Source organism: Cinclus cinclus, chromosome 3 (genome assembly GCF_963662255.1).
Source record: "Cinclus cinclus chromosome 3, bCinCin1.1, whole genome shotgun sequence".
Lineage (NCBI taxonomy): Eukaryota > Metazoa > Chordata > Aves > Passeriformes > Cinclidae > Cinclus > Cinclus cinclus.
In genome coordinates, this window is record NC_085048.1 from 55766364 (window position 1) to 55995365 (window position 229002).

At 39.5% G+C, this 229002-nt stretch overlaps 4 protein-coding genes across 12 annotated transcripts; 2 read left to right on the forward strand and 2 right to left on the reverse strand.

Moving 5' to 3' along the window:
• Positions 1-8079: 8079 nt before the first annotated feature.
• On the forward strand, positions 8080-36552 carry MYB (MYB proto-oncogene, transcription factor). 9 transcript variants are annotated; one of them, XM_062488838.1, is made up of 16 exons: positions 8095-8117; positions 11705-11822; positions 13463-13534; positions 14197-14289; positions 14681-14901; positions 16484-16721; positions 17533-17613; positions 18014-18118; positions 19452-19709; positions 20777-21142; positions 22673-22815; positions 23428-23542; positions 23629-23754; positions 24431-24541; positions 25166-25273; positions 34783-36552. In XM_062488838.1, exons 1-16 carry the CDS (start codon positions 8095-8097, stop codon positions 34897-34899), a joined length of 2295 nt encoding a protein of 764 aa, XP_062344822.1. In that variant the 3' UTR covers positions 34900-36552. The 9 variants fall into 9 exon arrangements, with proteins under 9 accessions (XP_062344831.1, XP_062344822.1, XP_062344824.1 ...); XM_062488840.1 differs by having other exon boundaries at positions 19452-19661; XM_062488839.1 differs by having other exon boundaries at positions 18014-18109.
• A 27180-nt stretch (positions 36553-63732) lies between these two features.
• AHI1 (Abelson helper integration site 1) lies at positions 63733-151838 on the reverse strand. Its single transcript, XM_062488978.1, has 25 exons — positions 151793-151838; positions 150535-150570; positions 146981-147135; positions 140665-141272; positions 139939-140099; positions 139425-139638; positions 138328-138517; positions 136731-136826; positions 135078-135263; positions 133951-134091; positions 132808-132940; positions 131686-131809; positions 129315-129544; positions 128183-128286; positions 127336-127454; positions 124227-124357; positions 122777-122917; positions 120699-120901; positions 108478-108595; positions 87524-87582; positions 82076-82141; positions 79622-79784; positions 78101-78201; positions 67578-67657; positions 63733-63973 (listed from the first exon to the last, which is right to left on the reverse strand). The coding sequence occupies exons 1-25, from the start codon at positions 151836-151838 to the stop codon at positions 63733-63735; spliced, it is 3846 nt and encodes a 1281-aa protein (XP_062344962.1).
• Positions 151839-165972: 14134 nt separating this feature from the next.
• Positions 165973-188456, forward strand: LOC134041837 (plasminogen-like). The gene is made up of 19 exons (XM_062488848.1): positions 165973-166021; positions 169187-169322; positions 171477-171583; positions 174579-174693; positions 175543-175682; positions 176283-176403; positions 176542-176660; positions 177539-177701; positions 178268-178398; positions 179160-179325; positions 180076-180242; positions 181192-181340; positions 182794-182887; positions 183957-184077; positions 184809-184883; positions 185223-185363; positions 186423-186529; positions 187369-187514; positions 188295-188456. The coding sequence occupies exons 1-19, from the start codon at positions 165973-165975 to the stop codon at positions 188454-188456; spliced, it is 2409 nt and encodes an 802-aa protein (XP_062344832.1).
• A 4731-nt stretch (positions 188457-193187) lies between these two features.
• SLC22A3 (solute carrier family 22 member 3) lies at positions 193188-217855 on the reverse strand. Its single transcript, XM_062488850.1, has 11 exons — positions 217448-217855; positions 209090-209193; positions 206958-207112; positions 204315-204480; positions 203184-203301; positions 198493-198590; positions 198141-198355; positions 195654-195762; positions 195296-195408; positions 194026-194125; positions 193188-193245 (listed from the first exon to the last, which is right to left on the reverse strand). Exons 1-11 carry the CDS (start codon positions 217853-217855, stop codon positions 193188-193190), a joined length of 1644 nt encoding a protein of 547 aa, XP_062344834.1.
• Between the last annotated feature and the right edge of the window lie 11147 nt (positions 217856-229002).

Consider the following 229002-nt stretch of genomic DNA (forward strand, 5'->3'; position numbering starts at 1 on the left):
AAAAAAGAAAAAAAAAATAGAAACCCCCCCCCCCCCCCCAAAAAAAAACCAACCACAAAAAAGATGTGATAAACTGACAAAAACTGTCACTAATAGCTGCCTAAATCAATAGGTGGTCATCTCTTGCCCTCTAACTTCAGTGGGGATGGGAAAGGGGAAAGATGCTTGATGAATAAATATAAACAATGTTCATCTGAGGAAAAGGTTTAGATTAGCAAACTAGAACAATGAATACTATCTAGATTGCAAAATAAAGAACTTGGTTTATGGTAGATGAACATGAACCAATTATATTGGTTACTATTCAAAAGAAGGGGGGAAGAAAGAAATAATATTTCAGTTTGCTATTGAAACTATTACATCACAATATGCCAGAAAAATAAGAAATGCCAAAAAACAGGAGAATAGGCACTTGTGAAGCCCAGTTTGGAGCTATATGCATGTCGTGACCATTTGCTGAGGGATCTGCAATCCATACTAGAAAGCAACAGTAGATGGCCTACTTTTCACAAAAAGTGAGAGCTAGAGAAAACCACATTGTGCCATAGGGAGGGGAAGCACAGGCAAAGCCTTCATTATTAATTGGCATACACAGAAAGAGCAAGCAGAAACAAGACAAGTAAAAGAAAGAAGGGAATTCTCCCCGGAAACATATGGGAAGCACAAAACAGAAGTAATAAAACATTAAAGAATAGGGATACAGACACCATCATGTCCAGAGAGTGCAGTCATTAGTAATGAACATAATGAAAGCACTGGAAGGGTGAATGTGAAAGTTAATGGCTTATTTTACACGTGTGAGAGAGTGTGCAGAAAAAGAAGAGGGTATCTAAATAAGAAATGTATGAAAGATTCTTCCAAGTATCATTTTCTATATAACTCACCAGGCTTCACTAAAGGGAGAAGTAAAGGAAAGCACATAAAATTCCACTTTGACACCTGTCTTTCAATGCTGATTTCATTTTCACAATTTATCTTTGTAGTTACTGCACAGCAGAGGACCCAAAGCCAAGCACGGCCAGCAGGTCTCCCTGGCCACAGACCTGGTCTTCTACTCACTTTCTTTATGGGTCCACTAAATCATCTCCATTTTATAATTAGCCACCAAGGATAATTTTCCAGTTAATTTTGCCATGTAAACCCTATAAAGGCTCAAAGAAAGGTTCCCTAAAGAAAGCTAAGCACCCAGCATGCTGAGGTGCGCTCTCTTCAAGAAGCTGAGCACAAATTTTTTCAGTATTTCTGACTATCCTTTTCCTATCTGGTTGAGCTCTCAAAACACAAGTTGCCTGATGTCAATTGAAATTTATAAGATACCTTGGGAAATATTTTTGCAGGTCCCAGAAGTTATTTGCAGTGCTGAAAATCAGTGTGTGTAAATATGCAATTTGCAGAATTGTTGCTAAAAAATATACATATTTTCAAAGTTCATACCCAAATTTTGTTGGACATGAATACTTAGCAATAACATCGTGATTGCTTCAGAGTTATCTAAGTGATAGCAATCACCTATTCAACCTCTTGGTCTTGCTTCTAACTAAGATCCAAACTAAGACCCAGCAAACTTTTTTGAAAGCTAACACTGTGATGTAGGAGTAACTTAATGGAATTAAATGGCAGCACAAGGAATGGGCTTCCTTATGGGCACAAGGAGGACAGGAAGGAGCACTGCTGTATTTGTATACACAGCTTTTCTGCAAACATAATTTGACTACCTCTTAAACAGCACTGAGTAACAAGGGTTGCAAGATACAGAAATGGAGGTGATTAATTCTGTCTTGGCTTGAAAAACTTACTTTTCTTGCCAATATTTTGGCACCTCCTGCTGACTAATACAGAAGGGAGTGACACAGGGCCTGAGGATGTAAAACAGATATGGTGAAAATGAAAAGCTTTAGTAGTTAGCCTACAGTAGTCTATCACAGCAGTAGAGTAAGTGTGTAGGAGAGTGGAAAAAGAAGAGATTGATTCCACTTCCCAATATTCAGTCAGTTAAATGATGGGAAAAGGTCTGAAAGGGGCAAGGTTATAATCACATAAAATACAATATATTTTAATAAGATTGTAACAGACTACATGGGAAATAGGGCTTTGTGTGAGAAGTGTTTCATTGACAAATCTAAAAACTGAGATTAATAATGGGTTACCATCTAAAAGAAAACATGTAAGAAATTACTAAAATCAGCGAATTAGAACCACAGAAGGAGACAAATCTCCTTTACATACCTTCCCGTAATAGGAGAAATTAATGAATTTTACAGACAATGGACTTGACAAGAGTCTGCCCGTGCTTTTATTTAAACTGCTGTAAATCACCTTGTATTTCCTTCCAATTTATCAAGTCAGTAGTATAAGAGGGAAGACAGACTGCTGTAATGGGGAACCAGGCCTTTCCAGTTGCATGACAGTGAAAAAAGGCTAAAAATGTAAGCAGTTAGTGTCTTGCAATACTGTGCATTGCACAAATAAGTGTGCAAACTTACATATGTTTACTCTCAGCTACACTTCTATGTTTTATAGATTAAGCTCTGCTTTCAGGTACAGCCAGATATACCTATAGAACCTTAAGAAATATCACCAGATCTGCTTTGCACTAACAAGAGCAAAAATGGGAGAGAAGGAACAGGCGGAATTCTCAGCTAAACCGGTGCAAAAGTGCACCTCCCTCAGAGGACACTTTTAAAAGCAACCACGGAACAAAAGCCTCTCTGCTTGCCAGCCAGGCATACATTATAGTAACCACACCCTTGTAGGTAAACATGTACGTAGAACAAATCACTTCTTTTGTGAATAGGGTTTACTTTATAATTTCAAAATGCATATTGCTCTTCCTTGACATATTAGTATGCTTAAAGGAATCATTTAAGGAAATAAGATTATTTGCCTATGTTTACACTTATTTGTCCTCTCCTCTGTTACTAATCAAATTTGTCTAATATTTTTATCGCATCATATTTTATATAAAAAAAAATAAATAAACATAATGATGGCCTTTCAAGTAGTGGTTTCTAGCAATAAAATAAAGTCAAGAAATCACATAGTCTCATGTGTGATGAAAGTAGTTGGAAAGGCTGTATTGCTCCAGGTATTCTGGTAACGTAAAATGTCAATATCCCACCATATCCCAAATTTTCTATTACTTTGAATGCCAGTGCTCTGCTGGAGGTTAAAAAGATGAAGCTGCAATATGTGCAATTAATGCTTCTTATCGTTACTACTGTGTTTTAAAAAGAAATTAGTTTGCTCTGTGTGATGATGCAGGGCTAGTTTTCAGAGGAGGCCATGCACTTGGAACACTGCAGAGCCTACCCTGCTTGGGCAGACAACTGGATGTGGGGTTCTGCTGGTGTCCAAAGATCTGGTGCTACTTGCCCCAAGCCCCCTTTTGCACCTACTCTACCGTGCTGTTTCAGAACAAATTAAAAAACAGCTTTTGTAAAACATATGTTCAGTTCCTATAGTAAGCTATTTTTGCAGTTGGAAGGCCTCAGGCATTATTATCCTTCCAAGCCACACACAAACAAAGAGGGTTTACCACAAAAAAAGAGCCTCTGCTGAAGAGTGTAAGGTTTACCTTTGCTCCCTCACTCAAGATCCTAATTTCATCAAGTTCTATAAAATTTCAATTGATTCAGTTTCACCTTATCATTGAATACTTATTGCTACCTGACCTAAGGTCAAATATACTTTCAAAATAAATAAAGTAAAAAAACGTAATGTAATCAACTGGTAAGTCTGAATCATCGCTATCTTATTGCTGTTGTACACCAGAACTGGGTTTTCAGTGTAGGTGCTCTGCTATAATCAGGGTAACAGTGATTCAGAGGGCTCTAAACCTGCATGTGCAGAAACCAGAGGTACAGACTTAAAAAATCTAGGCTACACCATCTACACTGCTGGAGTAGAAGCCAGCAGAGCACCTCTTCTTTCTCTAAGCACAGGGATGAATATCCTAGGAGAAATCTTGTTTCCAGCTGCTACAAGTTTCCAGATTCCTACCCTTTCTCTTGCTTTCCAGCCTGGCTGCAAGAAAACCTGAGTATGATGGTGTGGAGGTAGCTGCATCTCCTGCTGGCCCACATCTCTTGCCATCTGTTTCAGCCTACCCAGGACCAGGTTATGTCCATTTTCAGCAGGGAGGTGGTTGCCACTCACACCAAAGTGTTTGCTGTCCTTGGAGTCCCGGCACACATGCAAATCTGGGTGGTAACATATCCAGCAACATTTGAGGCAGGTATCCCTCAGGAAGACACAGCCTGGCCCTCACACACTGAACAGCTTACTGGAACAAAAATGCTAATGCACATTGTTGGACATAATTTGTATCCACAGGTAGGGAAATGTGGCTAAATATCTGCCTCTGAGCGACTTGATACATGATAAAAGAGGCATTAAACCCTGGTCTCCTGCCTCCTTCCCCTGAACTTTTAATCAATCTTCTTATCTCCTTTTATGAGGAACTTGTAAGGAAGTCTACATCAAAGGAAAACATACATTTGTATTCTGCTTCAGTCATGTTAACAGTACCCATTAAAAACATTTCTCACCAATATACCAAAAATCACCTGTTGTTCAATTATAAAAATACCAGAACTGCATTTGAAACTTTACCGTAACTACAGTCTAAAAGTGAAACCAAAAAAGTGAAAGTTGCTTGTTGTTTTATGATACACAGGCTGGAAGAAATGCAGAAAGTAAACAAAAAAGCACACATAAACATACATTTTATAAAAATGCTTCTCAAATTCTAAGATATATTTGCACCAGAGGGAAAGGTGGCAATTTACAAGACTTTCCATAGGAAAAAAACACATGTGATCATACAAGTTGTTAGACACTGACTTTACAGTATTCCTTACAGATTCTGTGACAAACAGAAAAAAATAGGAACACACAGGTAGAGGCTGCCGCTGAGATATTCCCAAGTCTAAGAAAAATGTATGCAACTATCTCCTGTACATTTGGAAAAGCTTGGTGTTCAGGCTTACTTATTCTTCTCACTGCTGAGCTTCCTTCATGATTCCTTTTCTACTTGGTTGTGCCTAGTTAATTGACGTTGGCAATACTCAGCCCAAGTTATGCCAGCCAAACAGCCGATCGCAACAGGAAAACACTGAGGAAGAAGGCAACATAGCTCAGATTGGATGTTTAACCAGCACTCCTGAAACTTTCTTCACATGCTTTTAAACTTCATCTTGAGGTTCATGTTTGTAGTGGAGGTGCAGGAAATCAAGTAATTCAACTTGTATTTACCAGTTATATAATTACTTTTATAAAATTGCTTATATAATTTGTGTAAGTAAAAAAAAAAAACAAAAACTCCAGAACATCATGCAGTTACACTGTTTACAATTACTCTGTCAGTTGATGCAATTACTATAAATAGGCTCAGAGACATCACTAATTAATGAAGTTGGAAGGGTAGTGTAAGAAGTCTACTACTTCACATTTAAGGCATATGATATCTAAGGTGAGATGTAGAAGGGTGATTTCTTTTGGGCTTCGGCAAGAATGTATTATAAAGAGCCCTCACGCATCAAAATCCCCCAGGCAGGGCTACAGATGCTTGGGAAATAAAGCAAAATAGTAGAATTGTGGCTTGTTTCTAGCTAAAATTTTAATATTAAGAATGAAGCAATATCAGTGGAGTGCATGCACAGACCATACTGATTTTAGTGGGGTTTATATATGCAGAGCGGATTGTGGAAGATTGACCTTTAAACCTGGAGGTGTCACTTCCCTCTCTGTTTTGAACACAGTAATATGTGCTTTATTTGCAATTTTATGCAATCTTACAAACCAAATGTAATGGGCTCTTTCTTTCAATCTTGGATGAAAAAAATGTGTTTTTTTCAGAGTCACTTGAAAAGAAATATAGTCTTGCAAAAAAAGCTGTCAGAAGACAATCATGCATATTAACAACTCTCTTGAGAGCAATAATAGACATTCTTTGCATTTATTCAGCAAATTTACATCCAAATCGGGAAGATGTTGGATTTATCTCAGTTAACACCGAAATATTTGCAAAAATCAATATGGGAAGGGGTTTCCTGCAGAAGAAGGAAGAGATAACCTTGCAGAATTTTGTTTGTACCTCTCTGGGATACTGTAGGCAAAATGACCACATCGCTCCCGTGAAATGAGCATTCTTAGTCACAGAGAGGTAGTACATATCCTTAATCAGTAGATCCAGTGAATCCTGTCATATCTTTACAGCTGCACTGACGGCAGGCCCAGCTCTGGGCCTTCTGTGTACATAAGCAACACTCACTCTTGGAGCAGTACTTAGAAAACTGTCTTACTTCTAAACAACTTTCTCTTAAAGGGTTCAGGAACATTTTACACATGCAAAATTTACACTCCTGTGGCTTACCATAAGTTTTGATTTTTTGCAACAGTAATATCCCCAACACCTGGCAACACTGAGGACACTGAGACGTCTTTTCGTATTTTCTCTGACATCTTGATTTCCTTCATTGCCCAAATATATATTTGCAGGGGGGAAAAACCCCAAACTACAAAACAACTTTAAAATCCAATGGATACGAATGGCCTCGTTCTCTGCTGATGCCAAAATGCACTTTATACAAAAGTGTGGAACAGAGCTGAATTAGTCTTCAATTCTCCATGTTAGCATTAAACACGCCCCCCACACACACACACTCTTCCCCGCAGAGAAGTGCTTTGCAGACATGGCACCGTACAAAGCCCCTTCACTCTGCACTAACGCAGGTACCCGGTGCAGCAGACCCATTTTACAGGTAGGCAAACGGAGGCCGGTAGGCACGGCACCTCCTACCGGAGGTTTGGGTAGGGCAAAACAGGAACGACGCGCACCCTCCGGCTAATTCAGCACGAGGTGCGATCCCAAGAAGTGATGCGTCCGCTCGGGGAGGTACAGCCCCGGCTGCGCGTCCACGCCCGCGCTGCCCGACCCGCTGACTCGCGTTACGCGGGAGCTCTCGGGAGCAAAGCGGGGCGGAGCGGATTGCTGCCCGCAGGCTGTGCCCGGCCCCGGCCCCGGCCCGCCCCGCAGCCCGCTGCGTCCTCCGGCAGCGGCGCCGCGGGCTCGGGAGCGGCCCCGCCCGCCCCGTCGGCAGCTCATTGATGAGCCGCGGGCCTTTGAGGAAAGGGCGAGTGCGCCGAAACCGCTGCAAAGCCATGATTTTTCAAGCAGCAGCGCAGCCTGGGAACTTTGCATGTTTCGCCATTTTTCACATCCTGACTCATTTCTGTATCAAAAAACGTGTTCTCTGGAGCTCATCGGACACCCGCCGTCACGGCGGCAGTCAGCATCCACCGCCGGGCAGCAGCAAGGGGAACTATAGCAGAAATCCCCCGCGGCCAGGCAACCGCAGCCAAGCCCCGGGCAGCCCCGGGCCCCTCGGAGTTCCTTTTCTACTGCCAGCGGGGGTTGTTTGCCCCCCGAGGTTGTTTGCCGCAGCCGCTGCGGCCCGCACACCACGCAGGGAGCGGAGCAGGTGCACCCGCCCAGGCCCACCCTCACCCCGCCGTCGGGAGGCACCTGTACGGGCCGGGGCTGCCCGCGGGGTCTCGCCCGAGAGTTCTCGCCCCGTGGCGAAAATCGCCTTCCCCACCCGCCGTGCACGGAGCAGAGGGGCTGCCCCCCGCCCCGACAGCTCCATCAGCGACGGCCGCAGGGCACGGGGGGCTGCGGACGCGCCGTCGAGGGCCCGCGGCGCGGGAGCGGCGGCGGCGCTGGCGCGGGGAGCTCCCGCCGCTGCCGCGCGGGAGGGGCGGGGCGGGGCGGGGCGGGAGGGCCCCGTGGGGCGCGCGGCCCCGGTCCGCCCGCCCCGTTCCCCGCCGCCGCGGCACGGGCCCGCCAGGCGCCTGCGCACTGCAGGGGCGCCAGATTTGGCGGGAGGGGGAGTGTCCAAAAGCCCTTTGTTTGATGGCATCTCTGTTTACAGAGTTTACTCTTTAATCTCAACCTGTTTCCTCCTCCTCCTCCCGCGGCTCCTCGGCACTCCCGTGCGCGGCGGCGGAGCGCCCAGGCGCAGCCCGGCAGCAGGGCGCGGCGGCGGGCGCGGGCTCGGTCTCCCCCGTCCTCCTCCCCCAGCGGCCGGTGCGAGGATGTCCCGGAGACCCCGGCACAGGTAACCCCGCTGTCTGCGGGCGGGGGACGGCCGGCTGCGCTCCGCGCCTGTCAGACGGGGCGCGGGGCGGGAGAGAGGGAAAGCGGCAGCAGGAGACCGCTCGCCCGGCGGACGAGCGGGCAGCCCCCCGTCCTCCGTGCACCTGGTCTACTCCGCCCCCGGCGCCGAGGCGCTCCCCTCCTCCGGAGGCGTCGGGGGAGCTGCAGCCCAGCGGGACGCGCCGCGGAGCCGCCGGTGCCGGGGCGCTCGGGCCCCGAGCTGCACGCTCGCGGGGGGCCGGGGCTCGCCGCCCGCAGGACCCAACGCGGAGCCCGACGGACGGAGCTGCGCGCCCCGCAGCCGCAAGGCGGGACAATGTCTGGCGGGCTCGGCGGCGGCAGGTAGCGCGTCCCGTCCCATTCATTCATTCATTCCCGGCCGGGTGAGGCGGCGGGTGCGGGAACTCTGTTCGCTCCCTCGACTTTTTTCCCCCCTTTATTCGTGCGGCCCTTTCGCCCTTGGAAGCGCGACTCTGGCCTGTGGGGCTTAGCTTTTTCCCGGTACACGTCTCTCGGCACATGCCGGAGCGCGGCAGCGCGGGCGGGGGGCTGCGGGTCGGTCCGACGGAGCGCTCTGCCGGAGCTGTCAACCCGTGCCCGCCCGCCTGCCGCGCACTCGGGCTGGGGCGATTCCTGCCACGCCGCGCCAGGGGCCGGGGGTGCCCCGGAGGCGCCGGACTGGACGGGACGGGGCGGCAGCGCCGCGTGGCTGCTTCCGTGCCATCGCTACCGGGCGGGCGCACAGAGCGGGGTTGTTGTCTAATTAGCCGGAGACGGCGGGTCGGACACGTGGAGGCTTTTTTCTCTTTCTCTTTGCAGCCCGGCATCCTCCCCTCCTCCCCTCCCCTTTGGCTGCTTATGACAGGGGAGAAGGTCGCAGGACTTTTTGTCGCTTCCCGGGCGCCGGCTTCGTCCGGTGGGACTGGGGGCTTGGTGGGATCTTTCTAAGGAAGAGGGGCTTGCGGTGCGGGAGGAGGCGGCGAGCCGCTGGGCAGCGCCGAGCTGTACTTTCAGTGTCAGAGCGGGGCTGTCGCTTGGGCTGGCGGTGAATCACCCGGACCGTCCCTCCCGAAAGAGAGGGACAGCCACCGCTGCCTCGCGGGCGCCTCCCGCCGGGACACGTCCGCCGCTCGGGGCTGGGAGGACGGGGAAGCGCGGTGCGGTGTCCGCCTGATCCACAGGCGCGGCGCCGGCAGGAGCGGTTCTGCCCCGCGGGGCTGGTGCCCGAATTCTCTCAGTCACGGTAACAGCAGCGAGTCATTTCCTCTACACCTCCTCTTTTTTTTTTTTTTTTTTTTTTTAAGCTCTCCCCCCCAACCCCTTTTTTTTTTTTTTTTTTTTTTTTGGTGTCTCTTTGCCGTGTATCGTTTCACAAGCCGGTTGCCTCGGCGAACAGTGCAGCGCTGATAGGCGGCCGGGGGACTCCCGCTGTCCCAGCCGGGCGGAGCGCCGTGCCGTCCCGAGCCGCCTGGGGGGCAGGCTTCATGGCTGCGGCCGGAGGTGCAAAATAAAGTTTCAGAGCACCGCTGAGAGCCCTAAAAACTGCCGAGCGTCCCGGAATCCCAGGGCACTTTTCTCCTGCTGGAGGACACAGGTAGTACAGTGGAGTTTGCTCGGTTGTGCGGTGCCACCGAGGCCCCAGTCATTTAAATAACCCTGGTACAGAGCTGGCCCCGCGCTGAAGTCCTTTAACGTGTTGGCCGCTGATGCTCTGCTGCTGCAGAGCGGCGTTTCCCGACGGTGCCCGGTCCGCACCGCCGCGCAGGAGGCGCCGCCGATGGATGCGTACCTGCTGGTTGCAGTCTACGGAAAACTCGTTTTCAAAATGATACTTGGAAACTGTGCCACGAAACTTCCTTTGGCATACGGGCAGCGGCGCAGCTGCCTCCGTGTGTCACTGAGAAAAGTGAATCTGCTTTGAGCGGCGGCTGGGGAATGAGCCGCGCTTGTGGCAGCTGGAGCGTGGGAGCTTCTGCTCAAGCACAGGAGGCTCCAGCTGCCAATGAGGGGTGCGTGCAGAGCGGGAGGTTCCATCGGGGCTTACTCCCAGTGGTTACTGGGTCTGGGGAATAGGGATTGAACCGTGGGGCTGCAGCACGGTGGGTGCAAGTTGAGGGTGGCAGTGATGGGTGAGTCAGGGGCACCCGGCAGAGGCTGCAGGGAGACCACGCACGTCACAGCCGGCCATGGAAAACTTTTCACATGTAGCATGTAAGCATGTTCTTTCACGGCACATCACACAGGCCAGAAAACAGGGTGGAAGATGTAGGGTTTGATCAGCCCAGTACTTTTAAACAATATATGTTCAGCATCTTGCCTTTTGGAGGTGTTTGCATCTTGACTAAGAGTCATTGTGCTTCACTGCAACTTAATTTAAAGTAATCTCCTGAACACATGTTAACAGCATAAACATCGCCTGTTAATTTTATTACAAAATAACTTTATTTTAACGTCTTAGTCATACTTTCAACATACCACAGCATGCCATACCACCAGATATATCGCAATTTTTAATCTTAATGACACCGACTCCTTTCTAACACTGGTGGCTAACATCTCTTAGCTGAAGTATCTGAAGAACTGCTGCTCATACCTTAAAAGTTAGAAGTAAAATGCTGTCTCCAGAAAGGCACGTCTTGTTACAAAACACTCTCTTTTAGATTTAGTTAACTAACAGCAAGTACTGTTTGTGAAGAGTCATGGAGTCCTTTTTACCCATAGATAGATAGCCTCTGGGGAAATCCCTTAGTCATGAATTAGATGAGCAAAGTATTTCAAAAACTGTATGAGGGATTTAGAAATGGATTAGAGGTAATAAAGTTGTAGAAATGGACAGTATAGAAGGCTTCAGTCATTCATTTGTTGGTTACAGGATATTAAACAAACTTGTCTTCAGTCCTTATCTGTCCAAACCCAAAAATGGAGGGCATATTTCATATTAGAGCTTATTGCATGTTAATGCTGCCACTGACTGTCTACTTTATTGTAAAAACTTGTGCCTTCTCCTGTACGGTCCATAAACATTTTCTCAAGCAATGTTATTGTTTAGCTTTTTGTTTTGCTACACAGTCTGTTTTATTTTTGAACAGTATAACAATCTGCTTTGTATATATTAAACACACAAAAACACTCATATTTTTCAGAATGTATGACGTGAGTTAAAGGTCTTAAACATGTACTCGTTTACTGGACACAGCCTCTAGTTGTCTTTATTGTCCCAAACATTGTATTTTAATTTGAAACTTTCATTGGTTGAAAGTTTGCCAAATGTGTAATTCACCACTGATCTAACATTAGGAGCAGGTCTAAACATGCACAGTAATACGAAGGTTGCCAGCCCTTTGCCTGTATCTGTGGATACCAAAAACAGCAGAACCAGTTCAGAATACTAGAACAACAGAATGCAGAACAAAATCTTGTTGTGCAAGTTTTAAAACTTTTATCTGTGTAACCTTTGTAAGGATTGTAGTGGGGGGGGGTTTTGTGTTTTGTAATTAAGTAGCTCAAGTCCTCACGCTCCACTCTGTCTCACTGTGTTTCCTTTTGCAGTATATATAGTAGTGATGATGATGAAGATGACGTTGAGGTGTACGATCACGATTATGATGGTCTGCTTCCTAAGACTGGAAAACGTCACTTAGGAAAAACCAGGTGGACCCGTGAAGAGGTAAATCCAAATTCATTCCTCTCCTGCCTGTAAAAAGATGGGAGAGCATGGATCACATTCTTCTCCAAGTTGCTTCATGTTCTTCACCATGTTGTTAATCTGGGCATTTACTTCAGTGATAATCCCATATCTGAGGACCACTTTTTTGACCCGCTAGCTATATTCAGTGTTTTATTTAACTTTGAGCATAGTTCTTACCTTTTAAATAAAAAGTATAAACACAACTTTTTAATTTCCACCGAGCTCTGCGTTACAGTAATTGATGTGTGAATCTCTGTGTAATCCCTGCTGGAGAAGCCGATTCCAAATCACCTGTAGCAGTGCTTCATTGTTGCTACTTGCCTCTTTCTGTTTGGAAACTGTTGCTATGTGAGAACCACTGTGTGTTCAGTGTCCCACAGCAGGAAACAACTGTGGCAGAAACTGCTGCAGTCCTTCTGTAGCGTTGGAATTTTGCACTTTAACTGCAGTGTTACGATTCCAAGTGGAAATAAAGTAAAAACTGGAGGAGAGAAATCCAGCAGTACCAAAACTGAGCATGCAAGATGTATTTTGCTTTTTCAAGGTCAGAATATGTTTTAGTTGTGATACCCTTGTGCTGACTTTCTGGGAAAATTGTGGTATCAAACTACTTTGCCAGGTGGATCTCCTTTGGCCATTTAACTGGGTTGAGTTTGTTGTGGAATACATGAATACAGTTCTTAAGTTATGTTTTGACTTTCTCTTCTCTAACAATGTCTATTGATGTAAAAACAGTGACAGGTCACCGCTTACAAGCCTTTTATTTATTTATTTTAAATCATAGTCTGCCCTTACAAGGGTGGACATGCTTGTGGTGTGGCTAGGGAGGAAAAGATGGCCATGAAGTCCAAGGGCCATTGTCCTGTTGCATGAACTGGGAGCATACTGGGTGGTGCTAACTGGGGAAGGAGAGGGCTTCTCTTATCCTCTTATCTCCCGGGGCATTTCTGGTTTGTTTTACACTATCTCGATCTTTCCCAGTACATAAGATTGGTTTCTTTTCTCTTTAGGGTCTATATTTCTGGCCTTATCACTAAAAAGATTGGGCCAAAACTCTCTCACAGAGAACAGGAGCAAAAAGGAGCTGTTAGTGTTATTATGCATTTATTGGAGGTGGATAGGCCATGAGCAAATCACTGGAACTCCCATTACTTGCAAGACACATAAAGCTTAAGGCTGTGATTTTCAGAGGTCTCAGAAGTGAGATTTTCAGAGGTGTGATTTTCAGGTAGCTGAATACCTGAGTGTTACTGAATTTCAAGGTTATTCTGATGCTTGGCATCTAAACAAGATTTCCTCCTGTAAATCCAGTCCAAGAATAACAGTTGTAGTGCCTTGATGAGTGAAATGGGAATGTATATTGTGGGTCAAAGAACTGCACAGAAGTCAGTCTTTCTACTGCAGCACGGTAAAGAACCTACCAAAATCCAAAGGACAAGAAAAAATTTCTACTTTAGGCAATTAAAAGCATGAGAAGTCTACAGACCACTATCCCGTACACCCAGAAAGCAGAAGTAGATGCATAAGAAGCCAAAAGAATGAATTAAAACTAAATGTTTCATTTGGATTATAAGAGATTGCAATGTTAATTATATCTGGGGGCCTTTTCTATTATTCAGGATGAGAAGCTGAAGAAGCTTGTGGAGCAGAATGGCACAGAAGACTGGAAAGTCATTGCCAATTTCCTTCCTGTAAGTGGATATTGGTTTCTGTTTCCAGGCTTAGTAGCAACTCTTTATCGAGGGGTTTCCTTGATAAAGGGGAAGGGTTGCTTTATAGTTACGTTTTCAGGGGAGATATAAAACTTCCACAAATTGAGACCTTAGAAATTTAGTTAGAGTACTGTGGAAACCCTTACATTTTTCTCCTTTCACTTCTCAGAAAGGGTTCGAAAAAAATCAAACAAGCAAAAATGGGGGATGGTGGGGACTTGCACAGTAGATGGTCAATGTGACAATGAAACAAAATGTCACAGCACACAGGAAAAAAAAACAAAAAACTTTGGTGCGTTGTAAGTATGATTTTGAAGATAATTGTTTTGTGAACAGTTTGACTGCTGCTGAAATACTGCATGTGAAAGCATGCCAACTGTTGTGCAGATGGGGAAGATAAAGTTTGTGTAGGTTTGGTGATGGAGTCCTCAATGCAGAAGTGATGGAAATCTCATATGTTCTGTCAGCAAATTGATAGCTGACCAGCTTCTTCTCAGACTTACTCTATCACTCTGTGCTGTTTAGTAGTCTTAGTTGGCAGTGAATTACATCAAAACAAGTGTATATAAATGCTAGTTTTCTCACTCTACTTTCATCTCATCTAAAGAATTATCTCTTTTGTGCATTTCACGTTTCACTAGAATCGGACAGATGTTCAGTGCCAGCACCGATGGCAGAAGGTACTAAACCCAGAACTTATTAAAGGTCCGTGGACTAAAGAGGAGGATCAAAGGGTAAATAGCTTTTCTTTCTATCTGATTAATGCCTTTCTAGCAGATTTCAGGTGTTGGGGCAAAACTCCTGGAAACTTTGGTGGTCTCCACATTATTATGGCCAGAGGCAGATTGTATCTGTGTAGTGCTTTCTAAGTTTGCTATGCAAATAAATTACTGTTGCTTTATAGCTCTGTAATGTAGAATTGCAGTCTAGAAATGCCTTAACTATTACCAGATTTTTCCTTTTGTGTAAAAATATGAATGGGAAGTGGGGAACCTTAATTGCTGTTTGTTTTACTGTGGCAGTTTTGAGAAATGTTGTTGAAAATATTGCTTCACCACAGGAAAAAAGTTCATTGATTCATCATGCATCATTAAATACAGGCAGTTTTTATGTCCTTCTTTGAAGGTAATAGAGCTCGTGCAGAAATACGGTCCAAAGCGCTGGTCTGTCATTGCTAAGCATTTGAAGGGAAGGATTGGAAAACAGTGCAGGGAGAGGTGGCACAACCATTTGAATCCAGAAGTGAAGAAAACCTCCTGGACAGAAGAGGAAGATAGAATTATTTACCAGGCACACAAGAGACTGGGAAACAGATGGGCAGAGATTGCAAAGTTGCTGCCTGGACGGTAATGATATATGCTTTCAGCTCTTAAAAAAGGAAAAAGCTGCAGGTCTGAGCCGTCTGTTTTAGTCGCCTCAGGCTGCACTGTAAAAATAAAAAAAAAAAAAAAAAAATTTGGAATCAAAACCTGAGAAGCCAGTGACACCGATGTGCATTTTTCTCTGTGGGGAACTTTACTGTTTGGTCAGTACTTGCAACAGTATGCTATTTTTGCAGGCTTTTAATGTTTGCCATAAGTAAAAAAGCCAGTAACTGGAACAAGACCATAAGAGTTTCCTAAATGTTTGTGCAGTCTTGTTTGTGCCTTTGATGACTGTCAAAATTTAAATCGATTTAACAGGTTAGGATCAGGCTCTGCAAGTGGAACATAATTTACATTCAGCTAAGGGTATGCCTTCAACATGAAATCCAGTCTGTTTATTCAAAATTATTTAAGAGAAGGCTTCTTCAACTTTTGTAATTGCCCTTGAATCATCCAGATGATTTTGACCTGTTAAAAAACCATGTGTAAAACAGGAGAAACTTTTTCCTCAAACCCTGGTCCTGGAAACACTTGTCTCACTGAAAGCTTTTGTACAGCTTGTATATAAGCTCAAAGATTCAGTGTTTTATTTGCTGTGATTAAAAGTGACTCAAAATGTGGGCAAGTAAATAGAGTAAGCAAGGGAGAGGTTTCCCTTCCTACTTTTCTTCCTGCTACTTGGTAAAATATCTTCAAGACCTAAATATAAGGCCTAAGACCACGATAGCCTTTTAAGCAGTCATTCCCTGGGCTGCTTTCATCTTCCAGAAGATAACAAGAAAGGAATTAGCCCTTGGAAATATTTTTGTAGCTACCACACCTCACAGATACTACTTTGAATGATACCATGCAATGGTGATGTTTTTCAAATAGCAGAGCTGTTTTAAAGTCTACTCTTAAAATCTGACAAACTTGATAAGTTTGTTTCCCCTGACTCATATATATGAGGATTTGAATCTCAGTTTTTCTGCATCTAAGAAAAATCCCAACAGTTTTGTTTACTGAGTTTGTGTGTACAGCATGATGTTGTTGTTGTTGTCTAGGTGACCAACTGGAAAGTTGCTTGGAAATTAGTCTATTCACAGCGGTTCTCCAGTGTCTTTCTTTCCAGCAAAGAGACACAATAGGACTCCTCTGAAATATTAAGATATAGGAAGTTGATGTTGGCATTCCTTTAGGATCACCTCAAAGTGATGTTAGCCTTTGTTGTCTCCTCACTTCACAGGAATGATGAAGTTAGTAATTTCTTACAATTTGAGGATCTGAGTCCTCAGTTAGAGGACTTAGATGAGAGAATGAGAGGAATAGAGGATGAGAAAATGCTTTAAAAAGCATGTAAACAACCATAGCCTGTTTTTCTTCTTCCCTAAATGTTATACCAAGCATCTTTCCTGAGAAGTTGGGAGTAGCATTTGTAGTGGTAGGGGGTAGGAGGAAGGAGGAAGGTCAGAGAAGAGCTCAGGGGTTTAACAGAAATGCCAACAGCAGTTCCCTGCCCATTGACCTGTCTGAATTGGAAATGCTCATTTTTGAAACTCATCGAACATCTGTATTTCTGTTGCAGAACTGATAATGCTATCAAGAACCACTGGAACTCCACCATGCGCCGAAAGGTCGAGCAGGAGGGCTACCTGCAGGAGTCCTCCAAAGCCTGCCACTCCTCAGCAGCTGCTGGCTTTCAGAAGAACAACCACTTGATGGCCTTTGCTCACAACCCATCGCCACCTGGCCAGCTGCCAGTGGCCAGCCAGCCCCCGCTGAGCAGTGACTACCCCTACTACCACATCCCCGAGCCACAGAACGTAAGTGTCTGAAAATGTGAGTGTGGTGGGGGTGCTCCTTCTGCCTCGTTGAATAAATGGGTGCAATTCAGCCATATCTGGTTTCAGCATCAAGGATTTTCTTTGTCTCGGTGGACTTTGCATGTATTTGATGTCAGATGAGGATTTCTTTGACTTTTGCTTCATTCGGTGGTGAAAATAAGTATGTTTCAAACTGGTGGCATTCAGGTGGCAGAACCAGGTACAGCGGGTTTTTAAAGCCTTGGGAGCAGTTAACATATTTCTTAGAGTTGTGAATATTAAATTTCTTGAATATCAGTTGAATCTGGTTAATTCTGTGTTCCATGTCAAAATCTCCCACGTTCTCTTTAGTAGTATTCTGTTTGTGGGTTGTCTGTCAGAACCAAGTGAACAAGTATTGGTTTTAATCAGATTTCTTCTCTATTAATGATTAATAATGAAACAGGCTCCTGCTTCAGACAGTTGCATTGTAGAGTTTTAGATGATAATAAATTGCATCTTTTGCTTTTTCACTTCAATTTAGAAGATCCTTACAAATGTGTCTATAAATTATTCATCTTTTCTCATTCAGGAAGGGTAAATATTTCATATATGAATTTTCTTTCTTCCTCTGTAATGCTTGCTGTCATATTCCTAAAAACCTGATTCCTTTTCTTGTAAACATTTTTAGGTTTTTTTTGCTATTTCATCTCCACAGACTAAAAATATTAAGTACCTAAAACTAAAGTATATTTAACACAAATTGACAATGCAGATGTTGACAAAGGCAGATAATATGATGGAAATAACCAATTTTTGCTTTTTGACCTAGGTTCCTGGTCAGATCCCGTATCCAGTAGCACTGCATGTAAATATTGTCAATGTACCTCAGCCAGCTGCTGCAGCTATCCAGGTAGATAACTTGAACCTCATTTCAAGAGCCAATTTCTTAAATATTTAATAAACCAAGATGCAGACATTGTACATTAAGGAAACATTTTAATGTATTAAGTCTGGTGAAAAGAGAAAATGGGGAAGGTCGGGGAGTTCTAACATGGCTAATAATTGCTCCTTCTGAAGTGGATTTAAAATGCAGTAGTTGACATCTGGTGTGATGGCTTTCACTTTCTCCATTTCAAATATCTATACTGAAATTCAGCAGAGACTTTGGTAGTGGAAAACACAATTGACAATTGTTTCATCTTTGAATCTAATTTGGCTGTTATAACCACAGGTCGGCAAACCATGAGCATTTTAGTTGCTACATCCTATCAGACCTTTATCTTTTCTTTTCCCTTAACTCTTAATTTCAGAGACACTATAATGATGAAGACCCTGAGAAAGAAAAGCGAATAAAGGAATTAGAGTTGCTACTAATGTCGACTGAGAATGAACTGAAAGGGCAGCAGGCATTACCAGTAAGATTGTCACTGTGTGCTTGGATGGAGGGATAGCAGCCTTACCCCAGTGCTTGTCTTTTTAACTTTTTACTCCCCCTTTGCCTTCAGTACTAATCAAGGCTCTATATTTCCGTTTTAAAAGGATGAAACATAGCACATATATAATCTGTATCTGCTTTGTAAATTCTTTTATTGAAAAAAAATCCAAAACTTTTGCAGGTATCTTATTTTGCAAAGTGGGAGCAGGATTGGGCTCTGTAACATGATATAAAATTGGAAACATGATGATTGTACAGCAATTGAAAATCCTACAGACCTTTAATCAATAATGGGATCTGTTTCCTAAAGTGTGCAATGGTTCATGTGATGAAAATGTAGTGCCTGTACATTAGATTTTTCTTCTCTGTTGTATTCTTTCCTTCAGCTGTGTTTTATACACTTTGTAAGCTTCAGACTTGGTGCATGTTTGAAAATTTATTTTACTTCTCCAAATAATGTTAGATTTTTCATAACTGCATGTGTGGAGCAAGTGCTGGCTATTACTGAATTCTCATACTTTGTTGTGTATGCCATTGGATAGTAATGTGTGAAAACCCTTGTGTAACTACTTAACACTGCCACCAAAGCCAAGAATCCCAAAATCATTTTTGAAGATAAGTGATAGCCAGCAGATTCTTTTTCTTTTTTTTTTTTTTTTGGGTAATATTTAAATTAATAGTAAATGAACTGCATGCATGATACGTTAGTTTGGCCACTTTTTAACTTTAGTTAATGTTTTGCAATTTCTTCTGTTGCATGATCACACTGGAAAGAAACTTCTGTTAATTTGTTCTTCTGCTTTCCTAACCACGTTGATTTGACAGCCTCTTCATTGCATTGGTGTAAGCTGTAGCATTAGACAGGGATAGCAGAAGAAAAGGAGATAAGCAGACAAAAGCAACTCTAACTCTAAAAACTTTTAGCCTTCTACAGTGCTGAGCTCTCAGTAGGGAAATCCTGCCATTTCTCGCTTCTTACAGAAAAGGACTTGCAGACACTTTTTGAGCACTTGGAGTAACAAAGTGTGAATTGATTATGTGCTAGTAATGGCATATGCCTATAATCCTGGAAGTAAATTATGAGGTAACTTTGGGATAACAAATACAATGCCAGTATTACTTAAAACAAGATCTTGCACTGATGAAAGGAAACATCTTGACAATTGTTTCATAGGCATAAGCTTTTAGATGATGATGCAACTACTTTTATCTTTCCTCCAGTGGCATCTGACACCTTGTGCAATTTCATTGCTAAGTTCCTTCTGCCTTTCCCCCCTCCCTTTCCTTCTTTTTTTTCTTTCTTCTTCCTTTAGACACAGAACCACACATCAAACTACCCCGGCTGGCACAGCACCACAATTGCTGACAGCACCAGGACCAATGGTGACAGTGCACCTGTTTCCTGTTTGGGGGAACATCACCACTGTACTCCATCTCCACCGGTGGATCACGGTTGCTTACCTGAGGAAAGTGCATCCCCTGCACGGTGCATGATTGTTCACCAGAGCAACATCCTGGATAATGTTAAGAATCTCTTAGAATTTGCTGAAACACTCCAGTTAATAGACTCCGTAAGTAGACTTGCCACCTCAGGTGGATTTGTGCATGGTCAAGGAGTAAGGGGTGAGGAGCTGGGATTGTCCTAAAAGTGGTTGTTGGTTTTTTCCTGAGTAACTTCGAGTTGCTTCAGGATCTGAAGCTTATCTTCTGACATGACAAAATGCAGCTGCTTGTAAATGAAGCCCTCAATGGATGGATGCATATCATTTTTGTGGGTGTCTCCCTTTCCTGCTACATCTTGGAATGGGAGTGCAAGTTTTGGCAATCTGCACAGTAGGAGCTTGAAACAATCTCTCAATTTCAAGTCTCCTTAAAATAAAATCAGAGATACCATGAAGAATTTTAAACAATGAGATGATATTTATTGACATTTGAAGGGACACCTGCTATAGGTTTGTGTGTGGCCGCTCATGTATCTGCATAATTTTCTAGAATTTTGAGTTGTAGCCTCAATAGCTGTTTCTCAAAGGTTAAGGAGCTTGCCCTGGCATATGTGAAGGACTGTAAACACACATTTAAATGGCAAGTATCTGACTGACACTGACATTGACTGTTCTCATTGAAGTCTCTGGGAGGCTACATGTAATGAAGTAGCACATTGAACTATGTTGGTGGCAACCTCAGTCAGAAGCAGAGGTGTCTGCTTCATACGGTATCATTTCCCTTTCAGCACATCCAAAGCAGCACTGCATGTTAGGAGGAGGCCAGTCTTGGTCTACAGCACACATTTATTTTTTTGTAAAGAGAGGTACCGTCATCATACCAAGCAGAAAACGCTGGGCAAGCAAATAATAAGGACATAATTTGACTCATTCATTAGGGACTCAGCAACACTACTAGTGTTGCCAGCAACACTACTAGGATGTCAGACAGTTTGATAAAATCAAGGTATGTATTGAAAGCATAAATTGTGTTCACAGTGTTGCTGCTCCCATGAACAGGGTCAGACTGAACTGAACTGGGAAAGACTTTGTTGTTGTTGTTGTTGTTGTTGGTAACAGGCATATCCTAGCGCTGTATTTTCATGAGGTGGCACTATACACTGTCTTATAGCTCCGTGCCTCCCACGTTGTTTCAGGATCCTTCATCATGGGGTGATCTCAGCAGTTTTGAATTCTTTGAAGACACAGACACTCCGGCTAGCAGAGCTCGCTCAGGCACAGTCGCGCAGCTTCAGCCAAGAGGGGCCAGTGCTTGTAGACCTCAAGGACAGCCCACCACAAATTTGAGCAAAGTCATGTCGAGTCAGGGCTCTCTTGGCTCACCAAAGACCTTATCTGCCTCACAGGGCAGTGCGGCTCCGTGGGTCCTTCTTCGCAAAAGGAGAGGGCACTGCAGCCCCTTAGCCAGTGGCCACGGTAGCACCTTGGTCCTAGCTGACGCCAGCAGCTCAACTCCTCCTAAGCGCTCCCCTGTCAAAAGCCTGCCCTTCTCTCCCTCGCAGGTAGATCAAGATTTCTGCACAGATGTTACTAATTCTCAAAAGTCACCCCAGTCTTAACAATTTAGAAACTAATCCTTTGGAACAAATGACTAATTGCCGTTGTGCTTGTTGATTTCACTCCGTGTTTGAATCTTCTCACTGCTCCTGGTCTTCACCACTGAGTTTAGTTAATCAGCAAGCAAACTGTTGATTCTTGTCTTTTAAACTCATCAGTGGGGCTTGTGTTTTTGGGTTTTGTTTTTTTTTGCCTTTTTGTATCTTTTTTTTGTAGGGGAGTGTGACTCCTTGCTTTACTGTTGCTGCTAACTCCAGCTAGTAGAGTTTAACATTTCTGGTCATCTGTGATACTTTCCATCTCTGTCCACTTACAGTATGATTCATTCACCTAGAAAACCCCAAACTGCATTTAAATAGCATTCAGGTTGTGAGACAAACTGACAACAACCAGAAAATTCAAATCACACTTGCCATCCTCTGCCCAGGCCATGAGAGTTGGAGTGGAATAGGAATGAGGTGGAAAATAGCCTGTTAAAATGGCCTGGCGTGCACTTTCAAATTCCTGATGATGGTTGCTTTGTTTCACAGCTGTAGCACTATTTAAAAGTGTTTTGGATTTTTTATTTGTTTGTGTTGGTTTGCTTTAGTCCTTGATATCAAAGAAACTCTATTTCATGAAGGACACTAAAATACTTCACGTAGTGATTTCCTGCCTTATTTCCCATTACCTATTAATTAACCTATTACCATTTTAATCATGTCATTTTTCCAGTGAAAGCCAGATTTTCTTGCGTGCCACATTTTTATAAAGTGGCAGATTGACTCTAGAAGGGAATACATTGAATTGTTGTCATTTTAAAGGATGCCACTATGCTCACAGATTTGTAGACACTAGAAATAGAAACAGTATTTTAGGTTACTAGGTAGAGCACATGCAAGAGCAATTTTCTCCAAACAAATAGTGCTGCCTCTTTTGTAGTCAGCTGTTTCCATTCCAAAGTATTCCACACACCCATCACAGGTGGCAGCTTTCATTTTATACTCTGAAAATTAAGTACTTTCTTTTGAAAGAAATTATAGAAAATTTATTTTCCTGTCATAAAAGCTTTATTTACTGTCCTAAAAGCCCCTAGATGCTCCATATAAATATGTGTGGAATTTAACCCTGTTTCCTGTTTTTGAAACATCCTTTGCTCATTTTCACCCAGTTTCTTGGGCACACTGGTCTTAATTAAAATTTATTTGGAGAAAATCCAAATCAGGCTCTGCAAGCGGTGGAAGGTGTTTCTCATTGGAACAGAGTACCATTTCCTTTAGAATTTCCCTCTCAAGCTTCCTGAGCCAAACCACTGAGTATTTTTTCACAATGTAGTCAGGTACCCACATGCCCCTACTCGCATCATAGGGTCAGGAAAGTTACTCATGTCAATAAGAAGCAAACAATTTATTTTTGTTCTGTTCAACAATGTCAGCTTAAGAGATCAGCCATGTAACCTGGACATTCCTGTTATTTTTTTCTTTCCACACGTGCAGTTCTTAAACACCTCATCCAATCACGAAAACTTGAACCTGGACAACCCTGCCCTTACCTCCACGCCAGTATGTGGCCATAAGATGGCAGTTTCCAGCCCGTTCCACAGGGACCAGGCTTTCAAAGCTCAGAAGGAAAACCATGTGTAAGTCTGTTGTCTTGTTGAACTCATGAGGGTCCATTCCTTCACATTTGCATTCAGCACTTTGCAACCAAAGTGCTGGGTCAGCATATGCTTCAGGCTGTGAGACAGTGGGTTCAGATTAGATACAAGGAAAGAATTCTTTACTGAGTGGGTGGCGAGGCACTGGGGCAGGCTGAAGCTTTGAATAGCCTATCCTTGGATGAAGCCCTGGTCAACCTGATCTCATGGAAGGTGTGCCTGCCTATGGTGAGGTGCTTGGAATTAGGTGATCTTTAAGGATTATTCCAGCCTAAACCATTCTAAGATTCTACGCTTCCTGCAGAGTTGTTTGCTCACAAAATCAGGTTTTTCTTATTTTGGAGTAAAACTTCCACTTTATGACTATTGAGGCACGTTATTAAACCATGCATATAGATTCACCAGTTTTTAAAATAGTCATTACACCTGATCACAGTTAAATAGATGTTCTGCTGCAAAAGCAAAATGGATTATAGGATCACAGGGAAATAATTTCCAAAGTCTTACAACAATACTGCCTGTATGCACGCATTTCTGTAAAGAGGTAGTATTTCCAAGCATCTTCCTTTAAAGTTCCCCTCCTTCTTTTTAAAGTTTCAGGACTCCAGCAATCAAGAGGTCGATATTAGAAAGCTCTCCAAGAACACCCACTCCATTCAAAAATGCACTTGCAGCTCAGGAAATCAAATACGGTCCTTTGAAGATGCTGGTAAGAAGGAAACAATGATAAAAGTTGCTTTGATATTAGTGCAGAGGGATGTTCTGGGACTTGGATATAACGTTTCTTTCTTTCAGCCTCAAACTCCAACTCATCTTGTAGAAGATCTGCAGGATGTTATCAAGCAGGAGTCGGAGGAATCTGCAATAGTGGCTGGGCTACATGAAAGCGGACCCCCTTTGCTGAAGAAAATCAAACAAGAGGTAAATCTCAAACTTACCTGAGGCAATTTAATTCAGAACTCTTTGCTGAGAAACTTATAGCAATGCCTTTTCTATTAAATAGCTGTGTCTGTTTTTCTTTCATGTGAGCCCCAAGATCTTAGTGTCGGTTCCATATAGTACACTAGGCATGTCTAATTCATCTCCCATTGATTTCCATAGAAGTCTTTCTGCTGTTTTCAGCAGGGGTTTGCTTGGGCCGTTCTAATGCAGTTTTCGTTTGAAACTTAAAAAGAAAAGAAAAATTAGACATGAATTTGGATTGAATCTTTCAAATATTGGTGAAAAGTATAGAAGAACCCCATGGGGACCCAGCTCCATGGAGTGACTTAGAAACCTGAACATTTGAGGACATTGCATTATATTACTTTGTCACTAAAGTTCTAAAAATACATTTATTCTCAATCCTTTCTAGGGGATTAAACTCCTGAATACTGACAGAGCACTGAGTGCAAGTACTCAAACTTTTATTAGATGGAGATTTTTTTGGAGAACCTTGAACTTTTTCTTCTGCAAAGAGCAAGGCTGCTGTAAAAGATGTTACTGTAAACATGCATTATGCACCTCAGTGAAGAATATTTGTTCAACTTGTTAAGCAACTGACATAAATCTCCTGGTCACTTATATGGTGCTTGAATCATGGCTTTTCTGCTTTCAGGTGGAGTCCCCAACAGATAAAGCTGGAAATTTTTTTTGTTCAAATCACTGGGAAGAAGAAAACCTGAACACTCAGCTCTTTACACCTGGGTCTACTATGGAAGATGTGCCAGTAAGTATAGGTTTTCACACTGTCAAAGGAATTCTTTGTTTTACATCCCTGTTCGATTCTTAAATGCAAGAGAAAGAGAATATTTTTTCTGGTTTTCTTCACAAGCAGTCTTTATTCCTTATTTCCATGTCATTTTCCTGTACTAAGCATAAAAAGCAAAATGCTACTCTTAATTATCACTCTGATGTCTATAGAAGGTTGCAGAAGTTGCAGTAGTTTTTCATCCCACAGACTTTGAAGAGCCTACACTTGGAGGATGCCTGCACTTGTGTATAGAAATGACTGCATCATGGAGTTAAAAACTGGTGAGAGAGGGACTCTTGGTTTTTGCAAAGGAGACCATGCATGAGTGCAGTTCTCTCTGCATTGCCAGGACTTATGGACTATTCAGTGTTACTGTTATTCTTGAACTTGGGATTTTCACTGGATGGAAAGCCTTTGAACAGGGCAAAGCTCTTGCAAAGCCGAGTCCCAGGAACACCAGGCTGAGGTCTGCTCTTCATCTGTGGCCATGCCCAGTGTAACAACTTCTGCACTTACACTGAATTTACTTGCAATGCATTCCAATTCAGGCTGTTCTCATGAGTTGCTGAAAACCTTTTTCTTTTTTCTTTTCCTGTTCAGAACCTTCTTACCAGTTCCATTTTAAAGATGCCTGTGCCTGAAGATGATGATAGTTTTCACAAAACAGTTGCAGTACCTAGAAACAAGCCACTAGCTAGTCCTCTACAGGTAATTATTCTTTGATAAAAGTATCCTCTGTATATAAAAATACTTATATGCATCCATACATATATTGCTTTCTCACAGACCAATTCTAAGTTTTGTGTATGGAAGAATGAAATGTTCAGATGAATGTGGCTGAGGATCTCACTTTGCCTGTGGAGCATGAGGGCACAGCCCTGTGTGTGGAGTATTGCAACTCAGCTGGGTGCAGCGTGAAATTGGTAGGACTGAAAATTAACGTGGACCACAGGTTTGGGGTTTTTTCCCTATAGGCTTTTTGTAGGTGGCACTGCTGTTTCGGAGATTTGGGTGGTGTGGTGGTGGCCAGAACTTGACTGGGCTTGGGGTGAGAGGAGACACTTTAGCACTGCCTGGCTAGCACAGGTGTGGCCAGCATTGTCCATCCAGCCCAGCGCCAGGATGGCCTTTCCCCAGTGAAGGCTGCATGTGTAATTGTTGTAATGCAAGTCAGATGTGAGGCTGGGGTTTGTGTCTGTGCTTTTGCCAAATGTTAACAAGCATAGACATTTGCTGTACTTTAAAATAGAGCTGTTGCACAGGAGCTGATCCAAAGCCCACCAAAGTCATTGGCAGCCAGTTTGGCAGCCAATTTGGCAGCCCTTGTACACTTTAGGTGGAACCGACAGCAAGTCATTCAGAAAATAAAACATAATTTCTGTATTTCTGAGGTAGGTGACTAAGTGATTGTGTAGCATTTCTCCACATGGGAGAAATAAAGGAAAGTGTCCCATTCTCCAGGGTGAGTCACTGTCAGGAAGGAAATTGTAACTCCATAGTTCCTGACTTTCAGACACATAGTCCACATGGCTAATCCTTTCTTTCCTCCCTCTTTCCAGAATTTACATTAGGGCTTATTTACAGTAGAAAGGAATGAATAAAGGCTGGTTTTGATTAAGCATTTCTAGCCGGGCATTAAAAAAGGAGATAGTAAAATTTTACACATGTCCCCATTTGGCACAGTTTGCCATGGAGTAGGCTTGTATTTTGTGCTGCAGAATCATTTGATGAAAATCAGCTTTGGAGAGCAGGGACTAGGACTCCCCTTGGCATGGGGGTAGGGGCCAAAGGCTCACACTAAATATTGTTTATCTGCTCTTCCCTCATCAGCTGTTTCTTGGCTGCAGTGTGGTAGACAGCCAAGAGAAGGGTTTGCAGATGCACTGCCCCTGATCTAGGGCAGTACATAGGGGCTGAATTCAGACCCACCCCATAGCAAAGGAGCCTGGGTCTCCAGCAGTGCAGGGGGTTGCTGGAGCTCCCTGGTGGGTGTGTGGCAGGAGGCTGCTCACCCCAACACCTGTCTGTGAACTGTGACCCCAGCCCAACTCTGGGCTCCTTCACAGATTTAGAGCAAGGTTTTCAGGTAGCTAAGCAGCATGGGCTGTGTGTTGTCCTGTTGGTGGTAGTTGCCTGCACTCTGGCTGTAATAAAAAAGAAGAATCTGAGAGGTCTGTAAAATAGGATCTTTTGATCTTTAGTGTACCGGTGTTATGTTTCCTGCTATCTAAAAATAATTTCTTTACAAGCTGCTGTAAATGAAAGGGCTTGTTTAACCTTCTGTCCTCACTCATGCTGATTTTGTTCAGGAAGTTTACGTGAGTCAATTTGTGGATCATTCTGGATTCAATTCTTCAGTCCTTGCTCAGGAAAACCATGTTAAAAGTCAGGTATGCTCATTGTTTGGATAAAGAGGACCTTTTCTTAAGTCGTAACTGAGTTAAAAAGGACTTCCCAACTCCTCTCAGTGTTTAAAGTGTGTTGAACTGAAAGAAAAAGTAGTTGTAAAAAGCCCCAAAATGAATAGTTAGTATGCAGCTTCTTGATGTACTAGTATGAAGCTAAATTTTTTCTCTCTGTCAATGAAACCTTGAACTATTCAGCTGAAATGTAATCTTAAATGAAGAATGAGGGTTGGTGTTTCTGTGATGGTGGCACAGACAGCTTTTTCGGAATGAAATACAGACTTTTTATAACAATGCAGTATTGCCAGTGGCTGTGCTCTCTGGTTTGGACTTGGTGTCTTGGTTAAAAGTAGTGGTAAAGCTGCTTGGCTTCATGTCAGAGGGGAGGAGTGTGGCCCCGTGCAGCTCAGAAAGGACATGTAGGTCTGGCTCTGTTTCACACCAGAAACTGCTGCTGCTCTGTCCCCACTGCTTTCCCTCCTCCACCCCAGTGTAAATGGACTCATATGACTGGGGCATAGCATGCCTAAATGGTGCAAGGCCATGGAAAACATGGCCTTTGTGCTTGTTGTTGTTTTTACTGTTTGCATTTTGTACATGACCAGATTTTGGCACGTTATTTTCCTACGCTTTCTGCCCTTCCTGGTTTAGAGTTTGGTATCTCACTCACCCTCACAGATTAACACCTGCATGGACACAAATAAATACTGGACTAAATCCACTGATCCCATGAAAGTAGACATTAAGCATCAGGGAACTCATGTGGGTTAAATTTAATTGTGTCTGCATATGTTGACATTGCTGCTGTTAATATTTTGGGCCTGATCCAACTGTTCTTACTTAGGCAAATTCTCATTGATTTCAGTCCAAGAAAGTATTACAGCAATCTCTGCATCTTGGGATCTGTGCATGGAGAGAGAAGAGAGAAACAAAGACAGTACTAAACTTGGGGGGTTTTTTTAATATGTTTGTTTCTTAAAATTCTGTTTTCTTTTAAATTTGAACTTAGAAAAGAGGGAGGCAGTATATTTACCACCCACAGTTTTCCATTGCTTTAATAATTTGCACTACATTTACACAAAGGTATTTGGCTAGTGATAAAAAAATCCTGATCAAAATCCTTGATTACTTATTGTTTTGCTGTTAAATTCCAAAGAAGATAAGAGTAGCAAATGTTCAAACACCTCTCTAATCATATTTTTTACTGCATTTTGGGTACACAACTGATCATATGCCATTTAGTAAATAGCAGCTGTTGACCATATCAGATAGCACGACATGATTCACCATCACTTAGCAGGAACAGCATGTTGCATCATTTGGCATGTGAGGTCAGGTAGCCACTGGAGTTTGGTGCTGTCAGTGTTGTATAGAGCAAAGGGAGAAGAAGCCTCCATAGACCCAAGAAGAGTTTGGGCTTTATCCTCATTCAATCCTCTGTTAGATCTCCCTAAGGCATTGGATGTGAAGGAAGTTTTGTGTAAGATTTTTCTGGTAAGCTGTGGAGTTTCAGCCAGCTCTTTTGTCCTTTGTGACAAATGTCATGGTTGTGCATTGAGTATTATCAGACTGTCAGGAACAGGAATATCTCACCAAATCCACGTGTTGCCTTGGGGTAGACTTACTCTCCATTGCATGGATCCCAAATATTTCTGCTTTGTGTTCATGGGATTAGTTAAAACCTGTACTTTTGCACCCTATATTTTTGTCACTTAGTTGCATGTCAGAGAGATTTTGGTCTCGCTAGGAACTTTTCCAAGGGTTAAGATTTTGGGATAGCATACTCCAGTACCAAGACAAAAAGATGATCTGTACTGGGCATGTGCTTGAATTTTGCCTTGTAAGAGGTTACATAAAAACCCCCTCTGTTTCTGGCCCTTCCTATGTCAAAGTTAAACTTCATTTCACATTATGTTCTGTAGCAGTAGCGGTACATAATGCAAACTATCCTAACATAGACATTTTAACAGATAGAAAAGTAGGCTAAATCACAGACCTTCCACCCAACCCTGCAGGCTATCAAAAGACACCATGAAATGGAGCCTTTTAAGAAAATAGAGCTGCTTTGATATCTTCTTCCCCCAGTAACAAAGGAAACAACACAAGGTAGAAGCCCTGCAAGCTAAAGAGAATGTTCTTCAACCCCTAGCTCCTGTCACTTTCCATTTTTTAACCACAGACTGACACATTTCAGCTCGAATTTCCTGACTTTCAGCAGTTTATGTAGCCATACTCTTCAAAGAGTAAATTTAAAGGATTTCAAAACAGTTACTTGATTAATCTTTTTTCAAGTTGTTTGAGCTGTCATGAAGCTTAATTTTCTCAGTTTAAAAAGTGAAATGTTGTTTTATTTGCAGCTGGTTTTAAGACAAAATGGCCAGGAAGGCAGCATGGTCTTCTGTAACAGCAGGCTTTTTTCCTTCTTTTGGGGGAAGAAGGTCCTGAAATCTCATACTTTTCTTTGTTTAATTAAGGGAGAGGGGGAAACAAGCTGTGTTTGAGATTTGCACAGCAAGGGAAGGTAGCCCCATGGGTTTCCCTCGCTTGCGTTGCCCCTTCTCTCCCCAGTGACTGATGTGTACAGGAAGGAGATATGCTTGCCACAGCTGAGGGAGCCAGAGATGATTCAAAGTTACAGGCCAGTCATTGCATGTTTTCCTCCCAAGTCAGCAGAGTTTGGGTTGCAAATGGATTGGAAGCTGCCCTGAGCTGGTGATGGTCTCTCAGGAAGAAAAGTCACAGCTTAACTATTATTACTATACATTTGCAGCAATGTATTCTGATACCTGGGGAGGAAAAAAGAAAAAAAAATCAGCATTACTTAAGGGTAAAAACTGGAGAGGGCAAGAATATGAATATGACTTGGAGGTGCTTAACCCACTTCTATACCTTGTCCATTCATCTTACTTGGAAAGCTCATGCATCTTAAACAGGAGTTTTATCTGAGCAAGAACTTCAGGGTTCAGCTCCTAAAAATGCCATCAAATAGCTCTTTCTAGCTCTGGTACCATGCTTATAACAAAAGCTGAAAAGTTGGACCATCTTATTTTTTCACATTCAGGATGCTGTATTTCTGAGCAACTCAGAAAGCTCCAGAGTTTAGGAGAAGTTTGTCCTGTGCCCCAGAGGAAAGGTAGCAACAGGGGTAGAAATAGTGGTCTGTCTTGTCAAATGAGATAAAAAATTCATTTATGATCACTTCAGCTTTTAATTAGTCTTTACTGTCTGGTCTTGATAAGTAAATGGGTTTCTGCTAGTTCTGCATCCTTACAGAATAGAAAACTGTGTTACTCATATGCTGTCATTGTATTCTGTTAGGAAATTGTTCTGTTTAGTGCATTGTTTTACTGTTTCAGGAGTGCTGCATTTCTGTTGCAAGCCTTCTTTTCAGTGGCACATTCTGCAGAAAATCTATAGCATGTAATCTTAGGGAAAGCTGGCAAGAAATCCAGCTTTTTAAAAATTATTTTTAAATACCGATAAAGCTTGGCTAAATTATGGGAATGTTTGTAACACCACTGGCTTTGCTGGAGTTGCTGAAGCTACCTGCCAGCAGAGCAGAGATATAAAATCTGTCTCCTAGCACAGTTCTTTGCCCAAGGATTTCTACTAGACTTTGATCAGTTTGAGAGCTCGGCACTGCAGGACTGCAGCAGTGTTTGGTTTTTGCATTGGCTTCTAACACAAAAGGTGTTGTAACACAGGATCTTTCTTAAGCTATAGAGACAGCAGATGAAAAAGCAGTCTGGGCTACAAGAGCAGAAGGACTAGTTCTGTTAGAAAAGCACCTTTCCACATTGTTTTCTTCCCTTACTCTGGTCTGTTTTCTCTAGATGGTCCAAGTTTTTATTTAAAGTGCTTTAACTGGATATCCCAGTTACAGCTTTGACAGTTTGTTTACAGTTCACATTTGCCTGAGGGCAGCTGAAGGCATATTACAGGATAAATAAGGTAGTTTTGCTGCCAGGACAAGGATGTAGTGGTAGGATTATTGAGTTAAAACAAAAAAAAAAAAAAAGAGTGTGAGAGAAAAAGGAAAGGGACAAGAAGAATGACATAGATGGAATTGTACCATGGATCTGTAATTTAATCCTATGGGAACTTGTAGTACTATCCTTTCTTCTTCCCCCTCACTCCCTGATTTAACTTAGAAACTGCTGTGTTTGGAATAGAAAAATAATTGAAGTACTGGCTGAAAAGGTTTAAACTCTCTTCATTGATAGCAAAATTAAGACTAGTCTCCTACTCTGTGAGGCAATGAAAAAATTGTGTATGTGGAAAGAATTTACTATGGAAATCCCTTTCACTCTTCATTGGCTAGGAATTTAGATGCCAAAATGAACACCTCACTCTTAGATGACTGAATTTAAGCTGAAATGAATCCACTGGATCAATGAAAACATGTCCATCAATTTTGGTGGGGTTCGGGTTAGGCCTTCTGGCGTCTGGTTACAAAGATTTTGTTTCCATCCATCCATGGATTTGCAGAGTTAGACCTGTAAATGTGGTCAGGAGGACACAGTGAGCATTCTGCAGCAGTAGTCTTCTGGATGGGATTTCTGTGCTGCTTTCCTGCATGCTTGTAGCCTTCTGCCTGGGTCTTTTTTGTTTTGATTTTTATTTTGAGTACTGCTGTCTGTGGGACAGTGCCACTGTCCTGTAACAGAGCTCTGTCAGTGATGCTGGTGTGGAAGGAGGCATTGTGGCATCCCTTTTTACAGAGATCCTATAGCTGTGTGTGACCAGGCCTGGCAAGGTACTCTGCCTGGGTTGTAGGACCCAGCATTCCCTGCCAAGGAGGGAAGGAAAACTGCTCCCTTCAGTATGACTTTCACACGTGCCCCTGGCACTGCACTGCAGGGCTGGCAAGGAACAGGCACTGTGCTTTGTTTTGTGTTGACTGCCGAGAGTCAGGGCTTCAGACAGAAAATGTTTATTAAAAATACCCACTTAAATGTTATCTGAGTTCCCTGAGGGTAGAATGGAAAACTGTGTTAGTAAATATGCTGCATCAGAAAACTTACTACTTTGGGTCCAATTCTTTCTTCACTGGAGCAGAGCTCTTCCCATCATCACTGAGATGCAAACTTAGCCTCTTTTCATAAGTTTGTCACAATAGGGAGCGGGGGGGGGGAGCGTGTAAGTAGTGTAATCTGGGAAAAATGGTACATGGTTGAAAACTTGTCTGTTTCTACAGCAAAGCTGAAGCTGTTTCAAACAGGCTCAAGTGAGGGTTGGAGCTGGTCCTCCTGTGCTTGCTGTGTCTGCTGCCCAGTGCTCCCTGGGGCAGCCAAGCCCAGTGGGAGGGCACAAGGTTACTGCCTGCCTGAGCAGCTTCTGCCACACTGACATCAGGTTAAAGATGAAGACCAGGCTTTCTGTGGAATGAGTGACATGTAACAGCCTGCTGAGATGTTGGTGATATCAGGATACAGATTTTTTTTTTTTTCTACTAAGCACATGGCTGTTAATACAAAGAGCTCAGTGTAGATACTAACAATTAAGCCTAATTTATAAAATTGGGACACTCCTTACCAGAAGTTACTTATATTTTTCAGAAATTGACATACTGTGACAAATGGACTTTTCCTTACATATTTTTAGTTATTTAAGGGACTGCTGATTTCTTATTTCTAGACTGGTGCACTGAAACTTTGGGGACCACAGGGACATTGTGGTTAGATGCATATTTCTATATATTATGGATATTCAGGAGCTATGAGCTGCTTTTGAGGTGTACAGGACAAATCCAACTTCTAAGTAAAACTGATGGCATTACACCAGGCATTAATTTGGTTCCTCATGCAAATACCTCTAAAACAGCACGGGAAAATATGCACAGGTGCCTGAGTCCCACTGAGGATCAATAGGGAGTTGTACGTTCCCAGCTTGTGTAGGTGCCTTTGAAAAAGTTACTCTGGAAGTTGTTTAACCAAAACATAAAAGGAGCTGTGGTGTGTTGCATGCGGGTCTGTGGCACGCAGAAAGTGTGTCACACCTGCTTTCTGGCATGTGCCCTCAGCTGAGCCACAGCACAAGGTACACTGCTCTAGAAAAGAGGTGTATGGCATGTCTGCTCACTTCACAGATGCAGCTTTCCCACAAAAACTGCAGAAGTTTAATGATTTGAGGCTTGACCAGGTTCTCCTTCAGAAAGGGAACTCCTACTTGAAGCTCAGCAGTTTTGCTTCCAAAATGGCATCCAGGAGAAGAGGCAGTGTTTGGAACTTCTCTGCAGAGAAGAAAAAGCCATGTCTAGGGAAGCCCAGCAGAAGTTTGCAGAGGACTTAACATGCTTGCTTTGTTATTCACTGGGTTAGTCCCTTCTAAACTGTAAGCCCTCCAAGGCAGGAACCTCAGTCCCTGTGTTTGTGCTGGTGCCCTGATTAGGGCATGTTATGTGAAATTATCTGTATTTCATAGTTGCCCAGCCTTTTACTATCCCTGTGTCTCAGATAACACTATTTACAGTCAGAATAGCATTCTGTAAACATTTAGGCCGTCGAATAATTTGAGGATCCTCTTGCAAAGTTAGCAACTAGAAGTTGAAGTTAGCAACTAGAAGTTGGCAGAAGGAGCCAGGACAGTTCTGCCCCTAGCAGATGGTTTGCAGTCCACTAATTATGATTCATCCAGTGTCCTAGAGGTTGGGAAGGCTTTGGATATCTCTTTGAGCAATGTAGTTATTGTACTGCAAGGATGATCCTTTTTGAATGCAATGGCGAGCAGAGGAGGTTTCTCCTGACTTGTCTATACTGGTGGATCCTGAGCATACACCTTCTCAATATTCAGCAGTACTGGGATCCCCCTGTGGAAAGAAAAGCACAGCTCTGTGCATTTTTGGAGTGCAGAGTATTTGTACAGCTAACTATGTGGTAATAGAGGTTTTATTCAGGTCCTAGAGAAAATTTCAGTGTGGAAAGGCAGACACACTGAGTAAGTGAGAGAGTTCAGTAGAAAAAAAAAGTGTGTGTGTATCCTGGTAAATTCCAGGAGCTTTGAAATTTCATTGCTGTTTATAGCTCAAGGCAATGAGAAATGTCTCACATGTGTAGTGAGTAAATAAATACAGCACACACAGCCCTCTGCAGATAGGTTTATCTCATTTTAGCATTTTACTTAATGGTGTCTGCAACCTCCGTAAATACCACAAGAAGTGAAATGGCTTACACGATAATTAAAAAGCTGTTTCTGCTGAGAGTCAAGCCCCTTCCCTCCCTTCTCCTTTGCCAGAGGAAGGAGCTGAGCTATTGGACGGGTGCTGATCGCTGCACACAGGTGAAAGCAGCTTTGAGTGTGGGAATCCTGGGCAGCGGTGCTCAGGCTGTCAGGTGTGTCAGGTTCCTTTAGGGAACTCTGGGACAGAGCAGCTGCATTTTTAGAATGAAGGTTCAGCAGGAATTTGTACATGGTCATAACACTGAATATTTGCTGTGGGCTGTAGCCTGTCCGTGCTCTATTGGCCGTAAAGTTCACCTGCCAAGTACTTTCTCATTTAGACCTTCCTGAAGGATTAAAGGCAAGGCTATTGATATGGCCTTATAGAAAAGACTCTGTCTGAGAAAGAAGCAGGAAAGTTTGGATCATTTGTGGTGTCCCCTCTGCAGATCATCTGCCCATGTGGTCACTAATTGAGAGGCCAGGGTGACATTTTTTTGCCTGTTGTGTTGAAATTCCAGTTTCTCGGGGGACAGGACAACATCCCACTGCCTGTTCATGGAAGAGTTAATTGTGAGCAGACCCATCTTTGGCTGGGACTATGGATAAATCACACAGCATTCAAACTAAATCTCTCTCTCTCTCCTAATTTAGCATCTGAGCAACACCTGGGAGTCAGCATCCTGCGGGAAGATTGAGGATCAGATGGCTCTGACAGATCAGGCACGCAAATACATGGCCACCTTCCCCACCCGGACTCTGGTGATGTGAAAGGGTCCAAGCACAGAGAAGCATTATGGTCTTGAGAACACTTCACCTCCACTGGGAAATTCCTGTTCCTCTGCATGAGAACTTTTCATGAATGGGAGAAGAGCCTATCTTTGTTGTGGTACAACAGTTGGGAGCAGCACAAAGTGCATTTAGTCACTCAGCATATATATTCTTGTTGGATTTCACCCAACTTAAGAGTTTGTGTTTTTTTTAATGATACTTGCCTAAATTATTAGGTATTGAGTTTGAATCAGTAATTAATGATTAAGTGCAGTCTTATAATAAAGATAATTTTTCTTGTACTTTTTGAGATCAAACAGACTTAATACACCAGTATTCTTATTTCAGTGATGTGCTAGCCAGGGGTGGGATTTAGTTTGTGTATTTTTTTTTTATTTTGTTTTTTAATAATAAAAGAGCAGGTACTCAAACAGATGTATTTTAAATCACTGAACAAAATGAATTGGTGTAAAATACTGAAGTGAAAAGCATTACTACAAGCGCTTGTCTGTGCAAAATGGGAAAGCTGATCAAGATTGTGAATGCTCAAACATCCATCCTCTTGAAATACTCCTTTCTGTTTTGGTTCTAGGCCATTATACATTGTGTGTTTCTGTTGGGGGGGTGGGTAATTAGCTTGCTTTAAAAAATATTACTGTATGAAACATAGATTTATGAGAAAAATTATATTTTTATTCAGTAATTTAATTTTGTAAATGCCAAATGAATACTGTGTTTTGCTGCTACTGACCTTAGCGTGTAGACATGCTGCTAGTGTAAAAGGAGCAGTAGAGCTTTATATGGAAAAAAATGTTGATGTTAGCTAATTGACTATGCACTAGCATTTCAGACCTTTTTGTTTTAATTTTTTTTTACATCATTTCTATTTTTCCCCTTTTTTATAAGCAATATTTTTGAACACTGTTCTTGGGAGATTTTTATTTGTATGGATGTGTTGTTTTGTTTCTCATTGGTTTGTAAGAGCATGCATTGCACCTTCATATGTTTGGGAGAACACTGTCTCGTTCATGTTGTCTCTTTTGTTCCATGTCTAGCTATTTGGTCCCTAACTTGGGTCTTGTGTACTGAATCAGGTTCTTAGAAATATATGGTTCTTTTTACTGCCATATCGGATCTTTATTGATATGGCAAAACACTGATTTTATTTTTTTTTTGTGTTTTATAATAGCCTCTGACTTTGCTGCCTTAATAGCATTTGGTGCAGCTTTATCTGCACTTAATTTTTTATACAACAATGTACTGCCTTGTAGATAAATAAAGTGTGTTGTTTTTTACTTAAACCTGCATGGCCTTCTAATCTTGTTTGTCTTCAGTTTTCTTTGGCGATGGTGTTAAAGGCAACAATCAAGATAAGAAGGTTTTTCCCAGCACACTTAGATAAGCAAGGAATAGAGTTTTGCAGACCATCGTCTCAAAATCCTCAGTTTTCATTGATTGTTAAGGAAGTGGAAGGAGCACAGCACAAAACAGTGAGCACTGAGCATGTTGTGGTCTCAGGGCACTTCTTTATTGACATCAAAGCCCAGGTCAGCTTCAGTCAGTGGGAGACTCACTGCACCTTTTGTGCAAAACTGCCCTTATCCCACAGGGCTGCCTAGTTCACTTTTTCATCTAAGGACAATCAGGTCAGGAACCAATTGAATAAGAGAAAAATATTCTGGAGTTCTTATAACTGTGGAGCAGGCTTTTCTCATTCTTGTCTTAAGAAAACAGAGGTGAGAATATACTTTGAAACCCTTGTCCATTGTACCTCACAGCAAATAATTGGACAGACCTGCAAGAGCCTCACACAGCTGGTGTGCTGAGAGACTTTCAGCCCTAGGAAGGCTAGAGATAAAATCAATTCCTGACCAAACAAACAAATAAAAGGCAGGGAGAAAAAAAAGCATTTTGTTGAGTAGCCTGAAAATAAATTGGTGAAATGTAAGTTGATACAAGTGTTTCAAAGTCATATTGATATTCATGAGAGACTTCAGGTCCATGATGAAAGAAAATGTGCTGAGCCCCAAAAGTCCTTTTTGCTCCCTTCCCAGCACCTGCCTAGTCCTCCCAGCTGAAGCCACATGCTGGCCTCAAACCATGCAGTACACAGAAAAGGTGGAGCAAAAAGGCCTTTTTCACCCTCTGCACAGGTCCCTGCTTGTGTGTTTTTGGCTTTCAGTGTGAGAAGGGACCAGTGCTCACAGCAGCCGCCTTGCATCCATCCCCCGTGTGCGATCTAGGCTCTCAACCCAGTGCTGGGGACCAGGGAGAGCCAGCCCCAGGCAGTTTCTCAGTGGTTACCACAGGCAGGACCCCGGGGCCAGGCATGGATTACGGAGAAGGGGAAGCCTGGGGGAGCCCCTGCCTGTGCCAGAGATGCCGGGCTCACGCCATAAAAACGCTTTGTGCAAGATGTGAGTGCCCTTCAGGACGCGGTGGCGTGCAACGTAGGAAGAGGGAAAGGTCTGCTTTGAGGCATGCCACACAGCTTAGGCAACGTGTTACCGCTCTTAAAAAAAAAAAAAAAAGGAAAAAGACCCACCAAACTTACAACAGGATTTCAAGGAAAAGAAACACCAAGCTTACAAAAGGATTTCAAGGCAAAACTCTTGCCTTGTATGGCTCCAGTGGTAACTGCACAGACCCTGGCTGAGCTTAAACAGACCATTATCCCAGTGCTGGGAACCATGGAAGCTCAGCCTGCAGATGCCCAGATAAAGGAGTGGGCTTTTTTCCCCCTATACCCTCAGTTGATTTAAAATCCATTTCAGTTGGAAATACATCCAAATGTGTAACTATTTACAGTACTTCTCTTCTTGATGAGCATGCTTAGAACAAATACAGAGGAAAATGTTTCTTTTCCCCATTTCTCATTTCACTGAAAATGCAAAACATTTGGTTGATTCAGGCTGGTTTGCATACGTTTCTGCATGCATGTGGTGCCCAGCATGGCTGAAGGAAGAGTCTTTCTTTGGATGCTAGACCCAGGAAGCTGATTATTTTCCCTTCAGCAACAGTGGCTAGATTTCCTTTGCAGCAAAGTGCCACATCCTACACATATTTCTCACATAAATATCACCATGTGACCCTCACTGTCTGAAACACACATCTGTCAGAGGCCCAACAGGAGTCCCACCTCTCTGGGACTCAAAATTCCATCATGAGCTGGTCGGGAAGAGCTGTCCTGAGACAAATCCATGTGAATGGTCTTGGTGACAGCAAACTGACCTAGCAGTGGCTCTTTGCACAGATGTATGGCCATCCTGCACCCATTTAAACCTAGAGTAACCTACCAAAATGAAAGGAAAGCAGGTTCAGTCAAGTTCTCATTTAATGGAGAGTAGATATTTGGCTCAAATTCCTATTAACCTTTTTATCCTCTGTAATTATAACTTAATAATGTTGTCAGTGGGAATTCTTTTGATTTCTGAAAAGAATTTAAATTATCATTTCAGCATGTGCCACTAATTAAAAATGAAGAGGCAAAAGAGACAGGGCAAAAAATACAGAGAAGTAGCAGAGTGTGAAGTGTTTCCCAGCCAATTCCCTGTCATTCTTCAGTCTTGTAAGCAGGGAATCCTGGGGATTCAACTCTCACAGGTCTGACCCATGTGACAGCTATAAGCCTAAACTGAAAAAGGGCCAGAGTTTGGATTGGTTTTGGGGAAAATTATTAGAGCTTGAATGAAAGAGCCATACTTTGGAGCCAAAATAGATCTGCTGAAGGTAAAGCAGAGATCAGGCACAGCATTGAATATTCCATAGCATAGAGTGATCCTTCAAGAAAGCCAGAAGGTTTTTTTCCTTGTATTTGTAATCTTGATCCTTATCCATGCCAGCTAAGTCAATGGCAATCAGCCCTCCCTCAAGCCCACACAGGCAGGCACATAGGTAAAGGATGTTTCTGTAACATTGTGAACATCTTAATCATAACCTCCTCTTACTCCTGCTGCATTTGATTGTATTATTGTATTTCTGCCTCATTCCTGAGCAAAGACAGGTGTGATGGCAAAGCACAGAACAAAAGGCTTGTTCCTAGAAATCTATTTAAAACGTTTTTTTATGTTTTGTTTTGATTGTTGGGGGGAGGGGGTGGTTTGTCTTGGGTTTTTATGGGGGGTTGTTTTTTGGTTGTTTTTTTGGGGGGGGTTTGTTTTGTTTTTTTGGTTGTTGATTTGTGTTTAAGGAGCATGTTAAAAACGTTTCTGTTTGGGAAAGAATGGTTTTGAGGCACTGGCCTGTATTTTGCTGTGTCCTTGTTTTCCTAGCATGGGTGGAGTCAGTCATGAGAGCAGACATTGCTCAGGAGCAATGGTGGAGTTCTGCCTGGGTGGCCAAGGAAAGACACTGGTCACATCTTTCAATCTCTAGTCTAATGTCTTAATTCAAAAGGAAGTCATGTCTCCTGACCAAATGCACTTGTTCCCTTTGTTTGCCTCTTTTCTTTGAACTCGACTTTGATGTCTCAGCGGTTTCACTGAAGACCCTGCTACCAGCATAAATTTGTTTATGACTTTTTTGCTCCCAGTGACTGATGGAGGCGCGATAATGGAGATAGACCAAAGAGGTCCAAATTCTGCCTTCAGCTGTATTTGCAAGTTGGCAGTGGTAAAACAGCTCATTGTTAAGGACTGCAAAATGTATTTGCTCTGCTATTATTTTTCCATAGATTATTGGTCATCAGGCTGTTAAGTTTGTTTTTGTTTTTTGCAATCCCTCTTGATACGATACATTTCTAGAAGGCATATTTCCAATCAATTTGAGTAGCAGAATGTTGCCGATTTTTAAAATTGTTTTGTAAAACAGCCTCCACTTCTCAGACTGGGCACGTCCACATTTACAGCCTAGAAAATTTTGTTTCATGGGGAGAACAACTTTTACCCCTTGATTCAATCACTACTCATCACCGCAGCTCCAAGACGTGCTCTGTGCACGCATCTGTCAGAGAAGCGAAGACGACGAAGAAGAAAGTTTCAGGAAGCTCTCCCCAGACAGGTTTCTACACTAACCATAGAGACCACCTCTGCACCTCCCGGTTCCTGCCAGCCCAGCTGCAAGCCTGCCATGGCCCTCCCGATAGTCAGCCCCCAGAGAGCCTTGAAAGGATGCCTGCAGGTGTGCTTTCCTGCCCGCTGCCTCTCTCGTGTTTCATTAACTCTCTCATCAGTGTACATCAGCACAGGAGTTATCTGAAGGTGCAGGGAGGCTATCACAATTTCAGTGATGGGTTTTTGATATCTGTGTTCCTTCCAGCTCAAGGCAGGGGCCTCTGAGGTGCTGGCTCAGCTTTCCTGTACAGATAAAGGTGTTGCTAGCCTGTGCTGCTGGCTGGGAAATGGAAATCTGGAAGAGGTTACAGCTCCTACCTGCTCAGCCAAGCCTTCTTGCACCAAAGAAATAAACTAAGAAACAGCTGTGTTTTGCTGTAGTCAGAGGCTTAAAATACCCTTCAGTGAAATAATAAAGAAAAGAGATGATCCTTTGTTTTCCTTTTCTGCTCTGCTCATACTGGCCATCCCCTTTGTACCCTTACCCACTTCATCTCTGTTTCACCAAGGCACACACCCCTGATGGGGTTCAGGCCCAAACACTGCAAAAAGATTGATAGAAGTCTCTGGTCTCCATAACAGCAGTGAACCCAAGTGCATACTTGCCCAGGACTAAAGGCATGGATCATTTCCCTGCCCGTGGCAGATGTGCTCCTGCCACTCCCACTCAGCAGAGGCCCCACACACTCACGATGGTTCTCTTGGTACCCCAGGTTCAGGATCATCTTCACTGAAAAATAAGCTCTGATTCTATCTTGAGTAACACCCTCCAGTCAGGGAGGTACAAAAAAGCCTTTCTCTGGAGGCAATATGCTCCTGGCTGGAAGGCCCACCAGGAATAGACAAGGCAGGCCATGTTACACCCAGTTTTGGCACCCTCTCAACAGCTTCCCACCTGCCCAGGAAGGGGATGGGTTCTCCTGCTGCCCTGTGAAGGTCCCACAGTGGTAGTCCAGGAGCAGCAAGCCACAGGCACCCCTCCCGAGCTATCACTGACACAGAAACACCTTTAACTTTCTTTAATCAAAGAGGCTAGAGTTATCCTTTCCTTGCCAACCTGATTTGTGGCCACATCCCATAGCAGAAATCCCATAACGAGTACAAATGCAGTCTGTATGATAATAAGCTACAGCACCAATGTGCTAGTCACTCCTCCATCACTGCTCCGAAACCCAGGGCTTTCTAGCACAAACTTTCATTGCAGCCAGCTGGAATAGCTACTGCTCAGATCTCAGAGCCAGAGCCAGTGTCATTGTCATCAGGGAGGACTGAACCTGACACACACCTACACCACGATTTTGCCACAGAAATCATGGCAGCAAGCATGATGATTAAAATAAGATGCTGGGTTATTCCAGCAGTTCCTCGTCCTTTTTTGTCACTACCAAGTTTTGCTGTGCTGTCTGTCCGACATCCACAAAATACTTATTACGATCCTTTCGGGCAGTTGACCAATGGAGCAACTTGGTTTTTATGTGACAGATTGAACAGAGTGAATGTGGAAATGTATTTGATACTTCCATTTGCCTTCCAGTCAGTGATACAAGCTCTTATTCTTTCCTCTTTAACATCCATAACTAACTTTTTCTGAAGGATTTCCAATAACAGAAATCCACTTCAGTGGATTCCAGTCAGTGATACAAGCTCTTATTCTTTCCTCTTTAACATCCATAACTAACTTTTTCTGAAGGATTTCCAATAACAGAAATCCACTTCTGTCTAGAGAACAGGAACTTTTCCAGAAGGTTCAGTGTCCCAAAGACAGCCCTGTATTTTCTTAAAGACCATGCTGAGGGTGCTGCAGCTTCAGCCTTGTTCCACCAAAGCAGGTTTCCACACCCTAATCCAACATTTCCAGTAAAACCAGGCTCTGTGAAAGGAGACCCCAACATGTGTAGTTTTGGACTGACCAGATTCCTTTTGGCTGAACACAAAGGCTGACCAAGGACACCCTACTTCTGGAGCAATGTTCAAGTGCTGCAGTGATGAGGATGTTTTGAGAAGTTGCATATAGAATAACACAACCAAGCAACAGAGTGTGCTGCCCTTGCAGTTTCCAAGTCCTTGAATCTGCTGAGGAAGTTAGTGTTCATAAGGCACCTGCTGCAAGTCAGCAAAGGACTTCCCTGGGAGGTGATGATTTTCCCTTACCTTTACTCATGTTAAGTAAGTGCATGCAAATCTCTCTCTCTTTCTATTATATATATAAATTGTGTATTTTGTCAGAAATAAAAGAAGGATATTTTACTGAGCAGGCCCAAATCCCAACCAGCAGTCTGAGTATATTATAGGCTGTGTACCATGTGCTTGCTTTATGAAGACTATTGTCCACCAGAGCAAAAGCTCAAAAAGGACAGAACTCAAATTTCAGACTTTGCATTCAGAAAAAGAGAAAACCATCCAAACAAGAGGTTGCTGTGAGAACATATTCTGTGATGAGAACTGAAACTGCAAGTCATTGGTTTTCATTGAAAGCAATGCAACCAAGAGTCTGAAATCAGTCATGTCCCCCAACTGATGAGTCTTCTGAAATCCGCCACCTTCCAGATCACACAGATCCTGAGATTTCTCAGCTTCCTCATTTGTGATCACAGATTTCTGTAAAAGGGTATTTCATGATTAAAATCAAATTAATAATAATAATCATAGAGACACCATGGAAAAAAAATAATACACAGAAGTTGTCTGACATGTTTGGGGTTTTTTCCCCCAGTGAATAATGTGTTAATTTTTCGATTTATGCTGCAAGTGATTTAACACAAAACCTCTTATCTTAGAAGTAAGGTTGTCAGAGATTTGTTCAGATACACTGTGGTTTAGACTGGACTAGACTTAAACTCACAACCATATTTTAACCTAATTATTCCATGCATGCTGCAAGAGTTTCCAGCCAAGTCAATGGGAGTAATCATGTGAATAACACACACAGGTTTCGGCCTGAAAATCTCTACCACCCTCATTTGTGGGTCAAGGTTGGTCTGCTTGGGGAAAAGCACAATGCAGTGCCAACAGTGAATGGCCTTTACATGGTCCATTTCCAAGAGATACAATGATACCACCAAACCACCAGGGCTGCATGCACATAATGAAAAGTGACAATGCACTCATTTGTGAAGGATATAAGACAGCCATGGTAGTTAGGGCAACATTTGCATAATCACATTAACTTTAAGGACCTACTTTAAAATTGACCTAACAATGGTTGTCATTGTTTAAAGCCACAGCTGTCCATGCTGATCGGACGACATGCTTGGTCAACTTGTGTCGCAGACATCTTCTTCAGGAGGACTTAGAAAGTTTGACTGAAAAAATCATAGGCTCCAGGACATCCTGTGAATGTCTGGCCTCCCACCGTGGTTCGAGTATCAGAGAATCCACAGCTTTCAGGACTGCACAACTGCTGCATTCTCATTGGCACCAATGTAATCTATGACACAGCTTTATTTTTCAGAATTGTTCATCAAGGTTGTGTGAAAAAAAACACACCAACTGCTTATTGGCTGCTAAAAATATTGCAAAACATGAATAGTCTGAGCCCTGATTATTTTAGGCTTAAGATTTTTAAAAATTGGAACTTCCACTCCAGACATGACACTTCAGTCAGATGTTTCTTCAACACACTGGGAAGACTGAACCATTTAAATCTGCATATGCCTTGCACCCCCACCACAAAATTGTTGATATTCAGCCAAAAATGTACCTGGTGAAAGTTCTTCAGTAGAAAAATATTTACATACATTGTCACCAATTTTCAGGGTAGTTGTTCTGATGCCTGGAACGATGGTGTACATGTACATGGTTCTGATGAAAACCCAAACTCTTAGCTAAGACTTCTGTTGCCTTGATTTTAGAAAGGCAGCCTTGTCCACTTTGAAAAACATGTTTATTTTAAGTATTTTCAGGATTCTCAGACAATCGAGGTGGTACTGGACTAGCTGGAGGGAACTCAGAGTTTCAGTTACAGTGTGTCTTCTTTGAATAACACTAACCACAGGTAGGAGAATGACTAGAGCACACACTCTAGAATGGAAAACAAATAAAGAGAAATGTCGAAGAAAAAAAAAAAAGTAATAGCAAAAACAGTTCAGTCCTTTCTGAGAATGAGGTTAAGGAAAACTTGTTTTTCCTTGCCCTGGTAGGCCTAGTTAGCATAGCATGAGTCCGTGAACTTTAACTGACTTTTTGTTTTGCATTGCATATACTGTGATTAAAAACCCATTTAGGCTCCCCACTGTCACTTGGTCTCAAACCAAATTAACCAGTTTAAATATTCTTATATTGGTTTCAATTAAAAACTCTCCAGGGTTTACGCTGTGGATCAGGGACTCAAAAATTTAGGCAGGAGTGTAATTTGTGACTCCTATTCCTATGAGAATTCATATAGACCTGACCAAGTCGTGCCCTCTGAGCATTTCATTCAGCACAGGAGCACCAGGGGCTCAAGTATGTCTGGCAGCTCCCCTCCTGGGCAGGACACACCACCACTCTGAGGGTAAGGGGCTACACTTGGTCATCTGCCACCCTGCTCTGCGCTGTAGGGCCTGATGCAATGTCACATCAGGCTCAGCTGAGATGCCTTGGTCCCTCCTGCTGCTCCACACTGAGCCTGCTGCATGGGAAGGACGAGGTTACCCAACACCAGTGCGGAGGGACGCGGGGCAAGGTGGGTGTAAAGGCAAGCTGGAAGCAATGGGAATTACTGGCTAGGAGCCAGATGTAAATGTGTGCATGAGTGTGTGCACACACATAAATGTGACTGTGCAATTAAGATTAGTATTGTAATGAATATACAGAAAAGTGGGGAGTGAGGGGAGGGTGAATTAATTGCATGTCAAACCTCAGTTCTGACTCCCCTAACTTTGAAGTACTGCACTCCCAAGCCTTAATGACCTTTTAATTTATACTTTAAATGATAATTTTTACCTTTTGATTATTCAAAAGATGGGCAACATTTGACACCAATAGTTTACATTTAAGAAAAGTAATTGAAAAGATGCAAATGCCTTTACTGAACAGATATGCAGAATGCCCTTCTGCGTTAAGCACAGGTAAAGTGAACAAGCATATTAATATAGGCAAAGCTTCACTAACCACATTTATTTATATTTTAGGCGCTTAATTCATCATGAAGATCAGCATTTATTCCTCATATTCATATCTGATCACATTAAGGCTACTGAAATAGTTCAATAGCATTAAAAGAGAACTGCAGCTACAGCAAAGATAGGGATGAGATCTCTGAAACCTCTTCAGAAACACCTATGCTCTTTCAGCACTTCTATACTGTTTCGGTACTTCAGAAACCTCCATACTTTGGGCCTGAAAGAAAACACAGCTCCATATCACTTAGACCCACATACCTTTCCCACACGAAGAAAAGCCTCAGAGGAGAGTACTGTCAAAGAAAAAAGTAATGCTTGTGCACTACTGTCTTCTGACAAAAAACAAACCTTTGGCAGGGAAAGTGATATGACACCTTCATTTGATCTTATTTTGGGATTCAAAGAGCTATGGCAGTCCCTTTATGTTAAGTCAATGTCAAGATTCATTATGTAACTTTTACTTTCGAAAATCAGCATTGTGGCACTTGTAAATTCCTACGGATTCGGTTATTACTTGAACACAGTTTTGTTGCAGTATGGTAACTAGGCATTTCATTACACAAAATGTCTTGTGTAAGTTTCTGCAGGGATCCAAGACTGAAGGGTCAGGTTTCATTTTCCAGTGTAGCTCCAGGATTTCTGCCTAATAAAAAATCTTAATATTTCATAGGAGAGACTAAAATGTGTAAAGCACAAAGGACTGAACTAGGGAATCCATTAACATGCTCAGTAGGTGGAGTATCAAACCCTTCCTCATCATCAGACATGTGCAGTACCATCTGCCTGCCAAGAACATTTCTACATTCACACTAAAAAACCACATGTGTTTACATGCCATTCCCAGCCCATCCCCACACACAACATTGGCTAAACCCAAAGCTTTGCCAAGGGAAAGGCTAACAGCAAAACAACATAGCATCCAACTCAGGCCTCCTCCACTAACTGGGCTCATCCAAAGTTTATGCATCTAAAAAGGAAGAAAGAAGTTCTCTTCAGGAAATCACACTTGCCTTTCAGGGCTCAGTCCATTTGAGGTAAAATCTTGCTCACTTGTTCAAGCAATGAGCTTTCACTTTCCTGCCACCACTATTTGCTGACAGATTAGAGTATTTCATGTTTCAGCTCCACCATTTTACACAGACTACAGCTCTTATACTGTACACATGTCTGCATTAGAGAACAATTTGAAATAAGTTGAAGATTATGTCAAGTATGAGCCCACAACAGCATAAAATTTCCTATTTACAAATAGCACCACTGGTAAAAAAGGCAGACTCTAAACATAACCCTAAATTTATCCTTTGTAAGACAAAATTAACTATTACTAATGCATCTGGATGTAAAACAAGGAATATGAATAGGATCATAACTGCTTTATGTAACTCTCCCTACCAAAGAGAAACAGTGAGTCATTTATCTTAATGATGCCAATATTCTGCCAAACATAAGATAAAACTTCACAGTGTGGATAGAAAGTTCAGAAGCCTATTCAAGTACCAAGCAAATTATCATCAGATATCAGGAAAAGTAACTCATTTACTACAGAGTCAGACAAGGTTTACAAGGAGAGCAATATTTTTATTAGACTGCCTGATACAGCCTCTTAGATCAATGGTTGAGCTAATGCAAAGATATGACAGACTTTGATTTTCTCTGCAGCAGAAAGCATAACTTCACTTGCACCCTCGGGCAATCAGAGGCACAGGAGCATTCCCTAATTGCATGACACACGTGGGACAAAGCGCAGTCCCATGACTGCACATGGAAGTGGTGGCGCAAAACCAGCACCGGCAAGACCTCCTACGTAAAGTTAAGGGTGCCACTGACACCGCACGTCAGAAAGGCCAAACAGCACCGAGGCACAGGAGCACACTGTGTCTGCACTAAAGCAGGTAAGACCCTCCATCCAGATATTATCCTATTTTGCCTCACACACGCCACAGGTGGTGGTACCACCTGTACTGTACCTCTAGGGACAGGCAAGAACTATCTACAGACCAGGTTAGTTTTTTCTTCAGTGGTGGAGAAGAGGCAAACGTGTTCTTTTTGGGGTAGTGCATGCCCTGACATGTGAGATTTAGTTAGCCTTTCTTAAATATACACTCTTTAGACAGATTAGTATTAGAAGGTCATAGGCAGCTCAAAATAAAATTACACAAACCCAACCCAGCTGCCTCCTCCAAAGTCCCCACACACTTCATTGCAATATGCATGTGGGTTAATTTCAGCTGCTGTAACTCACTGATCTTCATTTAGCAACTTCTGTTTTTTCCTTTTTTGGTTTTTTTTTTTTTTTAATGGAACTTTGAAGGCATGGGCTTGTAGAGAAGTGATGTAAAACAACAACCCAAGAAAGCAACCTAAATTCAGCATCTGTTCATATCACTGAAGAAAGAGGGGGAAAATCACATGTCTTTTCCTTCTGATAGTATTTTCAAAACCCATGCAAACAGCGCATAACTCTTTAAATTTTCCTATGGATATTTTGGGGTTTTCCCCCTGCTGAAAGCCCTTTCATGGAAACTATTGTCCTGCAAGTCTTATGTTCCACACACATTTAAATATCTCAGATCTTACTCAGATACTACTGCTCTTTACCTATTGTTCATTTCTATCACAGCATCAGTCAAAAAGTGCAAAAGGAGAGCCTGAATCTAAGACACAGCATAGCACAACCCCAGAAAGTTCCTATTGTGTCAAGCAAATTTGCTGCCAGGAGAATTATTTAAAATTATTGTTGTAAGAATAGATCTCACACCTTCAAAGAGTCCATGTGTTTTCTGCTGCTTGCAACAGGCAGTGAAGGCACCTTCACAAGCAGGTGGGACTATTCATTTTCATCATACAAGGGCATATCATGAAATAAATCTACACAGTTTCTGTGAGAACTTCTTTCATAGGCACACATGAAGACATACAACCAGAGCTCCCAAGCAATCTTTTGCCTTTCTTTTGCTTATTGCAGGAGCTGCAATAGCTGTTCTGTCAAGGAACTGCAGTAGTGATATTGCGGGTTGTGTACTTGTGGTGGTGGCTCGTTCCCTCAGTTATGATCAATCAGTTTGGGATTCCTTTCATTCTTTCACTGATGCCTGGGAAGGCTGACCTGGAACAGAGACTAGACAGAGCAAAAGGAATAAAATAAGTATTTATTGAAAAGGATACACCTTGGGCAGTGCAAGAGCCTGTCTGGGGCTCCACCCAAGTCAAATCAAAGATCGATCCAGGTCACAAGATTTTACACTTTTATAAGTTTTGTTTCTACATAACTACAATATCAATATCTACATATTGGGGTCAATTGTCCAACCACAGCCCCAGACTATGAAGCCTCAGCCCCCTGGCTTGCCCCCTTCCCTTCACCATTGTTTATGCTTTTGGGTACCAGCTGTCCTTGATCCTCTAGCTAGGAAGGGATTGTTTTATCTAACCGCCCTGTGAAGAGACCTCGCTAACACCTAATATGAAGTTTCAGAGTTACATACCAAGCAGAGTTACATACCAAGCAGAGAATCTGAAAAATATAAAAGCTAAAACCCAAGACATCATCACCGTTTCTTCCAAAAAAAAAAAAAAAAAAAAAAAATAAATGGAGGGGGATTGAGAAAGAAAGGAGGGAGGAAAAAAGGGAAAAATTTCCCAGCCTGTTTCTTTCACATGGACACCACGTGCAGCCTCCTTCCTGCTTTGCCATGTTCCATGGTAATCACTTTGATCCCTGGGGAGGTGAGACGGAAGTTGGTCTTCACCATTTAATTTTTTTATAGATAGCAAAGTCCATCCTTCCACCTGCATCCAAAGCACTGAGGCAGCTGGCAGAACAAAGCAGGAGAGAAAAATAGTTGACCAGAATCTATCTGAAATTGCCAGCATACAGGTGCAGTCTTGTTTTTCATCTCAGTTGCAGCAGTCCCCAGTGACTGTCAATGTTTTACTGAGGATAATTAACCCTTTTTTGCCTAGAAAGGATAAGTGAAAAAAACCAACCAATCAAAAGAAACCCCACACGCTATCCAAACTAGAATAGAATGACATGAGTAGAGAAATGCAAGAATCATATCTAGTTCAGGACTGTGCTACAAATAAAAATGTTGCTATACAAGTAAAAAAACTCAGTAAATCTGTGGGGAAAATTTGTATCTTTGGATTGCTGAGATAGCTCCAAGGTTAGCATGCTACTTCTAACACCTGAACAAGGTGGTAAAGATAAACAGAGAAACCACTCAAGAAGCACCGTCAAGAGTAAAGGAGCAATTGTTAAGCAAGGAATAGTAAAACTGAACAATAAACTTGGATAAGCACTGTAGACGGGAAGTCAGCAAATCCAAACAACTGAAATAAAAGATAAGACTTTGAGGATAGATAAGAATTCCCAAAGCCGCAGTTTGGCCGAGCTGTCCACATTAAACATTCCTTCAGATCCTCAAGGAGAAGTGGTGGTAAAGGAGTCTTATGAGGAAATCCAAGTGCAAAAGGCAGGACTGTTCCCTGCAATGTAGTGCCTCGTGCTCCTTCTCTGGCTGGTTGTTCAAGTCCTAAACTACAGGCTTCCACTACTACCCTGAGGAGATGACTCCATAATCCCAATGCTAAGATTTTTCCATTTACATGTAGCCCAGGTTTTGCTTCTCATTTTCATCTCATTCCTGCTATTTATACCTCCTTCCATTAAAAAGAAAATGCCCATCATTGCCATTTGACTATTGTGTGTATTCGCCTCCTTTTCACTCTCTAGCTAGGTGGCTGTCATTAACAAGGATGTATTTATTTCTCTGACAGCCTCTGTAGAATCCGCCCATCAGTTAAGGGTCCCTCCAGCCCTCCAGGACCAGGCTCACCACAGTGGCTGCAGGGAGGGAAAGGTCCTTGCTTCTTGCTGCCATCACCTGATACCTCAAAATGCCCCTCTCAAAATGCACTGGGTTTTTTTCCCCTTCTCCAGTCACATGGTGAGTGCATGTCTAACCTCACTAGCAGTTTCTTGCCTTGCAGAAAGTTTATTTGGTCCAGGTTGCTTTCCCCCCACCTCCCCCCCAACATTAGTTTTTCCATAGCAACTTGAATTCTAACTATTTGTCCCTCTAACTTGTCACAAATTCTGACAGCTACCCACCAGTGAAAGCTGAGTGATGGCAGGACAGAGAAGTCAAACACTTAGGCAACATCTGGGCTTGTTTTTACCTTCAGTCTTTGGTGCCTCAGCTTTCAGGGTGGAGAGTTCATAAGGATGCTCTGCAGCTGCTCTCCAGCTGTGACAAACCCAGACTTAGCTCTGCCAAAGCCTCTGTAGCTGTAAATAAAGGCAGTTTTAGTAAACAGAGAATAATGCATAGGTCTGGGAGGAAAGAGGCGAAAAATGGGGGACAAATGCTCAGCTGTGCTGGTACAGCAGGAGTTCAGCGCAGATTTACTGAGCCCTTCCTGATTCACCTCAAAACACCTCCCCAGCCCGGAGTTGGGGATTCTCGAGCTGCAGTCACATTCCTGGCCCTGAGCAAAACAGCCCACTCTGGCCTGAGGGGCAGCGCCAGGGAAAGGGGTGCCTCCAGCCCCAAGAGCCACCAGCCTGCCACGGGGCTGGAAGTGCTGGAAAGCCGGGCTGTGATGCAATCCTCTGGCAGTCATCGCAGCAACACTTGCCTGGCTGTGCCAGTCTTGCCTTCTGTATCCCTCGCTTTGCAGAATGCCATGTGCAGACTCAGTGAAAGGGAAAACATTTCCCTTGCCAGGAGATTGCAACAGCAAGTCTTGGATATTCTGTTGGCAGTAAAAATAGAAAACACTCTTTGGTGGTGGAGGTGCCCAGTTTCTTCAGACCTCTCAGCTCCTCACACAATGTTTCCTCAGTGTCTTACCTGAATCTTCCTTGCTGCAGTTCAAGCCTATTCCTTCATTTTCAGTCAGCAAAATTATGAAGAATAGCTTGATGTTTTCCTCCTTCCGACAATGTTAATAGTAATAATAGATAATCACCATCTAATGAAATGGAATGGGATTTAGAAATATCAGCCATTAGGAGCCTTCAGCTGAAAGGGAACTAAGTATGACAAAACCTGCTCTTTTAAGTTTAGTATTTCAGGATTTAACTGGATTCACACTGCTAAATGGAAATTCCACAGCAAATGGAATTCTAGGCTTGCAAAACAACTTCCTCCCATTTATAAATCATATCACTTTGCATATATTTGAATGGTCAAACATCTATTTAGTCCCTGGAATTATTTGTTCTTTCATTAATGGAGACTAGATGAAAGATGCAGATAACAGCTAATAGTGATTGAACATAGAGTAAAACCCCTTTTATTGTACAGGATCTGCAGCCCAAGCACCATGGCAATAATCTAATGATGCCAAAACTTGGATGCCCTTCAAATGCTCCAGAACAATAGGTGGTGCCAGCATGACCTGCACGAGGCACCAGCGGCTGAGGAGCCAGACTCCCAAGTTGCACTTTAACTCTGCAGCGGTGGCAGCGCCCCAGGGGCACCCTGGAAGGGCTGTGCCTGCACTGAGCTGGGCAAGGGGCCAGAGCTGCTCTGGCCCAGCCTCTTGGGGCTCCTTCTGGTTTAGACCCCCTCAAGTCCAGCTGCCAGCACTCCGGAAGAGCTAAATCAGAGTCCTTGTCAGGGTATTCCAGAGCAGGGAAGCCCAGCAGCTCCCATGGACTCCAGCAAGACTTGTCCAGCAGTGAAGCTCAAAACCATCTCTGTTTGCAGAACTTCCACGTTTTAAAGCTGTGAGGTGCTCGGTCTGGGTAAGGGGTGTGAGATGAAAGTTCCTCTAAAGTGCTCCTCCAGCACTTTGGAGCCTTCTCAGGGACAAGCGTGCAGCATGCTGTGGACAATTAAAAGCAATGATTGTGTGCACTCAGCTGTGCATCAGCAACTCCTTCAGAAAAAATGTCTAGCTTCCGTCATTTGACACCAAAACCCAAATTATTTGAATGGCTGGAGGGATTGTTCAATGTACATGCCATAAAATCCACATAGACTCTATGCAGCATGAAATTAAAACACTGATGGAGGAAATATATTTTACTAGCAAGCAGAAAGTGATTTCTCAGACTAATACTTGTAGTAGATCTGGTGCTTTCAGAGAGTTTGTGGGAATGGGAAAGGGTAGGGAAAATAAAAACAAAACGTGGTAACATGTTGTAGTTAATTCCCTGACTATTATTTCCCTCCTGTCCACCTGGTTGCATTCACAGACTGCCTAATTTCCTGAACAGAGATCTTGCTAATTCTGAGTTGTGGAGAAAGTGTCTCCCACAAAGACAAAATGTGACAACATTACAAACCATTCAACCACTGAGATCACAAAAGAAGAGAAATGGACAGGGAAAAGGCCAAGTTGTTCAACAGTGAGACATTTCCAAGTGTATCACAGTATATATTTTACTTAAAACATACAGCTCAGTGAATTAATTAAATGAAGGTGTGAAGGTCAGGACCCACCAGAAATACCATTCTCTACCTGCTGTCATCATATAAGTCTACATAGTTTTCAAAAGCCTAAGTGGTCATAGCTTTTATTAGTCCTGTTTCAAAGTAAAGATACTTCCACTCCCTAATGAGAGAGTGCTTACAATTGAGATAAATACTGGATTTTCAGCATGACCCCCCCCTATCTCTGGATAGGACATTGTTATCTCAGGTTCTGTAAAATAAGCAGGGTCTCCTCAACTACTGTTTAACACATTTCTGTTTTGTTATCAAATTGAGACACCATCATATATGCTGGGCAGGCATTCCTGTTTGTAGAGGTCAGAAACTTGGGTCCTTTTCTTGCCAGCTTATCCAGCATTTATCTTTTCTCTCTGTTTTGATGATAATTATCACTTCTGAATGCAAGAAACCCGAGGGGAGAAGTAACCTCTCTTTCCTTGCCATGGAACATACTTCAAGGCTTTCAGTTTTTCTGGCCAGACTCCCATCCCAGATTTTTGGAGCTCCAGTGGAGCTTGCTCTATTATTATAGCTGCCAGCAGAGTGTATTGTAATAAGTTATAGTGTCCAACTACAGCTGAGTAATCCACCTTTACAAACAAAGGCCTTTTCCAGAGCTTTTCCTCTCATGCCTGATAGTGCCAGCCCCAAAAATAAAATAATCAAAATAGCCTTCCCAAGCCTTTCCACTTAAAAATCCCCAAACCCTCAAAACTCAGTGCCACCATAAATATCGACTACCTTTCAACTACTGAGTCATAGGTATGTGACAGCTAAACTTTTAAGATTCTGCTTGAGGACTGGACATTGTCAAGACAGTCTTACACAGATTTACTCCCAGGCTGTCCACAGGAGAAATATTAGCATCTTCAGCTAAAGACGGGGAAATTGAGGTGGAGGTTCAATTTACCCAAGGTCATGCCATAAATCACTGGAGAAGCACAATTAGAACTGAATAGCCATGGGCTCACGAATTCTGGAGCAAGATTCAGGGTCAGGATTCTTGCTCCAGCTAGAGATTTATGACAGAGGAGATAATCAATAAGACATTTTCACTGCAATTTTCCCTTCAAAGAATGGCTGTTATGCACCGAAAATGATCTAAGTGAGTCTTATAGATGCTATTTTAGAAGAAGAAAAAGGCCACCAATAATAGTGTGCATAATAAAGAGAAAGAAAGGAAATATATGATCATACAACTTAAATGGACCCAGAAATGCTTTTTCTTTTCTCCATCACACTGCTGCAAGATAAAACTAAAAATTCCCATGAGAGGGAAAAAATAATAGACAAGTTTTGTAATGAAATCACATGGGCATAGATTGTACCAAACAGAGCTACCTCACTTCTTGCTTTCTGTAAAAACCTTAAGCATCCCTATTGAGTCTCCCAATCCTTACCTCTTCTACACTAACAATTCTAATCCCTTGCACATTTTTCATAGGTTTCTAAATCTCTTGTCATGCCCACTGCTGTTCCCTCCACCATATTCAGCTTGCCTGCCAGCTCCAGTAACCAGTGTCCAAAACTAAAGTATTCCTGCTGAAGCTCTGCCAGCGTAACATGGGAAGAACTAATAATCTGATTTTACACACTTCACCTCTGCTAATACCACTCAGGTGGCCCTTTTTTCCAAACAGACATCGTGTGTTGATGGTTCACTTAGTTTGCCTTTGAAGCTGTCACCTTTCACACTTTTCTGCAATGAAATGGAAAAGCTAGTTTATATTTTTGTCTTTAGTTCCTTCTTCCCCTAGCACAAATCTCATTGGCTCCTACTTTACTGATTTGCACCCTTACTTCCATTTTCCAACACAATTTTTAATCCTGACCATGTCCTACAAAGAGTCTGCAAAACTCCTGGTGTCACGCACACATTTTATAAATACAACTACATCATCCAGCTCATTAATGGAAATAGTGAATAGAAGTGACAAAGAACTGACCTCAGGGACCTCACTTGCAATATCTCCCTGGCATGATAACTAAACTTGGATAACTCTTTTTTGAATGCAGCCTTTCTTTTTTAATTAGTTATGCATCAACTCCTTGTGATAGCTGACCATATTTCCCTCCCTTTGTCAATAAAAAACATTATATAAAACAGTATGAAAAATCTTACTGAAATCAAAAGTCATGTCACTTATTATGTACTCTTATTCACTTAGACCAGTTTTACTGCTAAAAAAGTGAGCTCATTTGAATATTCAATGTCAATATTTTTCATAGAAAGATTTTTTTCCCTCAAAACGGTCTTTAAATGAGCACAGAATTTCTTTGGGGAAAACTGTCAGAATTTTCAGTATTTCCTGTGACAACGTAATCCTATTCTTTTCAAAATTTCTAAAATCACTGCTGGTATTTTTTAGTAAATACTGATAAAATACAGCCAATGAATTAGGTGATTGAGAATTCAGACACAAGTTTCAGGTTAAAGTTAACTAATTTGATTTCAGTTGATACTCACAAAACCAGTTGTAAATTAAATTCAGCAAAGTAGAAACAAATAATCATTTCAACATCTTTTGACAGAGCGTTTTCTTGGTTTTCAGAGAGCACTAAGAACCCAGACCACAACTTTAATTTAAACTTTCCAAAGCATTTCCAAATGCTTTTCTTCCTAGAGCAGGTACTTTAGCACCTTAGGACAGAAGAAGCAAAAAACTACTTCTACTCACACCTTTCTAGTCAAAAATGTTGTAATGATAGTGGCAAATCAGCAGCCAACCTGCCTAAACCAAAAATCCAGCCTTCAAAAGGGCTGATGTAAAACAAGGCAGCTACATCAATATTTGCACAGATTTTTCCAGGAGTGAGCAAGTTCTTTGAGCTACAGGAGGCACAAGTGTGTGAAGAAGTGATGAAGAAGCGAGTCACCCCAGGGATGGACGGCAGGGTGTCCGTCACAGAGATAAGCGGCGCTTGATGCCCGGTCAGCTGGCATGCTGCCACCCATCCCATTTCTCCATTTCAGCTGGAGCTTTACACAGGAGGCAGGAGGCCAGCAGGGAACTGAGGGCGGCTGGGAGGGAGAATGGGAGCAGCACCACAAATTGCATGTCCTTCCAGAAATCCTTAATCGTGTGTGACATGTGCTGCTGTTTACAAATCTGCGTAGAGCCAGGCCTGTTTTCCACACTGCTGCACGGTGCAGAGAGACTGCCAGTGCCCTGCTCAGGCACTTCCCTGCTGGTATTGCACAGGTTCAAATGGCAGCAAATTCTCTTTTCCTCTCTCTGGCTGAGTTCTTATTCAATTTACAGGATTCAATCTGACCCTGTGAGACATGCTCATGACAAGAAACTACAAGTCACATCAGAATTCTGCAAGTGAGGTTAACCAGCATTCAGCTACGGCTGCAGGCACAAACACATGCAGCTTCAATTTCAAAGCTGTACTGGTCCATTGCTGGTCCTAAGAAAGCAAGTATCTAAACTTAGCTAATTCTAGCTCTAGGAAAACATGGAAATGCTCTGGAAAAACATACCAACAGTTCAAATGAATTAGGAATAGATTTCTTCAATTATACAAATTTCCAATATGCTTTACCACACATTCAAAACAAAAAAAACAAAAAACAAAAAAGGAACAAAACCATAAAAAAAAAAAGAAAAAGATAACCCAAAACATTCACAGATGTTACAGCACTGATCTTAGCATGGGAAACTGGTAGAGTTCAAATGACTCAATGAAGCAACCTCAGCCTACAAAAAGACCAAACCTTGACAGTGTTTGACTTAATGTCAGCCCTAATGTGTTGAACTAGTCATTCTTTCCTCTCCTTGCAAAACATGTCCTTAGAACAAGCAACCTGAGCTAAATATTATGTTTATAACCTTTGGTGGCCGGCCTTGTATGTACATTTAGGCTGGGAGATATTTCAGTGTTTCAGCTTTCTTCTCCTTGTCATGGTTCAGGAGAAATCTTTGTTGATAGTCATTTTCGTAATAGCTGACAGCATTACTTGTTCTGTGCTGCCTTCCATTTCACTGGCATGAGAAAAACAACCAATGCTAAGTAAGCATTGCTGAAAATATTAACTTTCCTGATGAAGTAAACTGAATCAAGTTGTTTCTAGATGATAGCACAAACCACCAGGAAATTGTATCTTAGACCATGTCTACACAGGTCTCTTCCTCCAACACAGAACCTGACCAACAATCAGAACCTCAGAATTATCAGACAGTTTTTTTCCTTGTGAATTCAGGTTACTCAGGGATCTAACTGGAGGCAGCCAAGTCTCTAGCTCATGTCCCACAAACCTGATGTCAAAAACACTGCCTCAAGTAAGTCTCAGTAAGAGCCAGGTGTCCCAGTTCCCAAACATGACTTGAAAACCTGTACTATTATGTTGACAAAGAGTACAAAGGCAAAATGTCAGAGACACTGAACTCAAAGAGCTACCATTGAGGGCTTTTTCCATTTTCAGAGAAAATCTAACCCTGACTGAAAGAACAGCAAGCAAAACCAGCTGTAGCTACCACTTCAACTGAGTGTGAGGAAAAGCGCCGTCTAGAGCTTCCACCCTCCTTCCCAGTGCTGGCTAGGTGACTGGCACTCATCCCTTGGGAGCAGGAAGCCTGAGCCCTGGCCCTGCTCAGTACCAGCCCCTGAGGAGAGTGCCCTGGGTGCCCCTGCTCTGAGGAGTGAGGGTGCCCTTGTTGACCCTAAGGGCAGCCCACCTCCTTCTCATCCAAACCTTTGGATACAGGCAACAAGTAAGGAGCTTTGGAGTCTAAACTGGGAGTCCTGATTCTAGGATGTTTTCTATGGAGGGTAGAGCCTGCAAGCTGTACCCTTGGGAAGCAAGCCAGCGCAGGGCCACATGTTGTTCCACAGCTTCTGTGTGCCCACGCACATCCACAGTGCCTCACCAAGGAAAGCCACCCTGGGATGTTCGTGGCTCTGTAGCTCCGTAAGAGCCATTTTCAGTCACGCTCCATTGCAACCTGGACCTGCTCAGCTCTGCTCATGATGTTGCTTGAGGAGGAGGGATGTCAGAAGCCCTTGGCCACACTGCAGAGCACATTTACTGCCCCTTCTGCCCTTTCCCCGATGTCACTTTTTTATTATGACATTATACCAAACCACAATGGGGATTAACTACCCCTGTATAAGCTTATTATAGGCTTATGCAGGCTGCTAGAGCTTGGCTTTGGATGGCATTTATTTTAATGAGCCTCGGGCTGATGTCACTATTACACCCACGACTGTATATCCCCATCAAGCACTAAAATGAACGCAGAACATAACATGAAGTTGCTTTATACAGTGTCTATACAAAGGTGTCAAAATCCTGATGACATACACTGAAAAAAAAACCCGGGCTGATGATGCAATGGCAAAATAAAAACGAGGTGAAACTAAGGGAATAATTATGGTCCATAAAAAAAAAAGAGCAGTGCCAGGTAACACTTGGTGACGATAACTACTTGCATGTACTCTGCACGGCTCACCTGCAGCAATGGATATGAAAAGGTTTAACTTGTGCACATTAAAACACACACTGCAAGCACGGGAGCAAACCAGCCTATTCTACTTACCAAAAATTTGGGAGGGAAGAAAGAGGATTTTATTCAAATTATACAATTGCACAGTGCTGAATTAGCTATGTTTAGTTGTGGATTAATAGCAGGATGTTCAACACTGAGGATAATCTCTAGAAAGAGGTGTAATTCAGTATTTATTTTACCTGAGAGCTGAGGCAATGAACTTGGGATAAGCAGCTGAATGCAAGGACAACCTGTTCTAGTCACCTCTGCAAGAACTAGAGACATTAAAAAACTGATTTATGAGAAATCTGTACTAATTCTCTTTGCAACTCACAGACAATTTCACTGGAACTCTTTCACTATTATTTAATGAAACCGAGAGTCTTAAATATGGGCAGAAGAACAAATATGGATAGACCAAGAAGAAAGTTAAACCAGCACAGAATGTCTCAGCTCCCCGTATTAACTTCACCACCAAAAGACATGGCTAGGCCTGTGCTGACTCAGAAAATGTGTGAAAAGAGGTTCCTCAGTCGAAAATGTCCACAGAATTTCATTAACTCTCCTTCTGATCTCAGAACAGTAGGATCTAAGCCAATATATTCTGCAAGTTTCCTTCCCAGCTAGTGCAGGAAGACTGCCATGTGCACCCCAGGATGCTGATGAATGTGAGTCTGGTGAAAAATTTCTTCATAACAGAGAAATAATGGTAATACTGGGCTACCTTTTTTTCTTTTCCTTTTAATACCCGCATTTTATGTGACTACAGAGTTTTCAAACAGCTATATCATAACAGTCTGTCGCAAGCGTATTGGGTGTTTCAGTTTGCCAGACCTGTCATAATAAATTAATTACAGGATGTTGCAGAAGTGGCTGAGTTCCAGCAGCATCTTGCACAGTTTAATATAGACCTATTTCCCCATTTCGATGTATTTGTGGTTAGATAAATCCTCAGAAAATTTACAGCTGCTACACACTAGTTTATTATACTCTCTGCCTTTGTAGATGATATAAATGCAACAAAAATTTGAAGTCTGCTCAGAGCATAGATTTTACTGATACTGCTTTACCAGTGTGGAAACATTTTTTCCGCTAAAAATGACATCTGCAGTTTCTGCTGATTGTTTGCATTTGAGCATTACACAGGACTTGTAAACTTGCTTGTCATAGCCATAGTGAAAATTCATTTGGCTTGAAAAAGTCCTCACAATCAGATGAAGTTTTATATGAAATGCAGAGCTGACATCTTCAGCTATGACTGCAAGAGAGAAAATGTCTTCCCAGCCTTTAAAGTTAGTATACTCTAATTGCAGCCATGATGCTGTGGCTCCAAGCTTGTTCCTTGCTGATTTTGCTGGAGTATAGGGGTCCATCTACTGTGAGCAGCTTGCAGGACTGGGACTCGACATAAACATCCCAGTGCTGGTAAACAAACCCCTCTGAAGGGGAGGGCAGCAAGCAACCTGCATTCAACAGATGAACAAAAGACAAAACTCTTGTTAAAACCACTGTGAGCAGAACATACCTACACATAAGAGAGGAATCATATGACATTAAATGTTTGAAAGAGCAGCTTGATTTTTGAAGTTCCAATCTCTGCTGCAGCTGTTTTGCACCAGATGAAGAGGCTGGAGCGACTGAATCAAGGCAGAGGTGCCTATTGCAACAGACAACAACTATGAAGGTTCCTCCTGAAAACCTGTATGGGAAATCAGGGAATGAAAGCTTCATCTCTCCTAACAGCTCTGTAACTCATAGACTACGTGGAACTTTGTAGGCTGTAGCTCACAGTTAGAACACCAGAGAGCTAAGAGCTAGAGAGACACAGAATGTTGTTCTTAGGTTCTGAGAGTTCATCCAGAAAGTTTCTGTAAATGGCACAAAACAAATGTTTTAAAAAGTGAAGTGGTTAAATATCTGAATTTCTAAAGTCTAAAAAACATGACTGAAGCAACCAAAGCTCTGCTATAACACACCTAAACGCTATCTTCTGTTCCTTCTTCTTAAGTTCCAATTTCTAATTGCCACATTTTTGCAAGTCTCCCCTAGCCAGCAGCTTTCTTCTCAAGTTGCTTATTTCCCTCTCTCAAACCTCCTCTTGTTTCTATTCCCTACATATAGCAGTTTTGTTCCTAAAGCATGTATGCTAAACTCCAAGCAATAAACCCCCTTGAACTAATGCAGTATATTTTTACAAGTGTAGGTGGACATCTATTAGTTAATTTGTTTGAAATATTCTGTATGGACATTGGACAGAATGTTAAAGGAAAAACCCTGGAGTACCAACCTTTACATGAATCTTCCAGGCTACCCTCCACTAGTCAGAAAATACTTCTATCCCCTCCCAATTTCCATATCCATAAAATAGGCTGCACTGCATACATACTAATTTCATACGTGCTAGAAAAGGATCATTAAAAAAACCCATCACTCTTTGTGTTTACCAAACAAGTGTTTTTGCTCTAGTCTGTTCCCGCCTTAAACTAAGTATTTCCTATTCACCTGAGTAATTAGAGCAGAAGGATGTTGAGAATGAAGTGCCTCATTATCAAGTTTGCAGCCACGGTCCCTGCAGAATGACTACCATGCCGGCTATTTTTCATAGCTGTCTGCTTTTGCTTGTAATGGGCCATTGTTAACCCTAAATGATCCTGACATTCAATTCTCTGTCACACAATTGCGTCCAGCCGGCAGATTTAGTTCACTAGTCAACAGAGACTTTCGGTTGTCATGTTCCTCTGTGTTCTCATTAGCCCTTGTTTGACTGTGATCCATCCCCTACTGCCTTCTGAATTAAGTGATGCTACAAACACACTTATTATGTTTTATGATGTCTGTTCCTCAAATTATTTTAAGGAAAAAACTAAATGCAATTTGATGGCTAACACAGGAAAAACATGGCCACACATTTTCTTCTGCGTTGCTGATTTAAACACAGTTCTCGATATCTCTACCCTATCATAAAAACATAATAGCAACTCTATGGTGTAACCACACACACAAAACCTACAAACACCAGAACAATAAAAGACCCACGATGCCGCTATCACCAGGCAGCTATAAATATCTAATATTCACACTTTTTAAAGCAACATTTTATCTGGTTTGTTCCACCAATGAACTCGTGTCAATGCACACCCTATAAGGAGTCTCACAGAGACTTTTATAACTCTTGCATTTTAATTCACACATCATGGCTCAAGGGGCAATTTTGCAGGACACTTGTAATGCTTCATCTAATCAAACAGGAACATTTTCAGTAGGAAATCTGAATCCTTCTGAAATCCTTTTCTTCCACTGAAATTTAAGTCCTCTAAGTAATTGGGCAATATTCAGCAAATGTACATATATTCACTGTAAAGTGATTTTAGAAAATATGTAGATTGCATTAACACAGAAACAAGCATTATATAACATTTTTAAATAAAAAACTTCTATTTAAGTAAATTTAAAATCCCAACAGCAATGTCTGAAGAATAAAGACTCTACTAATACTAAAAAGAACTACTTCTGAAAATCAATGCATCAGCTGTATTTCTGAACAAAACGTAAAAACTGTCTTTGCCATTGTGCCATATTCATAATTTGTTTAAGAGATTTTTGGGTGAAGGTTCTAATTTTAATACTGAGGGATCATAGACTTCTTAAAATTTCAGATACTTTCAATCCTTTTCTGTTAAATGAATGCAGAAAACTAGCACTACAGTGACACTGTGTATAAAGGAAAAACAGTCTCTAACCAACCATGTGGAAGGGAAGGAAAAAACAATTACAGAAGTAAAACAAAAGCTATTGCAATTGCAAGAAAACATTATGAAAAGTTTATTTTCAACTCCTTCATTTTCATGTTTGGCTCTTATCTGATTCCTTCTGCTTAATTGTTATTTGGAACTGTGCCTTGGAAGACACTACTGCTGGCTCTCCTCTCAATTTGGAAAGTGTGGCAAAGCAGGTCTATTCAGCTTCAGAGCAGTGAACATAATTGGAGCCCTAGTTCGCAAGCATGAAAGGAGGTGCTGTGCCTTTGATTAGAACTACCATCTCTCTGTGGTGTTTATCTGAAGTGTTATTTCTGTCTTCAGTGTCGACAATGGCAAATTAACATTTTACAATGCTTTCCAATGAGCTCCCAGATCTTGGCTACTGCTCAGCTCTCCCTGATGTGGAGTCTGATGTCACACTCTGCCCTTGTTTTAAATGTGACCCAGGACATTTTAAGAAATGTAAGATGCCAAGATTTTCCCCCTTTATAAAATGTCTAAATGCCACATGTCACACAGGATGATGAGCTGGAGCACACTGTGGGGACATAAGAGGTGGGGAGCCTTGACAGGATCAGGCAGCCCAAGGACTGAGGTAATTTTACACCACCTCTGACTGGGGAAAGAAACATTACCAAGTTTCCAGTACACATATGCAAGCCCCATTTAGGGCAGGGTTCCATGCACATACTCTAGACAGAGCAAAGTTAGGATTGCTGGCAAATAACTACCAGTGGGATGAAAAGAGAGGATTTGCTGCTGTGCTTAACTTGAAAGAAAAAAGGTTACAGATTTTTCTGGCTTCAAAACATGTGCAAGGAAGATATTACAATATACAGCAACTAGTCCTCTGCATCTGGGTGCATTTCACACATCAGTGCCTGGCATTGTTATTTTCACTTCTTTTTTTAATGGAATCAAGTGCTCTGTCTACTAAATAAGGGCTTTCTAATTTTAGGTTATTTATTGCTTCAGAGGGGGAGGAGAAAGAATTTCCTAGCAGAGTAAAAATAAACTGGACATCATCAGCCAGAAAAAATACCAAACACTAACTGATATTAAGTGCTTTGTTTAATACAAAATATAAATTATTTAACACTGTAGATAATTACTGAAGTCATTAGTAAAAATTCACAAAATAATACTCGAGTAAAAAATAGATTAATAATGCTTACAAGTGAATAAGGACTACAAGTAAAACAAACAGCATAGTTAGATATGAAATATTTCATTCAGACAAAAGAAAGTATATTTGGCAAGACTGCTGCCAAAGCAGCCAGGAATTCTGACAAAACTGCAATGAATCGTTACCATGTGCAGCACACCTCATTTGAAAAATACAACTGCTTGGAATTTGAAACACTAATTTATTTTGATAAGAACAAATAGTCTTACTGAAGACAGTGTAGTTGCATAGGTAGTTGCTCCACAATTTCCTTCAGAGCTGTAAAATGCAGTCCAAACAGATATCTGATGCCAGGAAAATACTTTTTGAAAGCTTGTGTTTTCAGGTACACCTTAATGTCAGCACTCCTTTAGTATTTTACCATTATGAACACTCTTCTATTTTACACTTACAGCACACCTTAAAACGCTAATTTAATAACTTACCTACTGGTTGGGCTTGTTTTGGTCTAGATCACGCTTTTTCACTTGATTTTTGCTCCCAATGGATTGATCTACAGCCTACATAAATGCCTAAGTGATGGTTTAATCAGATATCAATTTAGGAAACATTGTATTTGACAGTTTCAGTTCTTTTCCAGTTCAGTGAGGAGCTAAACCTCCAAGTTCTGTTGATTTCAAGGAACCCAGGGCAACAGTCATCCAAAACAGGTTTGCACCATTGATAAGTCACAACTGGTACCATTTTGCATATTTAAGTACTTTAATTTCTTTGCTTGTTGTTAATCCTAGAAGAGAGATCATAATTGCAGCCCTCAGTGCGTGTAATGAACATTGCCCCAGTATTCATAAATAAATTATGCCTCTGCGTCACGGCATTCGGGCTCAAAGGCAATATTTGTCCTTCCATTTGTGCTTAAGTTTGAGCCTCTTGCTGCCTTTTTCTTCTTCTTCTTCAATTCCACATCCCCACGGGATGTAGGTTCGTTTTCAACACCATTAGTTGCAACTGATGACAGAGGAGTATCGACACTCATTAAGTTGTGCAGATTTTCTCTCTCATTCCTTTGTATCCTTTTCTTCTTTTTCTTTGTACCTCTAGAGGAAGGTGGATATAAAAAGAGTAAAAGAAACACAAAGTTGGCCCAAATGTAGAGCTTTTTCCACCTACAGCTGATGTGTTAGAGCAATTGTCTGCCTGTCCTCTTGAGCACAATGCTGAAACAACTACAAAAACTTCTGTTGCACAGCAGAACAAAGACAGAAAAAACATGAAGACAAAATATGAGACCACTCCACTAGACTACTTTTTATCATAGCATTGCTTTGAAAAGAAATGCTCATGATCCTAAAAACCAGCTCATCTTGATCAATAGACAACAGATGAAATTAAAAAATACAAATTACCAGTTTCCTCCTCTCATAAAAGCAATTGCACTTGGGTATTTTTTCACTTTCCAAAGCTCAGACACCAAAATACTTACAACTAAGGAGACATTCCTAGTTTATTTATGCACCAAGAATAAGACAGGCAGTCAAGGTGCATAAGATTAGTTTTTCCATTTTAATTTACCTGAACAAGGACAGAGTCAGAAATCACTTTAATGACAGAGTCAGAAATCACTTTAATGTCTATTTATGCTTATCAGCCTTCATACAGTGCCAAAAGGATCAGTCAAGCTCCTGTATCCCAGCTGATGCCTCTAACTGGTCTTGCACATAATGGCAGGGATTGTGCAGAAGTTACATCACTTCTACCATGAATTGCCCCTCTTGGCAGAAGTTGTAACTTTATTTAACAATAATTGCGTAAAAATACTTTGACTCTAACCTTTTAAAGGAAGGTACTGTCATTATTCAAAATTTGTATTGTACCTAGCACAAAAGGGTCTTGGGTTATGACCTGAACTTTTTAATGCTGCTGAAACACATAAGCAAATGGATGAATCAAGACTGAGAATATGTGTCTTTTTCCACAAAAATGGTGTTACAAGTGCTGCACAGTTGATGATACTGCCCACGTGTAATCAGATTTTATAGATTAAAATGTTTACACATCAGCCTTGCTAATGAACTGATGAATACCTGCCTGTAGTTGGGACCTTTTAAAAGCTAAATTATATATATTATATATATATATATATACACAGACACTGTTACATACATAATATAAGATGTATGTTATGAATTTGTGGATTGATGCAGCTCTAGTACTAGAACATCCTAAGGAAAAGGTTTGGGAGTCTAAGACCTGCTGTGTTAGGATCTCTACAACAATTTGAGGAGTACTGCTGCATGAGGAAACTAGGATACAAAGTCACAATTATTCAGTGTTAAAAGTACTAATGTACCAAATCCACTGTTCAGCTGGGTCTCGTGTAAATTTGCAGAGCACTACCTAGTGCAGCTCAAGAAAGCCATACAAAGGGAGCATGCCTAAGGACTTCTTGGCTGTGCCGACAAGTAGCAGGTAATCATTAATATTCGAAGGCTAAGTTTACTATGCTATTTCCAGTATAAAGCTACTCTAATTTTGAGAAGCAGTTTTCATATTTTCATTATTTGAACATCAGATGTGATGATGTATCAAAACCTAGAGTAAAATCACTCCGCATCATTTCTCTATTTCTTCTAGAGTCTGCAGAAGACACGTCAACTGCTTGGCTAAGATAAAAGTCTACTACTATCTTGTATAAAATTTGCTTTCCAATTGCAAAACCATATTTTCCACCCAGAAATTCTCAAGAAATAGACATTTCATAAGGACTTGCCATTCATGCTCTTTCACAACAGGTATTGTGGCTGTAATGAACAATACTGCTCTAATAAGCAAACCAGAAATCATTCATTTGGCTTAGTGAGTTGTGCAGGTGTTAAAGTTTCACTTCTCCATATTGAAAGTGCGTACTTGGCAACCACTTGATTCTTAGGAATTATGCAGTAAATAAATTTCGTATCATATACGTCAATGTGATGTGAATATTAAGTGCATTTTCACAGAAAACAGGAAAACAACAGCATGTTTGAGATGCAGCAACTATTTTAGTACAGATTGGACTGGATCTCCAATCATGTTGATGCTGCTGTTAGATGCTGAAATATAAACCTTTTCCAGTTAAGATGGCAACACTTGCATGTATGTAAATTTTTAAGGATATTTCAAGGCACATTGACTGCGGTGAGCGAGAAAACTAGAGTCCTGGCAGGTCATGTTTTTGGTAACAGTGAAGTGAGAGTTTTCATGAAAAATAGACAGCCCTTTTTCTGAGCTGTTTTATTATCTGATGTGTACTGTACAAATACTTATAAACAGAAATACTGACAGTTTTTAAACTAGTGGCATCAGCGGTGTCAGAGGATTATTTTATAGCTCAAAATAAGGCAACAGCTTGTAGTCTTTTCTGAAAGAAAACTGGTACATATGGTCACTGCTATGAAGTGCTATGACATGGAGCATGCATGAATTCAGGCCGGAATCTTCATGATGCTCCTGTTCCCTGTTCAGGATGAAGGAGCACATTCCAGTGACTTAAGCATGTAGGTGTCTTCTCTAGCCTTTCTGAAAGGTAATTGAAGTGATATTTGGGCTCTAATACTTCAGTGTGACATCTTCTCAGGATAGCCCTAGTTTCCATTGAAATGAACATTTCTATTTGGTATGACTCAAAATTCTTGAATTTTCTGAAATCATTTGTGATTCCACATTTTAAATCTGTGGTTCCACATTTTTCAGTGGATGCCCTGGAAAGGTCACTCCAAAGAATTGTTTCCTGAAGTCCTACCAATGGAGTTGAGTCATCCGAAATTTTTGATACTAAATTCTAACAGACTGTGTCAACCGTCACAGTAACTGTGCTTTTAAGGCATTTCCTTCCTTAATGTATATACTACTAGAATAATTGTGTCCAAAATTCAACACTCAGTCCTGTCAGTGTGTAGTTGCTCAGCCCACTCCTCATCATACTTGAGGGTTAAACTTTCCACTCACCATTTTTTTCAAATCTAGATACAACTCAAGATACAAAATTCAGATTTAAAGGCAGGTTAAAATGAGGTATGTGTCTGCATCTACCGCATAATGTACAGATTATTTATATGAGGAGGGAACCAGTTTGGAAAATGATCAGTGAAATAACTTTCCTTAGGTGACAGATACAATGGCAAATACGGGAAGTATTTTCAGACATCAATTTTTGAAGCAAAAATGGCTGCAAAAGCTAAAGATATTGTGGAAGCTCCCATTCAAAATGCTGAGATCTTATCTGCTTACAGCTTTCATGCAACAGAGAGCTAGGATTTTTAAGAAATGCAAGTGGCACCATCAAAGGTAATGCTGGCATCTTCTTAGAATGTGAAAATCTTTTGGAAGTTACATTAATTAACTGATAGAAGGTGCAAAAATAGCATTCAGTCTGCAGCAGTAAATCCTAATACATAGCTAAGGGATGCCAGTGAGCAACCACGTATCTCTGAGTACTGGTTGCCATGTACATTATAGCCCTTGCTCCTCTGGGGATGTGCATATGTATAAGAACTGTTATTTCCTTCGCATTTTGGGTGTGAAGCAATCTCTCACTGATCAACCTAATGCTAACTTCTTGTTTTGCTTGAAAAGAAAATAACCCTTCCAACATTTCTCACAGTTTTCAAACAACAGTTGTAGGAATAACACTGCAAATTGTTTTATGCATTTCTTGCTTACTGTGTTGCAGGTGAATCTCTATCTGTGTCATGTTTGGAAATAAATTTCAGGTCCGCTGACTTACTGGTGACTGGTGACATCTGTAAAAAAAAAAAGCAGGAAGGTAAAAAGACAACAGACAATGGGGCCAACACATGTGCATAGAAAACCCACCAGCTTCCTGAATAAGGAGAGAATATACCTTGTTTGAAAAAGAATGTCTATCAGCTATAAAATGTTAACTCCTATGTGGTTACAAACAAGGAAACTGTGCCCTGCTATAAAAAAAAGTTACTTGCAAATAAATGTTTTCAGGTATGTTTAGTAACAAGAGGTTATGAATCTGCTTGAAGACAGCTTAAAACACACATTGTTTTAAAAGAATTGTTATTTGTGCTACCACAAGTGAAAAAGCAGAATGCTATAAAACCTTATTGCATAGTATTCACAAGAAAAACCTGTCTTTTTAAAGCCTGCAAGTTTCATTCAAAAGCAGTTCAAATCACTCCAGGTTATTTTGCAATTCAGGGCTAAAAAGATTCCCCAAATCTGTAAAAGTAAATTCTCTAATTTCCAAAGTAATAAGAGGGTCTCTGTACAACTTGCTCTCTCTACAAACAAACCTAATTCAAACAGGTCTCAAACTTAATGAAAGAATTCCCATAAGGAAATGTGAATGCCCTTCCTGAGTCTTCAGGGACAGGTTATTTTATTAGTTTAATATTATTTTTCTGCTGACTTAGAATAAACAGGATCAAGCTTCCATTGACTTACTGAATTCATACATTTACACTTCCCACAACAACCATGTTCAAACATTAGTCATTAGAATTAGTCTCCTGTAAAAACACAGATTGCTGGATTAGTTTAGACAAAAGTCAGCCTATTAGAATACAATAATGTAGCATTGGCAGGGCTAGGAAGAAAAATCATCTACTTCACACACAAAATCCTTGTTAATACAGTAATAAACTTGAGACTAGGTCAATGGTGAAAGTAAACATAAAAGAAGGAAATATAATACCACTGATATGAAAATACAAGGGAGCGTTGTAAAGGGAATGACTCCAAGTAATTAATACTTCCTTCTGCATTTATCACCTTGTGGTTCCTTACCATACACAATCATGAATTCATTCTGCTTTCAGTCAAAACAAAATCTTTTTCAGAAAATCCTGTGTGAATGATGTTGAACCATTTTTACCCACCTTTTTGCATAAATATTATAGAATCTTCTCACAACAATAATACTATAATAAATAAAAAATGAACCATTCCAAAGAATGATAGAGTAGAATTCCCAAAAGTGCTACTACAGAAGACTGACCTCTTATAAAAAATAGACTAAGATTTTAAATACTTTCAGATACCTATACACAGAAAATTATCCTTGTTTTACAGTTAAAAGATTAAAGTATCCACTAAATCAAAATCCAGAAAGCTTAAATGAGAGTTCTTATGATCAGTTTGAAAAAGAATTAATCACATAGTTTTTCATATATTAAAGCACAACTTTTTAGTATGAGTACCAAGGAAAGAAGAGCACACAACTGGAGACATTTGAATAGCTGTTCACATTTCACATGGCAACTCATGAGAATTCCCAGGACCATGGAGACAGACTCCCAACACTCCACAGTACTGTTTATGACAGCTTTCTTACTTCCTTCCTACAAGCTTTCCAGCCTGTAACAAAGGAAGGACTAAAAATTAGATCTTTTGGAAGTAGATCTCAGTGCCACTACCTCCTTTTGTCTGTCCCACACACACTCTCAGCCTACTCCTTGACCTTCTTTCCCCATCCTAGTGATGTAACAAGTAGCAGTACTGAAGAAACAAGGGGATCACTGGCAGATGCAAGGAGGCAGTGCAGAAGCTGGTGACACAAGGGGATGAAGCATCAGGAGGAATAAGAGGTGGCTGGGAAAACATGCAGGAGATACTTGGCAAAGGAGGTGTGGTAACACACACTGGGAACTCGCTAAGGACATGTCAATGTCAGGAGCAAACCAGGGAAGGCTGGAGTATGGAGGGGCTAAGGAGGCTGTTGATCTCATCTTTGTCCATTTCTAAACCTCTCAACCACTTGTTATGCATGGGCAGACCTCCCAGGAAGCTCCAAACAGCTCTGCACTCTTGTTACTGCCTCTGTACTAAGAGGTGCTGGAACAGGCATGGTGTGAGCCATGACACTCCTCCAGATTGCAGAGCTTAAATATGAATATATTAATAGAGCATTATTAGGGCAGTGTTTGCTTTGAAGAAAAACACCTTAACGTTTCAGATACTCACAATATTTTTCTGTTCACAACAACAAATGATAATACAAATATGAGCTCAGTCATTAGTTCCACTAATGGTGCTCAGTTATGTTGCCATGTTCTAATTCTCCCCGTTTGTGGGATATAGCCCCTCAGAAGATAAGAACATTAGTTCATGTCAAATGTAGAAGCCTGGATTTTCTACACTTTTTTTTTTGCTTTATGATCATAGAAACAAAAATTGTAATAGAGTACATACTTTCATTTCCTAAATGGCTTGCCTTCTTTACAGCTATTTTATTTTATACTTAACATTCTCTCTTGCTGACATGTAAGAAGCAACCAAGGCAATATAAATAAAGGCAAAATACACAAAAGCATATCAAGTTCCCAATCCCTGCTGCAGAGTCCACAGCAGTAAATCAAGCACTAAACCCTTCCTGTGCAACCTGCAGGAGCAGTCAGGTATTTCAGAACATGCTTTCTAAAAGAACCTGAAGCAAAGGTCATCTAAAGGAAATACTAAGGACACAGTTTCATCCCAAAACTATGTTTTTGGTGTTTTCTGCTAGGCTGTGCAGAGTTGTCCCTAAGACTGATGGTCTGCAGAGGTTCTCCGGCAGACTAGGAGGTAGATGGACAGAATAGAATGGTGCAAGAAATCTATTCAGATGATTCAAGCCATGACAGTAAATTAGTTTGCTCTATAGCCTACAGAGGAACTCTCCCATAGAAGCTGTTTCTACAGAACTTCACCTAATTAAAAACTCATTGGATCACAGATGGCAAGAATGAACATGTCTGTGCCTTTTCAGACTCGTCTTTAGGACATTACACTCAGTACTCTGTATTTTGTTTTCTATTACACAGTCTATGGATAAAAGATTCACAGTCATGTATTTAACTACCCAAAACTATGTCAATGCCTGCTGTCAAAACTGCTCTAACAAGTCAAGTTTGGGAGACTTGTGACACCATACCTCTCTCATCATTTTCTTCCCTGCTATTCTTCACCCATCCACGCATTTTCCCATTAAATGAACAATTGGCAGAGACCTTTACTAGCACAATTACCTATATTTTTTTGACATGACCTTCCTACTTAAAATGCAATTAACTTACAACTGCTTTTTCCTTTCCTTAGCATTTTAAAGAACAAGCCTATTTAAATCAGACTGACCATATTCTGGGCCTTATATCTAAAAGCATTAGCTTAGTTGTGAGAATTTAGCAGAACTATGGCTCTGTATACAAGAGAGACATTGGCATGAATTCTTCTGTTTTTTATAAAAGGAAAACTCTGTTGGGTGAAAAGTGTAGTCATGGCTTAATACCAGCAAATACTACATCTCAGAAATCAAATCTACTACGTGAGTTTTTGAGGAGTAACAAAAGGAAGAAGAGGAGGAAGAGTGGAGAAAAGGTATTTCAGATTGAAGCAGTATGGTTTAGAACACCTGTATTCAATCTTGACGATCTGGCCTCTGGGAATTTATATGGGAACATAGCTTTGCATTAACATTTGCATAAAAAAAAGTTCAATTCTCTTCAGACAGAGGCTATGAGGACCCAAGGAGACAAATGGGAAAGGGAGAAGTTAGCCTGCTCCTGAGATGTGTGTCACTTAACAGCATTTTTGGTACTGCTTGACCAACTCAGTGGCTCAGCCTGATTCTTCCTATCTTTAAACAGACTGGTCACCTACAGTAAACATTTATGCATGAAATTTCACCTTTTCTTTTTCCCCCCAACAGGTATTGATTTGCTTATAAACCAGATACCTCCTCTTTCAATGACTCAAGTAATACTATAGACAGAGGTGTAAATATTTTTTGAGACAGTACATGTAGCTACCAGCTAACAAATAAAGTAGCACCACATGTGCTTAAGAGAGAGTAATTCAACTTGCATGTGCAGCTGACACACTGGAGGGAAGGGATGCCAGCCAGAGAAGCTTGAGAGCTGGGTCTATACAAACCTCATGAAGTTCAACAAAGCGAAGGAAAAAGCCCTACACCTGGGTTGTAGCAATCCCAGACACACCTACAGGCTGAGCAGAGAAGTGATTGAGTGCAGACTTGTGGAGAAGGACTTGGGGGTGATGTCTGATGACAAACCCAACTTGAGCCAGGCATGTGTGCTCACAGCCCGGAAGGCCAAACAAATTCCAGGCTGTATCCAAAGGAGCGTGGCCAGCAGGCCATAGGAGGTGATTCGGCCCCTCTACTCTGCTCTTGTGAGACCCCCACCTGGAGTGCTGTGCCCAGTTCTGGACATGGAACTGTTGGAGCAAGTCCAGAGAAGAGTCACAAAGTTGATTAGAGGACTGGAGCACCATTCCTATGAAGATAGGCTGAGAAAACTGGGGCTATTCATGCTGGAGAAGAGAAGGTTGTTGTGTGGAGACCTCATAACCTTTCAGTATCTGATGGGGGCCTACAGATAAGATGGAGAGTGACTCTTTTTCTGCGTACTGATTTCAGCCAGGGCAGGGTTAAATTTTGTGCAATAGCCAGGAGGGGCATAGCCAGGACCCAGATGTGATAGGACCTCACATCATTCATTGCCAGGGGTGGGGAATAAAGGACTCTCTTGGAGAAAGGTGTTTCTTCCAGTCAGAAACTTGGTGGGGGGAAGCCATCTGGTACTAATTTATTGTAGCAGGCTCCACAGAGAGCATCTTTGGATGTGAATCACTCTCTCTTTTGCACACTTTTTTATTAACATTGCTGCTGTTACTGTTCATTTTCTTATCTCATTGCTGTTTACAGTAAATTGCTCTTATCACAACCCATGATCTTTACCTTTTGTGCCTCCAACTCTCAACTACATACCTGTGCAGTGGAAAGGGGGAGAGGAAGTGGGAGCAAGAGAGTGGTGTGATGACTGGGAGAGCCTCAGTGGGGTCAGTGAATTGGGGAGTACCATTCTTACAACAGCCTGTAATGACAGGACAAGGAATAATGGATACAAATTGAGAGAGGGGAAATTTAGGTTACATATCAGGATGGAATTTTTTTACTGTGAGGGTGGAGAAAGACTGAAACAGGCTGCCTAAGAAAGTTGTGGATGCCCCAACCCTGCCAGTGTTCAAAGCCAGGTCAGATAAAGCCTTGAGCAACCTGGTCTAGTGGGAGGTGTCCCTGCCCATGACAGAGGGGGTTGGGACCAGATGATCTTTAAAGTCCATTCCAAACCCTCCACATTCTATGATTCTATCTCAAACAGTACAAACCACATTTTGAACGAAAAACAGAGTACAAAGAAATAGGAAACTAAACAACTCAAAAGCTAAAATACGTTAATGTTGGGTAAGGATTAAGAAAAAAGGCCCATTCCTCTTTGGTGGTGCCATAGTAACACTTCCTTCAGATGAATGATTTCTTAAAGAATAATCAAATCATTACTACTTCAAAAGTAGGATTTGCAAAGACATATCTATTTTATAATGCTATTTAATGATTTATGTTGAAGACTACACAGTAGCTTTGCAGATTGATTCTAGAAAAGCATAGTTTCTTTCAGCCCAGATGTCAGTACTTTCAGAAAGAGAGATCTGTAATCATATTAGGTAGGAATGAAGCCCAGAATTATGAACTTCACTATAATACATTCTAATTCAATTGAAAATACATTATTTTTTTTCATATCTGCTATATCTCTGAACCTTGAAAATGAACACACTTCTTGATGTGTCAAAAGTCTTCAGCTCTATTCACTGCAAGAGTTTCATTGTATTAATTCATTAGCATTAGTTTCCCTCATTAGCATAATCACATCTTCCTATTTCCCTCTCCTCTTCCTAAAAGATAACCAGTCTCTGAAGTGCTCCTCAGTAAACTGAAGAAAAGTACAATTAATGGAGAAAATACAAACAGTACAAACTATAAAATAAAAGTTTTTGACGAAACTAATAGACAAATTTCTAGCTATTATTTTTGAAATATGGAGCAATTTTTCTATGCTCTTAAAATGTTTAGATTCAATAAATTAATTTTAAGACCAAAACACACCATATGTAAACAGCTCAAGCTCAGGGAAAAGCATCAATTGCTTGGCAGGTTAGTTTCAGACACACCAGGCTAAGTATTCACAAGGTCTGAAACAACCTCTTCTAGGAGAAGAAGAGTGAGACCATGAATTATTTATGTGAACAGTGATAATCCCTAACTTTGCTTAAATATACATGGAATCAGGTTTTGATGACCTTTGGGTAGATTATTCAAATTGTGCAATAATAATGTGGTTCTTGCCAGTAAGAACCACTTTTTTTTTTTATATATATATTTTACATTTTGGCATTATTTTCCAAAGATAAATATACCAGAAAGAATACTTTCTTACACTTTTAATTGAAGTTTCAAATTTATTATTTTGTCTATTACTGCTTCCTACTATTCTCATGTAACATGGCATTACATATTTAATATTCAGAATCCAGTTAAATGTATTTCATGTAGTCAGTGGCAGGCCATTGAATTATAATACATGTTTGCAAGATCTTACAGCCAGCAGAAAATGTCAGGGAAAAAATAAAATTACTTTGAAATGTTTCTGATTGGCCTAAATTTTGCAAAACCCACATTCTGGTTTCTAATAGAACCCTATCTGAATTCCTGTCCTTTCCACCTTCATCTTAAGGAACCTGAAAAAAACCACATTAACTGGAGCAGCCAGAAGATAAATCCATCTCAATTTCTTGGAATTCTTCATCAGTGCAGCAAGAATTTGACTCCATGAAATTTCTATTGGCAGTTTACATGCATGTTGTAATTAAAGATGATTGTGACCTAATTTTGTGGCTCAGGAGTTAAGTAACTCATAAGGCAGGAAAACAAGGTTTGCATAAAATTATTATGTTATGAATGCAAAACTGATGGTAGAAAGTATTTTGAAAGTAAGTTCTTTGAACTAAAGCTTTTCTAAAAGTTATTTGCAAATATTAATATTGGATCTTAAGTATTATACCCTCTTCTAATGTAAATAATTCCACTTTATTCACTCACAAAGCTTGACAATTAGCTAGATATGCATGTGTAATATCTGCAGTTGAAAAACTATTCTTAATTAGACTATCTGGTATTCTCTGTAATTAAAACCACAGTCACAGTCAACATTTTAAGTGCCTTATTTAGTCTTGAACAGTAGCAAAATCTCACAAGTAATTGCTGAGATGATTTTCACAGAAACTGTTTTGCAGTCTTAACAGTGCTAAACGTTTAAACATGACTAATCATAAAAAAAATCCCAGAAAGAACAACAGATATAGCACACCTAGGCATAACTAAGTATTTGGGAAAACATGCTTGTGTCCAAAAAAACAAACAAGTAAAATATTCATTTATATTTTCCTGCTTGTGTCAACAACTTTAGCAACAACCTAATTGCTCAATAAATATATTTGGATTTTAAAACAGAAACTTTTCTGCCAAAGCAAAAAAAACCCAAAAAAACAAAAAAACCAAACAAAACTAACAACAACACCACCAATAAAAAAACCAAACAAAAACACACACACAAAACCAAAAAAGCAACAAAACCCAACAAAACACAGGGTTTTAAAAAATAATAGTTTTTCTTACTTTTCATGTAAAGGAAATTGGCATTTCCCTTCATCAGGTCTTATACTGAAAAAAAATGAAAGGAATAGGAAGAAAAGTTGCTGTGTCACTGCTGCAAGACAGGAACTGCCATAACCGAAGAGCCCCCTCAGTGGTCATCTTAGCAGTTTTGTCTCAGGAGTCTCTGGTATTGCCTAAAGCCAAAGCCCTGTACATCTTTCATACATTCTGGCAAACAGCTGAACAACAAGTTACTTCTTCCATGCAGAACTCCGCACCTTTTTAAACCTATTACACTTCAAGGCATGGTAAGTCTTAAAGAGATGTGATTCATCATTTGGTTCAACTCACTATCTTCTTGATGGTTTATACAGTAGTGATGTGACTTGAAATTAAAAAAAATTCTCCACATCGTGTTTCCCAGTCATTCCGATGCTTCTGAAACCTCAGCCATTACCTCAGCCTAAAACATGTTATTACAGCAATTAATCCCTAAGCACACACATTTAAGAGTGTCTTGTAGTAGTTGAGTTCACCACAGTAACTAAACATGGCATAAACAAAAATTTCCTTCTATTGATAGTAAATGTGCTCCATTCCAGCTCAATGCTGCTTGATCTCATTTAACAGCAGAAGGAAAGAAAAGTAAAAGAAAGAAGAGTGCATTTACTTCCCATCATGTACTACTTTGTGCTCTCTCTCTCCACTGCTCATTCTTTGCTGGTTTAATCTCGTATGTATATCCCCTTATATAATTTTTTCCAGGACTTGTTTTATAACTTTCCTCTAGACTCTGTATGAGTCTGTACTGCCCTTGGCTGTTGTGCAAGATGAAAAGCAATGTATTTGCTTGGTTTTGGACTGTTACTGTACATTTGATTAATTATGTCTTTCTTATGTCCGTAGGTACTATGTAGACTAATATAAAACTCCAACAAATTATTAAATACGTAGTTAATTTAACTCAAGGTACAAGCAGAATTCAAGTAAAGAGCAGCTTAACTAAATATAATTGAAATGGAGTGTTACTAAAACAAGTACTACTAGTAATACAGAAACAAGTCTTAGAAAAATATGTCAACCACATCCACTTGAGAAATTCTAAGCAATCAAAACTAATCAAATGTTGCTTCTCACAAAGCTGAATAACAAATATGGGTTGCAAATGTTAGTAACAGTAGTTTGTGTACAGAAAAGTATTGTGATACAGTAAATTGACTGGATTCCCACCAGATTAAAACAAAACAAAAATACGTGGATTACAATGACCAAGTCTAATAACAGCAGGTATCTCAGCACTTCTCTCTCTTCTAACCCAGGTATGAGTAAAACTGGGTGATTACAACAACATCCTCTGGGATACTCTCCTTGCCTCTAGCCATGTAGGAAATAAATTAAAGAAATCTTCAGTAATGTAGTTTTTCCTATACTTATTCTAAAGTCTGCCTCTACAGAAGTCTGCCTCTACTACTTCTACTCTGGAAGTAGAGCACCCTTGTCTTTCCTGGACAACAGTTTGGCTAGGAATTTCTCAGCTACAAAGAGATAAAGGATACTTCAGATTAATCACTACTACTCAGTGTAATGATTAATTCAATTTTCCAAGGATAGTTAGGAACAAAATACTTAGTAATTCAATTCATAGCAGTTGGCTTCAAGAGACAGCTGGCTTCAACAAGATTGCCAAGTGAGTAATCTGTACTTAATAATTTATTAAATGCTACCACTCTATATTCACCTACTAAAAACAGAAGCTGCACAAAAAAAGGTCAACAGAATAGTCTTGAGTGTTTTAACCTTGAACACTGCAATATCTTTTCCAGCCTAAATAATTCTATGATTGCATACACTATGGAGCAAAGATCAGAGGAATCATCTGAGAAGTCATCTCCAGTAGTTGCAACTAAGCAACACAAAATATGCTTAGAGTTTTGCAAATCAGACAAAAATACTATATTCAATTTTAGAAAAGTACATGGAAGAGTCAAATAATTTGAGAGAAATCTGAACACTTTTAAAATAGTTGTGTTAGTACCATTTCAGCAAATGAACAGTTGTGGAAAGTATACTTACTACGGATACAAACATTTTGAAATAAAAATTTCTTAAATTCTAACAGATGTTGAATTAATTTTAATTACTTTTTTTTTTCCCCTAGAAGATATCCCACATTTTAAGACAATCATCAGACTTATTTCACAGAAGGGGAACATAAGCATGCAAAGTTTCTAATCCCCTGGAGAAGTGAGAGTCAACTGGCCTGCTTTGCATACAGTGGAATCTCTAAAATCTAGTCAATCCCTCTAAAATTCAGGGAAAGAAAACCTCAAGTCCATAAAAATCGAATGTCTATCTTTTCCTGGGCTAAGTACAGGGTCTTGTTTCTTTGTTCTTCTGTACATACCATATATTCTGATTAACAAAAATCACAGAAACCAGAATGCTTACGTACACATAACTTCTGCAAACCTGGAGTCAATGGGAAACTTGCCACCCATTACAACAGTGGAAGTAAGCAGAGTATTTTAATGGCCACATGATGGAACAGCTGATTCCACACAAGATAAATATTAAGCTTCCGCTGAAAACATACCTGCTTGCCTGGAATGAGACCTACACATAAGAATTTTTTACATAAAAGATCAAAAATTAATACAGTTCATGTGGCACACAAAAGACAACCTAACACTACTTACAGAGTCCTTCCTTCTCAAATTATTACCTTATCTAGTGTCAGAGAACCTTCCTCTGCTTCTGTTGGTCCTTCTGGTAGGAGAGGAGTAGAATCTGGTACTAATCCTGAAGGTTGTTCTTCATATTCTTCTGAAAAGAGGAACCATAATTTGCCATTATTAGAGCTATGAAAGAATTTGTGAACCAGCATAACATTACAATCTAGTCAAAAACAGGATGTCAATGAAAACAGGTGAAAAATGTTTAAAGACAAATGTCGTATGAGAATTTATGAAAATTTCTCCCATAAACCTTTATTTATACTAGCAAGTTTAGATTTAAATGTGATTTATATATTGATTATGGTATAAAAGCATTCAAACATTTACCTAAGAACAAAGTCCATACTGTTAGGAAGCAGCTGATATTTAACAAACGTATCTTACATATTTCTTTTGATTCAATAAGATGATCATCAACTGCAACAGAAAACTATTTACCAGAGATGTTTTTCACAGTTGGACAACCGCCTGAAAAATTTTGTTTAGGTTTTTTTTTTGTCACTGTTTGTTTTTCAGATCATATTTTTAATGCCCTCACTGAAGACTCTTCCCTCAGTCTTCTCTCTGGGTTATCTTGTAAGGAGGAAAGGTGGGGCAAAATGCACAGGATGAACAGAGAGAGAACAATAGGGAAGGGCATAGTAAATCTAACTTTAATTTACCTCATCAATATTTGCACAGTGTCATGTGCAACTATTTTTTAGGATAGAGGCTTAAATACTAGATTTCACTTTAAAGACATAGGGAGGAACTAAAAAACGAGGGAAACCATCTTGAGAAATGTTGGGTTGAAAGATTTCTAAATATCAGTATAACTGATAGTTTGATAGTTTAGGAAGGCAAATGAATTTCTTATAGCGTGCGACCACAAGTTGAATATTTACAACTGTCAGCACACTGAGCATCTTTACAGCAGTGGACTAAGCAGGATACTTCCTATAGTATTTGTTCAAATTAATCTAGGTTTGTGTGTATCAGTTTAGTCAAAACTGTTTTAATGAAAAGCACCTGGTAGCAAGTTCAATGCTAAGATGTGAGATTTAACCATTACTTTCTTTTAAAACTTCACACTGAAATCCAGATATTTGGGAACTGAACACTCTCCATTAGAGCAGGGGGAAAATTAAGTTTGTACAAAAGCTAGATTTAATGGAAATTGCCTAAGAAAAAACCCCAAGATGTTTGCGAAATGCTCTGATGTGTCCTAAAACATTGCCAAGCTGGGGCCTGAATTAGGTGGCTCTGTGTTAGAAGAGACAAAGGATCAATACAGCAGACAGATAATTAAGTCAGTAATAAGCTGACTTATTCCATAAGCTGAAGTGTTTAACCAAGTGCAGTGGTTAGCTAACTTTATACAATTTTTGCACCACAATAAGTCATCATTATGCCACGTGTGTACTACATAAATTCCTCTCTTCAGAACAATAAAGCAGAACAGCACGGTAAAATCTTGGAGCATCAGTTAAACCCACACCGGTATACCAGGAAGACAGCAGTAAACTTACTTTCACCAGCCACATAATTAGCTGGAAAATAGCCTTGCTGTCCATTTGCTAGGCTGCCAAACCACCAGTTATCATTATCTTTGTATAACACTTGGATAATGTCACTGCGATGGATGGTTAGCTCATCTGATCGATGCGCTGTGTAGTCATAAAGAGCCACTACCTAAAAGAGAGATAAGAACACCACAGCTTTATCACAACCATGCCACAGAGAAAAAAGCGCAACATTCACTTCCTCTTGCAGAAAAGCAGCTGAAACCAAAGCTGCACTTTGGTAAAAGCTGAGGCTGCCTCAAGTTTTGCTAATGGGATCAGGGGTGGTGGGAAAGCAGCAGGAGAGGCAAGATAAAGGACTGTGGGATTGCAGAAATGGTTAAGAACATTCAATTCACTAAGATTAGCTTCAAAACAGCAGCTGTTAGTTTTATAAGCAATTTGCTTGTGAAGCAAAAGAGAAAAAAAAACTTCATACAGTCACTTTCTCAGAATTGTTACACCACCTTCAGATCCCATTCTCTGTGTGCTCATGAAGCATATGTGTTTGAATAAATACTTCCACAGTATGACAGCTTTATTCAAGGAAAAATTTAATAGAAAAAGACATTGCAAAGTTTTGCTTTGATCACTCCATCTTTTCTTTTTTCTTTTATATTTTTCATTTGCTTTGTTTAGCAATAAGCATTTGGATATAGAATTTTATAAATATCTGCAGAAAATACATTTATATTCCATTTCACATAATAAACATATTTGACAGTGAAATTCAGCGCAGATGTACTTTTATGAAAAAGAGTACTAACAGTCATTAGGACCATGCATACTACATATAATAAACTACTAGAAACCTGCTTTCTAGCCTGAATATGAAAATGCCAAGTACAATTTCTTATGTATTTCCTATGCTGCATGAACAAAAATGTGTCCTAGTGAACTCTGAACAGAAAAATGTGAAAGGAAAACAAATTAACTGAAAGAATAAGGGAATTGCTCACTTCATCATAAATGAAGAGCAAAATTATGACCTATTTTACACACAGAATGCTGCTTCCCTACCTACAAACTTCACCTCATATTCCTCTACAAAATTGTTAATAGAGGTCAGAAACATGAATCATTAGGAGCAACAGGAAGGGTTAATGGGATTGAAGGAGACAGCAAAGTTATGATGATACAGATTTAAAAAACCCCTTCATTTTTATTACTCGTGCATGAATTTAAATTTTAAGACTGCTGAATTCCACAGTGCTTTTTATATTTGTATTTCTCCTTTGAGCAAGATCGCCTGTGAGTTGCGTGTGTAAAAATATAACCAATGTCACTTGTATTTTCATAATTCCATGTCACCAATTAAACAGATTAAATCAGTTATTAATGGGAAAAGATGGAAATGATTCTACCATAGTAAAATTTATGTGGCAATTTGTGAGCTGGTCAGCACCAAAGAATTAGAATCAACATAATTTTCAGTAGACAGGAAATTTACCTAAATATGCATTCAGTAGTCCTGAATTTACATAAAGAAGCTAAACCATGAAAATGTGTTTTATCATAACTCTCCTCCTTGCATTAGGAAAGCTAATGGCAATTACAGGTGATGGTGGCAGTACAGAAATATGAACTGTAGAACAGAACCAAACTAAACCACACTAATGAGCACCATGACCATGTCCAGTAAGAGGTGCTCTAACAGTGCCCACTTCAGTCAAGTGACAATCTCATGAAAACTACGAGGACACTAAAGGTAAAAAAACCCAAAACCCAATAGGGAATGCAGGAATACAACTTGGCAGCATGAAAATGAAAGGCAGAGCAACAACCACTTTGTTTTGCAGTGTCTTTTGCAAGATACTTCTGGTGAAAATGTTGTGGTTTTTTGGAAAAAAAATACGAAAATTCAGTCACACATGGAAGCTGCCACAAACAGTTCAAACCAATCAAGCAAGTCCCACTGTCTGTTGCTCAAAAAAAAAAAAAAAGGAATTAATATACCAATGTGTCCTGTAACATAAATGGTTTAGCAAGCCTGACAATTTAAATAAAATGTGGAAATTGCCATTATATTCTCTGTCAACATATGATCAGAAAAATGACCATAACAGGATATAAGAAATGCACCTCAGAACCAAAGAAGAATGCAAACTGCTCACAATTACACCTAAAATAGCGTACTTTCTTCTGGTGTGAAATTTAAAGATTTGCCAAGTTCTATTTGGGTCAAAGTCCAAGCAAAAAATAAAAAAAATTATATTCAACAAAATTTTACTGTTTTTCGAGACTGACATAAACCCAGAAGTATTGTAGTTATACAGTTATGAACATCTTTGTAAGAATTACAAAATCTACAGTAGAAAAAAAAAATATCCTTAGGATCATGCTAAAAAAAAGGCATGCTTTCAAAAGCAGATACAGTATAACAGGTACAGAAGATATTGCAACAAATTACATAATACTTACTGTCTCTTGCCCGGGTGGACAACTGTTTCCTCTTCCCACTCCCAGTGCAGCCAGGCTGTCATCATTCTAGAAGAATAAGTTGTTTTAAATTTTATTATGAAGCATTTTGCTAAACTATGATTATATTTTCATTTCTGCAGCAAGACAGTAAGAATTATCTGCAACAAAATGCTTTTGTCAAAAAAATAAAAAGCAGAAGTGATGTTAAGCAACACTGAGTAATATTGGCTATTGGTTGGCAGATGTTTAGAAAAAGATATCAAATTTTTCAAGTATGTGCACTGCGCTAAAGACACAAGTGGACTGATGACTATGCAGTCCAAACTTGTTTGCATTGCAAACACTATAGCAGATATTTAAGAAGTTGTTGCAGTGAACTTTACCTCTGAACCAGTATGCAAAAGGTGTCACTTCCATATAATGGAGAATTTTAGGTTGGTCTTAATAACCAGTACTTTAATTTTAATTTTTCTATCTTTACCACTTGCTCTTCAGACTTTCAATGAATTCAAAGGAATAGTAGGCATATATTGCAATAATCAGGATAAGCCTGTACCTTAAAAAAATTTGACTTCTGTAAAATAATCAAATGCTTAAGCTGAAAGAAGACTTAGAATACAAAAATTATGAAAATGAGCAGAGGAACAACAAACTAGGGGAAAAAAAGAAAGAGCTGGAAGTCCTTTGCTGGTGTTATTTTTTTTCCAATGGTCTATCTTCAGAAAGGGAAAACCAATTTCCCCTCGATTTTGTGTGCATCAAAGGATACACACTACTACACAGAACAGAAATATAACACATCAATTAAAATATTTTAGAAGCGTCAAATGTGTGCTTTGTGAAGTAAACATTTCCACCTCTAACAGATATACTGCATTATAACAATTTAATTTTAATTTTTAATTGAAAATTTTAATTCAGCATACTTCATCTCTTTCACATTTTACAGTCACTCCTTTTGCATGAACTTCTTTCTCTTTTTCCACTTTTATAAAATATATTTAAGATGTACTGCTCTTTTTATTTTCAGTGTTTGGGGGTTTTAAATTTTTTTCTTATGGTGGTCCAAGGAACATCATTACAAATTACAGAGAAAATCCTTGCAAATCCTCAGTAAAATAAATGCCATTCTTGAGAACAGGGATTCTTGCCCTCAGTGTTGTTTTCATAATTTAGCTGGGCTTATCCTATAAGGGAAAGAAGTCACTGGCTATCCTGAACTCCATCCAGTCTCCAAATTGTTTTGGTACTGCCACAGTAGTTACACACAGCAGCTACAGATGAACTCACCATAAAAGTGAACAGTTGCACTCAGTTCTTATCATCTACCAGAACATCTAAGCCGACCACCTAAAGAGTTGTGAATAATTATGTATATGCACAGAAGGAAAAAAAAAAAAGCGTAACTGCCTGATTTGATAAACAAATTTTGAACAAAGACTGGTGGAGCTGCAGTTCAGAGTACACTGCTTGTTCACTGGCCTATCAGTAGTCAGCACTGCTGTACAGGTTTCAGCTAATTCTCATTTTCCATTCTCAAGGTTAAGAGAACTGTGCAGGCAATGTGCTTAGCCTGTGGGATGGGAGTGCCTCCTGTTGCTCAAAAATGATTCATCAGAATTATTAGCAGTATTATTTAGGTATCTAGTTCAGGTGCTCATGTTGCCCCATTATTGTGTCTCAATCTGTCTGTCTCTCTTTTTTTAATAAAGTATTTATGTGGCTCTCAAACACTCAAGAACAGCTTGAAGAGAGCAAGCTGTGTGGAAATAACAAGCTAACATCTGTGATTCACCCCAAGACTATGCTGAATGTTCTCAGACACTGCCTTAAACTTTTAAGGCAACAGCAATCCAAAGAGGTGCCTCTTAAAGAGGTACTCCGAGTACATCACCGGCTGCACTCACCTCTACCTCCAGCTGTCCAGGGCAGCTGTGCCATGGCTGCCTACCACACACACCGCGACCACAAGGCTGTCTCTGGTGTGCTGTGCCATCCCTAAAGCAGTGCTGAACCATTCCTCAAATAGTGCCAAGTACCAGTTACACCACAAGGAGCACCCAACATAAACTAGTGGCCTTTCACCCTAGAAACATAATTTTTAAAATGCTGTGTCACAAGATTAAGGCATGTTTTCAGGATTCCAAAAAAGCAACAGGCATGCTGAATGGTACGAATACATCATTCTCAATACAATATTAATGTCTCTTTTTTTCATGCAGGTTGGAAACCAGCTAATTCTTTTGCACTTGGACAGCTGTGGGGCTATATCAATGTTCTGAGAAGTTGGTCTTTTTGGGAGGCACACTGTGAGAAACAAAAACAAAATGCTTGTTGAAAAAGTGTGCCATGACACACTGATTGTGGCTGAACAAAGCTATTAGCAGCTTTCAGCATTAAGGAACATCCTCAGAGGAAGATAAACAAATCCATCAGTTGATGCAGAGTTCTAAGCCATGGAGTATCACACTGGCTATCCATGACTAACCCACTTAAATACCCTCGACATTTCTAACTCAAAACCAAACAAAAATGTTTCAAGATGCTGATACAAAAGAGAACATGTGAGAATAACCTGATACATTCTTGTATCAAATTTTGATTCCTAATAATAGTCCTAATTAAAATGTTTATGGCTTCCTTTTAATGGGTCAGTTTCAGTGATTGCTCAAATGGAAGTTTTGGGTTTTTGATGCAGATGTGTAATATAGTATATGTATTCATGTTTGTATAATATAGACTACCCGACAGGATTTGGGCAATAGATAACACTGATTCCCTTAGGAAAAGGAGCACTGAGAAAGAACAACCGATACCTTACTGCTTCCTTTTCTGCAAAAATCTTGGCATTTCATTTTTTACTACTGAACCAATATACTTCAATTACCACAATATCAAAATTTAAAGGAAAAAAATTACAGTTTAATGATTCATATAGTTTCATATGCTTCTTCCTTATATTCAAATATATTCTTCATTGCAACATAATAAACATACAGATTAAGCCACTTCTAATTAGGCATTAACCCTTAATAACAACACCAGGAAAATAAGCTTTTCTGAGATTAATTTTAGTCAAACCCTACACATACCAGGGTGAACCCCAGCGTGTATGCACAGGGCCAAAGCCACCCTTTTCCCATCAGTGACAGACTCAGGGATGTGAAGAAGGACAAACATCTATTTCCTGGATGCTTCACTGTAGCACTGCTTCCATCCACCCCCCCCATACCTGCTCTCTGACACAGTGTAAGAGAAACTGAGATTATTACTTAGGCTAACACTCCAGAAAATACACAAAGAATGTATGTTACAGCTTCTCTTGTTTGCCCAGTGAATCTGTGCCTCAGTGTGAAATAGCCAACATTCTGAGGCTGTTACCTTTCGTGAATTTCTTTTGTTGCTGTTTTTTCTGTTTTGGTTGTTTCTTGATTCATTTTTTTTTTTAAGGAGAAAGAATAAGAAATAGGGCCTGACTGAAAATCCTTGGTTGACTTAAAAGTTAATATGCAAAATATTCAAATGTTCTACAGAATAAATCTGAGATTTTACTGTTGCTCCACTGTATTTCTTTCTCCTAAAGATCCTAAAGGTTAAAGATTTACTTAATTGTCTCCTCCCCTAAGAATGCTATGCAATCTCTTTACTTCAGTAAGTGAAGTTTTAAAATAAATGCTATGTATGATGAGACTTAGAAGAAAACAGCTGGATACTCCTAGCACCTTTGTGTTTTGCTCTTGTTCTCTGGTCCTAGCTCAGGACAACTAACTACAAATTTAGTCTATGGGAAACAGAAATATAAATACTAGTATTAATAGCTAAATTAAATTATATTAAAAGTATCAGTTGGTAAGAATGATAAACTCTTCTTCACTCATAATTAATCTGTCTGTAGACACTGTAAAGTTACTTCCTTAGGCTTCAGATGACTACAACCCTGATTTGATTACAGTCCTTCAATATTTAATAAGCATGGGAATCTATAATTTGCCTAGAGGAAGAAAGGACCAAAACTGCACCAGGCTGCACTTTATTGAAACCTGCAATGTACAAGCAGAAATCAGAAATGCAAACACAGCTGCTGCAGTAAAACCTACAAGGATAAAGATAAAAAAAAATACAAAAAGGGAAAAAGATTAATGTAAAAGCAGCTCCTGAAATTATTAAAAATCTCTTCAACTATATTTATATTTCTAAAAATGCTAGTTTTTGATATTAATTACTCAGTTAACCTGCACTTCTATATACTAATGTGTTTATAATTGAATAAGTAAAAAATATATGCAAAACCCTAATTTAGCCCTCTCAGAAAAAAATATTTTAAAGTAGCTGATACCTAGCATTTCACAAAACATTTGGTCCTGCAAATGGTTACCAAGCTTGCTGTGGTGGAGGACACTACAGTAACTGGTTGAACAATAAATATTCTTCTCTAAAAAATTACATATTGATGGCTAAAAATTTGAAAACATGAACACAGGAATCATTTAGCAACTAACACAACACCAACATAAAGCCATGCTTTCAAAATTTCTTGGTGAATCTTATGTATCTTACAAGATTTCCACAACTGTCTTAACAGAATCTGTTAAAAAAGGTATGTCAAAAAATCCTAAAGCAATCCAAACAAAACCCCAAACCATAAAACAGATATAAGTGACCCAAGTTAATTTATGTCCATTTCTAACACTTCTCTCAAGAATTAAAATTAGTGAAATTACAATGGAATATTAAACCATGGAATTTTGTCCACGGGAACAGGAGGATTAACATCTCCAGTACAACAGGCCCAGCTTCATGGAGACAATAATGCATTCAGTATTCAGAAGCACCACTTGTTCTTTCTTCACTGGTTTCTCCATACATTTTGTGTTTAACACGTGTTCATCAAATGTATAGTTGCAATTAATGTCATTTACACATTCTGCTGCATTTTATTAAGGTGATCAGGAAACCAGAAATAAAGAAAAGAACAAATATAACTAGGAGAAGCTTACAATCAATATTTAATATATAAGCAATTAAATAAACAGAGGATAGATTTAATTTATCTCAGAAAGATGAAGCATGAGTAAACAATGAAAACATAGTGCTCCAATAAGAATTTCATTCCAAATTATTGTCTTAGGTTTTCTCTCAGCTACTCATCAACACCTGTTTTCTTAGTAAAAACAAAAAACATGGGAGTGTGATTTTATTTTATTTATTTCTAAACAACAAAAATGAAATAATGAAAAAATATAAAGCTTTCGATTTGCAGATATCTGATCTCACTACCAGCTGGCCACAGCATAAGCAAAATTTGGCCATGTAGACAATTGGTTTGAAGATACCTCTTTTTTGAATAAAGACAGGATAAAAAAAAAAAAAAACACCTCTCACTTGTGAATAATGACATTTTATAGTTAAACAGCAATTTAAAAAAAATGCAAAGAGAGAATTCCTTACCTTCTGTAGTCTACCCAATAGTGTTCGACTAAGAGGATTTCCTACTGGGCTGAAGCACCCTGTGAAAAGAAAAGGCTGTGAATTTTCTGCTTGTTATCCTTTTCCATCGAATAAACCATTTTATTTTAAAATCATTATGTTAGCAGGGTATGTTTGACAAAATTCTAATGAAAAGCAGCAGCATCTTTCAGTCACAACTATGCATCCTTCAGTCAGGAACAGTTGGAGGGTTTATTTAACTAACAGACCTGACACAAGGTTAACTAATCCAATATTTCCATTCAAATGATTTGGAGAAGTAGCTCAAGCTATGTCCACATGCCATTTCGTGCTCAAAGCTGACACTATTATCTAGGCTGTATTGCTTTTCTCTTCATTGAATTTCCAAGTAATGCATACAAAGTTTTCCAACAGAAATGATCACAAAAACTCACAAAGGAATTACTTCCTTATTTTATCTGAAAGAATAACTATTCCTATTCAGTAGTCCCTTTGATCATCTGAGTTCCTATCACAACACATCTTGCTGTTTATTTTATTCACTCTCTACATAGCACACTTGAACAAGTACTTGTAAATTCTTTTCTTTTCATACTATTATGTTAACTACTAAGCTCAGGAAAATCCTTTCATCATCTATGGATTTATCTTTTATTGGTCTCCTCAGCTGTATACTTAAGAAAACATCTTAAAAAGAAAAGATACAAAAAAAATCTGAAAATCGTTGAACATGACAGTGAAAAATGCTACCGCTTCACTGGAGAACAGTTTCTCAAGTACAGAAATGCCAGGCAACACAGAGTTAAGCTCACTGGATTTTCTCAGTGAGACACCAGCTTTGAAACAAGTTTTGTTTTTAAAGAAAAATAAGTTCTGAAAACTCATTTTCATTTGCCACACCAAAAACCTGCTTTTGAGGAGTCCAGTATCTGAATAAAGAGGACTTTTCAGATTCAGATTCCCATCTACTGGCAGAGCTCCACAAGGAAACTTGCACAACTCCACCTACAGTATACTTTCTAAAGACCAGTGGTTTTGACTTTCACAGGAGATTTACTCACAAATGTTTAATCATTAAGATATTTAGATATTTCTAACTAGAATAAAAGATGCACTCTCAAATAACTGTAGTTAAACCATGCTCCTGAAAATCTGCATGTGACTAATCTACTTGTGAGAAATCCTAAAGACATGCAATAATGGATTATTCAGCTTCATGTATGAATTAAAAACATTTTGATCTTAATAATTTCAAAAATCTTGTATAAATTCTGAAATACTTTATTTTGAAATGCTTACTTTGCTTTTATTACTTTTCCCTATCTCTTTTAAGAAGAAGAAAGAGATGAGAATGTAAACCATTTTCTGAATTCAACCCATACTTAAAGACAGTAGTCCTGAAGGCAAACTTTTTTCAAATAAGCTATTTGCTAAAACATTTGTTCAGCTCTAACCAAAAGTCAGTGGGGATATTACTCCTACTAATATTGTTATGTACACACTCACAAAGAAAACCAGATGCTACAGAGATGATATGACATAGGGATATACTGTCACATACACATGTTGTATCAAGTCTGAATAAAAACCAAACTGAAAACCACTAAAATGTCTGTGTGATAATTTTTTTTTTAGCCAGCCAATATGAACATGGGAGTGTTGTGCAAACTCACACAAATCCATACTAAGATAAAAGATATATAAAATATTTGATAAAAAACAATTGTTTGTCTGGAAAAACATTCAAGTTCCAATTAAAACCAATATTGATCTGCATTTTTATCAGAAACACCACTGACCTCCAAATTTTTTTTAAGGAAAACACTCATTACTTCCAAGTGGTCCTGGATGGTATGTTCATGCATGTCAGTACTCCTGTGCAGCCGATATTCAGCTGTTTATCAGGTGAAAACTGTATGGTTAGACCAATATTCCAGTTAAGCCCCAATAAAGGGCAGCACAGACCTGCTATGCTGCAAGCGTGGGACAGAGACCGATGTGTAACTCAAAGATATAAGGAGTGCTGTATGGAATTCTAGCAACTGGCACTGGTACAGTGTTTTCCATGACTAGAGACAAAACAAATAGAAAATTCTTATTACTTTGCTTGAGATGTAAACAGACCACAGAACACCTGGGCACGAATACTCTATGATCATGCCTATTGGTTACCCCAAAGTAGACTTTAGTGTTATCTGTTACTTGTTTTTAATGATCAAGCATTCCTCTAGTAGCCCCCTACATTCAAAACGGTCCTATCAAAAAATGCCAAGCAAACAAAACAAACCCAAACCAACAAAAAAAACCCCTGTTCAAATCTTCCTCATTCACAAAACAAGCTCCACTTAGCAAGAAAGGGAATATCCTTCCTTTCTTCCCCAAATGAAGCAGTAGAATTTTAAAGCAATGTTCCACAGCTATGGGCTTTATATGGTTCCATGCTTGATGAAGCATGTAAATGACATCAAGCAGGTGTGACTAACAGCCTCAGCAGCGTTTGCTTTGGTTCTCTCTCACTCACGCCGTACACGCTTTTCAACTACTATACTGAAACTGGGGTCTGGATTCCAGAAGGACATTTCCACTTGATCTAAAAATTAAGTTTACAGGACACCGTGACTGGCTGGGGTTCTTGCTTAGTCTGAGTTTATAGAAAGGTCATTAAATCCCTTGTAAGGTCAAACCCAAAATACCCCCAAACCCAAAATACCCCCAACACCCAGGGTAATCTAGATTGTCCTATCTTAAGGATGCTTCAGAATTACTAATGGGGAAGCATTTTTATTAATGCAGATGTTTTATTTGTATTTTCCAACAATCTTCTTTCTTATCTGCTGTCTTCACCTTCAAAATTATCTACATCTTGAGAAGCTAATCTCCCCTATAAAACCATCAGCATTTGAATTACTGCATTTCCTATTACTCTGCATTGATTCTACAGTGGTTTCCTTTATATGGAATTTTACATGAGAAGAACATAGTACTTCTAGGAGAACTTACTGCTAATGTCTAGCTGCACACCAGGCAATCCAAAACGATAAATGCTAATCCTTTACTTCAAATGATCAGAATTTTCATATTGACACAATTTAACAGCAGGACAGCTTTTCTTTAGGGTAAGGTAATCCTATTGTTACAATTATGTTGTGAGCCTATCAAGGAAGTGGTTTGAAAAACAGTGTATCTGCCTTGAGAGAAGTCTGAAAGTTTAGTCGTTTCCTATACAATGTGAACAGTGAACTGAAAGGGTATCCTCAGTTCCCCTCCGGTCACTTCTGGCAATTTATTCTTTGCCAGTGTAACTGCAACCTAAGAGGAAAGAAGGCAGAAGCCAAGAAGTCGTCCTGTCCAAAATGAGTCTGCAATACCAAGTCCCCAGTTTTATTGCATGCTTTCAGTACCCTCTGCTCTAGACAAACACGCCAGTGCGTGGTGATCAAACTCTAAGTGGTTGGACTGAAATACACAAAGAAGATGAGTTCAATAACAAATAGAGTTGACTTATATAGAAATTTATATGATAGCAGCAACAGTGCCCCAGAACAGTACTTGCAATAATTAAGAACGCTGTCTTTTAAATAACAGCATCTTTAGTGATTTTGTTTTAAACTAATGGCATAAGAGGCAGAATAGGGAAAGAAGTCTTTCAAGGCAGTCACAATTCCACCAATATCCTACTGGACTGTCTATAACCACTCACTGTGAAATATTTTTGTGAAAAGATGGTCTTTTAAAAAAAGGCTAAGACCATTCATTACAGAAGAACTCCTGTTTTAATGAACTTTTCAAAGAAGGCTTTTTCTCACTTTCTGAAATGTTCTTGATAAAATAATTTGTTAATTACTATAGGCATTTGAGCATAATAAACCCCTAAAGATTCCAATCACATATAATCTACAGCTAATGGAATCATCCAAAAGTTCATCCTGGAAAATTCTCAGAAAATCACAGAGCAAAGGACAAATATGTATCTAAGAAAAGTGAAATATGTTAATATCCAGACATTTCTGGGACAGACACCTTTAAAGCATGTAGAGAGAGAAAAAAAAATCTTACCTATTCTAGTTACACATTATTCTGTTTTTAACAGTTTTACTTTAGGTTTATATTAATTGCTAATGTCTCAAAACCCACAGAATATCCTGGAAGACATGAAAATAAGCCATGCCTCTAGGAAATGATATTTCTTATTGCAGACATTCATATGAATTATATCATGGTCTCTTGCAACACAGTGTAGTTAAAATACACCCAATTAAATAACAAACACTGCAAAAAAGTCAAGTCAGATATGAGATGAATATGTGTAAATCACTTCATTCCTCTTCCTACTCATCTTCTGTGGCTTTAATATTGTTTCCAGTAAAGAGAATAATGTTTTCAGCACAGTCACCTAGTGTATGACCAGAAGTATGACCTTTGTGATATAATCTCTACTTTAAGTTCCAAAGGTTTCAAAAGAAAGTTTTGAGTTTCTTAAAGTAAAAGCTTTCAGTTATTTCTTCAATTTCATTTTTCAAACTATGCATAACGTAAGGGAATGAAGATAATTTTGTAATGATCTAAATATATATTAATCTTCCCTCAAAGATTTTATCCTCAAACCAATTATGCTCTAATAGATCAAACAGAATTCATTATATAAAAGAATTGTTTATATATTGGGTAAGAACCTGTTTTCCTTTATTTAAACATAGGATCACAGATACATTTAAAACCCACCACAAACAATTTCACATGCAGTTCATACAAATGAAAGGAGTGGATGCACCTACTTGACACAAGTATATCTTTTTGTTTTACCAGTAAAACAGATGTTTTACTAATATCCATTACTTTAAATGGAAACCAACTTCCACTTCCACTATTCTACATAACTTAGTCTAGCACCTATGACTCTGAAGATATCCCAGACTGAACAGGAGAATGGATAGGACAAAAGTGTACTGAAAACTGTTTTACTGAAGTTTAATCTGTATCATAGTGACAGGACAAGAAGAAATGGTCTCAAACTGCATTAGGGGAGGTTCAGGTTAGACATCAAGAAGAATTTCTTCATGGAAGGGGTTGTTAAGCACTGGAATGGGCTGCTCAGGGTCGGGTTCCAATTCACTATCTTAAATCTATCCACTTAAAACCAAAACCCAAAATCTATAGGACAAATAGAATCTCTCTCTGTTTACTCTTTCACTTTTTGTAAGTTATACAGAGAAATATCTGTTAATTAATTTTGTCCATTGGATATGAGAGCTATTTACATGCTATATACACTTCAATAAAATGAGAGAGAGAAAAAAAAGCTCTGGCAGCTCTACTGCTGCCTGACATCACACCTCCAAGTTAGTGGAGATTGATCTAGATGGCAGGCATGAAAAAACCCAAATCCACACCACCACCTTACCCTCTCCGAATTCAGCTAAAACAGATGTGCTGATAGGTGGAAAAGCATAACTTATTTTTGTTTCCCTTCCCCATACCTATTAATATAATGAAAACTTGTAAGCTAACACAATAATTTTGGGAAATTAGGCCAATAGATCAGACTTTGTTCACCATTCAAAATACTATACTATATAGAAAAGTCTGTACAGAAGGATAAGCCTTCAATGAAAAATTAAGTAATGTTTACCTTTTCAACCAATTGTTTATTAAACACTGATATGAAAAAGAGTTATCTAGAGAAAAAACTCTAGGGAGTTACACAATTCAGGACCATGCAGTTCCATACACCATGCTACAGCTCCTTTAACACAGCATGCGATTTCCCAGTGGATGCCCCAGCTGCAGCTACTATAGGAGAACCCTGGGTTCCCAAACCATGAACAAATCACAGTTTTCCTGAAGTGAGAGAAAAACTGCTCTAGTGTGTTTTAACACAGTAATTACCTTATCCAAGGACTGATGCAGTTATCTCTAGCTAATGCATCTGGTTTTCTGACTCCACAGCTCAAGTGACCAGGTAGCTTGTTCTTGCAGCATAGTTAAGTGAACACTGGAGCAGTGGAACAGAGCAAGGCTTAAATTCACACCTGTAGATCCACAGAGAGATACCTTTGCTGTAACATCAACCAATTCCAATCCTCCTCATACAAGAGACCTCAGAATCAGACAGCACTAACATGAAAATACTATGCTTCTGGCAGTGCCAGATCCCACAACATAATTATATCTCCCATCAGCCAAAAGAATGCATAGAGATATTCATTCAAGGTTAGCCATCATTTTCATTCCTGGTTCAAGGTATACAAAGGCACATACATGTGTTTGCTCTGAGAATAATCCTCCATGAGGGGGACTATAGAGATAGTCTGTCTGTCACTGGCTTTGGGTTTCATTTGAAAACATTTATTCTGTACTTAGGCACTACGTGAAAGGCAGAGTTTGGCCTCTATTTACAAAAAGCATAATGAAGTAAAAACTATTGCATCACAAAAACAATTTAAAAATCCAACTTTTTAATTAGAGATTAAAATCAAATACATTTAGCAGCCTACACACCCACCTAATTATTTCTGAGTAATCTTATCAAACCATCATCTCACATTTTTCTTGCAAATGTTAAGTTTCTACAGTACCATATATAAACAATGCAAGTAGTAGCACGTGTCCCAAGCATTCTTTTGAAGTAAAGAACATTTATTGAGTTCTTGCTAATCAGGAACGTGCTAATTTACGACAACTTCTAACATTACATCACAATGGCAGTAGATATCACTGAAAATGAGCAGAGGTTATAGTATCCAGTTGTTTCTTTCGACAACCTGGAGAACAGAAAGTGATTCTACAGCAAACATCAATAAGCCTGCACAGATAACATCAGCTTTCTGAAATCAGATTGGCAGCATTATTTACAAGTTTTAGATAGCAGATAAAGATGTAAGGAAAATGCAGACTATGACGCATTCTTTGTATTAATAAGAATTCTTTTTCTTCTAGTGCTGCAGATATCCTGAGAAAGTAATTATTAGTTTTGCTAAGCTCATCCGGACTATTTAAAAGCAACCAAACTAAAATAAAATAGAATAGAAAAGAAACTTATTTTGTATTCTATTACATGTAGTTTGTGATGTTCCTATCAGAAAATATTTCATGAAACATAAAACTTGGAGTTGTAGACGCCCAACACTGAAGTAGCAACCTTCACTTTTGGGTTTAGTAATGTTTTTGCTTCTACTTTAACTTACCCTCCCTGAATCAGAGGAAATAGAGCTCTTAAGCAGGATTTACTAATATCTATATTCTAAAAATGTGTAGCACAGTTAAATTTTATTTATTAATACAGTTAATTCCTATGTAATACAGTTAAATAGAATTTAACTCTATCTGCAACTCTCATTTTCACACATCTTATAACCTCATGACTCTACTTGTGTCTTTAAAAATCATACTTAACTACAGATAAAAGACAAAAAATGAAAATTATGCAAGGAAGAAAAACAAAGTAAGTTTTTTCACATGGTCTTCCCTCAACAGGAATTCAGCAATAGCTAGTTACTCACAGTTACTTAAATCAAATTAGCTTACCATTATACAAGTGGAAAGCTGTAAGAAAATGTACTCAGAATACCACAAATATCTTTCCAATCAGCCATTTACACATCTTTGCAATGCAAAGTCTTGACAGCTATGTAAAAACAGCCAGTTACTGCATAAACTACTGAATTTCTGTATTACCCAGTAAGCCCCACAATGTCAAATTACAACTTGACTGGAAAAAGAATCTGAAAAAAAATTTCAAATCATGTAACTGCTTGAAGAACTTATGTAGCTTTTTCCTAACACTTACATTCAAGGTAAAATAGTATCACCAGCACCAGGTGCAATATGCTGGAAAAAATAAGTCAGCTTGATATTTCAGGTCTTTATCATGACCAGAATAGCCACGACTTTCTCTATGACATTAGCACTTTCAGCCAGTACTGAAAATTAATTTTGACAAGGCATTACCAGAAAATTACATTAAATAGCCAAACAATTCATGCACTATCAAACCTGAAAAATGCAGGACCATTGGCAGACACTATATCAAAAAACCATTATATAAGATTTTTAATTTGGTCTCAAATCAAAACAGTAAGGAAAAAAGTTCATGGCAAACATACTTCTATATTCAGAAATAGAAGATCATGTCTTTTAAATACATTTCCATGTTACTTTCCATTTTGTAGTTCAGAAATTAGATTGGTCAGGTATTTCATGGAAATATGCATGTGGTGAAACCGAACTTCTCCATGAGAGTTTTCCCACATGCACACTTTTTGAGTTTTCAGAAAATTTATGAACAAACTACTTTTAGAGAGAGTTTTTCAACATATCAGTGATTAGAACATGCCCTTTCTAATTAGTATCCAGTCGTACAGGAAAATAAAAAAATGGCCTGCATCCACTTTGGTACAAAAACCTGAATATACTACCTCATAAATAACATATGAAATGGCACTTGAGACTAATACTGGTATCATCTGTTACAGAGGAAAAGACACTGAAATGTTATATGCAACATTAAAGCAGCACATTGGAGATCCAGCTAGGCACAGATTTCAATGATATTGATTTTTCAGATTCCTTTACCTACAAGGTCTGCAAAGCTTTTTAGAATGCAACAGCAATCTGTTACTGCTTATATAGCAGTGGATTTTTAGAACGTTTGGGTCTTAGGTGGGGGATATACAAAATAAATAAGCATGGAAAATGTTTCCAATGAACATAATTAGGAGGCAATATTCCCTTTAATTCACAACAGTGGTACCTGATCTGAGGAGAGGTAAAAGAAGGCAAATCAAGACAGGCAGATTCACAAGGAGTGGCTGTGCCCAGCTTTAGGCTAAGACCACATTTCTAAAACTCTGGATTATCCTGGAGGGAACGGAATTCTCTCCAAGGTTCAATCAGGAACACAAAATGCTACAACTGGGCTTAGAACACAGTAAGAATTTTCACTATCTCAGAAGAAAGCTAGAAAATAGAAGTAACAGTCCTATCCATGAATTAGTATCTTGTTTTTATAGGAATTTTGCAAGCAAGACTATTTGCACTGTAAATCAGAAGATGCAAACAAAACTAATAATGAAAATTAAGTACTGAATGAAGAAATACCATTTGACTAAATATTTTTTAAAGTATCATGCAGTACATTTTAAGTACTTAATACAATACCATACTAGCTTTTTTTCACATCATCACGTAGGTAGTGTCAAACTGTTAAAAACTACTTTAACATGTAAGCCTAATTATATGATTCGTCCTCTCTGGTTTGACTACCAGTTGCAGCTAAAATCACTACTGACTATGCTCATACAGCATGTCAAATCAACCAAATCCCAGACAAAAGCAGCAAGTGCTAAGTTTTCATAATCATGAGTAAGAGGAAGTCGATTAAAGTCTGAATACTCAAAGACAGGAAATTCTTCTCCATAGCCTTTTCTAAAAGGAACCACCCATTTCTATGCATTATGAACTATACGAGATTTTTTTTTTTTTTAAACTGACTTAATTGCCAATTGCTACAAACATTTACTTCTTCAAAAGCGCCAAACAACTGAACGCCACAAAAAATTTTCTAGTAACACTCTGAAGTTTGGAAGTCTCAAACCATATGTTTTAATAGCCTTATTCAGTAAACCTTCCTAGATGGGTTTTGCACATGCTTACGTGCCAATTATTAACTCAAGAACTGGTGATACAGACAACCCTGGACACACCTTGTTCTCTTTGAGTGATTCCTGGAACTTACTCTGAAAATTGTTTTGGTAAGAAAAGCTGATTTGCAGGAAGAGTCTTAATTGAAACCACTGTTTCAACTGCTGAAGATCCTTTACATGTGTGAGCAGCAAACAAAGATGAAAGTCTTCTTTACGTTCTGTACCAGAAGGAAAACAAATTTCCAATAAAGTACTTTTATCAAGGTACACAGGATGTAGTATATTAGTGGTGTGCATTAGGTGGGCACTACACTCCAAATCTTGCAAATAACAGTAAAACAATTACATTTCTTTTCCTCTTGTTGCTGTTTTTTATGTAGAAACAGCCAAACCTGAAGCAAATATAATTCAGCAGAACACACTTTACATTAGATTGAACTGATGGACACAAAAGGTGAAAAGTTGCCACTAATTAATCAATATATATATGCAAAACTTATGCTTTAAATTATTTCAAAAATGAAAAATTCCACAAACATGCTTGGAGTCCTTATAGAAAGAAACACCAGCTTGGTTTTAGCTAGGGCCTGGCTCACAACATAAGTTCTTCCACTAGCAACATGCATAAGTCTGTTACAACATTCTCCTGAACAAATAGAAGAGGTGACACACCTCATGGATACCTCCTATGTAGTGAGACAGTCACAAAAAAACCCCACTTTAAGGACAGGATCATCCTTTTTTACTACAGAGGTGAACTCTGCTTAAATGTGATTATCCATTAAGGAAAACTCAATGATGCAAGGAGTAGGAAAATGAAACCTATTCAAGGTCAAGGTCTTCACCTGAAAATACAACACCTCACAAAGTGAATCTTACTATGCTCTGCAGGTGCATAGTGACATCCAGAAGTTTGGTGAATGAATACTCATGACATTTCAAATTGCTACTAGGCAATTTGTCACACCAAAAGATGAGTATTTTGAAAGAAGCTCCAATTTCCTGTATTTTATTATGTGGCATATTAGCTGCAGCAGTCTGAATCCTTTGACCAGTCAGGCTCTGAAAGGATTCCAGAAAGACCTGTATCAAGATATGCCACTGCAACACCCTTCAGCTAATCTGTAAAAAAACCCAATCAATGAGGCACCAGAAGCCATCTATGGATAGACAGCTGGAGTAGAGATTGACAGGATAGGACAAGGGGATGCAATATCTAGAATCATATGGGGATGCAGTGTGCTGGAATCAATCTTTAGATGACACACAGTGTCAAATATTATCTGTTACATGGTCCAGTAACTTCTTGCCTTCTGCAAAGGGACTGTCAAGCAACCCAGAACAAAGCCCAGGATCAAGTGTGCAGGGCAGACACTTAAAGAGTTTTTATGAATTTGCCTGCTCGCCACTTGAATCTTTTTTCTTTGCCTGAGGAAGTAAAAACTGAAGAAACTGAGCCCTAATTGTGAGAGGAAAACATGAGAAGAAGCTCTGCAATCTTTTCCTTCACTGCATACCGTAAGGTTGCAGAAAACCCAAATACAAGCTTTCAGAAGCAGAGTTTTAAGAGAATTCTAGCACTTCATTTGAGGCCAACAAGCAACAAGTCACTCTTCCTTACAACCTCCAGCGAGCTAGAAGGTTAAGAAAGCAAGCTAACTATGAGCATGCAGGCTCCAGTGAAGCTCTCATTTCATCGGGATCAAGGCAGCACATTGAGGCCAGCTCTGGATATAACAGCAAACTACTGTGTGACAACAGCAAAGTCTGAGTTACACACCCATAGAAGCCCCCATGTCTCAGTACTTGCCTTCTGCTTTCTTAATGCTTTCTCAAACCACCATCCTCTATCATTAGTTTCTACAGGACCAACATGATCCGTACCAAACTATAATGACAAAAATGCATCAGTACCACAACCTACTGCAGACCACATACACCCAAAGTTAATTTAAAGGTGTTATATTAATAGAATTAATCATGTCAGGGAAGTTTGCTCTCACTGAAATTGGTGTGTCAGCAACAAAAGTAACAAGATGCGTATTAATCCATGGAAGTTTAATTTCTTCACACATAAAAATCTATCAACAAAAATTAGCAAAGGCTTTTTAAAGAAATTGAAAAAGTATGCATGCCTACCAAAACAGGGATGGGTAATATATGTTTAAAACATTGGGGTTTTTTTGTTTGTTTGTTTTTTAATGCACTTAGGTTCTGCTAACTTGTCAAAACCAGTGATGAAGTCAAAGTACTTTGGTCTCCTCTTGGGAGGTGGAGATGTCTCCCTTTTGTGCACCATGGCTGCTACTGGGATTTTTGCACAGTCCTCCCCGCTCCTCTGGAAATGACAGGAACAGAAGTATTGGGGCAATACAAGCAGGGATCAATTTCTCCATTTTACTCACTCATGCTTATTGCTGTACAGACAGCATCCTTGCTGATGTGAGCTTTCTGCTGGACAAGAAAACTGATAGTTTATGGCACAGTCCTTGGCAGAAGGACTGTTTCCCCTTCTGTGACCATTCAAGCACATGTTGTCTCATGGCTCAGTAGTCCAAAATTACCGACTAGCTCAGAGTGAAAACAGTTAACAGGACCTCTCTTCTTAGGAATTAATTAGATTCAGTTGTTTTAGGATCCACATAACTGAGAAAGTAAGGGCACAGTTAGGCCAAATCACTTTTGGCAGAGACTTTCCACAGTACTACGTCACACCCTGATTTTGCAATTTATATCCACTGCTGCCAAACAGAGAGTAATGCTTCATTTAATCCACACCCTTGTATAATTTGGCTGAGAGTACTTCCTTTAGCCTGAAGGCTCAGCAGTAATTACCCTAACATACACCAATTTCAAGTAAATATAAATGGTGTTCTTTAGATAGAGTTTTTGGAATCTTCAAAGATTGCTGTTATTGTGCTCTGTGTTTAGTGTAATTTTTAGAGAAATATTTTAATTAACTTACCTAGGAGAAACATGAAAAAGAACATATAATAAAGGAACACGTGTATCTTTGATCTCAGGATAAACAATTCTAGCAAGTTTAACTAGAAAATACAAACTCTTCTGACATTTATAACATCTTATCAATCAGATAGAAGAAACTGGATAAGCAACCTTTTACAATAGAAGAACTGCATTGTCATTAATGTTAATGGTTATGTCTCTGTGCCTTTACTATTCTGTTGGAACATTTTTGTGGTTAGATGAATCTATTTATATAACTTTTGTTTTCAAATTAAAAAGTGATTTTTACTGTTAATTTTTAAATGTAAACACCCAGTTCTTCTACCTTAAAACAAGGTCCTGCATTTGTGCCTTGAGCCAGAACTCTGACATTGTCCAGTGATGTGGCAGCACACCAGGGTCACAGAACTCTGAGGAAGTTCCTTCCCCTGCAGAATGGCCTGAGCTGCCTGTAAGCCATGATGAAGGCACAGGTGTGTCCTGATACTCTTAATTTTTATTTACTGCCTAAGTCAGCTGTAAGATGGAACATCATGAGCCTTTGTAATCTATTTGCACTGAAGAAACTGAGTCACAGTTACTTCAAAATGTTAATGGTATAGCCAAATAGGTTATAAAAGAAGGAGGTATTAAAAAAGAACAAAAACATCTTGTGATAGATGTTCCTATTGTTTTAAAAGAAAACTACCTTTGAAAAAAAATCAGTAAGTTGTATTTTTCAGTTCTTCCATTGCGTTATAAAGCAAATAATGACACAAAAAAAAAAGTTTTATTTTCTTTCTCCCTTCCCTTACACATTTCCCTTAAGTCAAAGTGAGAGATATGAATATCTTAAAATGAATGATCATTTTCCCAGGGGAGTTCCCATTCAAATTAACAGACATATATAAAAAGCACTTTTGACTTAATGGTCTCTGCTTATGGTAAAAATACTTTTAGCAAACATCAGTGTAATTACATCAGGTGATACTTGCTGAGAGCTGATCTGTGGTGTTGAGCTGGTGATTTCCCTGTACTGAGTTCTCCTACAATCTTTTGAAAAATAAAGAGAAAATCTGCTAACTGGATTTAAAATGTAACTCATTATAATAAAATTCTCAGTGACTATGCAGAAATCTTTAAAACAAAGGCTTGTAAAGGTATGTTTGTCTTGGGTTAATAAGAGGAAAAAATCCCACAAGAGATAAATACACTCAATAACCAAGGGACTAAAATAAGTCAAGTTTACTTACTTTAGAAGTGCTAGTACTCTGCATTATTGTTATCCAGACCAAGTGGTGGTGGGGATGTTTAAGTAATTCAGTCTCCAGAAGAAAGGAAACATACATACTTGATCCAGCCCACAGAGTTAAAAAAATTACAGAAAATGCGAGAATTCTGCTACACTGCAATAAGATATTTCTTGTAATAACAGAAAGCAACTCACATTTCTACACTTAGGAATATAGAATAAAATACTAGGCAAAATTTTTAATTTTTTGGCATCAGTATCCCACTAAAATAATTAAATGAAAAGGGTCACATTAAAAAAATCCATTCCCATAAAAATATCAGCACAGCTCTCTTGAAAATTTTTCAAAATTTCAATTTCTGAAAAGTGTGCCAGGCAGAATTATTCCTTCAGATATGTGACAGTGCAGGAAGACAGCAAACTGTGTAAGAACATAGAAAAGTAACTGAGAAGTGAGAGACAAGTACTAGGCACTTATTTCTTTCATCTTGATGCACATTCCCCTTTTTCAAACACATGACATAATCTACTAGCAGCAGATTGTAGCTTGCAGGAAGCTAACCACTCTGCAAGCATTTATTCTCATGTATCACTTCCTATGTTGGCAGCACCACTGCAGGACAAACTAAAGCGTTCTGCATTTCTCTCCAGTTCCAGACTTAATGGGTAGCAGACTGCTAATCAAAACATATTCTGCTCACTGGACAGCCCCATCACATCAAGGCCATTAGGACTATCCCTTAGTGGACAGGAAATGTGCATTTCTCCCTCTCTAGAATAAGGAAGAAGTAGTAGTAGGAAGAATAAATTGAAAAAATAAACAGATCAGGCAACCAATGCAAAGACTACTAAAGCATTTTGCACAGGTCTCATAACATCACTTTATTATTTTCTCAATCAATAACAAAAAAAAAAAGGCTAGCAGACTCACCAATGCTGATGAAATTGAGAAACTTTTTGTAATTATTATATACTATCTACTTCACTTCTGTAAGTTTTTTTCATAAATAAAATAAAGTTAGTTTCCTATCATTACCTATTCCTCCTAGCAGATCCTATTACACTCAAACCACTTTCAACTAATAGTGTGGGTTCTAAACCACTTTTAGGTCTGTATTTGGTTCTCTCCACCATAACATGCTTCTACCCCAATTTTAGGAAGATGTGGGAAGAAAAAGAAAAATGTCAGTGGGACTTAGACATTATGGCAAATTGCTACACTATTTCCATAGCTCTGATCTGTGTAGCCCCGCAGGCTTAATTGCTTTCACCATCACAGTAAATCTAAATGAAGCTGCTGGGTGAGCTAATGAGGCAGCATACATTACAATTCAACAGGGAACAGATATATCCAGATTCTTTCAAAACAAAACTGAATTCTTATGTTTATATTCTTGGCAAGAAGTCTTTTACACACACTCAAGATACTTCTGTTATAAAGTGACTAGGAAGATATTTCACACCTACATTAAAATATGATTTGTTAAAATACAGTATTAACACTAATATGCTAGGATTAAAAAAAAGAAGGATGCACTCAGTGATCTGTGTGCCATTCAACTTGTCTGCATGGACTGGATCCCGGTAACAGATTTCTCCAATGGGCACTACCACTGGCACTCCCTCAGAACAAAAATGTTCCCTCCCAAGGTCAAAATTACATATTTTCAGCACAGTACTGCAGGGAAGATGGCAATGCTGCCACCCGTACCACATGGCTTCTTTTAGTCATCTTATGTCTTTCAATCACTTCTTTCAAGAGATACTACAAATACTGTATTTCATCTTATACTTGGACACATACATGCACCCTTCAATTAATATATACTCTATTGTCTTTCTAAGTATCTCTTGGGAATCCTTTGTTGATGATTATTCTCAAATTAGAAAAAATAAGTTATTAGAATCACGAAATGGAATTCAATTGTTCATTTGATAAATTTTCAATTACAGTTTTTATAAGTCTTCTTTCCCTTAAGAGTTTACTAGTAAGAGATTAAAAGAGTAAGGCCACACTGAACAAGCTTTCTGCAGGTATTCTTCATTGAGTGTCACAAAATTATGTGAAAGGCATACACCCGCCAAAAAACACAAAGAAACCCAGCCAATTCCTCCAGGGCTGCTGCAGTACGGAAGGATACATCTTACAGAGTTGGGGAGAAAGTATGAAACACTAGAAAAAAAATCAATGAATTATGATATATATGAGATTGCAACTTCTAAGTGTTTCTGCAGCATCTCTGCACAATGTGAATTTTGCTACTTTGTGTATCTCCATTTTCTGATTCTAAAAAAAACCCCCAAGAATAAAAATGGTATTTTAAGAGCATTTAATTGATGCATAAATATTTCTGATATATTTGATGTGGAAATCTATTTCACCGTTTGTTTGAGACTGAAAGAAACAGTTTTAAATTGTCTATCAAATGTAACAGAGGCCTATAATTTGAAGTCAGTTTTGTTAATATCTTTAGAGAGCAATAACGAGTGCTTTGAAGCTTTCCCTTAATATAGGTGGAAAACACCTTTGACTGTCAGTTGTGTTAATGGAGAGAAAATTTCTAATTGTTCTCAACCCTGCCAAAATGTTGTGTTTTTTGTTTTTGAGATTTTCTTTAAAGATACAAGAACCATCACGTTTCTAGCACATACGTAATTAATTTTTAAGAGCAAGTTTAATTAACTGGTTTTATTGAAGTCCAAATTTTAGTGAACAAGTCTGTGTAGTATTTATAGTAGAGCTTCAATCTCCCACATAATTAACAATTAGGGTCACTGTTAATTACAATGACTTGAAACCTAAAACTTATTTTAGAAAGCATGTCCTGAACATAATGGTAGTTACTCAGGAGTCACTGTTGAATAAAGCCCAAAGATGCTGGATATTTCTTTCATGGCATGCCACAGACCTGAAAAACAGTGTCTCACAGGAAGGTGATTTCACTGTCCAAAGATGCTCAGTTTTAAGGAGGGAAAAAAAAAAAATCAAAACAAAAAACAGAGGGGATCTTAATGTCTGTCAGCTAGAATGAGCAATTGAAAATCTGGAGCTTTTGCTACTTCCCTATTTGTTTAAAAAATAACAGTTAGGAAATGGGTCATCTTAGAAGAAGTAATGAAAGATAAGCCTATGAGAAGAAAGAGACAGGAATGTTTAAAACAAAGTCCTGGATAACACTACAGTGCAGTTCTGCAGAACAGCACTACAGACCAGGTATGATAAAACTAGCACTAAGCATGAGTGTAGCCAGAGCTATACAGCACAGGCAAGGTAAAACCTCACTTCTGACTATCAAAGACAAATCTTAATCAAATTCTATCACCAAGAAGAAAAAAAGTTCAGCAACCTTAAATATTACGTACCTTTAGGGACAGATTCCTTACAGTACTAAATACCCATAAGACTTCATGAATCTAAATTACAGATTTAAAACTCAAAGGGGATGACTTTCTCCCAAGATAAACATCTAGTAAACTCTTCAAATTACTGAAATACCTATGAGTGCAGATACAACTATACTGTGGCACACACAAAAATTATCCTGATGTGGTAAAACAAGTCACATTCTTGATGAAAATTTTCAGCTAACAGGCTATATGACAGAAGGTAAGGAAACCTAAGTTCCATACCTTTCCCTCAAATTTAAAACAATTTTTGAGAGGAAGGCACACAATGCATATTTTATTTAATTTATTGTTAAATCTGATGAAATGTCTCTAATGAAGTGCTATATAACACATAAAAAGAAGTGGATCCATGTCTTGTACGTGCTTTGTGGCGCTTATTTTGCTAATTACAATTTGACAAATAGTAATTTGCTAATTACTATTGTTTTGCTAAATTACTATTTAGCTATTTTCTAGTAACTCTAACCATGCTCTTGACAAAACTAGCTCTTGCACAGCACTGCATAGAACCAATGGGAAAGCAGTAGATGTTGTTAACCTTGAATTTGGCAAGACTTTCAACACTGTCCCCCATAACATTGTCACTGACAAACAGCTCAAGTGTGCACTGTGTAAAACAGTGCAGCAGACTAGAAGCTGGCTGAGCTGGAGAGTTCAGAAGTTTGTAACCACTCACATGAAATTTAACTGGAGACTTTAGACAAGTGGTGCACTCCACAGGTCAGTATTGATGTCCACATTGAACTTCTCCATTAATAATCTGGATGACTGGACTGAGTGCACCCTCAACGAATTTGCAGATCATAAAAATCCTGGATGAGGGACATGCTGCCATTCAAAGGTGCCTTGACAAGCCACACAGATGGGCCAACAAGAACCTCTTAAAGTTCAATAAAGGTAAATGCCAAGTCCTGAACTAAGGGAGAAATAATCCCATGCACCAATGCAGACTGAAATACAGAAAATATAAAGATAATTAAAAATCCTTTTCTATGCGAACAGTCAAATATTGTAATAGGTTGTCCAGAGATGTTTTGGAGTCTCCATTCTTAGGGATATTTAAAACCCAAATGGACAGACCTGAGCTCAAAGTAAATTCACTTTAAGGAGGAGAGTTGGGCTCCATGGTCAATAATACCATGATCTTGTCTTTACTCATCTGACATAAAGAATATTCTGTTATTGAGAAAGATACTGAAGCTCTCTATCAGATGATTAAACAATTAATTACTTAATTTAGGGTAAACTGGTTGGAAACAAAGGCAGTCTTGCATCAGCATCCATGAGCCAACTGATCTTGAAGGAAGTGGAGAAATAGCAGAATGAATAGCAGAGTAAGACTGGTGCTTCGTTAAAGCCTATAAACCTATGAAATTATGCATGTCAAGAAAAGCCAAAACACACAATGTGTCAGGGTATACAGAACTCATTTTTCAAAATGAACACACATATTTAAAAGCCATAGCAGTGAATATTGGGTTTTTTCCAAGTATTATATTAAAAAGTCACATACAGCTAATTCTGAAAATGTACCTGGATATGAAAATACTTAAAAATCAGGAAAGACCTGCTGTACTACTGCTACTGCCCATATAGCACATAGATGGGAACACTGTTTTTCCACTGTTTCCTACCTCAGGCAAGACCAAGACAACTGAACTCTCCTTTAAAAAGAAAGGGCTGCATATATTCAGGCTACTACACTGCCCATACTACAGGATATCAGCTACCACCTTACCAAACTATTAGAGCATGTACATACACCAGTTACATGGTTAAATATATTGCTAACAGAGGTTTACACATGTAAATGGCAATTATGCATTTTGCTTTAAGATGCACAGAGCAAAAGTTGACAGAACTGAACTGTTAACTGTCCTTCAGGAATACGTAACCATCTGCTAGATCTTTGTACAGGCAATTGTTTGTTAACAATGCAACATCCCAACTAACCTAAGTACAAAATGAAAATATATTTTGTATATAAAACCAACACAGAAAATAAAGGTTCTGTCCTTCCAACACAATCAATAAATCAATGGATGTGTTTAGGTACAGATTTCCTGTTATTCAGAAGCAAAATTTAATTGGCATTTAGGCACTACAAACACCAGCACTTATCTTCACAGCTTATAACCAAGGGGGAATGATGAAATAGATGAGCAAATCTTTTTCATGTTTCACTGAAAACAAGTCTACCACAATAGAACAACTTGGAGGCCCACAAAATGACAGAGAAGTAATCCACAATTTAAAAATATTTTCTTACAGAGAAATCTATTTCAGTTGTGGTCCACTAATATTTTTATGGTTGCCTTCCCTCAAAAGTCTTTCTGTTCTCATGTCTTCTTCTTTAATATTTTTTTTTTTTACTATGCTTCCCTTGTATAAATATTATCCTGGACCTGTGGATCATCTTGGTCAATTTTGGAAACAAAAACACTGAGAGTGTTCATGAACAGCTGGAACATACACCTATGTTTGCTCATGCCATTTAGGAAGTCTCTATCAACATTTTAATCTGTGCTTCTGCATAAAGTAAAATTCAAGAAAATTAAATTCCTTGGTTTGAGCAATACTAGGAATAGCCATGTAGAACAACGTAAAAGTATATGTTAATGTTCTTTAAAGGCGTAGCCCACTTATTTTAAGTATTCACAGTATGTAAGCATATGTTAGCACATGTGTCTCCGTAAGATTTACACACTGTGGAAATAACATGCATCTGTTCAGCAGCAGATAAATATTATTATGGTCCCAAGCTCTTTTGTTTAGGTAAAATACTGAAGTTAATTGGTGTATGGCCATTTGCATTGTGAATTAGTGACTAAGAGTGATTGTGAGACCAGTGGTCAATCTTTTAGACCATGCTAAGGACCATTTCCCCAGCTGCTCAGAAAAAGTAATCATAACTTCATTTGCAAAAAAAAGCTGTCTGCCTTTAGGAGACAATTCTATATAATTATAGAGATTATTCCTATCTTTACAATCTACATTTTAAATCTCTATTACCTGTTTTTATTTCATTATATATTCCACCCTCACTCTGGAATTCTTTTTATTCTTCTTAAGGATACAAGACAAAAATACTTCAAAATTCAGGTGCCAATTCTCTGTCTTATTTTACAGGTGCCCAGAAAAAGAAAAAATAGCATGAAATTATAAATGTCATTATTAAATACTGTGATCAATAATGAAGCATATATTATTAGCAAAGTAAGCATCACAAATGTGCATAATTGCAGTGCTTACCTTTTTCTCAAAATCTTTCAATACAAAATATCTTTAGAAAAAAATCTAAAAATATTAAAAATGACTGAAAATAGACTATCAAGCACTATGGTTCTATATTAATATATATGCTTTTAAATTCTCTTATTTTTGACTGTCCATGTTTAAGATACTTTAGCAAGCATTAAAATATTATCAAAGTATTAAATTAAGAAAAGCTGGAAATCTGATCCTTTTCTATGAACTTACAGCACTGACAAATAGTTGCACAGCTTAAAGAAAAACAAAACATTACAAAGAAATGTGCATCAGCATTGGACTATCACACTGCACTTAAAAAACAATATCACATGTAACAAAATGGGGTTAGTCCCTGAAAGAGCTGCACAGTAAAATTTTCAAAGGCAGAAAACAAACAACCCCCATGGAAGTTATCACCCCTTTCCTACAAAGAGTGAAGAAATAAAGAAACTTACCACTTTCAGCAGTGAAAGAATACAGAGGATTCAGTGGAGTACTCAGACTACCTGGTAGTCTTAGCTTGGAGTGTGGTGACAGAGATGATGGTGCAGGAAGCAAGAGATTTGAGTTTGCCTGTAACAGGAAGACAAATCAGAAAGTGAAGTGTAATTTCCTGGGTGTCTTACTGATGCAATAGCTAGAAGAGAAATATTTGCTTACTGTAAATAACTATTAAATCCCAGGAAAAAAATTAAAACTCGAGTAGATGATGACTAACAACTTCAATATTTACTCTTTCTTAGTATTTGGAAATACAGACTTGGAAAAATTAGTGGCACAGCTATAAACTGAATTGTATGCTTATATATGGACACTAACTCTCAAGCAGTGCAAACAATGAAACAGAATTGTTTGAACCAGCATTTTGTTGCATCTTTGTATATGAAAATAAGAACACATGTACATTGTTCATAAATGCATAAATGTAAAATAATTTCTCATTTTTGAATACTCAAACTACTCTACATCCATGAAGAGATACCACTACAGGAAAAAAAAAAAAAAATCTTAAACCAATCCTAGCACAGAACTGATTTCTAGACATTTCCTACATGTAAATTACACATAATACAATTCCAGTCCTAATTTTCATAGCAACGAAGATAATGTAGTTAAAATCTGTTTTCCTATGGATTTCTTGAAATACATACAACGGTTACAAAGCAAAAGCCCTTCCCAAATTTCACTTCTCATATTATCTAATAGAGTCTATGAAAAAAAAACATTAATGATCTTAAGTTTTTGACTGATCCAATTGAGAATTTTACTGTTTGGCAAATCTATTTTCACTGCCTTAATACACCACAGCGAAAGCAGAAGAAAAATAGGCCTTAAATAAAATATTTGTAACTTTCTTCAAGCAAGATATTCATATGCTAAAATTCTTGAGAGTTATTTACATCAGACAACATAATTCTTGACCCTTTCAAAAGTCAAGCCTATTTCATCATATTGAATAAAAACATATGGTCACTAAATACAACTAAAAGCTTCCAATCAGTGGAGCACTACCTTTGGCTTCAGTAAACTCTAGATCAGAACCTTAAATTTCAATTATGGGCCAGTGATATTTTGCAAATTTTCGAACTACTGGCTTGCAAATTCTGTTTAAAGAAAGGAGGCAATCACCAATTCACTTTGTTTAACTATCTTAAAAATTCTATATTTTATATAATTATTATTTCTGTATTTCAATAAATATTATTCAATTCAATAATGCATGATCTTTGGGTATTGGCAGGTGTACCAGAAAGCAGGTAATATAGCAGTAAAAATGCATGTTGAATTACTTGACTGGGCCAGAGGGTATCTGCCACCATCTGCTCTGCACCACTACACCTGACCTTCATCTTAATGTGTCTGGTTTTTGTGCAGGAATATGTATTTAATTCTAATGAGGAAAGTTTACAGTAAAAACTATCTTTGACTAACAAGGAATCTTGCAGCAAATGTGCACAATTGCAATGACTATACTCTAAAGCTGACAGAAAGAAAAGCAAGACAGAAAATCAGATTAATCATTGAACATGATTTTTAAAAAGCATTAAACCTGTTAGACTTTACTACAGCGTAAAAATTTAAATGAATGCTAATAAACAGTAGCTGGAAAATGTTATCAGAATAGAGGCCTGTTTTTCTGAACAACTGGAACAACAAAATCAATCTGCTTTTCTTACATTTACAGATGCAAATAAGTAAGCTTCATTAATATAAAAGTTTTCTCTGATACAAAAACAATGGTGGAAAGCCATTAGCTTACATATTTACTCAAGCACAGAAAAAATAATCTGTTCTGCAAAGGTTTTGAGCTCAGTTTCCTAGAGTTCCATCTTCTTTAATCCACTGTAAACTCTAGGGAGAGCCTTTTCCCCTAGATAATTGAGAAGATCTCCCCTTTGCATGAATTTCTTGCTAAGTGCACACTATACCATAAGACAAATAGAGGCTTTCCAGTCAAACACTTTAATGGAAGTCTCTTTCAAATTTGCTATCAAAAATTAGGTTTCAGATAATACCAGGAAATGAAGACAGGTTGAATATACTGGCCTTTGAAAATCAAACTAAAAAGGACAGAGCAAACTATTGAAAACTAAGACTTAATAGATGCCTCCCCAGTTCATCCTGAAAGGAAGAATTATGAAGCTAAGCTTGTCTTGATTCTGGACCTTGAACAAATTATATAAGAGATACGGAACTCTATGTAAATTATTCCTGTACAACACTTAATTCACTTCTCTTTATCTTTCTACTGTACTATGCAAACACTCTCACTATACATGAGGGTACAGCACACTTTGAAATCAAATGCAACAAGACATACACAAGAGAAGACTGAATGTGCAGTCCTAAGGATTTAAGAATATCACTCATTCTAAAATGCAGCCTAAGTTCTCTTAGAATACTTCCTTCCTGTTCAAGGCCTTAAAAACAAGATAAAAACCTTTTTAATAAGAGATATTAAAACTGAAGTCTTAAGTCTAAGTCTTAGAGGAAGTTTCATTCCTCCCCTTGATGGCAGTGAAGCTGAATTCAGATGAGCTACAAAAAATTTGCCCATCCAAAGTAGAGACAAAACCAGAGTTTTAATGACCTTTCTGCCACTAGCTCTTAAGCATTATTTAAATCTCTAAGAGGCCCAAGGAGGAATAAAAGGTACAACATTGTAAGAGAAATGGGAAGCACTCAGCTAATAAGTGAGGAATAGTGATTCAAGCAGAACTGTTTCCAGGTGAAGTACACTATTCAATGAAAAATAATTCTCCTACAACAGGCAGACATAAGACTACCAACAGAACAAAATGAAGCAATCTTTTTTTTTTTAAATGCACGCTGTGGGAAATCATTGCTAAATACCTTTACAACAATGAGCAAAGTTGGCTAAGATAACCAACCATGAATTTACTTATTTTTCACAACAGGATCTGCTTTCTTCATGCATAAACCACAGCTTTGTCAAAGACACAGTTTACTATTATTGTGAATTGAGTAAAACCAAGAGTTAAAACATTCTTATTGTTTCCATCACAATAAAGATACCTACATATTTTTTGCCAGGCTTAAACAAAGATGATTTGCATTTTTTTTTTGTGTTAGGGCAGCTCTATGCAAATTATGCAAATACAGATTTTCAGTGAAACTAGTTTTCACATTGAAAACAAATTGCATGAGACAAAAAACAGAATGCTCTAAGACTTGACAAGGTGGCAAAAGCAATCTCTCTTTTTCCTAAGAATGCAATTTTATGACCTTTGCAATCAATACAATAAACATTTCTACATATACTTGCAAGCCAAATCATGTTGGTCAGCTCTATATTACTTCTGAATCTCTTAGTTTCAGGTTTCTCCTGTGAAAGCTTATGTCTCTAGGACACTGCTTTAAAGACAGTTTAAAAGCATTATTAACTCATTATTCTTCAGAATTTAAAAGCTGAATCTAAAATAAAAACACAACACAATCTGACATTTTTCTCAAAGGAAGAAGAAAATACATAGGCAATAATGCTTAAAGTAGGAATATAGCACTACAGCTTTTAAAATTGCAATCTAAGTTTGAAACATGTTTACATCTATGTAAAAGTACTATCATTTCTTTGAGAGTAGCACTAGAAACACTCAAACGAAAGCTGGGATTCTACTGTGGTAGGGCCCTGCAATCATTTAGAGATAATCTATTCTGTTCTATACAGCTCTACACTAAGTAGAAAAGCCAAACACAGCTAAAATGAGATATTATCCACACACACAGGCAAAACTGAAAGAGATTTGTCTCAAGCAAGTATGTTCCCCTGATGCTTCCTACAGTTCTCTTACTTGTCTACATGGCAATATGTAACTTGAGTGCTTAGCTGTTTTTCCCTGTAGAAGCCCAGAAGTGACCAGGACATACAAAGGAAAACTGACACTAACAGAGGCTTGATCCTACAGTTCAGTCACTCTCTATAGATGCTAAGTCTAATTACAAAATAATTATGCTTATTCAGCTCTTTAGGTCTGCCAGAGTCCTGGCATTTCAATTATGCATTACTTCAAATGCTTTCTTCCTTTTTTTTTCTGTCTTTAAAAAAAATGTTAAGGAGAAATTAAGATTGCTCTGAACACTTTGAATACTATGCTACTTTCATTTAGCTACAAGGAACACTAAATTTTTTGCACAAGACACAAAAGAGTTAAAGTCTCGGTTATACCCAGGACTTAGCCATTACACACAAAGAGAACTACCTTTCCTGGATTGGATAAAACTGGCATTTCAGTTGAAGAACATGCCTAGATAAACACATCCTAGCAGAAACGGGCAATGTCACCACCAATAACAGTAAGAAGTAGATCTGTCTTATTTAGTAAGAGCCAAGTAGATCACTATATAAACTGTGACCTCATGTTATATTAGTGCTACCAAAAAACATATGACTAGAGGACAAAAATCCATTACTTCAGTAATTAATTTTAAAATGACTTTTTTTTGTGTAAATGAAACACGGATGTAACCTGTCCCCCATAAACAATACACTCAAAGATAGTTTTCCTTTTATTTTTCTATTATGAAAAACAGGACGCCAGAAAATCTTCTAACTCACATTTTGTCAAATACATATACAAACCTATTCCTTTATATCTGCTGGTAAAGGACATAAGGGCATTATGACTCTAAAAAGAGTAAAGGGCTTCAAGTAATCATGTTAAACACTCAGAGGTGTTTAACCCCACCCCACCTACCACATGCACCACACACTGTTCCCAGTCCCCCCCGTATTTGGTTATACTCTAGGCTTAATCCTGTATATAATTTTTTAACTCTCAGCTATAGTCTCTTGGTATTTGAGCCATGATCCATTTCCTTTCTGCACCCAACACAGAATCATTGAGTTGGCAAAGACCTCCAAGATCGAGTCCAGCCTTTAAACAAACACCACCTTGTCAGCTAAACCACAGCACTAAGTGCCAAATACAGTTATTTCCTGAACATTTCAAGGAATTGTGACTCCACCGGCTCTCTGGACAGACAGTTCTGATGCTTAACCACCCATCCAGTGAAGAAATTCTTTTTGATTTCCAACCTGAACCTCCTCTGATGCATCTCGTGGCCATTTCCTCTTGTCCTGTCAACTTGGTTGCCAGGGAGAAGAGGCCAATTCCCACCTTGCCACAACCTCCTTTCACTCAGGAAGAATGTTATTCATGTTGCAAGAACCTCTATCACAACCCCATTAACAGTTACCAAAGTTGTCAACAATGTTATTAATTGACTCACCGACCATTTATGGTATTCTCTCTTATTAAAAGTTTCTAATAAAAGCTGCTTTCTTAACATCTTGGTTGTTGAGAAGCAAGCCAGCTGGCAGAAGGAGAAGTAATTTGCTGGGTTTTAACATGAATGAATCCAGCTTTCTCTGCTTTAAAATACTATTTGAATAAACACAGCAGTACTCAGATAGCCCTGTTTAACTTTGTTCAGTAGGGACAAAACACTGAGTTATTAAACTTTCTAACTTTACCAACATTTATGACAAGAAAGGTAATACTGTAAGACTGGAAACAAAATTAAAGAACCAATCAGTAAAACCCATACACAGTAAAAATGCTTAATCAGTAACTCTTCCTTAACTGTACAAATTTTCATGGCAAGAAAGCTAATATGGTAAAACCGAAAACAAAATTAAAGAACCAACCAGTAAAATCCTCACACAGTAAAAATTCTTAACACTATCTTATTTTGTCCTCTGATAAAATTATCATAAAGGTATATTTTTGTGCTTAAAATGAATGCAATTCATTTTCTGGTTGGCACACCATTTATATAAAACATAAGCCACTGAGAGTCATACAGTGCTGAAAGTGGTCATGGTTTGACTCTAAGCCAGGCAAAACCAGCACATATATCTATTTTAACTGTGTTGTGTTAAAATTCACTAGGTGGTTGCTAAAAATGAGGATTGTATTAAAAAAAATCTTATTAGACAAAAAATCTACTAACACAGAAAAATATAACAGAATGTAAGAACCTGGCCTGCTTTGTAAGATTTTCAGAGGGCAGGGGAGAGGAAATCAAGCAAAAAAAAAACAAAACAAAAAACCCAAACAAACAAACAAAAAAAAACAACATAAAAAAGAAACACAGAAAAAAATCAGATATTTGTTCAACTTTTTCTAACATGGGTAACTTTATTAAACTTAGAAAATTTAATTAATCGACAAGTAAAATTCATCACAATTTCTAAAACCTTACTTTATAATGAAATAATTATTGAACACATTGAAAGTAAAATTCTGGCAAAACTTTCATAGGTTAAGTATTTTACCTGTATAAAGCTTCTAGTAATAATTCAGCCATTTCAAATCAACAGTTTATGAAATCACAATGATTCAACAGTATCTGCTTGGCAAATAGAAAAGAGCTTTATAAAAACTATCTTTATATAGTGAATGAAATGCACAGCTTTACAGGGTATCAAATACATCATGGCTTATAAAATACATCCTTAGAACCTGCAGCTGGGAGTAGCTTTTTGTAAACTAATAATTGCAATAAAACTTCTTAGAGTAAGAGCATTTCCTAGCACTCTAAAGAGATATACAGGAATAGGAACAAGCCTACATGACTATTAAAAAACCCACCTATTTAATCTAAAAGTTCTCATCCAGTGAGATGCATTGCGCAGGTCATACGGAAAATGACTGCCTGCGTTATAGGATCATGTTCTCTACTAATATGATAAAAAAACTAAAAAATAGGTTCTAAAAATACTTCACATTTCTTATACGTATGATAAGATAGAATACCAGTGCCCTCCCTGGTAGTTTGTAGATAAAAATTTTGTATTGCATGCATGATCAAGTGAAACAATTATTTCAGCCTGCAGAGGCACTGCAGCATTATCTTGTACTAAGCCAAAAACATTCACAGAATAGACAATGTTTTAAAAAGATTCCTCTGTACTTCATGTATTATGAATTCTGGTTTTCCATCTCTAGGCAGAAGTTGTAGTAAGTTACTTCAGAACTCTCATCTTCCAGATTTGCATTAAACCCCAGAATTAAAGCATGGTATTCCAGAATTTACCAAAACTAAGGTGAACCAGAGGACAGATTCTTACAAGACTGAAAATGGTAGCATAAAAAAATAAAAACCACTTGGGCATTCAGCACTTCCTCTAGGTCCTTGCTGCAGACAAAAGCACAAGTTTCTGTCTTCTTCCTCTTGATGGCTCAGTATCATGTTTATGTGCTCCCCAAAAAGGTTGTACATTTTTTTCTTAGAAGCCATGACTTTAAATTCTGTTCTATTTTAACACAAAATGATGTATTTTGCATGTCCACTAAATTCTAAAATGATACCATCTGAAAGGACTAAAAAGTAAAGTATTTGATGTATATTACACCAAAGCATCATTTATGAATATATTTTATAGACATACAGCTCAATGATGGAAGTCCAGTACATTTCATGCAATCCGAGATACAGGCTTCTGGATTCTCTCACAGTACCTACTTCTTTATTAATTCTGCCGTAGTCATAAATACACTCAAAGGACAAAAACGAAAAACCAAATAGTTGTAACTGTTTCTGTACATAGGGAAGAGCATTTTGAATTCTACTTGTCTAACATCACATTTAATACACGGAATATCAGAATTTTGGTAACCACTTTGATAACCTTGTATTTCTGAAAAGTGTTACTAAATCATGAAGTAAGGACTGGAAAAGCTAATCATACTTTAACTTAGAAGCATTCATATATTGAGAGATAAAGCAGCCAACATGTAATTGATTCCAAGACTAGTAATACAGAGTATATACAGACGCCATTCAAAAGTGCTACAGAGGGGTCAAACATAAAAAAGCCCAATTTCAGAGCTAGAATACTACATCTTCAAAGAAAACCCTTCTCTCCATACCTACACAACACACATCATCCCCTTGTTATGGATTAAAAAATGGGTTTTTTTCCACTGCTAAATGGAAGTGAAATTTACAAAACATAAATAGTAACATTGAATGAAAAACACTTATGAGCACTTCCAATACCCAGAGATGAGTTAAATATTTTCCTATCAAAAACTTCCATGAATAGAATCATACATTAGCATTAGTTCCTTGAGGTAGAGATAAATAATAACTGCTGCCAAGATTCACTACTCTGTAATTTTTCTATGTGGTACAGAAGCTAATTCAGCATTCTCCTTTCATATAGAAATTAATTTTTACCTTTTGTATCAAAAGTTCTTAGCTTCTGTGAATTGCTGAAGATTTAGCACAATAGTCAACTCCTGGTTCTAATTTCTCAGTTAATTAGAATGGCAATACAGCAGAAGAGAAGAAAAGAAATTTTATCTATCTATCATTCATTAAGGTCCAAAGAAAAACAGAAAAATAAAAAACCTGTTGTTTCTAACAGGACCTGGAAAGGGGGCACAGGTCATAAGACAAAGAACCCAAGGCAATACAGGATCAGAGTATTCTCTCTATCTAACTTAACCCAAACTTCAATGTAGACGTCACATTTTCCAGTCCTGTATCTAAGTCACAGAACACCAAACTCTATACTTTAAAGTTAGTTTTAAATCCAGCAGCTATGCTATTAAGTGGACACATGTTAAAACCAGAGACACCACATTGGTAGATTTGCTGTTTGTGTGTTCCAGCACCTTTGTCTCATAAAACACGACTCCAGGCGTGACCTTAGGCCAGGTCTACAAGTTATACTGCCACCATACTTGTCCCAGCATGGTATTTCCCACATGTCTGTGACAAGGGCATGCAAACATGACCCAAAGACCAGGACTACTCTGCACTGGGGCAGCCTCACCTCAAATGCAGTGTGAAGTTTTGGGGGCCACAACATAACAAAGACATTAAACTACTAGAGAGTGTCCAAAGGACAGAAACAATGATGGCGAAGGGCCTGGAGGGGAAGCTGTACGAGGAGCAGCTGAAGTCACTTGGTCTGTTCAGCCTGGAGGAGACAGAAGGGAGATCTCATAGCAGTTACAACTTCCTCATGAGGGCAAGAGAAAGGGCAGACGCGGATCTCTTCTCCATTGTGACCAGTGACAGAACCTGAAGGAATGGCCTGAAGTTGTGTCAAGAGAAGTTTAGGTTGAGTATCAGGAAAAGGTTTTTCACCCAGAGAGGGTGATTGGGCACTGGAACAGACTCCCCAGGGAAGTGGTTGCAGCACAAGCCTGACAGAGATCAAGTGTTTGTACAATGCTCTCAGGCACATAGTGTGACTCGGGGTTGGTGCTATGCAGCTCTAGGACTCAGACTAGATCTCTTGGGGGCTTCTTCCAATTCAATATATTCTATGATTCTGTGAAATACATATAAGGTAACACCTGTGTTCTCATCTAGATTTTTAATGTTCCAACTCAACCACGGGGCAACAAGCCACACTTTGTGTGGTTTCCTAAAGTCATCTTTCTCCATTTTCACTTGTCTGTTCCCAGAAATATTAGCACATTCTCACACATGTGGCTGAGTGGCAATTTTTAGGAGTTCTACTTTGACAAACACTTTAGCAAACCATTCATGTGAGTGTGCATTCTAATAAACCTTCCACCAAAGCCTGCACTTACAAATATGCATCATTTTTCATATGAGGGAGGAAATGACACACACATTAAAAACTAATTTCTAATTCCAAAGTAGTAGTAATTTTAAATTTTAATGTTTTATATTTTGCTCTGGGGTTGTCCAAAATGTGGTATATTAGGCAGGCATTACTGCAGCCACACACAAAAATGATCCTATCCCTGCTTGAAAAGTATCTACCACTGTCCCCTGAGTCTCATGTTGGATCAATGAAAAGATTAGCATCAAGACTCCTTTCAAAATCTCCTCTCCAATATCTGGGTTCGTAAAGCCCTGCAAGGATGCACTCTCAGTGTTTACAATCACTACTGCTATGTTACAGATATCAAACTGGATATGGTTTCTTTCAACCACCATCCTGTACAGTTTGGAAACTCACACGGTGAGAAGACTCAGATGAAATTTTCGACATCTCCCACATGGGCAGAGGGCTTGGAGGATGCTATCAAAAACACAGGTCATTACTCTGCTCACAGTGGACTTACTCATCCCAAACTAGTCAGTGAAAATCTAGGGTTACAAAACTTCAGTGGCTGAAAGTTGTTCTCTCAAACACAGTTGTAGATTTATCTATTTCATCCAGTCACATGGTAACATGGAACGTCTACAGGCTTCTGTTAAACCAGATTTATTTTCTGCAGTCCAGAACCACTGGTTAATCTGGGAGTAAACAGCTGCAGAGATAAAGACTCTCATGAATTCCCTAACTCCATCTCTTTCTTCATATGACCAGACATCCAGAACCAAAAAAAAAAAAAAATTGATCCTGGAATAAAAACTGATCCTGGCGTATCTTCCTGGAGTACTTATCCCAGACAAGGGTACATGCTCCATTTTCTCCATGTTGTGCCTTTCCCTGATAAACAACACCAAGTGAAGCACCAGCGCTCACTTCATACCTGAGCAGGAACAGAATAAGCATTAAGTAGAAACAAAGTTTTTTTCCTTGTGTCAGGCCATGTGTAATTGAAAGGTAGAAGCAGCACGCTACTGTTTTCCATGAGAGCTACCATGTGGTGTTTCATGAAGGGGTTCACTGGAAGTTTACAGTTCAGAAACCTGTGGTCTGTGTGAAGGTCTGTGGGATAGCTTTCTCCCAGACAGTTTCAAAGTTCAGGCCTAACGGGGATGCCAAAGCCAAGGGAGCCAGACTAAATCTAATCCAAAGTAAAACCCCTAAAGCATGATGACAATAGTTACAGCAACCTCAGCAACAACCGCTTTCATCTACTCATCTGCTTCTTTTGTGATTCACTACTTATTAATGCAGACAAAACCTAAAACTACATTAAAAAAAATCTACATGTACTCAAAAGTACTTAAAAATGGAAAACAGTAAATGCAAACTCAAATGTGGTTCATGTTATTGTGAAAATTAATTATAACTTTACAGTGCTATTCAGGAACATTCTGTATCCTTGTTGCATGCAAAATTGTCTCGGGTTGGGGAATTTAACTAAATTAAATTTATTGCCAATTACAAAAGCTTTAATTAATGATTTGGGTATTGAGAAACAAGACAAATAGTAAAACACCCAACCAAAGAAAACACTTTTCATCCCTCTTTGTCTCCACTTCAGGCACCTCTTTTTTCTCCTTTCTAATCCTCAGTCTCCTTGCTTTTGACAGCACATTACACGCAGCCCCTTTGGAAAGGCAATGGAAAGGTGAAGCAGTAGAGTGAGGTTAGTGCATAGTGACTTGCTCTTTTTGACTCTTCTTTTTCTTTCTCTTTGCAATTGCTTTAGTATGGATCCTCCACCAGACAACATTCTCCTTGGGGATTGTACCTGTCCAGTGTGGATTCTTCCATGGTTTGCAACCCCTTTGAAGGCAAACCATCATCTATGTTTTCTTTTGCATGTCCTCGTGTATCTGTTGTCTTTACCTTCAAGCCTGCTCTGTTATTTCCCCTGTATTTCCATTTCTGCATTGTTTTGTGTCTCTTGCATCACCTTTGTGCCTCCGTGTCTTCTTTCACATCTCTTCATTTCACATGACTCCTCTCATCCCTCCGCCTGTAGCTTCACTTGTGCTCTCTGACACATTTTCCTTTGCATTTCTCCTCTGCTGTGGTGTTTCCTGTCTCTAGGAGGTTCTGACCTTTCTTAAGTCTGTTTTCTCAGAGGTGTCATATTCTGTTTGGTTCCAGTTTTAATTGTGCAGTTGGTCCATAATGTCCTTCACTGAGCTGGCTTGAAACAGCTGTGCCCAGCACAGGGCATGCCCTCCTCCCAACCCTGCAGTTCCCTAAAACCCTTACCATTTATGCCACAATTACAATTTTTAAGATGGGTAGGAATCTTGGCCATAATGATCCCTGATTTCACATAAATGGACAAACAGCAATGGGCACTAGCACAAAAAAATCCCTTGTCAGAAGTACTTGAAAAACAAAATTAAGGGTTTTTTTTATGATTGTTCTTTTCTTAAGAGCTACTTACACATACATTAGCATAAGTAAGAGACGTATTCATTTCTAAAGACCAGATGCCATGACAACACATATGTGTTTTCTTTACGTATACCAGTTCCAGAATATGGGAAGACTATAGACTTCTGAAATTAATTAAATTTGACTTACCATAACAGAATCAAGTTTTTGTTTCACCTTCTGCATTCTCATTGATGCTCTTGCATTAGTGACAAATTGATCTGCTGGAGACATCACTGAGTTTTTTTGTACAGGAATTTCAGAAAAACTGCTAAAGAAGTGTGGCCCTCTTGGTGCAGCTGTGGTAAGTGATGAACTGAGATCTCTTACAAGTTCAGCTTCCTGTTGTGCAACTGTAGAAATAACCAATATTCAGGTCTCAGGTGAAACATTGCCATGGGAAAAAAAATTGAAGGATCACAGTCATTTTGCCAGCCCTATCTTCAGTCAAACACCATCAGAAACTTTACCAATAGTGCTACAGGGAAAACCTGAAAGTGACATGAAATTTCCCCCTTACTACCCCATTTTCTCCCTAACTCTTCAGCACAATATCTCACTTCAGTTGCATTCAGTAATCTCTCATACAGAACAGGTATTTTTGTATTGCTTGTAAAAAATAGTATTCCTCATGCAGAAATATTGGCATTGGGTGGGGGAAAAGATTGGGAAGAGAAAGGAATTTTTCAAAGGCAATAAAGTTATAAAGCCTGCACTGAGTTCAAGCTGGTGATACTTCACATTTTTTCCAGCCTAATTCAAGTGATTTTATGGTGCCTAAACAATATTTCATAAATTGACAGACATATTATACAGGCACAGGACACACTGACTCACAAGTTGACTTTTGCAATTTTTTGTATTATGATCTCAAGCCAACAAAGGTTAAATGAATTCTTCATGGAAGCTCTGCTCAGGATATTAATAAAACTTGGTGTACCTAAAACACATGAAGTTGGAGTCTTAAAAATTGCGTCAGTGACTAAAATTAGTAGTATTACATGTTGAACTCTTTCAATGCTATGGCACTATGACTATTTTCTGAAAGCAAAGAGGGTGCTTTTAACCAAAAAAGAAACAAAAAAGAGAGTAACTACCGACACAAAAGAAGACCACAACTTATGCAAAATCTTACTATCAGCAGTATAAGAAGTCAGAAAATATTAATAACTACCACTGTGCTGTGTGATCTCTAAATGCGTATGCACACATATATACATCTCTAACTTCTATGTTAAGTTTTTTAAGCCTGTCTGCTCAAAAACCAAAAAAATCTGAAGAAACCCTTCACCCCCAAAAAATTTCATTGTTTTTTAAAATAATGATATCCTACTTAATTGATTGCAAAGTCATTCCACTTCACGTTCCTGTAAAAGTCAACCAATTAAACAAATAACCTACACTGAGATTTTATATGAATAATCCTATTACTACATGTTACTTAAAAAGCCAGTGTACAAAGACAGGATTAGCTTTATAGATCTATGTCCCCTGCAAATGTAAATCAAACAAAAAATTACTGCATAATTCATATTATCACATTAACTCTCTAGATGCAAATGTCCTTAACAGAACACAAGTATCAAAGAAGTCTGCAAAGGACAATCTTTTTTTGTATTTTGCATTCAAAAATTCAAAAATATGTATAAATACCAACACTCAAAGTTAGCATTTATTACTCTATTCTCTTCAATATAGCATGGGGAATAAATATACCTCTGACATAATGACCTCACAGCTGTAAAAGCTATTTATTAGAAGTCTATACACTCTCATTTATTTCTATACAGCTCCTCAACATTATTTTGTAACATAGATGGCACAAACTACTCAGATTCTGATTCAGCTACCAATTAGTTTTCCAAAAAATTGCATTTTCTGGCTCCACAGTCCACCTTGATATTGCAAAAAGGGCTTTTGTATGATGCTGCTTATATATGATGAAGTGCTGCAAAAATCACACAATATGAAATATAAAAAACTTGAGGGACCTCTGGTGATTTTGGCTAGGCTAAAACCCTTGCTTAAAGCAGTGTTACATAGAACATCACATAGAACAGGTTGTGTACGATCATGTTCAATACACTTTTGGTATCTCCCAGAAAAAAAGATATGCATTATCATCAAATGACTGTTGTCTTTTTCTCTCAAAAGAATAACAAATACTAACAAATCACTTCCAAAAATAAAATACTTACAGGTGAGTATCAAGAAAATTTGTACTGTACCTTTATAATCATAAATGTATACAAGAATTGGATGGTTTTGACCAAAGGCACAAAAAGACACCATGTGTTCGTGTGGATGAAAGGCAACATCACGAAGGGGAGATGTGAAGGAGAGTTCAGTATATATGGCCACCTGATCTCCTGCAGAAGTGAAGTAAGTTTATTAATGGTAATGCAATGGAAAAATATTTGAAACATTCGATACAGCAATAACAGTTGGTTAAATATTGTATCATTGCAGTATTTGCCACTGCTAATAAAGGTTCTTCAGTCAATTTCCTGATTGAAAAGTAGTATTTTGGCATAAGACAAAGGAAATGTTGCATGCTTTCAAGTTACTCAGTAAGTCAGAAAAGTTAGTGCTGTTGCAATAGCTGCAGGAAATGCCAGAGAAGGATGCACCAGGTTAGATGAGTTCTCTTGTTCTGATAAGCACGTTCTGGAAAGGTGGCGTTCCACAGTATTTGTTTGTGCTTGCATTGTACAAAGATAGGCATCTTACTGGTGGATTTCAGCTATATAATACTGATAACAGGAGTGAAAGTTCAGCAGAGAATTATTAAAAAAATATAAATAAGATTAGCTCTTCGGCTGATGGCACTATAAATGCAAATACAGTGTGTAAACAGAAGTCAAAATCCAATAAAAACATACTAATAACAAAGTCCCTCCTTCCTTTTACTTTTTTTATTTTTTTTAAGTTTTCAGGCAAATTATGTAGCAGCAGAGATGCAAGCTAACATAGCTGAAAACATGGAAAGAAATTCAAAACAGAACTGTTAGTTATCTGCCAGTTTCAAAATATTTACTTTTTTATTTTAAAAAATTATGTAGATTACAATTACAGACAGAATATGACATCATCAAATCCAAAATGGTATTCTGCCACTTTCTGTTCTTACTTTTTGTCTCTTTTACCTCCTGTACAAGAAACTCTACCCTACATCTGTGTCACATTTTTTCAAAAAGATTTTGGTAGCTATTTTGAAACTCCTTGGCTTGGGGACTAATTCACAGAGAAACCTTATATACCACACACTAAAAATATTCAGGCTCTGACTACCCACCACAGGGATGAAGTGGTTCTGAACATGAGCCTGATTCTCAAATCTAAACAACCCAACAGAAAAATTTACCTGACCTAAAACATTTTTTGTGCATGCCATCTTAAGATCCTCACCACATGTAAAGTGTCACAGTGTACAAAAAGCTGAACCTCAGGTGCTCCAGTCATGCTGGATATTACAAATGTTATCTCTATTAATTTCCTCTAGAGAATTAAATCTCAGAGATTACTAACAGCTATTTAAAAGGTGGAGCTAAAGTTTCAGGATTTAAGGACGTCTTGCTGAAGTTTCATTCCACATTAAAAGTGTTTCAATAAACCTTAAAAAATCCTTTCCCCCTCAGCTTTTACAAATTAGCTTAAGCCCATAAAATAATTAGTTACCTGTTTCTGGATTCCAAACATAAGCCTTTCCATCTTCACTTCCTGAAAACAGGAATGTACCACATGGTGTTAAGGTGCTGTGAATCTTTTCTCTGTAATTTGTGGCACCCACATATTTCTTTGTAGCCAAGCTAAAGAAAGTTTGCAAATATAGAAGATACATTTAGCATAGACAATGTAACTTTTTAAGTGTCAGTTCCCCCTCTATTCCTCAGAAAAATCAGTACACCTTGCCTCCCAAACAGATATGCAAGCACACACTTTTTGCAGAGTGCAGTATTTATTTACCCTTTATTTTCCCTCACCTTCACAATGCACCTGACAGTACAGATGAAAATGTACACCCTTGTCTTTCAGCAGAAAAAGGAAATCCCCAGATCTAGAGAACAGATAGGGATGCAGTAATTTGCCCTATCTTGATCCTGGGCTTTGCAAAAAAACCAGGGAAACTGGCACTATTACTCCAAGTTCTGTCAGGAAAGTTTTTATTATGCTTGTTGAGCTTGTATAATTAAACTTATGCAGCAGCTCTCTTCAGCTTTTCAGACTAATGTCTCCTTGGTCAGAAAACCAGCAGTAGAATCAACAAATTTCATATGTAAGCGTTGATTTATTATTAATATGTTTAATATTATTTTGCAACTTAGGTATCCTAATCTTTTCTCAGTGAAACGCTATCGGTCAGCACAGTACTAATGATCTACTGTCAAACAGTCTGTAGGCATCATGTAGGAGAGAATCCACAAAAGGACGGAAAGAAGCATAAATCAGCTTATAAGAGGGAATTTTAAACATGAGGTATACCCTGGAAAAAGATATCAGTGTTCAACATGGAGATTAAGCCAGCAGCAGTACTACAATCCATAATTTGAGGCAAGAAGAACAGTAGTAGGGCATCCTAGCCCTTAAGGACAGAAGACAGCATTATTACACATTTGTTACTGCAAAAACAATGGAGGTATGCTGGGAGAAGCACAGTGCATTTAATGACAGGAAAATTATTTTAAACAATATTTAAAATAAAAATACAGCAGTTGAAATTCTATTTGGCAAGGAAGAGAAAAGGAAGATTAAATGATCCCAGTGCAAGACCATATAAGCCCAAATAAGAGTTTTAGCTCTATGAACAAAAAAGATAGTATCTCTGAGATGTCATTAGAAGAGCCCTGCAAGATGTAAAACTAACCTTCATATGAAACCCTAAGGTGAGTACTGAACCAAAAGCAAATCCCTGATCACATACCTGAGTGACAGGACAGCAGCATTAATCCAAGAAGATCAAAAAAGCAAGTTTTTGAAAGAGGAAAGTTAAGAGCAACCAGCTGTCAATCAAAGTGAATTGTGTTCATCTGTGACCTCCACCCCCTCTTTTCTCATGCAGGGAATGAACAGTTAATGCTGACATGTAAAATTATCACTGCTGGGTATCTGACCCTGTGGTTTATTGATAGATTTAAGTCAATGTAACTGTGGGCTGTGGTCAAAGTAGCATTCTGGTGGTGTCCTCTCCACCCTTATTTTCCCAGGCTCTCCCTCATTTCTTCTCTAGTGTTTGAGCAGCTATCAGATGAGTTTGACCAGAGAGTTGATTAAAATGAAAATTAATCATTTGTATTTGTAGGCTAATTTTTAGCTGGATCAGCTCACTGATCTGACTTACCCCACATCAAAAGATCTCTAGAGATGATAAAAAAGAAATGCTAGGAATACACGGCCGAAGGTGTGGGAGATTGCAGGAGATGGTACGTCCTATTTGCTTAAAATAATTGTGAAATTGCACCCCATATTAAACCCTTTCTTAGAGATAAACATGCATACCCATCTTTCCCTCTCAAACTAAAACCCTCTGCACGTAACAGAAGAACACTGCCTCAAAAAATACAGGTTCCCTCTCTTAATCCAGCAATTTCATGCTTAGACTGAGTGGACAGTTTAGCTTCTAGCATGGTCATTATAATTTATCATTTGCAGTAAAACAGAAAAATTTGCCATAATACAGTGGATACCTCAGCTCGTTCAAACATTCAGTCCAGTACAATAACAAAATTGCTTGGAAAAGACTTTCAAGATCATGAAGTCCAACTGTTAGCATAGCACTGTCCCATCCACTACTAAGCCATGTACCTAAGGGCCACATCTACACATCTTTTAAATACCTCCAGGGATATTCTGTGTGGTGAGGGGCAGAAAGAAACCTATGAAATTAAGTACGAAACATTTTAGTAAAGTTGTTCATATCTTTAATGCGACTTTCCAGAACAGAATGTTCAAGTGCATCTTATCAACATATGTAAGTGATTGGTGAGAGACTCTGCGCACTCCCACACAATGAAAGGAGAAGAGGGAATGGAAATAAATTGAAATACAGCTAATTCTGTTTTAAAAATAAGAAAAAAGTCTTTTACTTTGAGGGTGAATGAACACGTGGCTCACAGAACCTTCCAGATATTAAAAATCCAATTGTATAAAGTTCTGAGTAGCATGCTGTTGTGGTTTGATCATTGGGTTGAGCTGGTCATTCTCTGACATCAAACTCAAGTGAGTCTATAATCTCATAGCTTTTTATTTTTGTTTGTCCTTAAAAGATCATGTTTATATACCAAGTAAGAATGAGAAAATCATCAAAAACTGCAAAACTATCCTACAGCCTGCTCTATAAACCATGACATGTACATCATTGCACTTTTTAGTATCTATAATGACAATCATCTTCCATTTCATCATCAAAATATCCTTTCCAGAGACTTAAAAATGCAAAACTAACACAGAAATGTTACCACTTCCAAGTTCTTTTCATGCCCAGCTTGCACTTTAAAAAGGATTTCAATCTTTAGAAGACTAACATTGTCTTCTTCATGCCACTTCAGGCTCTCAAGTATCTAGCAATTCTTAGATATTCTACTCTAAAATACTTACTCAATACCACGCAAAAGGTCTGTAATACAGCAGTGTTTTGAAATAATTTCTTAACCCTAACATTTCTATCCTTAATTGTTAGGACATCTTTTTTTCTCCCCAGCTACACAACTAATACCTTTATGGTATTTTATTTCCCCATGTAAATTTTAAAGCATAAAGAAAATACACATTTATCACCAAAAATACTAACATTCTGAGATCCATAATTCTCAGGGTACTGTCTTTGGCATGGATTAATAAATGCCTTCCATTCGGATGCACTTCCAAATGATTTATTGGTGTTCCTTTAATATCATTTTCTTTTATTTCCTACAGAAGGATGGAAAATAAAGAGAATTATATAAATTTGTGTTTTAAAACACATGCTTTTACACATTACTGCCAATTTTTCTCTTACATTACTCTTTTTCTGCTCAATTAATTTTATTTGGTTAAGGAAAAACTTTGTTCCTATATTAAGGCATTACATCCTAGACATCAACTTTTTAAAACCATGAGGCAGATTATGAATATTAGGGCTCTAAGGTACAAACAGAAGTGTTTTTTAAAGACTGTGGTCTATTTTATTTTTTGTCTCTAGAGAACAAAGCATTTACCTGTTAAAACAGTGCTACCAAACCTCAAGCATTTTCATGTATTATATAGAAAAAGAAATTACAGAATCCTAGAATTAGTTGCAAGGGCCCCACTATGAACATCGAAGACCAGCTCCTGACCCTACACAGGACAGCACCAAGAATCACAATGTGCCTTGAAAGTCCAAATACTTCTTGAATTTTCTCAGGCTTGGTGGTGTGATCACTTCCCTTAGGAGCTTGTTCCAGCCCAACCCAATTAAGTTGCAAAACATTTTAAAAAATATTAAGTCAGTGAATCACTGCATGTTGTATAAGTTCTTCTACACCAATTTTTAAAGAAAACACACCCCTGCAGATAAATAAAAGGAAATGTATTTAAAAAATTTAATTCTAATCAGATTACTAGATTTAGAACAGTTCACATAAAAATTACAACGCTAGTTTAAGAAACCAGTTTACCTTATTGATCTTCCAGTGTTGAAAAAGGTGTGGAGAACTTCCTTTGACAGGTGTATCCCAAACTATTATCAGTCCTGAACTATCTCCTGAGAACATGTGGTGTCCTGAGAAACAATGTTTCATAAATAAAATACTACCCACAAAACAATAACACAGAAAACAAGAAAACAACCTTTAGTTCTATCATCTTTCTGAATAGGCAAATACCAATTCTTCCATCTCTTCTGCTATAATATACTCATTGCAAATGCATTTTGCTCCTATTGCATGACATAAGCTGATACCATAAATCTGGATGTAGCATATACATTAAATACTGAGGTGCAGAACGTATTTTCAATTTTTTTTTCATTTTTATTCATATTTTAAAATCAGCAAAAAGTGAGCATTTATAGCTCAATGAGCTTCACATGGTAGCTCAATGCTTACTTATACATTCACTAAGACAACCTTGAACTAGAAAAAATAGTGTTTTCCAACACTTGGTCTTCAAGCACAAGTATTTATTCTTTATAAAAATACAGGTTTCCTCTTTGCAGTACCTACTCAAGAGACTAAAGTGAACTACCTATTAATTATGTAACAAATACTAGACAAAGTCAAACTTTCATTTTCACCCATTTTCAACACCTCCTCCACTAGTTCATACCGGTAAAACATTTACTTTCAGCTGCTAACCTACCAGTTAACATGACACACAATGGCCAAACCTCTGTCCTTTTCCCTCCATGTTTCCTATTCTCTGTCAATACTGAAAAGTTCATCATCTTCCCACATCTTCAATTTAGTGCTAACATTTGCACAATCTAATTACTACTGCCTCATTTTCTTTATTAAAGAGTCATAAATTAATCTGGGTTGAAAGGAACCTTAAAAATCATCTAGTTCTGACATCCCTGAAATGGGGAGGGGCACCTTCCACTAGAACAAAGCCCAGATCAACAGGACCTTGAACACCTTCAGGGATGGGGCAGCCACAATCTCTCTGGGCAACCTGTCCCAGTGTCTCAGCACTCTTCCAGTAAATAGTTTCTTCCTAAGAATAGACTTAGAAGTACAGAAAACTAGTAACCCTCAAGTTGGTCTTCAGTTGGAAAGACAACTATTTGTAAAAGCAGTATTAACTACATACCTTCTGCATCAAAACAAAGTGTGTTGATGAAACTTTTATGGCCATCAAGCTCCTGTAGCAGCTGCCCATGGATTTCTTTCACATTTGCATTCCAGATTCTAATCACTGAGTCGTAACATCCTGTCACAACCAACAAGTCAGCAACTGGGTGGTACTTGGCAGTGTAGACAAATGAAGGATGAGGGAAAACTCTCACTGCAGATGCTGCCTTCAATTCTATTTTCCACATTCTAAAAGGAAACAAAGTTAGACTTTCTACTGTATAAAGCAGTCACACACACAGGTATAACTGATGCCATTTTTTGTGCTACAGGTTCTAGAGGCAAATGCTTGCAAACACTTAACAATACCTGTTTATTCCAGTAATTTGTTCCACCTCTATTTAATACTTTAATATGCTACTTTCTAACAAGAAATATGAAAAATTTACTACTTTACACAGTATTCAGTTTTCAAAACAAATGAATGACTACTTATTCAATGGATATATTTCTCATTTTAGAATAATCAAAGAATTACATGGAATTAATTAGTTTCTTTCTTTCAGGAGTTAAAACCAAATTAAGCTCTTTTGGGGTATCATTCATTTAAAACAATATTAGAACAAGAAAAGTCATAAAGGAACACTTAGGGCTACTAAATATAAACAAAACCTCTGAAAATATTAGAATAGTAATTACCAGCCACATAGTGATCGTGATCTCAAGGATGATTTCATAAATCACATAAATTCCCTTCTTACTATTAATCTATTTCCTATCATTTGCCACCCATAACTGTAAGATCAGATTTTTCTTAGTGTTTTCTATTTGATGGTATGTATTTTATTAGTGAGCATTCCCCAAAGATGAGTCCACAAGGAATAAAACAGCACCTGGATCACTAAATGGTGGACAGCACATTACACACAGTATTCAGCTACAAACGTTATTGAATTGTTTAGTGGAATCCCTCCAGGTGAGGCAACCACTTCTGGTGGCTATTGAAGAATTCTAAGCTTACTCAGAGGTGACTTAACTACAAAATTGCAGCCCTTTAGAATTCACCAATTAATTTGCAATTTGCTGCAGAAAGGTCACAAGGAGTTTACCTACCTTTTAAAATGGTTTCAATCTAACAAAATAAAAATGAATTTACTGCTTATTAATAATGTGGGACTAAACCTTGGGAAGGCTTGAGGATAACATAGAACACTATATAAAAAAGAATACATGTAAGTTCATGTTACCCTAGAAATAAGTATGAGAAATTAATAAACTGATAATGACTTTAAAGCAGTGGGGTTCTGAGATTTTCTAAGGAGGTGAAGGCAACTCACCAGAAATACAGGAACTAATAACAGTGACTGCACATAATACACAGATAATGAGGCAGATCACTGCAGTTTTAACTTGCTGCCACAAATTCAAGAATTTAGGAACCTCCTTATAGACAACATATATGACTGAAATTGATATTTACCTCGATATTAAAAATTCTTTCTTAATCCACTCCCAAATTAAAAAAAACCAAACATGCTGAATTCTCAACATACTCTTTTTATGCCTACATACAAGAAGCAAAAAAACCCTAAAGCAGTTCCACATATACAATACATCATTTAACAATTCTTCTGGCATTTCAATTATGCAACTGCCCGTAGCATTAATGAGCTGCATAACAGAAATAACAGACTGGAATCTGGAGGGCCAAAAAAACCCAAAAAGCTCTATGATAACCAATGAAGTTGCTCACAATAAAATTATACAGTGTCCCAGTGATATTTCCATGTGTATCTACAGCTTTGAAGGTTTTTGTTTTTAAATCTGAACAAATCAATATTTTAACATAAATACTGCAGGGAAGTACACTTTAACTGTAGAGGATTCTATTTAAAAAATAACAGTATTAAAATTAATTTACAGCAATTTAAGCTGAGTTACTTCACTAAGTGTCAAAAAACAAAAGAATACTACCAACATACATATATCCAGTGTGGTAAATTTACACACATAATTTGAATCTTAAATTTTCAATTTCCTGCCTAGTGTTCAAATTTGCAAATTTAATACTGCATTCATAGTATGACAATTTCTCCAGGAACAGAATATTACAACTGTCTCAGCATCTTCTTGAAATAAAAAGTCCTTTAGTTTTTTTTACTGCACTGTAGACACTAGTTTTTTGGAAAAGCTTTGGTTTCAAATAGAATTGAATTATAAATAGCAAATACAGTGTGATTAACCCAATCATAATTTTTATATTATTTTAGTCACACGGTAGCCAAATCTTTAATTAAAATCTTATAGCACAGTTGGTAGTACAACACTGAATCAGATCACTTTCTTTTCAACTTCTGATGCTATCTGCTAGAATATTTCATCATACTGACCTGACAGTGCCATCAGAAGAAGCAGTAAGAAGGTATTGATTGTCTTTTGACCAACAAAGATCATACACTATGTTAAGGTGACCATAAAATTCTCTCAGGAATTGTCCAGAAGGAATTTCATATACTAGGGAAGTATAAATAGAAAAATAAAAGTTTTGTAAGTATTTGCAGTAAAACACTGCTAGTAGCTACTAGAGCCAAAGTTTAGTCTAATCTTAGGCTGATTTTCTGCTAGCATAAATCAACTTATTTTCTTTATCTTCTCATTTTCAGGCAACAGGACGAAATAATTGCTAGACGTGAAAAGACAGCAAGCATCTACTTCCATCTAGTGGTTTACAGATGTCACAAATGTCTTACCCCTTAAGAAGCACCTTATTTGCACTAAAGTATTAGAACCCAATCAGGATTATGTTGGGATTTTTAAGTTTTGACAACTAATTGACCAATCTTAGAAATATTTTAGACTGAGATAATTTTCTGGGGCTGTGTAATAAAAGAATCTAGATTTACTGTTCCTTGCATTTAAACACTTACTTTGTGTACACTTAAAATACTGCTCTCTCTAAATCTCAAAATTTTTATGCAGGGTATAAGAACAATGCAGTTGAAGCTACTGTGATGAAGCAGTCAAAATTTTGAGTTATAAAGAATGTCAGTACTTCAACTGAACTGGACCATGGAAGACAGCAGCTTCTAGTAGTGTGTCTGGAGATGGTAACACTCCAGCATTTAACTTTCAAGACAGGTTAGGAGAAAAACTTACATGAAAAGTGTGTGAGGTGGAGGCTTAAGATGTTATTTTCCTTAAAACATTATCATTAAAAACTATGTTCCTTCAGCAAACTGATTCATATTTCCATTAGGCCTCTGGGCAGACATGGTGTCATTTCATGCTATTAAACTGTGTATATGGAACCATGTGGGAAAAGCCAGTTCCAGCCCTATCAACACAGAAAGAGCATTTTCCTCAATGCTCTTTAATGCACAGAACAATCTTTTAATCACAACTACAAACCAGAAACGCTAAAAAAAAGCACAATTTAAAAATTAACTTCCAACAATCTTCAATTTCCAAATACATGGATTATAAGCAAAAAGCCAAAATGTATTTAAACTTACAAGCAATGGGATAGCCATTCCTTCCTGCACATGCTGCTGCCAGCATTCTCCCATCATGAGAGAAGCGGATACAGAAGCAGCCCATATCTCCACCTCGCAGGGAAAACAGGTGCTTGTTGGGAATGCGGCAAGCCTGGCTTTTCAGGGAACAATTGTAGGAATATTAACTATCCAGTGTGTGGAATACACTCTTAGCTCCTGACACATGGAAGATCTAAAAGGCTAGTAAAATCTTAATGGCATTCCAAGGTAAAATTCAATGTATTATAAACAGAGAGTTTTGCAGCACAACCTAGGCACCACGAATGTCTAGTTCTTTCTGCCCCATTATTACAAACAATTAGTAAGTTTAAAAAAAACCTAAAAATATTAAAATGAAATAAATTCCTTAATCTTAAGAAATGCGTTAAAATGCCTACCATCAATGATGTAACCTGTGGAGTTAGACTGTAAGTCAAGCTTGTTTAAGGAGTCTAAGCACAACTTTTATTAACCTAATGACTGCAGTGTGAACTCAGAAACCCAACCACAGGCACTCAATCTTTGGTCTCCCGCCAAATCATTTTACCATTCCTCATCTATATTTAAACATCTGATTTTTAAAGACAGAAACAGAGATGAAACATCTCCAAAAACTGAATCCGTATTTTAGACAGACCACTTTTCTTTCTCCCAACATATTACCTCTTTTGAACCCAATGGCTTTTTCTCCAAAACTAAATTCTAAGTTTAAGGTGAAGGGCAATATCCACAGCAGCTATCTGGTTCTTCAATGTAAGTTCTTTCTGTCATAGTTTAAAAATGTCTTCAACAAACAAAAAGAAAAGTCAAGAAAATGTATTTCTAATCAAGCTGAAATCTGAGAACTGGCTTCCTGTCTTACTTCCATTACTCAAACAACCCTACTCTTTCAAATTCTTAGAGAATTCTGCAGATAAAAATACCTGGCAGTTCGGGTGAAAAAGTGGTTCAATCACCCATATTTTCTAAGGTTAAGCCTGCTCTACTATCTATGAGAGTTTCTACTGTTTTGTTTAATATCTTGGTTAATTATTTTAATTAATTACTTGCTTCATAATACTTATAAAAATATAATAAATATTTAAATTACTTTCATTTAAAATTCTAAGAAAAATGCTTCACCTGTCCAGGTAATCTTGACCATTTAAATGGCTCCTTTTTCTCCTCTAAAGAAGGTTCACATCCTTCTCTCTGGAGCTCTGACAGTGCTGTATTACTTTGTTCCTGTTGAACAGCTGCCATAGAGTGAAAAGAAGGACCAACCTTAAGGCAAACAAAATTAAGTATCAGGGAAAAATATTTTTAAAGTGAACAGTGTAATTCCTAAAAAGGTTAAAAGGTACTTTTAATTTAAATGTCTTGCATTTTTATATGTGGAACATATAGACTGGAAAAGTTGAATACATGAAAACGGCATTGCAACATGTCATTTAAAGTGACTGGGAAGTCAGAAAGTAATCCAAGCTTCCAAAGTTGTGTCAATCAAATGGCATCACAATTTTTTCAAATAATCGACAATCTCCTATTTTTAGTAACTACCATGGTCAGTGAAAATTAGAATTACTCCACTATTGTACTGTACTGTACCAAGGAGAAGGTGCACATCTCATTAGGCTGCCACAGACCACCCTTCATAGTACAAAACTGAGCAGAAGGAAGTATTATTACAGGTCTAAATACAAATGGGAAATTATATAATAGAAAAATATTGTACTTCCATCGGAGAAAAGAAAATGCCATATTTATCTTGAATGCCCATTTCAGCACATACCAGTGTAAGCATATTTTTAAAGCAGCTTTCATTTAATTTCATTTTTTTGGCAGAAAAAACAAAAACAGATCAATACAGCTAGAGGGTGCAGGGAAGCAAAGTTAAGTAACTTGCATCTTTTCTCAAAGAATCTTTACACCTTGGTGAGTTCAGTGACTTTAAAAATGGCATTTCTGCTAATAAGAAGGAACATTATTCTTCAAGAAAGTACTCTGAAAGTTTTCTGACTGGCAGTGATAAAATATTCGAAGTTGTAGTTAGAAAAGTATGCCTATTTCAAACTATACCTATGAAGGGCTGAGTTTCAAACACCTATCTTGAGATGAAACATTCTTATTACATAGTTTATATACTGCATGTAAGCACAGCTTTTATATACACGCATACAAACAGACTCACCTGCTCTATCTAGGTACTAGTTCCAACAGAAAAGTCTGCATATTTGCAAATATATTCATACATTATGTATTTAACTTACATGATCTGGTAGCTTTAGGCCGTTTACAGTTACGTATAAAGTTGATGGGTAACGATTTCTAGGACATTTCGCCCACCAGTCATAAACCTCAACAACATTTGAATGTGACTTGGTCCTTAAAGGTGGGTAATATAATTGCAGACGAAGTTTACCACCAACGTTTAGAACTCCATTTGCACCTACAAGCTGGAAGGGTGATTAAAAAGAGGAAGAAAGATGAGCACAATAGTAATTGATAATTTCTAATATCTTAACTAACAGTATAAGTTTTTGAAAGCCACTTCCTCTAACTCTATATATAACTAACTCTAAAAGTGACAGTGAACTAAGTATGTATTTAATCCCCCCAGGACCAAATCAAGAAGATTAAATATTAAATGGCAGCCTAGTTTCAAAAGACACTTCACAGCAGTATGGAAATGGGAAGACCTCTGCTGTACCTCTTTTCTTTGTAAACTACTACTTGCTAAAATCAACCAAATCTCAAAGGACTGCCAATCCACAAAGAGCTTCTTCCAAATCTGTCCTCTCTGAATGCTGCCATGAAGGGCATTGGTAAGGCTTTGGGTCAGAGCAGGAGTTACAGCCATGTAGTAACCTCTCCAACTTCAGAGGAGACAGAGTCCTCTCTACTGAAGTGAGGAATAACAGAAGTACCTACTGCCATTAACACTGATCAGTGTTGAATGGGGATACTTCTGCTTTGACTGATAAAGATGAAAGGATAATGCAGGCAGATGCAGTAAGAATGAAGGATGGGCAACAATTTTATTCATATTTATGAGCTGAAAATTCTTTCTTCTCTCTGTTCAGGAGTAGGCTGTACTGAATGCCTGGATGCACAGTTCCTACAAGCTCTGCTAACAGACAAGGGAGAGCAGAGCCCTGATTCCAGGAGATTTATCTTGGGCGGAGCTCAGAACAATCTCTGAGTTTAATTGCTGTGAAGGCCCCCATCCCTTCACCTGTACTGGCAGTCCATTGTCTTCTCCTGTATCCCTCACATTTCCTCTATGTTGTGGACTGCTCAATGATTGTCAATTCCTATTACACACAGGCACAGGTGTAAATAAACAATCCTCAGGGAAATTGAAGTTTGTCAGCTCTCAAAGAACTAATTCACACATTCAAGTCTCTCTTAAAAGGGTAGAAAGGTACATATGTGCTGGCTAAATTACCGGTATCTCACATTTGGCACATTTATATCTCAACTGCCACAGCATTTCAAACTCTGCAACTGAAAATGAGAAGCATTCTATAATTAAGTTAGGGAGTCTTTTCAAAAACTGGACAACTGAAAATGCCATTAGAATACAGAACAGCTGAGGTACAGAAATTAGTGGATTTGTCATTTTCTTCACAATCACATAAATGCAAAACAACCTTCTCTATTTTATCAACAAACAAACAAAATAATCTTACACATTCTATACTTTCTTGAAAAACACATTCTTTAATGTCAAGCCTGTTACTGTGTTGATTTCATAGAGTGGAAGAAGAGGAAAAGGAGAGAACAGCCAAGCAAACAAAGTGGTTTTTTTTCCATCTCTGATGCTGAAAATATTTTAAAATGCTTTCCTACCTAGTACAGTTAGAGATTTCCAGATAAAAGGATTTATGAATTTTGTTTCTTCGTTTAAATATTTACAGTACCTTTAGAAATGCCCAACAAATTTTTCGGTAATGACCTTCCTGAATTTTTACATCAGAGCTGGCTCTCAGTTCATGCACACTTGGAGAATCAAGGACCTAGAAGTATCAGCAGGAATATAGATGTATTTCTAATGAATGTATACTTCACGGCAATTAAAAAATACTGCTGAAAATATGCTTGGTTAGTTCACTAAATTAAACAGATTTAAATTTTAAGATATTACAAAACCAGTGTTTCTTCCACACAAATATGAAACTAGAAATAACAGGTCCTTATGCATTTATCTGATGACTATTTATTACTTCCATTAAAAAAGAACAGAAGTCTAGTCTTAAAAAATTTATTCTTGCTCCCCTTAGATCTCAATAAAGGAGAAAAAAAAAGTGTAATTTTCTTAATGATTCAGAAATCATTTAGATCACAAATCTGACAGCTAAAACCGGCTGCATATTAATCTAGATGGAAAATGGTAGTAAAACAGTTAGTTTTTCTTTCCTAGCTTTATCAGTTTTGTCATCAAATCAGTCATAGAACACTCTGGGCTGGAAAGAACCTTCAAAGATCAGAGAGTTCTGAGCCATGGGCTTGCACATCTTTCACTACATCAAGCTGCTCAAAGCACCATCCAACCTGGCCTTGAACACTTCCAGGGATGCCTGTGAGTTTCCACTTTTCTGTCAGGGACCTGAATTTTCCCAAATTTCACTACTCCTGGAAGTTTACCTGGTATAAAAAACACCCCTTAGAATAATACTTTTTTCAAACTTGCATTTCATAAACCACACTGAAGTCAAACAGCATTTTTTCAGAGCAATCATACATCAGAGGTTCCAACATTATTTCCATAAAGAATTTTTACATAGAAATGTAATTAGTTTTGTGTTAAACAATTATGGATGTTTAATTTTATAAATATGTTCATTTACAAGCTTCACAAAATATTAAGAAACTATATGGCAATAATTTATATTCAATCTATTTGAAATAGGAAAAAAAAAAACAGGTAACGAAAAATATTTATTGTACCGGGTTTCCATTTTTGTGTTAATTCTACAGAACCTCTCTGTACAAATATTGAAATGCCTGACATAAAAATTACATTGAATATATAACCCAAGATTTTTCCCTTAAACATAATTGTATTGGAGGACAAATTAATAGTTACTTTATGGAGGACAGGAGAGGTAGATGTATAAAATGTTAATGGAAACAATATAAGTGTTTGCTCACTGGTACAGTGAGGTGCTGCTATATACAGAGAAATTCTACCTTTGAGTTTCTTGTACATAAACCTTTTTTTAGATTTCAAGAATGTCAAAATAGCGATATCCACTATATCTTAACAGCCTTTCCCAGAAATTTGAGAGCTGATTTTATAAGAAAGCCCCATACTCCTTGTTACTATCAAAACAGGATCATTTCCTATTTAAAAAAAACCCAATTTTTGGTATCTCCACTTGACTTTGTACCTTAAAGCTATGCTATTAACCCAATTTAACTGAAATAAAGCACCTGATTCAGTGAAATATATACTGTTGAAGAAACAAACCAAAAAACAGAATGTGCATAAATCGGATGCAAAATATTTCATCTTACCTCAAAAAACAGGATAACCTGAGGGTTTTCCTCAGTGTTTTGAATAAAATAAGTAAAACACTCATTAAATATTACTTGCTCTTCCCACTCTGGAATTGTTGATTTAGACTTTCTAAAGTCACATGGTTGTGTCATTCTAGGAAGAATGTGCTCTATTTCTTCTTGTTCACAAGATGAATCTTCCTTCTTGCTGTTTGAAGATTTCCAAAGAATTATAATTGTTAGAGCATTTAAAAAACAACCTTGAACAAAACAATATTTTCAATTACTGAAAGCCAGGAAACATGTAAGATACTGCTTGTCCAATTAAAAAAAAAAAAATTCTAAACCCAACAGAAGTTTAAGACAATTTGCAATGTATATACAAAAACTACAAGCTGAAGTTGAAAATCCTTACAATTAAGTTACTGTTAGCAAATTAATGCATAATGATCATAGTGGAATCTATTGCTTAAGCCTCATTAAAATTTGGTTTCAGGAAAATTATGGATGACAGTGGAAACAAGCAACTGAAGAAATTAGAAATATAAAGAACTAAACTTAATTTAAGGATTTTAAAAGTTCTTATTATAAAAGGCATACACTATTTATACTACAAGAATTTTGCTTACATGCTCTTGGCTTTTCTGTATTTTTGACACTTAAGAAATTTTGCCTCTGGGAAGAATACAGAATGAATTGTGTTGGAAATATCACAGATTGACAAAATATGCTGAGTTGTAAGGGACCCACAAGGATCATCAAGTCCAACTCCTGGCCCTGAACAGCATCATCCCCAGGAGTCACAACACGTGCCTGAGAGCATTGGACACACACTTCTTAAACTCTGCCAGGCTTGGTACTGTGATCACCGCCCTGGGGAGCCTCAGGAGCAATACAACAGTGCAAAGCACTTACAAGTGCCAAAAGGAAAAGAAAAATATCACCCTTGTTTATTGCACATATGTATATACCTATTATCATAAGCGCAGAAACTAGTGAACAACTACACAACCTTAAAATACCCCATTGTTTTAATATGCATATTTAACTTTGTAAGCATGAGTATACCTATTTATACTAATCAGAGATAATAGAAACAGTTTATTAAAAGTCACCTATAATCCTTCTTCACATATAAGCCACTTCTCTGATCAACAATATGGATTTTAACCACAGGATGAGATACCAAGTGATCAATTTTAAGTCGATCCGATCGATGGATATAAACTCCCAAAACAAGATCATCGCCAAAACCAGATTGAGACTGAGTTGAAATTCCTGAATTCTTCATTTCCTCATCATTTTCTCCAGCAACTTCCATGGTTTCTTCTAGAAATTGGAGCAAAGTAAACAAACTGTCACTAGTGGAACACAGTAACTTCTGTCTCAACTCAAAACTACTTACAGTAAAAGAATTTTCAAGATTTTAGATTGATTTATCAAATAAACATCCTCACAAATAAGCCTCAGAATTGGAAGAACAAAGGTACAATTGAGTAACTTAATAAATATAAGTAACTCAAACAGCTCAATCACTTCCGTGTTACTTCTATGGATAAATATTTCTGTAGCAGCACAAAAAAAAAGCGCAGGAAAGTAGCACAGTATTATAACATTTTGTTGGCAGACCTTTTCTGGTTTTCTTCTTAACCTTCTTGGCTTTAGGTTTCTGTTTATCCATCCTTTCCTTCAGTTTCTGTCTTTCTGATGTAAATAGTCTTTCAGGCGACTGACTTTCACTGCCACCTTCTTCTGGATGATGATGCTGCAGCTCAGAAAGGGACATTGCACTGCAAGGTAATGGATCACTGTCAGCAACTGCAGTCCACTGCACATATTGATACAACTACTCATTGCCATTATTAATCCACTTGAAATTCAGCAACTCATCATCTGTGTAACTTGACAACACAACAGCCCCCAGCCCCATCAGTGTCTTGCCTTTATCAGTGCTCTCCCCCTTTCCTTCCCCCCTAATTTCCAGAAAACTGCAGAACCATCTATGTGAAGAGTTAAACAAATACTCTCTTGCTGGACCAGGACCATCTCTTATCACTTAAAAAAATAAAAATCATGCACAAAACTACCTTAAGTTAATTAAGAGTTGAGTTCTACTGTAAACAAACATCAAATAGCAATGAAGAATATTTTTAAAAAGTTAAAAAGAATCCATGAGCTAAATATTAATCATGACAGCCTTTTGAGAAAGGATTTAGTATTATTTTTTTTCATAACAGAATCATCCAGTGAATCACTTAGAAAATATGAACAATTTACCAGAAAGCTGCTGCCTATTTAAAATGAAACATTTTGTTTAAGATTCACAGACACACCATGTACAGTTTGTCATGTTACCTTGTTTCAGCTTCACTTAAAACTGCTTGCTCTTTCTTCTTTTTCTTCTTTTTGCCCACTTCATTATTCAGTGCAACTTCATGCCTTTGAACAGTGGCGGTAGAGTCCATCTGTTCTTTAAGTTTCTTTCTCATTTTCTTTTTAATTGCATTTGCCTCTTCCTCAGCCACATGCAGCTGATAGGCTTGAATTAGCTGCTCTTCCTCTTCTAATTCAGTTACATTTCTCACTTCAGTCAAGGAATTTTTGATCTTTCTATCACCATCTTGATGAGATACATCTGTTTGTGATTTACTTTTTGTTTTCTTCTTTGGAAAATCATTAGTCTTTCCTTCAAAACTCCCCAATTTACCTTCATATAAATCTTCCTCCTCATTAAATTGTTCTTGTAACAGTGATTTCTTTTTCTTCCTGTTTGACTTTGGCTGCTCATTCTCTTCTCCACTAACAACATCATTGTTTATTTTCTTTGCAATTGACGCTTTCTCTCTCAATTTATTTTTTGTAAATCTTGGGCTCTCTTCTTCAGGATAATATGTGTTGTTTATAATTGCTTCATCATTCACACTTTCCTTAGATAGATCAATATTACTTCTAAAGGTACCAAGCTATAAATGAAAAGAACATAAAACACATTTGTACTAAAAATTATGTTCCAAGGATAAACACTGCACTTCATATTATTCCTTCAGCAACATTATTCAAAGAAAAGTCAAATCAAAGAATTAGTTATTTTGTTGTTTCAATCTGGCAAGGGACAGATTGAAAGTCAACAGAAAACTCACACTGAAAAAAAAACATTTGGCATTTAGGTACCTCATCCTCAATGTTACACTATGTTTTCATATGACTTCTACATATATCCAGTAAAAAAAGGAAAACAACAAGCTTACTCCATATAGAGATGCCACTGTTTTACACTGTGGAGGATGGGAAGACTTCGTGCATCACAAAACCCCCGTCTTCCACTGAAAATCCACATTAGAGACATATTTCAGGCTCAGTTGTTGGTAGTCTCTTATACTGAAAGCTGCTTGTCCCAGCTAAATTTCAGCTAATGCATTTGTTTAAGCACTTCTTGATGGTTTTATAGGAAACACATTGTAAACTTTCCTCTCTCCTTCAAGTTTCTATTTCTGGTTACTAAAGGTTATAATGCCACTTCCCTGCCTCCTTGGATATGTCCAAGGTCAGGGTGTAAGGGGCTCTGAGCATCCTGATCTAGTTCATCACTTGGCTTAGATCACCTTTAAAGTTCATTTCCATCCGAACTACGGTTCTATGATAATGCCAAAGAACACAGCAAGAAAGTGAGGTCTAATTCTCTAAGGTCAACACAGAGATCTCTGTTCCCTGATGTAGCTTCTATAGTCACTAGGGTTCATTTACACTGTTGTCTTACAGAAAACTCTCTTAGAGCCTCAACATGAAACATTAGAAAGGGCTTTAAAGCACAGCAAAAGCAAATTAAAAAGTTTGGAGAAAATATACATATCTGCCCACAAAGTTTTATTTGCCAAGACCTTCTTCCTCAATAAACATTCACATTGCTCCCTTCTAGTCAGGATATATCTCCCAGTTATAGAATCATGTTTGTCTCAAACATTTGTAAAAAGGGACAATAAGCGTAATAAATATGAAAAAATTGTCCTTGCATTTTCATCTTATACTTGCATAAAGAAACCACTAACATCACATTTATTTGTAAGCCAATGATTCAAGAAGATGTGGAAAATTTCATATAAATAACTTGAAATACAGAACAGGGTAAGGAAAATAAAAAAATAATTAAACAGCAAGCTTTGTATAAACTAAAAAAAAAAAACCCCAAACAAAATAATGTTCCTAACCGATTGTTCACTTCCTTATCTTTATTTCTTGAATAATTTTAACTGCAGAGTATGAGAAATGAAGATTAAAACCCACAGCGGCCAATAACTAAGGTCATGCTGATTTTTGACTTCAATAAAACATCAATCCACTAAGTGCAAGTAGTAGAATTATTTTAGAAATCCTGAACAAAAAGCCCTCATCTATGACGTGGTCAAGAGTTTCTAAAGTAACTCTGATATTCAAGAATAATCTCCTTAAAGGAATCTACCTGATGTAAAAACTGGCTTGAAATACTTACTAGAGCTTGTTATTTATTATCGCCTACAAACAAAAAAACACAGATTCATAGTATCACTCAGGTTGGAAAAGACCTCTAAAATCATCAAGTCCAACCATTAACCCAGCACCACTAAACCATATCCCCAGGCCTTTTGAATGGTTCTAGGGATGGTAACTCCACCATTTCCTTGGGCAGCCAATGTCTGACTATCCTTTCAATGGAAAAGTTTTTCCTAATGTCTAAACTTCCTTCCTCTGGTACAACTTGAGGCCATTTCCTTATTGTGAAAACAAATCACAATCTTACATTACAGCAAATTTCAGGAACATTAATAGATACTACAGGCAGCACAAAGCTACATCAGCAGTTCAAACATAAATTCCTCAGATAAATAGCCTGTATGTTATCAATTCAGGCCACCTTTCCCACATGCTGTAATTACATGACAATTAAACAGAGAGGAAAGATGCAAAGTTACAAAACAACGAAGTAAAAGCCAAGAGGTTCATAAAAACCTTCAGGTTAGGATTCTGGCAGAGGTGGGAATACTGGTAGAGATTCTCTGAAACACAGGAGTGAGAGATGTCAACTAAGAGCAATCATCAATACATAAACACTGAACTGAATTAGAGAAAGGAGTCAGGCTGGAAAAGTAGCTCAGTAAGACAGGCCTGTCTGACTGCTGACCCAAAACTGAATTTATCAGCTTAAAATATGGAACAAATAAGAAGGCTTTGTTTCAAAACAGCTCTGTGGCCAAAGTATACTGGGGCAGAGGAAGCAACTCCCCCCTGAAAACAGCCTTGCTTGCACTACTGGCTTGAGAATAGCAGGGGATGGATACCAGCCAAGGTGCACACAGTAGGCTGACACTCAAGGCTCACACCACAATTAGTCAATCACAGGTCACATCACAGCCATTCCTGCCCCAGAGCAGATAGAAGGGACAACGCCTAATAATCTCACACCTTTTCAAAAGGACCTCACAAATACGCATGAGTGGAAGCTGGCAAGGTACAGAGTGAGTTTGTCATGGTTATTTGGAAACTTGTGTAACCTGATTTACAGAGGTATCTGAATTTCTGCCCATAATAATACAGGTACACCTTGGAAACTTAGGGATGGACAGTGCCAGCCAACTGAAGTGCTGATATGTACTGGTTGTAAAAGACCATTAACCTACAGTTGAATTGCTAATGCATGTACTTGTGATGATGGCTTGTTGGGTGGGATGTTTAAGAAAATCTTAATGTACTAGGAAACCAATTTTACTGCCACTGCTTGTATAAGGCTATAAAATATAGACATTCAAAGCTAGAAGAACTTTAATTTACAGATAAGATGATTGGCTTGGGATATTCTCACCAAATTCTAACAGAAAACACTGAGAAAATGTGTGGATCAATTATACAGTCAACTGTTATCGGTTATCCTATTTTATGCACAAGAAACAAAGGGGTAAAATCCAGTGGAAATCTCAACAATTATTCAGTGCCTTTCAGCCTACAAACCAGATAAATCTGTTGCAGTCCTGCCTTGAACACAAAACCCAAGTTACCAATGCCTGCCCATCCCAATATTGTCATCTGATTAGGCTACAGTCCAAGAAATAATTTTTTGCCTCCATAGAGAGATCTAATCTTTTCATCTGGTAGAAAATTTTTAAATATCCTCTTTCAACCACAAAATTTAGACTGAACCAAATAAATTCAAACATTTTCATGATGACTTTGGACAGGTTAATATACCTGTAAGTTGTAATAGGAAGCACAATTAGTAAAAAGTAAATATAGTGACTGTCCTGGAAGGGATATTAACAAATTCATTTTCTGACTGTCTCAATTGCTCGTTTTTTTCCACAATGCCTTTAGGCTTCACACCCACTGCCCCAGTGGCTATTTACCCAACACTAAAACAGAGCTTTCACTGGCCACCCCTGATGTATATTTCCATCTCCATTACAAGCTCTTCATTCCTACCAGCTGGGGCTTCAAGCTCATCCTGCCCTACAGACATCAACCTTTCCTCTTCCAAGCAGACTGCTTCCCTGCTGTCCAGGCAGGCTCTCCAGGCAATAGACACACAGAGCAGAGCAGGCAAGCAGGCAGGCACTCCCCTTATCCTTACTTCTGTCATTTAAAAACATAGCAACCCCCTGCGGCTCCAGAAATCAGGTTTCAAAGAAACTGTGGACTATAAGGGAAAAAAAAATCTTATTAATCTTTAAGAAAGGCTAGAGCAAAGACAAAGGAACAAAACAGACTGGAACATTTCAAGTGGAAATAGGCTCTGAACCATGACCTGGTTTTGATCAAAGCTGGGAGACCATTTATGGCAAGTGTGTGACACAAAGCCAACCATCACTGACAAATTTCACATTATTTCAAGATATGTGAAACTCTCTACATTATATCATATGAACAGAAGAAAATGGGAACAAAACCAGCCAACCTCCTCCATCTACCTACTCTTCCACTCCCACACACATTTATTTTTTACAGAGAAATGACTGTTTATTTGCTGAAGCTTTTACAGAAATTTCTACTTGAATGCAACCAGCATGGAAAATACTAACCTGAGCTCCTGCAACTTTATCACACTTAAAGGAAATACTCCAAATGGTCAGCAACAGGTTTCAATACAAGCTCTCCTCAAGTCCTTGATTTTTAAGTAGTTTGATCTGTAATATTTAAAGCTTCAACAAAGCCAGAAATTTGAGCTTCTGCACTGATCCTAAAAATGCTTCATTAAGAAGCTTGCATACCACTGAGTTTTGATTCAGGTCACTGTGATTTTGAGTGTTTTTACATAACTCCAAACACTAGTGTTTTACATCACAGACTTCTGGAATGGAAACCAATTCTAAAACCAAAGCAAATTTAAATTTATAAGTAATATGTAGTTGCATACGAACATACAATTATGTGTTCAAAAATACTTACATGTTACAGAATTAAAATTCACATTTCATAAAAAAGTAAAGTTAGCTGAGGAAGAATTTAGTCTTTTATTTACATATATGCCAGTAAAAGAGGGGGGAAAAAAACACCTAACTCTCTGTACTATTTTTAGATACCAAGCTGATTATTTGTATAGACTATTGACTAAATAGCATATACATCAGGAATATACATTTTTAAAAAGCCCATACAAAATCCAACTTCAAGTTGTCAATCTAAGACCAAATATTTAGCAATACTAAGTTTAATGTATCTATTCTGAATATACTTAATATATACAATTACATGTAACAGTTATGATATTTTGTGAAATATCACGATACTCATTTGTCTTAAATGAGTATTAATGAAGGAACATTCATTTCCAGAATCTGATACAGATACAATTGTAAGAAAAAAGACTGAAAATGTAAAACCTATCAGGAGGAAAATAAAAAACCAGAACATTTATCTTCTAAACAATTTACTTTCTTCCCAAATTCCAAATCTTCTAAGTCAATAATCAGGTATATATAGAACAAGTTCATATTTAACTTTTATTCTCCTCTCCAGGAAAAGGACTACAACGTGAACCATAACTCAGAGGAACTTTTGAGACTTCTTTAGTGACAGATATACCACAAACAAAAATGTCACATAACTAAAAAGTCAACATGTGAACATGGAACCACTCAAGACACAAAGCTCAGCACATGCATAATTCACTGATTACTGAGATCTTTAAAAAAAAAGTAAAAAATGGAACTGTTAATTATTATGTCTAATATTATTATATTTTCTCATCCATTCTCAATGTGCAGTTGTATTAGACAGATATACCTGTATTACACAGATGTAGTACTTTCAAAATTGAATACTTTCAGAGTTGTAATTCTACTAGCCCTCAAACATCTAATCAACTACCACTAAAGTCAGTACTGAAATTGAACAATTTTATGAGAAAAGAGTATGGAAAAACAAGTACTGGTAGACATTAAACGGGTGCATGCCTGAATGTGCCCCTTCCTTTTCACCAATAATATAGTCTATGTAATTTTGGCATATCTCCAAGTTACAAGGCTGCTTTGCTAGTACACAAAAAAGAAAATAGAAGCCATACTAAAACCAAGGGGTATGTGCAGAAACATACTTTTCACTTCATTTTTAAAAAAATGCATACATCTCCTTCCTGCAATACATTTTCCTGATCTTTTTTTCTGTTAAGGAAGACAACCAAACAAAACCTGCATGTGTTGTAACTCACCACAATGCTCTCTTGAGAGTCAAATTTCTTTTTCTTAGATTTCTTTATGTCTGCTAGGCCAGCATGGCGTCTGAAGATTTCCTCAAAGCGCACTTTGGTTATTGCCTTTGCCTCACTTTCAACTGCAAAAAGAAATTGAGAGTATGATTTGCTATCTCATTGCTAAAAAAAAAAAAGTGCATAATCGTGCTTTAAAATTGCAAAGGATGAGAAATATTAGGGAAAGTTTACCAAGAAATTCACTTTGCATTTGGTTAAGAATTTCCCTGGCAACACAACCCACACAAGGATAACTCAGCAGCTTTGCACAGACACACACATCCACACCAGTCTTTCACTTGTTGCTGAAGGCAGCACCATCTACTCTGACTCCTGAAGAAAACACATTTTGAAGAGCACACGCAGCAGCATCAGCACAAAACTTGGGCTAGCCAAAGCAGAGGACAGATTACTGCCCTCCCTGTTTATGAGCAGAGGTGACACACTGTCTTCCGGGAGAAGCAGCAGCTCTGGGTTCTTACTGGGTCTGGAAACCAGAGCAGCACCATCCTGAGACAGACCTGTAAGAGCCAGGAGCTGGCACTCTTGCCTTTCTATGAATCATGATATTGCTATCACCAGCATTTCAACCCTTGAGGGAGTAGGTGTTTTAGTTCCCCTCAAGTAATGCTTAATTTGTAACTACAAATTCAAAATATAACCTGGCACATCACTGAGAAAAGCTGATGAATCCTCAGCTACAGCATATTTATGACTGTCATTACAGCTTTTACAAAAGCCTCTGAATTTAAAACAAAAAAAATAACACCACTTTGAAAATCAGCTGTAATCATGAACTCAAAATGGAGCCAATGGAGCATATGTAGGACACAAATAACTTCTATCATTTGTACCTAGTTCTAACTATAAAATATGTACTGGAAATCAAACACAAAGTATCCTTACCTGCTCGCATTTTCAGTCCTCAGTTAGAAGGGGCTCAACACAACAGATGCTTCTTCCTCAGAATTCACCATTCTATTTAAAGTATTTAACAACTGTCATTAACATAACTGGTCCACAGACTTTAAAGCTGTGCTAATTAGTATTAGGGATGAGTACATTTTAGTTAGAAATAAGTATTTCCCTATTTGTCTATAAATTATTAGACGTTTCCTGCTACCAAATCCCAGCTCTGACACTTATTATTTGAGAGTAAATAAAAAAAACAACATTACAGCAATTTAATTAGCTGTATTTCTGGGCGGTAGCCAAATAATCAGGACTGTAGCCCCCAATCTTCCAAAAACCTCAACAGTTTATTTAAATAATAATGACTCATGAAACCATTTATGTTGAAGCCATTCTAATCCTATTCCTCTCCTGACAGCATCAATGAGGAAGCCGGATGATAGTTTTCAATACAAAGGTTAGTATCTGCCAGCAAATCTAACTTTATTACAAATCTCTAAATATTTACGTTTATATAAAGCAGACAAGCAACTACATGAAACTCATTCCTCAAAAAAAAAAAATAAAAAATTGCTAGGCCCTCCTGGTTGTGGACAAAAGCCTGCAAATGCAATCCAAACAAAGCTTGAAGGCAAATAAAAATATTACACAGAAAATTTGCGTCCAGAAAATTCAGACTATTTTACAAAAAAAACTTTAACACAAAAAGCTGTTTTGTAAACAGTGGAATTAATGAAGCGTAGGCTTCTATGAAGGTGTGATGTTCCCCTTAGAACTCTGGTCCCTATGCCCCCCACACCCCAACAGGTAACAGCTCCAAGTTCTCCCTAGGTAACACCTCCTGTTAGACACCAGTAACTCACGTCCACTGCACACCCAGACTACACTGATCCTAACAAATTAAGCCATAGCATTAACCACTGCCAGGATGAGTGGTCACATTATTCTCACACCATTTTGGTCCAAGCCACCTAAGACTCACACAAGCAATGCCTGGACACAGTTTAGGAGCTATTTTGGATTACTATAAATAGGCAGTTTGCATGTAGCTACTCTGATTTGAGGCTGAGGAAGTTGATTAGCAGTGAAGTCAGCCAAACACAGCACTTGGCCTCAGCACTAAATCTCTCCTGAGCACAAACATTTCACCAGCACCGGAAAGAGCTATGGCTATACTCAGGTCCACAAGCACCTGCACCACCCTATCCTTGCATCTCCCTCATCTCTTGCACAGGGTTACTTGCACAGGCTTGCAATTTTCAGGTCATTTCACACTCATTACTCACAGTGCTTTGGTATGCTGGCTATCCAAACTAAACCAAATACAGGAACAAAAGGCAAAATGTTCAGGTTGGTTTGGAACTGTAGAAGAGCTGATTAGTCAGATGCCACGAGTAATTTGTTTACTTCATGTCTTCCCCATTAGTTGGATACTTAGTATGTTTCAAAAGGATGTTTCAAAAGAGGCAAAGGTGGCCAAATGGAAATAAGAAAAAGTTTAGTTTTGCAATAGGCTTGACATGACACTGATGAGGTTGCAGTATTTTCACTAAAACATGTTGACTCCTACATCAAAGCTTTACTGTCACAACTAAACCAGTAACTGTTAAAAATAACCCTTCTAACAATAAATTAAAAGAGAAAACACCATTGAAAAATAAAACTGCTTTTGCAATTTTTACTTGGTTAAACCAAATGGGCATTTTGAAAGTACTACAGTTACAAAGTGCTGCTTTCCAAGTAGTCAATTCACAATTGGCTAGAAAACACACAATTAAGAAAACTAAATAATTTTTTTTTAAAATACAGCAGATTCTATCACTTTAATAATTGACTGAGCACCACAGGAACATGGAAAAGTATCTTATAATTAGCAGAATGATTTCAACAAGCCCTCAAAAACTAATTACAAACAAGAAATTAAATACTGAAGGGTTCTTAAATTTAAAGCAAGAAAAAATGAGAGACAATATAGTACACAAAAGCAAAATGAAATAAGTGCATACCTATTCTAAGTATGGAAATAAGTTTCTGGTCAAAGGTTAAATAAATAAGTCCACCAAAAAACCCAACCAAACCATAAGCTGGTTAAAATATTAATTTTACAGATAGTTTTTTATTACAATGGAACAAACATCTTACCAAAGGTTAGGCTCGCCTCGCATCTACAAGCACTTTCTGTAAAATGAAGAAGTAGGAAAAATTCACCAGGGAGAGTACCACCGTTTGTTAATTAATTTAGTGTCTACCTTGTTGTGGCAATAAAAGAGATAAAGAGATAATGGCCTCCAATGACAGTGCTATTGTTTATTAGGCATTTCTAATTTAGAACTTCATGGTCTTTGACATGGTGCATTAAAGCAACTATTAGGCTTGTGTAAATATAGATCATTAATCAACAAGGATAAGAACAAGGCTGTTTACCTAGTGTAATCTCACCTTAGGAGAGATTTAATTGTACATCAAAGTTCATCAACCACCATGCCTCAATCTGAGTAAAGTCAGATAGCATTAATTTTGTAAAACACATTTTTGCCTGATCAGATTGGATCTCTTACATGTTAGTAAATATATGACAATCCAAGATGGACAAAAACACATACCTGGAACAGTGACATAGTCCAGCCACCAGAAATAAACTGCAAAACAAATTCATAAAACCCAAACTTCCAACTACTATACCTTCCTGAAAATAACCTACTTTGTTGTTCTCCAATATTCTATCTGTATTTACAAAGTAATTCTACATTAAACTCATGCTCTTTTCACAGTATTTTATAATACTCATTGAGTTGCTATATTCTACATCTGTAATACAGGGATTCTCTATACTAAACATGCTATAAGGTCACCATACACAAAACCCACTTTTACTGACCACTTATAGAAGATATAAATCAAACCCATACTACAAGGAGCAGAACATGCAGAATTTGCACTATGGAATGGGAAGTGAAAAATTTCCTACCTAATTAAAACCATTTAGGAAACCGAGCTGACAAAATATAATTGCACACTTAGGATTTTCCTGGACTAAATTCTTCATTTCTCTTTTGTTGAAATAAGCGAGCATAAACTTCAGTGGCTGAAAACAAGTAGACCATCAGGCCTTGTTTATTTCTCCTCTTTTACATCATAGAGGGAAATCTGGGGTTTTACTAGCAGGTTTTATATTAAGCTACATGTAGAGATAATTACTCTTGAGATGTGAAAGAGCTTCAGCTCGGAATTGTACTCAGCTCAGAATTATACAGCAAAATGGCACTGAGATGAATGTGTTCCTCTTCACTACTGACAAATCTGACATCAAAATCCAAACTAGTTTTATTAATGAAAATTTAGTATTTAAGGCCAGAAACTGACCGAAACTCACAGGCTGGGTAAACCCTTATGTAAAAACTAATGAAAGTGCAGTACCACGTTTTTTACAAGTTTTCTACCAGTTTGGATGTGCCTGTAAAAACCTTGTGCTCATACTAATAAAGATGCTTTAAAACGCTGGTGCTATCCACGGTTTTCTAGTAGTAACATATCACAAAGTTTTTGCTTCACAGGAACTGTCAGGTTGGGGCTTTTATCGCAGAAATTTGGCACCTTTAGTCAATAGAAGCTTGCAAACAGACTCTGAGGGCAAAATTACGGACTTCAGCTCTATTTAAGGAAATAAAGAAGACGTATACCGTTTATTAAATTTTAAGTTTCCGCTGTATCTTAGATGCTAATTCTGAAAATGCGCTCTTGGCAAGAGATCACCCTAAGTATTTTAATTTCCTATGCGACATTTTGCTTTGCCTGGAAGAACAGCGGTAGTTTTAAAAGATGCAAAGGGACATTCCGACCACACACCACAACTGGACTAACCGACGGAATTATCCAACGAGGATGTGATGCGCATCCAGATGCGCATTCCGCACGCGAGGGAGGCGTCCCCGCCTTGGAGCCCGAGGTGCCAGGCATGGAGAAGCGCTGTACGTTCACTTCAGCTGCCCACGCACGTCACCCCAGCGAACCACAAAGCTCGTCAAGAGCGGGGGGGGGGGGGGGGGGGGGAGCTTAACAACACCGATCTGGGGATTAGGGCTTCCCGCGGCACTGTCCCGCGCAACCGCGCCGGGACCAGACAGCGACAGCGCGCGGGTCGCCCTGGGCCGCCGGCTCCGCCTGCCCGACGGAGCCACCGCGGGGCTGCTCCGGGCACCGGGCCCGCCAGCTGCGGCCCCGCTCCCGCGCCCGCCCCCGCACCCCGGCCCGCGCTGGCCGCCGCACCGCCCGGCTCGGCTCGGCCCGGCCCGGCCCGACCCCGCTCCCGCTCCCCGCCCGCGCGCTCTAACGGCCGCGGCCCCGGCGCGGCCCCCGTGCCGACCCCCCGGCCCCGGGGCGGGAAGGGGAGCCGGGGGAGGGCGCAGCGGCGGGGAGGCGTTACCCAGCTCTCCAGCCCTACCCGCCCCCGGGGCCGCGCACCGGGACGAGCCGCGGCACACGCCCGGCGGGGCCCGGCCCGGGGCGCGGCCCCGCTCCCCGCCGAGGGCATCACTCACGTCGGCCGCGTCCTCTCCCGTGGCGGCCGCGGCGTGGCCCGGCGGCTGCTGCGGCCGCCCCGCCTCCCCCCCCCTTCCGCCAGTGGGCTCTTCCTTGCACCCGCTCCCCCCTCCGCAGCGCCGCACGGGTGGTTCCGCCCCAAAACAATCCCGGCTCCCAAGGAAACGGCGCGTGCGGCGCAGGCGCGCAGGGAAGCGCGGGGGTAGAAAAAACAAACAAACAACAAAAAAAACCAACACGGTGACAAGCATAATAAACGAGAGCCCTCCCACGGGTGCTTTATGGTCCATTAAAAAAAATAATCAGTCTGTCGAAAGTACGTGTCAGCTCTCAGAGTTCCGACTAACAAAAGCTGCTTGCGGAAGAATAAAGTCCCTGGGTGCTGGGCTCTGTTGGGCTCAGGACAAGCGTTTGGAATGCACACAACCTTTCTGCAAGTAGCAGCACAAATGGATGTCCTCGAGCTATGCAGATACTGGAGAAACTTTTATCTGTTGCCTTAGTAGGTAATTTAAGCAGGGTTTTGTGAGATTCTCCCCTCCCGCCCCTCCCCCCCCCCCCCCCCCATTAGGCATAGTTACCTAATAAAGTTAAGCATATTTTTCATTGAAAAACTGTATATTAATTTCTTCTGTGTAAAATTGGTTAAAACTTGGATGTCAAAAGTCCTTCATGCACTAAAAGGTTTGAGAAATCAGTGCAAGGTTTTTGATGAACATGGTTAGTTTTTTTCAGAAATAAAGTTGGGAAAAATTACCCTTCAGTTGGCAGTAATTTGCACAAGCTAGAGGTGAGCAAATGCTTGTGATCCTGAGTTTGTGACATAGTTCCCAAGTATTGCATCCCTCTAATTCTGTCAAAGAATTGCTCTGGCTTCCAAAAGAACGCACCTTCTGAAACCTGGCTTCCCTGTTCCTCACGCGTTACTAGTGAGAGATGCTACTATCTCTTTTTGTACTTACCTGTCCTCTGCTATCTCAAATGCTTGCATGCACTCAACTGATAGGCGGGTATATTTCTTTCTTCATAAGGCAGGTGTTCTGGGTTGCCTTGGCATAACGCAAACAAAAACCAACTCCTCGACATTCTTGTGCTTCTCTTTATCCTTAGTGCATCTCCATTCTTTTATCCCTCTGTCCTTCATGGTACCCCAAACTCCATGAAATAATGACCTTGAACAACCTGGTCTCACTTTCAGGTGTGCCTTGCATTGAACAAGAGATTGGACCAGAAATCCCGATGTTCCTTCCTAACAAACTTCCTGGCAGCTGAGAGGCTCAGTTACAGCGAACTCAAAACCAGTCATTTGTAATCATTGACAGCAGATTTAATATTGTCTGATTTGACCAGCAGTAATGGGCTAGAAAGCCTTCTAAACAAGCCTGGCATGAGACATCAACAAGTTTGCTATTACTTCCAAAAGATTGTGTCAGGTTTCCAAGAACATTTGTTTCGAAAGAATGTCTCTGAGATTTCTGTGAACACTACACCTTTGACAAACACAAGGTATCTGTGCCACCTGAGATCTATAACCAGGTAGTGGTAAGGTCCATTTTCCATGTCAGGGGAGAATAGATTCAACCTCTTTAGCTCACTTGTTTAGTAGGATTTTTGGAGGGTAGACACAGATGACAATACTGCTGTCATTACTCATAAATAATAGATAAAATAAATGTCTGTGTTGGATTTGTTACTTTCATCCTGGATGAGTTAATAATCACTATTCTGGAGTTAAGAATGTTCCATATAGAAAGCTACTGTAAACCAAGGTTTAACATGCTGATGTAAAGAAAATTTTTTTGCCTCACGTTACTTCTTATGAGGTCCTGTGTCTTTCAGTTCTTCTGATATTCTTTGCATAGTGCAAAACTTGACCTGCTGATTTTCAGAAGTTCCTGAGGCTGCTAATCACACTTCCATTACAGCTAAGGATGTTGCAATGTATATTCCTATGTCAGTGTCATGAATATATTTTTTTTCCATTTCCTGACAGTGATTTTTTTAAAAAAATATTTTGACTTTACTCCTTATTGCAAAAGCAATGCAAGTCAGGAGCAGCACATAAAGAATTCAGGGGAACCTGTACAGCCCCCAAAATAACAGGATGAGTTTTGTCTGTACTTTGATGGCCTGTGTAACAGACCAAAGAAAGGAAAGCATACTCCAAACACAACACATCCTTTTTGTAGTCAGAGACAAGTGTGCAATTCCTATTCTGCTAGAAGGAGAAAAGCAAGACTTTTGAAAAAAATAGAACATGTATACATGGAGTTTTTCAGTGGCTTCAAAAGCATGTGCTGTGTTTGCCTGATTTTTCAGTTGCAGGGGCTTGTACAGAGAAAGCTTTGCATTATCTTATATTTGGGATGTGTGGGAAGTAGAAAGGACACGAAGTAAGAGGTGGTGTATCGTAGGTTACAGGTAACCAGTTTGTAGATACGAGATGCATTCGGAAAATCTCACAGGAATTCCAGGATGATGAAGAATGGATCAAGGTTCTTGTCAGAACTCAACTTTCCACAAAATGTAAAATCTGTCACGTGCAGGGACAGCCTCGAGGCGTCACTCGAATGCACAAAATAGAAACAGCATGGGGAGCTGGATAACTCGGAGAGTGCTAAAGGCGCAGTGATACTTTGGCAAAAGTTAATTGCTTAACTGTGCGTTATTTTCTCTTGATAGCAAAATATAATCGGGTTTCTGATATTTGGTATTCTGAGCTAACGATCTGATAGACTTTAGTTGAAGCTTGAGTGAAAGAAGAATTTTACATCTATTATATTGTCAATAATAAATTACTTTAATAATTAGAAAACAGTTGTGCAAGATGTTCTGCATCCTGACATTATTTATCTTGCATGCTGAATTTCTAGTGCTTTGGAAGCAAGTCATAAGGACTAACTATGCTGGAAAACTGATGCGCCCCATATATGTGGATATTGTCAGTAGAAATGCCCATCATGTTTATTTGGCAATCTAAATTTCCTTGGCTGCTTCTCAGAGATTTGAAAGTCTTTGAACTGAAAAGATTTCCCTCTTAGTTCAGTCCTTGACTTGCCTCCTAGTCCTGAATTGGGTGCCCTTATTTCATGGGGGCAAGTAAGCAGTCCTTTCTCAGGAGAGAATTTAAAAATGTTCTTTATCTCATTGACTTTGTTGAGCCACGTTTACCTTCTCAAGGTTTTCTCCAGAGCAGGTACAAGACTAACTATGACCACAGGTTTTATTTTTGTTGTGTATTCTCAGCTTCTTGTGGGTGGCATTTCTCCCAAAGCTAAAATTCTGTAATGCAGAAAGTTGTTTCACAGTCTACTACAGTTTTTACTTTAGGCCAAAAGCAAAAAACACCTTGCATTAAAATTCAGCAAAACATTTAAAGAAACCTAGTTTCTTCTTTCTTTTTTGAACATGTTTTTGGTTTAAGGAATGTTTAAAATGTTTTAAGGAAATCAAGTTTTAGTCACCATGCAGAGACTTGAAGCAAGGCTGGAATAATGAAGCAGCACAATCCTAGAGATCTGGTATTAACGGGGAATGTAAGACTCCTAAATTTTAAATAATTAATTTTATTTTTCATTTTAGATGGGCTGAAGTTAGTAGGAGAATCACATGAACAGTCCCTCATATTTCAGTATGTTCAACGTACTAAAATGTCTATTTATTTTCAACATAAGGGAAAGAAGGTAAATACATTTTGTTTCACTGCCAGAAAACTAGGTTTCAGAAGCCACAGGTTCAAATTGTGTGTTAAGACAATGAAGTCATGAACCCTCTGAAGAAAAATTTTATTGTGTTTCTTAGCAACATCTCCTGAGGTATAGCTAAATCTCTGTTGATATTTTCCTGTCCTCAGAACAAGAATGTTGTCTTTTAAAAGCAGGTTATCATTTGGAAAACCCTTGTGTTCTCAGAAAACTTCAGGTACTTTGCCACAGGATGGCAGTGTAACAGCACATGTCATTAAGATTAATTTTTTTGAAGTGTTCCTGGAAGCCCTGGATATTGGAGCTAGAATTTGTAAGTGCAGCATTGTTGCTTTTTGACTTTTCAAGATACAGTTGTTCCCGTTGTACGGTTAGTGCATCTTTGCATATTTTTAAATTAAATTATTTTCCTTTTGTGCTGTTTATTAACTATACAATAAGCTTTAATAAAGAGTAACAGATCTCCTGAATATCCCTATTGTATCCTGTGGGTAATAGTATTTTATTTGTAGATTAATTCTCACAACCTTTTTTCAGAAAAGTATTTATTTTTGAAATGTACTTGTTTTATTTCAGAATGTAATTTTTGATGTGGTTCATCAGATTTCTTTCTTCTAAAGGGTTGGGTTTTTAATCAAGTCAGCTTGGAGACTTTAGTTTGTAGTCCTTTGGCATGTTCTTATAACTCTGTTTTTTGAAGTCTTCAATCCTATCTTTTTAAACATTATTGTTTATCTCTCTGGGATATTTTATTCTTCAGTATTTTATTAAGGTTCACTTCTTTTCCCTGCTTCCCTGCTTCCACTGACTTAATGAGTAAGAATCATTACCGTCAGCAACCAAGTTGCCATTTTTTAACTTGGGAAATACTTTAATAGTTCCGTTGCAAATACAATGTTCACAAATCTTGTTTGCAGTCCTGCATAAAAAAACCAGCCCTGTGGTTTCCTGCTGCCCAGCTCTCACTCCACCTGTGTTGAGGGCTGAGAATACCCAGCTGTCTTTGACTGGCTCTTGCTGCAGCAGGAGGCAATTTCTCAGCCCTGCAGCTTCCAGCAGTGATGCTGGTTTCTGTCCTCAGTCTGTCCCAGCTCCCACAAGCACACTTGGCCTTGCTGAGCTATATGCAAAGGATGTCCTTCCTATCCCATTTGCCAGACCCACCTTTTTAATATTCCACCTGCAAAACAAAGCCAAGGGTTCCTCTTTGTATGTACATCCATAGAATACAAAGAAAAAAAAAGGATCAAAACCTGTTCCTGTCTCTGAGTTTCACCATAAAGCTTCCAGAGGTTGCTGTACTTTCTTCCCCTTCTCGTGCCATTTAGTGACAAAATTGATGTTAGGAAAATAAATATAAGAATAGTCACTCTAATATTAGTGTAAATGATTAGCATTATTAAGAAGCATTTTTCTCTAGCATAGACAGTAATTACTGGCTTTCCTCTCACCTTTTTCTTTTTTACCTTGCAATGTTTCTCTTTTTTGGGGGGGGGTTTGTTTTTGTTTTTGTTTTTTTTTTTGTTTTGGGTTTTTGGGTTTGTTTTGTTTTGTTTTGTTTTTTTCAGCTTGCCACATGGTGGCAGCTACTTCCTATCTTCTGGTGATCACAGCCAAAAAAATTACTACAGGCTAGATTTCTTCTGAAGTCTATTAGGATGGGAAAATCAACATATCATTTTTTGCATTTTAGCAGTGGGAAAGAGAGTCCCACTACGTAATGCTTGGTCACAAATTCAGCATGGGAGGGGAAGCAGATACAGAGTCCCACATCTAAATAAGCTATATTTTAGGAAAATTAAACCTTGGTTTCAAAAAATCTTGCTTGTCAGGATAACACCTTACGTTTGAAAAAGTTCAAATCAATGTAAATCTAGGCTAATTCTCCTGCAGGGAGATGGAGAAAGAAGCACCCACAGGTTAGTCAAGCCTCCCAGAGCCATGGAATCGGGCCTGGATGCTGACCAGAGAAATGGAAAAGGACTGCCACTGAAGTGTCAGGCAAGTCTGGGTCAGTCCTTCAAAAGCAGTACTGCAGTTTCAGTAATTTCAGTACTTCCAGTAAAGTACTTTTCCTTTATTTTTAGTAAAGGAAATTGAGTGGGGCATGTTCCAACAGCAACAAAAATTAACAGAAACACACCTGACTCCTAGACTCCCAGTCTGTAACCAAGGCTAATTCCAGAATTTTTAGCTATTGTTCTAGCTTTCTGTGTATCATTAAAAAACATACCACTTCCAAACAGAATATGTATTGGCCTATATATGAAAGAAATGTACACCTGACAAATAGAAATGGACCTCTAAATCTGAACAGGGATATTTATATTTTTTATGTCTTCCTGTTGAACACCTCACATAAAACATATTATAAATCTGTATCTAGTGTTTAGGTTTTTTATTATTGCTATAAAAAAACCCTAAGGAGATCAGACTCTGCAAAAACTGATTTTGGGAGTTTAAAAAAGTTACAGATAAAAGAAAAATATTTATGTAGTCTCTGCTTACTCCTTAATAATCTTTGTCAGTGATTTATGGCTTCCATTCTGATCCATTCATCAATTTCTTTTGTTTGAATGGCTCTTCCATGACAGTCTTTCTTGACAGCACCTTTTTCTTGGATTTCTTAAGAGTCCTGAATATTGTCCTAGTCTCCAAGCTTCTGCTCTCCCATTCAGCCTGCCCTTAGTTCTGTATCCCCACCACAGCCATAGGAACAGGCTACCTCTTCAAAACTTATGGCCCTTAATGTGGAGTTTCTCACACTGCCACAGACCCCTGTACTCTCACCCAGGGATGCTGGAAGTGGTGGTGGCTCTCCTCCACTTTTTCCTGTGTGATCATCTGAACAGGCTGCTATAAGGGACCATGCTTCAGCCTACAGCCACTTTCTGCAGCCTGATGTTACCTCACTAGTCAACCATTGGGACAAGATCAGAGAAAAATCTGAAATGTGAACTCAAAACCAGCTCTCCTTGCTCAGGTATAGTACTCAGTGTGTCTCTCCCTAGTTCTCCTGTAGAACTACAGCCCCAGAGGCTTTTCTTGAGCTTCATGCTCTGTACATTTGAATGCTTTCAGAGCCTGTTAGGCACAACATTTCCCAGAGCACATAAAAGGCTTGCTGACATCTGGCACTTGCTTTCTGTCCCCCATGCACTGTTGGTTTTCAAAGTTCTGCCAGCAGTACTGTTCTTTAAAAAAACATTGGCACCAATTCTCTGTAATAATTGGCCAGACCCAAAAATTGTTCCTGTTTCTTTTGATTCCTGTGAGACATTCTACAGGTCCTGTGGGCACTAATGGAAATTTCTGGTATTTGTCTGTCTTTTGCTAGCAGATGCTGAACTGTGCCTGCTGGGGATCTGCCCCCCTAGGTGATGCTGTTGCCTTGCAGAGGCCTCACACAGTCTGCTTGTGAGGCACAGATCACAGCAGGACAAACAGAATAACAATTTTCATGTAATTAAGAATCGCATTTGGAAATCAGGTTTCTTGCCCAGAAATCTGTGTGACTCATTTACAGCCCATCCTCTTACTATGGGATGTTCTCAGGAACAGAAGACTGTCAGGCCTTCACTTTGCAAAATTCTGCAAATCTTCTTTGACTTGATTCCACAGTTATTTGAGTCTTTTCTATGTGTCATTTTATGACTTGAGATTTTTTTTGGCTCTTGTGAGAATACAGTCTGGATATTTTCTCCAGCTGAGAAAATAGTTGCAGTTTTATCTGTTCTCCAGCATGCTGCTGGGAGTTCTTGATTTTCTCAGTCGTCTGTTCTAATTCACACACCTATTCAGGTGATACTTCTGGCAAGATTTCCTGCATTTTCCAGTCTTTGATTTGCCTAAATAAAAAATCCTTTTTCATATTTATTGTTGAATACTAGGACTGTGTCATTAGTACTAGGACTGTGTTAATGTATTGTCATAGAATGTAGGAACTTGGACCCTGATTCTGATGATAACTCCAGAACTGTGTCATCGGATGGGACTCTGCATCCTTCGCACACAAGTACCATCCTCTTCATTTCATCTGTCTGGGTCTGCTTTGGTGATCTGTACATCCTTATTCTGTCACATTTTCAAATGCAGTACCACTGGATTTTTTTGATTTTATGTATCTTAACCCAGTAGACAACTGCAACACTCCAAAGCTTTCTGAGTGCTAGAAAAGCATTTTTTTTTTTTCCAAGAAGGTATCTTACACAAGATGTCAGAAGACTAGTGGGTAGTTTGTAACTAGGGAAGGTGTTGCAGAGGTTGAAAAACAAGTTTGGAAAAAGTTATTAAGAAAATTCCAGTTGCTGACAGCATCATCTGTTTAAACTTTAACCCCACTTTTATCCACCTTCCACCCCACTGTTTGTGATGAATTATATTTCTACACTTTCTATGCCACAAATAGAATGCTACAGTCACAGGGACACACAGCATATGTAAATGGCATCTCTTTCAGAAATTTACTTTGAATTAAAATATAATAGGAGCAAATTATAAAGCTGATCAGCAAATTTTCCATGATTTCTAATGCAAATTTTTTTGATCTCAACTTAGGAGTTTACATGAGAGTCAGGAAAAAAAGAACCAAGCAATTTTTCCAATGTTGTCTTCAGCAAATGCAAGCTGTGGAATATAATGACAAGGTCTTTTTGCATAGGGACATAAAAATGATGAAAGAATAGAGGAGTTTTATACACCTATTAAACTGGAACTGTCATTAACACTTTTTTTAACTGTTTGTAAACAAGGATGTTATAGTTGGTTGTATTCACACACATAAACACACTCACACATATGCATGCCCACACATGCACATGCAGTTTGTCAAAATGTTAAACTATACCCAAAGGTAATATTCTCACCTTACTGATATATTGTTGAAAATCTCTCTGACTCAAGTGTCTTGAACTGATCCCATTCCAAACAGCTCTGAATGGAATATTAAAATAATATTGTGCCTTTTAACCCTTTTAACACTTACTTTCAATAAGATTAAACTGGTTAGAACATCCCTCCTTTATGCAAGTTAATGAGCCAAGAATAAGCATGGAAATAAACCTACATGTAAGTGACAAGCAGAAAATGCACTTGGAAATTTCAATATACACTTCATGTGGAAAATGGAGGCAGCTTGTCCCTCTTTTCTGAAACTGTCATAGAAGTAAGGAACTATAAACATTTATCTTATTTCAATGGCATTTCTAGACAGTTGATTTCATCACTAGCTGGAACCATCAGTTAGCAAAACAACATAAGACTGATCATTGTAGTAAACTGCCTAAGTGTGTAGAAAAAGAACAGAACAGCACCTTACAAATAGCAGGCATTTGCAGGGGTCTTTGGAAGCACTTGGACAACTGTTGGGAAAAATGCAAAATTTCTTCACATGGTCTCTGCTCTGCTTTTCTAACTAGAAGTGGAATATATATTATGCTGCTCTTCATTTTCTCTTCCACATTCTACTGCCAAATTGCTCTTATCCTCATCCAAGGACTCCCCGGTAGCTCAAAACATTTTGAACAGAGTGGTCAAAGGGTTAAGTTGCACCATTAGGTGTCAGAGGAAAGACTGATAAGAGTTCAACAACCCTCCCTCTGCATGGGCTCCAGAACACAGCTCCCAGCTGAGTCCTGTGACTCGGAACAGCAGAGACAGGAACTGCTCGCCTGCTAAACACAAAGAAGTGCAGCAATGACCTGGCACGCACCAGTCTTTGAGGATCCTGAATGCAAAAAGATTCTCACTTTCTTACGGGCTCTTTCAAGAAGAACAGAACTAAAAAGAAAATCAGGCATGTGTGTTGCATTTCAGGCCCTATTACATGCTGCTTCTCCTCTTCGTGTTTTGCAGCCCCACATGTAAAGAGTGGGTAGCCCGCTTTAGGCAGGGTGGTTACAGCAGAACAGCAGGAGAATAACCAAATCAACGAAGGACAAGTTTGGGTGAAGGACATGTGCTCCCCCTGATACAAACGTGGAGCAAGCTGCAGAGATCATCACAGCAGTTTTGCTGAACCACTTCCCAAAGCAGTGCTAGTGCTGGATGTTACATGCTGGGATACTCAAAGCTGCACAATCCCTCCACTGTCCACAATTCTTTAGCTTAGCTGTTGTTTCTCTGATGTTCTTTGTCCAGGAAATGCAGAATGATTTTACCCTCTCGTCTGCCAGCAACATGATGCAGTTGTCCCTCATGTGCAAAGTCTTGTAGCACACTGCTATGTGCTGGCTGTCAGATTGTCTATGGCTTTAATGCCCTCCACACATCTGTTAAAGTCAATTGCACAGTCCCTGTATTTCCAGATACTTTTTCAGCAATGCAGAAACCTCACTAATTAATTCTTTAGATCTGTCTGCTATTAGGGTGACACTGTTTGCTCACTTCTAGCTTCTCATTTGCCTGACTTTATTCTGCTGGTTTCTTACATTTGGCAGCAGCCGGAACAAATGAACATTTTAGAGACAGAAGCTTTCACTACTGGAAAAACATCCTCTCTGTATCTCCTTATTTTAATTTTCCTTACCTTGGATCCAGATAAGCATCTGTGGCCAGAAATCACAGAGGTGAGTTTCTCTACCAGATCTTCTGCCCTCTGTGTTCTTTCATGTGCAGAGTGAGGACAGAATTTATTTTTAACTTGGCTACCTTTCTTCCTCCAAACTCCTCCCTACCTTACATTCATCATCACCTGCTCTTAGAAGCCATCCACATTATCCATCTGGGGTTGCTCCCCAAATTTCCCTCTGGCTCTGTGGATCAGGGCTATATACATATTTTGTTACTTTTTCTGGTGGTATTTGAAAAGAAAGTAAAAAGACCCTCTTTATTTCCCTCTGCTCATGGCTCTATGTAATTGCATTATTCTTTGGAGCAATTGCATGGACTCCTTTACTTAATGCTCATCCCAGTCTTGTGGATGTGCAATGCCTTAGAGATGCCTTCTGAAATTTTCCCTTCCTTTGAAGATATTTAAAGATAACTAAATCCTTCCGTTGGTTCTTTCCTCTTAGCAAGTAAGTGATAATCTCAGTGTCTGTTTTCTGATGTTTCCTGATTCTGAAATTTAGAGAATTTATGTTTAAGGGAATTTATTAAAAAATATGTGCTCTGTGTTCTGACATTGTTTGCAATTTCTTTTGTGGGGAACTTTTTCTGAAATTACAGTAAACCCAATTTCAAGGGTCAACTTCTATTTAAAAAGCCTCCTACTGTTGTTTATATTTTAACCACTGTGCTAACCAATGTACCCTGACTCTGAAATAAGATCTGATAAACTTCCACCTATGGGTGGGCCTCACAGTGATCAAATAAATGAGAACAAACACCACAAGACCAGAACTGGGGAGAGATTTAGATACTGTGTGCATCCTTGAGGGAAAAGAGGAAAGAAGGAAAGGCACAAAAGGTTAAATCAACAGTTTACAAGGGATCCTCTCAAACGTAATGCCTTGACAGGTCACATCCTTGTCACAAGACAACAGTGAGGAGTGCCAGTGTGACAGATGAAAGACGCCTCTGTTTTGTCATTTTCTTGTGGAAAACTTGCAAAATTACTGTTTTTGTACCAGGAACCATTGCTGACAATGTTCTCAAGTCCAGTTTTCCAGGATCAGATCCATTTATAAGACTTTTTTCAAATCTGAAATGGCAATGAATGAATGGTAATATGGGTGTACTTTGCTTTCTTCACAGCATTCACACCAATGTAGGTGCATTTTAATCAGATTTGAGACAATGAGACTGAGAGATGAACCAGAGCCCAGCCCAAAAGTGAAAACAACTACAGACTCTAAGGAAGGAGTATAGATTGTGAATAAGTATATATAGACCTTTAATAGGCGGAAAGCTTGCAAAAGGGTTTGCTTGCCTGATGCATGCAAATTTTCCCAAACTATCCTGGACATGTGTTAACAAGCCTTTTATCACCAGATGTGCACCATAACACAGTAACCCAGTGACAATCCCAGTGGAAATGGGGAATACAGGAAAATGGGGAAGCTAACAAAGATGCTGGAGAGGGGAGGGCAGGGCCAAGCAGAAAACAAATTTTGCATTGGAGTAAGAAAAAGACACACTCCCTATCTGATAATATCTGATGGGAAGGAGGCACAGAGATTGCTGAGAAGATGATGATTGTAGCTGGGTAGTTGGGGGTATAGAGCAGGAGAGACAGAAAACAAGATCTGGAGCTAGAATTGAAAATTAGGTTAAGATTGTTAAAAATATGGAGCCAAACCAGAATTGAATAGCTCTCAAAAGCCTGCTTGCTAGTAACGCCTACTTGGAGTTCTGCTCCTTTGTTTTACCCTTCTTTCCCAATGAGTAACTGTTCCTAAAACCTGATAAGCCTGATCCCACACATAATTGCATCATATCCAACCCATTCTCCCTGTCAGCCTTCAAATGTTTCCCTGAGCTGAGTTCAGCTCCAATCAGCTCCTCTCTTAGGCCATTGTGCTTTGTTTCCCTGGACTAACATCAGTGGTATCCCAAGCCTCTACAGATACCCCATGCTTTGCTGCTGTTCACAAGTTGCATTAAAACAGATTCAAGCACAGAAAACAACCAAACAGCATGGTATTATACTACCCTACAGGAGAAAATTAGTATAGGACCACAAGCAGGATCAGCTTTAAATTTTTCAGGTAATCAGTAAAACATAAGCTAATCTGATCCTCATGCTAGAATGCCTCTCTCACATATTTACTCCTGCACTCCTATCTTTATCCCATTGTAACTTCTACTTAAACCAGGGAGGATGACGTAGACGTGGACACCCTCATTAATTTTTAGAAGCAACTCATGCTTCTATAAACTATTGGCCTTCAATTGCAGAAGGTTGAATTGCATGATCCAGCAGTGTCTATTCAAGTCTGTTCTCCCTTTCCAATATTCATCCTGCTCCTGCCTCCAGTGAGTCACTAGCAGCACATTTGGTTCAATAAGTTGTTTAGAAGCAACACCAGAGAGTTAACATGCAAGAGAAGCCATGAAATGGTGCTGCAGTGCAACATTGCCAAGGTAAAGGCTTCTTGGGAAATGCAGAGTGAGCTGATTTTGAAATCAGGATAACACACAGATGAACAAAGTCTGACACCCTCACTGGATGAGTTTGTGCATGCATTTTGAGGTTAGATGTCTGGTAAATTGCTACCTATGATTCTTAAACCTGATGTTTAAGGTTTAGAGTAACCTCTTAAATCTAAAGTTTAAATGAAATTAAAACTCAGTCCTACTCCCAAATAGAAGAAAAAAAAGAGAAAACTTTAGGTCAAGGAGGCAGCAGAAAAGGAATTCTTTAATAAAGAAGTAAAATGAAATTATTTTACAGAGCTAATAATCTTATAATCATGCTTACTATGAGATTAAATAGAAGTTGGTCCTTATAAATTAATACAGGTATGCATGGCTGAATTTACTATTGGGACTCCAATGTCAAGAGAAATTCAGATCCTGCCTGGATACATGATTTCCCGTGCTTTCCAGCAATATTATTCCTGTCTTTTCTCTAGTAGAGAAAGACCTAACCATTTGAGAACAAAACATATCCTGCACAACAAGAAAGTGCCTTTGCATTTAACAGCATCCAGTAGAAATGATTGAATCTGATTTGGTAATCCATCCAATTCAAGGTTGTTTGAACGGCCACACCATGGCAAGGGGGGAGCAGCATGGGAGAATGATTAACTTAATCCTCCTGCCTTGTTTGTTTGATGCTGCCTCACTCCAGTGCGAGTCAATAAAACTTCGAGCACCAACACACACAACTTCCAGCACCCGCCAAGCTGGCCCAAAATGGGGATTAGCAAAGCTGCCTTTCTCCTTCTGTTCTTTCTCAGCTCAGGTAAGAGTCCTTTGCCTTCTGCTTGCCTAGGTGAGACTGGGGCCAGGCCCTGGCAAGCTCCATGTGATGAAGGTAGGTCCCCAAATCCCTGCGTCACAACTTCCCTGGACAATGCTGGATTTGGGGCTTGCTGGCCAGCAAGAGCTGCTGCTGAATAGAGTAAGAGTTGTCATTTCTCCAGGGTTGTGTTCATTAGAGACACCAGAAAAGGAGCAGCCTTGGTGTCTGCATGGGCAACTAATGACTCCCAGCAAACATTTCCCATGGCCAGAGACAGGGGAACCCTTGGGAAGCAGCCTGTCAAAGGCTTGTACAAAGGCATGTCTCCCTCCCATGTCAGCAGCCTTTTATCTTAGGTTTGGGGATTTTTCTTTTCTTTGTTATTGCCAGCTACTGTGATCCTTATTCTGATTGCTTTAAAGTTTGTTAATGCTTATGCAAAACAGAATCACACAGGAAAGGAAATCTTGTTCTACACACTGCAGTTTCACTCTTTTTCATAACCACATTCTTAACAAGGGATTTTTCATTCCATGTAATAGGGAGACCAAATCGGATCACTGTTAATTTCTGCAATGTTTTTGCTATGAATAGATATTTTTGTGGAAAATGATACAAAAATCTGGGAGCACACAAGAACTGAATTGGACTCTTTATATATATTTATATGAGTTTCATACATATGAATATTCTCTGTCCTGAAAACCTTAAACCTCACTGAACTGTGAGATTCATACCACGCAGATTCATATATAACCACACAATATGTTGTGATTGCAGAAAAAAATACAGTTATGAGTGTGCTAATGCATATATAAAGGTGCAATAAAGTAAACAAACATTTTACATGTGCAAACATAAGAAAAGGTAAGAGTTAAGAAAATATATTAGTAGATTTTAGCTGGAAATATTAGAGACATGCTCCAGCATAAAAATAAAATCGGTTATTTAATGCTAAGAATTTTTATCTTCATTTAAATTCTAGTTTCTAAGCTTTGTTTTTTTTGCAAAAAAGCAGCCTCAGTAAAATCAAATACCTTTCTTAATTAAGTAGGAATTTTATATGAGGGAGAAAAATATACAGTTTTATCTGAGATACTGTACTCTTGTTTGCAAATCTTTTATCAAATGCTAGTAAATATTTGCATTTATGAATAAGATAGTAAAACCTATTTAGGAGAGTGTAAAACACCATAGATATAGGGAAAATGGTAGCATGAAAATGTACTGCTTTTTTATTCAGATTGCATATTTTCTTTCTTTTTTTTTTCTTAAAGTATTATGCCCTGCCATGTAAACATAACAGAAAAGGGGAAAAATATTTTTATGACCCAAATCATTTATGACCCTATCAATATTTCTAAAATGAAATGTTGTAATAATAATGACAATATGTTTGCAAAATGTCAAAATGAACAGAATTAAGTTTGCATGGAAGCTGTACTATAACAGGAATTCTTTACTTGTTTTTCTTTTCCATGTGGAGAGCATTGCAGCATCCCTGTGATATTGTCTTAACCTAGTTTAATGTTTTGTCTCAAAACTTATTTCTTCTCAGTGTTTTTGTTTTGAAATAACTAGTGGAAATTTCATTGGACTCTTTTTCACTTATTCTTTTGTTTCCCACTAGCTATCCTTTTCTTCCATGCATACTGTTAAAGTAACTGTCAAACCTTAGGGACAAACTCTTCCCTTGTCTAAATGCAGAAAAACCCCTGCAGTAACGTCTATGCTTTTGCAGTTGTATGAGAAGAAACATAATTTGGCTTTTATCCCTATTTTACTGGCTTCAACATGCAGATGCAAAATGATCTTTAAGAAAATACCCAATTGCAGGCTGAGCTATGCTTCAAGTGAAGGAATTCAGTAGCAGCACACATATGAGCCTGCTTCACACCGAAGAGTGTTACTCAGGAAAGGGAGGGGCTGTTGCCTTTTTTAGCTGGGAAGAAATCACTGAACAACCCAATGGAGCCCCCTCTCACAGGCTGTGGGTCTGAGTGGGACAAGGAGGCTTTTTGTCCCTCCTGCTGTCATTGGGCTATGGCTGAGACAGGCAGGGGGCAGAAAAGGTGAAGAAGTTCCTCTCTGCAGCATGGCTGTTATTCCTGAGATTCCAGTCATGGTCTGGTTCATCCCCTGTCTTCCTTTTATCAGCAATTGCGTAAGGCCAGGCACAAAAACACAGAGCAGAGCTGAGATGTCCTGCAGTGACCAGGGGCCAGGGTGTCTGTTTGGGGTTGAAACCCTGCAGAACAAGTAACTCCCAGAGCCAAACATTTGTCAGAAGAGTCGTATGCTCCACTGATAAAGAAACTAAAAGTCATAGGATTCGTGCAACTCCATGACTCCGTAGCTGGAATTCATGAAAGTCACTGTGATATGCACTAATTTTGAGATTGCAGAGATGTAACAGGAAAATGCAAAGTGCCTAAGTCCTTTACAAGGAGGATTGTTCTTGAACACCTTTTGAGTTTGCCATTAAACATAGCTGTACTTTTTAGTGTTCTATATATTTGACATGCAGCTGTAGCCCAGAAGTTGTTAGGTGAATTTCTTCACCAGTTTAGTGTCTTGTGTTAATTCATTGCAATAGAGGGCAACAACTGCTACCTTGATTATTAAGTAAATTCAGTACAGGGTTATTACAAAAATGACAAATTGAACATCTGACAACCTCACAGACTGAGGGTGGTTTGCTTCTTTTAAGAGTAGGAGGCTTTGAAAAGAGGTGACTGATAAATGTGAATTCATTCCATGTTGGACAGAGAAAGCAATGGACAAGCGTTGTTTTACATCTTCCTTGAGTCCCATTTCTCCAAATGTCCAAAGTATGCATGGCCAATATTTTCTCTCTGAAATGCCTCAATGTTTTTGGCTCCTCAGGTCATCTTCTGTGCTCCCATTACTTTATACCATAGGTTTGTGTTATCACTATTCAAGACATTTCTTTATCCTGCCTTACAATGGGTTTTCAGTGATGCTACCTTTTACTGTAATAGGAAGGCATTTTAGATTTACCCATATTTTGTCACCTTGAACCGAATTATTCCAGCAATTAAATGATGATGTCACATGACTAGGTGACAAAGAATTTAATATAAGAGTTTGAAATAAATCAAATCATCATTCCCGTTTTCACTTCTTTCTCTCTTTTTCTTTTAGTGCAAGGAAGCATCCTAGACCGCTATGTGAGAACAGAGGGAGCTTGGTTGCTCAACTCAATTAAGCAAGTTTATAGAGCAAATAGTGATGAAGAATGCGCGGAGAAATGTGAAAATGAAGAGAATTTTGTTTGCAGGTAATTTCCACTGGTTCACATATCTTTTATTGTAACAATACATCTTTGTTATCAGCAGTCTGAACTTTCAGGGGTTTCCTTATGACTATGTGGGGGTTTGAGGTCTTCTGGAAAAAAAAAATTGCAGAGAAACAGAATGCCTGGGACATATAGATGAAGACAGAAGAAATAGAGAAATTAAGAAAGTTATGTTGAATTTTTATTGAAAAACATTACTATACCTCGGTGCACAGCTTGACATGCTGAAACAAAACATCTTGATATGGTTTTATCAAGGCTCTTGCACTCATGCAAAAGAGTCACAATTAATTTCTTGGAAATTTAGGACAACACTAATAGCATTGCTTATTTTCATTGCATAGGCTACCTTGCAAATAAATCCATTATTCAGAATTTTACTAGAATTTGGACTTAGGTAACTTCTATTTACTTTGAGAAAGAGATGGGCACCTAAACCTTAATGATTCTAAACCCTTGTTTCAGCCAAGTCCTCTCACTGCACTTGCATTAACCAGGCTCAAGGGGCTAGAAAGCATGAAAAATGTTGATGAGCCTGTATCACTGGTCTTTGCTCAGGCTTCTGCCACACTGGAGCCTATTGCTCTGAGCCTCAGGCTTCTGGATCTCCTGCACCAAAGCCTTGCAGCCCATTGAGCTCCAGCAGAACAGCAGGAAACTGGGGCAGTAAGGAGAGATGTCCATTACTGGGTTGGGAGGCAGTCTACACATATGGGGCAGAGAAGATTTCTCTTCCAATCTACCACTTCTGCAGCACACCTTTCTGAAGCAGAGTGGTTGTCTGCAGTGCTGTCTCAAGCATGTGGTTCTACTTAATGCTTTTATTCAAAGGAGGGATACACTGATGCTGACTTCTTAAACGTGTTTTGTAACTTTGTGTTTTAACTCAAAAGAGAAAAGGAGACTTATTTTTAAAAGGTGTAACCCTGAAGGATGACTGGGGCTGCTGACTGTGTGAAGTGCCACTAATTCCCTTTGATCCAGCTTCACCCTGAAAACCACAAAGAGGGCAGAGCTGCAGTAGTGTAGGAGAGGAGACCGGGGAGGAAGACAGAGAGCACAAGTCTGTATATTCAGATTATATATTTACAATTTGCAGGGAATTAATGTTCCCTTTTGAGGCATATTCAGACACAGTATCTTTCCTTAGCTTCTGCCCTGGGATCTAAGCCTGCCATCACCTGGTACTGGAACGACATCAGGTTAATGCCTCCTTAATTATTTACCTGAGATCTATTACAATCCAGCAAGAACAGATGCTATCTAGAAGGAAGGATTTGAGGGAAGAAAGATAAATGTTAGTTAGAGCTTAAGACCAAGCCAGCACTGCAGCATCCTCACATTAATGCTTCAGACCAATCTGTTCAGATCAATACTTCAGACTTGTTATCCCACCTTAGAGATGGATTGGGCCATGCTCCTTAGTTACTTCCCTACTTATAAATTTAACATTACTGACAGGTTAATTTACTTATTTGGGGGTAACAGCTTTCCTGGTATGGTTCTACCCACTGAATGCCATGCTACTACTGCTCTTTTCTTGGTTCAGAGAAGCCAGCTGTAGGAATTACTATGCCTGTCAGAAGGTTTCCTTAGATGCTATTCTAAAGGCTAAACTATCTGCTTCAGTTTTGCAGTTCAGAGCCTAGGCACTTGCTTAAAAAGACAAAAGGCTATGACTTAGAAAGTTCTTACTCTCGGAAGAGTTGCCATAAGATAAATTAAGGTCCTGGTCCTGTGTTTTACCTGCTCCTTAGTAACTGCTGCACATTGGGGAATGTCTCGCTCCTTGAATGACCACTAATATTTTTGAAATAAAGTCAAGGTGTCTTGTGTGTATATCCCCTTTAGCATGGTTTCTTGAACCTCTGGCAAGCTGTAAACCTTTTATCCCTTGTTATAATTTGCTCTTGTAGCTCCCTTTCAACCTAAGTTTGATATGAACACTTAGAAGTAAAAATCACCATCAAAAATGTGAGCTGCAATACTCAGTGATTTGAAAGTATTTCTCAGTCTTAAATATCACTGAACTGTAGTGTTTGATAAAATGACAACTGAATACTCAAGAATGTTATCAGGAAAATAAGCATATATTTCTAATAAGCATATGTTTCTCTCTCCTCCTTATTTCAACAGGGCCTTCTTATTTACCAGTAAAGACCAACAGTGTTTAACATTGGCTGAGAACACCAAAAAAGCAGTGATATTCAGAAGAACAAATGCAGTTCTTTATGAAAAAATAAGTATGTCTATATCTTTTTTATATATATATTATTGGACTGCAGTTCAGATAAAAATTATCTCTTTTTATAGTATTTGTATATTGTTGTATGATGTTCATACTCTTCAGTTAATTAATTTGGTGACATTTTTAGCCTATTCTTATTGTTATGGTGTAATGAATTGGCACGGTGAATTTTTGTGTTCCTTTTTCGTTCATATTTTATTTATGAATATTTTTGTTATCGGTTACAATTATTTGACAGAAATTATCTCAAATTCTTCCTGAAGATAGGAAGTGTGTCTCTCGGAAATGGCAGCTATCCAATTTTTTATCCTGTTTCAAGAATTATTACCTTATTCCAGATGCAAGGAAACAATTGAGTTTTAAGACTATTATTTTGAATTATTGAGAATGGAGCTCTTGCAATATACAGGGAGGAAGGAATGTGGTTTATTTTTAATGTAACATAAATTTCATCGTGCTGTTCCCTGACTTTAGTAATACTTAAGGGAGAAAATATCTCCTTAGGGATCATTCAGATATAAGATAATGTGGTAAACTCTGAACAAAAATACTTCTGTGTTAAATGACTTCATGAACATTGTGTTTGACCATTTGCTGATTTGTAACTTTGAAAAAAATTATTAACATATTTGAAAATATTCAGAAATTGCAAACTATATTATCTCACGGCTTTAGTCTCCTTCAACAAAGAAAGGTGCATCAAAAGCTACAATGAACCAGGTTCTCAGCTGCTGAAAATCATGAAGTGATTTTGATGGACCAGTTTCTAAGCAAAAGGCAAGAATCTCAATAACTTGACAGTAAATACCTATGAGTTCCAGAGAACTGCATCTTTACTCCTCTGTTGACCTGCCCTTATCCCTCTCTGTGGGATGACAGTGCTGTGTGTGTAGCAGCTGCAAGGAGATTTTAGATAGTAGTTCAACAGCTTTAGCTGGATTGCAGCCAAATATCCAAATGAGAAGGTGTTCAGACACTGTGGTTATAAGGAGGTAATTTTTCACAGAAGGGTGGGTACATACTGGGCCATATTGCCCAGAGAGGTTGTGAAACCTTTGCTCTTGTAGATATAGACTGGACACAGCTCTGAGCAGTCTCACCCACCTTAGAACTCGAATGGGCTATTCCTGGGACTATGGACCAAAGACAACTGAGGGTCCTTTTCAACCTAATAATTTCTGAAGCCTTTGGCCAGCTGCATGTTTTCTGTAGGTAATTCAATGTTTAGAACATTAGCTCTTTCATTATACACAGAAGCAGGTGGGACTTTCCATAAGTCACAATTAAGTGGCTCCAAGAAATATTCTACAGTTCCTATTTAGAAGGAAAACTGAGTGGATCAATTACAAGTACCAAAGCTGAAAGATTGAATAAGTTAAATGTAAATAATCATATTGGTTTTGCTTACTGTGATCAGGAGCTAGAGTGCAATTTTGGTTCATTGTTGAGGCATCCCTTGGATTTACTGAGGTTATAACATGGTCCTGCAATACTCACTGGGCATTTGTTACTACCTGTTTTGAGGCCACTAAAAATATGATAAACCGTTGTTTGACAGAACCAAAATTTCCAAAAATTGCACCTCTACTTGCAAGAACCAAAAATGGACCTTGGTATCATAAACATCAAAAACACAACCTACTGTGTATGTGTCAGATGGTGTCTGTGTTGCTCATCTTTTTATTTGATGTCATTTTTTCAGCCAAAGCAATTACTCGATGAGACCTAGTTGCTATTTATCATTTTGTTCAATGCCAAGGATGACAATTACTATAAAAATTACTGTTTCAGAAGTTATTTTTTCTGTAGCACGTGCTACAAAAGGGAAAGTTAATCTTCTCTGACTTATAGTAAAAGTAACAAAAATTAAAGCTGCATTTGGGAATTGTAACCTACATATCTGTTTGGAAATAGTTAACCCAAGGGACATGGGTAGAGTTTGGGGATCAAAGTTAGTCATTTGTCATCTGAAAGGAAAAGCCCTAAAGGTTATATAAACGGTCAAAAGTTTACACAAACAAGAAGAGTCAGCACTTGACTGATTCAATGTTCAGTAATTGAGGGGTTTAATGTTATTTTATTGCAAAATTGTTTGAGGGATCCAAATGGCTTCCAGCTAAAGTTTCTAGAGTAAACTTGCCTCTAAATATACATTGAAATAAAAGCATGTTTAGAGGTGCATCTATAAATTCAGGTCTAAACTATTAGCCCTCAGAAAAGCTGGACCATATTTTGGATTCAAATATTAGTTCTTTTCACTTTGAGCAAGACAGATCTGTGTAAAATGGCATTATTTCTCTAGATTTCTGTTAATCTTCTTGTATCTCAGTTTTTCTACAACCTTGATGCTGAGAAAACCTGTTAGAAAACTGGGTCTCTACAAGTATTGGGTTTGGACACTGCTTAAAGACACTGAGACAAACCGGGTCCCAACCTAAAAGACAGATTGCTTCCCTAGGGAAATGGTAAATGAGTTTCCTACTTATTTTTTTGAGCCAGAAGAGACATTACCTGACAGTGACTGTCCCTAAACTGCAGCTGTCTTGTCTTCAGCTGAATTCAGGTGACTGACTGTCTTTAAAGATTTTATTTTAATTACTGTGCATAACTATAATAATCTCACAGGAGGTAAGAAAAAGTGAATGTGTTTCTATTTTGTTATAGTATCTATTTAAATGTTTAAAGCATATTTTATTATTTAAATCTACTATGGCATGTTCCCAAAATAACTGGCTTGTGTTACACTTATTTCTCTGGAATTGTGGTGTAGAACTTTCTTTGCTTTTGCATGCATTTTTCAGTCTAAATTAAGTCAACTCAGACATCAGCTAACTAGCAGGTCTTTACAATGTAAGATGTCTAGTTTTGAGAACTTAAGAAAGTCTAAATATGATTAAACATATTTAAGTGTGCTAGCATGAAAATGGGTTTTGTATAGGTTAGCATCCAAAGGATATATCATGATACTGATTAAGCACATATCATTTCAGTTTATCTTCTAGAATGCAAGGAAGGAAAAGGAGTGAATTACAGAGGAACAGAAGCCAAAACTCGGGAAGGTGTGCGGTGCCAGAAGTGGGCTGATAATACCCCACACAAACCAAAGTAAGGTCATTTCATATCTGTTTATATGTTTTTTCTGAAATTTTGTCAAGTCATACATATATGCTAATTTGTCTTGCAAGCTATTTTTTGGTGTTAGAAATCTTCTTATAAAATATTTTTTATACCTATCTAGAATAAGATCATTTTCTAATCTGAGTTGTTAGAGACCTCTAAGTGATGCAACATGATCAGTAGAGACACTGTCAGCCTTGGCAGTCACATTTAAATTTTATGGTCTTTACATGAGCAAAACACTAGACAGGGAAACATCTGGTTCTGCTGAAATCAGAATTTTTCAGTAATCTCACCAGAGCAAGAACTTCTCTTGGCCAAAGGTATAACATGTGGCAGATGAGAGAGAGGTGCATCATTTTATCAGTGAATCCACAATTAACAAGACAGTATTTCTTGTATTTAATAAAAAAATACCAAAGTGGGTTTATTTAGTAACCTTCTATTCAGAAGCTACAGCATTCAGGTTACAGAGGACTCTCACATTTCAGAAATATGTTCTCATTGCATCTCCCAGGGAACGTATCCCAGAGGAAACAGTTCACTACATGCCACATCATACCCTGACTGAATAATAACTGCTGGGAACTAATAGCTAAAGGAAGTGCAAGTATTAAGGCATAACTGGCCATAGAGGCACTGTATTTCCTGAAGCCTATCATTGTAGCACTTCTAATGGTTCAGCAATGGCACACAGTAACAATTAGGGGCCCCTCTAAAGAAAACATCTCAAAATTGTCCTCAGATAAAAATTTTATTTTTAGAATACAAATAATGTCTCAGCTGAATCATTGAGACACATTCCTTATTCTGTCATCCCATTTAATTCTGTTCCAGTTACACGCCTGATAAATATCCCAGAGCAGGACTGGAGGAAAACTACTGCAGAAATCCTGATGGGGATGAAAAGGGACCCTGGTGTTACACAACAGATCCTGATACCAGATTTGACTACTGTAACATCCCTGAGTGTGAAGGTCAGGATACATATACTGACTTCTTTCCATTTTTTGCAAGATGTGCTCAAGTATGTGAAGTTATTCAGATACTTTTATTTTCAATTGAGCATTTGTTTCAAAGTTGAATTTAGTTCAACACAAAACTTTCCAATGCATTTTCAGCATCAACAAGGAAGATATCAAAACACCTTGAAAACAGCTCTACAAAATCCATTTTTTCCCTCTTGGTAAAAAAAGGCATATGGGTGTATTCATATATCATAAAATTAGAGTTGAACCAAATGACAGCTGTTAGTGCAAAACTCAATAAAATGTGACAGTAGCAAATCACAGATTTAAAATTATATCTTAATAAATTCAATTTAGCTCTTTTAAAGCCTGTAGTCTATAATGCTGGGTTAGGGGGTTTTTTTAATGGAATAGTACAAATATAATCAATTAGTTAAAGTCATCTTACCAAGGAAAATAAGCTTTTACTTTGCCAAAGAAATTACTGTACTTCAGCATTTTGCTCTGATCAGGCCCTTGTGCTTCATGTGAGACAAAGGGGAATGTTCCTGGACCAGCTCATCCAGAGCTTTCTGTCTCTCTTATCCTTATTCTGCCTTGTTCCTACAGTAGAGTGCATGCACTGCAGTGGAGAAAACTACCATGGAGTAGTTGCAAAAACAGCATCTGGGCTTGAGTGCCAGCGCTGGGACTCCCAACAACCTCACTCTCATGGATACCTCCCAGAAAAGTAAGTCAGGTTCTGTGATGGTCTCTTTATCATCAACAGTGGGCTGAAAACCACCCTGCACCACACAGGATAATTGTTACAGCTAGTAGGTACCACATTTAAAACTTAAAACCTAAAAGCCTTATTTTTCTGGTTCAGTTTTCCAGAGAAGGATCTGAAGAATAATTATTGCCGTAATCCTGATGGAGAACCTCGGCCCTGGTGTTTCACTACCAGTCCAACTAAACGCTGGGAATATTGTGACATTCCTCGTTGCAGTGAGTCTGACTTCTAGACTTCTTCCAGTCACACTGGTGTGAGGATCTAGAACAGACAGAAGATGTCCCAAAGATAAAGAAAAGTATAAAAGACAGATGAATTTTTTCTCAGAGAAAAAATTAATCACTCTAAAATGAACCTCTGATAACTTTATTGAGGCTAGACTTTTCTGTCATAGTAATTTCTAATGGTTTTCTCTGGAGCACATCTCCCTTCCTTGATGTGTTTTTCTATGACCAGGCATTTCTGGTGTTTCTTCTGATATTCCTCTTTTTATGCCAAGAAGTTTCACTCTTCCTGAAAATATTTTGGCTTTTGTTTTTCTCTTCCAAATCAATTCTCCACCTTTTCAGTTTTCTTTTCTCCTAAAGGCCTGTCCTTGCCATTATACTTTTCCTTGGGACTTCTCACTGGACCTCATCCTTGCTGTCTTTCACCAGTCAGAGTATGTCTGCTTTACACATGCACCTGTCTGTATCACTGATGGGCCTGACTCTTTCACCTCAGTTTTCTTCACAGTATTACCACTTGCTCACTTTCCAGCTCTGTTCTGATGAGGTTGCTTGCATTTTCATATCCTGACTTTTGTATCCTGTACTGCATCCTGGCTGCTGTAAACGGGCAGATGCAAATGCCCTTGTGGCAGCCTGACGGCTTGTGAGGAACTCAAAATGGGAGAAAGAAAAGTTAAGAAAGATATCTTTAGATTTTTTTTTTCCTCTACTTTTTGGACTTCTCAAATATTTTGGTAATTAGAACTTACCTTCAAAGAATTCTAAAAAACCCACATAATTATAAAGTTCAGAGTGGTTTTTGGTTTAGCTTTTTACTATATCTAGAAGGCACTGATTAATTCCAGTTCCTTTTTCTGTAACAGCAACATCCCCACCACCTCCTGCACCAGGACGTCAGTGTCTTTCAGGAAGAGGAGAAGACTATCGAGGCACAATATCTGTTACTGAGTCGGGAAATACCTGTCAGCACTGGAGTTCTCAATCTCCCCACAGGCACGCTCGCACTCCTGAAAACTATCCCTGCCAGTAAGTGAAACCCCTCTGTTGTTCAGTATCAATGAGAAATACCAAGTCTCAAAATTACTTCAGTTTTCTATATCTATATTGAAAAGTTCTTCAGTTTTACACCAACATTCATCACCTGCTGGAATATTTTCCATTTTTTCATACATTTATTTTTATTGACTCCTTTGTTCTTGAGTGCTGGTGTCTCCTCTTCTGACTTTCAAGCTCTGCTTGACCATCTTTTCCCCTCCTCATTTCACCCTTTTACTGTATGGTTGCTCAGATGTGGAGTAAGAATAGTACAGTTATGATATTTGCTTGGAGCTAGATTATTTCACCCTAATTTCTTCCTGCTGTGCTCAAAGTACTACACACTCTAAATTCATCCATCAGTCGAGCAGGTGTCTGGTTTAGCACATCCAAAGCATCAGTAAATTGCAGTTATTCCTGTAACAGATGGCATCAGTAAATGAGAGCAGCAGTTACCTACCAGTAAATGCAGCAGTAAACTAAGCATCAATCCATTTGCTCATTACCTTTAATAGATTTCTGTGACAGACTTTTATCAGTCAACTTTTCTGTTTTAGGAGCCTAGATGAAAACTACTGCAGAAATCCTGATGGTGAGAAGAAGCCATGGTGTTACACCACCAACACAACTGCCCGTTGGGAATATTGCAACATCCCCTCCTGTGATAGTACCAAGCCAGAGGACCCTGGTAAGAGCAGGAGACAAGTGGAAGTGAAAGGTCACCATGGTATATTTTGAAAAATCTTTCATGACTCTGCTCAGTTGCACTGTTGCTGTCAATGTTGGCATTGTCGTGTCTAGTTGAACTCCTGGGTCTGATGTGGAGCCCAGGCTGGTGTGTTAAGTCTGGTGGCTAAGTACAGAAAGTTTTAAGTCAGCTACTGACTCAGATCGGGAAATACTGTAGTAACAGAAGTCTTGTCATTTTGCCCCAGTGGTGGTTACTTTGGCTGCTATATTTTTACATGCTCGATGGAAAAGTTAGTTAGCTTTACATGCCAGTTCCTTAAAAACTGAATCTGTAGGAAAAGCTAAGATAATTTAGGAGCACTGAGCCAAGACTCCACAGAAAGCAATGAGAAGAAAACTCTCCTTAAACAAGGTATACTTGTTCCACACGTATGTCTATGGCAAAGACACAGATAGCCCCCATCCTGAAAAAAAATTGATCCATATGTTAACTATTTGGCTTGTTATCTGAAATAAATCCCCATGTGTGACAGTAAAATTATGTACAAGTGGTTTTAATCTAGCATATCGTGAATTTTTTGCAAACATCTTTTGAAATCTTCCTTTTGATCTACTGTCTGAGAAGGATCCTGTTACAGAGAGCATGCTGTGGTGGTCAATAAAACACTCTGGCTTGTTGTTCTCTGTTGTCTTTCTATGCTCAAGTATAAATGTCAAAGTATTAAGATGCAAGAGATTGGTTTCTGTTATTCACTACAGCTGTTGATGTGCCTGAGCAGGCTCAAGTTACTGAGGAGTGTTATAAGGGCAATGGGGTGACTTACCGTGGTACAGCTTCTTTCACTGTCTCGGGAAAGAAATGTCAAGCCTGGAGCTCAATGTCACCTCACCGGCACAACAAAACAGCAGAGAACTTCCCAAATGCGTAGGTGGATTTCCCATTTCCAGGTTTCATTGGACAATGGTCATTCATGAACTTGTTTTGATTTGCATCTTCATTGCACAATGGTGATTATAAAGATGGGAGGGGAGTGTATACTAGATAAAAATAATCCCTTCCTTTTCTTCTTTATTTATCACGGAAACATTTTTTATTAACCTCATCTTGAAAGAAGCCACAGTTGTCACTATTATACTTTAGACTCATTAACTGTGTGTTTCTACATTGCTTCTAAGGTAATTAATAGTTATCATAAATTTTCCCTTATGCTGAAATGAACGGTTTCTATGCATTAATTTATTCATGACTTTAAGTCTTTGCTTCCTAGTCTGCAAGTCATTGAAACTTTGAGGAAGGGATGGATTGTATTCTTATTCCTAATATTAACTATTTTTTTTACAAAATGCAAAAACCTATTTATTTTTAAAAGCCATCAGTCTATTTGAAAAATTAAATTATATCTTCACTATACATGTATGCATTTACTTATCTGGATCTTTAAATTATATTCTACTATAAGTGTTAATCAGTGAATAAGTATTTGGCATATTTAAATATTCCATATATGTGTCCTGATTTCTTTCTGCTGCCAAAAAAATTTCTACTGGCCATGACAGAATGTACATGATAAATTATATATGCTAACTCCATAGCAGATCTGCTTTCTAAAACGTTCTTTTGAGCTCTCCCCAGGGCAGTGGCACAGATAGGAATATAATATGTTTGCATTTGTAGGGGCCTGACCCAAAATTACTGCAGAAACCCAGATGCTGACAGCCGTCCATGGTGCTACACCACTGACCCCAGTGTGAGGTGGGAATATTGTGACCTGAAGAAGTGTGATGGCCAAGGGCTAGAGAATGCAGCTAAGCCTCCTCAGACAACACTGGAAACAAACCCTGGTGAGAATACTTCCCCAGAAATGCCAGGAATAACCAGGAAGCTGGTTTTTATGGAAACATCTTCAAGAATTGAATGAGGATGAAATACAGGAAACTCTAAGTAAATACAGAATTTAATATAGTATTGTATCCACTCCCTTTGTTTTCTGAGCATTTTTGTAGAATTTTATAGCAGGGATTGGATAGCAGGGAATGCATTGGATTTTAGACTAATATCATATCTTTTACCTGCTACACCTGGCAATACTGGAAACATGAGGAAGCAGATGGTTTCTAGTCTCCATACTGCTGTGGGAGGGCAACTAACAATGGCAGCAAAAGGAACAGTGATGGCATTTTGCTGACACCTGCCCCAGAAAGTCTTTTTCTGTGCCATGCTTTCACATTTCTAGCGTTCTCTTTGCCATCAGAGGGCAGCTGGCTTTTCCTTCATTCAGTACAGATGCAGCTCTATTTCACAGTAGATTGTTAGAGTACTGCAAATAAAGTACTGCGGTTTTCTTTTTTATTTTTTTTAATTTTTTTTTGCTATGACACATTTCACTGGTTAGAAGTTAATAATTTTGGCTGAATACATGCTAATGCTTTTTGTATACTGTGAAATGTGGCATTGGACAGGTACCAGTGTGTGCAAGGAAAATAGTTTATGAATGCATGGTCTTTATTGTCCTTATTTCTGAAGCCATGAAGGATTGACTGAATGTAAGCGTCTTTGATTTTTAACTTTTGTGATCATGAAGAAAACTTTTAAGGTGCAAGGAAATTAAAATATCCTTTTTAGTCATCCTTGACACTATGTAGCCCTTCCTTCCTCACCTACATAATATGTAGGACATGTAAATGGTAGTAGTATTTCCTCACATTTATCTCTGCTTCACCACCATCAAGTGTGGACATGGCCCAACAGCTCACAGCTGAAAAACCATTTCCTTTCCTTTATTTTTCACAGACTGCATTGTTGGAAATGGTATAGACTATCGCGGCACAGTGGCAAAAACTGCAAGAGGCAGGACTTGTCAAGAGTGGAGTTCTCAGAAACCTCATATCCACGACTATTTCACTCCCACAACTCATCCAAGAGCAGGACTGGAAAAAAATGTAAACAACTGTTCATATAATACTTGTTGTCATTGAACTTTGCCTGTCTTTTTCAGGATTCCTGAGCGAGCATTTGGTGACAGGTCTTTGTTAATTTCTATTCCTCAGTTCAATCCAAAAACCTAATCGTGATAATTCTTGCTGACATGACCAGTGTGGTCACTGTGGGGCACAGAGATCCCCAGAAGCTATACTGAATGCTTCTGCAGCACAGCCAAGGGAGTTCAGATGGGCACTTGCTTCTCCTCACTACTGAGGACTAACCAGAATTGGTCTGTGGGCAGTGCCTCCGTCTCCTCTGACAGAAAAAACACCTGGAGTCATAATTTTCAGTAGTACCAGGGACAGGTGAGATGGTGATGAATCTGATGATCAGTGCAAGTTCTTTGAGATATATGGCTGATGGATTGCATCCTCCCATCCGCTAGTAATTCTCCTTCAGCCCTCCAGCTTCTGCCACAGCCCATTATTCAGGGCTGTAGGTGTACCTGAGCATCCTGGATAGCAATCTCCCTTTCTAACCTTCACCTCCCTAGTCCTAACAAATGTACTCATCACCAGTTCTTTAGACTTTTAACATCCCATTTACAATATTTGCCTAATTTGTGACAAGCTTTGTAAGTGATATAAAGAGCTTGTTTGATGTTGACAGTGTGAACTATTTTTTTACCAGGTAGTTGACTTGAGAACTTGCTTTAATCAATCCTTTGATGGCATCACATACCCTGTATTGAATTCCAGCTCTGACTGGGGAAACTCCCTCTAAAAAGCTGCCTGTCATAAATTCTTGGCTCTTGCACTTGTCAGGGACTCTTGATAGAAAATACTTTCTCCTTTTTTCTAAGACATGGGTCATGTTTCAGGATGGGGAAGGGAACTAGAAAAGATACCTGGTATCATGCAGTCATGTGAGGTGTCTGTGCTGAGCAGAGATCAGTCAGTATGCCCAGAAAAAACTGAGAGAGTGACTCAGTTAACCAGCAGCTGCATGAGGGTGAACATTGCAGCCATGCATCACCACAGGAATCATCAGGTTGTGCAAGAGTAGCTTAAACAACACTCACTTGTCCCTGAGTCACGCAGCCAGAGTGGATGTGAAAAGACCTCAGGACTGATCCTACTGCTCCTATTAACTGCAGGGAAAACAGTAGATATTTTCTTTTTAGCTTTAGAAAGCTTCATCCTAGGTCAAGATCTCCTAAATTTTGAGACTTCAGAGATCCAAGGTTGCCCTAGTGAAGCTTACTCTCTGAAGACAGTTGAAGAAGTCTGATTTTTATTATCCCTTTCCAAACTCAAAGAGCAACTGGAAAAAATGAAATAAATTTTGACAAAAGGAGTTGGAAATTAAAAAAAAAAAATCCCAAATCTGATTTGATTTTATTTTGAAACTTTAATTCATTTGCCTTTTTATTCCCTGGTTAATAGCTGGTGACTTTATTCTTTGTTGCAGTATTGCAGGAATCCTGATGGAGATGTGAATGGACCTTGGTGCTACACAACAGACCCGAGAAAAGCCTGGGAGTACTGTGACATTCCCAAGTGCCGTAATTATTCCTTTAAAGACTAGTATCTCCCTTTCCTGTACCTTTTTATATGAGATGGTACAACATAGTGTACAATGATAAATTTTATAACATTTTGGTTTCCAGCTCTTTCATGTTTACAAACAACAAAATTATGCTAGGAAGAAAAGTAGCTGTAAAAAGAATGGTGACTTTCTTGCTGCCTTATCCTCTCAGTGGTGACCAGAAGAAAATGTGCTCAGATCAAAATCCAAAAATGAAACAAACAAGCAAAAGAAATTTGTTGTATACACACACTGGAGCTCTGAAAGTAGTACTGCAGTGAATGTGTTGGGCTGTGACTCTTAAGGAAAAGCATCATATTTTCACATGACTATTGTTTTCTATTTAAATGATCCATTTCTTCTTTAAATTATTACTGGTTTTTTTTTTGAGATGGTAATCTAAAGAACAGAGGAAACATGGCTTTTGCCTTTTATTTCATTAGTTAGCTCTTTTCACTGACAAAATTCTAAATTCTGCGTTGATAAGAGTCAGTTCACCAAGGCCAAATAAGAACTACTTTTTTTAATACCTCAGAGATACCCAAAGTGCCAAATTATCCTAAGATGAGAGATGACAAAATTTTGCTCCTCAGAGACAGCATTAGGATTTCACATGCTGTACCACCAAGATTAGTTTAAAACATCTGCCAGTGCAACTTCTGCACTGCTGATGTCCATAAGAGTCCATTTAAGAATGCTAGGAGAATGTATTTCTTATTTCTCTTGCTTTTCTTCTCCTTCCCCTTCTGTTTTTGTTTTGGGTTGTTTGGGGGTTTTTTGGTTGTTTTTCTGATGGTGGAGCTACTCGTGTGTAATTTGCCGGCCACTGAGAACTGTATGCAAAAAAAAATATTATTAGGCATTTTAAGGTGTTCCAGATGAAGGTAACCTTACAAAATATATGTGATGTATGGTACAGAATTACTTGAAGAGAGTCAGAAGCTGACAAATGTAACAGGTTCACCTTCTAGTTTACTGAATTCACAGTGAAATGTATAGCAAATCGCTGAAGTTCCTTATAGTGATGTTTTTTTATTATTCTGAAGCTCCTCCTCAGTATGAATGTGGAAAATCCAAGTTCAGACCAAAGCTGTGTGCTCAAAGGATTGTCGCAGGGTGTGTTTCACATCCACACTCCTGGCCCTGGCAGATCAGTCTCCGTACCAGGTATGCTTATTCCCCATTGCATGAGACTCTACCTGCAGAGAAACCCTGCCTCTCATGCAGTGTTAGAACAAGTGGTTTAAGCATTCCAAGCTTGATTTGAATTTAAAAATATCTCAAGGCTAAACATTGTGTGTGCTATTCTTAAAGGTCTTTTAGATAACCAAGAACGCTCTCTTGTGACAAATGGCAAGATGATGGATTGTTAATTGTAAATTTCAAAATAATTTTCATTAGAAGGCAGAATGACTTTAAATCTGCTGCTGTATTCTACGATAGAATCAGTTTCCAGCGAATAAAAGCAACAATATGGCTAGTACACATTTTGATCGGTCCTTCCATGTAAGTATTTGAACCTACTGGCAAAATTATTAATAAAACTTGCAATCAAGGCCAGTTGCAGGGCTCTGTGACTGTGATTAGAGCTAGAAAAAGAAAAAATGCCTAAAACGGTGAACCTCATTGCACACAGGGTCTTCCAGTAATAGAAACGCTGACTAAGAATGAAGATCTAGGTGTTTTCATACCAGGCCTCCTAAAAACGTCCGCAGAACCTTACTGTCATTGTGAGAAATATTATTCAAGGAAAGCAAAACATTTCTTAATGAAATTGTGGAATAATGTCTTTAGTTTGTAAAGGCACACATGTTAGAAATATTACCTACAAATTACAGTAGGATTAACTCCCCCTTCTTAAACCATTGCCCTTTTCGTGACATTTTGCTCTATTACAGTTATGGCCTGCATTTCTGTGGGGGAACTCTGATAGATCCTGAATGGGTTCTTACTGCTGCCCACTGCTTAGAAAAGTAAGTATCTGTTATAGTCTGCACCAGCAACTTCTTACACAAGATAGAAAATCATAGGAGAAACAAGAGACCAAATAACCAGCCCAAGCTGGCTGCAAACAGCCTGCAAGCAGTTGAGAATTGAGCCAAGTTTATTTGTTATTCATTAAAGCTGAATTTTGACTGTAAAACAGTGACAGTGATAACTACTGCCAGTTTGATTTCATGTGCCATTATAAGGGATAAAGTTTACTCCAAAGCTATCTGGCCTTGATAGAATAAGGTGTTCAATAACATTGTAAATTGTCTTTGATCTGGTTGTTTATTCATCAGCTCACCATGTGTCATCATTTCCAGTAGGGGCCCACGAGCAGCTGCATACAAAGTGTACCTTGGATTGCACAAAGAAGCAGCAACAGAGCCATCAGTACAAATACGTGGTGTAGAGAAGTTGTTCAAGGGGCCACGCAGAGCAGATATTGCTCTGCTCAAACTGAGCAGGTACCTTTTGACCTGAAGCACTCCTTTATTCTGACAGGACAAGATGACTAAAAAGTGGTCGCTGGTATTGTAGAAATGAGTGTTTCTGCACACTCTGTGTTCAAATAGTGATTTGAGACTCACTCTTCCCTTTCTGCAGAAGCTCCAGGGTTTCAGAAAGGGAAAGGCTGCCTTTTGGAAGGGAGGAGGGCTAGGGACAATTAGCCAGGCTGGAAATGCACTGGGTGTCAGCTGCTGGAAGGTGAGGCTGCAGCAGCAGAATAGGAGGAGTTAATGCCTAGAGGAGCTTCCAGTTTGTGTTTCTACATGCTTGTACCTTGCTAAGGTAATGATGATTGAAACCTACAACATTAGCATGATGCCACTCTGTGATGTTTCCATGCTGTGGTGGGGAGATTTCCTCTTCCAGCAGGGCTGGTCAGTGGGCAGGCAAAGAGTTTGATGTAATGCCCAGTATGGCCCTTCTTGCATCTGTTTTCATTCATCAGAAATGCTCTCTGTGGAACTGTGCAAAAAGGAATTTGTCCATCTGCATATGTGTAGTGTTTTCATTGCTGTGGCTGCAGTGCATGTCCAAAACAGATGCAGGGTCTGCTTAAAAATGTGGTCTTCTAAATGAGCTTTAGCTGCACCCAAAGGCAAGTCAGATGGACCTAGGTTCTGCTGTGTGCTGAGTGTCCTGACAGAAAGTGATTTAAAACCAAACTGGATGCAGAAAGAGCAAGCTAACACCTAGGTGTTAAATGCCACTAAATCATATCCTTTGTAAGAGTTTTGTAATTAGGTTCTGTTGGCTATGCATTACCCTAAGTCAGAGCATTCTCCTGGATTAATGTTGGTTCTTTTTATGTCATTCTCCATTTGAGATTTCTTTCTTTTGTGTATCACTTTCTGTGGGTTTAGAGCCTAAAAAGTAATTTTGCATGTCAGAATAAAAACTTTAACTGAAACTAAGGATTTAAATTATAAAAGGCTAAATATATATAAAATCTTTTTAGAAACCTGAAGGTAGTATTAACTACAATTGTGCTAATGATTGTTCCTCTTTGTTCATTTCAGACCAGCAGTCATTAATAATCATGTAATCCCAGTTTGTTTACCAAAAGAAAACTCTGTGTTAGGAGGAAGAGAGGAGTGCTATGTGACAGGCTGGGGGGATACAAAAGGTGAGAAAACATTAACACATTTAAAAGCTCCATATTTTCAGACTGGTATATACTTGTATCCAAAGTGTGCCCTCTCTTGTGCCCCACACAATGTATTGAAGAAAAACCTATTTAATCCAAATTAATCAGGTGCTGCCAAACTTCCCACTGTCTCTCTCTGACACTGATTCTCCTAAATTGTTCAATGCCATGTAAACTTAAAGCCTCTAAATAGATGCTACAAGAGGAGAAGCTGAGCTAAGGAGTCACTTCTCTCTCAGTCCACATGCTTTTCCCCAAAGTGGGATTTTGCCCAATTGGATGGAAGGTTTTTCTATATTTAGGTTACTTCTTAATCACATATATGTGAGTTTGCTCATTCTCTTGAATGATTCTTCCTCCCAACCAGGCTGGTTCATGACTCACACAAATAAAACCCTCATTTTCAAAACCTCCCACTCTGTCTTGGTTGAGAAGTTCATTGGTACCTTTGCTGCCTCCTTGCCCATCATGCCGTTTTCACCTGTTTGCTTCCTGCCTAATTTTTTCCACAGAAAATTCAGATATAGAGAAATAAAATGGCTTGGGGATGACTCCCACAAGTATCTGTGGGCACCGGTTCCACATGGATGTACTGGGAGAACAGGAAGCTCAGTGGTGGGTGGTAGAGGGTGATAAGTGCCACAATACTGATAATTCTTACTGGTTTTGCTATACCTTCATACTGTGCCTGAGAAGTGCATGCACAGTGCACACTATGCTGATTTTACTGCTTCTCCATACCCTAATATTTCAGTTTTGCAACTACGATAATTACCTTTTTCATTAATTCATTTTTTGTTTCATTTTTATTTGCAAAGGTACTCCTGGTGATGGCTTCTTAAAGGAAACTGGCTTTCCTGTAATCGAGAATAAAATATGCAACCGCCCTGAATTTTTGAACGGTAGAGTTAACAACCACGAGCTCTGTGCTGGGAATATTCATGGTGGCACAGATACCTGCCAGGTAAGTAAGTCTGTGAGCATCAGAGTCAGTCGTAAGCACATTCAAATCAAATAGGGCACTGCTTTTTGGGCTTTAGAGGCCCAGAATTATCCTTGAGTTGTTACCACACCATGTGGTATCTGAACTGAAAAATGCCCATGTATTCTGCTCTTTCTTTGCTCCCTTGTCTGCTGCTGGGAAGTGGGCCAATTTTTCAAGTAAGCCTGACCTTCAGAGCACATGGTAACACACAGCTGCACAAGTCAGATATACGGAAGCTAACTTAAAATGCCAAAAGGTCTGATTTTCTTTCCCCAGAGCCCCTTGCTGACCTCAACCAGATAATCTCCAGTGCCCAAGCTAGCTCAGTTAACAGCATCTCAGCTAGCAGTCAAGGAAGGGTGCAGTGGAGCCTGCCATGCAGGCAAAACAAGGGCCAAAGGAACTATAAATCTCCAACTATCAGTGCCACTGGATCATCCAGTAACAACAGGAACCCATAAACACCTCAGAAAAGAGACTGAGGGAAGAAACACAGTTGAAGTTCACAAGGGCAATCAGATTCTTTCTCAGTAAATCACCTTACTTCAAGAATAAATGTAATGCCTGGGAGACATGAAGAGGACTTAACAAAAGTGTTCAACAGCATGCATAGAGAATTCTTTCCTTGCTAGAATCCTAGTGTTTCCTTATAACTACTGTGTCCTTCATATGTAGGAGGTATTTCTATTTCTGTGCCTTCCGTGGAAAGGCCACGTGGGTCTGTCTGAGAAGGAATCATCCTGTTCTTTCTCTGCTTAGGGGGACAGTGGAGGACCTCTAGTCTGTCTGGACCAAGATAGATTTGTCCAACATGGAGTCACCTCCTGGGGTCTTGGCTGTGCCCAGCCCATGAAACCTGGTGTTTATGTTCGAGTCTCCAACTATATTCCTTGGATTAAGAGTGTGATGGAAAGCAACTGATCCTGGATATGGACTGCCCTCTCCTGGAAAGCAGCATGCACATCAAAAATACAAGATTCCAAGTGCAATATTAAAGCCACAATCATTCATAAGAAAGCAAAATAAATATGATCATCCATTTAAAATTGTTATAAAGTAATAGTCATTGTCAAGAAGCCCAGCTGTTACCCTCTGTCTGTATGTTCTATGGTTTGTTTGCTATGTCTGACAATAGACTTACCCACCTCTGAAATAGATATTGAAAATCCCAACCTTTACTGTAACTGGACACCTACATTTTAAGTTTTTATTAGCTCTACAATGACATTTTCTTTTAAGGTCATCATTTTCAAGATGTTGTGCTTCTAACATAAGAAGAAATGAGAATACTTTTTCTTCTCTATGAGTTGTCTGAACCTATTACCAATTTGATGCTACAAACTCAAGAACAATCTCACAGTACGTCTTATATGCCTGTGAAGTTTTATTAGATACATTTGATAGCATTAAATACATGGGATGGGGGAAAAATAAAAAAGAAGCAAACACATTTGGCTTGTGTTTTCGTATTTTTTAATTATCATGGAAATACATGTGTCAGCAAAAGTATAAATGTTGCATCAAAGATATAAAAGAGTGAATAAAAAAAGTTAGTCCATGAAGTTAGTCCTGAGTAAAGAAAAGAAAATAATAGTTACCACAAATAGTGACAAGGCATCTACATATTATAAAATTGTGTTGTCCATAGTACCCATTTATTTCTTTGTATAACATTATCTGACTACATAATTGTTAGATGCACATTTTCCTCCTCTAAAAGAAGATTATGTACAGATGTAGTTATAGGGAGTGCAACTTTCAAAATGCTTCCCAGGGAAAGCTGGACTCAGGCTTATCAAAGTGAAACAATTGCTGACTTGGAGCTCCCGCTCACATCCTGCCTCTCTGGCACATAGACCAGGAAGCTCCCCACATGCATCTGGAGACCCCCAGCTCTGCATGGTGTCCCTCCAGCATTCCCAGGGTGTGCTGAGTCTATTCTAAGTGACACAGCTAATTCCTGGGGTGGGATTTGTCTTGTCCATATTCCGCACTCCCAGAAAAGACGAGCTGCATGTCATTTAAAAGTTGCTTTTATTTTTTTGTATTCTTGCACATGCAGAAGAGATGTGCTGCATCCTAGGACTTTTGGTTTGGTTTAGTTTTTTCTCCCATTGCCTTAAAGGGAGTTGAGAACTATTACGCGTAGTTAGGTGGCAGGGTGATTTCTGAAGCTCATGCATCTGGAGCCTGATTCTGGGAGATTAAATAATCTCAGGGTGTTGCTTTCCTAAGCAGGAGCAGCTCTGATAAAACACACACCACCCACTTGTCTGGTCAGAGGGATTCACTGGACACAAATACCCTCCTGCATATTTTTCGTATATATCCACTTTGATGATTAAGCCAGCCAAGAGATTTGTACAATGCTTCCCTGACAACAGAAATTCTGTGTTGCAGCTTGGACTTTGATTTGTTAAGCTCTTCCGATGTGAACTCCTGAAGGCATGGTTAATACTTGGCTTGTAGACAGAGAAATCATTGGCCCTGCTCTCCTTGCCAAACTGGCAAGAAATGCCTGGATATGCCTGAGTGACCACTAAAGTCTCACCTCATAACCCTTCAAACAGTGCCAATTGTGATCTCTTCCTTCTGCAAGACTGCCAGTGGCAATAAAAGTTGCCAATTTTTGTGGTAACCATTTGCACAGACTGGACAAAGTAACCTAGCACATGTGGTGACAGTGGCACTTTTGACCCAAAATAGCACTTTCATCTGTTTGTTGGTCCAAGAAACCTCTTTGCCAAGAGGAAAAACACAGCTGGCTTTCTGAGGTCACATTGTTCGTGTGCCTTCGGTGATGGTATAGTGACCCTTTTGTGTAGCTCACATCTCTCACTGTGCCTTTGGAGGATACACGTGCAGGACAATTATAGCTGACAGAGTTCAGGCACTCATTGAAGACGTGCCTCTCGCTGAGTGAGCTGGATCACAACAGCTATTTTAGTGCATCTTAGAAAACTGCTGTGCCTCCTGGGAAGCTTGTAGGACTTTCCTGTAAGTATTAAGCAGTTTGAGGCACATATGAATCTAGAATAACTTTTTTTTTTTAAAGCAAACATCCTGTCCTGTGGTCTGCATGCCCAGGTCCATCCACCTCCATGTATCTTGGGGTTCTCCTTAGCTGAAGCTCTTCACCTGGTACCACCATCTCACCACACCACAAGAGTGTAACCCCACCAATACCAAACTACTGGTCATACAGCATGTTACATATCCACTACACACTCAGGAGGCAACACAAAGTCTCACAGAGATGGGAAGGATTTTTCAACTTACAAAATCCCTGTTAGGGGTAAGAATTAGCACAGGAGCAATTACCAAATACAAACTCCACCTGAAGTTGTTAAACACTACTAGATTAAAAATCAAAACCTATGCATAGGCTTTTCTGCTGTCCTTTGCAAAATTTTTAAGAAATAAATATATTCAAACTTCTGACACTGCCTCAAGCCATCTCACCTACCAAAATCTATCACTTACATCATCTCTTGAGCAACACATACTGCTATGCAAAGCAAAGCGTTATCTGAATGAAGGAAATAAGTCTTTGCATCTCTTATTTCTCAAAGTGTTTTAGTTGTCTACAAACTGAAGAAACTGTCAAATACTATTTACATTTATTGGGAAAGTCGTAACTTTGAAAGACCTCTGCAGTCTTTCTCAAGCTGCTAAAGTGTTTAAGACACCAATGTAAAAAATCACAAAGTAGAAACACTATATGGAAGAGGGTGGTACAGCTCATCCAGTATCACATGTGATCATTTCACCCTGTTTCTCCAAGGTACCTTCAGTAGGGGCTGGCTGGGCTGAATTTTGTGGCTGGGTCCCTGCACTTTCCACTCACCACTGAGACACAGCATCTGGCCAGTGCAAACCCAGAGCTTCCAGTTAAGGGTTGGTCTCTGCCATCCAGCCTTGGGCTATCACCTTCAGCTATCTACAGAAGATTGCAATGGTCTAGGAGAAGTTTTCTCCTTGTAGCAGTAGCTCCAGTTTCGTGTGGTGTCTTCTAGATTAGATGTATATATTGTGAGATGTTCTTTTAGTTTCATATCTCTAAGTCATTACTGACTTTTGCTAAGCATACCTTTGATCTTTACTATGCCTCAGAGTTAGAAACAGCCTTGAAAGGCAAGCCTTTATTGCTAACTGCCTGAAGTGTGCAAACATGAGGCTGGAATTATTATAAAAGGCCCTGTTTTCCTCCAGAAGGATTGGTGATAACGCCAGTCGCTGGGAAAAGGCAGGGAGACTTGGGAATTGTTGAAAAGCACAGTATATTCCTCACCGTAGGAGATCCCCCTGTTCTCTTAGGATGGTGAGACTGAAGCAGTGGTCATTCATTTTCACTGAGTGTACTATAGTGCTACAGATTTGTGGTATGAACCTTCCAAACTCAGTCTTATATTTGCTTGTGGCAAGCATGTTTTTTTGTGATCTTATAAGGTCCTTTACAACATCTTACTGACTGTCTTTTATTTATTTTTCTGTTAGTAACAAAATACCTTTTGAATGCCACATCTTTTCACATCCTTCCCTGCAAGGGGTGTATTGCTTACCAATCAGTGCCAGGGCACAATTCTTGATGAAGGTCACGCAGGAGAAAGGAAAGGTAGTCTGTCCCTGGAATCTGCTTGCAGAGCCACAGAGTTATTCTGTTACATGTCAGCTTCAAAGGACTAATTAACATTTATTTCCCTCCATAACCAAAGCTCCTGGCTCATCCCTACTGGAGACAGCTTGAGATATCTGTCAACAACCCAAAAAAATTATCCCTAAGACAGAAAGATGAAAAATAGTGATAATGAACAGAAGACAGAAATTGCAGGTCATCTTGGCAGTGATGAGGGTGAGAGGAAAGCAGGCAGAAGTCCTTGCCTTGGAGATATGAGGGGTGTCACATGAAGCTCAGCTGTGTCTGGGGAAAGGCACTAATGGGCAGCAGGACAATCTGTCCTGCAGAGCTAATGCCCTGTGCAGGGTATGACACCTACATAAAGCCCTGGAAAGGTGAGGATGACCACTTCCACATTTCAGAAAGCCCTTGCACAAGGGGGGAAACTGGGCTTTTATTGAAAAGGGTCCCTGTGGACGACAATCAGACCAGAGAGAGAGGATCTTCTGACTGCACACTGGTGATTTCCATCCCTTCAACCAGGGGAAGGCTCACCCTGATCAGTACCCTCCTTCTTTAGCCATCATAACTTCTATTGGTCCAGATTCTTCAGGGGCAAAGGAGGACAGGTTAAAATAGTCATCCTCTCCTTCTACAGGTTGTCTAAATCTTAAACAAGCACTACCATTTAAATCCTTCCCACACAAATGTAAATCCTAACAAAACAATAAACAAGTATTTCAAATAGATTCAGAAATAAATACAAGGTCACTGAGCTGGACATTCCATACTTTTAAAGCTGTTTTGTTCCCCATGAAGAACTACAGTCCCTTCTTGCAAAGAGTGTACTCAGAAAAAAAGTATTTATTCCATATTCATAGAAAAATACACTACTTGTATTAAACGTCCTTGTGCTTAGTAGGAGAACATGAAGTTTAATCCATATTCTGCAGCAAGTTTTGAAGCGGTGTCAGGTGGAGAACAAATTCCCAGTATGGGAACAAAGTTCTTATCTCAGTGCTGTCCTTCAAAAGTCAAATATAAGAGTTGGTGTCCCGCTGTTTCCGTTTCCTGCCACATTTTCCAAAATGACTGTTGAAACAGAAGGGGAGAGGAGTGTAAGCATGAAAAATCAGGAAAATAAGTAGTTCAAGTTGTAGTCCAAGCTGCAGTACTGAGACATTATTTTTTTGCATGGAAAATTTCCTCTTTCTTTAGTTTGTACATTGAATCAGGCAAAAGTTCTTAATGCAATATCCAAAGCCTCTCCTTGAAACATTAATGTATAGCACTAGATCCTCAAATTATTTAGCCAAGGCATAAATATTGCCCGCATATTTGCAGGGCAGTGAAGAGTCTGGCTTGCTGTGTGCCAGGAGTGGGAAAGCTGTGCCTAAAACTCTTCAGCTATAAATCCTTCTCATATGTGACTTTTAAATGACTTCACAAAGTGTGGGATTGCATCCATGATAAGGGGCCCTTCTTCACAGGATGCTTCCACTGAGGTAATGGCTGGTTTTCTCGAGCAGAGATTTGCAGGCTATGCTTTGCAGCACCTTTCTTGTACACTATTGTTTTCTGCTTCCAAAGATGCTTAGGACAACTTTATGTCTCTATGAGAAAAGTACAGATTGTACTTTTACAAAAAAAAGTGCAGTACAGTACATACATTTTTTTTAACAGACTTCCTTAGTGGTACTGCAAAGTTCAGGTTTCTATTGAGGAAAATACCACCTGCTCATATCATCAACCTAACTAGGGAATTTACTTTGACATTGAAAAATATCAATACTTTATAATAGTTGGTAAAGTTGGAGGAGAACATCCTCAAGAAACCTCATCCAAGTACAAGTAAGAAAATACATCTCATACCTTGGAAGCTTCTCCACATCCTCCACTGTCTCTGGTAATGAGATTCCCTTTGTCTCTGGTAAAAGCAATACTAGAAGGCCACAGACAGCTGCAAGAATACCTACAATGGACATTTCAAATTGAAGAAATACAAAAGCAGTAAGAACATTGTTACTGTTTTTTTCAGCATTTATCCGCTGAGAAAAGTTTATTCAGATAGAGTTTGAAGTGAGATGTTTTAAGGGCATCAGCTATTTCTGATTAACCTACTCTAAACAAATACCTCTATGTTACACTAATTTAGCCTGTTACAAAATCACTTGAGGGCTAGGAGTTCATTTGCAGCCTGATCTCCCCAGTGGGAGACCTTAGAAGTAAAACACCTGAGATAAGTGCACACAGGCAAATGTAGAAAAACAGCATGGGAACCAGTGTGGTATTTCTCATGAAGAAAACACCTGCCTTTTCTCAAAGGGCCCTGTTGTGAAGATGCATCTGTGTTTCCTGAAACCAGTGAGATTTTCCTGAAATACTCTCTTCCTTTATCCATGGCCAAAGTAAATTATATGATTCAAAATAAAAACTCCTCCTCAGGGAACTGTATTCAGATACAATCTGAATTAAGGATGGATATTTTGGAATTATTTCCTGCATAGATATAATTTACATAATGTATTAAGTCAAAAATAGAAGGGCCAGAGCAAAAAGTCAATTGTTCCTTGACCATTGCACAGCTCACTCTGATTTTGTAGATGTTTACTTAAGACAGAGGGAATTCATACATCTCTCAGAAACAGCAGAATTTAGTAATTAGATAATAACAACAATGTACTTCTATCTATGTCTTTTCTTAAAATAATGCTAATCTTTTAAAAAGTCTGTTGCCTTTCAATTTTGTTTTCAGCTAAAGCTGTCATTGGTGCAAATTTCCCTTCTTATTTTGTCCTTTTCATTTTGACTTTTTCCAGTCACGTCTACCTCCTAGAAGTCTGGTTTAGCCACAGACTCCAATGCAATTACAGAACCTAGCTGTAAGGTTTCTCTGTCCTAAAGCACTTCACATAGTTTATTTTCTGCTCCTTCAGTTACCTAAGGAGACCTGAGCTCTTCCATATTGTGCAGAGAAATCACATTTCACTCATCTGCCATTGAGCCTCTTGCTCCAGGCATAAAGGTGGAGAAGCACTGGTCTGAGGGACAGATAAGGCCACATACTACTTTTACCCAAAAAGAGAATCTCTTTTAGGAGAAGGTTATTTAAATCAAAAGTATGTTGTAAATTAAATCTTACTGAAAATAACTAGAGGTAGCTCCAACCAAATGGCTGCTAATCGGAAAAGCAGGAATGGGGCTATGATTCCACCAAGATCACACAGACTTGAGCACAAGGAAACACCAAAGTTTCTGCAAAAGAACAAAAAGCACCAGGTATTAGAGAGGTGCTACCAAACAGAACAACCAGCAGTTTGAGGAGTAGAATGTAGACTTAGCTCCAAAATTATCTCTTCAGTATATGCCATTCACATTAAACAGTGGCTATTCAGCTGGGAAACTCTGGAGAAAACCAAGTTTAACTAAAGAACAGTGAAATAGGAAATGGGGAAAAGCACAGGGAAAACTTGAAAGATTCCTGGGAGCTTTTGACATACCTCAGTGTTGTGGGGTACAATTCACTGTTCACTAGATAGACTACTTCAAAAGCTATTGTGATGCTCAGTCTTCCCAGCGTGGCAAGTGTCGTTTTGAGCCATGGAATATCTGTTCATACAGAAAGAAACACTTCTGTGTGTTTCTTTCTGAAGAAAGAAACACACCAGCAGAGCATTTCTGAGATCCTCAGGCCCTGTCATCAGAAATTATACCACAAGAACACTGCAAATCAGACTGAAAGGCCACTGCTGTAGGTAACAATCTACATTGGCCTTTATTGCTTTTGAACATCATGTGAGGCTGCTTTGGAGAATTAGAAATCACTAGGATTGATTGATTCAAGATGCTGGTGGGGCATAACAGCATGGGTGGGAGAATAGCCATCATAAGTTTCCATGACCACATCCAAATTGTGCTCCAGAAAGGAGTATTTTTATATACAGGGATGTTTTGCTGTAAGAAACACTGTTGAGTCACCTCCCTGAGCCTTCTGACCACAAGGAAGGTACCTCTAAAGCTGCATAGAATCATAGAATCGTTTAGGTTGGGAAAGACTTTTAAGACCATTGAGTTCAAACATTAACCCAATCCTGCTACTCTGCCACTAAACCACACCCCTAAATGCTACATCTGCTCATCTCTTGGAAACCTCCAGAAAGGCTGCAGTGAAATAATTCTCCCTAGAGCAGCCCACCTACCCTTTGTGATTTTTCTTGCCACCACAGAATAAACACACTTCTAATTATGGTAGCCCTGGTCATCCTCCCCTTCCATCATATCTGGCACAACTGGCACAGGCTGTACCTGACACTGCCCTGTTGGCTCTGCCCAGTTCTCCCAGGTCCACTCAAGCTCTGGTGAAAGCAGCCACTGCCCTGAATACCTCAATGGGAATGCCCTGAACATCAGCAGGGGTGTTCTGGTCATCCACACATAGCAGGACAGAGCTGCCCCTCTCCTTGTGAGCAGCCCCTCTCTGGAGAGCTGGAGCTCTCTGGAAGTGCATCACAAAAAATGTGACAAGCACTTCTGCCATGCTCTTGGGAGAGGGCAGTCTCCTTCATGGTCTAACCATGACTAGGCAGACAGGGAGGCAAGTGAAACAACAAGCCTGAACTTGGCACAAAGGGTTGCTCAGCCACTGGAGAGAGCTCTGGCAGTGATTGTGTTTTTCAAACCTTCAGTGGAAGAACAAGAAAACATTTCCATTTTCTCTGAACCAAAAATGAGACACTTGGGTTTATCTGCCTTCCAAAACAACCAAACAAACCACCATCAAATTTCATCCCATGTTGCTAGACACTGCTTTTGCCCTGAAGATTTCTGTTTTCAAAAACATGTAAGAAAAACAAAGGATGGAAAGAACAAAACAAATCTACATCATCTCCATGGCACCCCTTCAGTCCATCAGACTCCCAAGGTGATGGTGACATCCATGTGGATCCTCCCTCTGCCAGGGGACTCGAACTGTGTGAGCAGCACAGTGTGATGGAGCTCACAGCTGAGAGCTGAAGTTTTTTCCATCTGTATAAACAGACTTCTTTAAGCAGGACTTGGACCTCAAGTGTCCAATCTGCAAGTATCTTAATCCCAAGGCTGTCCTCTCCTACTGAGAGAAGGCTATTGGTAGCCCCATGATACACCTTGAGAAACTAAAACTTCTTTGGGTGGCCAGGACCATCCCTCACTTTGATAGGAACAGTTCTGAGGAGAAATAAGCTTTTCTCGTGTCCATTCAGCTGCTGGTCCCCAGCTACGGTAAGGCAAAGCATAATCCTATGGTTATATACAATTCAAAGCACCTCCACATGCCTCCCTAGGGATAAAAAATAAAACAAAACAAAAACCAAAACAAACAAACAAACAAACAAAAAAAACATGGTAAGGAAAACAATTTAAAGAAAGGAGAGAAGTGCTGTGATGCCTTTGTGCAATATCAGACCTTTTAGCTGTCCTTGAAACCAGATAAGAATGGCTTAATCAAAAGCCATATCTTTCTCCCAGCCTCTTAGCATTGTCCAAATCCCTGAGGTCAAGACAACAATCTCTGTGATACCTACCACAGAACCTACTCTGTGTTGTGGTTTGCATTGTTTTATTTGTAAAGGAAAAGACTACCAAGATGACTCACCAAAATCACTGATTTCTTACATTACTAAGTGTGTTCCATGTTGGGGAATGTATTTTCCCATTATGTTTGCATATTCTTCCCTTGCATTTGCCTTTAAAGAGAGTACAGGGCCTTTATACACCTTTTCTCTAAGACTACTCCCAGCTATTGTTCATAACCCATCAAAGACAGGGCTACTCCAGGGCCATGTCCCAGGGCCATCTATATGCAAATACAGTGTGTTGTTCCATGTGCTGTCTGTATCCCCAAATGCTTTTACTTATATCTGCAGTTCTGTGTGTCTCACCATCCTTGCTCAGGGGGTGCCAGAGAGGAGCCACTGACCTGAAGAGCCTGACCCAGGGAAGGGAATTACCTTCTGGCAGGAAGGCAGTGATGAGACACGCGATGCTCGCCACGATGTTGCTGGTGGCGAAGGGCAGGCGCCGGCCCACACGGTCAATTGTCACAATAATTAGGAAAGCAGCGGGCAGCTCCACAGCTCCTGAGATGAAGAAGTCTAGGTAGAGGTTTCCTCCAATAATCCCCAGGCGCATGACAAGCCCTTGGTAGATAAGGGCACTTGTGAACCTAAAGAGCAAAGGGAAAAAATTGTTGAGAGGCAAACAAATGATTGCAAGCAGCCAGAGAGACCCTGAAAGTCACAAGGGAGTCTTTCCTCAGTACCCACCACCCTGGTAACAAGTTGGACTGACATGGGCACTCACCAGGCATACATCAGGATGAGTGTGTTCCTCCTCATCTGGGGAGTCTTCACCAGGTCAAGAAAGGAGGGGTTGCTGACCTCCTCATTGCTAATAGTGATCTGAGGGGACAAGTGAGCATTAGTCAGCTGTCAGGAGTCAGGCAGGCACTGGGACAGAGTTTCTGTGTAAGTACAGGGATCAGCGGTATTCCAGTCCAGCAAGCAAAGGTGCTGACAAACCAGTTTGCTGCTCATAGCACTCCAGAGCAGTGCACGGGTGTTGGAGCAGCTAATAACTTTATATGGCTGTGAGCTTTCCTCAGTGATGTTTGTGCAAAAATTGATTTAAAAATCCCCTATCTTAACTTGAGAATGGAAAAATTATTTCCTCCTTGTTGACGTGGAGCTACTTGGAAGTTAATAAGCAGTCACTGTCACACCAGGGCCACTGGGAGCAGAACTGCCTTCTGCAAGGAGTGGCAGAGAGGAGGAGACAGGATAAAGCAGTGTGCTGAGGGAAGTAGGGAGAGAGAGGCTGAGCAGCAAGAAATGGGCTTGGGAACATCACTGGCAGCACAGCTGGGCCACAGGAAGAAAAGGGGACTAAGAGAAAGAGCACACCTATGACAGTGCCTGGGTACTACAAAATATTCAACCAGTGAAATTCAGACGGTCCTAAAGTACACACACGCTGTGCTGAACATGGCTTTTACCCCTAAAAACAGTAACCTGCTAAGTATGGATTAATGGTCCTCATATTGCCTACGAAGCATAATAAGTCTGTTCTCAGCTGCTTCCAATACAATCACAATCAGACACTCAATGAAATTACTGGTTAGAAGGCTTAACACAAACAGAAAGAAGCAGGATTTCACACAGCCCTCTGTTTACCCATTGAAGTTCATTGCCGTAGATATTACAGAGCCAGAATACTAGGAGAGCCAAAAGGGGGCTAGTTACGTGGATCTAGGTTGTTTCTAACTCTGGCCAGCAGTTTTTAACCCTGCTGCCCAAGCCAGGTGGAAACCCTTTGTTCATATGGTCATTGGCAAGTGAGGAAGACAAAAGGAAGATAAGGCGGAGAGAGTTAAGGCAGGGACCAAGCACGATACTGCCCAAGAACTGGCAGCCACAGCTGGGAGAGCTATCAGCTCTCAAAGCAGTGGTGGGGAACATGGGGGTTAAACCTGCTGTGCCATTTTTAGAAGGATTTTAGGCAGCCTTTCTGATGCTTCACAGCACCTGCTGCTCACACAGGTGTTGGAGCCCAGGCCAGAGGGGAGACAGGAGTGAAAAGACAGAGAAGCTTGAGGTAACATGCAGATCCATGATGAGAGCACAGGTAGAGCCAAAGGCATTGCCTGAGAGGCTGATCAGCTCAGCCAGGGCTGAACCCAAAGCTTTCACCCTTTATTTGTTTTTTTGTATCATAAGGTAGCACAGCTGCTTTTTGGTGAGATTTGGCTGGATGTATTTACACATGGCTTTTTCATAACTGACTGACACAGAGCTTTGTAACTAAGACAGAGAAACCCCACATTTGTTTGAACTTCCTTTCTACTCCCTCTCACTCTTCTTCTGTAACCAGAGCCAAAAGTTTTCTTCAAAGGACTGCCACTTGAGCTGCATGCCAGAGTCCTTAGTGAGGCAGGCTGAGGTTGCTGGGTTTCTGCACTGCTCTAGGACTCTCTCATAATATGGTTATAAAGCTGCCATGTCTGTTGTTTGTAAGAACAGGCTACCAGCCATCAGTTGTGACTTTGTGCAAATATGGTTTGAGATTTCCAGAGGACTAAAGATAAATTCAGCACAACTGCCTCTTGTATTTTTATGTCTTAATAAAGTCAAAATAATTCCAGGCATGACTAAGCACTTTTTTATAGATGAAGAAAAGAGGCACTATGGAGAATCAACACTTTGCAGGGGAAAAAAATCCTCTTTTTGTTCTTTGAAGTCAAGGAGAGCTTTGCTATTCACACCAGTGCAGTTAGGAATTCAGTGTCAGGGCCCATGTTTCCAAAGATAGGCTATTTGAAAACCCTGGATGAAGTTTTATGACTTTCCTCATATTTTCACGTTCCAGCAAAATTACGTATTAGTTTTCCCATGTTTATTTTTATGTACCTAGTCCTAAGCATGCTTAATTCTTCGTGGGCCATGCAGGTTTATACATACATGGATATATATAACATTTTCATATATAAGTTAATATATGCAAGAAATACATATGTCTAGATATGTTCTATAGGGTAGGAAAAAATCTGTAGATAAAGGGACTGATCTTGATCCACAGTTCTCTTAAGAAGCTGCTCCTACTCATAGGGTTGCAGTTAATTCTGGTTTTGGACAGTGACCAAGAATTAGAAAATTAGTTTGGAAAAACTCTCCATGGTAAGATAAATATGAGCAACTGGAAAAAAAAGGAGTTTATAATTTAAAATTAATTTAATGAGTTCTGGTTGGGGTTGACCTATACCAGTGTCGTAACTCACAAAGCGAAAGTAGCAAATGTTTATCCTCTTTCATATAAAGGTCATCTGTGGTTTCTGCATGCCAGCAAAAAAACAAAGCTGCAACATCCAGAGCTGTGTAAGGGACTTGGCCGATGAAATAGATGCATACTGGAAAATCTGAGCCCAAGTGCACTGAAGGATAATGCCTCTCACTTCTCTCTGAGCCTCCACACCTGCAGCACTTAGCCTGAAATTCTGGAGCTGCTTCATGAAAGAGAAGTCTGATATCAGTTAATGTGAGAAATACCCTTGATCCATTATGCATGCACTTCCTGGAGATGCTCCCTTTCCTCTGGGCACAGCACAGAGGATGACAGAGATTCTGTATTAAAAAGGTCCCAGGAACAGATCCAGCACAAATCTCGATGTGTGGAGGTTAATCCATTGCAGCTGTGAGTGGCTTAAGTCATGAGCATGGATACTTTTGAGGGAAAAAAATCAATACCACTTAAAAGAAAAAGCAAGGAAAGATACATCTTTCTGATGTGATGCTTTGAAAATGCTGATGTTTAGAGAGGAAGTAGGTGTAGGAATGCAGGGCTGAATGTGAAGGGGAAGCTGCAGCAGCAGAAGCTTCCTGCTTACATTACTTGGGGCATCCTTGGCGCTGCATAATTCTGACCTGGATGTGGGAGTCACACTGGTGTACATGCCCCAGCAAAAGACAATAATTTATAGATTCATAGAATAATTTGGGTTGGAAGGGGCACTAAAGTTCATCAAGTTCCAGCTCCCTTGCCATGAGCAGTGACACTGTTTATTAGATCAGGTTGCTGAAAGCCTTGTCTAGCCTGGCCTTTAACACAATCCATGATGGGGCATTTACAGCCACTCTGGGAAATCTGTTCTAGTGCCTCATCACTCTCACAGCAAAGATTTTCTCCTTAATATCTAATCTAAAACTTCCCTCTTTCAGTTTGAAGCCATTCACCCTTCTGTTCCTTCATGTTCTTAACAGAAGTCCCTTTCCAGCTCTCTTGTAACTCCCCTTTAGGTACTGGAGGGCAGCTCTAAGGTCTCCCTGGAAACTCCATTTCTCAGGGCTGAACAACCCCAGGTCTCTCACCTTTCCTCACAGGAGAGGTGCTCCAGCCCTCTGATCATTTCACAGCCCTCCTCTGGACTCACTCCAACAGGGCTATGTCCTTTCATTATCTCATGAGGTTTAACAAGGTTCTGCACCTGGGTCCAGGCCAACCCCTGGTATCAGCACAGGCTGGGGATGAACAGATCGACAGCAGCCCTGCCCAGAAGAACTTGGAGGTTCTGGTGGATGACAGGCTGGACACAACCCAGCAACGTGCCCTTGGATCCCAGAGAGCCAGCTGTGTACTGGGCTGTCTCACAAGCAGCCCGGTCAGCAGAGTGAGGGAGGGGATTCTGCACCTCTGCTCCTCCCTGGTGAGACCACACCTGGAGTTCTGCATCCAGCTCTAGGGTCCCAGACACAGGAATCAGAATGTTTTGGGTTGAAAGGGACCTTAATGATCACTCCAGCTAACCACATCTGTTCTCACTGAACCATAAGTCCAATACTGTAATAATCATGGTCTGAGAGCCAGACACTTGCTACCAGCACAGAACAAGCCAAATGCTGCAATGACACAACAGCATTATTTGAAATGCATCAGTCTTTTCAAGTTCTGTCACAACCCCTGGCCAAAGGACTGTAACTCTAGCACATATCATCCTATTTTGTGAATAGTGATCTCAGACAGAGCTTCCTCAGTTGTGAACTTTGCAGTTTATTCTCTCCCTGTTGGGATGGAAGCGAATTTATAATCTAATTTCCTTTTCTCTTACAGTTGTAAAAAGAACTTCCAGAGAAGGAGCCAGGAAAGTGGATCCTGCTATCTCCACTTGCTCTGTCAGATAAAATGGCAACTGCTTTGAAATTCCATTGCCCCTCGAGTTAGCTTCTGATTATTTCCCACAAGTTTTTAAAGTAGGAGTGTTGCAAAAGAAAGACCTGATTCCTTGTTTTGCAAACTTATTTTTTAAAGCTCGTGTATTTCCAGCCAGTTCACTTTTTTAATCTCACAATTAACAAAGTAGCTGCATGACTCACAACAAACTGTTCTGGTGTGACTCAAGAATGTGGTCCATCCCTTAAAGAGAACGCATTTTAACACTACTGAACCTTCCAAAGCTTAAGAAAGCTTACAAAGACCCTCTAGCTCAAACATATGACTCTGAGTACCTCTGAGTAATGTGGTGAGAGAAATTTCCCATTGTGTTTTGCAATGTTACGCATGATTTTTAATGCCTCCTCTCCCTTTTTGCGCGTCAGGAGCCAACGTGGAGATTCTGGAACCACCCTGTAAGAACACAAAAGTCATAAAAAAGGCTTTCACCTTGTAACATTATAAAGTCATTTATCTTAAGATAACATCTTTTATCTTTTACCCTGTATTAACACAAAGCACAGATTTTTTTTTTCAGTGTTTGGGATACAAACACTCTTTTGAGGACTGTTTTTCTCGTCAACCTTCTGTAAAATATTTGATCCTAGTGGGTAAGAAAGAAGAAAATAGACTACAGCAACACTCTACAAAGCCAAAAAAATCAGAAATCTAACTATTGTATCTGCACAATGGTTGTCAAAAGTAAGCCAACAAGCAACGAAGGTTCCTGTAGAACAGCAACAATGACAGCCAGCACTAAACACAAAGAGTAATACATATAGGCAGATCAGGAAGCTTCTGGCTGCATCACTGTAAGATACACACAAATGTATTCTTCTTTTATAAACTGAACACAAAGTGATAACACTGATGGGTGTTTCAGTTTCTGCTAGACTAGGGTTAAGATGATTCACTATTTTAAAGTTCACAGCAGGCAGCACCTAAGGAAGCAATGTTCAGGAGGAGCTCCATGGATTAGTCTCTTTGGGTCCATCCCATAGGACAGCTGCACTGAGACAGGTATTTACCACAGCTTAGAGCTCTGCTGCCTCATCAGCTGTACTGCCCAGCTCAGGGGACCTGAGGGCAAGGTCAGGCTTTAACTAAGCAGATAATGGGAGGCAGAAATGTGGTCCCATAGCTGATGGGAAAAGACAAACTTCAGTCAAGTTGACCTAATGAACAGAGCAGGGTTCTGTGAAGGGCTAGTTGTGGCTGATCAGAGAGGCAAACTATGGGCAGAAAAACTAAAGCAACATATGTCTGTGGTTCACTAAAAAGGAATTACAAATTACTAAGTCAGCAATATGCAAATGTCTTCTTCCTAACCTAAATGTTCCACTCTGAAGACTTGGAGCCACAGCAGAACTCTCAAGGTGCTCAAATAGCAATGGCAATAATGACAAGAGCAATGACAGCAACATTACCAATAGTAGAGCAGGAAGAGGAAGTTGGGCAGCGAAATGGCCAGCTGGATCCCCTGCCAGGTGGGAATCAAGTATGCAATTCCAGGGAGAATTATAATTCCCAGGGTAAAGAATATCTGAATCACGATTCCAACAATCCGCTGATCAGAACCAACGATTTCTGTCACTGAGCAGAGACAAAGCCAAAATGAATAACACAGAAACAAACCCAATTTGAAAAAAAGTTATTAGAGGTGAAATATAAGGAAGGCCATGCCATATCAAGACACAGTTCTGTCTAGCCCAGCATCTTGTCTTCTGCAGTGTAGGCATGTCACTGAGGCTGGCCAGGTAAGCATGGGCGACACCTCCTCATCAATTCCTTCTTCAGCCAGAGGGATTTCTGACTGCATGCTTGCTACTGAACCACATAGGGCCGCAGCAGGGGTTTGAGATTGCACCATGATCATGCTTGTTGGGAAATCCTTAGCACTCTTCCTGGTGCAGTTTTGGTACATGCCCCCAACAAGGGGATCCTTCAGGCAGAGGCTGCTCACAGCAGGTAATATGCACAAAGTGTCTGCGGGGAAGAGTGTTTTGCCATAACATGCTGGTTGCTCTGAGGGTAAGGTATGATCTAGTCTTGTTTGTTTATTTATTAGGAAAGTTTTAGCTTTTGTTGTTTGGGGCTTTTGTGGTTTTTGTCATTTGGTGGATTTTAAATTTTTTTTTATCTTGTGAATGTGTCTAATAGCTCTGAAATCTATGCTCATTTTTCAGGCAATATCCCATGGCCATGACATCCACAATTGGGGTGAGCAATACATGGAAAAGTGCCTCCTGTTGGTTCCAAAACTGTCTCCCCTACAACACCTTCAGAGTAAAAGCAGAGGGTTTTACCTTGGTTTGCTACATACTGAAAACATTTTATTTTAAATTTAGTTAGTTAATTAATCAGTTATTTTGGAAAAGGAGGCACAAATTTGCAAGTAACAATGGTTTGTTTTTGCTGGCAGTGCAGAGAGATACGACAGCACAATCATTTTTATTGAATATCTATCATGTCTGCATAGGAGCAGCTATGCTGCTTAAAGATATCTGATTAGCACTGCTCCCAAAAGAGCTGGATTACATGTAGAAGCAAAAGGGGGTTATTGGGACAGCCTGAAGCACACCAAGAGCTTTGGAACTGTATTAATAGCAACCACCCTCCTGGTGCAAACAAACCTATGATCTGTATATGTTTCTTAAAATATGTTAGGTTGGCTAATAGTCTGGGTGATCCCAGGAGATAAGGGCTGATCCTTGAAGGAATTTGGAAGGAATCACTCTATCCAAGAGTTAGGCACCTTGCTTAGGTCTGCAGTAATGCAGTGAATTGAGGATCTCAGGGTCTCTGAGTCTTTCCCTAAAGTCAGGCAGCCTGATCTGAGCATTGAAAAATATTCCTTTCTGTTAAAGCTTGGCCATTGTAAGGTAGCCATGGCTCTGTCATAAAACATATCTCTGGTTAGAGCCTTTGCCAAAGTTTCAAGATAAGATCTCAGTTTAAAATTCTGCCATGTGCATGGAAGTAAAAGGAAAAGAAGCTTCTGGTCCTTTCCCTGGATCTTTGACAGCAGCTTCTCAGCAGTGTTACTTAGCCCAGAAAAACAAGGTTCTTCTGAGCTTTAGATGCTAAAAGGGTATGTTTGCACATACATCACCACAGTGCTCCCAGGTCCCACTGTAAGTGTTTATGTCTGGTTGCAATTCTGCTCCCATTCATATAAGTTCCACTAGGAACTTTAAACATTTGTTACAGGCCTCATAGACCACATCAATGATACAAGCTTTTGCCCTGTATAATGATGTTATTGCTATGTTTTTGTTTATAACCGTAGATAACCAAGTGGATGGTTTTATTTTTAAGTAAATCTGACATCCCATCTCTTGCAGGATGCCTTCCTCGATGTCTGGCTTTTCCAGGCTTTATGACTCCCTTTCGGAACCTGGCAGTCATTCAGGATACCACAACAATATTCTTTCCTTGTCAAAAGGAAGCTTGCTATTCAAGGAGCTCCATTGCTATAGACTATAGACTGATGAATTATAATCTACCAGAGATTATGTATCCCTGCTGTTTTGATGCTATTTATAACAAAGCTTCCCTTTTTTTCCCTTTTCAGGAAAATAATAGTCCTAATATGGATCCTGGTGTCCAGCTTAACACTGAGCAAAATCTCCCAGATGAAGAATGAAAACATCCAGTCAAGCTGTCCTCCCAGTGAGGAGAAGCAGCTAACTCCTCTGAGCATCTGTGGAAGACATTCAGACTCTGCCAAAATAAACCATGTCCCTGTTTGTGTATCCGGTTTATTTGGGGCTTGCTCTGTAGATTTTTATCATCCTGGTGATCTTCTATGTAATAACAAAACCTTTATATATTCGTAATCCATTCCCTCACCTCTTAATCATTGGTAGACAAATGCATTCACTAGGATGGACTTAGGTTACTCTTTGTCTGCTGACTCCAGGGCCAGTGCTTTGTTCCCAAGAAAAAATATTGTGACAAGCAGATGCAGGCAGAGTCTTTGTCCTCCAAGCAGATGCAGGCAGAGTCTTTGTCCTCCAAAAATCCCTCCCTTTCCCTAACCAAGAATAAAAGAAGGTAACAACTCTCACCAATCACATAGCATGTCATCCAGGTTCCCTTGCCAAACATGCCTTGGAGAAAACGGAAGATCAAAAATACAGTAAAATTTGGTGAAAATGCCACTATGATACCACTTATCCCAACCCCAAGGCAGGAGAGCAGGTAGATGGGGATTCGGCCGTATCTGTTGAAAAAGGAGAAGAAAATGGAAATCATGAAGACACAAAGATTTTTAATTTTTCCCCCAACATTTCATTTTCATTCTAGATCTGACAATACCTTTTTGACACCAGCCTTTTTCCAAAAGGTGGCTCTCTGAAACTTTGTATTGGCCCTTGGGATATGGAACTCTTTCACCTGTGGTAGTTATCACTGTCCTTACATCGCTAATTTCAAAACTTGTGATGTCCTCACCAGCCCCCATTTTGTTTCAGAAAAATGTTTGTCTTTTTGTACCTAAACTGTGGCCTGTATGTTCCAGCTCAGGTGTTTGATTTGATCAGGTTTTTGATAAGGGCAATTTTTGATGGGTATTTCTGTTTCCAAAAATGAGTCTTCTAATAAAAATTATAGCCAGTTCTGTGAAAGTCACTTCTGCTTCAACTACTCTATGTGATTTTATAGGTTTGGTTTAGGTTTAGATCACTTCTTTTCAAAATTTGCCTGATGTATTCAGGAGTTTCACTTTCCAGCAAGAAACATAATTATGTGCCCAAGGTAAGCCATAATTAAAAAAAAAAAAAGAAAATGTTCCTGTAGTTTCATGAAATTTTGTCTTTGAAGCAAAACTAGATCTTTCCTCAGTTGTTTTTGCTGCTGCTGCTGTTGTTGTTTTAATAAGAAATTGTGAAAAATGATGTTTATATTGCCATAAAGTATTTGCAACTGTATTTGTTCATTTTGTTCTAAGGGTTCAAGGAAAAGAATCAATGCAGTACAAAACCCAGGCAATTTTCAACCAGATCCACTCTTTTGAGTGCTGTCAAGGAGACAAGAGGGAAATGATCTGGCTGCAGCACATTGCCCCAGTTCTGTCAATATACAACTTTCACAGCTGTACAGTAGTTTCATCAGGCTTACTACACAGGCATTCCTGGACATATTATTTTATTTTAATAATTGGCTGTAATATCTCTGCTCATTCACAGTTTTGTGGTGCTAGTATCACAATTGCCTGGCCAGACACTGAGCAGAGATATCTTAAGTTAGTCTGTGCCATGGCCTCTTTTTCCTTGCTTTTTCCCTTCTTACTCTATGCCTTGGAAAGATGAAGTTTTCCTTGAAATTACTTTTGTTTGCTAACTCAAAATTTCTATCTGAGATGCCATTACAGGTAAGTTTGCCTTTGAAGAAATCGTATTCTAAGTTATTATTATTACTACAGATACCAAAGAAAATATAAACCAGGCAGAAAGTAATTTACAAACTGAAGGAAAATGCACTGTCAGTGAAATCATCAGTGGTGCTCTCAGCCAATGGACAGGTCGACTACTGTTAAACAGCAGCACAAAGCACAACCTAGGCTCCCTTCTTTACTTTCAGAGGAAGGTAGAGCTTGTGGGAGCTCCCCACTCTGGAGCAGGTTAGCTACTCCAGCCTGAATATCACCCACACCTTTTCACAGAATCACGGAATGGGTAAGGTTGAGAGGGACTTCTCCTTGGCTTCATCCAGCTCTCACAGAGCCGAGGACTGGTTGGCAGGGGCTATGACCTCAGATGTAAGCATGAATCCAGCCTGTGAATGGAGAGAGTTACCACACTGAGCCACTGCCTTCTTTCCTTAGGTAGCGGCTTTCTTGTCAATGGTGCCTATCAACATCCTTCAGTAAACATCAGTCAGAAAGCTCCTCTGAATGCTTCCTTTCTGTTTCTGTGTCCTTCTGCCCTTCCTAGGTCCAGATGTGCAAGAAAACTTTGGAAACCATAAGAAAAGCTTGTTTTATGACATTTTAAGGTCCAAACAGAACCAGTAAGTACAATTGCATTACGTTTCCAGCCCAAATCAAAGCAAAGATTACACTTACTGTGTTTTCTTAACTCAGTTTGGGAATATTTATCTCAAGAGAATTAAACCTGCAAAATGTTGGCACATGCCTACTGGAAGCGACACTGGGAGTGATTCAACCTCCCAACAAACCACAGGACAGCAGAGCTCATACCTATCAGCAGCATAGCCCAAGATAAATGCTCCAGTCAGGAACCCCAGGTTGAGGATGGCCTGTGAGAGATCCAGCATCCAGGCATTGCCACACACAAGATCATACTGTGGGAACAAAGGAGAGCCATGAACACCCAGGTGGATCATTTGTCAAACATTACAGAACTGCATACGTCCACATGGGAAGGGGAAAATGAAGGGGAAGCTCAAATATTGCTTGCTCAATAACAAGCACCAGTGGGCGCATAGCACTCTTAAAGTGGTCATGGACAGGGAGAGCTCCTCCTTGCCAAGAGGATGCTGATTTCACACATCAGTTGCCCAGATTTGTAAAGCAAATTGCTCTTCTGCAAACAACGTTAAATATGGTGCCAAGGCAAAGCCCTGACTTTGCTTGGTGCAGAATAAGGGTCCACAGCTATTGCCAGTGAAAACAGCAACTTACAGAAATGATTTAGTTATTCTTCTTAGTGCCTTCCAGATTAAAGCAATAACATGCAGTCTCTGAGGAAACTGAAAACAGATCTCAGGTCAATTTCAGACACATTGAATATGTATTTTCTTGGTGTAGATTTCCCAGATTTTTCTATTCCTTATATTGCAGCACCTGTAACTCCCTAGCACTGCTAGCAGGGATGGAGGTTGGGGATGAATGGAGGCAAAGGGAAGAGGGAGGTGGTCGAGAGGAAGGAAGGGACTAGGAACTAAAACTAGAATGAAAATAAAACTGAAGTAATTCTATAGACAGCATGGTGTGGGAAATTACTTTAGATGTTCCTGCAGAATAAAGAAATTTAACCACTGCAGACCATACGGGATTTGGGAGGTTTCAATCCATACCTTTGCAACAATGAGGCCTCAGGACCAAAGAACATTTTTAAAATCACAACACAATTGCCTGTACTGATGCCAGAGGTTGGGACTCTCCTTGACCCCTTTTCAAAAACATGTATTTATTTTTATATTATTTGACCTCTCCCTACTGAAAACAAGTGAGGAATAAACTATTATTAAAGAAGGCAGGAGAACAAATGCATGCCAGAAAGGAAGGGGAAAGTATCTTTAATGGAGAGGATTCTTTCATCTGTACAGCAGTTTCCTATGATTTATGCAGCACTATCTCTACACTAACAATATAGTCAAATATTGTATATATTCTGGGAAATAGTTCTGAAACAGCATACAGGAAACTCATAAGGAGTTACAGGCTCTTTCTAAAGATTAATGAAAACACACTAACTGTTCTAAGTTAGTCCTGCACTTCGTCATTTTCTAAGTATTTAAATAAATTCTGATACAGATAAGCACTTCTGTTTGCTTGACATAGCACCTAGCAGGCAATGAAGTCATCACCCTGCTAATGTCTTGTTTTTCATTTGCAAACATAACCTTTAGAGGGGAATGTAACCTTTAAAAGAGAATTGAACACCCTGCAGAGACCTTTTCTTTATCCAAGCTGCCTGCCAGACCCACTTCACTGCTTCAGCTGTGGTCTGGTTTGGTTGTTCATGAAAGTTATCCTTACATGCATCCCCTGGACGAGAATCATGTGCAACACTTCACCCACGTTTTCAGACTGCCTCCACCTTGTCCTTGGTGCTCCTGTACAAACACCTCCCATGTTCCTTGCTACCAGCCTCCACAAAAGTTAGTGGCACGGTGCTTCCTCTCTGTTTCTGAACATTCATACACCCGTCCACGCACAGGCTGATGTTTACACTTTTAAAAATGCTGTAACATTTATTACAGTGCCAGAGGGCAGGGGGAGAAGGATATGAAAAAGTAAAGCAATGCTTTAGGGTTTTCTTCCCCTGATCTGAAGCCTATTTGTTGTTCTGTACAGCGCTGGCTACAGACCCTGCTTGAACCCGGTGAGCTGGCTCCTCACTGTAATCACCAAGCAGGTGACCCAGCTCTGCTGGCCAGCTCCAGCTAAGGGCACAACCTCTTCCTGGCTTTGCTGTGCTCTCAGCCAAACCCCTCAGTGCACTAGCGCAGGCATCCAGCACAGCCCTGCAACTCACCTCTGCATTCAGCCCTGGCCTCACCTGCAGGATTTCTATCCAGTGTAGGACACAAACCACTGCACCTGAACACAGACCATTTCCATTTAGGGAGTTAAGTTAAAAACTGCCCAAACTGGGAAACAATTCATTTCCTCACCCCTTTTCTCTTAGCCTTGGCACTGAGCTATCATTGTAAGCAGAAATGAGGTGCTGCCATCACAGACAGGCAGCAGGAACCAGTTCCTTCCGGACATTCCTCTGTAGCGCCCTTAACAGATGGGAAAAAATGTTCTGTCCTCCCTGCCAGCCTTGCAGTCCGTGCAGCCATCCACTGCTGATTGGAAACACATCCCAGTCATGAATGTCTACATACCTGATAAGGTTTGGGCACCAACAAGATGCTCAGTTTTACAGAAGCAGTGGTGTGGCTGGAAGGAATGGCCCTGGGTGCTTCACTGATCTATAAAGGAGCAGCAAACCACCTAAGTGAGACCTCTTAGGGAGAAGGAAGGGGCTTTGCACTGGCTCCCTGCAGCCCATTAGTGGTGTAATCACTATAAGAAGGAGTGGCAACTGAATGAGTTTTTACATGACTAATGACTGGAAAATATGGGACTGTGGCAACTTCCCATTTCTTCATGGCTTCGGAACAAGGCAAACATTTTCCATTTCAGTTTGACCTACAGACTAACAACAAACTTGTAATTCCTGGTACTTGAGAGACTTTTATTCACTTCAGCTCACATATACCTGTGTGTAAAAATTCTTTATTTGCCATAGAGTTTCATCCATTGTTTTGTAATTTAATTGTAACAGACGGTAAAGCTCCTCAAAATGTAGCAACCTTGGGGAGTAGTTTTAAAGAGCTTTACCGCCTGTTACAATTGAACTACAAAACAATGTATTAAAATCTATGGTCAATAAAGAATTTTACAGTGATTCCCCAGCTCAATTGCAGCAGCATGTCCAGAGCCCAGACAGATGTTTTAAATGGCATTCATACAAGTGACCGAAAAGAGTTTGGTTTGCCCTTTCACTCCCAGTGACAAACAGTTCAGTGAGATATTCATAGTTTAAGGAAACCTGGGGAGATGCTGACTGTTGCTGCATGTTCCTTATTTGTTGCTGGGCAGTTCTTCTCCTCTTCTCTTGTCCACTGCCCTTTCAAACTGCTATCTTTCCCACATCCTAGCTGCAACAAAACCCTCTGTAAGTGCATGCAATGAAAAGGGAAAAATTATCTTTTTCTTCTTCACTTTCTGTTAAAGTTTCTGGCAGAATGGTAAGGGATGAAGTGACTGGTCTTCTCTGTGTCTTGTTCCAAGCTGAGCACTTAGCAGGACAAGAGGAATCAGTCACTACCCTGGTGCCAGGGCACTGGGGCTCAGGGCCTGAGGGGTAGGTTAATTTTGAAAGCTTTGAAAGTTTTGCTCTCGTGCATGACCAAAGGCCCATGAACTTTGTGCCCCTGCCACTGAGATCACCTCATTTGTTGAATGTCCTAGCACAAAAGGCCTTTTCTGTACTTCTTTCTCCTGTCTCCTCAGGGCCAAAGCAAGAGGGGGGTAGAGAAACTCTTCACTTCCTAACAGGGTAAAAAAAAAGCAGCAGCTGTCCTCGATAAGAAAAAATTGGACCCTCAACTAGTACTAGTAGGTTTGATGGCAGTGGAAGAAACACAACCCCACTGGCATAACCCCTGCAAGCAGCTGCTCCAGCCCTTCTCATACAGAGAAATCTAAGTCACAATTTCATTAGAAATTCAGCAGTTGCTGCTCCCTCTGCTCTTTTCCCTCCCTTAATTAATATTAATCCACCATGACAGTGAAAATAAAATGGGATATGCTGCCATGCCAATAACAACAGTCACACTAGATCAACAATTTGAGGGTAAATTGAGTTATTTATTCCCTTGGAGGAGGATAGCAGAAGGACCAGCTGTACTTTTTCCACCCTGAGTTTGACTGACGTGTTATCTCCTTCTCTGAGGGACTGTAAAAAGTAAAAACCATGAGACAAACATTTGTTTCCTTCCAGGTTTTTCTGCAAATGTTGATTAGTATTTTCTGAGACAGCTGGCTAGCAGAGCAGTAAGAAGACTGATTCCCAGCAGGTGCAATAGGCTGTGTTCAGATGATCATTTGTCCACCTCAGACCTCACACTTCGGCAACAAAATATTGTTAGGTCTCAAAATAGCATCATCTACAGTGTGAAAGTTTGCTACAGACAGGACATTTGGAAATCTGCCCCTTCTGCTCAACTCCTGCCAACAAAGTCTGAAATAAATGCTGCCTAAAATACGCCCATCTGTGCTGTAGCTGCTGATGACCACATAGACCTCCCTCTTTCTTTCCTCCACCACCTCAGCCCATTTCACTGCAGTCACAATTGTAACTCATGCCCATGCTTTGAGGAGTCACCAATGGCAAAAATGTCTGAAGAAAATGGTTCTCCCTTTGCATGCTACTTCCAGCTGCTCTGTCACAAAGTGCTAGACTTTGTGACAAAGCCCAGCAGTCTTAAAGATCAGCGACCCCATCTTCAGAAAAGTTTCCTGGAAAAGTTAGGTTTATTGACTTCTGTATGTCCTGGATATGTGGGTGCTTCACAAGGCTCACCCAGCAGGACTTGGCAGACAAAACACTTTCTGTTTCAAGTGCTACAGAGCTCAGGGTGTGACCTGGGCTCCCCTCCAGACCCCTGGGTCAGAGCATGAAGCTGTGGTTCCCCAGTCCACTGCAGCCTCCCAGCACACCTGTTGTTTCTCCATCTCCATCTGCTGCACAGAAACACAGTCCTTCCCCTCCCTCCTCCCTCCTGAGCAGTGCCAGCCACCAGCTGGGACCAGCATCATTTCAGATGGCACCCGCTGGCATGAGCCAGGAATTGATTTACCTTGATAATTTACCCTGTCATCTTCCCTCTCCAAGAAAAATGGAGAAAAATCTGAGAAGCCACTGCATTCCCATCCTGCTGCTGACACAGATTCACAGGGCATGCAAGACATGCTCAACTAAACCAGAGCTGATTGCACTGGGCCAAGGTCCTCTGCAGAGCTCCACCACCTCAACACTGCTGTGTCTCAAAATAATATCTTGAAACCTTTACGTCAACCTAGGTCTTGTTTGCTCAACTCTAGCACAGTGTAGGTTTGTGTGTGCAGAACCAGTGACAACTTTCTCAGATCCGGATTGCCCTCACAGAAAAGCCTGACCTAAAGCAATAGAGCACAATGATCCTAGGCCATGTCACTGCAGAAGTAGGGACCTATTCTCAGAGCCTATTAAACACCAAAGATATTAAGAGGGAATCTTTAGCAATACTGTCTTGACCATCACTAGAACAAGGTAACTGGCTTTGCTATGTGTTGCCTCTGTGATGATTTCTTAATACAATTTTCTCTTCTCCTCAAATGCTGAAGGAGGAAAGTCCTGTACATTCTCCCAGAACATCACTGTAACCCAGCACTGAGACTTGGGTGTCCTGCAGCAGCAGGTGATGCAGCAGGCATCCCAAGTAGTATTTACAAAGGTATATGTGCTTTGTATCAATCCACACTCCCTTTTTTTCCTTTGCTTCCTTCTGCTGATGCTACTGTGAACACCTTCGCATAAGAGAGCTAAGATGAGAGAATGGCCAGTAACACCAGCAGTGAAGTTGGGTACCACAGTGCCATTCATTTCACAACTCCTCACAAATCAGTCATATGATTTAGCTTCTGAAGGGTGCTCAGAACATACTGCAATACTGCAAACGTGTTTTGGCTGCCAGACCTCCTGTGTGATACGACATCTATTCACAGAGACAGCTTTATATGCCTGCTTTCACCCTCTGAATCCCTTGTCACACTGCCAAATCCACAGTGGACCTGTGCTTGCCATAGGTCTGGAAGAGATCCTTCACTACACTGATTTTCCCCTCTCTCTTTCTCTCTGAACATTCAGCCTGAGAGTGTTTTGTAACTCATTCTTCTAACCTTTTCTCCCTGGTCACTTCCATTGCTGATTCAACAAGACATGCCAGAAATCTTTAGCTGAAAGAAACATTTCTGCACACACAGATAAGGTGAAGCAATTACAAATAGATGGGTAAGAAAAGAAATCTTTGGTGAGCTAATTAAACAGAACATAAATTGAGTCATGATTTGCTAGAAACTCAGCTGGGCAAAAAGAGAATAAATTAAATCTGGGATATAAATTGTCTTTGCTGGATATATAACTCATTAATAAGATATCAAGCCCCTTTTAGTAGCTCATCTCAGAGCAATTGAGTCAGGACATGCATGCCACAAGCTTCCTTTTTAGATGAAGAAATTGAGCCTCATGGGATATGATTTATCCAGAAAATGTTGCAAAACTGGGAAGAGGTTCCAAGTGGCACAGGTCACAGCCCAGCAGCCTCCATCCAAGGTCAGCAAGAGTGCCTCTAGGAGTCACAGTGACACCAGTGGTGGGACCTGTTGCCCTGGCGCAGGGAAGAGACAGTCCCATCCTTGCAGACTGTTACTCCATGATTTTCCCAATATGCACCTTGGGGAGCACAGGTGGGAATGCTTGCCCAATTATTCCTTCATCCATCCTCCCTTCCCAAGCCCTGAAGGGTCTCCCCAGCAGAGAAGAGCAGGAAAGTAGAGATGGATGAGGTATTTCCCCAAGAGTGTTGAACCTTTCGTTCCCATTTATTGCTGCAAGACAAATACTGGCTTGGTTTCCCCATAGCTGTACCAACTACTGCTGGAAAATCACAGTGGCTCTGTTAGATACGCAAAGTGCTGCCATAAACTGACTCTGAGGAGTCTTATGGACACAGCCTGCATGCTTTCACCTATAGCAAGGCTAAAGGGGGACAACAGCAGAAAAGGAATCTCTGTATTTTTATTTTTAAGGTCGAACTCCTCACAGTCCCCCAGCAGAGGCACCACGGAGGCAGCAGTATAAACTGTATAAACATGGACACCACATCCATGTCCTATGGATTGTTCCAGAGCCAGGCAGTAGCTCCCAGGCACCATTTGTCCTCCCTCCCTGTCCACCCAGCCCTGCCTTCCACTGCCAGCATGGGCAGAGATACACCATTATTAGGGACCAAAGTTTGACGCCAACTCCCTGCTTGTCATTTGAAGCCCTCTGAGCAGCCTTGATTTCACTGATCATTCATGAAAGCCAGATCTGAACCTTTGCTCGAGGACTGGTCAGGTGCTCTGATTTCTCTTCTCTTGAGCCCAGACCCTGGCTAAAGCTGCTCAGGTTGCATGCAGTGCTCAGGGAACAAAGCTGCTACCCTGGACAGCCTGACGACTGAGAGTGGATACAGAAATCCCAGCTGGATGGGAGAAGGATGGTGAATTGGAATTCTTGTCAGTGTTTGCTCAGGACTTTGCCAGCTGTGCCCTGCTCCCTGTTTTGGAGGACACAGCTCCAATGAAAGCACCAAATTAAAAAGCAGAGCAGGAGGCTCATGAGACAGAGAGGAACCAGAGCCCTCAGCTGTACTGACACATTTTGCAGTGCACCTCAATCATTTCTGAGCCAATCCCTCTAAGCATACTTTGTGTTTTTAATCACTGCATGAGTGACAATTGCTGTCAGAATGACCCTAAAATGCAGACTCCTAGCATGCAGACTGTATTTTGGAGCCAAACTTCACCACACACACAGCACAATTGCAGATTACACAAAGGATCTCCGAGGAAAGCATCTTCACTGGCCTTTTGCAACCTCATTAAAAAAAAAAATCACTGCATTTGCCAGCACTTACCACTAGCAATAAAAGCCTGCTGCTCTCTGACACAATATTCAGGAAAAGTTGAATGTTAGCTATGGACAAAAAAAGTGTGTTTGTTTTTGTTTTTTCTTTAGTAAGCACAATCACTTCTGCTGACTCCTGCCAGATCTCAGATAGGCAGTCTGCCACCTGTTGTTTTTTATTACCTGCAAACTTACATATTCAGTGCTGGAAAACAGAGAAGAGATAATTCACATTGATCCTGGTCACAGAGTACACTTGGAGTTTACATCGGCAAAGTTGCTGGCCCAAAACTGAGAACCAGAAGCCTCAGCTGTAAGGACTTAACTCTTTGTTTTAATCTGGCATACCTCTACAGACAGTATTCGATTTTGCATGGGCACTTGGCTTTGAGCAGCCACCTCTCATATCAGATCACCTTTCCCTAAAAGCTTGGTGCCAGCGCTTGATCGTACTCATTGTCTGGATTTGCTTGTGGCTCAAAATTAAATAAATCTGGAAAGGAAAACCAGCCAGCAAACCAACAACACATTGGCAATCCCATTTTGCTGCTGCAATCCCATACCAGGATAGACACCACTGATTAGAGGGTGGGTGTTCTCCTTACCTCGCTGACAATGGACGAGTGGGGTTGTTCATAGACCCAGCTATCGTGGCAAGGGGCGAGTGGCAGGCTGCTGCGATTGCCATAGCGGGCCAGCGGGCCAGCACAGCTGGCAGAGGTGTCCCAAGTGACATCCGGCCTCTGGCACTCCCCACTGACGGACTCGTTCCCCAGGTGCAGGGGCAGTACCGTGAAGTTTCGCTCCTCTTCCAGAGTCCAGCCGCATCGTTCACTTAATTCAGCTGCCCCTGGGATCCTGCACCAGAAGTTTTCCGGTGCGCGACCGAGGAAAACTACGCTGGCAAACAGGGAAGAAAAAGTTATGCCCGTCTGGCTAAGGAGGAAAAAGACTCTCTTTTGAAATCTTCCAAATTCCCCAGCCTCCTTCAAAACCTCATCAAAAGATGGCATTATGTGAGGCGGTCTGTCGGTTTGCAGCAGCCCGAGAGAAGGCAGAGCTTCCGTGCGCGCTTGGCATCGGCCGCCGGCGCTCCCTTACAAAAGTGACGGTCTCGCCTCCCCTCGCTCCTCTCCTCTCACGTGCACGCACAGACACACGGACGGACGGACGGGCGGACAGACTCGGGGCCGGGCGGGCGGCATTGGAGGGAGCGGAGGCGGAGCGGGGCACGGCTGCGGGCGGGCATGCACAGCCGGGCACGGGGACTCGGGACACCGGGCTCACACACAGCTGTGCGAGCTGGGGCCGACAAACAGATTGTAGGAGAGGAGGGGCGTGCATTTCCTATTCATCCCGAATGTTAAACAGCTTATGTAATAAACCCGCTTAACTCCTTCGAGACGGGCGAGCCGCAAAGGCGGCTCCCGCAGGGCTGAGATAAATTAATAGGTGCAAGGGTAAAGCAGAGTTAAACGGGAAAGAGCACAGGAGCTGCTGCAAAAAGCATCCGTGAATGATGCAGGCTCGCTGCAGGATGGCAGGGGCAGAAAGAAAGTTCTTGCAAAAGACCTGTAGTCTTTCCTCCCCCAAATAGAAATTAATACTCTGGCAAAGTTTAATTACTTCTCCAAGGCAGAACTTCAGTATCTGTACACACCTAATTCACGTGGGCCTTTTCCTTCTGTAGAATGAATAAGGTGAGGGTCACAAACTGCAACAGACCAAATTCCGAGGGTTTTTTCCTTAAAATTTGATCTACCTGTTCAAAAAAGACTTTTATATCACCTTGTTAAATCTAATTCCACAAAAATCTCTCAAATATTTAAAAGAGAAATTACAGTGTTGTTTTTTTTTTTTCTCAAAAATGAATGGAAAACAAGTTATGTCACTTTTCTACTCAGCTGAATGAGGAAAGGGGAGAAGGGAAGAGGGAGTCAGGACCAGGGTGCATTTTGTGTGCATGTGAGCATATCTTGTGCAGAGCACCATTAATCAAATCAGAGATTCGATAGTGGAGGTTTTAAACCTCAGCATCATGAGGACCATGGCAACTGAATTCTCTTGAGAGGAGCAGAGAAACATCATCTATCAAAAACGTCTCCTGAAATCCCTTGTCTTTGGTTACCTACAGCCTTGACCATGGGTGTCTTCGCTTCTGAAACAAAGTACAATTTCAAAAACAGGTGCAAATCAAGGAAGCCTTTGATTACTGTACAGGTCATCTGGCATGAAAACCGATGCTGTGGTGTGTGCTCAGCAAAGATGCAGATTTCTAGATGGGTGCACTCCTGTGCTTGCATCAGAATATGCTTTTGAGGGAATTTGGTCTGATGCCTGGTTATGCTATTTTGTAGTTGTCAAGCTTAGAGGCCATGAATGGGTCCTGGGGGAGATGAGGAACACTCTGATGGCTGGTTTCAAACAAGAGAAGTTTTTTTATCCCAGCAGGGTTAACTGGGAAGTCAATCAGGCTGAGATTTCAAAGGTGATAATGTTTATTCCAACAGCTTCCAGTGACTTGGGAGGAGATTGTCCTGTATGGGAATACCATAAAGACAAGAAATAGAGCCTGATAATCAGACTGTTCTGCTCTCACAGATCTGACCAAGGGTGTATTAAATACCCACTGCTCTTCAAGCCTTACCCCAATAAAAAAAATGTTGGTTTTGTCCTTGTTTAATATTATCATAGAATAATAGAAAGGTTTGGGTTGGAAGGGACCTTGGAGATCATCTTGTTCCAACCCTGCTGCCATGAGCAGGGGCACCTTCCACTACTACACTAGAGAATATTAGCTCAACTCAGAATCATGAGGGCCAGCCCCCTGGATGCCATGCCCCAGCATAGCTGTGCCCAGCCTTCCTCCTGTTTCAGAAATCCATTGGCATAATTGCTGCACCACCTCTTTGCTAATCAGTGGAGCTAAACCAAATTCAATTGAGGGACAATTCAGTTCACTGTTGCAACCTTGTTTCTTGTGCTTTCTTCCCTAAAAGAAAGCATGGTCTAGTAGCTCATTGTCAAAATTTCACACATCCCTCCCTTATGCTGTGGACAGCACATGCATTGCAGTCTGTCAGACCAGAATCCAGAAAGCCTGATCAGCAATAAGGTCAAGGCAGAGGACATCTGGGATTCTCCCTAACGTTCCCTGCAGCTACACTGCTGGTGATAAAGGCAAGGATTCATTCAGTAAAATCACTTCCACCACCTGGCATACATGATGTCATGGCAACCTTTGTTTCTCAGTGTTAACCTGTATTTTAATTTCTCTATCTAAAAACAGCATGAGTATTTGCCACCATATCAGTGTACTGCAAGACTCCAGCTTGTCAAAGAAATCTAAAATATCATCAGATGCATGAGAATGTGCATTACTGCATTTATTCTACAGTAAGAAATTCCTGGCTTCTGTATTCTTTTCCTGAAACTTCAGCTTCATGTGTTGTGAGAGCTGAGCATACTTAAGGACAGGAAGATTATGGGTTTGTACACATAGCCTGTAACTGTAACCTCATAAAATATTGCCTTTAAATTTTTGAGAACAGATCTCTGGGTCATAATTTTAAACATTCTATCCTACACGTACAGTAAAAAATGATGCTCTTTGTTACTGGGAAAAGCCAAGGAAGGTGTTTACCAGTGAGAAGAACAGAAGCAGTAAAAATAGATGCAGAGAACAAAAAGAAGGAGGGGGAAGAATGTAAAGGGAGCAAGCCAGGGAAAGAGCAGATGCAGAAGTGGTGATGAAAGAGGAGCATAGAAAGAAGAGATATAGAAGTACAACTAAATTACAATCACAGGCATCTTCATTTGGAGCTCTGTTTAGCAGAGCTCTGTCACAGCTATTTTGGACATGGAATGAAAACCACGTAGTCTGGAGAGGAAGGCACAATACACTCCCTGTACACATGTGGCACTAGACTACCATTTATATGTGCTTGGACAACAGCATGAGACATTTTGATCCCTACCTACTCTGACTGAATCCTGGAAAGTTAGAACTTTACTGCAGCGTCCTGGATAACCTCTGCCAGTGCATCAGACAATCACTTAAATACCTCAAAGTCCTTCTTGGAACACTGTCAGCAGTGGGGCAGTGACATCACCCAGTTTGCAGGCAAATCCTACGTAACAGCACTGATAAAGTTATGCAGTTCTATGATAAAGTTATGCAGAAAACCACAACCTAGGTTTAAGATCCTGTCGGAAGTAGAAGAGGTAGAAAACTCTCCGAAGCTGTGTGAAATCAAAACTCAGAACAGAAGAATGCAAGGATACAGATATACAAGGACAAGAAACAATGAAGCTGTGTTTTTAAACTGTGTAGAGATACACCTTAGAAAATATGTTAAGCAAGATAATAGAAAAATGTTTAATAATGAAGCTTTATCCATTGTTTTTAAGGTAACAACAAGCAAGCATTGTTAAAAGCAAGGTGTACATGTAACTTTAGTAATTGGTTTAAGAAATGCCTGTAAGCTTTAACAGTATCTAACTGGCTAGAAAATTTTTAAAAAGCTCTTGTAACAAAGAAAATTTTGACTGTTGTTATCCCGGTGAGGGCTTTCACCATCTCCCGTGTCTCACCTGCAGTGAGGCTGATGCCCTGAAATAAAAGCTCTAAGACCGCCACATCCGCAGCCCCGTCCCGTAATTATTGTGAGGATCCAACAGGTCTGTACAGACACATGCCTCTTGCTGAATAAAAGAGTGCCTGTGAACAAGCTTGGGCAGCAATCACCCACCCTGCTTGTTATCTCACTTGATGCAGCATCATATTGTACCAAATATTTGTCCCCCAGACAAAATCGCTAAGACTAGATAGCCCTAAAGCAACAAGGGTGCAAACCAGTCAGCTTCACACCTAGGGCCAGGAGACTGTCCACACCAGCCATTTTCTTCCCCTCTCCATGCCAGGAAAAGGGGTGGGGATTTCCACAGCCCTGATTTTGGGGACTACTTGAGCCTCTGCTCACTGGAGACCTCACAGCAGAGACTGCAACAGGGAAGCAAGCAATGGCAGCTCAAAGCACATTGCACAGATGTTAATGGCAAGGCTTGGCTCACAGCAGAAGATGGTAAGAATGAAAAGGCTCCGTCTGTTTTGGAGAGCTCAGTTTTGGAGATTCGATAAATAGTGGATTTTGTTAAGATCAGAGTGAAACCACTTTATGGGGTGGTTAGAGATGCTGAGGCTCTCCTCTCCCACACGTGGTACAATTACATTCCAGCTCAGGACACTAAATTACATGTAGCTTTTTCTCTGACAGTTCCCATATTTTGGCTTTTGTTGCTGTTGGCTTTTTTCCATTCACTTTATTAATCTTTCTTCTTCCTCCCACACCCACTTTCATCTTCTTCTTTTATCTCCCTCTTCCTCTTCCAGATTTCCTCTTTTTCTTTCTAAAAGGTGGGAAATGTACTCAATGAAATATGCTCTTTCCCAGGCCTCCAGATCAACTTAGTGAGCTGTAGGCTGAATTTGATACATGGGAAAAGTAAATTCCAATCAACAGGGTTTCTACCTTTTGGCAATTCATTAAAGCCAAGCACAACAGATTATACTCCCCTCCCTCAGTATTTTCATGGACTGTAAGCTATTTTTACCATCTTGATCCCAGGAACAAATATAATTAAATGTAGTACTTGGAACTGTAGAATACAACAACCAGGGGGATCTGTACTCATTGCTAAGACAGCAGCTGAAACAGCAGAAGAAAATAGAGACATGGGGAAAGAAGGAAAAATTGAAATGTGGGGGGAAAAACGTGGAGAGTGAAAAGCAAAACAGTAGAAAAGATAGGCAAAATCAGACCAGTAGTGACCATTCTGAAGACAGCCTATATCTGTCATTTTGAGGAAGCCATCCTGAATCTGCAGCGTGTGCTCATTCTCACACCCTCATCTTTCCCTCCCACTGCCAAGGGGCAGAAGGTGAGGGTCACATGGAGTTTAAGTGCCAACAACCCTGGGGCTCCCCCAGGCTCACCCCATCCTCAGCCACCAGGTTTCCTTCTCTAACCCCACACCTTTCCTTGCACAGGTTCTTTCTTGGGGTGAAGCAGTCTCTGCCCAAGGCAAACAGGATCCTGCTGGCTCTGTGCTTTATCACCCAAACCCAGCGCTGTTCTGCCCCCGTGGTGGTTGCCTACCATTCATCTTTGCCTGTTGGAGAACATCAGGTACCACAGATTTGGGTATTTGCAGATGATAGCCTGACTCTCAGCATACTGAGGGAAAGCAGCAGAAATATGTCCCTGCACACTGGTGTGGGAACAGGATTTCAGCTCAGAATCTGACACAGGCTCAGAAACCAAAAGGGAGCTCACCAGTTTCCTCAAGTCCAGCTGAAGCAAAGCCAGCCAGAGGAAAAAGGATTCCTACATACTAATTTTCACGGTATATATGTGTCTTCTCTCATCATTCTTCTTTTCACCCAGTCACCCTGGAAGCCAGTGAAGAGGTTGCACCAGGCTCTACCTTCCTGTTCAGATAAATATGCCATAAATTCCACAGCATGTTTTTCGGGATCCTTGCTAATGACTCAGAATAATCAAGCATTTCAGCCATAAGACAAGCCAAGTTCACCAGAGGATATTTTACACTACGGAACAAACAAGGTATATTTCCAGAGATGAGTGTAAAGACTTCATAAAATTAAAATGTACCCTCTCACGTTATCAGACAGGTGTAAATCACAAGGTTGCTTCCTCTCTCAGTTGCACATGCCTCAAGTTCTGCTTGGAAAGTCAGAAAAAATCGCATGGGTTCTGTTTGCAATTTCCTTATTGTCACACAACCCTCCCCTATGACTCAGTTTCCATTAAGCTTGGAAGCCACCATTTCTAAATACTTACAAAAGGACTTTGCTTTAAGTTTCTAGATCCATTTTATGAGAATAAAGAGGAAACTTTCAAATCTTATCAGTGATGGTGTCGGTGCAATGAAGAGTTCTGAGTGTGGCCCTCTCTAGCTATATACTTCCCTAGCTATTTCTGAAGGGGGAATTACATTTTTTTTAAAGGAGAAAAAAAAATCCCCACATGAAACATGAAATTCCTTGCATTGTTTTTAACGTTGCACTGTATTATCTACTTTCATACTGTTTCTCAGATTTACTTTTATATTCAGTATTCCCAACAAGCCTTTGTTTGGGTTTTTTTGGCCTTTCGATTTCATTTTTTTGGCTGGGAACTCTCGGGAACGTAAAAGACCACATTGTGGCCAGTGCAACTAAAATGCCAGCATTCATATAGGTGAGAAGAAAAGAAAGTAAAGGAGAAATTCCCCTAGACCACTGTTGTCCATCTTATGGGCAGCTTTAGGTAGAAGCAGTATGATCTGATGTAGAAGAGAATTCAGGTTCAAAATACCGCATGAGCCTTAGCATGAGTTGAGCAAAATCCGCACACATGGGAGAATATATGTTTCGTGTTTATGTGAAAAATTATCTAATCTCAGCAGATTTCTTGTTTCTGTCTTTCCAAGACAATAGCAAATTATTTTTAACTCCACTGAAAATAACTGAGAAACAGCTCTGCAGAAACTATAAAAAACTGCAGGATCAGGGTGAGTTCAGAGCAGCAACAGAGACCCAGCACACCCCAAATGGACCAGTGAAAGCTGAGGTCATCCTGGAAGGATGGATGGGAACTGGCAATTTCTCAGTGCCTTTCTCTATTCTCCCTGTCATTTTTTTGGGAAACCCTTAGCAGTTACAATCTATTTATAGTTCACTCTGGTTTTGTAGTTTATCTCTGCCTTAACATCATGTCCTTTGTCCTGACTGCACAATACCAACCCAAAGGAATTCTTCACAGCTGGGTTCTCACCTCCTGCTTTATTAGCATGCTTTGTAAATAGGAGGAGGGACCAAACTGGTCTCATCAGGCCACTTAGCTGGATGAACACATTCATGATACAGTTCTTAGCACACTACTTAAAATGGACATTTTTGGGTATATTGCCCTACCACAGGGTACTTCAGTTGCTCAGTTGTTTTAATGTTTATTTGATTTTAAATGTCAATGTATTTATTACACAAGATTTATTATATTTGCCTTTCCCAAGTGAATGCTCCTGAGTGTATCTGATTGTATTTAAGAAAAAAAAAACATAAATATGTAAATATCTATGTGGAGATGCAAAGCAAGAATGATTCAACAAATTTAAAAATGAAGAAATGGTTTACATTGCTCTAAGATCCCCAAATCCTGAGTAAATGGATGAGCTGAAACAAAGGCTGCTCAAGCAGAGTGTATTTGAAAAGGGTGCAGCAGTTGTATCCATTTTCCCATGCAGTGACTGGATGGAAAGTGTAGCCCCTGTATCATGGGGAGCTGGCCCAGGTAAAATAACGTGAGTGGCAAAGGAAGTCCCTAAGATGAATTCTATATTTCTAGGCTGAGCTTTCAGCCACCAAACCCAGGCCTTGACAGAGGGCCCAGTGTCAGGGGAGAGCCATGACCAGGAAACTTGGAGAGGTGGTCCCTGGCAGTGTCACCACAATGCAGCAGGCAGAAAGCCCTGGGCACCACAAACTGGAAGGCACCATCTGGAAAAGACTCTTCGTCCTGCTGCAAGGTTGCTCCCATTGTCTCAGCAGAAGGAATGCAACTCTTGACTCAGCCCTTGCAGACATGCAGTAGCCAAGAGCTGAGGCTGCTGGATGATGAAGGGACATTATTGACCACAGACAGCAGGACGACACCGCTGCTCCCCCAGCTCTATGCTGGCTAGCTGCAGTGGGAAGAGGAAAGTGGGAGGTCTTATAAAGCCTGGGATGGTGCCATTTTCTGCCAGGGTGGGTCCACCATTCATCCTTCAGGAGAGTCAGTGTTTCCAGTCCCACATATTTGCTCCTCTGCACTGAGATGAGGAGATGGGGAAAGGACAAGTTTTAGTAAACAAGAAGTTCCTGGACTAACTGCCAGCTCCTTGTAACTTAGATTTAGGAGACTGATTCAGAGATGAACTTCATTAAAATATTTAGAGGATTAGTTTATATGGTATTTTTAGCAAAATGATAGCTGAAGAAAAAGAAAAAGGCATTACTTTGGGTTTGTTTAATAAATGAAAAGAGGAACGTTACTGTATAATTTCCATATATGCATCAGTACAGCAGCTGGCAGCCTCCTGACCCCTCAAATTAGTATCCTCCTCCAGCCCTGTGTTAGAACAGCAAACTGCTCCTGGGCCAGCAGAGCTAAAACATTTATGTTCCTGCATAGCAGGCAGGCACCAGCATGGACCTAATCCTTTCCTCATCTGCAGCAGGTCTGCACACCTCACCACCTTCCCATGGGGTGAAGAGGAGCAGAGCCTATCCCAGACTCGCTGCCCATCCAGCACAGGGTGGCAGAGCAGGGATGCAAGGTGATACATGTGTTGGAGCAGTTTGTGCAGCTGAGGAAGGCTGTCTGTCACACACCTTATGCTTGGCAAGTCCTGGGTGTCAATCTCCCAGCTTTCATCCCATCATGGGGGAAGTTTAGAAGTGACTTCACCAACCTCCTCCTTTCACTTCAAAATCATTCTTCTTTCTTCCTTTCAGCAGCATGATTAAAATGGCAATTTATTCTAAAAGACCAGGAATGTTTCATTCGCATTCCTCCTGGTAACAGCTTTTGCTCAGACAGGTGGCACTGCTAAGCAATTTGTCAGCTTTCAACAAGGAAGGTCGTCATTTATCTTCTGGAAGCCTAAGGCATTCCCAGCCAGTTTTTCACCAACTTTCTATACCCAGGGAAATTTCTCTCTTGGTTTTCCCATCACATAAAATTTGTTCTTATATTATTCTGCTCCTCTTCAACTTTCCTCCCTCTGAAAATGAACCTTTCATGAAAGTCCTGTTTGCTCCTAGACAAGACCAGAAACTTGAAAGCCTCTGTACACAATATGAGAAATCCCTCCTCCCACTGCACTCCTGTTCCATAAAGCCAACAATCCAGGAGGAAACTCTACCCCTGTGACCAGCACAAAGATGCCTCGGGCCTTGCAACCACAGTCCCAGCTGTGAACCCTCATAGTTCATACTGTGCCAAAATTTTCTGGAGATTCATTGACCCAGGCTGTGTCCAGACTCCTGTGTACGGAGACTGCAGAATTTTTGCCAGGAGAAGATTAAAGTACATTCTTAATGAGCATGTCTTAAGATGCAATGGGCACAGGCTGAACCACATCACTCTCCCTTTGGACACCAGAATATATCTTTCTAGTGTGAGGGTGACTAAGCACTGGAACAAGTGGCCCAGAGAGGTTGTGGAGTCTCCATTCTTGGAGATACTCAAAAGCCATCTGGGAGTGATCCTGGTCAACCCATTCTAGGTGGCCCTGCTTGAGCAGGGGGGCTGGAGCAGGTGATCTTCAGAAGTGCCTTTCAATCTCAACCAGTCTGTGATGATTCTGTGTTTCTTTTTCTTTGCAAAGCTCCGAGCAACAGCAGTCTGTGTTACCTGTGCTAAGCCATCACCCTGGAAAGGCAAACTGGGTTTCTCTGACTTCACCTATTCTTTCTTATGCTTTTATCAGAAAATATTCTTTGTGTGCAAAAAAAAGTACAGAACTGCCAAATAGCAGGAGAGGACTAAGGACATCACAGAAGTGAGGGGAAGCACGATTGCTCGTCCAGTGGCTGTCACTTTCTAGTACAGATAAATAATATTGAAGCTCAGCATTTTGACTGTTACAGCAGAATTAGTACTGCCACCACCTCCATATGTCATCTATAGGGAGATGGCATTCCTGCACCCTCTCATTCAGCCTCCATCTCTGATCACTCCTGGTTCCTGGTTAGAAAACCTTGGCTCCTTCCTTTGGAGCTCCCAAAAATTTTCAGACAGGTTTCAGCTTCTCACTTGCTATGCATCAGTTTCATTTAGCAAACCTAGGAGCTATTTTTTAAGATTATTTTTTCATAGATTTCATTGTTCCTCGGAACACCAAGAAAATCACAGTGCAAACTGAAGTTTATACAAAGTTGTTGTGTGCTATCACATGACTTACTTGAAAGCTTTCCTCTTAACCATTACCACCGTTAATTATCTCAAAGCAGACACAAGTGTTATAGTATGTTCATGATAAGGTCAGAGTTTGGGAGTCTGCCGTGTATTACTCCCTGCTCAGTAGCTGTCAGATTTATTTTGCCCTGGGCATGGCTCTGCTGTCTGTTGGAATTGTGAATCAGCCCAGCAGAGCACCTGTGTGTGAGCCACCACAAAATACATCCACCCTGGGAAAAGAGCTCTACCATCCCAAACTCACTGACACTCCTGCTGGGGGTATTGTCTTTGATGGCTGTATTTCTATCTGCTGCTCCCTTTGGCCTGTGGCATTCAAGGAAACAAGAAGTGAAGCCGCACATCCCACACACCAGAAGTGCCTGATGCACAGGAGTGTCCATGTACTTCCAGCAGCAATATCAGGCAGAGTTTCTGGTCAACGTGGCTGTAAGGCTTCCAGTGCTGAGTAAAAGTGATGCATAAACATGCTCAGTTGATTATGGTTTAGCCAGAAAGTGTTGAAGGGACCTAACTGTATCTGTGCTGGCTTAAATCCCTCTCTATCTGTGGAGTGGGTATGACCTGTCATGCTGGGGCTGACCTTAAAACTGATGTAAAAGCAGAGCTGGCATAGATTCTATGTTGTGTGCTCCCATTTGACAGAAATGTGAGTTGGCCTTCAGGCCAATTTTGAATGCTGTCTGGACTGGGAACCAGCACTGGTGTCACTGGTATGGGACAATTCTGCTGCAGGTCGCAGAGGAAGCATACCCTGAAATTAGGAGGGAAAGCTGAGATCACAGTATTTTCTGTTCTAACCAAGGGGCAGATACAGTTAAATATTAACATTGTGATATAAGTATGACCTGACAGTATTGCATACATTGTGTTTTACATACTTTGTTGCATGTGTGTCTAAGGCATTCACCTGGGTGATCTCCACAGGAACGACTAACCACACTGCCCACCCACTTTCAGCCTCAAGGACTCAGAGAGATAGTTTGATGACAACTTAGAGTCACAGTTTCCTTGTACACTCATAGTCCACTTACTCTTGTATTCGTGGGAGCAGCCCAGTAATTCAGAAGTTATCAGTAATCTCTGGTACTGAATAGGCATCTTGCTCCATAGGATAGTCAAGACATACATTTTAC

What these genes read in the sequence shown, in the direction of transcription:
- MYB (XM_062488838.1), top strand. Translation starts at nt 8,095, where the DNA reads ATGTCCCGGAGACCCCGGCACAG. An exon ending in CAGCTGCTGCAGCTATCCAG is followed by an intron (nt 17,614 to 18,013) that starts GTAGATAACTTG and finishes TCTTAATTTCAG; the next exon opens with AGACACTATAATGATGAAGA. An exon ending in CTACTATGGAAGATGTGCCA is followed by an intron (nt 24,542 to 25,165) that starts GTAAGTATAGGT and finishes TTTCCTGTTCAG; the next exon opens with AACCTTCTTACCAGTTCCAT.
- AHI1 (XM_062488978.1), bottom strand. Translation starts at nt 151,838, where the DNA reads ATGCGCATCTGGATGCGCATCACATCCTCGTTGGATAATTCCGTCG. An exon ending in TATGTGAAGAAGGATTATAG is followed by an intron (nt 138,518 to 139,424) that starts GTGACTTTTAAT and finishes ATCTTCAAACAG; the next exon opens with CAAGAAGGAAGATTCATCTT. An exon ending in AGAGATTCACCTGCAACACA is followed by an intron (nt 63,974 to 67,577) that starts GTAAGCAAGAAA and finishes ACCTTCCTCTAG; the next exon opens with AGGTACAAAGAAAAAGAAGA.
- LOC134041837 (XM_062488848.1), top strand. Translation starts at nt 165,973, where the DNA reads ATGGGGATTAGCAAAGCTGCCTTTCTCCTTCTGTTCTTTCTCAGCTCA. An exon ending in AATACCCCACACAAACCAAA is followed by an intron (nt 174,694 to 175,542) that starts GTAAGGTCATTT and finishes ATTCTGTTCCAG; the next exon opens with TTACACGCCTGATAAATATC. An exon ending in CATGGATACCTCCCAGAAAA is followed by an intron (nt 176,404 to 176,541) that starts GTAAGTCAGGTT and finishes TTTCTGGTTCAG; the next exon opens with TTTTCCAGAGAAGGATCTGA.
- SLC22A3 (XM_062488850.1), bottom strand. Translation starts at nt 217,855, where the DNA reads ATGCCATCTTTTGATGAGGTTTTGAAGGAGGCTGGGGAATTTGGAAGA. An exon ending in GATGACATGCTATGTGATTG is followed by an intron (nt 204,481 to 206,957) that starts GTGAGAGTTGTT and finishes GTCTCTGCTCAG; the next exon opens with TGACAGAAATCGTTGGTTCT. An exon ending in TTGTACCCCACAACACTGAG is followed by an intron (nt 195,409 to 195,653) that starts GTATGTCAAAAG and finishes GTTCTTTTGCAG; the next exon opens with AAACTTTGGTGTTTCCTTGT.